General features: G+C 42.8%; 1 protein-coding gene and 1 pseudogene across 1 annotated transcript; one reads left to right on the top strand and one right to left on the bottom strand.

The window, feature by feature from the left end:
* The first annotated feature begins 74,434 nt into the window (after positions 1 to 74,434).
* LOC124783885 lies at positions 74,435 to 275,335 on the top strand. The gene is made up of 4 exons (XM_047254056.1): positions 74,435 to 74,574; positions 253,688 to 253,881; positions 261,808 to 261,997; positions 273,866 to 275,335. Exons 3-4 carry the CDS (start codon positions 261,836 to 261,838, stop codon positions 274,400 to 274,402), a joined length of 699 nt encoding a protein of 232 aa, XP_047110012.1. The 5' UTR covers positions 74,435 to 74,574; positions 253,688 to 253,881; positions 261,808 to 261,835; the 3' UTR covers positions 274,403 to 275,335.
* On the bottom strand, positions 251,839 to 251,956 carry LOC124728875 (annotated as a pseudogene).
* Positions 275,336 to 288,358: the final 13,023 nt, after the last annotated feature.

Genomic DNA, 288,358 nt, shown 5'->3' with positions numbered 1-288,358 from the left:
TTTCTCTAATTCGGCTACCCTACCTTCTAACTGAGAGTGGGCAATTGCTCAATTGTCTACAAAATCTCTTATATGATTAACAGCATAATTGCTTATCATACAATTTTTAATACTGGAATCTAGCAGTCGCAAGAACCGCGAGTGTCGCTCAGTGACAGAAATATTTATCTCCGTTGGCACTTCACCAGCATCTAGCACATTGTCACTCTCTTGTTTTTCCGCCATCGTACAATACATACGGGCCGGCCTCTCTGGCATGGGGGAGACTACATGCAGCTCGGTCACGGTCCCGCCCTTTGACCAAGAGCTATCAACAACTGAGCTGCTAGGTTTAGCACGCCTGGGTACAGCGCACTAGTCCTCTTCGACAACTGCATCACCGAAGTTTTCACCCGCTCCCTTACCGGCGAATGCCAGCCCCATCCGGGAGAGCGGATGCACTCTCCGTCCTTCGCCCCCTATTAGGTCGAATTCCCACCAAAGACTAAAGACCCGGTCCTACTCAGGTGCCGGGCCGGTCCCCCAGACGTTCGGGCGTCTGGACCCATCTAACCTGACCGGGGACATGTCACCACGCCCCGGCTTGGCGGAGCATGCCCCAGTAACCCAAGACAAGGCCGATGACCTTCGCCGACTTGGGGCACGATCCCACCGCGGCAAATGCAGCCACCAGAACCGGTGTGCAAGTTGTTCAGCACACCGTCGCACCCCTACCCTTCAGTCGCCCGAAGGCTTAACAGCTCCACCACGAGAAGGCAGGTAAGAGCACTTGGAAAGGAGAGGCTGTTTGAGACGCATCCTTCCCCAAGCTGCCTATTGCCAACCAAGGGCCCGCGCAACTTACAGGCCCACGGCATGAGACAGCCGGAGCTGCTCATCACACCGTGTTCCAGCCAACTTCGGGATGTCTGTGAGCGACCGTAGTGACAGGCTGCTGCTGATGATAAAGGTGATAATAGTCTTTCGTGCTGGGCACCTGTGTCGTTGGAAGGTCTGTTCTTAAGTAGCTGAGGGCAATAAAGAAATCTCTGATGTGGGCGAGTACCGGTGAAATGTGTCCTACAGAAAGTGTGGTACCAATTCATCTATTAGGATGCCCGTCAGACTGGCGTGGGCAGAGGCCCAGGTGCGACGCATAGTGCTGAGATAAAGCGATTGCGCACGGTTGTAGACATGAATTAAACCGATACCGCCCGGCCGCTGCGGCAGTGTCAGGGTGGCGTATCGGACTTTAAAAACAAGACCGACGCTCACGAAATGTCCATATGCTGCCTGAAATATGTCGACTAACGTAACCGTCAAGGGAAGGACATGCGCAAAATAGTTCAGTTTGGAGACAAGATAGGTGTTGACATAACGTATTCGTAGGAGCATGTCCATTCCACGCAATTTGTTGTCCTGTATCAGAGCAAGTGCCTGGTGTAACAGCCGGCGGTACGTAGCCGCCGCCGTGCGGCGAACATTGCTACAGAACTGCACTCCTAAACATTTGAGTACTGACACCTTGTCAAACGGCACCGCCGTCACGTTGGAAAGCCCACCTCCGACATCCATGTATTTTGTCTTCTTCACGTTGATCACGCTCCCAGCGGCCGCCCCGTAATGGCCAAGAACATCACATCGTCGGCGAATGCACCACAACGGAAGGTCACGTCCCGCATGCAAATACCTACTAATCGCGTCCGTACACCATGCAAAGCTGGTTCAAGCGCTGCCACAATTAATATACCCGACAGGGGGCACCCTTGTCGCACTGACCGTCCAACAACAATGTGACCAGACTGATACCGTTCCATCATGCGGGAGCGCGCTCTGTGGACCAGACGAAAGACCACCTGTGCAGACTCTGGACAGAGGCCCATGCATTCCAAAACTGCACGTAGGAAGCCGTAGTCGACGCGGTCGAATGTGTGGTCAAAATCTACAAGGGCGCCCCGTATTTTGCAGGCCACTGTCAAAGCAATTACGTCGCGCTATGCTCCTAACGCTGTATGAATGTTGCTGGCATTACCTAAACATATGTGATCGGTGTGGATAGCTTTCGCGATATCTGTGTGGAGACGCGCGCGGTGGATGCGGGCGAAGATCTTGTAGTCGTTGTTGAGGAGTGTGAGTGGGAGAAAGTGCTGCCACCTACAACCACCAGTCGGTTTCGGTACTGGGATCAAGATGCCGTCTGTGAATTCCGTGGGGACAGTGAAATCAGGACGGACCAGTTCTTGAAACATTTGGAGCCACTTGTCGCTCATAGGGTAAGGCCATAAAAAGTGCGGTAGAATTACAGGAGTAAGCCGTCCGGTCCTGGTGATTTATTCGGTGCTCCACGTGCCAAGGCCGATGTCAGCTCGTCGGATGTGATGGGCAACAGATGAGTGTCATCGGGTGCCACGTCCCTAGGCGCGGGAAAATCGTGCAGAAGCTTGTCATAGTTACGTACGTTTCGCGGATCTTCCATGTCCAAGATCCCATAGTGTCGGGCGAACGTGTGCGCGATGTCCGTTTGTGTCACTGCGCGGCCGCCCTCCTCCGTGTTTACCGCCGTAATGAGCTGACGTTTGCGGTGGCGCCTCTCGCGCACAATGTGATACACTGATGCCGTTTCGTTGGGGATACAGTCTTGCACTCGCGCACGGATGCGGACACCTTCTAGCTGCTCTGCCCTGATGCGAAGTAGACGAGCTTTGATGCGCTGGACGGACATCTGACTTTCGGGAGACGGCGGTTGCGTCGCCAGCTCACGTAACGCTGTATAGTAAAATTCCGATGTCTTCCTTTGCCAGTTCGATCTGTCACGCCCCTAGCCTATCAGGGTCTTTCGGAGTGCAGGTTTGACACATCCCGTCATCCACAGCAACGTGAAAGCGTACATGGGCAGGCGACTGAAACAACGTCGCCGCCGCGCGGGATTCGCCGAGCGGTCTGAAGGCGCTGCAGTCATGGACTGTGCGGCTGGTCCCGGCGGGGATTCGAGTGCTCCCTCGGGCATGAGTGTGTGTGTTTGTCCTTAGGATGATTTAGGTTAAGTATTATGTAAGCTTAGGGACTGATGACCCTAGCAGTTAAGTCCCATAACATTTCACACACATTTGAATTTGAACAACGTCGCCACGTGCCAGTAAGTGCCCGCCGACACGCTTCCTCGCGGTGTCGTTTAGCGTCCATGGGCCACTGCTGCGCTTGGTGAGTTCTCGGGGTAAGGTGATAGTGCAGATATACGCGAGATGATCTGTGAAGACCGTCGGCCGGATTTCTGCATTACGGGTCGCTATGTGGAGGCCGCGCGAGGCGTATATCCAGTCCAGACGACTGACAGAGTGGCCGGTAAAATGCGTATATCCGCTCTGGCTCCCATGATGTAAGAGCCATGTGTCGTGCAGCGTGAGGTCACGTACCAGTGCCTGTACAGCCGGGCCGGGCAAGTATTGTAATGCGGTATCTGGTCCTCGGGCCGCAGAACATTGTTAAAATCGCCACCCACTATGTAATGGTCCATATTTCCTTGCAAAAGTGGGGCGACCTCCTCCGAATAAAAGACGTGCCTATCACTGCGGTGTGACGTAGACGTTAACGACGCGGACTGTGCCAAGCGTGAAAGCGATGCTTCGCGCGTTCGGCAGTATGGTACGTCCGTCGCTTCTATGCCGTCTCGGAGAAGGTTGGCCGTTCCTCCTGCGCCACCACCAGAGGGTAGGCTGTGGGTGGTGTAGCCATAGAGGTCTAAACGCAGCTCGGGATGGACGTCCTGGAGAAGGGCAATGTCCAAGTCTGCCGCTCTGATAATGTCGTGTAATATGCGGGTCTTGACAATGGAATGGACACTGTTGACATTGACTGTTCCCACACGGTATGACTGAGACATATCAAGTGGTGGAGGAAATGTGCGGGTGCAAGCCCACGGTGAGCTCGTACTCCACACAGCCACAAGGCCGCATGATGTGCTTTACCGTGCCGTATGATCTCCTGACCGGCAGAGCCCTCCAGGCTCAATGTCAACCATGGGCTCCAGAGGAGATATCGATGTGTGTTGTGCATCATGGACCTCCATGTCATCTGCCCGATCACCAAGAGAGGATTGGGAGGTCAGTGGTGGCTAGTCACTTTCACAGGAGCCCACATTTTGAGAGTCGACCCGATGCGCCTTTTTTTCAGGGCCACCAGATGTAGGAGAGTGTTCCTTATCGTCAGGCGTCGTCTGGTGAATGAGGCAGCCAGATTCCGTTGCAACGCCAGACGCGGCAACGGAGTCGATGTCTTCCATCAGTCTCACATCCATGTCCCGTTCTTCAACTGACGATCGTCTCTTCTTGTGTCGCTTGGGTGATTTTTGCTTGCGGGTCCGAGACTCGACATCCACTGGAGGGCGGGGTTCGACACGGTCTCGGTCATCCGGAATCCCTGTGTCCGATCACGACAGTGATGGTGGCTGGGTGCCCCCGACACCGCGATGGGCAGAGGCTGCAGGAACCTCTGCACCGTTTGGCTGCGGTGGCGTCGTCGTCGTCAGTGCCGACTCTCCAACGGAGCTTGCAGCAGCTTGAGGTGGTATCAGGTTTTGATCATCCGTCACATCATGTCGTGCCGCCTCCACATATATTAGCGTGAGAGAGATCATAGTGGATCATTGGGGAAGTTCATTGCAGGGCACCAGAACGAGACGGCGCTCCAGACACTCATTTCTAACATGGCCCTCCTGGCCGCAGCCTGAGCAAATCCTCGGTTCGCCATCATATATAACAACTGCGCGGCAGCCGCCAACGAAAACAAATGATGAAATGTGTTTCTTAAGTTCTATAAGCACTTGACGCACCCCTTTAAGGACAGTATACGTTTCGAATGTATTCCATTTCTCCGCTGTGTGGCTCAGAACTGTGCCATACGGCCGCAGCGCGTCAACGAAAAGGTTGGCGGGAACTTCGCACGGTAGTTCAAAGACGCGCACGGCACGCACCCCTAGTTCAGCATGGTCAAAAACTACCACGCTCACATTACCGTCAGTGTGGCATAAGCAGAAGCCGTTTTTAGATAGTTGGAGGCCGCTTCGTCAATCAGTTTGAGGTACACTATGCTGGATACAACAGACAAATGGATGCCTATCAGTTCTTGCTGTTCCATGTGCATGACGTCTCGAAGAAAGCGTTCTATTTCATGGGCCTTCGGTCTCGTGTACGATGCGTTGAACGTTAGTTTGACTGTGACTTGTCGATGTGATACAGCTATGGTGGGTCGGTACCGATACTAGAAGTTAATACAACGACGCACGACCGCGCGCTAGCGAGTAAACAACAACGCCTGCAGAGCGCTGTTCGGCGCGTCGAGCCCGTAAGCACGGTATCACGGTTGAAAGCAGACTGTCCCGTACCACGTGTGCATCTACTGATATAGCAACAAGTAAACTACTACGCGAGTTCGTCGACAGTACCAACAGTACCAGGTAAAGCTCCCTGGGCTACTAATCTAATGCTCTTCGTAATTAGAATGCCAGGGTAAGACCAAAGCTAACTAACTGTATTCGCACGAGCTACTCACCAGAATCTGGAACACACAGTCTCAAAACGTATGTCACCATGTACCTCCTACATTGTCTGAATAGTTGTGTAACCATACGTATGGCAATATTACTCGAATTACCTTGTAAACTATTCACCTGTTTTTTCTATATGGTATTTATAAAACTGCAAGAATATTCACTTCTCCACCCACAGCTTTTGAAATAATTTTTACAGGACATACAAAAGATCATTTCATTGTTGGACTGAATAGAGAAAATTCTAAATGTGTACCCACGGCAATTTATTATTTCTTATTGTATTACCAGAAGGACTAACATTGTGTAAGATGACCATGTCAGTTTGATTTTTGTATGTCATCGATGAGTAAGTCAGACAGAGAGCAAATTACATCAGTATTAAACAATCGTCGATCTTGTCGTCGTACAATCTTCGCCTCGGCACAGCCTGATAACCTCTTGCCGGCCAGTGTGGCCGAGCGGTTCTAGGCGCTACAGTCTGGAACCGCGCGACCGCTACTGTCGCAGGTTCCAATCCTGTCTCGGGCATGGATGTGTGTGGTGTCCTTAGGTTAGTTAGGTTTAAGTAGTTCTAAGTTCTAGGGGACTGATGACCTCAGCAGTTAAGTCCCATAGTGCTCAGAGCCATTTGAACCATTTGATAACTTCTTAGTTGAAGTGTGGGAGACGATAGACATATTTGGTAGGGCTGTGTGGATTTGTGACTGTATCTGTTATGTGAAGAAAAGGCAGCAAGTATGAATATCACGTACTCATTGAAACGTGAAAGAAATATATATTTTGAATAATGTCATTCTTTGTGAAGAGAAGACGTTTGAGGTAATACTGCAGCTTTGCGCAGCTAGGTATGATTATTGTCAGGTAGTTAATTTTCTCAGAGCTGTTTGATTTTCATAGAAATTCTCTGTTAATTTTGTACCCTTTTTAAAATCATTTTTCACCTTGTCAAGAATTGTGTCATTCTGACCAATGTTATGTGTGGATATCACGCGAAGTTTCACTCTGTCTTTTTGTATGTATACATTTCATTCTAAAATCATTGTCTCGGAATATCATTTCATAGGAATAGTTACTCAATCTTGACCATTACGCAGTACCATAGGCAACAGTTTGAATATGTATTTAGAAACAGAAATCCAGCTTAACCACTGCCTGCTTGCTGTTTGCTGTAATGCTTTCGAGAAGTCTGGAACACTGTTGTCAAGACACTAGGTAAGTTAAAATTTTGATTAGCGCAAGACAATTGTTTTACTTCCGTTGCGCATTTAATACAAAGTTAAGCTACATTCAGATTAGTTATAGTTCAGTTCATATTAAGTCCTGTAAAGTTGGGCTAAATTACAATAAGAAACAAATGCAGAGAGAAACAGCGCCAACTACCAAGAATCAAAACAAATCTTTAAGACTAAATGTACGTAGTTTTTAGGTAGAATCTGATTCTGCAATAAAAAATAGTGGTTTCCATTTGAAATTTCAAAGTTGACTCCCGCCCCACCCCCAGGGGGCTGGGGTGGCGGGCTAATTTTTGGACCAGCAGATGTCCCCCTCAAAAATAATCAACTTTGGGTTCTACAAATTTTTTCGTGTGAAGCTCGTTTTTCGAGTTATTCTGGTTTGTCAACTTAAAATTTACACCCTGTATATGTTGAGATTTGATGAATTGAATGAATATTTAATTCTCCTGTTGCGTGATTAACTTTGTTCTCAGGAGACTAAAAAATCTGCCCGAACAGGTCATGAAGGCCCCATGGAACCGACCGGCCGCCGTGTCGTCCTTAGCCCACAGGTGTCACTGGATGCTGATATAAAGGGGCATGCGTTCATCACATCGCTCTCCTGGCCGATTGTCAGTTTACAAGACTGGAGCCGCTACTTCTCAATCAAGTAGCTCCTCAGTTTGCCTCACCAGGGCTGAGTGCAACCCTCTTGCCATCAGCGCTCAGCAGACCAGATGGTCACCGATCCAAGTGTTATTCGATCCCGACAGCGCTTAACTTCGGTGATCTGATGGGAACCGGTGTTACCATTGCGGCAAGGACGTTGGCTCACGAGGCACAACTTTTTTATTATGTTGTTACAGCATGAGGCTCAGACGTCGTCGTTAGCAAGCGGCAAGCTTGGTGACGCAAAACCGTATTATTGTTAAATTTTAATACAAAGAAATGGTTTTCATGGTAAGAATAATTATGGTCTGACTTTGTTAAAGACATGGGTTTCAGATTTGGCTCTGAGCACTATGGGACTTAACTTCTGACGTCATCAGTCCCCTAGAACTTAGAACTAGTTAAACCTAACTAACCTAAGGACATCACACACATCCATGCCCGAGGCAGGATTCGACTCTGCGATCGTAGCGGTCACGCAGTTCCAGACTGTAGCGCCTAGAACCGTTCGGCCACCCCGGCCGGGGTTTCAGGTTTGACTTACAAATATTGAAATGCACAAACGACAGCGTGCTTACGGCACGCGATCGTTGTCACCAATCTACCACTTTCAACATGTTTAAGAGGCTGAAGAATAAATAAAATGTTGAATATTTACTATCTAAAACAGCCTTGATCGCAATTTATTTATTACGGTGACCGGTTTCTACCACTACTGTGGTCATCTTCAGACCAATGAGTAAGAACCTCCTTCTGGTGGTGGTGGTGGTGGTGGTGGTGAGTAGTGAGTAGTGATTTACCACCAGAAAGAGGTTCTTACTCATTGGTCTCAAGATGACGACAGTAGTATTCGAAACCGGTCACCGTAATAAATAAATTGTGATCAAGACTGTTTTTGATAGTAAATATTTGTAACACATTGATCACTGTTCACTGCCATAATGTATTCAAAAGTAAGATATTGAATGGTTAGTGATGAACGGGAACAGACTCAGTATTGCAAAATTAGAAAATATTAGAGGTAAAATTAATTATTAATTCACGATAATTTACAGAATAGATACAATATGTGACCTTCTAGTAGTGAGGTTCTAACAAGAAGAATGAAGAAGACGACTATTCGCCTTTCCAAAATTTCAACACGAGACATAAAAAATTCACATAGATATGAATTATGACATCCAAATAAAGTTCGTATGATGAACTATAATTTTCATCTCTGACTTCTCTTGAATATGATGATTTACTTTGAAGCTTGAATAATTTTGTGTGTTCAGTTTTACGACATATATCTTACTCCTAATCTTACATCGGGATTCCCGGAGAAGCGTGAAGGAGAAACTGGATTCGCCGTCTGGAAAAGCGAGACGCGCCGCCATTTGTTGGAGCGCCGTCGCTTATTTACGAGCTGTGCTCCGGCAGGAGATCAAGCGGGGGCGCGCAGAGCGCGGCCCGCATAATCGCCGGCGGTCGCGCCCTGTTGGCTGCCGGCGAAAAACAAAGGCGAGACCCTGGTTGGGGGGCTGCGACGCTCGTCGTGCCGCTATTTACGATGCCACGACCGTGCTCTAATGGCAGAGCGCGTCCTCTACTAACGACTGCTGGCTGCCAAATCCAGGCGTAGGGCCCGCTTACCAAGCCGAACCGATGGGAGGGGCACGGAGCACAACATCCCCGAAGCGATTCTCGCCCCTTAACTTGACAGCAAAGTTAACTTGCTGAGCCGGCGTTACGGCACAGACAGCGACGTGATAATTTATTGTAAGATGGAAAGACCTCCTGGAACTACTTTATCGAATATGATCGTAACGTACTTCCTACGTCAGACCGCCGCACGGATGCGAAAATGGCAGATATACAAGGCCAACTCAAAAAGTAAAGTCAATGTTTTTAAAAAGAAGCCTTTTATTCCGAAAATAGCTTTGAAATATTATTCATCTACATGACCTCTCTCAACTTCTCTGCACTTGAACTCTCTCGTGACAAGGTTCCTGATGCCGGCTTGGAAGGAGTTTTGCGGAATACCACTCACCCGCTCTTGCACCATGCTCGTTATTTTTTTATCTAAAATGGGGCAAGACTTTAAAACCATTATTTTTAAATAACTCATTTATGAAGTATGAGGACAAGAAGGTGCGAGGGCGTGCTTGAAAGTAATGCCTCCAAATTTTTATTTGAAAACTCTTAAAGTTTTTTAATTAAAACACATTTTATTAACAGTCTACATTTTTATTCTACACATCTGCAGTGCTCTGCCGCTAGAGTGCTCCGAATTGTAATGTGTACACTGTGCTGTGTAACTTAACTACGTCAGTGCGTGAAAAACAGTGTGCTGTAATCGAGTTCCTAATTCGAAGAGTTCATATGAAACTTCCCCTTTGAATGTAAAGAATGACTGTGCTGGTAAAACTTCTACGTTACTTGATTTTCAAACTCCAGAGAGAAACTGAACGTACTGAGACTGTTCTCTCTTTACTTATTCCGATCATTTCTAAACTGAAACACAATATTTTAGCGCAACGCAATCTGACTTTCAATAATCCCTTCAAAAGAATAGCCCTTCATGACTCACTTACCTCACAAAAACCTTCGTTACTCGAACTACTGCAATACAGCGAGCGCCAATACCGCCAGCTAAATAAAAGATTGTAACCACTGAAGGCACTAACTACTGATAGGCATATAGTTAGCAAATGAAAGATTTTGGTAGAGGAGATACAATGTATTTTCCTTAATAATGTTTAAAAGTCATAATATATAAATTCGTGACATCCAGTTTAACAAATTTCCTTTTTCTGAGGGGTACAAGTCCAGATCGTCCGCTCATATGAACATCTCAGAACTCTAGCATCTCTCTCCCCACATACACCACTGCTGGCGGCTCACCTCCAACTTCCTAACGCTACGGGCTGTTCACATCCAGCTGCCCAACACAACACTGGCGAAAAAACTTCCAACAACGAGTCCAACCAGCCACAGACTGCACACAGCACAGTCAGCGATTTTAATAGAGAGCGCTACGTGGCGTTACCAACATAAAAACCTAAACGGCCTACATAAACAGTCTACATTTTTATTCTACATATTTGCAGTGCTCTGTCGCTGGACGGCTCCGAATTGTAATGTTTGCACTGTGCTGTGTAACGTAACTACGTTGATGCGTGAAAAACCGTGAGCTGTAATCGAGTTCCGAATTCGAAGAGTTCGTCCACATATGGAGCACCCTCTCCTTCAGCATGCAAATGTTACCACATCTCCAACCATCCGATGCCTTGTGTTATCTGTCATCGATCAAAAAAATGGTTCAAATGGCTCTGAGCACTATGGGACTTAACATCTATGGTCATCAGTCCCCTAGAACTTAGAACTACTTAAACCTAACTAACCTAAGGACATCACACAACACCCAGTCATCACGACGCAGAGAAAATCCCTGACCCCGCCGTGAATCGAACCCGGGAACCGGGGCGTGGGAAGCGAGAACGCTACCGCACGACCACGAGCTGCGGACTGTCATCGATCATCCTCCGTACAATCCCGACATAGCTCCATCCAATTTTTATGTGTTTCTTAAACTTAAAGAACCTCTTCGAGGACTTCAATTTGATAGTGATGAAGCGGTGCAAGCAGAGGTGAGGTTGTGACTTCCTCAGCAAACTCAAACATTCTACAGAGACGGTGTCAACAAACTGCTCTCTCGTCGGGGAAACTATGTTCGTCGGCAGGGTAACTATGTTGAGAAACATATGCACATATGAAGAATAAAGATGTAGAATGTTTCATTCAAAAAACTTTCAGAGTTTTAACACAAATAATTCGGAGCCATTACTTTCAGAATTCCCAGAGGTCCGTGGATCATAACCACACTCTGCTACCAGTGATATGCCCTGCTAAACCCGCAGAACAGGACAGGCAGTTTAAGTTGTGGAAAGGGGTCAAAATAAGCGGCTGTCAGTTACACTCGAACATACAACTTTATTTGTTTGACCAAGCATTACAGGAGCCAAAAAACTTTTTTAAAAAACACAGCATTAATTTTTGGAACTTAATTACCGCCTGAATGCGCCATACAATCTGATGCCTTAAGGGCAGCACCACTTTAAAATCGGCTAAAAGCCAAGAACTTAAGACTCAAACCAAAATCATAAATGTAAAAGGCAGGAGGCCTTATCTTAAAACAGTTCTTTAATTAGGCTGAAGGCCCATACAACCTGTCACGTTAAGTGCAAAACATCTTTAATTTAAAAATAAGCTGAAGGCCCATCACTTAAGACTCAAACCAAAATCAATTTTTTAAAGGCCAAGGCCTTACCTTAAAACAGTTTCTTAAATTAGGCTGAAGGTCCAAACAATCTTACACCTTAAGGGCAAAACAACCTTAATCTAAACATCGGCTAGAATCCATACCAATACAAACAATAAGAACAAATAAGAAAAGGCGGTACAACCAACGGCGCTCAGAAGTTTCCGAGGGTCGACCTGGAATTCAAACACTAATGATCGCTTATGTGAGACAGGCAGCTGGCCCAATCATTCTCCATCCGACGATAACCCAATCTACAGACAGTCAACGGACCCACAGACTAGATAACTTCCACCCCACCCGACCAGCACACAGCAGGGAGTTCAATGGAACAACGTAGAAGGTATTGGCGCCCACAACCAATTATACATTGAGCTGTCAAACTACATACCGTGGACAGCGACAACACGATGAGGAAAATACACTGCCTGAAATTACGTCAACGGCCAGGGCAGGTAACCGGAGCGTTAACGGCCACAAAGTAGAATGTTCCGCTGGTGTACTTCAAAATAACCAAGTACAGATAAACTCCACCAGAGGGTGGCTACAATTTGCCAACGTGAAAAAACACGTTGTTGGTCGCGGGAATGTCCCAACAGCCGACAACGAAATCCAAACGACACAATGTGAACAGTCGTGAGTTGCTGGCAGATTAAGTCAGAACTCAACTTTTGTGTCCAGTATCGGTGAGCTACGGACCTCGTAGCAATGGGAACAGCACCACACACTCCGACCGCGCGTGGACACCGCCAGCGGCCTCGGCAAAACCACGCGCCGCGGAGGTTTCCTCGCTGCTCCACGCCAACCGACGAACTGCAGACCCGGAAACGGTGAAAGGACCAAATACATGTAGGCCGATGAGACGACCAACAGAACGACCAACCAACGGTCGTCCCGTTCCAATCTCCCTCCGTCGGACAGTGGCTTAAAAAACACTCGTTCGACCTATACTTGAGTATTGCTCATCAGTGTGGGATCCGTACCAGATCGGTTTGACGGAGGAGATAGAGAAGATCCAAAGAAGAGCGGCGCGTTTCGTCACAGGGTTATTTGGTAACCGTGATAGCGTTACGGAGATGTTTAATAAACTCAAGTGGCAGACTCTGCAAGAAAGGCGCTCTGCATCGCGGTGTATATTGCTTGCCAGGTTTCGAGAGGGTGCGTTTCTGGATGAGGTATCGAATAATTGCTTCCCCCTACTTATACCTCCCGAGGAGATCACGAATGTAAAATTAGAGAGATTAGAGCGCGCACGGAGGCTTTCAGACAGTCGTTCTTCCCGCGAAACCATACGCGACTGGAACAGGAAAGGCAGGTAATGACAGTGGCACGTAAAGTGCCCTCCGCCACACACCGTTGGGTGGCTTGCGGAGTATAAATGTAGATGTAGATGTAGATGTAGACAGTTGATGTGTGTCGCCAGCGGTCGGCGAGCACTGGCTGTCGGCGCCTCGCCGGCGCTCCGTCCCCGACTTCACTGCTGCTGCGTCCCGACTGCACTGCTGGTCCGTCTCCAACTGACTGCCAGACACATGACGACCCGGAAATACTAACGGTCGCTCCAGAGATGGTACAACAGTGCACTTATCGATACGCGCTGCTGCTGCCGCTCACGGGCAAGTAAGACAGGAAGTTAGTGACGCCAGTAAATGGAATAAGAAAATGAGGTGGCAATACCATAACAGAAAATGACAAACAATAAATGGCACAAACGCGAGCTGTGCACGGCTCAAGCAAGTACAGAAAACTCTTCATGTTTAATGAATAAAAAAATTTAAGATACCTTCCTTATGTAATAGAATGGAATCATAATTCATTAGTACACTATCGGATCAAACGTATTTGGAAACTCTTGTGTAGTGCTGAGCTGACCACTAGCTGTCATGAGAGGAGAATCTGCCAGTATAAAAGTGGGTGAGGAGGATTGTGTTTTCAGCAGAGTAACTGCAGAATGGGTCGGCCAAGGGAGCTCAGTGGCTTCGAATGTGGACTAGACCCTGGATGCCACTGAGTGACACATACATCAGTGACATTTCAAACTTCTAAAGCTGCAAGAAATGACTGTTAGTGACTTTACTCGCAAGCGGAAACGCTTAGAGACAGCCACAGCTAAATCAAGACCCGGCAGACCACGCGTACTGACGGAAGACGGTTGTAAGAAAATAGCAAGAAATCAGCGAAATGCATCGCTTGTGAGCTCCAGAGTGTTACCAGCTGTCCAGTTAACACAGCGACTGTGCTTACGGAGATAAAAAGAATGTGTTAGCAAATTCGAGCAGCTCCTCACAAGCCACACACTTCTCTAATCAAATCCAAGCGACGCTTGAGGTTGTGCAAAGAGCAACGGCACTGGACAGTGGATGACTGGAGGAGGAGGAGGAGGAGATCAGTGTTTAACGTCCCGTCGACAGCGAGGTCATTAGAGACGGAGCACAAGCTCGGATTAGGGAAGGATGGAGAAGGAAATCGGCCGTGTTCTTTCAAAGGAACCATCCCGGCATTTGCCTGAAGTGATCTAGGGAAATCACGGAAAACCTAAATCAGGATGGCCGGACGCGGAATTGAACCGTCGTTCTCCCGAATGCGAGTTCAGTGTGCTAACCACTGCGCCACCTCTCTCGGTGTGTGGATGACTGGAAACGAGCGAATCAGAGTGACGAATCACGCTGATTCTCTGGAAGGTTTGCGAATACCTGCGAAACGTTACGTGCCATAATGTGCGGTGCAGACAATGAAGTACGGAGGAGCTAGTGTTTTGATAACGGTGTGCTTTCCGTGGGTAGGGCATCGTCCCCTTACTGTGCTTAAGAAACATTAAATACCTAAGAATACGAACACACTTTACGGCAATGTGTATAGTGTACAGCCGAAGAACAGTTCGGTAACTGCATTTATGAGGCAATGGTTCGTGGACAATAACGTTTCTGAAAGGGAGTGGCCTGCCCAGAGCCGCGACGTGAACTCACTTGCGTACTTTTCGAAAGAGCAAGAATTCCACTTCGCTTCAGATCCCAGCGCCCAACATCACTACCTTCTCTGGTTTCGGGTCTTGAGGAAGAATCAGCTGCCATTCCTCCACAGACATTCTAACACTTCACTGGAAATGCGCCCAGCAGAGTTCAAGCGGAGTACGAGGCAAAGGGAGGACACTCACGTACACTAACAGTTACCAGGGTACTTTTGATCAGAAAGTATATATGCAATGTCTGTATTCTTATATCACTAATACAAATGTGAATGATTTCACATCCTCGTATGATGAAATCCCATGTATCCAACGAGTGACGAAATGAAGTTAGAAAATATTCGCAAAAGATATGTCTGCTCACAAAGCAATAATTTTACACTTGCACTGAAAGTTTGAAATCTGAAATAGAAAGAAAGTCGGATAAATTCAGGGAATCCTGTAGATATTAACACAAATAACCAGCAAAAAAATGAAAGTAGGGTGACAGCGCCACTACCGGGCAGAACACAAGCACATGATCTAACGGATAATTTGTGAAACCCTGCGACGCTGTTGTTTAGAGGGATGTGATGTTGCCAGATACTTGTTACGAAATGCAGAGATACTTGGAGCTGGTCGGTTTCTGATGCACTGTTGGCGGCAGTCCTTAAACGTAAACAAACCTACTGCTGTGCACGTAAATAAGCAGAAAAAAAATCCGGTCTCATTTGACAATGTGATCGCCGATCAGTTACTGCAATCCGTCGCAACCTACAAGTATTTTGGGGAGCCTTTTGGAGAACCGCTATATACATCTAGCAGTGAGAAAGATACAGATGAGACTCAAATTTTCCGGAAGAGTTCCAACAACATGTAGTTTGCGTACGTAATTTACAGAATATCTCACTCTCTTTTTTTTTCAATTATTATTCTTCTAATTGGTCTGATCCTGTACACCACGAATTCTTGTCCTGCGACAGCCTCTTGATCCCAAGTAGCACTTGCAACCTATATCCTCAATTATTTGCCTTGTGCATTCCAATCTCTGTCTTCTCTTACAGTTTTTACCCTCCACAGCTCCCTACAATATCCATGGAAGTTAACCCCTGATGCCTTAACACGTTACCTTGTCTCTTCTTCTTGTCAGTGTGTTCCGTATGTTCCTTTCTTCGCCGACTCTGTGGAGAATCTCCTAGTTCCGTATCTTATCAGTCCACCTGATTTTCAACAGTCTTCTGTAGCACCGCTTCTCGGATGCTACGATGCCCTTCTGTTCCGATTTCTCCACTGTCAAATGATTCACTGCCATACAACGCTATGCTCCAAACGTACATGTCTTCCTCAAATGAATGCCTATGTTTGACACCAGTAGACTTCTCCTGGCCCGGAATGCCCTATTCACCTGTACTAGTCTGCTATTTACGTTCTCCTTGCTTCGTCTGTCACGGACAGTTTTGCTTCCAAGCTAGTACAATTCCTTAACTAATCTACACTCATGCTCATAAATTAAGGATAATTGCAGAATGTGGTGCCACACAACGTGGCACTACACAAAACTGGTGCTAATAGCATAGGCACATAGGGAACACACACGACACAGATCTGTAAGTCCACGTTATTGGTGATAAGTTGAGAAAACCGTCACGAAACACATGTGCTACAAAACGCCACTGTTTCCTACGCATGTACCCCGACATCAATTTGAGATATGATCACCATGCGCACGTACAGAGGCCACACAATGGGTTGGCATATTCTGGACCAAGTGGTCGAGCAGCTGCTGGGGTACAGCCTCCCATTCTTTCACCAGTGCCTGCCGGCGCTCCTCAAGTGTCGTAGGAGTTTGAAGACGTGCAGCGATATGTCGACCGAGAGCATCCCAGACGTGCTCGATGGGGTTTAGGTCTGGAAAATAGGCAGGCCTCTCCATTCACCTGATATCTTCTTCTTCAAAGTACTCCTCCACGATGGCACCGCGGTGGGGCCGTGTGTTATCATCCATCAGGAGGAAGGTGGGACCCACTGCGACCCTGAAAAGGCGGACATACTGATGCAGAACGACGTCCCGATACACCTGACCTGTTACAGTTCCTCTGTCAAAGAAATGCAGCGATGTACGTGCAACAATCATAATCCCACCCCACACCATCAAACCACGACCTCCATACAGGTCCCTTTCAAGGACATTAAGAGCTTGGTGTCTGGTTCCTGGTTCACGCCAGATGAAAACCCGGCGAGAATCACTGTTCATACCTGGACTCGTCCGTGAACATAACCTGGGATCACTGTTACAATGACCAAGTGTTATGTTCTTGACACCAGGCTTTACGGGCTCTCCTGTGACCAGGGGTCAGTCGAATGCACCTTGCAGGTCTCCGGGCACATAAACCATGTCTGTTCAGTCGTTTGTAGACTGTGTGTCTGGAGACAACTGTTCCAGTGGCTGCAATAAGATCCCGAGCAAGGCTACCTGCAGTACTCCGTGGCAGTCTGCGGCCACTGATGGTGAGATATCGGTCTTCTTGTGGTGTTGTACACTGTGGACGTCCTGTACTGTAGCGCCTGGTCACGTTTACGACCTGCTGTGTTTGACCAGCGTCCAGTCGCCCTAATATTCTACCCCTAATAACGTCATCAATACGTGTTCTTTGAGCCACTTTCAACACACACAGTCGCCATTAGCAAGTCTGAAAACGTCTGCACACTTACTCGCTGCACCGTACTCTGACATGCACGAACACACCTCTGCGTATGTGGACTGCTGCCAGCGCCACCGTGCGACGACCGCAGGTCAAATGCACCGCATGGTCATACCCTGAGGTGATTTAAACCCGCAAACCAACCACCAGAGCGCTGTTTCACCATGTGTCAGCATTATCCTCAATTAATGATCATGACTGTACTTCGTAATCACCAATTTTGATAATAACCTTCTCACTGTTGTTATTCCTGATGCTTCTCATTACTTTTATTGTTTTTATTTTTATCGATTTACTCTCAGTCCATATTCTACACTCATTAGACTGTTCATTCCACTCAACAGATCCCGTAATTTTCCTTCACTTTCACAAGGATAGCAATGTAACCTGAGAATGTTGTCACTGATACCATTTCACCCACAATTTTAATCATATTCTTGAACCTTTCTTTCATTCCTTTATTTCCGTCATTGCTTCTTCGATGTATAAATCGATCAGTAGGGGCAAAAGAATGTATATCTGTGTTACACTCTATTTAATCCGAGCACTCTATCTTGGTCTTCTAGTCCTATTGTTCCCTCTAGGTTCCTGTAAATATTGTTCATCATCTGTCGCTGATTACTCATATTTTCTCAGAATTTTGAACGTTTTACATTATTCTCACAATCGATCGCTGTTTCTAGATCGACAAACATACGAGCGAATCTTGCTTTTTCTTCAGTCTTGTTTCATTTTTAGGTGCAAAGTCAGCAACTGTCTCTCGCGTACCTTTACCTTCCCTACAGCCAAGCTGATCATTTAACAGATTCTCAGTTTTTTTTTCATTTTTCTGTATATTATTCTTTGTCAGTAGGTTGGAAGCATGATGTGTTAAGCTGATTGTGCGATATTTTCCATACCTATCTACCCTTGCTATTTTCGGAATTGTGTGGATCTTTATTCCAACAATTCATCAACTTTATTCCTTTGTTTGCGACATGTGTCAGGTCGTAAATATGAAACAGAGAGAAAAGGCTCAGAGAACCGATCATGTTTCGTCAAGGATTTATTTTATTAGCTTCAGTGTATCATTGAAATGCTCACCAATCTGCAGCGGTGGACGTTACAAGATAAACCCAGAGTATAGTTAGGAGCATTAAAGTAACATATCATTTCTGGACCTCACCTGTTTCCTCGTTTTCTCGTTTCGTGGCTATTGTGTACGACTGGGAAAGAGGATTCCTATGACCTGATGGTAATAGACTGGTCTTACTCTAATCCCCTAGATGGGAAGTGGTCGGAGCACGGCATGCCGGCTCCAGATCTAACGAGTTCCCCGTGAAGGCCAACATTTTCCAAAGTTACGGAGAAACTACTAAAAATTCTGGTAGGAAGCAGCACTTAACAGAAGTGCTATAGGCGCTACCAGGAAATAGTCAGTAAGAATGTCTGCGTTTTGCTCCTGACTGATTTAGTGAAAGGAATACATGTTACATAATTTCGTGGCCCGATGTAATGCCACCCCACATGATCACCCCACCGTCACTTTGCTCCACAATGTTGGAGGCATTCAGTATTACCTGGTTGCCTCCAAACACGTTGTCTGCGATTATTAGGATACAAACAGATCAGAGTTCTTACGTAAACAATACCAGACGCTAATCCAGGGGCGTCCGTTCTGCATGATTTCTTGCCCCTCTGTAATGGAGTCCATTGTATTTGGTGTACGACGTGATGCTCGCCATCGTCGTCAAGAATGGAGGTTCACATCATGCAATCGTTACCAGTTTGAAGTGCTACATGATGTCCTCTAGTCTCTTATAATGTCGAATTCAGCTCTGTGTACTCAGCCCATGGCTCCTTTGACTCACAAACGTGTAGTGTAAGTCCTCAACATTACCTGTCGACTGGAACCGATTCCCCAAGTCCACGCCTCATGACTTAAATCTCCTCGCACACGTGAAGCAACTTCCTCGGTTGACAAGCCTTCTACGCGTAACGTGAGGATGCGAACCAGATCATTGGTCGCGGCAGTCCATGGCAAGATGGATGTTCACTCTAATGTTCCACTTATGCGCGTCTCTACTGGATATTTACTTTCAACTGAATGCTGCAGTCCATTAGAGTGCGGCGTCCTACCCGCAGATAGCGCTCACGGTAGCGGTGCGTACGTTAAATAAAATGTGTGACTAGGGCCTCCCGTCGGGTAGACCGTTCGCCGGGTGCAAGTCTTTCGATTTGACGCCACGTCGGCGACTTGCGCTTCGATGGGGAAGAGATGATGATCATTAGGACAATACAACACCACGCCCAGAGCGGAGAAAATCTCCGACCCAGCCGCGAATCGAACCCGGGCCCTTAGGTTTGACATTCTGTCGCGCTGACCACTTTTTTTCTTTTTTCGTTGCGTTTGGTCTGGGCGGACGTCACAAGACATCTGTTCAAGTTGATTGTTTATTCTTTTACTCAATTTTTTTATTACAGTGGGCGAGCAGCCCCCTGACCGAACCACTCTGCTACAGGGGGCGGACGGTGTGTACGTTTACAAACCACGTCACGGATGACCTTCCGATCGGCACAGTAAGAGTCACGATTCCAACACACCTGAACGACATACCTGTGTGATGCAAAACTTCTGTTGGTGTGCGTATTTTACTAGAATTAGAACGAATATTTTCATTCAGAACACATCATTATGCATGTTGCTGATGTTTTACCACAGAAAGACGAAGAGGGAACCCATTATCACGCAGGCAGAGGCACTGAAATGCATTGATCTCTTATTAATGTAGGCGGGGCAAAATTCGTTTGGCTACATCTATGTTTTGCCTCTCCGGAAAATGTGAACCGTGGTCACAAAGAAAGTGAATGAAAAACAGAAACGAAAAGAAAGAATTAGACGATTATTTATAGAAAGTGCACCAAAGTAAATGACACGAAATCGTGTATTTTAAATGGAATTTTACACTCATAAATAAGTTTTTAGTTTCCGGCGAGTAACGAGTAAGCAGTACAGTGCATTTTCAGATGTGACATGTAGTATGTTTTGTAAATAAAGGCCGCGCGGTATTAGCCGAGCGCTCTCAAGCGCTGCAGTCATGGACTGTGCGGCTGGTCCCGGAGGAGGTTCGAGTCCTGCCTCGGCCATGGGTATGTTTGTTTGTCCTTAGGATAATTTAGGTTAAGTAGTGTGTAAGCTTAGGGACTGATGACCTCAGCAGTTAAGTCCCATAAGATTTCACACATAGACACACACACTAATTTGTAAATATGGTAAATAGCAGTTTGGGGTTGAAAGTATGCGTGTTTTTAATTATACGTGTTTATCGCTTATTCTTGTAGTCTCTGATTTGCATTAACTCAGATTATCTAGAGCTTGCTGTGTAGTATTGTGTGCTACGAATAAACAGAAAGCCGTCTACGGCTGCATGAATGGATATATGAACTACCAATGTTTTAAACTTATCTAGTATAGTTTGTATGGGTGTTCGTGTGTCATTTACACAATCTCGCTGTTTACATCGTTATCCTCTCCCAGGGCGTCTGAAAGCGAGTGCGCCGCGCCGAGTAGATGCGAATTAGGTTTCCAGAGATTGCATCTCGCCGAGTATCACGTTCCATCTGCCAAGGCTCATTACAGCTGATACTAGAAGCCCTTACTCCACCCGTGAGCCATGCCACGTCGGCGATGGGCGGCAGTTCATGCGAAACACGCAGGCCACTGGAGCTGATATTTACTGCTAATGGAATCATTACCGGCTGAGCGGCACAGGTGGCGTGTTCCCGATAATCTCGACAATTTACTGCTAATACGACGTGTGCAATAGCTTCCCTCACGGCATATGCGTCGGTTAACGCTCCGGCAGCGCGTTAACATCGAAGGCGTGTAATGTTACGGCGACACCCGCTGAGCTGCCGATACTGATACTTACGCATCGTTGCACCTCCTAAAGCAAAAGCCTGTAAGGCAGCTTCGACAATCTAAAATCAGACTCTATTATTACCCTATGATCGTTGCTGGAGCAAATACGCAACAGACCAAAGCATCACTTCCTTCCAACTATTACTATGAGCACAACAAATATGCGGTCTGTTAACAAGATCCGGCCGGAGTGGCCGAGGGGCTCTAGGCGCTACAGTCTGGAACCGCGCGACCGCTGCGGACGCAGGTTCGAATCCTGCCTCGGGCATGGATGTGTGCGATGTCCTTAGCTTAGTTAGGTTTAAGTAGTTCTAAGTTCTAGGGGACTGATGACCTCAGAAGTTAAGTCCCATAGTGCTCAGAGCCATTTGAACCATTTTTGTTAACAAGACCTGAAAGATAACATTACTGATCCTCAGAACGACGGTCTCAAATTGCTCTCTTCGTAGACTATCTACTGTTATAATACCATCGAGAGCCTAGAGAAAAAGTTACAGAGCGCCAGGTGGCGGAGGATGTTCTAATGCCTGAAAAAAATGTTCAAATTTGTGTCAAATCTTATGGGACTTAACTGCTAAGGTCAACAGTCCCTAAGCTTACACACTGCGTAACCTACATTATCCTAAGGACAAACACACACACTCATGCCCGACGGAGGACTCGCACCTCCGCCCGGACCAGCCGTACAGTCCGAGTCTGCAGCGCCTGAGACCACTCGGCTAATCCCGCGCGGCAGAGAGAGAGAGAGAGAGAGAGAGAGAGAGAGAGAGAGAGAGAGAGAGAGAGAATAATAATTATAATAATAATAATTTACAACAGCTGTAATGTGTTTGGTGACATCTTCCCTTGAGACACTAATCGCACGCCGCACTAAACAAGCAAATCACCCTATGGCTCTCTGGCTCTCTCCATACCTCATAGATTGTGTATTAAGGTCACCAACATCACTCTACCTTCACAACCCCTTGAGACAACGATTATGAACTTAATAGACTTTCTTAGGCCATCTGCCCATCTGACTAATTCAGTATCAAAGATCTGCTGTTCCTTCTTGGGATCGGAGAAATGTAGGGAGATTATCAACTGGGCGAACTCGGCTACAACTAAGCATAAAAAGAAAAAAATGTAAGGCGACCGAGACAGTCCCACACGTTCCATGTTAAATTTAAAGAACTTTTTGTCCTAAACTAAACTACTGCGAAGATATTTTTTGGAGCAGCATGGTGGGCATGTTTGTATGCGATTATCAAAGGGATTTCAAAATGTTGGTAGTCTTTCTCCAGATACTAATTTTATATCACTGTAAAAATTTTAAAAAAATTTCACGAATTTCTATTCATACTGGTCTTTCATTGTTTTAAATATTTCGAAAAGCCATGATAAAATATGTTGTTATACGTTGCACAGACATTGAAAATTTTAGGTCTTCATCTCTAGTAGTTCACTAGAGAATGTTCCTTGTATGAACAAAACAGCACGTTTGTCGGAAATGTAGTCTGAAACTTCAACAACAGCTAAAATATGTCCAGAACCGTAAGAAGACATTATGAATTACTAAATAACTCTTCATCTGTGCTTCTTTTAGCACATAACGTCGTTTGTCTAGCTTGCCTCCGCAATTATACTGTTTCCATCCAGCATTGCTTTTTATCTCATTATATACGAATAACAAGCAGTGATGATGTCTTTTTCAGAGCAATTGATAAAGGAAGAAAATATAAAAATGCAGCAAATGAAGCCGTCGAAAAGGAATGCAAACGTATAAAACATGAGCAAATGCAAGTTTTTTTAAGCAAGCAGAAGTAGGGGAAAGATATGGCTCCTATAGGAAGACCTTTGCAGAAAAGACAAGCAGCTTTATAAACATCGATAATTCAGATGGTAAACCCATGTTAAGCAATGAAAAGAAATCTAAAGAGCGGTAGAACTTGGCTAGCTGTTCCTCGAACACATTTCCTCGAACATTACATCCATCCTGAATCTTTAGTGTATATACGAGGCTTTTACAGCCATAGTTGGACAGTATTCCGTGTTATCAACATAGGAGAAAATACAAACGAGTATCACCGTTGTGAGGTGGCCATGCTGCCAGATTTTGTAAGAATCAGTAAGCATAAAGCTGTATTTAAGACAGCTCTCCACCTGCATCACATTCCATGTGTTTAAGAGTATAGAAAGGCTGGCTTTGACAGTAAGCTTTGTGTTGTTATGGAACTTTTTTGGGGTAGATATGTGGAAGAAGAACAAGAAGACGACTTTGTATTTATGGCAAAGAAAGTAGCCCGCATCTGGTAGCGTATCCAGTAACAATACAAAATACGCTAGTACATATTGTTTATTAATTTTCGTATACATTTACACATAGAAAATGAAAAAAAAAACGATAAGAAGGGGTAATACAAAATATCTGTATTTACTGTACATGCTAATGCACAGTGGTCACGCAGTGGCGTACTTGCACAAAAAATGATGGGTTCTGTGGTGTTTACTGCATTGGGGAATAAATGAAAAATCAGTTTATAAACCCCTGCTCCCATACGAATCTGCTTAAAATAGGGTCGTGAAGCATTACTTTGAGAATGTCCTCTCTTTTTATGTGTAAAGTATTTCAAAGTAATTTTCTTGCACGAGTGTGCTCTCTTATATTAGAGAAATATTTCAAGTTGTCTATGAAAAATGTATATGAACTGTTTTTGTAAGAAGCGAGCAAACTGAATTTTCCCCACTTCTCTTGTCTCCATCGATCTGAGCAGACGTATTTTTTGCGTAAGTCTCTCTGCAGTAGACATAGATTTTATTTATAATTAAATATGTTAAAACGGGTTGTATTCTTGTTAGCATTTATGACTAATAGTTCTCCCCGCAATTATTAAGTTGTACATGAATTAAGGTTTTTGTAACATTTATTGCAGAAAAACTAACTGAAACCGCGAGCTCAGCTGATCATGGAAAAGAGACACAATGTGCCGAATGCAGTTACCGTTCAGCCACTGATTTCATTCTGCTGTAAGCATAGCGCGGCCCTGAGATTATTTGCGGATCATTTAACAATGACTTGCGATCATTCTGAGCATGCGAAAATTTCGTATGATCTGGCCACAGTCTTCGAACTGTGAATCCGCTGCTGTCAGATACAGGCCCCACGGAAGTGATGGTGGTGTTAAATTACTACGGCTCGTAAATGGTAAAAACTTCATGAGCCAATTTTATTCTAAAATCATTGCATTCTTTTTACATGAGTATGAGATTCAGTAGGAAATTCGCTTGACAAGTTGATTTTTTACAAATTTTGTTACTTTATTCAAATACCAAAGCATAACGCGTCAGTGGTTGCATTGTGCCAGCATGTGGTGGACTGGACAATGTGAATTCCACAGAGCTTTTGAAGAAAGATCAGTGTCTCGTTTAGTTTAAGACTGATCCCTATTAAAGAAATTACGTCTTTAAATGCAGTAAATGTGGAGAACTTTGCCATGAAGGACAACTATAAACTCGAACAAGCACATGCGGTTCTCTCCGAGCAAGCAACGGTTACGTTTAAACTGAGTAGAAGCTTTGTCCACATAGCCAGCCTTCCATAGGATTAAAATATCATTTGTTACCTGCAGAGTACTATTGTTTAGACCTTCTGTATCATATGTTAATAAGAGCTTAGTGTTGTGGGAATAGCACACCAGAGGCAACTTGTATACTCCACTAATCTAGTAACGACTCTAGGCTGCAGTGGGACGTACAGTATGGAAAATATTTGCTTCCGTTATCACATTAACATTCCGTAACACGACTGTTACAGTTCGTTACCTACACCCATACATCAGAATTCCACACAATTCCAGCTTCGGTAAATGTCATCTGCAGCAGAAGTGGTAGAACTTCAGTGTATAAACTAGCTATACTGTATAAGAGGGAGACATCACATATCTATATTTTAATGAATATACTCCACTAAATTTCGTCCCTATGTAGGGTACAGAGTAACGCTATGCAAACAAAATATACATCTATGTTGGTCACCATAATGCATAGATTTCTCTGATCGCGGATCTGAAGCATAGATATCACGATGGGTTAAGGAACACGTTCACATTCGGGTAACTAAAACGGGGTTTCGTACAATGCTAGAAGAATCAGAATAACTCGAGATTATTTTGGAAACTGCAGTGTGGAATATCGTTGAGGCGGAATAAGTCAACAGCAGAAAGTTTTGTTGGCAGAATTAAGATATAAGTGACAGAGAGTGACGAAACAAACAAGTTTATTGGCTAGGAGGCATGATGTAGTACATTAAATGATTTTTAAGGGGACTGCGTTTCTATGAGAACTGCCCACTGATAAGTCGAGGAAAGTACAGGCAGAACACCCCCAAAGAATCTGGCTGCCACCATCAGGTTGCCTGTGGACCCTGAGGGGATAGATTTGGGAACAGGGGTATTGGATAACATAGGTGTCTTCTCCACTGATGCAGTATGTTATACAGATGGACGTTTGGGTCACATCTAGCGGTGGTGTCTCCGACCACAAGATAGGAAATATAACCTGTTTGGGCACCAGAAGCACAAGTGCAGGATATTAATAGACGAAATGGGCAGAGATGGAATAATCAAGCGTTAAACACAAACGGGAACTCGCAATCCACCGGTCGTATGCATACAGTTGAAAGTGTAGTACATGCGATCTCTTTTTAATGTATCTTCAACATCCTCTAAATGGTACTGAGACACACAGCGAAATGCATTAACTCGCATCATACTTCGGGCACGAGAGACATGCGTAGACAGTTACGACTAAGTAATCATCTTATACAGTACCTTGATAAACGTCTTCCTTACTAATGAGTGTGGTACTAAGCCGTGATTTATAACTCTGTGGTGATGGTACTATGCATATGTCATACTAATATGCAGTATTTTGTGCAAATACCATAATATGCATCTGGAAGAAGGTAAATGTCTGACAAGTTTCTGTTCTTTGAAATTTTGGGAACAACTATATTTAACTATCATTTATTTTTTGCTTAAGTGGCAAACTATGTGGAAATCAATTACGCACAGATTCCAATATTATTATAGAACCTGGTGGCCAGCTAAACAAGTTTTATAAAGAGCCCTGATTAAAGAAGAAGGTAGTATTAAACTACGATTTACAACTACAGTGTCTGACCATACACACAAAGTAACATTAATATAACTGAAAGAAGCGACAGATACAAGTCCTGCGACAGACTAATATGACATCGAAAACCGGGACCTTCTGATCCATAGTCTAGCGCTTCTTGGTATATATTGTCTACACTACTGTGGGTAGGAGTTAAGTGATGGAAGTACTCTATGTGACATGTTGTATGGCGACATTTAATTTCGGCACCATTCATGTTAAGATCATATAGCGGAAGCTTTATTGGGCCATAGTTCTGTACATCACGTGCGAAACATCCTTCAACAATTATGAAGGACTACAAGATCAACCTACGAACGCTTTGGTTTGTAGTTATTATTGGAGATCCTGGACAACTTGTTCCTGATATCCATAACGTATATTACATCGAAAATGGTATGCTCCTCAGGAAAAATAATTTAAATTGGTTTATGTCTGTTACATTGCCGTATTGTGACATATTATAGTGGTTAAAATTTGTGATCAAGCCGACTGTCAAGAAAAATTAGAAGACGGACAGAGGGTAATGTTAAAGAAAGGGAAATGTAGATCTTTTAACAATTAACAGTGTCAAGGCGAAGGTAACTTTTCTCCTATATGGGAACAACATAGTGACAGTAAGAATAATAGTTTAAAAAATCGGCAAGGAATCACGGGAAACCATCTCACAGAAATATACAAATCCCGTGGCTACACAGTATAAATTGGAATTGGTTGATGTTAATTTGTGTGTACCAAAGGAAGAGCAGTCTGGAATATTGCAACACCTTCATGTAATGACTATTATCTTTCAGACCTAAATACAACGCAAGATTTTTCTGGGATTTTTAACAAAATGCATATTTTGCCGCGATTTTTAATAAAACGCAGATGCTCGACTACCTAACATTAAACATCATTTCCATGTGCAAGAAAACTTCCAGAGGAACTGAAATGTGATTCTAAACAAACGTAAGACAGTAGGGATGAATGTTTAACTGGGTTGAGGTCCGGTTATAGAAATATGTAATAAATTTTTGGGTTAAATGACAAGTCTTGGAAGGGACAAAGTTAATGGTAACCACCTTATAGACTTTTTAAAGTGTCCTGATATTCACCTATGAGGACCTTTTACATCTTTCTTGGCTACAGAATATGTTACTACCAGATTTGAAGGTACGATGTATAACTACAAAGTGGATCCTGTGTTCAACCCTGTGAAAGACAAAGGATACTAAACGGCAACAAACAGTATTTACTATGTGCGTCACTGTACTCTGTGCCAGTCACTTCTGTATGGCGCCAAGTAACGGATAAGTTACACAACAGCTGCTGTGTAGTGTTTAATAGTGTTCTGCAGTTTGTCTACTGCGTCAGTAAGAATGCGCAAAAGCTGACAGGTGTGCAAGTAAACCTTCCAGAAAAAGAAAAAAATAAACTATGCTCTGTCTTTAGTTTTAACTGTTTTCCTGTAAACTATATGGAGCCCGCCTTCGCAGTTCAGTGGTCATAGCGTATGGCTGCTAGGTGGAAGACCCACGTTCGATTCCTGGTGTTGCAAGAAATTTCCACGTATTTTGCTTGGTGAAAGAACTGGACCAATGAGTAGTCAGCCCCATGAGGCCGAAGTAAGGAGCTAGTTGAATGAGAAGTAGTGGCTGCAAAGTCAAGGAAGACGACAATGGCATGATAGTAGTGTGATGAACCCATACGCCTCCATATTGCATCTAATGATGCCACTGGCACGGCAGTCTGTCGGTGACGCCTGACGCATCAGGACCAGAACACTGAAGCTCTGAAAACTATATGGAGGTTGTTAATATGGATCCCAATAAAGAATTAGCATTATATGTAAGTATTATATTAAAGCTGGAGAAACATATTTTTTCCAGTCTAGGATACTGTTCTCCACAGTAGCATCCAGTATAGATATTGACGAACTGTGATTGATTCACAAGAAAAAAATTTATCCCAAAGTTTTTCTGATTTTCTACCCTGCCAAATAGAAAAAAATCTTAAAAAGTCTATTTTTGGTGATCTATATGTGTCTTTTCGGCACTGAGACAGCAAAGTAGCTGTAAGTGGATAGTTGAAACGCTGGTTCATAGAATCAAGTGCAATTGTTAGACTCGACTCTGTGAAGCATGATGTCATGGAAAAAATGTTGAGCCGGTCCACTATCGGCAGGCAAAGATCTATAGCCGCCGCAGTCGAGGCTGTGCTACCCAGCCAGGTACCCCGCCAGGAGGCGCTTGAGTCGGGATAAAGGAGGCATGCGGCTTGGCTCAGGGGAATCACCTATTGCGTACTGTCCATCTGTGTCTTGTTTATGAGAGGCTGAGCTAGCAGTGGCTTCTCTGGCTAATGAGCTATTGTTCACTTTGTTCGAGGTAAGAACTAGCGTGGCCTGTGCACTTGTCACTAACTGATGAACATGTAGTTGTCGTTTGGTGGTCAATACGGAGCACCTTCGGGGGAGGTGGGGGCGGGGGGACGGGGGCGGATTGTATGCTTCCCGAGACAAAGCAAATGGATTTAATGGTGGGAAATTAACAACACTTCAGTGCATGAAATGGTGAGTTCTGTGTCTGCACATTAAGAGATTTTGGTTTGTGTTGAGACAAGTGCCTCACTTTGCAATTGTGGCGAATGACTTTGCCTTCAAGTTTTCTATATTTCCAGGGCTCAAGCATGAATGTTTATCAATTTGTCTATGTACTAATTTCGCTTGTTCACCGTAATATATTACGATATTACGTGCTGGTTCAATTAATTGGGCAACGTAAAGTTTTCCTGTAGGTGCCCTTCAGGGTGATAGGAATTAAATTGTTTTGACTGCTCTTTACTGAGTGACTGGGGTGAGCCGAGAATATGAGTCATTATGTTTTAAATTTGTTTAATCTTAGTTTTCAAAGTTTTTTTAAAGGCAGCTTCCTTAGTATCTGCCTAGTTAAAGAGTTTTAATTACGTATAAAGAATCACAGCTCTTCTAGCAGCAGTTCGTTCAGTAAAATTATATGGTTCTTTCATTCACTGATAAGTTTTATTAATTAAACTTGCAGCATCATCCGCAGAAAGTTTCCTTTTTAAAACAGTTTCTGGTTTTAAATGGGCACACTACTGACTGCTTCATTTATTGGCGATGTGTGTGTGTTTAATTACACTACTGGCCATTAAAATTGCTACACCACGAAGATGACGTGCTACAGACGCGAAATTTAACCATCAGGAAGAAGGTGCTGTGATATGCAAATGATTAGCTTTTCAGAGCATTCACACAATGTTGGCGCCGGTGGCGACACCTACAACGTGCTGACATGAGGAAAGTTTCCAACCGATTTCTCATACACAAACAGCAGTTGATCGCCGTTGCCTGGTGAAACGTTGTTGTGGTGGCTCGTGTAAGGAGGAGAAATGCGTACCATCACGTTTCCGATTTTGATAAAGGTCGGATTGTAGCCTATCGCGATTGTGGTTTATCGTATCGCGACATTGCTGCTCGCGTTGGTCGAGATCCTATGACTGTTAGCAGAATATGGAATCGTTGAGTTCAGGAGGGTAATACGGAACGGCGTCGTATCACTAGCAGTCGAGATGACAAGCATCTTATCCTCATGGCTGTAACGGATCGTGCAGGCACGTCTCTATCCCTGAGTCAACAGATGACGTTTGCAAGACAACAACCCTCTGCACGAACAGTTCGACGACGTTTGCATCAGCATCGACTATCAGCTCGGAGACCATGGCTGCCGTTACCCTTGACGCTGCATCACAGACAGGAGCGCCTGCGATGGTGCACTCAACGACTAACCTAGGTGCAGGAATGGCAAAACGTCATTTTTTCGGATGAATCCAGATACTGTTTACAGCATCATTATGGTCGCATCCGTGTTTGGCGAAATCGCGGTGCAAACACATTGGAAGCGTGTGTTCGTCATCGCCATACTGGCGTGTCACCCGGCGTGATGGTATGGGGTGCCATTGGTTACACGTCTCGGTCACCTCTTGTTCGCAATGACGGCACTTTGAACAGTGGACGTTACATTTCAGATGTGATACGACTCGTGGCTCTCACTTCATTCGATCCCGGCGAAACCCTACATTTCAGCAGGATAATGCACGACAGCATGTTGCAGGTCCTGTACGGGCATTTCTGGATACAGAAAATGTTCAACTGCTGCCCTGGCCAGCAGATTCTCCAGATCTCTCACCAATAGAAAACGCCGAGCAACTGGCTCTTCACAATACGCCAGTCACTACTCTTGATGAACTGTGGTATCGTGTTGAAGCTGCATGGGCAGCTGTACCTGTACACGCCATCCAAGCTGTGTTTGACTCAATGCCCAGGCGTATCAAGGCCGTTATTACGGCCAGAGGTGGTTGTTCTGGGTACTGATTTCTCAGGATCTATGCACCCAAACTGCGTGAAAGTGTAATCACATGTCAGTTCTAGTATAATATATTTGTCCAATGAATAGCCGTTTATCATCTGCATTTCTTCTTGGTGTAGCAATTTTAATGGCCAGTAGTGTATTTTATACGTCAGTTCGTAAAACATAAGTTTACATACCAATTATATCAAAGTCATAATGGATTGTAAACAAAATCGCACATGATACCACGTTGCCATGGCAGGGAACAAATATCAGTTAAACTGAGCTTCCTGCTTACATTTCCATACTGCGAACCTCGATACGTGACGTCAATAGTAAATAGTAGTTAGGGCCCATATAATGTGCTACCTTGTACCCTAATGAGCATCTTGTTGCCATCACTGTCTTTATTGTGACTTTTAGTAATTGATCACCAGTCGTATAGTCGAACATTAAAGAATCTTTCCGTCTATTTATGGCCAATACGTTACTTTCATTTATATCGAGGATCAAGTTGCCAGTTCTTGCACCGAAAGTCCATCGACCCAGTTTTCGCTAAAATCATCTGATTTTCCCTCGTGCAACAGCATCATCTATCACCCGTACGGAGTTTGTGGCATTATCCGCCAGATGATTTACATATATCACCAAATTTAACGAATTTGCAACACTTCTTTAGGATAACCTCGAAATTACTTTTAAAATTTCACTATTTTCACCGTCAAGAACGATGATGAGTTCTATATGGTAGGATGTTCTGGATCAAATCACAAAGCGAACAAGATATTCCATATTTTGTGATGTTAAAGGGTGTAGCTGTACGTAATGTCTTACCGAAGTCAAAGAACACGGAATCGACCTTGATGCCCCATTCGGCGTCACCGATACAGTCCCACAGCCAGGAGCAAATCTCCGACAATCCTTCTGTAAATATGAATGATGAACACTTTTTTCTAATCATGATTCGTTACTCCACCAACCTACGACAAATTTCAGCATGATAGGGAGGAAGTTGTTGCACACAATCTAAATAACTTCTAACAGGCATCCATTACCTCAAGTTGCGCTATCTCTATTAAATGTTCTTAGCTAATTTTCTATTCCACTATCACTTATCTCAGTATGCCATTTTAACGTTATTACGATAACTGAAATGAGAAACCGTTTTATCTTCCGCAGTCTTCGGAAGGTTAAATTTAGTATCAGAGCCTCTTCGTACAGAAGTGGTAGAGCTCTTTCCTTTTTTCTTTTCTTTTTTTTTTTTTCAAATGGAACTGAGTTCCATTAGCAGTATAACATCAAATCACAGTTTCTTTTGACCACTTTTATTTCTACAAATGAACTGGCCTTCCAACAACAAAAAGGTGTTCATAAGTTTATGCATTTATTAGTGCTGCTAGATTCACTGACACGGGGTCACATAATCACTGAAAGATGTGCGACGACCATTGCTGATGCTTAACGAGAAACTTGCCCGGCATTAGTCTTTGACCCCCGAGCCACCGAGAAAGAATTGAGATAAACTTCGTTCTAAGCGTAGCCTTTTAAATTGCGTCCTTTATTGGGAAAATGATCGTTGTTACCGACACATACTTCTGAGAATGACAGGAAGATAAGGAAGATGTACTAGGGCGAGCTTGTGTAAGCAAGTGTGTGATCAGCTAATTGTTCCTCGTGGCGAATTTCGCTTACTCCCTGAAACAGCCTCTGCACGGCTACAGTTGTGTTATATGGGCTGCCTAGCGGTAGGCGAAAGCACCGCGAGGCCACTACAGCTGTGTGCGCTCAATTAAGAAATGGTCTCGTGGTAATGTGAAAAGCTGCCATTGTGTATAAGATGAGAATTGTTTTTGTCCTGTTGTTCTGGTATTCAATCCGGGCACTAGTTTTATGCAGCCTCCACGCTATTCTATCTCTTGCAAGTGCCTTCTTCTCTGTCGGCCGAAGTGGCCGTGCGGTTAAAGGCGCTGCAGTCTGGAACCGCAAGACCGCTACGGTCGCAGGTTCGAATCCTGCCTCGGGTTAGTTAGGTTTAACTAGTTCTAAGTTCTAGGGGACTAATGACCTCAGCAGTTGAGTCCCATAGTGCTCAGAGCCATTTGAACCATTTGCCTTCTTCTCTACTTGACTACTGCAACTTACATCCATTTGAACGTGCTTACCGTACTCCTCTCTTGGTCTCCCTCTACAGTTTTTATCCTCGACACTTCCTCCGTTACCAAAGTGAAGATTCCTTGATATCTATCAACCGCCCTCTCTTTTAGTCAGCTTGTGGCATATATTTCTTTTTCCCCACTTCTATTCAGTCACGTCCCCAGTAGTTATTAGATCTACCCGTCAAATCTTCGGCATTCTTCTGTAGCAATGCAATTTAAAAGCTTCTATTCTATCCTTGTCTGAACTGTTTATCAACAATGATTTGCTTTTGTGCAAGGCTACGTCCCATGTAACACCGAAAATGAGGGTAAAATACCTTCTGCACCATTCAAATTTTTCGCCGTTTAATATTCGTTGATCACTTGCACTGTACTTTTGATTCTAAAGCCGTAAGCTGTATCACAGAATACGTAATCGATGTGTTAGTGTATTTAATTTTGTCGATACATAACTGGTTGTAATTATAATGAAAATATTGTAAATTGCTGAGTAATAGTCAACGGAACTTTAGGAAATGTATCGATAGCAACGACAGAATCGTAGGAGCTGTGCCGTTGTTTATCTTTACGTGTGGAGATTCTGTTGCGTTAAGAGCAGAGTGGAAGCAGAGCAGCTTGAGTTATGAAAGAATGCGGAAGTGTTTATCCGGCGCTCACGCCGACGCGGTGTGCAGCTGTGCTCGCGCCGGTGCAGGCGCGCCTGATTCGTTAACCTGCGAGTATTGAGAGCAAAGTAGGAGTGGACAGGCGGAGGAAGCTGCAATTCCAACTATTGCCTGTCCCATAATTATGGGCTCTGGAGACGACTCGACAGCAGCAGGAGCAGCAGAAGCAATAACGTAACGTCGTCGGGTACATTCTTCGTCGTCCGCACAGCTACAACATCGTAAAACTGTTAAATGACAACACAGTAATGTAGAAACTTTTCCCAGCAACATTCTTTCCACAAAGTATGAATAACTTGAATAATAACTTGCAACAGTTAAAACTTGTAGGCCACGTGTGCTGTCATTGTTCTCAGACAATATTACCAAGCAGGGTCCCTTTCCTTTCCTTGCAATCACCTAGTGTCGTAAGAATATCAAATTTTATCTATTGCCGGCCAGGGTGGCCGAGCGGTTCTAGGCGCTACAGTCTGGAACCGCGCTACCGCTACGGTCGCAGGTTCGAATCCTGCCTCGGGTATGGATGTGTGTGATGCCCTTAGGTTAGTAAGGTTTAAGTAGTTCTAAGTTCTAGGGGACTGATGACCTCAGATGTTAAGTCCCATAGTGCTCAGAGCCATTTGAACCATTTATCTATTTACTGCCAGTTTCAGTTTAAAATTTCTGCCTCATTAACTGTTCATTCCTGTATTGCACAACAGAGGCTACTTAAAGTAAAGTGAAATTTCACTAGCAAAACTAATAACCAAAGACACAGCATAATTTAAGAGTGCGCAATTTCATTTATTCTGTAGTTAGCTTAGTGAGTGACTTCTACTGGCTTGATATGTATTTTATTGTCATTATTTTAAAAGTAAAATCAATTGCTCATTTGCTTAAATTCAGTTCAATCTTTCAACAATCAAAAGTAAATTGCTTGCCTTTTTCTAAATTTTGCATTTCGTTGCACTGAGGTTATTGAAAGCTATATTTTTCCATAACAAAGTTTAAGTTAAGCCAGTCACTTATTTAGCCAGTAATTTCATTTAACATTACTTTCAAAATGTAGTATTTTAGAATAAGTAACTGCAGACTCAATGCTTTCTGATTCATTTATTTTCTCGTGAACTGTTGTGCCGTGGAAAAGCGTGGAAACCTTCAGTTGCCATGCCAGTGATTATTTGCTTAAATTTCTTTGCCATTACTTTTCTCAAGATTCTCGAGATTCATTGCCCTAGAGGGTTGGCGACCGTTTAATTATCCCCTTTTTAAGTAATCAGTGCTTTCTTTGTGTTAGCAGTGATTTTGTAGTAAATATTACATGTATTACGTGGTACCCTACCCCCTCCCCCCTCTTTTGGTTCGTGAGCGATTGCACTATACTCCACCCATTTCAAAATTATAATCTAAATTCAGCTTAAATTTAGAATAGATTCTTCCTTCAGAAGAGTCTGTTGTACACTTTCCTCCAGCTAACAGGTATTATTTTCGTTCGGTAACGATAGCCTTACTCACTGTACAATTTCATTAGGCGCATGCGATCACCGTCAGCTATATCGCAATCCAGTAGGGCGATTAGGAAGGGGGAGGCTACACCCAGACAAATACTTTCATAGATGATTTCTTAACACTTCAATTTTTATTCGATATTAAGAAATTTCTCTTTCTCAGAAACGCTAGTCTTGCCATTGCCAGCCTGAATTTTATACCTTCTGTACTGCAGCGATTATTAGCAGCGAGGTGAGTCAATAAATAAAATGCAAACTGAAGTAGAGCGTGGACCGCGTGGATCAGGCTGAGATTTATTTCACTTTTCAACAGGCTCCCCTTGTAGATTTTAATGCTTATCTCATAGCTCAACAAGGCGTTAAAAGCCTGCAGCATGGAGTTATCGGGCAGCATTCGTATCCAAAGAGTGACCTCTCAGGCGATAAGAAGTTTGCTTGGTTACTTAAATAGCTGCAACCCACAAAACCTATATGCCGTGCGGGTAGCGAAAATCCCTAGCCGAGGAAACAATGTGGCATCAGTGGATAACCAGGACGAGCAGGATGCTCCTTGTCCGTTGTTTTCTTTCGTACTTTTTGGTGAATTCCTGCATCCAATTGCCATGAAATATGGCTCCAACCATGTACGAGAGGAATTTCACTCTCAGCGTCATCTGCTATCAGTCGTCCTTTTGAAATTTATTGGCAGATCTAGATGTCAGCTAGAAACTAGTCATTCTCAATGCGCTATCATTTTTTATCAATGCATATAATGCCTGTTGGTCGGGCTTCATTCACAGTTCATTGAATACTCAATTGAATATTCAGTGAACTGTGAATGAAGCCCGACCAGCAGGCATTACATTCATTGATCAAAAATGATAGTGCATTGAGAATGGCTAGTTTCTAGCTGAAATGTAGATCTGCCAATAAATTTCAAAAGGACGACTGATAACTGAAATCTATTATTTACAGTCGTTGCGTGCTAACAGCCTCTGAATGGAGGGCAACCTGATGAAACTAAATTCCGTCCGCACAGGCCTTGGAAGGCCTAATGGTACCGACCGGGCGCCGTGTCAGTCTCAGCCCACAGGCGTCACCGAATGCATATGTGGAGGGGCATGGGGTCAACATACCGCACTCCCTGCCGTATGTCAGTTTACGAGAAGGGAGCCGCCACTTCTCAATCAAGTAGCTCCTCAGTTTGCCTCACAAGGGTTGAGTGCACCCCGCTTGCCGACAGCGCTCGGCAGACTGGGTGGTAACCCATCCAGGCTCTAGCCCAGCCTGACAGCGCTTAACTTCGGTGATCTGCGGCAAGGCCGTCTGCATCGGCTACCATTCACGCGTCATATTTTGCCATCTCTCAGAGACGTATGTGCACGAAATTTAAAATGATATACGGTAATCAGGCATTTGCGACTCACCATCCGCTTCCATAGCTGAATAGTCGGCGCGTTTGACTGCGGAGATTTTCTCCACTCGGAGACTGGGTGTTGTGTTGTCCTCATTATGAATTCATCGTCATCGACATCGACACACAAGTTGACCAATGTGCAGTCACTTGAAAAGACTTGCAATTGGGCGGCCGAACTAACCCAGGTGGGCTCTCGCAGCCATCAATGCCATTCGATCATAATCATAATTCACTCACCATCATATTAAGCTGTCTAGATTGTAAAACTCTCATACCACTTTTAGTGCCTTATTTTTAAGCTAATTTTCGTAGTATCGACTATTTTAATTTGATAACATTTCATCACCATTTTGTCACTTTCGTTGATGTTCCTCTTATAACCTCTTCTCAAGGTACCATCGACTCTGTGCAAATGCTCTTCCATGCCATTTACCGTCCCCAGCAAAATTAATATGTCATCAACAACCCTCAAAGTTTGTACATCTTCTGCATGGTCTTTAAATCTCTGTCCATTCTTCTCCATGGTTTCGTTCACACCTTACTCAATGGACAGACTAAATAAAATCGGAGATAGGCTACTAACCGTTCCACTCCTTTCTCGACTACTGCTTCTCTTTCACGTCTTTCGACTTTTATAACTGCAGTCTGGTTTCTGTACAAGTTGTGTATATCTTTTCATTCCGTGAATTTTATCCCTGTTACCTTCGTAAATTGAGTTTATTCCGGTCAACATTCTCAAAAACTTTCTCTAAATCTACGAATACTATAAACTTAGGTTTTTCTTTCTTCAATTTTAAATTGTAGGAGCCGTATAATTCGCACTTTGGAGCCGTGACGTGTGTGTGTGTGTGTGTGTGTGTGTGTGCAGTATTAATGAAAATGGTATTACTGAGGGAAAATTACGATCGTAAATGCGTCTTCCTTCTCGACAGGTTAAACGTTTGATGATATTTCACATAAAGCCATTCTATTGACCGATAAGGGGTACAAAGTAGACTAGCCTCCAAGTGGTGTAACCCGGGCAACGTAACTAAGTTACGGCTAAATAGTCTACAGATATAGGCTGCTGGACCTCTGGTGGTTACAAATTACCTTAGGATATCCCAGCTGTTAGAGGATACATAGCAATGAAGCAAAATAGTTCTGCCAAGAACTACCGACAACGGACTTGGGGAATACCCTCCGGCTCTTACAGCTAAACATAGAGGGAACAAGCAGAGCAAAAAGTGAGTATCTCACTCAAATATTGATTGAAAACAAGGTGGACGTTGTTCTACTACAGGAAACCCACTGCTCAGACGAAACCCAACTTCATTCCAGGTGTAAGCTCCCTGGCTACACGTTAGCTGCTGCGACATACCATACAAGTTACGGATCTGCAACATATATCAAGAATGATGTTGAAGAGGTAACAGATGTCCAAACAAAAACGGAGAATAACATCCACAGCATCAGGCTGAAAGTCGGCAACACAGAGATTGTGAACATCTATAAGCCCCCAGCACAACCATGGGTAAATGAAGCTGCTCAAAATATTCCACATCCAGGAATAGTAATTGGAGACTTCAACAGCCATAACACACAATGGGGCTACAGCACCACGAATGAAATGGTGAGAAAGTAACAGAATGGGCTGAAATGGAACGCCTTTTCTTACTATTTGACGGGAAGGACAAAGGGACATTCCGCTCAGCTAGATGGGCTCAGGACTACACTCCCGATCTCTGTTTCGTTACCACTAACAACAAAGGATTACCCTTGCAGAGCAGCAGGAAGGTGCTCAGTGATTTCCCTAGAAGCCAACACCGACCTGTACTGGTGAAAATTGGACTCGAAATCCCAGTTGTGAAGTCTATACCAAAGCCATGATGGAACTTCCAAAAAGCCAAATGGGAAAAATTCTCTGAAGAGGTTGATCATATTATCCAGTTTATTCCACCTAAAGTTAGGCACTACGACCGCTTTGTTAGACTAATTCATTCCATTGCCAGAAAACATATTCCAAGAGGCTACAGAGAGAACTACATTCCTGGATGGAGCCCTAGATGTCAAGAATTGTATGACGAATTTAAAACGACTCGAGACACCAAGGTAGTAGATGAATTGATCTCGGCCCTAGATTCAGCTAGGCAAAAGAAATGGATGGAACTAACTGAAAACATGTCTTTCCAACACTCGAGTAAGAAAGCTAGGAATTTATTAAGAAAGCTTGGCAGTGCCACAAAAGTTAATATTTTATCAGACAAAATAAATCCTAACAAAATAGCAGCCAGGATTGTTAATATAACAAGAACACCAAGCAACAACAACAAACAGAAAGCCAAAGAAATAAAACATGAGCTAAAGTCTAAAATGTCTCAAGCACAGCCTTCCGAATTTGCACAGAAAATCTCTGCAGCCGAAGTTGTTTCAGCCCTAGATACTCTGAAATCTGGTAAAGCGGCTGGTTGTGATGGTATATACCCGGAGTTCCTTAAACATGCTGGCCAAGGTGCAGTGTAGTGCCTAACTGCACTGTTTAATGAAATTCTCGCAGCAGGATGACTGCCAAATCTTTTTAAGAAAACTAAAATAATTGCCATCCTGAAACCGTCAAAATCTGGTAACAATCCTGAAGACTATAGACCCATTGCACTTCTAAGTGTCTGCTATAAGCTGCTGGAGAGAGTACTCTATAATAGAATTGCACCAACTATCCTGAAACACATTCCTGTAGAACAGGCTGGCTTCAGACGAGACCGCAGTTGTAGCGATCAAGTGCTAGCTAGCGTTGGCAACATACATAGAGAAGGGCTTCGAAGACCTGAAGAAAACAATGGCCGTGTTTATTGACCTAACATCAGCATATGATACAGTGTGGCGGAAAGGCATGCTTCTTAAGTTCTTAAGAATAATTCCATGTAAAGGAATTGCACAACTACTCAATAACATGCTGTCCAACAGGAAATTCCAAGTTCACCTAAAAGGTCAAGTAAGCAAGGTATACAATTTAAATGACGGACTACCACAAGGATCAGTATTGGCCCCCCTACTTTTCAATTTATATGTCGCTGACTTGCCAGAAACGAAAGCAAGAACATTTATCTATGCTGATGACATAGCCTTGGTGACGCAGGCTAACGACTTTACAACTTCAGAAATGACTCTCACTCAGGATCTGCGAATTCTAGATGAATTTTTTAATGGATGGCGACTCAAAGTAAACAGAAATAAAACTGAATCCTCCACCTTCCATCTGAGTAATAGGCATGCTCGCTATAAACCGCAAATTTCCTTTAGAAATCAGTTGCTGTCATATAACCCATTCCCAAAATATCTCGGCGTGACCTTGGATCGTTCGCTAACATAAAGAAAACACCTAACTGAAACAGCTTTAAAAATGAGAACCAGAAACAATATATTACACAAACTCTCCGGAACAAGCTGGGGAGCTAAGGCATCAGTACTCAAAACAACTGCCCTCACACTTGTATACTCTTTTGGGGAATATTGCAGCCCAGTATGGCTGAACAGCGCTCATACAGCCATGGTAGACACGCAGCTGAATGTAGCCATGAGAAGCGTATCCGGGACAATAAAATCCACAGCCACAGAATGGCTACCTGTTCTGTCTAATGTTGCACCACCGAAGTTACGACGTCAAGCAGCGTTGAAAAGGGAATGGAGAAATGCTCCAAGAATCCCGAGTTACCGCTACACCAGGACTGTGATGCCACTCAAAGGCAACGTCTTAAGTCCAGGAAACCCTCCTGGAGACTTGTAAAAAGGCTTACTTCTGAAGGATTCCAACCAGAAACAGCATGGCGGGAAGAATGGTTTGCAGCCAATCCCGATTCTGCAGGTCTCATTGCTGATCCTACACGAGTCCCTCCTGGATTCCACTTACCTAGGAGGTCTTGGACCACCCTAAATCGCATACGCACCAAGCACGGAAGATGCCAGGACTTGAAGCGTAAGTGGGGAATCGCTGAAAGTGCCAAGCGTGACTGCGGACACCAACGACAAACAATACACCACATAGTCACAGAGTGTCCCCTACGGAAATATGCTGGAACTCTGACCAGCATACATGAGGTCTCTGAGGAAGCAATCTCCTGGCTGGATACTTTAGATATTAACCTATAGTTTTTATTACAACTTGAAGCTCTGTTTGTCAATATTACTGTTTATAAAAACCACATTTTCTCTTTTACATGTAACTCATCCTAGTGATTTTATCCATATGTATATTATTGATTTATCGATTTAATCTAAGACTTTTATTACCATAAATGAATGTAATCTATTTTCTTTGTAGTATATGCATATTGTGTTACCAGTAACATCATTGCTGTTCAATTCAAGTAATGTATCCTTGATGCCAAACGAAATAATAAAAAAAAAATTGACCGATAACATACCGGCAAGCCAACATTTTTCGCCGTATTTCGACAAAACAGTGAACATGTATCCAACCTCGTCAGTCTACTGTACGATGCGTTCAAAATGTTCAACACGATATTTTTTGGGCATTCGGTCAGAGATTGCTGCTGTTGTAAGAGCACGCTGTAGTTGGTGAATTTCACCTTAAAGATTTCTAATGTCGATGCTGTGAAATACACGCTGTATGCATGTAGACGTCTAGAATGTGGCGACCAGGGCGCCTCTGTGTCCGCTCGAACGGTAGACCTCTGTCTCCTTCTCTCACCTGCATCTGCTTTCATGACCTCACTCCAAATTGATCTCTCCTCGTTCGCAGCCACAGTCTTTATCTACTCTCCAACACTCCTCCCTTCTTCACGGCCACTGCGAAAATCCCCACTTCCTCACACTCCACTCATTTGGAATACACACCAAAAATCTAAAAAACGCTAATCGGAAACGATAGTGTTCTCACGCCCAAATCGCGTGTATCTCTGCGGTAAAGTCCGTTCCTCCAATCCCAGCACAATTCATGGCACTGAACAGGCGTCCGCCGATTCGCTTTCTGACGTCACAGCCGGCGTCCCAATCAAAATACTGCACGGGAAGCAGTACAGCTTGGGTGCCCAGGGTGACCCCCTAGATAACCCCGAAAAAATGCAACAGCTATCCTGGCAACACAGTATCGGCTGTCCTGCAGCGCTGGCCATTTCGCATGCCGCGACAATGTTTCCACAAGTCTAGCGATTATACGGGAAGGTCCACAGGAAACATCATGGGGACAACTACAGAACTGGAGGCTCACACTCTCCTCAACAACTGCCCGGACGCCGGTCCATCGTAAGTCGGCGAAAGCAGTCGTAAAAAGTGTTACTACGAGCTCTCCTCTGCCTTTGGCTAGTGTACCCCCTGCGGCTCAAGTCATGTCCTTTACTTTGCCTTCTATTTTTTGAAAGCACTGGCTCAGGTGTACCCTGGCTCGGCCGATATCCCTCCTGGTTCTCCGGACTGGCACCAATAAAGTGGCTCAGCAGCAGCTACGACTGTCCAACAAAATGAGGACTCAGTTCCACCACCTCTAATTCCTTCATTTATCACGGAATTTAGTATAACGACTGTCAACCCCTTAAATAAGCATCATTGATCACAGAGGCTTACTAATGTATGAAAATGCCATTATTATATTTGTTCACCTAAACAAATAAAAAAAAGTGAAAGAAAAGGCGAGACCCAAGGACTTCCTGTCTTTCAATTTGAGTGGCAGGATTATTTCCATCACAGTCGGTAACAAACCAACATCAGCAAGAATAGTTCATGTGTAAGTGCCAACGTCACAAGCTGAAAATGAGAGAGAAAGTATATGAGAGCATTGATGGGTAGCATGCTGATACCATTGATCTTTGCTGATTCTTCCACCTTCTGGGGGCAGTTACACACCCCAAATGCAAGAGAGTGCCCTGAACCTCTGTCCATTCGCCCACCCTCTATGACAGGGCTGTAGGCTGAACGAGGGAGACATAAGCTGGAAGTCTTTGGTCGCCACTGCTGATGATTTTCATTCAAAATTTCATAAGTAGCGAGGTTCGAACCCAAGACTGAGGGCATTTTGATTACTAGTCAAGGACACTACCGATTTTGTTTTCTAAATCTCTTCCTCTGAGCCATTGATCCCTACCACTCAAACTATTCCCAGAAACTATCTAACTTAAAAACAAAAGCAATATCAAATTCCACCGCCGCTTGCACCCTAAAGCTAACTAGAACGGAATTTTGCCACCACTTCAGGCTCCGGCAGCGAACAAAAATGAAACACGCCTCCAATCGTCCTGTAAAAAACAGAACGTAAAACGACAAGGTACAATTTTTTTCTCATCAGGTGTACACAGCGACCAAACTGCGGGGTGACAGGTCGTCATCTCGTTCATCGAGGGGTATTCACGCTATGGTTACCAAAGGTGTCTCACGTCAGTCCATTCTGTCCTATACCTTCACTCTCGTCTCACATCCGTCTCACCATAATTCTCTGGAGGATGCGTGAACAATGACCTCACGTAACTCACAAGGCAAATCATATGACGCCTTGTGCCGTAAAACTGTGTATTTTCTCGTTAAGTAATGTCAAAAATCTAGCAGTTCTGCGGTGCCCTCACTAAAAAAGTATGACAACACAATAGCTTCACCCTACACCTTGGCATTATGTCGAGTAGCGGGGAAGTAAGAGAGGTCAGGGTGAATCAGCTCACCGAGCTCTACGGCGCCAGTCGCAACAATAATGCCAAATTGTGTGATTTGAGGAGACAACAGTCGGAAATCGTATCACAAAGGAAAAGGTACATGTCGGAGGCCACAGCGGCGCGTCTGGCACACAGAGAGCTCTCAACAAGAAGTTTAGATTATAAAGGTTGACAGGTGGAGATTCTACAGTCGGTATTAAACAGCACAGTACCATCATTTCAGGGGGGAAAAGGGCGAGTGGATGTTACTCCACACCCCCTTCCAGCCAACTGCCTGATGTCGGTATTCAATCACGTTAGCAGGCAGTGTCTGTTAAAAGTAGCGCTGGTTCTAGGCGCCTAGGTGGTTGGTAGAACACCCAGCAGATAACTCTTGTCGACCATATACAGGGTTATTACAAATGATTGAAGCGATTTCACAGCTCTACAATAACTTTATTATTTGAGATATTTTCACAATGCTTTGCACACACATACAAAAACTCAAAAAGTTTGTTAGGCATTCACAAATGTTCGATATGTGCCCCTTTAGTGATTCGGCAGACATCAAGCCGATAATCAAGTTCCTCCCACACTCGGCGCAGCATGTCCCCATCAATGAGTTCGAAAGCATCGTTGATGCGAGCTCGCAGTTCTGGCACGTTTATTGGTAGAGGAGGTTTAAACACTGAATCTTTCACATAACCCCACAGAAAGAAATCGCATGGGGTTAAGTCGGGAGAGCGTGGAGGCCATGACATGAATTGCTGATCATGATCTCCACCACGACCGATCCATCAGTTTTCCAATCTTCTGTTTAAGAAATGGCGAACATCATGATGAAAGTGCGGTGGAGCACCATCCTGTTGAAAGATGAAGTCGGCGCTGTCGGTCTCCAGTTGTGGCATGAGCCAATTTTCCAGCATGTCCAGATACACGTGTCCTGTAACGTTTTTTTCGCAGAAGAAAAAGGGGTCGTAAACTTTAAACCGTGAGACTGCACAAAACACGTTAACTTTTGGTGAATTGCGAATTTGCTGCACGAATGCGTGAGGATTCTCTACCGCCCAGATTCGCACATTGTGTCTGTTCACTTCACCATTAAGAAAAAATGTTGCTTCATCACTGAAAACAAGTTTCGCACTGAACGCATCCTCTTCCATGAGCTGTTGCAACCGCGCCGAAAATTCAAAGCGTTTGACTTTGTCATCGGGTGTCAGGGCTTGTAGCAATTGTAAACGGTAAGGCTTTTGCTTTAGCCTTTTCCGTAAGATTTTCCAAACCGTCGGCTGTGGTACGTTTAGCTCCCTGCTTGCTTTATTCGTCGGGCTACGCGTGAAACTTGCCCGCACGCGTTGAACCGTTTCTTCGCTCACTGCAGGCCGACCCGTTGATTTCCCCTTACAGAGGCATCCAGAAGCTTTAAACTGCGCATACCATCGCCGAATGGAGTTAGCAGTTGGTGGATCTTTGTTGAACTTCGTCCTGAAGTGTCGTTGCACTGTTATGACTGACTGATGTGAGTGCATTTCAAGCACGACATACGCTTTCTCGGCTCCTGTCGCCATTTTGTCTCACTGCGCTCTCGAGCGCTCTGGCGGCAGAAACCTGAAGTGCAGCTTCAGCCGAACAAAACTTTATGAGTGACCATATGTCAATGAATGGAGCTACAGTGAATTTACGAAATCGCTTCAATCATTTGTATTAGCCCTGTAGATGCGAATGCGACGTAGTGGCGGCGCCATATGTCCAGCAGGGATGGGTGGGCGGAGGGATAGAGGCGCCAGTTCATCAATCAGTGCGCCGGTGAGGATGTTCTTGTCCGAAGCATGTAGCTGACACATTGTCCACAGAAAGGGAGTATGCGCCCTATTATGTATATGTATAATTCCAATGCCACCAGTATGTATGGGCAACGTCAGTGTCTCATAATGGCTCTTGAGCACACTATCATAGCTGACGAAATGACCGAAGATCGCCTGGTACTTCGCAGCCACCATAACGGCCAGCAGGAGAGGTGAGTGTAATGATTAAGTTTTGGGGTGAGATAGATATTCACAAAATGTACTCACATGATCAAGTCAAGCGTTCGAAAGATATGGAGGCGAACTGGTGCAGATCATATTTAGTAGTCTGCGGTACGTAGCCGCTGCCGTACGTTGAACGTTCCCATTGAGGTCACTCGAGTCTCATCAAGCGTTCAATAGCCAATGATGGCAAACGGTCGCCGTTTACCAGGATCGTGGAAAGGGCCCCGCTAATGAGACGGAGAACCACACCGGCTGGTACCTGGGGCAGATCACCTTCCCTAAAACAATCCACGAGAAACTGTGCTCAACTCAGTCGAATGAGTAGTCTAGGTCGGTCACGGCGATCGCGCCTTTTAAACGACAAGCCGACATTAGCATGAAAGGAGTGTGTCAGAACTCTTCATTACATTGAAAACAATGTAGCCAACTTAACACTGTTCTTTCCATTGTGTAAAACTGGAAATAAATAAGCACTCAGTTATCGATAGTAGCAATCTGAAGGCGAAACATGGGAGCGTGATTCTAAGCATTGTTGTGAGAAGAGGTCTGTCTGCGAGAGTGGTAGTAGCAGTGTCGGTCAAGAGCTCGGAGACGGAAGACATGTCAGGCAGCCCTCACGTCAGTGATGGCAAATTTTACCACACTAGAGGCCTGATTTCATTTATATAGCCAGGAGAAATTTAGACGGTTTAACTACGCTTGAAGATGGAATTCAAGGTAAAATTCGCAAGCATAATGTAAAGCGCAGGTTCAGGGTTAGGCTAGTGATTAATTGTTCTCCACAACCAATTAATAAATGTGATGTGGTTATTAAATGTTAATGAAACTTTGAAATTGAAATAATTTGTTAATCTGGCACTCAGCCATTATTGATACCTATGTCATTTTATTGTCATTGTCTATTATTGGTTTCTGAAATTTTAAATGGACTTAATTTATGAAATCCCTTCTCACAAGTTATCAGGACCCAAGAAAACTCCTTTTTACTAAATACATTCTTACTCGTAGTAGCAATAAGCTTTGGCCGCTGCTGCTGCATGCTGCTGCTGCATGCTGCTGCAGATTGCTGTAAACCACACGTAAAACAGTCATCTAAAGAGGTGAGTGCAAAACTTAGGGCCACAACAGAGACACTGATACACCACAACTTGTCATGTACTCTAATCCAGTAAATTACGTTGCACAAGTGAGATTCTGTATCACTTGTAAATTCTGATTCAAATACACAACCAGATAGTTGATCCAAATGTTAGTTTTAAGTTTTCCATGTAACGATCTGTTGAGAACTTAAATGACAGTGAAACACTCATACAACATGCACACAGTGTTATGCAGGTTAGGTTCCGTTCACTCATAGCTCAGTTTGCTTATCCGTTCACTGATAGCTCAGTTTGCTTATCGAGTCCATTTTCACTGAAGAACATAAGTATATTGGTTGTAGCTACGTTACGTATTAGTTGCATATATGTTACAAGCATCACCACATCTCTATAAGAACTTAACGCTTTGTGTACATTATTACTATTTCCCAAACGTGTTTGGTCGGCATGAATGACATCCTTGACACTAGTGCAGAGGGGAGCCAGAAGTATGTGTGCGAACAACTTGTAACCCAAATACACTAACGTGAGTCGTTAGGAGTCTTGTGGTCTGCATCCTCCATTCAGTTTTTGCACAGGGATTACCATTCCCTCCAAAAATTCTAAGGCAAAGTGAACGTCTGGATAAAAGAGTTTGCAGCACATCTGTTGCCAAACTTCCTATATCGGATGAGAAAAGGTGCTACAAAATTCAAGCGAAGGATTTGTTTCTCGTGTCCCACTGAGGCGTAGCGCCGTATACCGATCCTGCCTTGGAGGCGGTTAAGTGGGAAATGTGTCTCAGAGATGTATAGTGACAGATGGTAACGCGAGACTGGACGCGCACGTAGTTTATGTATCAGCCGATAGAGGACAATATTGGATAGGGGGACTGTGATTTTTGTTACGATTGTGCCCACTAGAGTGCACTAAAGTAATAGAATGTTTTTCATAAATTATTCTAGTATTTTCATAAAGTCTTTTTGGTATGTAAAATGTTATAAATGTGTTTTAGCAGTATGAATGATGCGTGAGTGTGGTTTAAGGTTAATATGAAGATAATTGTTTAACGAGTTATGTAGCAGGATTTAGTGTGGGAACATTTCGAAGAAGTATGGATATGGACGAAGGGGATTTTTGTAGAATACATTTGTAAAGTAAGTTCATGGTAAAGGGAAAGTTAGTTCAGGTATAAATAACAATAGTAAATAACTTTATGCATAAGCAAAATTTCAGCATATTAGATACTTACGTCGGTGGAAAGTGCAGTCGTTAGGTTTATTATTCTGCGATTGGTTATTGATGAAAAGCGCGGACTGACGCGGGAGAATGTTGTTTTACTATTGGCTGTTGAGTAAACTGACCAATGGTAAAGCAATATTCTTCGCGCGCCTTTCTCTGCTGGCAGAGAAGACTGAGAGTATTCTAGAGAAGAGTGGGAGCCTAGCCATGAAACAGTTCGGACGTGTGTAGTAGTAGTTCCGATGGAAATGATAAGTTGCCGGATCTGGCAGTTATGTGTTACCAGTTACCTGTCCCTTGATAGAGCATTAAATCTAAATTTCTCTATCCTGCGCATCAAACTGGGCAATACAAGAAACAAGTAGCTTTGGCCCGGTTAGTTTCTGGGTAGTTTAAAGCTGTCTGTCACGTATTTCTTTCTATTGCCAACCTCTTCATCTCAGAGCAGCATTTGCACCCTATATCAGTGAAATGCCTGGGCTAGCAGGACAGTGCGGATTAGGTTGTGGAAAGGGGCCAAAATAAGTTGCTGTCAGTTGCACTCAACATACAAACTTTATTCATCAACACACAATATTACAACAAGGATGCAAAACACTCAAAACTTTTATCGACCTCCTTTGATTAACTTTAGATCGGCCTAAGCCAGAAATTGAAATACAACGTTCTTCTGGAGGTTTCACCCAAGAATATTTTCTAAATCTTCATCCTAAACAGGATGAAAGCGTTACCAATTTAATTTTAATGGAACTTGGCTGGAGGCCGCATATTAAGCAATAAGAAGAGTTTCAATCAAAACGAAGAAGGCCTTATCTTAAAATATCTCATGTAAAATTCGACTGAAGGCCCCATATAAAATAATAACAACCTCTTGCCTTAAGGGCAAGACAAGAAAAATAAAAATTTAAGAGATATTGATACTCGGCTGAAGGCCACACATCAGCCAAATAACTAAAACCCAAACAAGGAAATTACTATGTATCACACAAGAAACGGCGCTCAGAAGTTTCCAAGGGTAGGACTGGGATTGTAAAACTAACGCCCATTTCGATGAAACAGGCAGCCTGTCCAACGTCTTCTTAATCTGAAGGCAACCCATCCGACAGACAGCCGACCGACAAATCAACAAAATCAGTTCCGCTCCACGCAACCAGCAAAACGACCACAGGATTTCAATACAACGACACACAGAATATAGGCGCCTAAAACAACCAACAACACCTCAGCTGTCGAACTACACGTCGCGCTGGACAGCAACAACACGACGAGGAAAATACACTGCCGGAAATTACGTCAACGACCAGGGCAGGTAACCGGAAATTCAATGGCCACAAGGCAGAAGATACTGCTGGTCAACTTCAATAACAGGGAATAAATAGTTAAATTAAACTCCACAGGAAGACGGCTGGAATCTTGGCCGACTTGAATACATACACGCTGTTGTTCACGGCAATGTCCTAAAAGCGACAACCAGGATCAAACGAAGAAATGTAAACAGTTGAGGCTCGATGGTAGGTTAAGTGAGGACTCAGTTTTCATGTCCAAGTTCGGTGGGCGACGAACTTCGTAGCATTCGCAAGCAGCACCTCACACTCCAACCGCGCGTGAACACCACCAGCGGCCCCGGCCAGAGAACGTGCGACGGAGACTTCCTTGCTGCTCCACGCCAACCGACCGATTCCCCAGGCCCGGAAACGGTGAAAGGACCAAATATACGTCGGCCGAAGAGATGACCAACCTAACGACCAACCAACGGTCGTCCCATTCCAATCTCCCTCCGTCGGACAGTTCATGTGTGTCGCCAGCGGTCGGCGAACACTGGCTGTCCGCTCCTCACCAGCGCTCCGTCCCCGACTTCACTGCTGCTGCGGCTCGACTGCACTGCTGGTCCGTCTCCAACTGACTGCCAGACACAGAAATACTATCGGTCGCTCCAGAGATAGTACGACAGTGCGCTGCTGCTGCCACTGACGGGCAACTAAGGCAGGAACTTCGTGACCCCGGTAAATGGAATAAGAAAACGAGGCGGCAGTACCGTAATAGAAGATGACAAACAATAAATGGCATGAGCACGGGCCATGCACGGCTCAGTCAGTAGTATGTCTAAGGGCACGCCAGAGCACAGTTTAATTATCCATAGGCAACTGGCGCTGCAGTCACCGAAAGGTCCAAGATGGCGCTGATGGAAATTCTAAAATGCGCGATGGCAGTGGCGGAAAGAGGCGATGGCAGCGGGAAATATTTTAAAAATTAAAGATGGTAGGATTAGCCCATTTGTGCATTGTACCCCCTCCCCCCCCCCCCCTCTCTAGCCGTCCTCAGCACAGCATTTTAGTGGGCGTTTTAGCAGGTATTAAAACTAGGCAGCCAGCCAAATTAGGGATGCCTCACAACAATTGCGAAAAACTTGCGCCAAGTTTAAAAATATTACGCAATATAGAACTGCTTAACATGGCGTCATGTTCCAAATATCTGCAATATTTCCATATCGAAAATGTACATAACCTTCACTTCTTCTGAACTGGGTAAAATGGCCCCATCACACACACACACACACACACACACACACACAGGGGGCAACTGTGTGCCTGAGCAACACTGCTGCTGCTTTTAATGAATCAGAGTGGAGAACTTTAATAAAAGAATTTGAGATGCACAAAACTATCTCTCTGACTCTGGCGTTCTTCAAGATGCTTAGAAAATATATAGGGTGTCCCATTCGAAAGAGGTCCCACAAACAAACATTTGCATAAACTACACTAAAAGCCTCGCAAAAAAATCAGGAAATGAAATGAAATAAACGCGTCATATCTTGTTCATGAGTAAATAAGGTGAATCACAGAACGTGCTGGAAATGACCGCTCTCGAACTGTAAACACAGTTGAACATGACATGCAGATTCTCAAATGTTACTGCCAGAACCTCTGGTGTCACTGCCTGGATTTCTAGAATGATGTTCCCTTGTAAATCTACCAAGTTGCTTGGTTTGTTCCGGTAGACTTTGCCTTTTGGGCCATATGAAACACGCGCTCTTCGACAGAATAGTGATACTTTGTCACTAAACACTGTTCACTGAGCTTCAGCAACAGCGACGGGCGGAAACACACTGTTGCGTTAAACGATGTTGCAGAGAACAGTGTTGCCACGTCAAACGTCAAAAATTAAGAGGTGCAATTTCACCGTAGTTATAACACATGTTTTTGGGAATCTCTCAAGTGGGACACGCTGCATAAGCATGATAAACAAAGCTAAATGGACTAGAGAAGATTTTTGAAGATGCACTTCTAGAATCAAGCGCTTCATTTTTCTCACCTGCTATGGCGACTGATTCAAGAAGGACAGCTCTTCCTAAAGGAGAAGACAAAGCAAGAACCGAGCGAGGTGGCGCAGTGGTTAGCACACTGGACTCGCATTCGGGAGGACGACGGTTCAATCCCGTCTCCGGCCATCCTGATTTAGGTTTTCCGTGATTTCCCTAAATCGTTTCAGGCAAATGCCGGGATGGTTCCTTTGAAAGGGCACGGCCGATTTCCTTCCCACTCCTTCCCTAACCCGAGCTTGCGCTCCGTCTCTAATGACCTCGTTGTCGACGGGACGTTAAACACTAACCACCACCACCACCACAAAGCAAGACAAAGGAAATGGAGTCACAGAAAAAAAAGGATTTATGGTTCAAAAAATGGTTCAAAAAATGGTTCATATGGCTCTGAGCACTATGGGACTTAACATCTGTTGTCATCAGTCCCCTAGAACTTAGAACTACTTAAACCTAACTAACCTAAGGACATCACACACATCCATGCCCGAGGCAGGATTCGAACCTGAGACCGTAGCAGTCGCGCGGTTCCGGACTGAGCGCCTAGAACCGCGAGACCACCGTGGCCGGCAAGGATTTATGAAAGAAGAATGACGTGGAGAACAGGATAAACACAGTGAAGAATAAGAAGAAAATAAAGAAGGGAGGCGAAAGAAAATTATGGTAGAGACTTGGGGTAAACTGGCGACATCATTTTAGTAAGCCAACAGATAACATGCATGATATCGTATTTGGCATCAGATTGAATATTGTAGTGAAAGTGTGGATGATTGGTGATTCACAGATAGATGTCGATGGAGATGGTATAATAATTCGCAAAGTAATGTACCAGGAAACTAGAGGATTATATAATCTAGTGTTTAAAATTATATCTCCTGAAAGAAGTTACACAGCACAAGACCTTCAAAATTAGGGTAAAATTCTCAGCTCTTCCAACGCTAATAAACAAAACTATGCCTGTTTTAGGAAAGAAAATTGGTGAATCGTAACTGAGGAGAGTTGGAGAAGAACGGAGGATGCTGCTGAGGGTGAAGGACAGAAAACCAAACTGGATAGGCCACAATCTAAAAAGAGATTGCCTTCTAGTAAAAGCAATTGAAGGTTTCGTTCTGGGAAAGAGAGGGAAGGCCAGAAGAAGGTTCCAGATGCTGGATGATGTCAGCAGGCCACAATGAGGGTACCAAAGAATGAAAAGAAACGCAGAAGACACAGAACCATCGAGGGCTATGCAGTCAAAACCTGCCGCAAGGCAGACAACGCGATGATGATGATGATGTTATCGAGACTGAAGTGTTTCAGGTTGGCTTGGCCTGCACGGTGGTTTCTTATACTTCACCTCATGCACCAAACACTTAAACAAATTGCCTTTTTATATAATGAATGTTGCTTGCTAAATATTCGTTCGCCGTTAAGTATTATTAATCACAGCCCATCTAATCTGTGCCGTGAACCCATGTGCCTTCTTCCTCAAACTTGGCTCAGATTTAGCCTCCTCAACGACTGCAGATAAGCTGCTGAAAATTAACGTCACTTTCTCATTCACTTCATCACATAAAAAAGAAGTGACATTCAATTCACCTTCTTCAAAATTACAGCTCAATATAGGATAAATGAAAACAGCTGCCAACTCGTGTATTGCCTCTCCATACTACATACATAACATCTGATATTCAACTTGATAATGAAGAATTACAATACATTTGTTATCTTTGATATCTTGCATTTGTAGATGTCAAGGAGCTCTTTCTTCCGCACCACCCGCTCTATTGAACTCCTACCTGCCCCTCAGCAGGTAGGGTCCTCTGGGTGCTACCACATCCGTACAGTCACTGGACCATTAGCTCTGGTATCAGCACCCACGATTTAAAACACCTCCTAACATTTGGGTGCTCACCACTTATCGACTATTCTCAGACACGAACATCCTTTCTCTGACATTTATTTAACTACGTGGTACCTCTCATCCAAGGAATGGGGTGTATCACTACAAGAGATACTGACGTACATATAGGTATGGGAGAGAACAAAAACACATTTTATGTTTGGGATTGATAGAGAGTCTTTACCAAAGCCCCAGCACATATCAACGTAATGCACTGGTGGAGCTATTAGTTTTCTTGCTAGCTTCGAAAGCGGCGAGTAATAATTCAATGACGATGAAACAATGTGTATCAGAGAAGAGTTTTGTAAAGCATCGATTATTGCTCGAAACTCACAACTGTTGCCAAACATAGTAAAGATTCTATTGCAGGATGGAAACATGCATATGAGAACATTCCATCAGTTGAAATATGTCTACAAAAAGTTCGTTTCACAGATGTAGAACAATTCGTGTAATAATTTTGTGGATTGTATTCGATTTCAGAGGAGAACTGGTTCAAAATGGTTCAAATGGCTCTAAGAACTATGGAACTTAACATCTGAGGTCATCAGTCCCCTAGACTTAAAACTACTTAAACCTAAGTAACCTAAAGACATCACACACATCCATGCTCGAGGCAGGATTCGAACCTGCGACCGTAGCAGCAGCGCGGTTCCGGACTGAAGTGCCTAGAAGCGCGCAGAAGAGCTGGAAACATAGGCCGAATTACAGAGCTAACATTACACGTTCAAATGACGCTTGACAGAATGGGCATGTAAGACACCGCTCTGATAAACGCCTATCTTATCTAGCTCCCTGGGAAGAGGACAGCAGCTGTGTGCAGCTATTTTCACGCCTAATGTAAGATGGTTTGTCTTATCGCGGAAGAGTTAAGCAGCAGTAGTTAATTTCATTTTGATACAAAATTGTGCTCAGAACAAAGGTGCAGAGAGGCAACAAAACCCACATTTAATTTCCTTGAATGTACATATCTGTTACCTATTGATTGTAATACGGGGATACAAAATGCGCATCTGAGACTAAGTTTCTTTGATTATGAATATCTTGAAGCATTCTTACCTTCAAGATCATTTTTTTTCTTTAAATGAGAAGAATGAAACTTCATTGTAGTGACTACAAGACAGGACTTGCAGACTAAATACTTTTTTTTCAAATGTTGGTGAGTCCCAGAAAGCCAGTTAACAGTAATTCTTGGGAGGGCTAGGATTCAGGTTATGACATCATTCAATATATGCCAAGTGATTTACATCCATTAAAGAATTATTTTTTAAGGAAATAACAATAGTAAAATACAATGAAATAATGGTTTAGAAATCAGTGGTTCTTAAACCCGTGAGTGGAATACTTTGAATTCAAAGGAGGGCAATGGCTTAACAAATTTATCGAAGATAACAAAATAATACCAGGCTAACACAATGGTTTTAAATTACAGCTCCAAAACTTACACGGTACTTTAAGAGGCCCGACAAATTCAAAGCAAAATTTTGAAGGTCAAATGTAACAACGACTAGCACAAATTTAGTAACGGATAAAATGTTTAAACAAATGTAATGTCCAAGCCAACGGAATGATTTAAAATACAGACCAATATTTAACACCGTCCTTTGAGAGAGCTGATAAATGTATGCAATACAAGGGCCAGAAATGGCCTGGCTTACTAGGGAAAACTTGATCCAGAATGGGCGTGACACCAAAAGGAATCCAAACCAAAGAACAAAAAATACGTCCCACGCAAACGAGTGAAGAAAAAAACCTAATTTAAGCAGCAGTCATCGCACCGTAGAGCTGCTTCATACAAGGTAACGGCAGCGGCGAAGTCCAAATGCTGACCAGTAACATCGTGCCGCGGGTCAGTTCACCCATGTCAGGCCGCACACATATACTGCAGAAATAGTGGCTGACTCGTCAGGCAAGTGAAGGGCGCTCGTAAAATAAGCGTCACGCAACGAGAAGATGCCTAGAAATACTAGAAAGTCAATTAGTACCATAACACACTTTCCGCAAACAGCAAACTGAACAAGCCGTCTATACTAAAGTACAACTGCCGGCAAACCGCGTTTAACAGAATAAACTAAGAATTTCAAGAATAGTACAATTTAAACATTGGCGAGAACCAAGAATAAGTATATTAATATAAGCAAGCTACAAACGTAGCTCAAGTTGATTTTAAACAGTATTTTTGAACTACCCTTCTGGATAGAAGTCCAGGTTCTATAAATAATGTAACGGTCATAACCAATACAAGACAGCCCACAGGCTCCATGAGTCAGGTACGACAGCCAAGCGTGACAACACAGAAAATTTCGCAGCCCTCCGCCATTGCACCCAGTATACTAATTGATCTGGCCGTATCAGAATCTAAAACGTAATTAAAAGGGCACATTAATCATTAATGTGCATGACAGCACCAGTAGCATCTGCGACCGCCGTCACATTCGCACCGCTTTCACAGACGGTGAGAGTAACAATGTTAGGTGTCGTTTGGCAAGGAGAAACGTTGTTAAAACCGAACAATAAAAATAACTATCACCACAATTATCACACCTGAGGATCACAATGTTTCAGGAAAGTAACACATGGCGGTCAGCGAACACCAAGGTGGGCACGCTCAGGCAGTTTCTAAAAGTGATACAGACCACACAAACGGCGGATCCAAACTTCCCGGAAAATACAAATTCATAACTCAGGAAAGACTCACATATGGTAGGACAGCAACAACAGAGACCGCTAACGCCGCCAAACTAGTTCACACAACACGGCTCGACAACAGGAAAGATGTGGTTTTTCAGAGCACCAAAATCAGCTACTCATAATCTTAAATCGTTCCCGTTGCAAATGTTCCCTCAGAGCGAATCAGTCAAGACACTGACCACCGGCGCGTGACAACACTCATTTCCTCCAACCGACTTCCTTCCTCCTCGTCCCCAGTAACTGTCCATTCCACACTCTCCGCTCGCGAAAGTTTCAAACCGGAAGATGTGGCGCAAGAACGCCGCCCAACGACCAGGGAAACGAAACAGAGGGTCGATCTACAGACCGCAATCGATATGAGCCGACATGGCTCAACCTCGCTCACTAAAACCAGGAACATCCCCCATTTTATTCCCAATAAGGAGCCTTACCTTACTTCCTTGACTTGGCCGATATGCACTATCAAGGTTTTAGCAGTGGCAAGATTGTGGACCAAAAGACTAACTGGGCTCGGACCCTAAGGATTCAGCAAGGCCCCACAAAACACAGAGTGAGCTCCCTAGAAATACCCACATCCCTGCTGCCATCAGCACTGAAGTTGCGAACAGAAACTTTGGCCCCAGATTTAGCTTGGAATTGCTACCTCGCCTGGCTGTAATGTCGTATTTGGTAGCGCCTATCCTTATCCCAATTCCGTTCGATGATCTAAGAAGCCAAAGATCACAGATGCTGCACAAGTTGGCTAGATAAGAATGATGAAGGTAGGCGAACATTGAGGAGGCCAGGATAGCTTCACCGCTTCGTGTTGCAAGGAATCAAAAGCGAAATTAACCCAAGAGAGTGAGTCATTCCCTTTCAACCAAGACCTGGCGTCGGGGCATTGCCACTCACCAGGACTTCAAGCAGTCCAAAACTGGTAAATATATTGGAATGATAATGGATGGTAACCGCCACAGTAAGCCTTCTACTAGGGACAAGCCAAACGAAATGTCAAAAGGCATGTATCACGAACCAACACATGATTCTGCTCTTTTGTGCGAGGGAGAAGCGCCATGTAATCAATAAACAACTCACCCATGGCTTGCTGCTCTCGCTCATACTGTAGAAGTCCCTTGCATGAGTTGTGACTGGGTTTTTCCAGCTCACATGGCTCGCACTCCCCTACTAGTCGGTGGATATCCTTATATAATGACGGCAATAGTCTTGTGAAGACTCAAATCCCCGCCAAAGAAGAACGTGAAAGTTATAAAAATGGAAGGAACAAGCTCCACAGGCAAACAAATCCTAACATCAGCGAATCTTCCGACAAACCATGTCCTTCCTCAACAGATAACCGCTTACACATTATCTGACCAGCAGACATCGTCTAATGGGCCCCATAAGGTGCCTCGACCAAGACACCACAAACAGGATTCACGGGCGAGGAATGATATCGTCCTACTCCCTCGGAACCTTCCTTGAACATACGACTAAGTGCGTCGGCCACTTGGTTGTCAGGCCCCATAATGTGCCGAACTCTGAACAGGAATACAGATACCTCTGCAGCCCGTCTGACGATTCTACCGGTCTTTCTAGATCGCGCTGATACCCAGCTTAAGGCTTGGTTGTCCGTCTCCAGGTCTAACTCCCTTGCTCGAGATAGAATTTAAATTTCTCAAGAGCAAAGAGAACGGTCATGGCCTCACACTCGCAAGCGAAATACTTTCTTTCAGAAGCAGGTAAACTCCTTGAAGCTTTAGTGATGTGACGCCAGGATTAGACGTGTCAGTCTGGACAATGAAGCCTGTGCCGTCCCCAGTGGAATTGTTGCAAAAAACTCGAACGTGATACTTAAAAACAAATAAAGTGGTCGGCAGATTTTATCTCGACACAAAAGATTATGTTGTGTGTGAAAGCTGACGGCTCAGGCGGTACATATTTTTTCTCTGTGTATTATTATTATTATTATTATTATTATTATTATTATATAACATATGGACATAAACTTCCGAGTGCAAAGAGCAATAAGTTTGCACTACTAAAACAATAGACAAAATGTAAAGAAGAACTGTGTTCAATTGTCTTCTTTTATCAGTTCACTCTCTCTCTTGCCTTCGGTGCGAGAAGTCGGGCATATTGGCGAGTGCTGTTGAATGTGAGATAGATTGTTATCTTAATTTGATAACATATTAGGTTCATGTTAATATTCACTTTTATTTCTAAGAGGTGAGCCCAGACTCATGTCAGCTTCCTTTAAACATCTGTATTTCAAGTAATTTTCAGCGCAACAATTGCAGCCGTCGCTGCACCATATACGCCATTACGTGGCAATCTTAGTTTATAAAATTAGCGGAAGTGAAGAATTCGCTCGCTTAAATTATAATATGCCTTTTCCCACAGTCGACAAACGCGGCAGCAGAAGACGTAGTTTTAAGATTTTCATTTTCAGTTCAACGGTCGAGACCCAGAGCCACGACTCGGACTACAATGCATTATAAAAATGGGGTAAGAGATAATTCCTGCGCGCGTGTGTGGGCAAATGCAAATAATAATCAAGATCTCATGCTTGAGCAGTGAAGTTTAACCATGCAAATGCGATCAAATGTCTGACAAGAATGGCCTGTCTCGGCTGAACTTCATGTTCTATCTTGCAGATGCTTTGTTGTAAGAATGGCTCATTGAAAGAAAAGATATTGTAGGGCAATGTCGACACGTGGAGCATGGAACAGAAAACGTGTTGAGACTACAAACATCTTTGAACGGTGCCCGAAACAAAAGAAAGAGGAACTCCACACCTCCTCCAGCGCCGCGCGTAATGACTGCGTGGTTTGATGCGCCAAGTCACAGATTGCGCGGCCTCTCCCGCCGGCGGTTCGAGTCCTCCCTCGGGCATGGGTGTGTGTGTTGTTCTTAGCATAAGTTAGAGTTCGTTTAAGTGGTGTGTAAGTCTAGGGATCGATGACCTCAGCAGTTTGGTCCCTTAGGAATTCACACACACACACACACACACACCTCCTCCTCCAGCAATTCCCAACGCAAGTGAAAGAGCCGTATCCCAAGTAAGCCCTCTCAGCCTAAAAAACGCCGCATTTCCAGAGACTGCAACTATAAGCTGAGAAGAATGACGAAAGGCAACTGTGTAATGGGTTATGCACCTGTGTGTGTGGAACATCACAAGATTGTGTGCAATGCGTGCCATCAACAACGTTCATGAAGCCTGAAGAAATTCACATTGTCGCGATGAGTTACTTGTTTCTCAGAGGTTTTTCCTTTGCAGTCGATTTTCAACAGCTCCTCGACGCAACATTTTAAGTCAAGGGGTGATTTGCTACATATGGTCATATTCTTTACTAAAGGGCAATTTTGATTTATTTTTTGCGTCTTTTTTGGACCTTGTATTCGTTTTTATGTCGGCTATTCTCATTATTTCGTTGGCTATGCGTACTTTTTGTGTTTCTACATTTTTGTCAAGTAGTTTCCATCAGATAAACTGATCAAGTATTTTTCTTCTTCTGTTGTTTGTGTAACAATTGCTTGTATTCAATACTCTTGGTACACATTCACTCAGATTATCGTGCAAGAGTTGATGCAATTTTGTTTTGGATACTTGTGTTCCCGCTGGGTGAAAAATATTTATCAGCATCCTTTTGTTTGCGAACCTGAGCGGTGCGAGTTTTTGTGATTTATCGCAATGGAAGGACCGCGTAAATCTTGAAATGTGTTTTTCTTTAATCTTCCTTCAATAATGGGTTTAAATTCTACGGTTGCATTGCTTTTCACTACTTTACTGGCCAAACGGGGATGTGGTAATCGAGTCGAGGAAGGTATAGGTATGAAAGGGTTTGAAATCAGTGTAGTATTCTATGGTTAATAACAGCTATAGATGTGAATCTTAATACGCCAAAAGGAAAAGATGCTTTTCGATGTGTGGCAATACGCTGCTTCCATTCAACCCTTGGAATCTGTTTACATGCTGGGCAGTTTTTTCCTGACGGTAAAATGTATGTGCGACAGTATGAATCGTTACTTCTTGATTACACGCATATCTAGATCACTGTGCTTATTTTAAAGTAGTCACAGTAGGAGACTACAGAATTAGTAGCTATTTCATGGAGAATTTGTATGTACAGTTAATAATTTAGTTCCCGTACAATGAACGAAAATTTAATATATGGCATTAGGGATGAAAAATGGAAGCATTACGTCCCTAAAATCATCAGTTTGCTGCGTATTGTGATGCCATGAGTAATAACGAGATATATATATATATATATATATATATATATATATATATATATATATATTCCTTTCTTTAGTACCTTGTACTTCATAGATATGTTTCTGATGACGTAGAATTTTTTTCATTTGGTTATATGGTGTAGAACATGAAGTGTGACTATGTTTATTTTGCTGTTTTCTATACAGTTTCCTTATGTAAAGACTTAGATTTTTTCTGATGATATTTCAAATAATTTTACTAAATGTATTGTGTGATACGGAATGCAATAGTCAGAAATGTAAGAAGTGTGGAGCAAGAGAGGTGCCGATAGTTGTCAGATCGAACAGTGAGACAGACAGTCGCGGATGGCGCGTGAGCGTGGCGGTACGAAAGCAAGTATTGTGTGTAGTAATGTCTAAACGGACATTGTATTACGTGCACGCTTTTGGTTTTTGCACATTGATACTTATGGAGGTGACAATGCACTCGTGAACAGACAGTATTGTCGTCGGTTCAGAACTGAGCTGCATTACATAAACTGTGAACTTAATATTGCTCATTTTCTTGAAAACGATATATGACCTATGCTGGAACACTAACCGCCAACCTGGAAACTGTGACTGTGTTGATACGTAAGTGACTGTTTCTCGGGAACAGTGTTATCGTGAACCTTGATTATTAACAGCAGACGCACTGTCTAACTTCGCTGTTTTTGTGAAATGTGGTTAGACGTCAAGTGGAGGCATCCGCCATTGAAGTTATTTACACCGACCAACTACAAAGAAGTAGCTTCTTCACCATTGGTTCAAGTTAGCGTATTGGAGCGAACTTTGAATCTAACAGCCGTCAAAGTACGCGATTTTTGTTTACATGCCATTTAAAGTCATATTTCCATTCTTTCATGTTTAGACGCGTGTTCATCTGCGTTTAACTGTTATGAGTAAGCAAAATTACAGTATACTGTGTCCTTATTTATCATATTAACTTCAGAGTTTTCACTATCAAAGGATTTTGTTATCAGAATTTTAACACGATTGGGAAACTTCTCATACATGGAAATGCTTTTGAAGTTTCCGGAAGTAAAATAGGTTCGGGGGTTTATGCAATATTAATTTACTTCTTTAAACATTTTCTGATTACAAATTCACAGTCATGGCAAATCTCCAGAACCGTTTTCTTCGCATATGCCGACCGTGTAGTGACCGGACAGTATTGTGTGGATGCCGTCCGTTCGAATCTGCAGAATTCGGATCAAAGTTTCGGAATTTTGGCAATAGGAGATATTTGTTTGGTGGTGTTGTCTATACAGCAAATACAATATGACGATCAAAGAGGTTGAACGAGTAGCTAGTTTCAAGGTGTCGAGAGATGACCAAGATAAAAATGAAGAAGCAGAATGTGTTATAGAAAGGGGGGTAGAGGATCAAATATGAAAGTGCAACCATGTGTCGAAGGGCAAGCAGAGCAGAGTGGAAGATTAGAAAATATGTTAGCTAGGTTGTTAACAGAAGTGAAAGAAATAGGTGGAAGGATAGTAGCTGGTAACAAATGAGTGGAACGACTGAAGAAGGTAACAAAAAAATGAGTGGAAGGATAGAAGCTGGTAACAAACAACTGGGTGGAAAAGAAGCTACAGATAAAAAAATTTAATCTCTTACTAACAAAGCATAAGTTTTTAGTAAATCTCAAAAGGAAATAGGGGAGGAACTCAAAAACCTAGACATGAGATTTGAACAAAGATTGAAGGATTTTAAAAAGGAGTTTGAAGAGAGACTGGAAAGGAGAATCGCTGACGTCAAATTCGACATGGGAAAAGATTTTGAAAAGTTGAAGGATGATGTGAAAGAGACATTTAAGGGGACAGAATTCGGGTTAAAGGAAAGAGAAATGAAGTTCGATGAAAGGATGGAGAAAAAACTAAACGGCTTAGATAAAAATGAAGAAGCCCAAGCTTAAGAATGTGAACAGAGAAAGACTGAGGTAAAGGAGTATTGTCATCCAATTGCTGAGGAACATACGCAGAAAATTAAAGCAGAAATGAAAGAGATTAAAGAGCCCACTTCTGTGATTGATAATAGGGTAGGGACGCTAGAACAAAAATACAGAATAGGAATTGTACAATTCTGCTGTGGTGGTACATGTGAGAGATAGTAGTAGCTGTAATAACATGGTGTTTGATCCTGAGGGGAATGTACATCCGGTGTCTTTTGTAAATAGTTTGAAAAGTCAGCTCACAGCAGACTGGACAGAGAAAGACAAGCTAAGAAGGACCAGTGCTTGTTTACAAGGTGAGAGTTTAGATTGGGAGGCAGATGTACCCAATAAATATGAAAATTTTGGGAAATTGAGTCAACTTTTATAGGAGAATACTGGTCCAAAAAGAAACAGTGATGTTATAGGGGCCTTTAAGACGGCTCCAAGGTATGATAGGTGAAAGAGAGAGATTATTAGAGAATATTGTGAAAGATGGCGTAATAGACTGAAACATTTGGATGGTACTTACAGTGACAGGTATACTATAGAGGGGCTAATGGGAAAGTGACTTCCCAATAAGAGGTGTGGACTCGTAGGGCATAAAAACAATGTAAAAGATTTTCTGAATAGAGTGAGGGATGTGAATAGATAGCAAACAAATTGTTCATTTAATGAAAACAGAGATTCTGAGACGTATCAGGAGAGCAGATTAAGAGAATAAATCAAGTAAATGTGAGAGGTAGAGGAGGAAGATGTCGATCGGATTTTAGAGGTAATAACAGAGGTCATGGTAGATGGGGATGTTCTCATGAGGAAAACGGTACCCCACAACAGTAAGGGCCCATGCTCGGGTGGGTCGACTGTCTAGGTCCACTGATGTTGCAAGTTGTCATGATGAGGTAAGATGTTTAATGATGTATAATAAGGATAACGCTGATCATGGTGATAAGAGGTGTGAAAGTCAGAACTTGGTGATTGGAAAGAAAGTGCCCCAAGTTGATGATAGAAATGATGTAGAATCAGAAGGTTCAAGTCTTGAAATGTTTTCTCACATCACAGTTTCAATTACGATATTCCTTCGAGACATTTCCCTTTTTCGTATTAGGAGCCATTTCACAATGTCGCCACAGCAAACTTTATTAGAATAGAGATTCGGCAACAATAAAAAGTGCAGTACAAAATCTACGAAATTATTACCCCTGATTTTCCTACAGCAAAACGACCAGCGACATCTGAATTGACACTTTTCGCGAGCAAGAGAAATTCCCTAACATCTATATTTTCGAAGCTGTAAAACATGTGCCAGACATCAAATCCAAATTGATAAGATGCAAATGAAACATGTGTACAAAATCTGCAGTGTATTCGAACGATATATGTATGTAATGATCAGGCTTAGGAGTTTTAAGTACAAATTTCAAATGAAAAAAGAAAAAAATGTGCTAAAATGAAAAAAAAGGTGTTGACCTACTCAACTCATTCAACAAATCCTCTTTCTCCTACTCCAGATTATTGAGTTATAAACATGGACACAAATCATAACTCATCAGAAGAAGGAAAAAAACATGAAGCTATTGTTGTTCAAGATATTAAACATCTCTACATTCTCAAAACTAAATCTGTTTCTATTAAGAGAGAGAATTTCTTTGTAGATGGGGAAGCTTGTTTCGACATGGACACAAAACACCTTGGTGAGTTTGCATTCACTCGGAATGGCAGCTCTGCAGATGCGTCAAATTCCTCAATATCCGGATTCTTCTGAACACCAGACTCAAGTTTGTTTTTGATAAAGCCAACGAACTGCTCCCTCGTGGAAGTAAGAATATCACACTGTTTTTTTTTTCCTTTTCAAGACCTTGTTCTTCTAATCGTTTAGTAGCTGCAGTCAGTTAGTTGTAACTATGGGCACAGAATGGTTCTGTCTGGAACTGAAATTGTCTATTTTTATATGGTAATTGAAGTTCTGTGCGTTGTAAATTGCACCTGTGGCCGCTGTATCTAAAGAAATCACAAACTCTTTCACGTCGTCAACTTTCTCACACAGCACAGCAACACACTCAAACCAAGATCCCCAGCGAGTGATGATGGGGAAATATGGAAGGACCAGGCCAGTGATTTACCTGTAGGCAACAGCGCGACTCGGAGGATTCAGTAGATTCTTCCTCAGGGCAGAGATGAATCGATTTGCGATGTCATATTTGTTCCTTGTGGATTCACAAACCTTTTAAGGCGTATCACATGCTTCAACTTAGGGAACAAAGGTTTCAATTGGTTAACAGTTGAAATCGTGAATGGATCCCAGTGCGCGACCACCAGAAGTAGTTTTTTAAGCGCGATAACAGTAGGCCACAGCTTTTAACAAAAGTCCATGATTACATTACTATACTGACATTGCCTTGATGCAGCTCACACACTTTTAACAAGGATTTCTCCCTTGCTAAGGGGAAAACTGAAAGTTCAAAGTATGTCGTTCCATTGAGTCTATGGCTTCAGACAGAATGATTCCCACATCGCAATCGGACATTTTCTCCTTGATTCTTTGTATGGTTTCTTGGTAACAGGCTCCAAGTAGCTTTTTCTTAAAGTAATCTCATTGGACATTGACATCTTCTTGTACTTTTGAAGAAATTCCTTGAAAGCTGGATGGTTCACCCTATTGAACCGAATTCCAGCTTCCGTAAGAGCTGAACACAAACCAGTGTTGAATTCCCTCAGATTTAGTATTTTTGAAGAATACTGTTGAAATGCATTTCGTGATACTAGCTGCCGTGATTTGTTTGTTCGAAAAGTCTCGTTCTTTTGATCCTTACAACTGGAAATGTGTTGTTTGATACAATCTCACTGGTCTTTTTCATCTAACGAAATTCCTGAATCGTAAATAATATATGGATTCCGATAAATGTAAAAGTATGGAATTAAATACGCTTATTGGCACTAGCATTGTTGTGGGTTATTTATAGCGGTTAAGTTATAAAAAAGAGGATTTTTCGTACGCAAAATTATTTTCAGTAGTTGCAGGTGTGCTTTCTGTTTTACGTTTACGAAAAGAGTTGGGCTTACTACTCGCATGATCACTTCAAGCTAAGGAATTAAACTGGCAAGTCACTTCTCTTGCACATAATTATATGCGACCAAGAAGATTACAGAAAAGCTACATCAAAAGGAAAAAGGAGCATAAGGGGTTTACGAACGTAGCTAAAGGAAAAACAGAGATAAAGGTCCGAAAAACGGGAAAGAGCACGAAAAAATATAACTTTTCTCAACCAGAGGCAAAATTCCGCACAGTGGTATCTTTCAGACCAGCTTTAATTTACGCCAAGAAAAAAGATGCGCTCCTAAAAATCCTGACCATGGTAATGATATTTAGAAAATGGCTAATCGTAGTTATGTGACTGTCGAAGTACGTTGGCGATAAAAATCCGTCCTATGCATCTGATTGCTTCTTCATAAATATTCCGACTCCATAGCGTGGCGCTAAGGCATTAGCAACAGTGGCAATTCGTAGCTTCCTCGGATAAGGGCCAGTTATACAATCTCTGGTTAGCAGCCGGTTAAGGTCTATTCTTGGAATAGCGCGAGAAACGCGTTGTACGCTCCCAGAATAACGCCTAACCGGAGAATAAGCTCGAGATAATTTAACCGCAGATTTCTGACCAGTTAGTGAGTTTACCTGGGAATAAGTTTACAAGATGGCAGGGATAATGACAAATGCAGAGAGCGAGGACGAGATTTTGGCTGAACTGTTCATGAGAGTGAGGAAGGAAAGCAAAGAGAGGCGACGCAGATTGCAAATTTATATGCAACTTTTGCTTATCGAAGGAAGCTATACTTCGTCTCGCCAGTATTCTACGTGACAAAATGAAACATATGACGGACATGTGACACTATTTGTTTTCTTAAGTAATACTGTTTATTTGTAGTAATACGCATTCGATTTCAGTACCTCGTGAACTCCGTCGTGTTACTTATATAAATCAGTCACATTAAAATGACGACTCGTAGAAAAATAGTCTTGATTATCTGGCGTTTGTAAAAATTGCTGCAGAAGCGAAAAAGATTGTTTCATTTTACTTAGCAAACATGTGCCATAATAGACTAAACTAAGTCGAAAAACCACACCAGTTTTGTGTACTATTTGTATTAACAGCTTTTGTGTTTTTGACAAAAGATCGATTTTTGGTGTTGCAGAAAGTTTTGATAAAATTTCATCAATAGCAGAAAATATTTTTGCACTGTGTTTCTGATGTGTCGACAGAAGTGCCGACACAGTGTGGTTTGAGGAGACCGAAATGCACGCTATAAGCTCACGCAGGATGGCGTGAGGTCTGAAACAGGATACGTAATGAATGCTATAAAGAAAAGTACGTAGCTTCTGGAATACTTAACTTTAATCCATCATTTGTATACATCGTTCTTGATGAGACATGCTTCATAATAAGTCTCTCGAGACCTGCCGTGTGGTGGCGCTCGGTCTGCGATCACTGACGCGGGTCCGACATGTACTAATGGACCGCGGCCGATTTAAAGCTACCACCTAGCAAGTGTGGTGTCTGGCGGTGACACCACAGTTTCCTATTGAGAATGTTCCTTTTTGTAAACACCAAAGCAGTGTCAGAACAGTTTTCCGCCTTTTAGTGAAAATATGTTGGAATACGTGAGGCAATACTGACCCTGCGACTTATCTTAGAAAATAGATTAAGGAAAGGCAAACCTACATTTCTAGCATTTGTAGACTTAGAGAAGGCTTTTGACAATGTTGACTGGAATACTCTCTTTCAAATTCTAAAGATGGCAGGGGTAAATACAGGGAGCGAAAGGATATTTACAATTTGTACAGAAACCAGATGGCAGTTATAAGAGTCGAGGGGCACGAAAGGGAAGCAGTGGTTGGGAAGGGAGTGAGACAGGGTTGTAGCCTCTCCCCGATGTTATTCAATCTGTATATTGAGCAAGCAGTGAAGGAAACAAAAGAAAAATTCGGAGTAGGTATTAAAGTCCATGGAGAAGAAATGAAAACGTTGAGGTTTGCCGATGACATTGTAATTCTGACAGACTTGGAAGAGCAGTTGAACGGAATGGACAGTGTCTTGAAAGGAGGATACAAGATGAACATCAACAAAAGCAAAACGAGGGTAATTGAATGTAGTCGAATTAAGTCGGGCGATGCTGAGGGAATTAGATTAAGAAATGAGACACTTAAAGTAGTAAAGGAGTTTTGCTATTTGGGGAGCAAAATAACTGATGATGGTCGAAGTAGAGAGGATATAAAATGTAGACTGGCAATGGCAAGGAATGCGTTTCTGAAGAAGAGAAATTTGTTAACATCGAGTATTGATTTAAGTGTCAGGAAATCGTTTCTGAAAGTATTTGTGTGGAGTGTAGCCATGTATGGACGATAAACAGTTTAGACAAGAAGAGAATAGAAGCTTTCGAAATATGGTGCTACAGAAGAATGCTGAAGATTAGATGGGTAGATCACGTAACTAATGAGGAGGTATTGAACAGAATTGGGGAGAAGAGGAGTTTGTGGCACAACTTGACAAGGAGAAGGGACCGGTTGGTAGGACATGTTCTGAGGCATCAAGGGATCACTAATTTAGTATTGGAGGGCAGCGTGGAGGGTAAAAATCATAGAGGGAGACCAAGAGATGAATACACTGAGCAGATTCAGAAGGATGTAGGTTGCAGTAAGTACTGGGAGATGAAGAAGCTTGCACAGGATAGAGTAGCATGGAGAGCTGCATCAAACCAGTCTCAGGACTGAAGACAACAACAGTGAAAATATTAGGATCACAGGCCCGTTAATGCTTCAGAGCAAAAACATTGTCTCCCACCCATCATTATTCACTGAAGCCAGTGAACTGTTTGCTCGTACTTAGGTGAAGTTTAGCACAGTAAGATTAAGAGGAAAGTTAACTTTTTTAAAGTGGCGCTTCCCTAGCTGTAGAACATAGCTGTTGATTATCAGTTATTAGTATTACCCATATAAGCCCACCCATATTTATCACAAAATAACAGCTATATTTGTAGGTGTGGTATCGTTAGCTACGATGCCACAGAGTAGGTGCAAGTTCTTAGGTTGGCACTACGGCAGACACCGACGACAGCGCCCTCTGGCCGGCGCTGTGCAGCTCTACGAGTGCCGCTCCAGATTCTACCCATTTGATTCCGAGTAGACGACCAAACAACATTGTTTATATTTCCTAGCACTAGAAGGACCGAGTGGCAAATTGGCCCCTTTTCGATCCTTTCACTTGTTTTCTGAGCAAATCGTAAGTTCGACTGACTTGATATTTTGTGCCTTTTCATCAGTCATATGAAATAGTAACCACAGCGTTTTGGAGTGTCCTATTTTTATTAGGTTGTGAAATATGAAGCTTACCACCCAGAAGGACGGCGGGGCCAATTTGCCCCCTCCAGCATTTCTCTGTATTTAGAGGCTACTTCTTTGCAATACTACGTATGAAATCACATCAACTGTTGTCCCTTTGCTGTTCAAATTGCGACAACAATGTCATTCAATCCAGCGCTGATTGTTGGTTAGTTGACACAAGGATTTCAGTTATTGTCTGTTTTGACTGCATCTGAGAGTCGTCCCTGCAGTGATGAGCTACGAATACAAGAAGAGGCTAACAGGCGCTGAAATACTAGTAGAACTGGGAAAAAATAGAAGATGAAAGTTCAGGTGAAGAATTTGAGTTTTCTGACAGCGATCAGGACAATGAAGAAAGCGTAGTAGTTCCAGTGTGTGCAGATGAAGAACGTGATTCGAGCAATGAATGTGATCATGTAAACACAGCCCAGGACAGTTTCCCGCTAAATTTAGGGGAAAATGAAGCTTCTACAACCAGCATGCCTTCTGATGTTACAAATTATAGCTCTATAAGATCAACAACCCGGACAACGTTTGCTTCCCCCAGAAGTCAGTCAAAGACTGATACTAGGCAACCTACTGAAGAAAAAGAAACAGCAAAAGAAGGAACTGTGTGGAAAATTGTACCAGTGGGTTCTAATGCAGGTCAGTAATATTTCTGCTCTTTGTGTAGAGTTTTAGTTTGTAAAATTACAATAACAGATATACTCATATAAAATCAGTACATTACACGTTCTGAAAATACTGTTCTTTTTTCATATGTTTACAGGTCGTCTACAAAGTCATAACATTTTGCGGGAGAGCTCAGGACCAACATCATATGCTAAAAGGAAAATTCAAAGTGGGAAACTTCATAGTGCTTGGCGGTTAATTTTCAGGGCTTCCATGATGCGCCACATCAAGCAGTGTACTGGAGCTGAGGCTCGTCCTCGAACACAAGACGATTCCTGGACAGTAGACACTGAAGAACTGGATGCTTCTGTCGCCAAAATGTATGCAAGAGGAGTGTATGGGGCAAATAATTTTCCTCTCAAAAAGCTATGGTCAACAGTATGGGGTCCTCCGTTTTTCAGACAAACTATGGGACGAAACAGAGTGCTCGAAATAATGAAGTATATGAGGTTTCCGCTAGATCTGAACGCCTCAAGGCTGACAAATTTGCTCTTGTCTCAGATACTTGGAATGCTTTCATAGAAAACAGTGCGTCATGCTATAAAGCAGAACCTTATCTTACAGTTGATGAACAACTTTTGACGTCTAAAACAAGATGCCCATTCACACAATATATTGCAAGCAAGCCAGATAAGTCTGGCATAAAATTCTGGTTACTTGTGGGTGTTTGTAGTAAATACATACTGAATGGATTCCCATACACTGGTGCTGATCCCCTTCGACCAGCTGACCAAGGCGTAGGTGAAAATGTTGTTCTTAGGCTTATGGGACCATACTTAGGCAAAAGTTTGAATGTCACTACTGACAGTTACTTTACTTCGCTTAGTCTTGCAAACCGCCTGAGGCCAGCATCCACAACTTTAGTAGGTACTTTGAACCGTAATCGAAGGGAGGTGCCTCCTGCTGCAGAGACCAGAAAACAACCACTCCACTCCACTATTGTGTATAAAAATGATGATGGAACAACACTAACAGTTTATCAAGGGAAAACAAAGAAGAATGTTTTGTTACTGAGTTCACTTCACTCTCATGTATTCCTGTCCGACAGTCAGACGAAGACTCCTGAAGCAGTGCAATTCTACAATGAAACAAAATTTGGGGTCGTCGTTGTCGATCAAATGACAAGGATGTACTCCACAAAAGCCGGTACAAGACGTTGGCCGATGCATGTACGAGGGCTATCCAGAAAGTACATTACGTTTTGGAATTAAAAATAAATAAAGTATTGGAAACTTTTTAATTATATACAGATGAAAGCCACACTTAAACACTACTTTTTAACATAGTTGCCATTTAAATTAAGGCACTTATCGTAGCGATGGACGAGCTTTGAAATTCCTTCGTCGTAAAATTCGGCCGCCTGCGCCTTCAACCACGTAATGACTGTCTTTTGGGACAGAAAAGGTGTGATTTTTGTGGATTTCCTGGAAAGAGGCACTACAATAAACTCTCAAAGGTATTGCCAAACTCTGCACAACCTCAGAAGAGCAATACAAAACAAGCGCAGGGGAAAGTTGGGCTCAAAGATCTTGCTGATTCACGACAACGCCCGGGCCCACACGGCAAATGCCACTCGTGAAGTTCTCGAATCTTTTAAGTGGGAGTTGTTTCCTCGTGCGCCGTACAGTCCCGACCTGGCACCGAGCGACTTCCACTTATTCCCAGCAATGAAGAAGTGGTTGGCTATGCAGCGTTTTGATGACGACGCACAGCTTCAAGAAGAGGAAACCACGTGGTTGAAGGCGCAGGCGGCCGAATTTTACGACGAAGGAATTTCCAAGCTCGTCCATCGCTACGATAAGTGCTTTAATTTAAATGGCAACTATGTGGAAAAAGTAGTATTTGAGTGTGGCTTTCATCTGTATATAATAAAAAAAAATTCCAATACTTTATTTATTTTTAATTCCAAAACGTAATGTACTTTGTGGATAGCCCTCGTATTTTACAATATTCTTGATTTGGCTGCCATAAATTCCAGGGTGTTGTATAAAGAAGTGACTGGCACGTGACTTAACAGGCGGAAAGTATATTTTTGATTTGTGTGAAGAGCTCCGAGTATGTATCATCAAGAAATAAAGAGCCAGACCAGAATCATGCAGACACTAAAGGCAGACCACAGAGGGCAACTAAGAGAGAGAAGTGAAAAATTCGTACCTCCTGTAAAGGAATCCATACTGCTACTGTTTGTTCAGGTTGTGAGAAAGCAATATGTGGCAAATGTGATAAGAGTAGACGAGTGTGGTGCGACAAGTGTAGCAGTAAACAGCAGTGAACTACGGTGGAGTGTGCGTGTGTGTGTGTGTGTGTGTGTGTGTGTGTGTGTTTATTTTATTAATAAAAATCAACAAAACTTATATATGTGTGTTACATTCCATTACTTATCACAATCTGATCAAATAAACAAAAATAAGCATTGGGGCCAATTTGGCCCTGTCGGTCCTTGTAGGAAGTAGCCTGCTTGCGGTCCTCTTAGTGCTAGTGGGCGAGCCACTACAGATTTTGCCTGTGTAACTTTGTGAGCTTTAATACATCCTGCTTCGTACCTACGTGCTCCTCAGTGCAAAGTAAGGTATTCACGTTATTATGAATTAAAGTTAATACTATTGTGATATAGTAAAACCATTTCTAAGGGCAGTACCGAGAGATTTTTAACTCACCTGCTCCTACTCGCTTCCTACATTGGGCCTACCCTTCAGTTTACAGGAGCAGACCCACGCGCCGCCTTACAGGCGGGATACAAAAGTAGGTTATAAGAGCAGAACAGTAATCTAGTTATTGAATCTGTACAGTTGTAGCATATGGAAGGTGTGCCTGGAATGCTACGTTTTTAACTTTCCTTGAATATCAAGTTATTTTCAGTGTCCTCCTTTACGTCAAAGTGTAGAAGTTGAAAGTAATTTAAATTGAAATATCTTATATTGTACCTATGTAAAGTACCATTTTTCTGAGACTGATTGCTTCTTATGTTTGTTTAATGCAACAAAAAGTTTGTTAGTACACTAATGTCCCTAGTTCATTCAGCCAGTTCAAAAACCAACACACCCCTCGACCAAAGACCCTAGCTCACAACATATGTTGTTGTTGTTGTTGTGATCTTCAGTACGAAGTTTGATGCAGCTCTCCATACTACTCTATCCTGTGCAGCCCTCTCCATCTATAAGTAGCTACTGCAACCTACATCCTCCTGCATCTGATTACCGTATCATCTCTTTGTCCGCCTCTACGATTTTTACCACTCACACGTCCCTCTAGTACTAAACTGGTGAACCCTTGATGCCTCACAATTTGTCCTACCAACTGATCCCTTCTTCTAGTCAGGTTGTACCACAAGTTTCTCTTCTCACCCATCCTATTCAGTACCTCCTCATTAGTTATGTGATCCACCCATCTAACCTTCAGCATTCCTCAGTAGCACCACATTTCAAAAGCTCCTATTCTCTTCTCGTCTAAACTGTTTATTGCCCATGTTTCACTTCCACTCATGGCTACATTCCATACAAATACTTTCAGACAAGACTTCCTGACAATTTAATCTTACACGATGTTCACACATTTCTCTTCTTCAGATACTCTTTTCTTCAATCTGTAGCAGAAAATACTGTTCACTCTTATCTCCCATTGGAACAACAACTTTCCATCATTTAGTGAATGCTTCGGAGCAATAAAAGTGTTCACCACCTGGCATTATTTCCATAAACAAATAAATTATTTCTGCTTACTCAAACTAAGTTTAACATAGCAAAATTAATAGGAAAATTAGTTCTTTTTAAAGAAAGCTACAGCAGATAGCTCTTGTATTTCTCAGTTATTAGTATTATCCACATAACCACATCCATATTTATCATAAACTAACTATCGCTATGTTACAAGAACATAGGTACTTGTCATTCAGCTAATAGGAATCATTAGTTATTGAATCTACATAATCAAAACAGTGGGAGGAATGGGTGGCAAATTATGCTTTTAAATTTCTCTTGAATTGTCTCATATCACTCTTTTCTTCCTTTTTGGAAATGACACTGTTCCACCAGTGAACCAGCTACTACAGACACTCAGATATTTTGTCTCTGGTGGTTTCTTTCTGTCATAGGAGACTTCGTTGATACTGGCTAAGGGACTGCCAGCACCATTATTAAATGGATATGTGTAACACCGAACAACATGCACAAGAGACAGCTTTTTAAATTATTTCGGTTCTCCAATGTAATTAAAAGAAAATGAAATAGACAAATGTTTATTGATTAACATATTTTCATTCTCATATCATTTGTTTTATTTTTTATTTTCTGATCCTAATTTTGAACTTTATGATTTTTTAACCGTTACAGGTCTTCCCCCTCGTCTGATTCTTGTCAAGCTACTTTTGAAGAAACTCCGAAAATTTTTCCACATTTGTGCACAGGTATTTTTATTCTGAAACCAAAACTGACAGATCTAAGTTGAAATGACTATAAAGAAGAAAAAAAACACAGTCATGGTGTCACACTTCCGGTTACTTCCCCTCTCCCTCCCAGATCACATATGGCTGCTAGAGATGATTGCACACACCAAATTATATATGAAATAGTTACTGTTCCTGAAATATTTAGGATGAGATACTACAACAGCGTCCAGTTTGATGTATGCCATGGGCACATTTCTACCCAGGATTTCAAAAAAGTAATGACAACTTATTGTAAATGTTGGCATCTTAATTTTCGTATATAGTCGACATAATTAATAATCACCACATCATAGAAATAAATGCCCAAGAACTGCAAAAGTGGATGCACAAATAGTGTTCAATAATTCAGGAAGGGTATTTTCTATATAACACCCACTGCTACTGCATTGAATTCATTCTAAGAAGTAAATGCAACAGCAAGCTAGCCAGTAAAGCCTCTCAGAATTTTCAGTCAAATCAATCTCCATGATGCCTGTGTTGTCACAGTTGGCTGGAGAGAGTGAAAAGAACAACTGTTACACAAAGAAGGCCGCCTCTTTCAGTTGCTTCTATATTTTACATCTACTTACAATTCACCATTTAACTTACAGCTATATTTGATGGAATACAATGGTCTATAAATGTTGCATCTCCATCCAAATGACTGTGGCGTCCTTCTGTTAACGGCATTATCAAATCGTGTACCGAGCGAGGTGGCGCAGTGGTAGCATCCTGGACTTGCATTTGGGAGGACAACGGTTCAAACCCACGTTCGGCCATCTTGATTTACGTTTTCTGTGATTTCCCTAAATCGCTTCAGGCATATGCCGGGATGGTTCCTGTGAAAGGACACGGCCGACTTCCTTCCCTAATCCGATGGAACCGATGACCTCGCTGTTTGTCCCCTCCTCCAAATCAACCAACCGAGCATCAAAACGTGTATTTCATTCTACTTAATTTGGAACTTACGTTTCACAATGGTGCGCCACCATTCTGTTAAATATTTTACACTAATATTTTCATTGAATGAGACTAAAATTTTGAACTCATTTACAATATCTACCAGCATCAAAGTATTCTCAAGCGAAAAGTTTTGCGATCTGGAACTTTATCACTCATGCTTGACACGCAATTTCTGCAGACCACCGAGTAAATATAAAATGAAGTACGCGAAAATACCCGAGTCGTCTTCAGTTGCTGCAACTTAACTGGACATGAATACTAACCGAGGAATAAAATGGCGACGTACAACTTGCACTCAAGTTAATGCATGGTTAGCCTATTCCTCGTTTAGTTAGCTCTGGATTTACCCCTAGATTGTACACCGGCTCTTAAGCTCAGTAGCCTCAGAAGCAACACAGCGCTGAGCGGCAGCTGGGCTCAACTAGTCCGAAAGCGCCGCTTCTTGACCTTCTTCCTCCCGCCGCTAGATGGCACAACGTAAGGCAACAAGTGGCGGCAACTACCGGCGCATCGTGTTATCAGCCAGCCAGATTACGCTTGAGTTCACGCAGAACCGCAACCTGTGTTAGTGCGAAATCTCGGCAGCTGCTCACGAGGGCCAGAACATCCGCACTTCCACATTCCAAGACTAAATCCTACTACTGAGAGTGAGTACCTCTATCCAATTGTAATCTCTGCTCTGTGGTGAAACGGACAGATCCGTCAGCAAGCGTTTCCGCGAAATTATCTTTACAAATTCTTCGCGCGCACCTTATAGTGTCAGAAACAACATTCGGAACTAATGGACAAAAGACATCTGTTAATTTCTATTGCTTTTTCTCTCTTTACTACTCATTTTTCTTGTTGTAAGAAATTCGTGACTGTGCGGTTTGTGGTAGCTTCCTAAACAATCGCTAGATGTGTGCGAATGCTCTCGTGGCCGTTGCAGACAGGTACTGTTGCATGCTTGTGTGATATCTGATGCCCTTGGATGGAATTTTGAATGACGTTAATTGACAGATAAGGTGCCAAGTACAGTTTAACCTTCGTTGTCAATATTTTCAAACAATGCATATATGTGTGGTGTTCTTTGACGTAGAGTTAAATAACAATAGTGTGTGTAGCTCACAAAGCTTTCGACTTAACGCGCACGTACAAGAATAAAAAGTCATTTTTTCTGCCTAATTAGGTTGCTTCAATTAGAGATCTTGTTATTACCGTTCTGAGCAGGGAAGCACCTTGTGGCTATTCGAAGAACATGGAAAATTTACTCAATCGCTATCACCGAAGCTTGTTTACTGCACTGATTTCGTCTATTAAGTCCTTGGCTGTGATATTACGGGTATTCGCAAAGGATAGTCGTAGCCCAGAACGGACTATAACTATTTCCGTGTTGTTTACATTTCTGAAAACTCTGTCATCCCTTTAAATACATACCGTCGTGAATTATGTGGTTAAAAACTTACTGTGTAAGTACTGCAGAATTTATTGAATGCTTGACATGGGAAGTATTTGCGATTGAATGACACATTCTTAATCATTCTACATAATTGTGCACACTATTCTGCACCTGCTATTTTCAATAGACTTATAAGAGAAAAGAAACGTAGCTGAATAAATGTCAGATACAAATCTTGTTTCAAAGAATTTCTTGCGCCACATCCCGTTTATTTTGCACTTGACTTGCTTCCAGTAGTTTGTACTCGTTTGCGCGCTTCTTATAACAATTTTGTGGATCGAGTTTCTAGTGGTCGCGTCAGAACGGCGTACGAGTAGTAGCTGCACTAAAAGCTGAGAAATATTCAGAAAGGTCCTACAAATACGTTGCACTGAAAATTTTGTCGTGAGTAACAAACTGTGGAAAACATGTCTCACGAGGCACTGCAGAAGACAAAAAATCCGAATGGATATGTAACTCATGTCGATGGGTCAACCACAAAATACCGGCGAAATAGATAACCAGAAAAAGCTGTAGGGAAGCAGGAGACAGGCGAGTCGTCATAGCTGGCCTTGGTGGTCTCCCACCGCTTGCTGTTGTGATGCTCCACAGCGCAGCACACCTCTCTCGATCACGGTCCTATCTTTATCCTGAGAAACTGACAGAGATCTGAGGGCGTGAGTTGTCTATTTGAGGTGCGCGCCTTCTTGTCAGCGTTCCCTCAATCTTAGCGAACCCTAGGAGTCGGAGTCTAGGCCAGAGAGTCGACTCCCACCAGAAAAAATGATTTAATCCTTAATTGAGAGATTCATACCTCATAAATTGGTAAGAGATGGAACTGATCCCCCATGGTACACAAAACAGGTCCGAACGCTGTTGCAGAGGCAACGGAAAAAGCATGCGAAGTTCAGAAGAACGCGATATCCCAAAGATTGGTTGCGAAAACACACTTGACCTCTTAGCCACAAACAATCCAGAGCTAATAGAGAGCATCATGACTGATACAGGTCGTTGTAGCTAGGCTCAATACCGTTTCTTCCAACTCCACCAGAAACAAACGCAAAATAATTTTATTTAAGAAAGCGGGTAAAGTGTCACTAGAAGTCTTCCTAAGAGACAATCTCCATTCCTTCCGAACTGACTATGCAAATGTAGACGAGATGTGGCTCACATTCAAAGATATAGTAGCAACAGCAATTGAGAGATTCATACCTCATAAATTGGTAAGAGATGGAACTGATCCCCCATGGTACAGAAAACAGGTCAGAACGCTGTTGCAGAGGCAACGGAAAAAGCATGCGAAGTTCAGAAGAACGCGAAATCCCGAAGATTGGCTAAAATTTACAGACGCGCGAAATTTGGCACGGACTTCAATGCGAGATGCCTTCAATAGGTTCCACAACGAAACATTGTCTCGAAATTTGGTAGAAAATCCGAAGAAATTCTGGTCGTATGTAAAGTACACAAGCGGCAAGACGCAGTCAATACCTTCGCTGCGCAGTACCGATGGTACTGTTACCGACGACTGTGCCGCTAAAGCGGAGTTATTGAATGCAGTTTTCCGAAATTCCTTCACCAGGGAAGACGAATGGAATATACCAGAATTTGAAACACGAACAGCTGCTAGCATGAGTTTCTTAGAAGTAGATACCTTAGGGGTTGCGAAGCAACTCAAATCGCTTGATACGGGCAAGTCTTCAGGTCCAGATTGTATACCGATTAGGTTCCTTTCAGATTACGCTGAGACAATAGCTCCCTACTTAGCACTCATATACAACCGCTCGCTCACCGATAGATCTGTACCTACAGATTGGAAAATTGCGCAGGTCGCACCAGTGTTTAAGAAGGGTAGTAGGAGTAATCCATCGAACTATAGACCTGTATCATTGACGTCGGTTTACAGTAGGGTTTTGGAGCATATACTGTATTCAAACCCTCGAAGGGAACGATCTATTGATACGTTATAAGCATGGTTTCAGAAAACATCGTTCTTGTGCAACGCAGCTAGCTCTTTATTCGCACGAAGTAATGGCCGCTATCGAGAGGGGATCTCAAGTTGGTTCCGTATTTCTAGATTTCCGGAAAGCTTTTGACACCGTTCCTCACAAGCGACTTCTAATCAAGGTGCGGGCCTATGGGGTATCGTCTCAGTTGTGTGACTGGATTCGTGATTTCCTGTCAGGAAGGTCGCAGTTCGTAGTAATAGACGACAAATCGAGTAAAACTGAAGTGACATCAGGTGTTCCCCAGGGAAGCGTCCCGGGACCTCTACTGTTCCTGATCTATATAAATGACCTGGGTGACAATCTGAGCAGTTCTTAGGTTGTTCGCAGATGATGCTGTAATTTACCGTCTAATAAGGTCATCCGAAGACCAGTATCAGTTGCAAAGCGATCTAGAAAAGATTGCTGTATGGTGTGGCAGGTGGCAGTTGACGCTAAATAACGAAAAGTGTGAGGTGATCCACATGAGTTCCAAAAGAAATCCGTTGGAATTCGATTACTCGATAAATAGTACAATTCTCAGGGCTGTCAATTCAACTAAGTACCTGGGTGTTAAAATTACGAACAACTTCAGTTGAAAAGACCATATAGATAATATTGTGGGGAAGGCGAGCCAAAGGTTGCGTTTCATTGGCAGGACGCTTAGAAGATGCAACAAGTCCACTAAAGATACAGCTTACACTACACTCGTTCGTCCTCTGTTAGAATATTGCTGCGCGGTGTGGGATCCTTACCAGGTGGGATTGACGGAGGACATCGAAAGAGTGCAAAAAAAGGTCAGCTCGTTTTGTATTATCACGTAGTAGGGGAGAGAGTGTGGTAGATATGATACGCGAGTTGGAATGGAAGTCATTAAAGCAAAGACGTTTTTCGTCGCGGCGAGATCTATTTACGAAATTTCAGTCTCCAACTTTCTCTTCCGAATGCGAAAATATTTTGTTGAGCCCAACCTACATAGGTAGGAATGATCATCAAAATAAAATAAGAAAAATCAGAGCTCGAACAGAAAGGTTTAGGTGTTCGTTTTTCCCGCGCGCTGTTCGGGAGTGGAATGGTAGGGAGATAGTATGATTGTGGTTCGATGAACCCTCTGCCAAGCATTTAAACGTGAATTGCAGAGTAATCAAGTAGATGTAGATCATACGATTTTGTAATGTAAGTGGAATCATGGTGTCAGGCTCCAGTAGTTTACTACTGATTTAGGCTATATAATATTGTCTTATTGTGTATTGGCCTCAAATAGCTACATGTGTTTTAAAACGTATGACGGCGAAATGAAACAAGAAATATTAATAATCAAGAAGTACAAAAAACGCAAGCTATTTCCCGAAAAAGTGGACATTACTACTTTCCTCAAAAATCTAGAAATAGAACTTTTACTCATTAATCCTATGTTATGCCAGACTTCGTTAAACGACCAGGAATCAGAAACAGGATCCCTGGAAAATTCCAAGAATAAATTGACATTTTGATGTTAACTTTAAATTTTTTTAGAGGTCACAGTGCAGGCATTATCTAAGTACCAGGTATTGGTGTCTGTCAAACACACAATTTTTAACCAATATTTCACCGGTTTTCTTGGCAGGTATATGCGAAATCTACATCGACCACAGAAAGGCAAAAGCAATTCGTCAATGGATACAGCACAGTCTGCAGAGTAACACTTCTAACATTTCACGATAAATTTATAAAAAATGTTTGACACTGCGGCAGTCGCATCTTCTTTTGCCTGTAATGTCCTGCCAACTTGATTCTGAAGTTAAAGGGCTGTCGATATGAACAAAAACTTTTCATTGCAGCACGGTGAAAAATAACAAGTCCGGTTGCAACCATCGACAAAAGATTGTATATGGATTCACTGCCACATTTGGAGACTGCAGCCAATACAAGTAAGCCCATACAAGTTTTCAGATTCAGGCCATCAAAATCATGTACGAAAGATATGTTCTTTTGAGAGTACTCTCATTTTACCGATGTTATTCTTCGATCACTGTAGAACGCACATAAAATGTCATGAGTAAAATGTTTGTACAGTATCTGGATTCCTATCCAAGGCATTACGCGTAAGTTGCAAATCAGGAATCTGCAATACTATGTATGTTACGTTGTCTTGTTCCGACGTTAGTTGGTGGTTGTGCTTTTCTCCAATTGAAGCTGTTTCCCCTACCAGAAAAGTAGGAATCACAGTGATATGACTATCTTTTACTGAGATCATCTTCATCCGTGTTATGGCGTCCTTTCCATCACCACTATCATCCAATTCCTGTTTTGAAAACGTGTCATCACTTTATATCTCGTAATCACTGTCCTCCAAAATTTCATTAACCATTTCTTCCAGGTGTATTTCATTTACTCTCAGAATTCGTTGAGAATATCCACTCTACTCAGGCTGAAGTGGACCTGGGAGAGGCAAATGCGCCTATTACGAGACACGGTTAATAATAACCAAAATAGATTGCACCAGAATAATCGCAATAGACTCGAAATCTTGTTAAACACGTCTAGCGAATAATAATGACGCAACTATTATCATAGTTCCGCGAGACGTCAGGGCGACTTTACTGTGAGTTTACTGCAGGTTAAATAGTGCGGTCGGCACCCCACGTTCACAACAAGTCACCGCTCCAACAGGAAACTACACGTAGGGAAAAAGCGAAGCGACTCCGGAAAGGGACACAAACTGTCCACGCGAAAATTAGACAGCCATCTATAAAATTTGTTCGGCAGTGGTAACTTCTCTACAAATTCTCCGCAGACCAGCAAAATGTACTCATTGTCTTGCAGAATGAGGACGTAACACCAGCGTACTAGCACTTGTGGCTTCAGGATCCATCGTGTATCTTCAAATGGTTCAAATGGCTCTGAGCACTATAGGACTTAACATCTGAAGTCATCCCTAGAATTTAGAACTACTCAAACCTAACCAACCTAAGGACATCACACACATCCAGTCTCGCGGTTCAGGACTGAAGCGCCTAGAACCACTCCAACAGCGGCCGGTCGTGTACCTTCCATCCCTGATTGCTTAAAGAATTAAACTCCCGTGTACAAAAAGCTTCAAATGTCAGATTATTCTGCAAATGAATTAGTCTGTTTAAACTTAGTCTTAGTCTTAGACGGTTCAGTCTGGAACCGCGCGACCGCTACGATCGCAGGTTCGAATCCTGCCTCGGGCATGTATGTGTGTGACGTCCTTAGGTTAGTTAGGTTTAAGTAGTTCTAAGTTCTAGGGGACTGATGACCTCAGCAGTTAAGTCCAATAGTGCTCAGAGCCATTTTCAGTCTAGATGGATGTAAACAGTTCAAATCAAATGGCTCTGAGCACTATGGGACTTAACTGCTGAGGTCATAATTCCCCAAGAACTTAGAACTACTTAAACCGAACTAACCTAAGGACATCACACACATTCATGCTCGAGGCAGGATTCGAACCTGCAACCGTAGCGGCCGCTTAGTTCCAGACTGTAGCGCCTAAAATCGCTCGTCCACCCCGGCCGGCTGTAAAAAGTAACATGACATGTAATCTAGAAATGAACACAAAGGTAACTACCGCAAAATAAATGTTTTAAAGAACTATTATTTTCTGTAGCCTATTAAAGAAACAACTTCGGAGGAGATTAGTTAAATGCTTCACACTGAGGTGACATGTCATCGGACAGTGATATGCACATATACAGATGGCGGTAACACAGCGTACATGCAGTTTAAAAGGACGGTGCATTGGTGGAGCTGTCATTTGTACTCAGGTGATTCATGTGAAAAGGAAGGTTTCCGACTTGGTCATGGCCGCACTACAAGCATTAACAGACTTTGAAAATGGAATGGTAGTTGCAGCTAGAAGCAAGGGACATTCCATCTTGGAAGTCTGGAAAATTCAATATTCCGAGATCAACAGTGTCAATAGTGTGCCTAGAATACTGAATTTTAGCCATTACTTCTCAGCATGGACAATGTACTGGCTAAAGGCCTTCACTTAACGACCGAAAGCAACGTCGTTTCCTTAGTGTTGTCAGTGCTAACAGACAAGCAATGCTGCGCGAAATAACGTACATAAATCAATGTGGGACGTACGCCGAACATATCCGTTAGGACAGTGCGTCGAAATTTGGCGGTAATGGAGTATGGGAGCCGACAGCCGACGCTAGCGCCTTTGCTAAAAGCACGACATCGTCTGCAGCGCCTCTCCTTGGTTCGTGACCAAACTGGTTAGACCCTAGACGACTAAAAACCGTGTCTTGGCCAATGAGTCCCAATTTCAGCTGGTAAGAGGTGATGGTTGGGTTAGTGTGGCGCATCTAACAACCCTGACAACAAAGGTCAAAAATTAATTATAATTGTAGTGTTGCTCACGCTGCTAAATATTGCATTTTCGGGCAACAACAAAGTTATATTATGTGGCAGGTGTCATTAGAGCACAGTTATTAAAGCCATTTCTTGAAATAATGGATAAGCTAGGCACTCACCTTTTCGTGTTTCCCACGCTGATCTCGTTGTGAACTCATGGCTCAATCGTCGAAAGTCTAGGTAGTGATGATTCCAAGCTCGGATGCAAAGAGGCCTAGCTGTTATTCTACGATAGTCAAAAGTTTTAAAGATGTGTTTCATAAACCATTCTTGAAGATTAAACTTTTGCAAGTTAGGACAATGGTGATGTAAGAAAGTAATCAGCACTCCGAATTTAAGTTACACTTCTTTTTTATTACTTTTGTTGCAACATCACCTCACAATATAAAACATACTTGAAAATATCTTCCTTACTGTTAAGTTCACATTTTATAAACTGACTACAATTTGCGTCTTTTCAACACGACGACCAAGACTTGACTCCCTAATAACCGCTTACGCGCCCAAAATTCAGAGTTACAAGTACGTCCAAAGATCATAGTGACCAAAGAAAGAATACACATAAGAATAATATCATTGAAATATAAACATATCGATGTATCAAAGTACCTCTACATTAATGAAATCTAATCTGAATGTTGTCACAGAAATATGTTAACTATTTTACAGAAACACAGTAGAATATTGCTGGTATCGAGAGGTTGAGGCGAGGTAACGTAATGGTTACGTAATTCAAGTACCATTACACGCTGAACCTACACAGCCATGGACCCAAGTTGTCAACAAGGCACAGTGGAAGCTGGCGGTGGCTCCAAAATCGTCTGGACTGTGTTTAGGTCTATACTGAATGGACTGGATTTTCTAGTCCATTGAGACGATGGTCTACTAGAATAGCTATGTTCGGCTACTTGGCGACCATTTCCAGCCATTCATGGACTTCATGTTTCCAAACAATGGTGGAATTTTAATGGGTGTCAATGCGACGCGTCCCAAGGCCATAATTGTTCGCGATTGGATTGAAGATCATTCTGGACAATTCGAGTGAATGATTCGACCAACCACATAGCCCGACCTTCGAACATTTATGGAACATAATCAAGAGGTCAGTTCGTGCAGAAAATCCTGCAGCGACACTTCCTCTATTGTGGACGGTGATAGAGGTATCATGTTCAAATGTGTGTGAAATCTTATGGGACTTAACTGCTAAGGTCATCAGTCCCTAAGCTTACACACTACTTAACCTAAATTATCTTAAGGACAAACACACACACCCATGCCCGAGGGAGGATTCGAACCTCCGCCGGGACCAGCCTCACAGTCCATGACTGCAGCGCCTTAAACCGCTCGGCTAATCCCGCGCGGCAGAGGTAGCATGGCTCTACATTTCTGCAGAGGGCTTCCAACGACATGAGACCACAGCACGTCACGTTCCTCTACTTCTTCGGGCAAAACGGTGTCTGACACGATATTAGGAGCTATCCTTTAATTTTTGTCACCTCGTTCTATATGGAGCGTTGCAGTGTATGGTACGGAAACATGCACACTAAATCCTCATCTCAAAACCCTCTAAACAGCTACCCTCTCTCCGTTTTAGAGAAGAACGAATGGCGTGAAATAGACAGATAAAACATGGAGAGGCTGCATCATGGTGGATCCCCTAAAAGGAAGAGAAACAAAAGAAGAAACAGAAGATACCAGCTAACAGACGACATCAAGATAAATGTGTCAAAAGCAGCAATGAAATGGATGGTGGAAAACTGAGAGGACTGGAAGCTGTTGGACTTGCTGTGATGAACCTGCCGTATGGACAGAATAGATCATAATCATTGTCAATATGCCTGATTTACAAGGCATTATATTTCTATCCCTAATCGACCGTTGGACTGTTTTTTCTTCGTGTTTGCTGTCGAGTACAGCAGAACCCCTCTAATCCGTCATCTTCGGGACCAGGGCCATGGTCGGAACGAAAAAACGGTCGGATTATCCGAAAATCTAATATTTATTGCAAAAGAATATAAAAAGACATTTAGTACAAAAAACTTAAACGATTTAAGAACTAAAAGACGTCCACAGTAATATAAGATGTTTTTTTACACAGTGTTAAACAATGTGTTAACTAAACGTCTACACACACTACAATATGTATTGGTTTTAAAAGGAAAAATTACAGCACTGTACTGTTCTTAATAACGTATAAACGATATATATTGTAAACAAAAAATGTTTATAGTATTGTATATAAAAGTGAAATTTTTTACAAAGAAATAAACTACTGTATGTGTGTAAACTAAGAAATGATTCTACTGTATGCATTGTTTTTACAGTAAAAACGAAAACAAATTACTTGGAACAAAGTCAGTGATACATTTTTGTTTAGTAGATGTTATTCTAGATTTAGCTGCAGTGTCCCTCCATATTTTTATCCACAAAAGTCCATTGGAGTTGAAGTTGGATTATGCTCGATGTATTGAAGGGCGATGTCAATAGCGTTTTTTGCATCGTTCTGTGAATTCCGGGTGGGGGGTTCGTCTTCGCCGTCCGAGTCCTCATTCACAGTTCTCTGGCTAACAGCGGCAGCAATCTGGTCGTCATTGAGCTCTTCAAAAGTGTCAGTCTTTGTCACATTCGTTGATCCACTCTTCGACTTCATGGTAGGGGCGTTCGGCTCCAGAGTTTGTAGATCTTTAAAAATTTCCAGTGCGTCGTTGTTTTGCTCATCTTCGGTATGCTCATTTTCAGTCATAACTTGTGGCCAAAGCTTACTCCACGATTTCCCCAGTGTCAGGTTTCAGTTCACCCTAAGCTGCAGCGATTGTGTAGATAGCATCTTTGATGTTCAGGGATTTCATTGCCTCAAATAAGTCATGAGCTCCTTCAGATTTTTCCAAGATTGAGCAGATATACTTTCTGCGATATTGCCTTTTTAACAATTCGATAACGCCCTGATCCATTGGTTGGATGAGTGAGGTCACATTAGCAGGCTGAAAGAGAGCTTTTATGTCCCCTTTCACCAAATCTTCCTCAGATAGATGTGATGGTGCGTTATCCAACAGCACTAGGGCATGAACAGGCAGATTTTTTGCTTCAAGTCTTTTTCGAATGATGGCACAAACTCGTCGAAAAACCAGGATTTAAAAAGGTTGCAGTCCATCCAAGCAGATTTTTGACTGCGGTAATAAACCACCAAGGAAGATAAGTTTATATTTTTGAGTGCCCTTGGCTTCTTAGATTTGCCAATGACGAACAAGGGGAGCTTGCGGGTACCATCTGCATTGCTACAAGGAATGACTGTTATTCTATCTTTTATAAGTTTCGTTCCTACCACGGATTCATTTGAAGCTGCGAGCGTTTTTGTTGGCAACATTTTGAAGTTCAGCCCTGTCTTGTCGATGTTATACACTTGGCAGGGTAACAGTTTATTTTCCTCTACAATTTCTTGAAAGTTAACTGAAAACTCCTGTCAGCTGCGGCATCGTCAGATATTTTTCCGCCGGAAATAGAAACAAATCGGACATCATGACAAATTTTCCAACGATCAATCCAGCCTTCACTGGCAGCAAATTTACTTTCGGCTTCGTCTTTTGTGCAAAACTATCGCTTTTTCTTTGAGTATTGGCCCGGATATTGGAGTTTCTTTCCTTCTTTCTTGACAAAACCACATCCACAATGCGTTATCAAGCAGTTAAAGTTTAGGATTTTTTAATGTTTCCCGATTCTTCTTCTTCAATCACAACTGTATAGCATTCAATGTCTTTCCGATTCTTCCTCCAATCCTTAATTGTCGTAACACCTACATTCAGTTCCTTTGCAATTTTTTGAGCGATTCTCCTTCGTTCACTCCTTGCAGCACTGCTAATTTTTCATTTAGTGAAAGAGTTAAGCGTTTACGTTTGAATCCAGACATGTTGAAAAACAGACAACTGTACACACAATGAATCTACAGTAATAAGTACTGTAGAGAATACGGAATAAAGCAATCAACGACGTTTTTCTAGTCCCAGCAAAGGATAAGATTGCACAGTAACGTACAGTATAACAATATGCCCAGCGATAGACACCGCAGCAATGGCCCGACAGGCGTCCAGTCAGTGACAAGTCGGCACAGGCTCGCGAGCCTCAGCATGGTCGGACTAACCGGACTGACGGACCATCCAAGGTCGGATTAGAGGGGTTCAACTATACTGGGTGTACAAATGCGTGTATGAGTATATGACAGTCGGCAGTATGCTTCTTGTTGCAACGTCTTGTAACAGTGTCATAGTTTGTAATTTATGACTCCACTGCTGTACTGTCACCGTGTAGTGAAAGAAAATAATAAGTGACTGACGAAGATACTTGTTTAAGTTTTGTCTGTGACAAAAAATTGTCAGCAGGCAGAATTTACGTATTCTTGCACTACTCGCTATTACCTGCAGGAAAGACCTAACGCTCCATTTTCCCCCCACACGAATCTCGTTTACGTCGTCTGTACTGTCTTCCGTTTTGCATTACTGTAGTTCCTCGTGTCGTTAGTGCCGACAGTATCCATATTCATCGTTCACTTACAGACGTCTGGCATCAATGAACTATGTGGTGCTCCTTACGTGGATCCACAATCAGTTTCCTTCGTCAGCTTCTAAAATACATACCTACGAAAGTCAGAGTATTGAAATGCTGGATAACCGCCATTCTCCCACCGTTCAGGAGCCACAAGGGTGGGAAAGTACGTCATTATGTGATACAATAAGCTGCTGTGAAGGTATCACTGAACCAACGTCACCGTTTCCCGTACGTGAAATCGAATCACTATCTCTGGCTTGCGCAGGCAGCGCTATTCTTGATGTGGGACCCAAGCAGCCTTCAATATCCTACTTTATAGCATCAACACGGCAAGGAACTAATGTTTCAACTCAAAAACCTGTTTAAGAAAAATTAGAAGGCGCATGCTAATCTGTAGATACACTAGCAGAAATGTGAAGTGGCATGTGGTAAGTCATTATGCAGATCTGCTCAGTCGTCAGTCAACTGCGATTACAAATGGAACTCTAGTGTCATAAAATGATGAACTCGTACTAAATTATTTACGATTGCGATTTCAGCTATTGCAACATTCTCAAGTAACAGCTGTAACGTAAGACCCTAAGTGACCACAGGTCCTACTTCACTGAGGTGCGTCAATGCAGATTCATTTCTCTTATGTCATTAAGTAGTTATATAGATCACATGTTATGCAATACTTACCTTCCCTCCTCATTAGTAATGCGATAGTTTTCAAGAAATTGTAAGTTCATAGTTAGATAACGCGACAAATGACGAAAGGAGTTAGGTAAAAATATATATCTGACGCTACAGACATGACCTTAGCACCTAACACGTTCATAGAGCTTTAGTTGTAAAATGGTAGATAATGGTATTGCTGTAGGCTGTAACCTCCCCACCGAAAATTAAGTGTAGCAAAGTTAAATAAAAATGGAGCCACGAAGCAATATCGTCCCCACAGAAATATTTAAATAAAAAATAATAAATGGGAGCCAAGTGTAACCTTCCCGCAATGAAATCTGTTGATAATGACAATTAAATGTAAGAATCGCAATCTGACCCAAATGTGAGCTCCCCACAAAAAAATGGAAGTCAATTCAATGATAATGAAATCTCAGTGACAATTAAAACGCAAATTGACCGAAATGTCGATCTTTTGGCCCTGTGCAATAATCCGAATTCTTACCTCAGTAAAACTGCATGTCTAAATTCTGGTCTTATTCTTCGCCATAGCTTGGAGGAAATCCATCGCACATATTCTTTGAATTTAACTGAAGCTTTTGTTTAAGGAAATGGAAAGGAAATATTTTTTTTTTCAATTAAATAGCTCTTTTGTTAAAAATGCTTTGAAAACAAAATTATTATTGGGGTACTTCTTGAAAATTATTTACAATAAATATACATTACATTATTTGATGTGCGCAATGCAGCTTCATTACCTTGTTTAACAATATCTCATTCAGCATCTTGACCAGAGACCCATGTCGACGCCCGCGGACTGCGTCCCACTCGCGACTCTACCCGCAACTGTACAAGACTACTACTGCCGACAGACTACATGCAACTGCTCTCTCGCAACTGAATCATCTCGCACGCGCTACTCCTCTCTGGTCAGAGATTGTCATGGCTCGCCATCGCTGCATACGTGTTTCAAGGCACAGTGACACAAATGAGCGGAATATGACTAGTTCGACAGCATTTTTTACAGTAAGAAATATATTTCAATTCGTTGAGTGAATTCGTTCCGAAACACATGGTTTGACGTGTTTAGACAGTTTTAGCCAAATGCTACTTTTCTTTTTATACTGGGTGACCCAGGAGAGATGATCAGTAATCAGGGGTGTGACACAATGATCATCCGAAGCAAAAATGTGTAGTATATATAGCCTCAAAACTCATATATTAAAAGCTATGAGCACTTCTTCATCTTCGATACTGTGAAACAAATCTACTGGAAACTCTTTGATTTCCATGTTTTGGGAGGATGTGTGCGTCTTGTGTATTGAACCGGGGGCCTAAAACGACGGAGAGACTTCGTTCTGTCCTAGCTCTCAGTGGTTCACAACCCCACAACAGGCCACAGCAGTCCACCCACCCCACCGCCGCCACACACCGAATCCAGGGTTCCCGGGAACGTCTCATACCAGACGAGTGTAACCCCAAATGCTTTGCGTGGTAGAGTAATTATGGTGTACGCGTACGTGGAGAGAGTGTTTGCTCAGCAATCGCCGACATAGTGTAACTGAGGCGGAATAAGGGGAACCAGCCTGCATTCCCCGAGGCAGATAGAAAACCGCCTTCAAAACTATCCATAGGCTGGCCGGACCTCGACACTAACCGGCCGGGCGGATTCGTACCGGGGACCGGCACGCCTTCCCGCTCGGCAAGCAGCGCGATAGACCGCGCGGCTAGCCGGCCGGGCTTGGGAGGAGGTTGTGTTCCAAAAATGAACAGCATAGTGACAGAAGTGATAACACTTTCTGCAGGACCTGACCATCATTTTGCTGGACAATGCTCAAGCACGTACAGTGCAAGCTGTTAATGATGTGTTTGACTGATAGGGCTATACCACCTACTGCACTCCCCTCCCTTAAGCCCTCGTGAGTTAAACTCTATTTCTAAAGTGAAGGAAACACTTCACGTCATTCGCTTCAGAACTGCTAGAAATTTACTGGGCAATAGACCGCGCCGCTCGAACTGTAACACAACTGGCACTGCTAAGAGTATCCTACGACTTCCACATCGCTGGCAACAGTTTATACACAATGCTGGTGACTACTTTGAAGGTCAGTAAAACTTTGAAACACGTATCTATTTTGTACGAGCTGTAAATAAATAGTTGCCACTATTAAAGATCCAACCCTCATATTTAAATACATTGTAAATCTATTATCTGTTATTTCAAATGGTGGGTTTTTCTATAGCACACCTGTCAATAGCGTTTTTAGACAGACACGTATCTTTGGAACAGGCACTCTTTCACTCTCTCATTCGTCTAATTTTTTTCTGTAATATGGGTAATAATGGCTGAAGTTTATATTGTGTAGAAGCAAATTTTTCGTACAAAATTAGTTTTGAAATAAAATTGTTACGTAGAAATACATGATATACTGTCTTCGTCGGTCATTGTAAATCTTCTTGTGACATCTCTAATATTGTGTGTGAGAATGTAATATCAAATGTATGAAAACCCATGAGTAGAGAGCATATTACCTATCACATTACACTTACGTGATAGTGAGATTTAACATTATATGTAGCTTGCTCAGATGGAAAACGATATTGACCTTGAGCGAGTGATTTCGAAAATATGTGTAATGAACTTCTTTTTCCCTTCACACGACCTAAGAAATTAGGAGCACTGTGGAGAGAGAGTAGACTTTATACATTGTTACACATGTTTAACTGCATGATTCCGGAAATTTACGTTAGCTTAATGAAGAATTGTATCCAGCACAGTAAGACGACGGCTAATCGTGCTCCTGTTTCATTAACGAGAAACTGTACCTTTTCTCTGGTTAAAAAGTAATTATACCTTATTTCATATCTGAAACACTACCTTCACCCTTGTCTACTGTCCATGAAGCTACCATGTAAACGTCGAGCAAGTCATCGATTTTACTCTTAAACAAATACACTTTCGCATACACTGGGCCATCATTCGAGGATTAATTTCAAATGGCTCTGAGCACTATGCGACTTAACTTCTGAGGTCATCAGCCGTCTAGAACTTAGAACTAATTAAACCTAACTAACCTAAGGACATCACACACATCCATGCCCGAGGCAGGATTCGAACCTGCGACCGTAGCGGTCACGCGGTTCCGAGGATTAATTTAAAAACAGTCCAGTACCCCGGTACTCACCAAGATTTCAAGAGGTTTGTCATGTTTGTAAGTCAGATGCTATAACTGTAAGCTCCTTTCCAAATATCCCCGCTTGAGACTGGGTCTTTGTCTCCAATGCTTGTAGCCGGACCATGTGTTAAGTCTCTAATGGCCTCATCGTCGACACGGTGTCAGACTCCAGGTTTCTTTCCATCCCTTCTGCCTAACACAGCGTGGATGCTACATGTAAAATTTAGTAAAAACATCAATTACTAAAACCAAAACACAGTGCACTGTTCGTTGTTTATAATCGCATTCAGACCTACGTAACTGGTTTTATTTCACAGCAAGAACGAAGCGAGGACTGTGTTACATCTAAGCACCAGTTTGTAGCAAGGAAAACACGCAACATTGCCTTTGATACTAAACCGTCAATCACTGAGTTATCGGTTTGATTTTTTTTTTTTTTTTTCCGATACAGCGACGTCAGTCATAATGCCGATAAGCGTCAAGTCTCGGCATTGTGCATCCTATCTTCGGCACTGCAGCAGCTAGACTCTACTGCGCCGTTTACTTCGCTGTTTTGCGAAGTGACATTTCCTGTGTACTCTGTTCCCTTTGCAACAAAAAAAAAACCGATTACCAGCATCTAGAGAAGGAGCCAGGTATGGCAGCAATAAGATTGTCTCAGGAAAAGTTACTACCGCGTCTGTCGAAGGTTTCGACTGTATGTACGGCTGTATCACAAATTGTATTTCAATTACATGTGCCCAGTACTTTGCAACCTCCAAGGCACTTGGAGTGGCTTGCAGGAGATCAATCTTCGTGCAGGATGTAGGGCACAAAAGGCACTGGAGCATGTGGCTTGTGGTTTGTTCTTGTCCACAATCACAGGACGTATCTTCTGTTATGAAGCCTCATCTCGTCAGGTTGTCTCTGGATCGTCCAACTCCTGATCGTAATCTGTTTAAAGATTTCCACACCAGCCAACTCTCGTTGTGTCCAGGTGGTAGTTCTTCAGCTTCTGGCGTCTGCAGGTGAGGCGTCGACTTCTTCCATAACTCCAGCCTTGCCTTCTCTGGTGAAATGGTGAGCTTCTCGGATGTTCTTAGGAAGCTCTTTCGCGATCTCAGCCGTTGCTGTGGTGGTTTATGTCCGTGCAGTGTATGGGCACTGTCCTGTTCCACTTTCAGTCTCTCCTTGTTGACAGCCACTGTTCTGCGTATCCAAGGTGGCGCTATTCCAGCCAGGCAGTAGAGCTTATCAGTTGGGGTAGGTCTTAAGCAACCCGTGATCAACCTGCAGGTTTCGTTGAGAGCAATGTCTACTTATCTGGCATGAGATGACCTGTACCACACTGGAGAAGCATATTCATCAGTAGAAAAGCACAGTGCCATTGCAGAACAGCGAATAGTTTGTGGATGTGATCCCCACTGTGTCCCAGCTAGTTTGCGAATTAGGTTGTTTCGAGCGGAGATTTTCATTTTGGTGTTCTTGCAGTGAGTTTTGAATGTCAGAGTTCTATCGAGAGTGACTCCCAAGTATTTAGGTGCGTGATGATGCTGGAGTTGGATGCCTGACCATGCAATATGTAGCTCACGATTAGCTTCCCTGTTCCTTAAATGAAAGTCACACACTTGTGTCTTCGAAGGGTTTGGTCTGAGTTGGTTCCGATTGTAGTAGTTTGACAGTGTTCTAAGTGCTGTTGTCAGGTTTCTTTCCACTCTTTCAAAGCATGAGCATGGGGGAGGGGGGGGGGGGGAGACGCGGAAACGGGGCAGTCGTTCTTGTAGTGCGGAAACGGGGCGATTTATCTGACTTCCAAAGGCTTTCGGGCAATAGTGGAAGCTCCTTGTGCCTGGGGTCAATGGCTGGTCGTTGGTATAGATGTTGAAAAGAAGTGGAGCCAAGACGCTTCCCTGAGGTAGACCATTTTTCCGCGCTCTCCAGCGACTGCGTTGTCCTTGAAATTCAACAAAAAACCTGCGGTTTTGGAGGAGGGTACTGAGTAGTCAAACGAGTTGGGCGTTGTTGATCATATTGTATAGTTTTTCATGGAGTAACCGATGATGGACAGTATCATACGTTGCTGTGAGATCCAGGGACGTCAGGTTTCTCGGCTGATCCTTTCACACCAGAAACATCATCTTGGTCCTTTGCAGGACCACAGTTGATCATCATATCGATGAAACTAGTGTACTTAGAAGATAGGTTCCGGCTGCTTCATGCACATGGCTTAGCCTTGGTTATGGTTATACACCGTCCAGCGTGCAGTCACATCATAGTTGGATTTGGGGCGGGGGGGGGAGGGGGGGGGGAAGACGCGGAAACGGGGCAGTCGTTCTTGTAGTGCGGAAACGGGGCGATTTATCTGACTTCCAAAGGCTTTCGGGCCAATAGTGGAAGCATTTCCAAAACTGCTAATTTTGTGAACCGTTCGCGTGCCACCGTGGTTAAAGCATAATATGCATGGAAAAATAGCGCTGCCCGAAAGAGGAACCGAGGAAACTGTGGTGCACAATGGGTCATAAACAAGAGTGAGCATAGGCTCTAGACATGTGCACGGGCGAATAGACGTGCAACTGTTGAGCAACTGACGGCTTACCAACAGTGTCTCCTCAATGGGTGTTCAGCTGTTGCATGCTATGCAACAGGCTCTAGAAACCGGCTCCAAGGTTGTATGGGACCCTTACCAGTTGGGTCTGATTCAAGAGATTGAGAAGGTCCAAAGAAGAGCTGCAAGATTCGTGACTGGTACATTTAGGCATCGCGAGAGCGTTACAAATCTCATAGAAAGTTTGAATTGCGACACACTTGCAGATAGACGGCGCGCTAAACGGAAGGGGTTGCTCACTAAATTCCGAAATCCGATTTTCACTGAGGATGTAGAACATATATTATTACCTCCAACTTTCAAATCGCGCAATGATCACCATTCAAAGATAAGGGAAATTAGGAGCTCGTACTGAGGCGTTCAGACAGTCGCGATCCGCAACTGGAACAGAGGGGGGGGGGGGGGGGGAATATGACTTTGGCGCGAATTGTGCCCTCCGCCACACACCGCTTGGTGGCTAGCGGAGTATATATGTAGATGTAGAGCGAGCGTTGCTGCGTATGGGCCTCTGCAGCAGGCGCCTGGTTCACCCACTCATGCTGACTGCCGTTCATCGGCAACGAAAGCTGTAACTTTCACGCAAATACCGCAAACGGACGTCTACTGCGTGGGGGACAGGCAGCCTTTTCAGATGAATCACGTTTCAAGCTCCATCACACAGATTTTCGTTGCAGGGTACGGCGCGAATCGTCTGAAAACAACAAACAACCTCCAACAATCGCCGATACGGTTCAGGCCGGAGGAGGAAGCGTTGTGCTCTGGGGAATGTGTCCGCAGCTCGTGGTCTTGTGCCTAGCGTTGCTTCCTCTGGATCACGGGGTCCCAGGTTCGATTCCCTGGCGGGTCGGGAATTTTCTCCAACTGGGGACTGAGTGACTGTGTTGTCCTCATCATTATTCGAAACGTGGCGAGACTGGAAGTGGAAAGGATGGGAACTTGTCTGTGCGCTGATGGCAACGAAGTTGAGCGCCTCACAAACCAGTATCATCATTTGGGGATGTTTTCGTGGCATCCCCTGGTTGATATCCTCGTTCTGGAAGGCACAGTGGATACACACAAGTATGCATCTATCCTTGTGGACCAAGTCCACCACTACACGGAATTTCTTCTTCCTCGACACGATGCCATCGACCAGCAGGACCAGGCAACATGTCACACAGCTCGCAGTATATGTGCGTGCTTCGAAGAGCGCCTACTCCTCGGAATTAAACCCAATAGAGACTCTGTGGAATTATCTCAGTTGAGCTGTTCGTGCAATGGAGCCTCAGTTGAGGAACCTAGCGCAACATAGCACTGTAGGCCGTATGGTTTCACATCCCTGTCAGTACCTATCAGAATTTCATTGACTCTCTTCCTGCATGTGAAGATCGTCGTTTAGGCTTGCGACTAGTAGTCACATTAATGTGCCTGGACAGTGTATTAGGCTGTCATTTGGCGTACTAAGACGTAAAGTAGTGATAACGTAATTAAACTAGAATGGCGATACAAATTACAGCTAAGAAAAATTACATTAAAACTTAGCTGAGAAGCTGGTCGTTTGCAATATAAGTACCCCTCCAATTTTTAATAATATTTCAAAAATCTTTATTTTAATTGGGTGAATCCGCAAATGTAATTAAATATTACTCTAACAGATAACATACACCATCCCTTTTAAAAGATTAGTTCCGTGCTAGCTCCTATATGCTCGCCTTAAGACAGTATGGTATTGTGTGTTCAGAATAATTAATGTTAAAGTTTATACTATAAATATAACGGCATGCATATCATTATTTAATTTTTCTTTCATTGTCACCAGTAGTTTTCATATCAGAATATAATCAGCGCTGATGTAGTTTTATGGCATTTTGTACTCTCAGATCAGTTCCTGTTATCACATAGATAGTAAATATAGGATCTACGTTGGTGGGAAGCCTGTAATACGACCACCAAATCAACACCACCAATGCCGGCTTTGTGAGGAAGAAAGAAAACCAACTAGTAACGGTAAAAGAAAAATTCAGCACTTGCAGTGAGACGACTTGAATCTTCATTTCACTAACAATTTATCAAACTATCTCGTACAATACTGTTCTGCTCCTAACTACTACCGTTTGTCCGAAGGTACTGTCCTATACAGGTGAATCTTTAGTAATGCTGTCTGAAAACTGTGGTCGTGTACAGTGCTTACCGTAGCTGATTCTGAAATATACTATTGAGCCAAAACATGATGATCATTGACCATCGCGAAACTGAATGCCGTCTGGCAGGGCAAATAAGAGGAGCGGCAGGGGTACAAGCAAAGCAGAGACGAATTGGGGTATTGTTCTAGCGACGATACGAGCCGGGAATGAGGAAATTCATAGAATTGGTTGAGTTTGACAAAGGACAGATTGTTATGATCCGGCGCCTGCGAAGAAGCATCCCGAAAAAGGCGGCACTGGTCGGTTACTCGCTAGAGACGGTCTCCGGGGGAAGTGGTTTCAGGACGGTCAAGCCACGAGCAGGCGACGGACCTGTTGGACTACCACGCTTTATCACAGCACGTAGATGTCGGAGGCTTGCCTGCCTGCTCTGTTAAGCGGGATTGATGGCGATCTGTGGAAGATTTGAAGCACAATGTAAACGTATATTTGAAGATAGTAACTGTTCTCGGAAGAACAGATACCATTGATGACCGTGCAGCTTGTGTAAAATAAATAATTGAACCCTCAGCTGCCGAGAGGTGTCGAGAACAGTTACTATCTTGTCCCTGCACTCGCGCTATTCGTCTGTGTCCGCGGTGGCTCAGATGGATAGAGCGTCTGCCATGTAAGCAGGAGATCCCGAGTTCGAGTCTCGGTCGGGGCACACATTTTCAGCTGTCCCCCATCGACGTATATCAACACCAACTGTCGGCAGCTGAGGATTCAGTTAATTATCAACAATGTAAACGTATCGCCTGGTCGGATGAATCACATCACAGGTCGATGGTTGCTTCCAGATACGCCCTCATCCAAGCAAACGGCCGCTTGGAAAACGGACCTCGACTCGAACGCGTGCCGGTGAGGAAAGAGCTAAGCTATGGAGGGACATTCACGTGGGCTTCCATGGGAACCGTTGTTGTAATCGAAGACACCAGCACAGCTATGGAGTACGTGAACGCTGTTACAGACCACCAGCATTCTTTCATGTTTGAGGTCTTCTTTACCGGCGATGGCTTCTTTCCACGCCACAAGACCAGAATCGTGCTGCCGTGGTTTCAGGAGCATCGTAGTGATTTCGTGTTAATGTCTTGGCAACCGAATTCGCCGGATCTGAATCCAATGGACTACATGTTGTACGCAAAAATCGTATTCGCATGCATGCATCTCTGAAGAATGTTAGAGTACATCGAAACAAGACGGGCCCTGCAATGTGATGTTTCATGCATAAAAACAATATCCTGAGCTTGTAATTATAGTCTGTCCCTGTGCAAGAATCACAGTATCCGAGCGGGTATAGGATGTAAATCAAACAGTGACATGAAATCGCTGCTGTATTGCATACCAAAAGTGAAATAGCGTGCTATTAAGCAGCTGGTCATAATGTTTTGGCTCATCAGTGTATATGCATTTTATATACTCGAAGCCACGACGGGCAACAGAATAAATTTGATACTCGTTGACCAGCTCACCTCTGAAAAACTTTCGTATGCACGTGGACGGAATTAAAGAACAATAGCGCTAATCTACATCTGCTGCAAGGAGTGGGAAAACTAGCTCCTCTGAAAGAATCAGCGCGAATTCAGGAAAAACCACTCGTGTGAACAATAGGTTGCTTTGTCCACAAAAGACATCCTGAAACAATAGAACCCAACTGCATGGGTCAATTTCGTCTTCCTAGATTTCTGTGCCACATCATCGAGTACCAAACAAGCTACGATCGTACGAAGAATCTTTGCAAGTTACGTGATTGACTCGATGAATATTTGACTAAGAGAACCCAGTACATTGTTGGCGGCGATTGTTCCACAGAAAATAAATATAAATGATTTATCTGACAGCATCAGCAACACTGTATGATTGTTGGCTGACGTTGCTGTTGCGTGCAGGAAAGTAACGTCGTTGCATGATCGTGAGATACTGCAGAAAGACTTGCAACAGGTATCCACTTGGCGCAATGAATGACAGCTGTCTTTAACAGATCGTATAAATATTTAGGGTTAATACTAAGAAGTAATATGAAATGAGGCGATCTTGTAAAACCAGTATCAGATAAACGAGTGGAACTTTAAAACTTTTTGGTTGGGTTCTCTGCAGAGGCAATGTATCTGTAAGGGAAATAGAATACAACCAGCTAGTGCGACCAATTCTACTTTATTCTTCAAGTGCTGGAAGCCCTTGTCAACCACGCATGACAAACTAATCCAGAGTCTCTGAAAAGAACTAGACTGTATGGTGAGGAGGTAAAAACCATGCCCTACCGGTGTTCTCATTTGGTTTCGCCGTTATATAAAAACTTCAAAATGTCGTCTCTGCTTTACTTTCGCAGTAGCTGATTCCTGCTTGAAAATCTTCACCGTACGTCATTTTTTATTCACTACACAAAGTAACGGAACGGTTCGTCACAGTTACTGATTGAGTTCTCTACAGCATATTCATTTTCGTAGTTAATTAGTGCTGATCTATAACTATTCACTTCACTGGTCAGAATTTATGAAGCATTGCAATTAACGCTAATCGGACTTCTGGCGGTTTCGTATGTTTGCCACAGTTTCAGAAGAAACATTCGCGTGATTACAATTTGTTGAAATGTATGTACAGCTGTATGTGGGAACTACTGCATTCATGTTGGCAGTTGAGCAGAAGAGTGCTCTGCGCATATGGGAAATCGAAGAGGAAGCGCGTAGACCACGTGTTGACTTCCAGGATTTCCTGTGTGGTGCGAGGCAGAGTTAATTCCTTTCTCGAAGAAGCGATATGTTGCCGTGCCCAGCTTGATCGCGACATTAGTCTCCAGTCGAGCACATATGGGACACCATCAGACAAGTCCAGTGTCACCCACAACCAGCATTAACCGTCCCTGTATTGACTGACTTAAGTGCAACAGGCGTCGAACTTCATCCGACACCTGTGCGCCACAATGCATGCACGTTAGCATACTTGCGTTCAACATTCTGGCGATTACATCGGTTATTAATGTACCAGCATTTCACATTTGCAACGACATTTGACGCGCTGACATTAACCTGTGGTCTTGCAACATTACTCATTTACGGATGTTACGTAGGCAAATTTATTCCCGAAATATCATTACTCGCAATTGCTTATTTCTTGGTGTTCGGTTTTTTCCCGTCACTGTAGAGAATAATTAATTTCCCTTTATGTATACGTCAATCAAATCCAGTCAGCGTTTTATGTGCGTCTGTCTGTGTGTGTAAGAGGGGGGGGGGGAGGGGAGGGGGAGGTGAAGACTCTTATTTTGGCAGTTTTTGTTTCCTGGTATTTAATTAGATTTTTGAGTTTCTTCTTCGTTTACCTGCAGCCACCAAACTCTAGAGAAGAGCTATTCTATGTCGCGCGAGATTTTGAAGTGAGATGGAATTTTCCGCATTATTTGGTTGCCTTTATTTGGAATCATATGGTTCCGCAGTACCCAGACAGCTGTTTCAGTTATAAGCACGATTTCGTTGCTCTCTTATTTGTTGTCGTCGGTAATGGGATGGTGTCAAACACTGTATCAGTTTCATCTTCCGCTATAATGCCTCGTGTTTTCAGTGATTCCCATATTCTTTGCCAGTCATTTTGTTTACGTCTGACAGAAGAGTAATAGAGTACGTGGTAACCAAAACAGCCTTTTATCACAAATTTCTTTTATTGTCGGTAATCGGTTTCAGTCGTAATGGCCGTCGTCAGACTGAACTGTCTCCTTAAACTTAGTCCGCAGCTCGTGGTCGTGCGGTAGCGTTCTCGCTTCCCGCGCCCGGGTTCCCGGGTTCGATTCCCGGCGGGGTCAGGGATTTTCTCTGCCTCGTGATGACTGGGTGTTGTGTGATGTACTTAGATAAGTTAGGTTTAAGTAGTTCTAAGTTCTAGGGGACTGATGACCATAGATGTTAAGTCCCATAGTGCTCAGAGCCATTTGAACCTTAAACTTAGTAAAAGAAACAAACAAAATTGATAGCCATTGGTTGGCGTCGTCACATAATAAAGAAACATGATAAAGTTATGATGAACACTCTTGGGCCATAATATAGGGACGTCCTTAGCTTGTCAAGGTGACCATGTCTCTCCTAGGAAGGCTGTCACGATATGCATCACTAGTTTATTTCAAGTTAGTGTCTGGCTGTGGGAGATGGTGTCGTTTAAGTATTAACCTTGTGATAATTATTTGCAAATGAGCCTATACGTTACCAGCTTGTCCGAGTGGTCTAATGCGAAACACATGAAAGTATCTCACTAGAACAGATATAGCTCTTATTCAAGCGCTAATGTTATGAATGTTTAGTTCTATCTATATCAGCTTCGGTGAATCATCGCTTTTAAGAGGCCTCATTAAAAATCATACAAAATAACTGTTTTTCCTATTCTGCTAATGCTGCTATTCATCTGTGTACTGATAGTATTCCACTCTGCATAGAGTCCATTCAAATAGTTGAACTAAAAGTTGAAATTCCAATGCATAAACAACTCCCCTGGATTGCAAGCGTAAATTTTTTCTTCAAAAAAAAAAAAAAAAACTGAGTGACGACATCTCAGAGGTTCTTTGAGAACCAGCAACATTTTAATCGCACTTACCAATAAAATAAATTCCCCGGTTGTTTCCCTTTTCCTGTCGCTCTGCATTGTATTCAAGCTGCTGTTCTAAAGGCCAGTGCGTAGTGTCATAAGTTCCTGGTAATTCGTGGTTCGTCACAGCGTATCAGTAAATAAGATGACAGCTCACCTGGCATCGTATTTCTCCGAAAGAGGTTTACATCATATCAGAAGCCAGAAATAAGTATCATGATTACGCGAACGATATGTTTGTTAGCTAGGAGGCGTTACGGTATAATCTCTGAAAGCAGTAAGTCACATCTTGTTTGAAAGTTTTTGAAATAGCGAGGGAAGAATTTCCATTAAGAACAGAAAACATTTTGGTTAAACCAACAGGAAATGGAAGCTGGAAATGACACTAGCCTTGTTAAAGCAATCGTCTCAGCGTTCATTCAAGATAAATTACACAAGCCTCTAGTAAGTATGATTGGAATGCGATTTAAACACACTTCTCTGAAACATTAGGCCAACGCTTTGATCAGTGCGTTCAGGCTTCATGAGGGTTATTGTAGTGTGAGCGTCTTGCAGGTCCTTGTACGTGGTTTATGTACATTACATAAAGACAACGCCGCATCAGAGTTTATTTTTGAACATATTATTTTGGAATACGATTTGTCTTTAATTCTTGGTTTCTGTATTGTAAGGCATCGCGATTTTAACTGAACAAAGATTAATGTAAACAGCTATACCAAACTCCAATGAATGGACAATGGATGTCCAATGAATGGACAATGGAAAGACGTACATCAGTCAAGCCTATCATGTAGGTTTGCAAGACGTCGAAGTTGAGTTGCAGGACTAAGAGAGATAGTAAAAGGATATTTGTATGAAAAACATGCACCGGACGCGCTTTTTTAATTTCGAGCCACGTCTTCTTTTCTGTAGCAAGATACAGTCCGAAAAAGCGCTCCTGCCCAAAAGATCTGGAGGCTAGCGGGATATTAAAACTTCTTCTCCTGTATAATATGGACGTCCGTGTTACGAACCAGTTATTTAGCAAATTCGATTCCTGATCTAGTGGCTATGGATGTCGTTTGTGTGGATGTGTAAGGGGGGGGGGGTGTATAAGAAAATACGTGGTGCAAGAGACTCTGAAACATGGTCCAGAAGAGTTGCTTGATGCATTGTTGGACCTGTAGAGATGAGTCTTCTTAAGGCGTTAAAAATTAATACGCAGGTGTCACTTGCGAATTATTGAACGCGGAAGACCATTGTTACAGGATTAATACTACAACAGCGTTCATAACATCATACGGTAGTGTGAGCATTACTTACTCGTTTGTAACTCAATAACTACGTGTCTGCGCAAGATTTTTATTACAGAGGGAAGTGCATAGTCATTCGGTGATGACAACATGAATCTTTGAAAGCATCGTGGTACCCAGGTACTGAAAACGTAGCTGGTAACTATTTCGATGTGTAAATTATCTTCAGTGACAGGTTTTCAGGGGGTATTACCGAATGCGCCAATCTTTTGCGTCTGTCTTCGATTGCTAGTTTTATGATCGTGTGTAGCGCAAGATTCTGTTCAGCATGAATACTGGCAGGTCTGCGTTACCGGCACGTTCTTCTGCCACTGCTCGCAGCTGAGAGTAATATGAAGTGTGCCAGCATTATTATGACCTTCGTCCGGACATAATTGTGAGATCCATTACTATTCTGGGAGGTAGTTGGTCGAAACTACAACGTATTAAACATTAGTTCACTTTATTAGAAGAAGGCTGAAAAGATTTACTGAACAAGAACAAGTCGAATATTTACAGCTGTTTTTAAACACTAAAGCATCACTTGACATATACAATACAAACTTTTCTCTTCGAAGTAGAAGTCCAACCCGGCCGGGGTGGCCGAGCGGTCCCCTAAACTTAGAACTACTGAAACGTAACTAACCTAAGGACATCACACACATCCATGCCCTAGGCGGGATTCGAACTGCGAACGTAGCAGCAGCGCGGTTCCGGACTGAAGCGCCTAGAACCGCTCGGCCAAAAGGCCGGCGCCATGGCTGGATATACTCGTATTCGCTGGAAATTAAACTAATCAATATCGATTTCACACTCAGGTTAATCTCTGGCATTTGTAGGAAGGTACTAGTTGTGATAGGACAAAGCTGAGGTACGGAAAATGAAAGTGAGGTTGTTGGAGGATACAACCTGGCATTCCGAAGTCGTCAATTCAAACGACAGGAAACCTAAATCGGGAGGGGCAACGATTATTTCAACCTTGCTTGTGCAAAATATGAGTCCAGTGTCTTAAAAACAGTCTCCGTCGCCCAATGGCACACTAGTCTACTAGAAACTCAGTTCTACTGTGGAGTACTGTGTAATACTAATCCAATTACTCTGCTGAGTCAGTATCTACAGTGCTTTATCTTCATTTATGGCTTACTAAACGCCAGGAAACTCGCAAAAGTAAATAAGAAGTTGAAAACGAAAGCTCTTGGTATGCTACCTCTGAATTCGTTACCTACTGTGACTACTGATTCAATGGTACCAGATTTGCCGGCCGCGGTGACCGAGCGGTTCTAGCCGCTTCAGTCCGGGACCGCGCGACTGCTACTGTCGCAGGATCGAATCCTGCCTCGGGCATGGATGTGTGTGAAGTCCTTAGGTTAGTTAGGTTTAAATAGTTCTAAGTTCTAGGGGGCTGATGACCTCCAATGTTAAGTCCCATAGTGCACAGAGCCATTTGAGCCAACCAGATTTGATTCCCGGTCTTATTTAACTTTTTTCCTTGTGCTAGAAGGTTTGACATAAGGGTCCCTCTCAGTCGTAAGAGAAACTGAGGAGCTGTAGTAGTAAATAAGCAGCGTAAATGAGAAGTAAACGCCGAAGTTGCATCATGTCGGAAGGCTACCACCCACACATCATTATTATTATTTCTTTCTTTCCTTTCTCAGACGTTATGTCTGGTTAAAAATGGGAAGTGACGCGGACCTTGATCAAGCGTTACTTCCTTTTAACTGTACGGTGTATGTTAAATTGCATTTAGGAACTTTCGGGTAATTGAACATGTATCAATAATTACAGATTTCTGTAGTTTGTATATATACGTTTGGATGTAGCTGTATTGCGTTTATGTACTGGTGGATATTGTGTGGTATGACTCCTGTAGTTGATAGTGTAATTGGTATAATGTCAACTTTATCCTGATGCCACATGTCCTTGACTTCCTCAGCCAGTTGGATGTATTTTTCAATTTTTCTCCTGTTTTCTTCTGTATATTTGTTGTATTGGGTATGGATATTTCGATTAGTTGTGTTAATTTCTTCTTTTTATTGGTGAGTATGATGTCAGGTTTGTTATGTGGTGATGTTTTATTTGTTATAATGGTTCTGTTCCAGTATAAGTTGTATTCATCATTCTCCAGTACATTTAGTACATTTTTTGGTGCTTACTTGTATGTGGGAACGTGTTGTTTTGTTAGTTTATGTTGTATGGCAAGTTGTTGATGTATTATTTTTGATACATTGTCATGTTTTCTGGTGTATTCTGTATTTGCTCGTATTGTACATCCGCTTGTGATGTGATTTACTGTTTCTATTTGTTGTTTGCAAAGTCTGCATTTATCTGTTGTGCTATTGGGATCTTTAATAATATGCTTGCTGCAATATCTGGTGTTTATTGTTTGATCCTGTATTGCAATCATGAATCCTTCCGTCTCACTGTATATATTGCCTTTTCTTAGCCATGTGTTGGATGCGTCTTGATCGATGTGTGGCTGTGTTAGATGATACAGGTGCTTGCCATGTAGTGTTTTCTTTTTTCCAATTTACTTTCTTTGTATCTGTTGATGTTATGTTATCTAAAGGGTTGTAGAAATGGTTATGAAATTGCAGTGGTGTAGCCGATGTATTTATATGAGTAATTCCTTTGTGTATTTTGCTAGTTTCTGCTCGTTCTATAAAGAATTTTCTTAAATTGTCTACCTGTCCATAATGTAGGTTTTTATGTCGTTAAACCCCTTCCTCCTTCCTTTCTGCTTAATGTGAATCTTTCTGTTGCTGAATGTATGTGATGTATTCTAGATTTGTGGCATTGTGATCGTGTAAGTGTATTGAGTGCTTCTAGTTCTGTATTACTCCATTTCACTACTCCAAACGAATAGGTCAATATTGGTATGGCATAAGTATTTATAGCTTTTGTCTTGTTTCTTGCTGTCAGTTCTGTTTTCAGTATTTTTGTTAGTCGTTGTCTATATTTTTCTTTTAGTTCTTCTTTAATATTTGTATTATCTATTCCTATTTTTTGTCTGTATGCTAGATATTTATAGGCATCTGTTTTTTCCATAGCTTCTATGCAGTCGCTGTGGTTATCCAATATGTTATCTTCTTGTTTAGTGTGTTTTCCCTTGACGGGCTATTTTTCTTAAATTTGTCTGTTCCAAAAGCCATATTTATATCATTGCTGAATACTTCTCTTATCTTTATTAATTGGTTGCGTTGTTGATTTGTTGCTGCCAATAGTTTTAGATCATCCATGTATAGCAAATGTGTGATTTTGTGTTGGTATGTTCCAGTAATATTATATCCATAATTTGTATTATTTAGCATGTTGGATAGTGGGTTTATTATTATTATTATTATTATTATTATCACCACTAAAATTTAAAAACAGAAGACTCCTCTGTGGTTTTTGAGTAACAATGACCAACATTCTGCAGTACCCTCACATTCATCTAAGAGAACGGTTCAATGTCCAGATAAGAGAGATGACCGAAGCCTACAAACGCCACTGCAAGATATGCAGCTGTACTTAGTTACAGTTTTGTTGACGGATACATAGTCAGCGATTAAAGTTTTGGGTTTTAAGAAAATGTTTCCAAACACAGCTCATTGCGCTGAGAGTGTAATGTCACGAAAACAGATGTGGTTTTGGAGCCAGAAGTTTGATAAAGCCAGAACTCGTGCGCGCGACGAGTGAGGGTCAGGTCTGCTAAGCACATCCACCTCACAGGACGTCGTGGGTCGTTTCGGAAAGCTGATTCGAGCCGATCATCGCATTCATTCATGCGACGCAAATACGCACGGACTCAAAATCTCCATCGACAGTTTAGTAGATATCGTGTTAAATAAATAAATAAATACCTCTTCGTTGAATTACGTGAAGAGGTAGACTCAGTGCATGTGGCGGTAACTGTGCGACGAAAATAAAGCCAAGCGAATGACGTTCCCCCTCGTGCACTTACTGCGGTATCAGTCAGAGGGTGTTCCATTAGCTGTACCGTATCGCCACAGAGGACGAAGCCTGGGTGCGTCATGTAACACTTTCAGATGAGGAAAGCATCAATATCATGGCGACATCCCCACCTCCACCTCCTCCGCCAAAAGATCAAATCAGCGATATCCGCTAAGACAGTTATCGCTAATCATTTAGAAAAATATGGGCAGTGCTGCTTGTTGATTTCCTCAGCAATTGGAAGACCGTGAAAAATGGCAGTTATTGTGCTACTCTGGAATGGTAACAGAAGATGATACGTATGAAAAGAAATAATTGCTTTCGAGAGGCGTCGTGTTGCTGCATGACAAAGTTAATTTGCATACAGCCTCAGCTACGCTTGATTTCATCCAGTGTTTCCGATGGACGATATTGGAACACGTTCCATGCAGCCCCAATCTTGCACCAAGCTATTTTCATCTCTTCAGACCCTTAAAGAACCACCTGGCCGATTGCCGCTTCAAAACAGATGCCGACATGTTGAACGAGACATTTGTCGAGTGACTCCTAAACGTGTGAACCTTGATTTATTTTATTCCCGTTTCGGCAGATTGGTCTATCGATGGAAAAATGTGTATTAATCCCTTATAGGAACTTTGGATATCTCGTTGATTTCCTGAAAACATCTTTTCTGGCAGAGGACTTGTTACCTTATTTTTTGAACTACTCTCGGAATTAAATTAGTGCTCTGCCTGTATTTACCACTCTTCTAATGGGGATTATGGGGAGGGGAGAGAGGGGTGGGAGAGACCACTGGGAAACTTCGCTTCCTTAGCGACATTGGCAACATGCTAAACAGAGCCACATACATTCTGTTCAACTAAAAGAACAGCTTATTTTGAAAGATTTCATTTGCTATGACCACAACAAACATTAACAAAAATTATCCCATTCGTATGGCTGGTTATTTAGAGGCCCGACGAACTCTTGACGAGTTGTGTTTATAGTAGCTCCATTGAGCTGTGGCATTACTATGCCCACTTGTCTTAACGCCCATGGATGTCAGCTACGTGTAACTGTCCGATATAAGTTGCGCAATGCTGCGAAGGTGACATGTTATCGCGCGGTTATATAGCTGTGGGAAGACAACCTTTATTGGAGCTGCGCCAGCTACACTGGCATTTGACGGTGCCTGTAATCTGGGCATTTAAGAGCAGATACTGCACTCGCTCGTCACTACTTGCGTAATAGCGATACCTACAATTGGCTTCATGGCGCTGCCGTTGGTCAGCCACAATTATTTAGTACAGCAGCTGCAGTAGCACCTCTGATGTAATAAATTGTATCTCTGCTTTTCTTCTCCTTCTTTTCTTCTTCGTTCAAACAAGGTCGAGTAAAAACAATCCCATTTCAAGATTAATGGAACTACTGACTCCATCTTGTTTGCGGTTGGCCGACGTCACATGGTTCTTTGGGTTTATAAACGTATGCTTGAATGGGAAATGGTCTTGTGTAATCAGATGTAAATGAGAGAGCCATTGCCCCTATTAGTTACCGGTACAAATTCATCTGTTGGTTTATTAACTTAGAAGTGGTGACATTTGTAGCGAACCTATTTCGCAATTTACTCCCTTGATCTCTAGCAAAAAATTCATTTCAGTTGTTTCTGCCCTCTAATCTTGTTGCCTTAAAAGGTTTATATATCATGAGAAAAGGCAGTTTTGTTTTGGATGATGTTTGCTATTATGAGCGTGTTGAAAACATGAGTGATGTATTACTCTTTGGCTACCAGACGTTGTATTAGTAGCAGAAGACGACAGAGAGTGTCCGTTGCCGCAGAAACTATATTCAGTCGTCGGAGAGAGAGAGAAGCTTTGATGGCAGACGTGCAGAACAGAGGATAAATTTTATTTGAAAAAAATGTTCAAATGTGTGTGAAATCTTATGGGACTTAACTGCTAAGGTCATCAGTCCCTAAGCTTACACACTACTTACCCTAAATTATCCGAAGGACAAACACACACACCCATGCCCGAGGGAGGACTCGAACCTCCGCCGGGACCAGCCGCACAGTCTATGACTGCAGCGCCTGAGACCGCTCGGCTAATCCCGCGCGGCAAATTTTGAGATGTTCCCTGATTTAACTGAGGATAGGGGACGTTTCTGAGACAATTTCATAGAACGGCAACACATTTGAAAAAAGGTAACTTAAACAGCGTTTTCATTTGCAGCAAGTGCTAGCCGTGTAATTATTGTAGTGTAAAGATTGAATTTTGTTCAACAATATCTACGTTTTGGTATCGAAGGCAAATTATCGGTCATGTGTTCATAATCTAATAATAACTCATCACCATCCACCTTTAGACAACGGCCTTGCCGCAGTGGATACACTGGTTCCCGTGAGATCACCGAAGTTGAGCTGTCGGGCGTGGTCGGCGCTTGGATGGGTGACCATCCAGGCCGCCATGCGCTGTTGCCATTTATCGGGGTGCACTCAGCCTCGTGATGCCAATTGAGGAGCTACTCGACCGAATATTAGCGGCTTCGGTCAAGAATACCATCATAACGACCGAGAGAGCGGTGTCCTGACCCCACGCCCCTCCTATCCGCATCCTCCCCTGAGGATGACACGGCGGTCGGATGGTCCCGGTAGGCCACTCGTGGCCTGAAGACGGAGTGCTTTAGAGTACCATCCACCTTTATTTAAAAGCATTTTGTAGGAAAAGTAAAGAGTAAATTTGTAAGCTGAATGCTGTTTGTCTGAATCAGTGTTCATTCTTGATGATAATGCAAAAGAAGATTACAGTCTCATGTTAGTACGACTCACTACTGTGTCATTAAAAGGGTTTCATACAACTTTAATTTAAAGCAATCCTTTCATTCATTGGTCAACATGTCAATAAGTTTCTCCTCACAGCTTAAAAGTAATCTTGTCAGAACAGTTCTGTGACGTCTTGCACCGTTGCGTGTACAGCTACGGGACATAAAGTAAATGATAGGTCTATTAGCCGCGCAGTGATTTATTTCACGAATGTGCAGTGCAGCAATTCATATTACGCAGTCAAACAAGACCGAGTCGAGCTGAACTATCCGTTGCAGGTAAGAAACAGTTGTAGAGCCGAAACGAACTTTCTCAGATGGAATTAGAAAACTGTATTCGTTTGCAGATTTTCACATAATTCAGCGGATCGTTTCCTTGTAGGACAAAGTTGCAATACGCGACAGTTACCTATTGTGTTATTTGACGAAGAAACGATTCTGTGTACTATTGATAGACATTATTTTTATAAAGTTTCATTCACAGATAGCGGTTTAGAGAGTTGGCACAACACACATTGAAAGTTATTTCACAGTTAATGTTCGTGGTCAAAAATACGGCGGTAAAGGCTGCTCCTGATCAGAACACGTGGACGGCATAAGAAGCATTAAAATAAGTCCATACTACTGCTGAAGTGTAAAAACTGTACAATAATGGTAATACGAAACATTCTTAAGTAAGGCGTTTTCGCATCGAGTTACTACGTTTCAGCGATTAATTTCACCTTTGATGTCCACGTCTAACTTCCATAACACAGTAAGATTATAGATGATGTTATGCATTCTGGTTTTTAGATCTTTCCTCTTATGTTTCCCAGAGAGTTTATCTACATGTGGTGTGGTAGGACCCGTCTGTCGTTGTCTGCGTGAGACTAATTAATTCGATTACTTATGACGATTTAGCCTGCATTGCTAGTTGAAATAACTGAATAAAATACAGCATCTACATTAATATTACTCTGAAAAAGTGGCCGCCCACATTAATGGAAATTGTGTTCACAGAAGTGTTCAGAATCAAACGGCATCAGTTCGGTCCTACTGGAATGATTGAATAGTGATATTGTGACAGAGTATAGATTCCATTGCTGCAAGATCGATGGGGGTAGCAAAATATAATCTTTTATTTGGGCCGATCATGCAAAATAATTAATGTACACAGGAATCGTCGTAAGAACTGCGTATATTTACCGCACGGGTATGACGAGAAGAGCGTACAGAATTCCCTTGAGCTTGGAAGAAATCAGGGGAACAAATGCGCGACGCGTTTTGCTGCGCAGCGCAGTTTACCTACAAACTATGAGTGGTTTGCTGCAACGACAGTGATCTCAGGGGGCACACAGACCTGGAGTCGGAGCAAGGCTTCATTCTTCACGGAGATGGCTGCACAACGTCTCCTCTCTAGCATCGTCCCTGCAGAACTGATCTCTTGCTCCATAGAGAAAACAGTTTCCTTTCGTGGGCGGTTGGCTTCAGACAATTTCTTGCAGTCGCTCCTCTCAGATTGCCAATTGGTTCCTTAGGCACACCCCTCCTACAGGAGCAACAGAGGTGTTTCTTTAAGTTACCTGCTACGGTCCATTTTGCACGAGGCCTGTGAGACTTTACCTTCACAACCAAATTTGAGCATAACAATCTCGACCTTATTTCCTTTCCAAAGAAGAGGCAATTTTCGAAAAACACCTGGACACGCAATTAATAACCATGTGTCGCCACGTGTGCACCATGCCATTCCTCATATCTCCTTCCTCACGTTTATTGTTTTAAAACTGTCTCTATAAATAGCATAGTATCCTAAAAAGAACGCCGGCCGCTGTGACCGAGTGGCTTTAGGCGCTTCAGTGTGGAACCGCGCGACCGCTACGGTCTCAGGTTCGAATGCTGCGTCGGGCATGGATCTGTGTGATGTCCTTAGGTTAGTTAGGTTTAAGTAGTTCTAAGTCCTAGGGGACTCATGACCTCAGATGTTAAGTCCCATAGTGCTCAGAGCCATTTTTATAAAGAACACAGTGTATCCTCATTATCACACATCGAGCGTTTTTGATAACGAATCACAATATTCATATTCTTAAAATGGGTACAATTTGTTGACGTAATAATACTGTCTTCTGCACAATTGTTAGGCCTGTTGTGGGTATGTTTCTTAGAAAATACAAGTAATTATAAAGTCCGAGAAACATTTTAAGAAATCGGTGTAGGTAAACGGCCAAGAGCAATGTAATAAGTGATATGGTGTGTGAAAGACTCAGTTTATGGTACAATACTTATCGATGAGTCTGCCTTTTTGCAAGAACAAAATTATTGTTTTGCTACATACCCAAACATGTTTCACCAGTTGCGGAATCCTCAATGGGCTTTTTTCTTTTATTTTTGTGAAGTACGTAAACTGATAGCCAACGGGCTTGTCGCAGTGGTAGCACCAGTTCGTCAGATCACCGCAGTTCGGCGCTGTTGGGTTTGGCTAGCACTTGGATGGATGAGTGTCCGATCTGCTGAGAGCTGTTGGCAAGCGGGGTGCACTCGGTCCTTGTGAGGCAAACTGAGGAGGGCTTATCTGAGAAGTAGCGGTTCTCGTCACGCAAACTAATGCCAGCCGGGATGGTGGTGTGGGCCTGCCGAAGTCTGTGTGGAGGGAGTTTAGTTTTACATACACTGATAAGCTTCTTCATGGCATTGATGGCACGTGTCGCTGTAACAAGACACGGGTCACCCTAGCGAAGATATTGGGAAAATCCATGGATATAATAGGTTTTGGCAACGGTCAGATTTTAATTATACAGAGCGTGTGAATGGGTATCTCTAAACGACGAAGCTGGTCGAATGTTCACGACCTTCTCTCGTGAGCATCTACGGAAAAAGGTAGGACAGTGAAACTACCACTAGGCGCTAAATGGTTGGTAAATGTGGCATCTCTGCTGAAAATCAAAATGCTGGTGCACGCACAAGTGCTTCGCAGCACATCATTCATCGTACATTGTTGAACATGGTGCTCTGCAGCAGACGGTCGTCATTTGTTGACCCAACGACATTATCAGCTAAGATTGCAGTGAGCACGGGACCATCGGGAATCGACCGTCCATCAATGAAACGTGTCGGCTCTTCGCGTGAATCGTATTTTTGCTACGCTAGGTCGATGGTCGTCTCCACAAACGCAGTTACCGAGGGAACGGCAGCTTGGAGCGCGCCACGGACGTAGGCTTGTGGGAGCTACTCTCCTGCGCTTGCAAGGGCCTGTCGTAATCGAAGACACGCTGACAGCTGCGAACCACCTGCATCCCTTCATGCTTCATGTCTTTCCCGACTGCGATGTCATCTTTCAGCAGTATAATTGTTCGTGTCTCAAAGCCCCAGAAGCGTTCTACAGTGGTTTGAGTTGCATTTTACAGTAAACTTACGTTGATGCCTCGGCGACCAGATTCGTCTGATTTAAATCCGGCTACCAGATTCGCCTGATGTAAATCCTATTGAACCCATGTGGGTCGCTATCGGGCGGGGAAGAGCCGAGCGGTCTAACGCGCTGTAGTCATGGACTGTGCGGCTGGTCCCCGGCGGCGGTTCGAGTCTTCCCTCGGGCATGGGTGTGTGTGTTTGTCCTTAGGAAAATTTAGGTTAAGTAGTGTGTAAGCTCAGGGACTGATGACCTTAGCAGCCAAGTCCCATAAGGTTTCACACACATTGGAACATTGGCTACCGGGCGCTATCACCTCGTACGCGAATCAGGCGGCCGTTTTTCACTCGAATTACGTGACGTGAGCGTGGACAGCTAACGCCACATACCTCCACAAACCTACAAAGTATCGGATCCCTGACATGCAGAATCGGTGGTGTATTTCGTTCAAAAAACAGAAACAAGCTATTAAACAGGTGGTCATAATGTTTTCCCTTGTCAGCGTACGTACAGATTATATTACGTTCCGAAATATGTTACATCGGATTTTGTTCTTGTTCAAATTACATATGCCTTTTACCTTCTACTTTACATTGTGTGTATCCTGTGGCTGCCAACCGATATCAGCCACCGGTCCAAAGTAGTACATAAACTTATCTGCAAATATAGGGAAATTAGAATATTGTCTGCATTGAATTTGTATGTATAATACAATCTTTAAAATATATATTCTGGTAAAAATCGTTAACATATTTCAATTTTTGGTTCAAAATGGTTCAAATGGCTCTGAGCACTATGGGACTTAACATCTGAGGTCGCGCGGTTCCAGACTGAAGCGCCTAGAACCGCTCTGCCACACCGGCCGCTCCCAATTTTTGGGCATTGCCATTGCTGTATTTGGCCCTCCCGGAGCTGCTGGATTTTTGTGTGTGCTGAACTAGTATTTGTTGCTTTTGTGTTGTTGGACACCGGTAGTTTTAATGAAGCTTTTGGTATCGAGAAATCTTTGTCGTGTGGTTTGCTACTCCTTGATTATGATTCGTATATTTACAGTTTTTACTCGCGATTTCTTCTGCTAATTTGTGAATACTGCTTCTTATGTTGCTGTGGCTTGCACACATGTTTCACTCCGTAGTTTTCGTTTCTGACCCGCTTTTCGACTGCCCTTTGTTTCGCGCGTGCGCGAGCTTTGTGTATGTGTGTGTTATTTTGTGTTACCTAATAGTTCGTTTAGTTCAGCAAAACGAGAATTGGGTACTTGCAAAAAGGCAGACCATTATTAATTCATTATTTTCTGCAAGAGCTCAAAATTCCAATATGATAGTTATTTTACAATATTTGTAGAAGTTCTATGTGTCCATCCCGTGTCACACGGCACACAGAGAATCGGCAGTCCAGCTCTACCCATAATCGATCCAACATATTAGGGGTGAAGCCAGGAAGAAAAACTGGAAAGGTCCGGCCAACATTGGTAGCAGGCCAGTCGCCACAATACGCCTTATCTAGCCACGTGTCAAAGTCTCATTCAGGTAATATCGTACGCAATTGTGAAAATGGGGAGAGACGTCGTCTTGTTGAAAAATTAATTCCCTGCCATCAGTTTTAAATTGTAGCATGAGACAAAATTGCACTACGTCCAGATAGGTGACACCATTAACCTCTCAGCGAACAAGAAAAGTAGATTCATTTCTTGTAACATTTCACTATGCAGATGTAAACTGGTGGTGTCTTGTGAATGGAAGGCTCTCTGCATGCTCAATACCTATTAGTAAGAGGCACATTTTAGCACACAAAGCGCGTGCCTTATCAGCCTGGTTGTCCGCTATTTTCAGCAACAACGTGTGTGGCGCCCCTATCGGCGGTTTTACAAACTAACTTGCCGGCACCACGTTCCAAAAAACTTTCACGAACTGTATAACTTGTCACGTTATGTTTAGCGATTTCCATTTACTGATTTTTTAAATGTTTCATCCACTTTGTTTTAAATTTGCCGTTAGATATATCCATATTATTTGTTCCAAACATTTTATTCAATTCTTAACATTGTTTTAGCTTTTATAGTACTAAACTCTTTCGTAGATTTTTATATACTGAATTGATTTACGAAAACATATCGTGGTGACAGATATCGCAAACACTGGACCACAAAATAAATCTTGTTAGAGCGGGATGGTCTGTTGGTAGCCACAATCGCGAGACCTTTGTGACGCCGTTTCAGCAGTTATCTATTTTATCGGCACAACTACCAGGAAGGGTCGATTTCCCCAAGCCCAAGCTCATTGTAGTCCCGTCTATGTCTAATCCAAAACTTTTGGAGTGCACGTCAAAGTTTTTCCGTTATGTCAGTGTAAACTTTCCTTGCTCCTAATATATTAAAAATAGTAACGAAACAGCCTACTATGAGGCAGCACTGAACACATGCAATTAGAAGAAGATAAGTAGAAGGAATAGGAATGCTTGTTAGACAGTCTGTACTAGAGCAACGACAGGCCAAAAGACTGTATGATCCATTGGTTCTTTACAAAGAATGGTGCGCAGGTTTGAGTGTCCTGCACAGCATTAAGTTTTTCCGACTGTTGGTTTCGGTGAAGTGTTAATACTGGTTGTACCTAAAGTCCGGGAACACCGTCGACTGTAGCAGTCGCTTCCCGTGTTCTCTCCCGGAGCTCTGCTACATCACGTGGTAGAGGCTGTACATACGCGATATCTTTAATGTGTCCCCACAGAAAAAAGTCACACGGAGTGCGATCTGGTGATCGGGGAGGCCATTTCATGAAACAGCTGTCCCCTTCCGTAGCACGGCCGACATGTTTGCGACTAACGCTGACTATCGGCAAATTACCAAGCTGCGCTGTGGTGGTATACGTGAGAAAAAAATACTTTCAGGGATTCTCTTCAAAATGACATATGTATGATATCTGTGCAATAAATAGTGTTCTCGCACTCTATGTACACCCTGTATTTAGGCCAGCCGTTAGTTGTTCAGCTGCGTGGTAACTGAACAAACTGCAGTAGATAAGATTTTGGTTAACGTAAGGGTTTGTCTTGGCTGATTAAAATGTAAATCAGCCGTAATACTTTGCGGTAAATAAACTGTTCGTCTGTTCACGTTCCATCCTCAAACTTTGCAGTCATTACCGTGGAAAAAATTTTTTGATGGTCAGTAAACCATTCTTTTCCGAGATTATGCAGCGACTGGTAAGTGTGTGTAGTTCCTGATCCACTGGGCAGATTCGAAGTTTATCTGAGTGTGCACTCGTGTACAAACAATGCGGAGACGAGTAGTTTGGGGGACGGCGATCGTTCAGTAAAAAAAAAAAAAAAAAAAAAGGGGTTCAAATGGCTCTAAACACTATGGGACTTAACAGCTGAGGTCATCAGTCCTCTACACCTAGAACTACTGAAACCTAACTAACCTAAGAACATCAGACACATCCATGCCCGAGGCAGGATTCGAACCTGCGACCGTAGCAGCAGCGCGGTTCCGGACTGAAGCGCCTAGAACAGCTCGGTCACAGCGCCGGCTCGTTCAGTTCAGTACTTACAAAAAGACATTTTGGTAATGACTCAATCCCACAAATTGTTCATTGTACAACTGTGTTTCTTTACGTTAACCTTCATGATTTTAGATTCTCTGCCAGCTACTGGCTTCCGCTGTTTCAGTATACAACTTATTCTGATGAAGGTGAACGCCTTGAAAACAAATGAACTAATAATGCCATCAGGACTGCCGTAATTACTTAAGTGCCAAATCAGTGGCATTGGAGTGGTGACTCATTAAACTTGTCTTCCGCTTGAAAACGAGACTGCCGATTGTTCCTAAAACAATTTCGCAAAGGACAGAAGTATATAAAGGGCACCGTGGTCTTCTAATAAAACGTTATCGTTACTAATTACGTTATGCGCCCAAACTGCGTTCGATACACCAAATTTAAACCGCGGCGGTGGTCATTCATAAGTTTTCGCGAAAGAACATATTACACCACTGCAAAATCGTAAATCTGCTATCTGATTTAAGGACGACGTAGTGTACCAATATACTTAAGCTTCGGAGACCGCGCGCAGGACATTGCGAAACGATGACAAGGGACTTTCGATGTACCAGTCCTAGTGCATTTAGGTCATGAGCTCATCCGGTGTACTGACCAAACATCTGATGAGTTTATCGCAGAGTCGTTAAGAGGGCGGAGCGGAGGCGCTTAGCGTCCTCTTCATTTCCCCCCCCCCCCCCCCTCTACCCCTCTCCTCTCCCCCCCAGTTCACTTCCTTCACTTGTTCTGTCAACAGACGTTGCATGAAGTATACGTGTAAACCCCAGGGCTAACTAACTACATCGTTACTATTTTCACTTCTATACGGCCCTAGAGATGTGGCTCAGGCTCTGACGATACTGGAGGTATTCTGTAACTATTCTTATAACCTAATTTAGTGAAAATCTGAGCGGTTGGCCTGCGGCAGATATGGCACGAGCAAGTTGATATTTACTGGAGACTCTTAGGAAGATCTTAATAAGCGTATCTAGGGAAATGAAAAGAATAGTCGCTTATAACGGTGTAAGTAGAGAAGTTTTATTTGCGCTCAGTTATTGCCACTGAAACTCCATGTATTGCTAACACTTGGAAGCTACACGTCGTATAAAATGCACACACTGTATTGTGCCTTAATGTATTCTGTCTTAACATTATTCCTCTTCATTGAAATGAATGTCTTCTGCAGGAAACCTTGTCAGCAAGGACAAGCTTTGGTACATCATGCTACTGGCTATTTCGAAACTTTGATTTAATGGTCTGTGTGTGGAAGTGAATTAGACAACGTATGAGTCTTGTGTGATACAGCAATAATTTCGATTTAAGCAGTTAATGTCGCTGGTCTACAGCTATATGTCCTTTGAGCTGTGTACTACTGGAACCCCGATCTGTCGTTTACCAGTATAAGCAAGACAAGTGCTGAAAAATTGCGAGGCACTGATGGTTCACGATTTCGCCAACTCTGATTTGACAAAATGTTATGCCGTTTACCAAGTAGCTAACAATCACTGTTACATGTATCTTGCAAGAGAATGTTTGTTTTCAATCATACGGATTGCAGGTAATTGTCTGAGGTATCTTTAGTCGTCTCAAAATTAAATAAAGAATATCAGTTTACTTTATTTTGTTTCAGGATACGTACCGTTTCAGAGAATAGCTTTTAGACTAACTTAATGAAATGCAATGTTCGATATTAGCAGTTACAGATTAACTTAGTCACGTGTTTCAAGAAAGAGTTTGCTTGCATAACTTTCCTTCGAATACAACATGGAGGCAACCAGAATTCAGCTGATAAAGCCAATCTCTAATTATTGTAAGCTTCAGGGAAAAAAAGCCAATTTAATGCTACATCTAAATTGTAGAATAAAAGTATTTTGTGTAATATTGACAACTGTTATTTGCGCAGCACGACCATACAACAGGCGTAGTTGCGTGCTACTAAAATTGTCTTGAATTGTGTATACACTGTGTAAACAACTTGTGGAAGTTTGTTAATTGTTATGCCATCTACAACAGAAATCAGCAACATTCGCAGGGATGCGTTTCTGGCCTATTGACGTACCAAAGGAGGTTAATCCATAAAAACTGAATCCGTGATTATGAAGCTGTGATTCAGAAAAGCACTTTGTCGAAGTTAAAAACTCTATTTACAAGGGAGTAGACCGATTTTATTATAAAGTCACCGTTTGACAAACAAAGTCCCTACGGCTACCTTCCAAAATGAAGCTTTGTTTAAAAAAAAATGTTTGTAATTATGTGCTTCAATCCGCTCTCGGAATATGTTTTACTTAGACCAGATGAGATGGTTAATTTGTTAGTTTCGCAATGTTCAGAGGTTGCTGATTCCGCAGCTGTGTGTTAAATTGATGAAAAGCCGGCCCAGTTCTTAATTAGAACTTCATTAGGTCTACTATCGATTTTCGCCCGTACCTCAGTCTTTGTTTAAAAAAAAAAAGTTTGTAATTATGTGCTTCAATCCGCTCTCGGAATATGTTTTACTTAGACCAGATGAGATGGTTAATTTGTTAGTTTCGCAATGTTCAGAGGTTGCTGATTCCGCAGCTGTGTGTTAAATTGATGAAAAGCCGGCCCAGTTCTTAATTAGAACTTCATTAGGTCTACTATCGATTTTCGCCCGTACCTCAGTCTTTGTCTAAAAAAAAAAGTTTGTAATTATGTGCTTCAATCCGCTCTCGGTATATGTTTTACTTAGACCAGATGAGATGGTTAATTTGTTAGTTTCGCAATGTTCAGAGGTTGCTGATTCCGCAGCTGTGTGTTAAATTGATGTAAAGCCGGCCCAGTTCTTAATTAGAACTTCATTAGGTCTACTATCGATTTTCGCCCGTACCTCAGTCTATTTTCAAGTGAATCTGGAACTGCCACTCTTAATGTATAACGTGATGGATATACAAATCTGTATTAATAATTATCAGTTGCCGCATTTATGAAAGATCATCACGTGAGAACGGCGTGGTTAGTCTGGTTGAGTTTTTTGAGTTCGTTATTGTGAGGACAAGGTTTGTTTGAAAGAAAATTTTTGGAAAATTCACCGGAAAAGTCATAAATTAAAACCAGTTGTAAAAGATCACCACTTGTGAACGCCTCGGCCGATTTAGTTGGTTTTCTTTTTTTGTTTCGTAACTGCGGATGGTAAAAGTATTTTTGAAATATCACGATAAGCCGACCGAAGCGCCCTCAGTCCAAGGTGCAACATATTGAGGTCGACAAATATCTTTAAAGGCAGTGACATGTTGAGGGTCTCTTCCTTGGATTTCTTCAGATGGGCTTAAATATCAGTTTCTTCGTATATACGGTGGTCAGAAACAGTCTGAAAAGCTTGTGAGAGTGTTGCAGGGTTGGTTGTGCTGAGAAATACTTGTTAGGAAAAAAATTATATACGTTTCGCCGTTTCCGAGTTAATTAGGATTTGAGTTTAGTCAGGCCGTTGCGATCGTAATTCAAGCGATGCGCCAGATACAGTGTCAGTTGTCCTCATAGCGTAAATGAGACTGCTCAGGTTTTCGCTTGGAATCGACCCTCATTACCGTACCACGTCCAATTCTGGTATCACTCTTGTTTGGTTTTAGGAAACCAAACAAAGAACACGTTTGGCGATATCGTCTCTGGCGGGTGGCTTAAATTTGCCCACGCAACGGCCTGATTGTCTGAATTCGGTGGTATTCAACTTGGAAATGGCGAAACGTATCCAATTTTTTTTCTGAACAGTTATTTCTTAGCCCAGCCTAACCTGCACTACCCTTACAAGCTTTTCAGACTGTTTCTGACCATCCTGTATGCCCACGAATAATTCTTTCCTCATTATATGAAAGAATGAGGTTTTTTTTCGATACTGTGCACTCTGTGACTTTCTTGTATGACGTGAGCTTCGAATGTGTATTTAATCCGACGTAAGCTAGCCTTACAATTAGAGCGGCAAATTTTATGTATGCTACCGTTTTGGTCGACGTCTTGCGTTGTATTAATACACGACCTTAACACGTGTCAAAATATAATTTTTGTTAAAGCTACAGCATAATGCTTTTAATGTATCGAATTATGCAATTTTATGGCGCCCCCTCTTTCTTACGATGTCACCGAGCACGTAACTTTTTTTAAATCTATCGATATTTTGCTTTTTTAAATCATTTGACGTTCCCTCTCTACAGCACAAACTAAGTTGTGTTCTTCTTGTACGTTTGCTGTACATATCTAAACTTCGTTTTTGTGTCTCATTCAACATAATTTATACACGTCTCATACATGACGTGATGTAAAGCTCTACTCCGGTCATGAACGTATTAAAGTTAATACGAGGGTGAGTCAAATGAAAACCTTAAATTTGTAATAACAAATCGAAATTTCGCGCCGTTATCCTGTAAATTGGTAAGCGTGCTACAAACAGCGTGCAGAATGGCCTGTAGGTGGCAGCATAGTGCAGATGCACACATACCGTCGCAGTATCAGTATAAAGATGGCCGCCCCCACTTCTACTTGCACCAGGGAAGAACAGCGTTCTGTTATTCGGTTTTTGCTTAGTGATGGTGTGAAACCCATTGAAATTCATCTACCAATGAAGGTTTAGTACGGTGATGTATGCCTCACAGCATCAAGTCTACGAATGGAGTAGGAAGTTCGCAAATGGCGTGACTTCAGTGGAAGATGCTCCTCGTCCAGGTCAGGCACAACGAGTTGTGACTCCACAGAACATTGCAGCTGTTGAAGCCATAGAGAAGGAAAACCACCAAGTGCCACTGAACGACACTGCAGCATGTTTACAGATTAATCATGGGTCAGCACACCACATTGTGCATGATGTACTACAGATTCACAAAGTGTCTGCAAGATGAGTGCCACGGTAGCTGACTCTCGAAATGAGAGAACGACGTGTTGATGCTTGTGAAGAACTTCTTGGGCGCTTTAAACGAGGTGATGGCTTCCTTGCAAGAATCGTTACTGGGGACGAAACCTGGGTTCACTTCCACCAACCGGAAACGAAGAGAGCGAGCAAGGAATGGCGCCATTCCTCATCATCAAAACCAAAGAAGCTTCGAACAGAACCATCAGCAGGGAAGGTCATGCTGACTCTCTTTTGGGACGAAAAAGGCGTCATTTTGGAGCATTACGTGTCTAGAGGGACCACTGTCACCAGTGCATCATACACAGTTCTCCTAAAAAATCATCTGCGGCCTGCAATCAAATCAAAGCGACGTGGATTTCTGTCAGCAGGTGTCCTTTTGTAACATGACAATGCAAGGCCCCACACTGCCTGTGCAACAGTTGCAACCATCACAGACCTGCATTTTGAGTGTCTTTCTCATCCACCATGCTCACCAGACCTTGCCCCAAGTGGTTTCCATATATATGCACTCAAAGACGCAAAGGGAGGAAAGAAGTTCCGTTCTGATGAAGAGGTACGCCACGAGTGGTTGCGCGGACTACCAGAAGAATTTTTTTGTAAAGGAATTTATGGACTTTGTAAGCGCTGGAGGACTTGCATTGAGCGTGGGGGAGATTATGTTGAAAAGTGATACAGCTTTGTACCACTTCTGCACAATAAATAATATTTAAAAAAATGTTTACGGTTTTCATTTCACTCAACCTCGTATTAGCAACTCGAGCTGCATTTCACAAATAGTGAATCTGGAGTAATTTAACGTCTCGTCGATGACTCCACAAGGAAGGAATACTGGATCGGTTTGGAAATGATAGTGAATGGAATCCGTGGAGAAGTTCATCGTAGTCTTCTAATTCTTTGCTGAGCCATATCAGCACACACTGTTGGGCATGCATTCATTGGCATCATCCAAACAATGCACGCATGCATTTAACGGATGAATTAAACAATAGAATGGTTGGATAGTGAAAGGAGAGCATCGCGCGATTTCTGACGTGTTATCACGTTGATATTCAACACTTGCAATGGAAAAATTGTGTGTTCAGATTCCGTACAGCGCCATGTTTCATGAATTCATTTGGCTCTGGTATCGCTTGCACCGAAAGGGGAAGAAATTTACTGGTGGCGTTCCTGAATAAATTCACAAACGCTGGGTGCGAGATGACGCATAGTGAATGTGAAGCACTTCGCCACAGAGAGAGCCGCCCCACAGCGCGTTGAGCAATAAGCTCTGCGACCACAATAAGAACCACTGTGTGTACCCACCGCCGCTCCTGAAGCTCCTACTTGACTGATAAGATATCTCGGCTTTCGGTGCATCACGGCTGCGGCTGTGCCCCAACACAAGCTCTCGTGGCTTCAGCTCGGACTCTTCAGACCCAACGATCTCCTTGCTGTGTCTCTAACAGTAATAACTATGGCTACAGTATACCAACGGTCACACGCTTAATTGCAAATCAGAAATATTTGAGGTAGTAGAACGCGTAGTAACTTACGAAATCCTACTGAAGAGAAGCAAGATGTCAACAAACTACTTACGTCCACGATGTCAGAGTGCATCCCTTTTGCAACGTATTTCCAACAACAGTTTTCCCTAGCCACTGCTAAAAATAACAGCCCATTCTATTGTTGTGTGTGTGTGTGTGTGTGTGTCAAATGCGGACCTGGTCTACATCTACATTCTGCAACCAGTCTTAAGCCGACCTCTCACGGGGCGTGAAAACGCACGTGGATGAGGAGCTGGTGACGTGACAGCGTTGAATTCCACGTTCCACTCCAGTGTGGGCCGTGAAATAAAGAACCTGGCACATAAGATTTTTGCCTCTTGGAGAGCAACGTGGCAAGCGAGATGCGACATCGTACAACATCACAAGCAGAACGTAGAAGCCGACATATTGAATGGCGCTAAACACCGTATTTGGTGGGTTTTTTTCTCAAAAAAATACGTGGTATGAATATAAGATGTTTCAGGGCATCAGTAAATTGAGAATCTCTTGCGTCATTTTAGCTAGGAATTGTAATAATAAAATGACAGGAAACTACATATCGGTAGGTAAAGGCTTCCTGTTGTTGATGTTTTGAGTGTAATATCTTTGTTTGGGTGCTACGAATGTATACCGGTTCCACCCTACGGCTAAAGGTGATCCGTCAATAGCGCCTATTTGTGGTCAAAAATGGTTCAAATGGCTCTAAGCCCAAGACTCAGAACTACTTAAACCTAACTAACCTAAGGACATCACACACATCCATGTCCGAGGCAGGATTCGAACCTGCGACCGTAGCAGCAGCGCAGTTCCGGACTGAAGCGCCTAGAACCGCTCGGCCACAGCCCTATTTGTGGTACAATTTGCATATTAAGTATCAAATAATGACATTTGTAGATACAGGCTATACGCAGTGTGTGCCATTTGCGGAGACACGTTTCTAATGCCGAAGCTGTATCGCAGCTAGTAGCTTCGGGAGCTGTGTAGGGAAAGGCAGCGGGTTCGCGTCCATCTCCTTCAAATTTTGTTTTCATCTTTTGTTTGGTAAAAAAATTATGGGCCTTTCTTATTCATTTAGTAGAAGTAGTACTTCAAAAGTCGATGCTATTTACTGTTAATAATGTATTTGCTGCAATTCTTGTTGCAAAAGGCCAACGACTCGACTAAAATGTTTCCCCAGTGGCCAGAAATCTTAGGCGTGACTGCCGGTCTATTTCTGAAAGTAAATCGAAAGTTTTTACTATACGAAACTTTCTCTGAAAATATAAATATCTATCTCTGGGTTTATGGAATTATGGTCAGCAGCTTCGAAAAAACCACCTTCAATTCGAATGAAATTACGAAACGAATCTCTATCTTGGAATCTATGTGCTTATTTACGTCCACGATGTCAAAGTGATGAAGCACATTATTTCAGAATGTTGGTAGTCAATGCAACGTCGAGAATATTGATATTGTGCAAGCAAAAACTGACACCAGATACCATACTTTTAACTACATTCAATTTCAAACCGAAAATGGGATGAAAATTCAATTGAGTTAACGAATATATTCCATTACCATTTACAGGGTGAGCCATGCGTTGAGGGGTGATAGTATTAGTGATTTTGAACTAAAAACTTCGTATGGACGCATGCCCTATTCCGAATGGCTTCCGAGATAAAACACATTTAATATCACTTTTGTAAGTTTTTATTGAATAACTCGAAAACCGCACCCTCCAGCGAAAACGTGTCGCAGTACAAAATTAAGCTACATTAGATGTCCTACAAAAAAGATCCTACTCATGTTTTCCTCTAGAACTAATGGTTTGTGCGAGGAGAGCGAGAGAATGTTGAAAAACTCGCTCGACGCGCATGCGCTGTAGCTTACGTAGTTTCACTAGGCCAATTTGAGGTAGCATATTGTGGTAGCAAGTTGAGAGGAACAGTCTGGTACGGGACACTTGTCGTCTATCAAGTCGGGAAACTACCTCGAATTGGCCTACTAAAACTGCGTAAGCTACAGCGCATGCCCGTCGAGCGAGTTTTTCAACATTCTCGCGCTCTCTTCGCACAAAGCAATAGTTCTAGAGAAAAAAAGAATAGGATCGTTTTTGTAAGAAATTTAATATAGTTTAATTTCGTACTGTGACACGTTTTCGCTGGAAGGTGTGGTTTTCGAGTTATACAAGAAAAACGTACAAAAGCGATATTAAATGTAATCTCGGAAACCATTCGGAATAGGGCATACATCCATATTAAGTTTTTTGTTCAGAATCGCTAACACTATCAGCCCTTAGAGCATGAGACTTTCTCCTGACTCACCCTTTATATCAGATCGGTGCACAGTATTATGTTGTATTCTTCTTCCAGCAATTCGCTCAGAAAACCATCGACGACTCCACAATCTTCTTAGTCATTGTCGCAGAAGAGCTAAGAAAATCGTAAACAGAGGTAACGCAGCTATTTTATGTGGGTCCATTTTCGTAAGGGAACTGTTTGGTTTGCGACAACGGCCGCTGGGAGAGCTGAGAGAGCACATCACGTTTGTTACGGCGTAGTCAAGCGCCGGCACCGCAGTCGGGAACAAGAAAGGGACGGCTGTGAGAAGAGCTCAGCTTCAAGATTAGCGACTTGATAGCAGCGTCATTTCGCTTGTACTCTCTATGTAGCACAGATTTGGGATTGTCTATACTGAAGAAGATTGCTTGTGTTGTATGTCGCCCATTGCTTGCGACACCTCTGTGTAATTGCAAAAGTTAAGTATTGTAATTTTCTTTTTGTACCAAAACTAATTAATACGACTTGTTTGATTATATGCCTAGCGAACTGAGCATGCAGGTTTCCGAGACACAACAACGTTTATCAGCGCGTCCAGTGTGCCGAAGAGGCCTGTCTCATGAGGTCAGGTGTCCCGTGCGCGTCCACGTCCACGTCAACGTTAGCCGCCTCGTCCCGTGTGAGGACGGTTTGACTCTGTGTAAAGGCCTAGAAAAAGCGTTCGACAATATAAAATGGTGCAAGCTGTTAGAGATTCTGAAAAAAGTAGGGGTAAGCTATATGTACAACAACCACGAGGGAATAATACGAGTGGACGATCAAGAACAAAGTGCTCGTATTAAGAAGGGTGTAAGACAAGGCTGTAGCCTTTCGCCCCTACTCTTCAATCTGTACATCGAGGAAGCAATGATGGAAATAAAAGAAAGGTTCAGGAGTGGAATTAAAATACAAGGTGAAAGGATATCAATGATACGATTCGCTGATGACATTGCTATCCTTAGTGAAAGTGAAGAAGAATTACATGATTTGCTGAACGGAATGAACAGTCTAATGAGTACACAGTATGGTTTGAGAGTAAATAGGAGAAAGACGAAGGTAATGAGAAGTAGTAGAAATGAGAACAGCGAGAAACTTAACATCAGGATTGATGGTCACTAAGTCAATGAAGTTAAGGAATTCTGCTACCTAGGCAGTAAAATAACCAATGACGGACGGAGCAAGGAGGACATCAAAAGCAGATTCGCTATGGCAAAAAAGGCATTTCTGGCCAAGAGAAGTCTACTAATATCAAATACCGGCCTTAATTTGAGGAAGAAATTTCTGAGGATGTACGTCTGGAGTACAGCATTGTATGGTAGTGAAACATGGACTGTGGGAAAACCGGAACAGAAGAGAATCGAAGCATTTGAGATGTGGTGCTATAGACGAATGTTGAAAATTAGGTGGACTGATAAGGTAAGGAATGAGGAGGTTCTACGCAGAATCGGAGAGGAAAGGAATATGTGGAAAACACTGATAAGGAGAAGGGACAGGATGATAGGACATCTGCTAAGACATGAGGGAATGACTTCCATGGTACTAGAGGGAGCTGTAGAGGGCAAAAACTGTAGAGGAAGAGAGATTGGAATACGTCAAGCAAATAATTGAGGACGTAGGTTGCAAGAGCTACTCTGAGATGAAGAGGTTAGCACAGGAAAGGAATTCGTGGCGGGCCGCATCAAATCAGTCAGTAGACTGAACAAAAAAAAAAAAAGGCCTCGTCAATATTGCTGTGGAGACAGAGACGCCATTGTTGTTGTGGTAGGCCGAGTTTGTAAGTTTGTGAAACGGTTTCTGGTGCAGTACACCGCTAAGACAATTTCTCCCTGCCAGTATTACACAGAAATGCACCAGGGTGAGATAACAGAGTAGGAGAATGAAGGTTCTAAACTCTCCAACAAATAAATGACACAAGAATTAAAAAGGTTTACTTATCTTTGTGCCTTATTGAATAATTAAACCTGCAACACTGCATATAATATAACACAAAAGAGGCCTCATTTGCGAATAATCGTACGTAAACTTCACAGTACATACATAGCAAATGCAATTATAACAACTGTCTGTTCAATTCTAAGAGTTCACTAACGATGTTCCCTGTCTGTCAGCCCGGAACGATGATCTGTAACCAAGTGGGCGGGAGCTGCTCTTCTATCTTCCCAGTAGCCCTCCGTCCGTTATCGTGCGGTCATTGGCGAATTGTAGCCGTCCGGCAATTGGCCGAGGCGAGGTCGATATCGTCAACGCCGCCCGTGGCGCTGATGGAGCTCGAGCAAGTGGCGAGTCTCTCTGTCACTGGCACCAGCTCGCATCTTTGCGCCTGTGATGCTTTTGTTCTGGCTGTGTCTTCTTCGCATGACACAGCACTGTGTGTGGCGGAGGTCATTCTGGTACCAATATCTTCTTACCCCCTTGTCGAATGGCGCGTAGTAATAATTAGTGTCGGCAAAACTTCGAATTGGTTCAAATGTGTGTGAAATCTTATGGGATTTAACTGCTAAGGTCATCAGTCCCTAAGTTCACACACTACTTAACCCAAATTATCCTAAGGACAAACACACACATCCATGCCCGAGGGAGGACTCGAAACTCCGCAGGGACCAGCCGCACAGTCCATGACTGCAGCGCCCAAGACCGCTCGGCTAATCCCGCTCGGCTCGAATTAGTTATAAATTCTCTTATATTCTCGTTGATGAATAAGACGGGAATGAATACGTGATATATGGCGAGAGGGTGCTGTGTTTACCTTCCGACAATACCTGCTAGTTTCTCGTGGTGTATTTTATATTTTGAGTCCACGTGTGTTTATGTTCGTGACAATATGAATACTGGCCGCCCTTGGCGCTTCCCGTATTCGGCTGATCTAGTTGCCGGATTAGTATATTGTAAGATACTCTTCTACTCTGGTGCAGGTGACAGGCATTCCTCTTTAACTTTCTCGGAATACTCAAGCTCATCTGCAGTTTTATGTAGGTGCGGGACTGGGAAATTTCACGGGACGTGGTAGACTCTGCGTAATGCCTTATTCTCCAGTGCTAGTGTCGCCTGTAAACCCATCTATGCCGAGTTGCAGCAAGCTACACTTCCATAGCCCATGAATAGACGAAAGTAAAGCCGAAAGATGGTCAGACCATTGTATTATATGTTAACCGGAGACCTAGAAACGACGGAGAGGCTCCATCCCCGCCGCAGCCGCAGTGGTCAACAACCCCACGACGACTACCGCAATCCACTTCACCCCTCCGCCGCCCCACACCGAACCCAGGGTTATTGTGCAGTTCGGCCCCCGGTGGATCCCCCCAGGGAACGTCTCACACCAGACGAGTTTAACCCTATGTTTGCGTGGTAGAGTAATGGTGGTGTACGCGTACGTGGAGAACTTGTTTGCGCAACAATCGCCGACATAGTGTAGCTGAGGTGGAATAAGGGGAACCAGCTCGCATTCGCCCAGGCAGATGGAAAACCGCCTAAAAACCATCCACAGACTGGCCGGCTCACCGGACCTCGACACAAGTCCGCCGGGCGGATTCGTGCTGGGGACCAGGCGCTCCTTCCCACTCGGAAAGCCGTGCGTTAGATCGCTCGGCTAACCGGACGGGTTGGTCAGACCATACTCAGTCCATAGGTCAGATATCTGATCCAGCAGTGGTAAAATGCAAGTTCTGGACATAGTCTTCTGGTAAACACTACGGCTGGGCCTCACGTGGCGTTAAACCAATTCGCCAGGTCACTCATCTCCCCAGTTCCCGACAAGCGACTTGCAGACGGCGATGGAGAGCTACCGTCCATCTACGTGTGATGAAAACAGGTGAGTCGTCCACGTATATGACTCATTCTCGGCACCTCTGGCAGTCTACTGTACAGATACTATACAGCACAGGGCCCAGCACGAACTTCAGTGCCGCTCCAGGTGATTTCTTTGTGATGTAGCAGGCTGCTCGATCTCATGACGAACGTAAATATCGCTTCAGCTAGCTTGGAGGAGAGAGAGAGAGAGAGAGAGAGAGAGAGAGAGACTTGCGACTTGCGACCTTGTTTTGGATGTCAAGATAAGAATGCGCAAGACAAGCATAAGTGCATTTGACCTAGTCATCCAGCTTAGGTCTCCCGTGGCTTCCTAAAATCCGCTAGGTGAATACCGGACGGGTCTGTAATCGAAAAGGGTTTGGCCGATTTCTTTTCCAGCTCTTCACCAGTTCGAACTTGTGCTCTGTCAACGGGAAGTGCCACAATCTTCCTTGATTTCTGGAAGAAAATCTGGAACCTACTCAATTTTAGTTGAAAACCAGCTCATGAGAATGGTACAAGAGTCTGTAATCGACGGTAAAAACGTGAGAATAATTAAAAGTTTGTAGGTACTAAAAATCTGCAAGATAGCGACGTTAGTAAGGTTACTGTGGAAACGCAACACGATGTTAAAGGTTGTAATTATCTACCTCGTTCAGCAAGCAGTCACACCCAGTATTTAAAGCACCATTGGCGGTAATCCATGTAGTTAGCGGAGAATGACTTAACTGCTGAGATGTGCAGCTGACGGGATGATATTTTCTGAATTTACAACTTTTCGTGGAAATGCTGATTTCCGTTAAAGAAGGAATAGGTCTCAGTACCAACACAAGAAAAATAATAATGTAACGAAGAAGAATGAAAGCTGTCCCGAAACTCATATAACAGTGTTGTAAGAATTTTTATCCAACGACTCCTTAAATTTAAAACTTTGCCTCCACATGTTGAGTAGATATGTGATCTATGAAGTAGAACCTTCGATCTGATCTTAAAATAGGACTCTTAACCTGAATAGAGTTTCTCGAATAACGATTTCACAAGAGAATTCTAAGATTTTGAACTCCCTAACAATGTAAGAGAGTGTTTGGGAAAGCTACAAAAGAGGTCCCGACTGCCGTCAAACGCTATATTTGACGACGAAAATACTAACATCCACGCGTTATTTTATATACTAAAACGAAGGTCGACGAGGAATTAGCTGAAGACCATCAGCGCTTAATAATATATCTGACTGGATTGTCACCAACAGAATAGAACATACTGCTGAACATCAATGAGCACTTTTCTGTACTCACAGCCAACGTCTGGTAGATAGCCATGACAAGGGGAGGAGACAAAGACCAAACGATGTAGTCATTTCAATTTCTGTATTACCTTCTTTTCTAATGACGCGCTTCCTTACTCTTCAAGTAAACGTACATTTTCATATGAAGGGAATCATTAGATATAATTAAAATACATTTCAGTTATTCCTTTGTCGCAAGTTTCTCTATTGGTCAGTATGTCAATTCTTTATAAATTCCTATTGTAATGTTGCTAGTTACTCCTTCAGGGCTTCAGGAAATCAGTATGAAACATAGAAAGACACATCATTGCTTTTTTATTAAAAGGTAATTGCAGCTTCTCTCTCTCTCTCTCTCTCTCTCTCTCTCTCTCTCTTTCCCCGGAAGTGCTTCTGCATCCGCATGCATCAAAAGAGTTACTTGTGTAGAAACTCTTCTCAGAGGAATATAATCGTCACTAAATGGTGAAAAACCTGTTGTAAAACGCCCGGCTGACACTTATTGTTTTATAAGACGGTGCTCATAATTTACGTCATTTGAATCAAAGTAAGCCTGTCGTGCACACTTGCCGTTTCCGGGAATCTGACGTGCTCATCTAGAAATGGGGACTTACATTAGACAAGTAATTATTGTTGACTCACTGATCCAGAAGTTTCATTCTAATAAAGCTTTCAGAGTCATCACCTTCGTTATGATTACTGATTAGTAAATGCCATAGTGGTTGTAAATGAAACTTTCTCACGACAGATTTGCTTTCACTGAGGCATGAAATGCGTCTAAAGACCAACGTCAAAAAATGTTACGCTGCAAACAATTCTCATTTGACTCTCTATTCTAACAACTTTTTAAAAAATAGAAGATAATTCTATACTTGCAGCAGACAAAGATGTGATACTGGGCCTCGCGTGGAGCCGCGTGGTTTAGGGCACCTTGACACGGTTCGCGCGACTCCGCCGTCGGAGGTTAGTCTTCCCTCGGGCATGTGTGTGTGTGTGTGTGTGTGTGTGTGTGTGTGTGTGTGTCCGATGACCTCAGCAGTTTGGTCCCATAGGAACTTCCAACAAATTTCCAATTGATATACTAGACGAGTCGCTTTAAGACCTTGTGACACTCCTTTCATTTCGTGAACTTGTAACACTCCTTTCATTTCGTGAACTGTTAAAGGCAGCGAAACGAGGTTTTAGACAGATGATGGTACACAAAGAGACACGTAATTCTCTTATATGTTCAATACTCTTATATTAACTGAAATATTGAAGCAATAATGGATTTTTTAAATGGAACAATACGATTTTTAACGGCATTAATGTTAACATTGAAATTTTTCGCAAAATGATCCCAGAATGTTCTAAAATTGAACAGAAAGGCGGTCCCACTCCGCTCTTGCTATGCAGACACTTTACATATCGTTTTTAGCAACTTTTTGTGATACCTGTAATATAAATTTTAAAAACTATGGGTGAAAGTGGACACTTCGTTACTTTAACCTACGAGTCGCCCCTTACGGTAACTACAGGGTGTCGCTGCTTGAGCCAGTGCAGACGGAAAATTATTTCAATAGAACGAAAAGCCAGTCCACGTTGAAAATGTTCTACTTTTTAATCATTCGATGACGAGTTTCGGGCCAAGACCCATTTTCAAATAAACATAAAAACGTTGGAAATGCCTTTTTCGACTTTCTTACATTGACTTGAAGATGGGTCTCGGCCCGAAAATCGCCATTGAATGATTAAAAAGCAAAATATTTGCAACTTGGAGCGGTTTTTCGTTCTATTGATTAACAGAAGTTGCTGACCCAAGCTACTCTAGCATGCAGGAAATTCGGAAAATTATGTATCGTATGGGAACCCAGTTTATATGAATGACGTTCGGAATGTGCGCTGCAGGATTTACGTTGTCAGTAGCGTCAGTGTCGTGACTTTCCATGAGCCGCGCTGGTACTGGTATGGAGGTGTAGGGCTGCAACAAGCATCAGTGTGATTACAGGTTCTGGGCAAAATAAGCAGGACTTAACTCAGGGCATTGTTTTATCAAAACAGTGATAGAACTGATGTTCTTCGCGAGTATCGACACATTAAAGGAAAAGCCCTCTCTTGTTCATCATCTATATAAACGACCTGGGGGACAGTCTGATCAACCCTCTTAGGTTCTTTGCATATGATTTTGTCGTCGATCGTCTAATAAAGTCATCAAAAAATTAAAACCAATTGCAAACCGATTTAGACAAGACATTTGTACGGTGTGAGGATTGGCATTTGACCCTAAAAAATGAAAAGTGCGAGGTCATCAACATGAGTGCTAAAAGGAATCCGCTAAACTTAGGTTACACGATAAATCAGCCTAATCCAAAAGCCGTAAATTCAACTAAATACCTGGGAATCACAATTACGAACAACTTAATTGGAAAGAATACATAGAAAATGTTGTGGAGAAGGCGAACCAAAGACTGCGTTTTATTGGCAGAACACGTAGAACATGCCACAGATCGTCTACAGGGACTGCTTACAGTACGCTTATCTGTCTTTTTTTTTTTCCACCAGAGCGGAGTACATGGAGAAGGCTCAAAGAAGAGCAGCACGCTTTGACGTTTTGTATTACCGACAAACAGGGGGAAGAGTGTCACTGATATGATGGAGGATTTGGGGTGAACATCCTTGCGGTGGGGTCTAGTCATGAAATTTCAGTCATAAGCTTTCTCCTCCGACTGCGAAAATGTTTTGTTGACGCCGACCTACATAAGTAGAAACGATCATCAAAAATAAGGAAAGTCAGAACTCGTACGGAAAGATTTGATTGTTCTTTTTTTTCTGCACGCTGTTCAAGAGTGGAATAACAAAATTATTATGAAGGCGGTTCAATGAACCCTCTGCCAGTTATTTAAGTGTGATTTACAGAGTACACATGTGGGTGTAAATGTAGATGCACAAGTGTTGAGGAACTTGATTCAGATAGTTCAAATTATCGGGCTATTTGGGAATTGCTCCTGGTTGAGGCCAACGGCCAATTGCGCCACAAATTGTTGAAGTTGCAGTTACCATGGCTGAGAATGCTGGACGCAATGTGCAATCTTCAAGGCGTACACGAGCTGTGTCACGACAGCTGAACACTCCTTGGCCCCCTGTTCGGAAAGTGCCGCGAACAATTGTGAAGTGGTATCTTTAGTGCGTTTCCAGACTGCGGTGGATTCAGATGATGGTCACTTTGAGCAATATTGGTAACTTGGTATGGAAACATGATACGCCTTTAACAAATGCTTCTGTCTCACGTGGAAATTAAAATATGTTTCTTTCTCGCTCTCAGGCTGCAAAAATTTAATTATAAACACCCCTATTTTCTCTGCTTCGTGATGACTAGCTGTTGTGTGATGTCCTTAGGTTAGTTAGGTTTAACTAGTTCTAAGTTCTAGGGGACTGATGACCATAGATGTTAAGTCCCATAGTGCTCAGAGCCATTTGAACCATTTTTTATAAACACTCCGTATATTAATGGTGCATATGGGTACTGTAGTACTACCCATTTTTCCTTTAAACTTTAGGATCGATGCTACGATAGATATAAAAAGCAAAGGAGGGAAACGTCCTTTAAAACTGTGTGACGGATAGGGACTTGAAGCAAAGAAATTCGACATGACTCAAATCATCGACCAAATTCAGTGAACATATTTTCTCATGAACGTAGTCTATGCAGCATAAAGGAATAAATGCAGCTTTCTATTTATGATCACACCAGGTAGCACCTTTTTGTTTGCAGTTTGTGCTTAGGGAGACGTGTGGGAGATTTATCTACGACCTCAGATGAACTGTGGGCAAGAAACGATTAATCTGCGTCGCACCAGGATTCAGGACGCTTGCTATAAGTGACACAGTTAACAGGCCAATGAAATCAAAAAGAACTAAACACAAAAACAGAAAAGTAAAACTTCGAAGGCTATCAGGTACGCCCACATATCACAGTAGAACTTCGGTCTAAGAAAAAACATACCCTGGCGTTTTGACAAATGAGGTGGGAATCCTGAAGAGAGTAGTTACGTGCCAGAGAATTCTAGCTAGCGGTTACTCGGTAGTAGGTATCTTTCCAGTCTGAGGTAGCACATAGTCCGCTCAAGTTTGTTCAAACCAGAGTTATCTCGATCAGTATCTGCTTAAAACCTTATGGTACGTTCGCTAACAAGAAGTGTAGAAGAGGCATTCAAGTGTAGAAGAGGCATTCAAGTGTAGAAGAGGCATTCAAGTGTAGAAGAGGCATTCAAGTGTAGAAGAGGCATTCAAGTGTAGAAGAGGCATTCAAGTGTAGAAGAGGCATTCAAGTGTAGAAGAGGCATTCAAGTGTAGAAGAGGCATTCAAGTGTAGAAGAGGCATTCAAGTGTAGACGAGACATTCAAATTAAAGGTAATTTATTGTAAAACTGAATACTAGCGATGAAATAACGTATAGGAACTTTCGAATGTATTGTAAATAGTCAGTACTGCCTGAAGGTTCTTCATCAGAAGATTCTTCATCAATATTTTACTTGCCATGTGATGGATGACATTTCCTTACCTAAAGTACTGAAATGTGGGCACTATTCTACAGGTTACACTAAAACTACTTCCTGGAACACAGAAATAATGGCTTCAAGTGGCGTGCTTTTGCTTTTTTCACGCAGTGTTTGTCAATTAGCCACGGGAAGCGGCGATGTTTTCCGTTCCAACGCCAATGTGGCTGCAGCAGAAACAGCTGTGCAATTTAGTAATGAATTCCTTCATAATTTTTCCATTAACTTGCCGTACTGAGTTCGTTTTGCAGAATCTTATTAGCCTTATCTATATTCGTTCCCTTCGGCTGTTAGCTTTAGACATTCTTTCGCTTATTATAAAAAAAACCAATGGAAAAAAGTGCCGGCACACGACGAAAACGAGTGGCAAAGAGTTACGCTGGTGGCCGTCACTGTCGTCCACAGGGCTAGATGTCAGTGGAGAACAAAATAGAAGACGCAACCAAGACTGTTGTCTGACTAGTTGTTGCCATAGTAGTTCTGGCTGGTTGGCTCTGAGCACTATGCGACTTAACTTCTGAGGTCATCAGTCGCCTAGAACTTAGAACTAATTAAACCTAACTAACCTAAGGACATCACAAACATCCATTCCCGAGGCAGGATTCGAACCTGCGACCGTAGGGATCGCTCGGTTCCAGACTGCAGCGCCTAGAACCGCACGGCTACTCCGGCCGGCATAGTAGTTCTATTTTGAACAACTAGCTGGCTATCACTTCTGTATTCTGACCCTGTTGTTGAGTCGGCGTTAATTTGTTCTCTGACAGCTGCAGGTTGGCGCGGCAGCTTCCCGCGCCTGCCTCAAATTAGCGATTTTTGTAGACATCACTATAGCATTGGCCGGCCGAAGTGGCCGTGCGGTTAAAGGCGCGGCAGTCTGGAACCGCAAGACCGCTACGGCCGCAGGTTCGAATCCTGCCTCGGGCATGGATGTTTGTGATGTCCTTAGGTTAGTTAGGTTTAACTAGTTCTAAGTTCTAGGGGACTAATGACCTCAGCAGTTGAGTCCCATAGTGCTCAGAGCCATTTTTGAACTATAGCATTGCCTCATTGTCACACCTCGAAAGACGGCTAATGTTTTCGCCTGCAGCTGTTTGCCTTTCACAGTCGATATCTGGCAACAATGCTGCGAACTATCGAAGACGTTCTTTTGCCGTCCCGACTGCGGTACATAGCTATATGCACTTGTACAGATGGCCGCAGTATCACTTACACAAGGTATAAAGGGACATTGCATTGCCAGAGCTGTCATTGGTACTCAGATGGCAATTTGAGAATGTTCCCTATGTGATTATGCCGCTTGACCTGAATTAACAAATTTGAGCGCGGAACGGTAGTTGGAGATATACGCATAGGACATTCCATTTGGGAAATCATTAGGGAATTCAACATCTGAGGTCCTCATTGTCAAAAGTGTGCCGGGAATACCACATTTCAGGCGTTATCTCTCACCATGGACAACGCAGAGGCCGATGGCCCTCCGTTAACGACAGGGAGCAACTGCGTTTGCGTAGAGTTGTTACTGCTAACACACGAGCAACACTATCTATCTATCTATCTATCTTCTCAGCGATCACAGGCCCTGTAGACCACGCGCTGCATCAATGATCAGCTGCCACCGCCTTCTATCTCTCGCAGCCTCTCTCCACCCTGCGGAAATTCAAATGGCTCTGAGCACTATGGGACTCAACTGCTGAGGTCATTAGTCCCCTAGAACTTAGAACTAGTTAAACCTAACTAACCTAAGGACATCACAAACATCCATGCCCGAGGCAGGATTCGAACCTGCGACCGTAGCTGTCTTGCGGTTCCAGGCTGCAGCGCCTTTAACCGCACGGCCACTTCGGCCGGCCCTGCGGAAATTCCTACTGCTGCGATGTCCTTCTCTATGTCATCTTTCCATCTTGTACAAGGTCGGCCCAATGGTCTTGTTGCCTGGAGAGTTCCTTCAAATGCTTTCTTGACGATCCTGTTGTTTTCCATTCTGGCCACAAGTCCAGCCCATTGCAGTCTCCTACTTTTTAATTTCTGAATGATAGTGGGTTGTTTCATTAACTGATAAATTTCTTTGTTCTTTCGAATTCTCCATGCACCATTCTCCAACACAGGTCCCCATATTTTTCTCATTACTTTTCTTTCGAAAACATTCAGTTTTTCTTTTTCATTCTTTGTATGCGTCCAGCTTTCTGAGCCGTATAGTACTATGGGGCAGATAATAGTGTTATATATCTTCATCTTTGTGGTGACTGACAAAGCTGTACTTTCGAGTGGGTTGCTTAGTGAGTACAGACGTCTTGACCCTAAGGCTATTCTTTCATTTATATCCATTGTTATGATATTTTTACTGTTGAAACGTGATCCAAGGTATTTAAACTGGAGACTGTTTCTGAATTTAGAATGTTGGTCAATTTCAAAGTAAGGATTTGGGTTTATGATTCGACCTATTTCCATATATTCGGTTTTCTTGGTTCAAATGGTTCAAATGGCTCTGAGCACTATGGGACTCAACATCTTAGGTCATAAGTCCCCTAGAACTTAGAACTACTTAAACCTAACTAAGGACATCACACACACCCATGCCCGAGGCAGGATTCGAACCTGCGACCGTAGCGGTCCCGCGGTTCCGGACTGCAGCGCCAGAACCACACGGCCACCGCGGCCGGCTCGGTTTTCTCTTGGTTAATCAAAAGCCCGATTTTTCTGGCACTGTGCCTGAGAGATCTGTACATGTCTTTCAGTTCTCCTTCACTTTCACTCAGCAACACTGTATCATCTGCATAAGTGAGTGATTCAAACACAAGCAACACTGCGTGAAATAATCGCAGAAATCAATGTGGGATGAAAGGCGAACGTATCCGATAGGACAGTATGGCGAATTTTAGCGTTAATGGGCTATGACTGCAGACGACCGACGCGAATGCCTTTGCTAATAGCACGGCATCGCTTGCAGCGCTTCTCCTAGACTCGCGACCATATCAGTAGGACCCAGGATGACAGGAAAACCCTGACTTGGTCAGATGAGACCCGATTTTAGTTGGTAAGAACTGATGTTGCACTGACCCTACGAAGCCATGAACCCACGTTGTGAACAAGGCATTGTGCAAGCTAGTGGTGGTACCATAACGGCATAATGGTGTTGGTTTTGTTTAAATGGAATGGATTGGGTTTTCTGGTCCATTGATCCTATTATCTACTAGATGTGGTTATGTTCCGCTACTTGGAGACCATTTGCAGCCATTCATGGACTTCATGTTCCCAAACAACGATGGAATTTTTATGAATGACAACGCGCCATAGCGCCGGGCGGCTGTTGTTCGCGATTCGTTTGAAGAACATTCTGGATAATTAGAGCGAAAGATTTGGCCACTCGGATCGCCCGTCATAAATTCTATCAAACATTTATTGAACACTATTGTGAAGTCATTTCGTGCACGACATCCTGCCCCGGAAATACTTTCGCACTTACGGACGGGTGTGCACCAGAACTGGAGGCACATTCGTGCAAACAAACAAGTGCTTGCAGAATAATCTTTTAACAATGTTTTGGGCAGGTGTAAGTTGTCACAGGTACGATAGAACAATACGACAGGGAACGCTAATGTTTGAAACTAATTCTTTTTTGCAACCGATTGGAAACAATTGTCAGTTTTCTTCCTGGGTATGTCCTCTGTATTAGTACGGGTGAGATACGCCTGTCCACATCTATACAGTGTTGATGCACAACATGCGAAGAGCGTAGATGTGCTCTACCATTTCAAGTCAGAACACACAGATTCCAATTGTCTGCTCAGCTGGTGTCTTCTATAGATGTTCCTGCGCAGCAGAATCCGTGTTTTTTGATGTGAAGCTGCAAGAATCTGTCTGGTGAGTGGGCTAAGAACTCAGTGCTGCCAAATAAAACGGTTAGTTGCAAAGAGGGGTGCCAATGACTTATTTATATATGAAGATGGTATCTGTTCTTTCGGACATCTTCAGTTTCTTAGCGTTGCCCCAAGATGAAAGCTGCATAAGAAACTCATTCTGAAACTAACTATTTTTCATGTTCCCTTACGACAGTAAACAAAAACAGTCTCTAATGAAGAATGTTCTACAAAAGATGTTGTGTAGGCTAACTGCGTCGTATTTTGACCTTTACGTAAGAGGCAAAGGCGTTCTGAAGGAACAACAAATGATCCGCAAACAAAGTCGCAACAGCATAACAAAATGGCTAAGAAGCCATAACGACAGCGGAACCATGTGTCAACACTTAACAGTGGAAAAGAAAGATTGAGAGAGCAAAAGGAAGCCTTAAATGCTTCAGGTACTCTTCCGCTACACGCGATGGAACACGTTTAATAACTCTGTAAACATGGAGCCAGTCAACATCCAGTGGCCGTCAACAGGTAAATCGGTAAACTTTTCGAAAGGTGCTTGGAAAATTTGAAACCCCAGTTCATTAGAATATCAGGAATTTGAGGTACCTTCTTCATATCTTCGGCCTGATAACTTCTTGAATGGTGACTGTTGGGAGACTGAAATTTCATTTTGAACTTATCTGTCTCTGCTGTTTGTACAAAGCCGGCCGCGGTGGCCGAGCGGTTCTAGGCGCTTCAGTCCGGAACCGCGCGACTGCTACGGTCGCGGGTTCGAATCCTGCCTCGGGCATGGGTGTGTGTGATGTCCTTAGGTTAGTTAGGTTTAAGTAGTTCTAAGTTCTAGGGGACTAATGACCTCAGATATTAAGTCCCATAGTGCTCAGAGCCATTTTTTTGTTTGTACAAGTTGTGATTAAAGAAAGCAGCTGTTGAAAAACAGGGAAATGTGTCTAATGTACCCCATAGGCTTAGTGTGTGAGTCATTCAAAATGCGTTCACTACTCAGAGTAACGGAAAGAGTTCTATCATTAATATAATTCTTTAATAACAATACTGTACTTAATGTATTACAAACTCCTGTGTTCTTTTTACCATTAATTTTTTAAACGTTTGTTTTGTTCCTATGTTTGCTTACAGCCTCCTGACAACCGAAATTGAGTTACCTGTAGTAATATACCAGTATGTGGAAACTGACAATCCCAGCATTTGCCGAAGTGGAAGTACGAACTCCCCTACACCTAACACTCATTGTCTATTTCGCAGAACACTGGACTTCAGTGTCTGATGAGGAGATTTATATAGCATCTGATGACCTCTCTGATGTCAAAAGAATGTATTCAATGCAGTACACTACTCTAAAAAAATACCAGTTCATGTACATTTTACGGCGGAAAATGTACGAACTACTACCCTATCAAACGAGTATCGTCGGAAATAATCCGAAAAATAACGTTAATTTCAAAAATCGACAGTTAATGCACCTAAACGTGGATCTAATTTTGCATCTTTTATTTAAAACTATAAATCGCAAAAGTGAAAAACTATTTTCTTAATATTAGGCCATTAGAGTTTTACGAGCTATTTTCAGGAACTACCATAGTCTGTTCAGGGAGCCGTTCCAGGTTTCGCCCGCAAATATCTGAGGATACAACGAAAATCATAATTCAGATGGATGAGATTTAAATCCCGATCCTTACGAAGTCAAATCCATTGAAAGCAGTATAACGTGTTTTGTCAATTACAGACAAATGTGGAGATACCCACTGCCAGGTACTAAGTTAGACGTGGAATACATTATTCGCTACGAAAGTTCCTCTCTCTGGTCCTAAGCATTTTTATGCAGGTCTGATCACTACTGTGGTAAAAACTTCCGACGCGTGCTGTTCCTAAAGACTGAATAGAAACTCAATTTTTCAAGTACGTAGAGCGCCTACTTTATGGTAAAATACAGTAGGTCAGGATCTAAGCTACAGGGGCTGAACTATGGAAACATTGCAAGAAATGCGTACGTAAACATAAATGGAGATGCTGGCCGAGCCTGCGCAAGCCTGCAGGTTGCGCTGTTGTGTTTGACCATGAATGGCACCTGTACGAGGGGCGTTTGAAAAGTCCGTGCAAAAGTAAAAACTACTTACGTGTTTTGGGTAAACTTTTTTTACTTTTCGACGTAGTCTCCTTTTAGACTTATACACTTTGTCCAACGCTGTTCTAATTTGTTGATCCCTTCCGAATAGTAGGAATTGTCCAAGTCTACAAAATAGCAATTAGTTGCTGCAATCACCTCCTCGTTTGAATAAAATCTTTGTCCCGCCAGCCATTCTTCAAATTGGGGAACAAACAGTAGTCAGAGGGGACCAAGTCTGGAGAATAGGGGCGACGTGAAACGAGTTAAAATCCTATTTCCATTAATTTTGCGTCCATAACTGCTGAGGTGTGTGCTGGTGCATTGTCGTGATGGAAAAGGACATTTTGCGGTCCAACTGCCGGCGTTTTTCTTGCAGCTCTGTTTTCAAACGGTCCAATAACGATGAATAATATGCACCTGTAATAGTTTTACCGTTTTCCAGACAGTCGATGAGGATTATCCCTCTGAATCCCAAAAGAACAACTGATCTTCGCCTGATTTGTTGCAGATTTTCCCTTGGTAACCCATTGGTTAGATTGTTGTTTGGTCTCAGGAGCGTAGTAATATACCCATGTTTCACCCACAGTGACGAAACGACGCTTAAAGTTCTCTGGATTCTTCCTGAACAGCTGCAACACTTCACACGATTCCGTTTTTGGTCAAGCGTGAGCAGTCGCGGAACCCATCTTGCGGATAGCTTTCGCATGTCCAAATGTTTGTGAAAAATACAATGTACCCGTTCATTCGAGATGCCCACAGCACTAGCAGTCTCACGCACCTTAACTCTTCTGTCATCCATCACCATGTCATGGATTTTATCAATGATTTCTGGAGTCGTAACCTCCACAGGGCGTCCTGAACGTTCAGCATCACTTGTGCCCATATGGCCACTCCAAAAATTTTGAAACCCCTTATAAACTGTTCTAATCGAAGGCGCAGAGTCACCGTAATGTTTATCAAGCTTCTCTTTAGTCTCCTGAGGCGTTTTGCCTTTCATACAGTAATGTTTAATCACCACACGAAATTCTTCTTCGTTCATTTTTTGACAAGCACTCGACTTCCTTGATTCACACGAATGCCAAACACAAAGAAATAGACCAATATGGCTGAAACTTGGTGTGCGTTCTTTCCAAAGATGCTACTAACTAAACATGACCTCTATACGCGCCAGTGGTGCCATCTCTCGGACTTTACACGGACTTTTCTAACGCCCGTCGTATATGGTTCAAATGGCTCTGAGCACTATGGGACTTAACAGCTGTGGTCATCAGTCCCCTCGAACTTAGAACTACTTAAACCTAACTAACCTAAGGACATCACACACATCCATGCCCGAGACAGGATTCGAACCTGCGACCGTAGCAGTCGCACGCCCGTCGTATAAAGCCCGCAATACGTTGCAAGTGTCAGTCGTAGCCAGGACAGTGTTTGTTGTAATTTCGAGTGCATTGTATCGGAGCTGAGTGAATTGGATCGTGGGCAAATTATCGGTGTTCGTATGGTGGGTGCTTCCGTAACGAAAGCCAAGGTGTCTGGTGTTTCAAGAGGCACCATATCGAAAGTTTATGCAGGGAGAGCGGAAAAACGCCGTCCGCAAAGTCACAGCGCGGACGAAAGTATCTGTTGAGTGACATACAGGGCACAGGCGACAATTCATCCTCGTGCTCACAAAACTAGTTCTGCACGATGCGACGGGTGGTCATTGAAGAGGATTGTGACGAAAAGCAAGATGACGGCAGCTGCTAAAGACACTGCAGAAACGACGTCGCAGTCACGAACCATGTCAGCACCAAAACACGAAGACAGCTCCATAGCAGGGCGCACTGCAATTCCAAAACCACTCATCAATGATGCAAATGCCCGTGACAGGAAAACCTGGTGCCGAAGCCATAAACCTGGACTATGGAGCAAACCATTTGATCGGATGAGTCTATTTTTTTTTCTTTTTCATACCGTTTCAAACGTCTGGCCGACTTTACGTCGCAAGGGTGAAACACGGCGGGGGTTGGGCGATGATTTTGGGAGCCATATCGTGGTACTTCATGGATCTCATGGATACTCTGCAAGGTCGCATTACTACAAAGGATTTTGTGACCATTTTGGCTCATCTGTCCATCTCATGCTACAATGATTGTTCCTCATCGGTGATGCTGTGTCCCAGGACAGCTCGCATAGTGCAGAACTAGATTTTTGAGCACGAGGATGAATTGTCGCATATATCCTGGCCACTAGTCACCAGATCATAATATTATTGAGCCCTTGTAGTCTAATTTGCAGATAGGGCGCACAATCGGTATCCACCTACATCAATGTTACCTAAACTTTATTTTGCAAGAAGGATGGTGGAAGTTTAAAATGCCACCTTTAAATTTGAGAGGAGGGAAGCATTTTAATTACCACTGACGCTGAATGAGAAAAAAATAGTTTCTCTACTTCCGACTATACGTGGGCAGTGGTAATAATGAATTCTCAGTCATACCATCGGAGCAACTTAATAGTTTGCTCCCCCCCCCCCCCCCCCCCAATTCACAAGTACGAAGACGAGTGAAACTAGAAAATTTCAATCGCATTTAATGAAAGTTCAAATAATAACTTAACTGCTACAAGATACTCAAATTTTATATCCTCGGTGTGTGTGTGTGTGTGTGTGTGTGTGTGTGTGTGTGTGTGTATGTGTGTGTGTGTGATAGAGAGAGAGAGAGTGTGTGAGGGGGGAGGGGGTTGTTGCTTCAGAAAGTCCTCGAATTCTGCGGTGCTGCTGTACTCATTTTTAAATAAAACAGAGTATAACACTTTTTCTTATCATATACTGTATTGTGACTGATTATCAAGTACATAGGAGGAATATACATTGGCCGTCTGACAGCCTCCGAAAGACAATAATGCAGATTGACTTCGTGGCTCATGCACCACTTCCTTTTATATAAAACAAAACAGTCGAATACAATGTTGAACGTTAAGATTTACAAAATAACAGTTAAGTCATGAGATGATGTTAGTTTCTTGCATCAAAAAATGGGCCACATATTGCCCTACTTGTTCTGATATTCAATTTGCAAAAGTTTACTTACTTTCATGTACAGTTTCAATGAATTTACGGAACAACAATGTAAATTAATTCTAGTTTGTTATAAACAAATTACTTTCAATAAAATATTATTGACAATTTTTCAGCTTGCTTTCAAGCAGAGCTATCATTTTAAATGATGATAATGTACATCGTAGTTTTCCGGAAATAGGGAGACGTAAATTTACAATAATATGTGGTGCAATATGAAGTTTAATCTGAGGCAATAAATTTACCTGTACTAATTTTTAAAGGTCAGTTTATTACTGGAAGTGGGTATAGACATAACAATATGAATTCCAGAAAGTTAAATGTTTCAGCTAATGTGATCTCTTCAGAGAATGCTGACATGAGGAAGGAATTTCTGACGGGGGCGGGAAGGCAGTCCCATTTCAGATTCCTTTGAAAACCACACACAATCCATGTGTATCCACTTCAAGCTGTTTTTAATATCAACGAGTTTCCTATAACGCAGGGTAAAGTATTGTGTTTTTTGGATGTTTCTATATTTTTGTCCATCCCCTGATTGCGCAAGAGATCTGAAAGTGTAAAAAATTTCCTTGTAGAAGCCTCTTCTGTAATACTTTGAAGAACAGATACAAAATTATCGCTCCTTATCGCTGGACGTATAATAAGCGCCGAGGTATCTCTGCGGGGCCGAGATAACAGCGTGATTAAGGCCGGTGGAAAATATACTTTGGTATTCGCATCTCGCACACGAAATTTTAAAAATATTATATTCTTGCTGCGCTCAAAAGAAATATCAAACCGTATAAATAAAATGCTCCGAGAAATCTTATCGCCGTAAGGTCTTGTCAACTGTCATAGCACGGCAAGGTTCGAGACTCTATCTTGGCTCCGAAATGTGTCGCGAAGGACAAGCTAGAGATAGATTAAGATGCGTAGCGAGGCACAAGAGGACAATACTTTGCCAACGGGAACCATCTCATGTTTTTGTCTCTTCACAGTTATTGAGCTATTACCGTTTCATGCCACCACAGGTTTCTTACAATGCTGTGCGAATCTCTTCATGTTACCATATGTACTATATCCAGTGTCCTCAATAAAGTGATGAATATTGTGTCCGTCTCCAGGGTTGTTGGACGTATCTCGTTATTTATTCATGCAGTCCCAACAATTTGTCCCCTCATTTTTCCTATACCTTTATCATCCTTTACATCATCCAGTAACTGAGGCTGCTCCTCTTCATATATGCTTAATGGAATCTTCATAGTTTCTACTTCTCTAGTTACCATACAGTCTCAGTTTAACTTTCGTGCATTAATGCTGTACATCATACATATTTCATAATTTTGCGTAAATCGATTTCTGATGTCATCCTCACGGATGACGTATTTTATTGTTAGACGGGATTTTGTTAGTGTTTTCTTTTGCCGCTCCCCGTCCTGTACCAACTAGACAACAAACATTCCATGCACACTACGAGTGAAACGTCGGCAATAATCTGCATAACGTCACATCGCTGACGGCATGGAATTTAGATTCGGCGTAATATATTAAATTGCAGTCAGATACGGTGTGTGCCGCAATTTTTATTAAACTCCATCAGGACGGTATGAAATTCAGAACGGAAAGAGGAGTCAGGCAAGGACGGTCGATATCACCGAAAGACTCCCGCCAGTGCCACAGGAAGCGTTAAAATCCTCAACCTTGGAAAGCGAAGAAGGGATACATGTTACGGGAAAATATCCGAAACACCATTTTGCTGATAGCAGTGTAGTGTTTGCTCAAAATACAGTTAAACGACAACAAAGAAGGCAAGAACTTCGTGGGGCCAGTTCAAAATTGGCCTTGACAATCAACTATAATGAAGAGTATAAAGTACAGTCAACACATCGGACAAAAATACTATCGAAATAAACGTGAAGTCATAAGATCAGGTCATATGCTTCTATCTACGGCCTTTCAAAACGGAGACTGGATGGCGAGAAAAGGTGAAACGGTCCCGAATGATTGTGGACGAAATGGAATTTTCAGAATTAAAATTGCGATTTTTTTCCATCTTTCGTTAACTGGCCATAAAATCTGCTCTGTTCGTTGTAAAACTTTTTCAGCCAAATATCCCCCCAGTAGCAATATTTGGGAATTCCAGTTCCGCCACTCGTCCGATAACCAGGATAACCTCCCGAAATATATAAATATATATATATATATATATATATATATATATATATATACATATATATTTGGCCAGCTAAGGACCGCATACAACTTAAGACTTATGGTGTTTCTCTTTCTTCCGTTCTTCCCAGTACTTCTTCATTTTCTCGCCAGCTGCTCGTCTCTGCTCGTCTGTCCACACTCTCTTGTGTCGAGGTTTTGGCTCTTCTTCATAGTTTGCGTTTTCTATCAGTAGCCTGAAGTCATTCCTGTCACGTATTATTTCTTCTATAACACCTATTTTGTTGGCGTCTTTCTTTACTGCTTCTATCCATCCTACAGTTTTTTTCAGCTTACTAACGTAATCAAAAATGTTCTTTGTAATCCGTGTTTCTTCCATTCTTTTTAAATGTCCATAAAATTTTAGCCGACTCTTCCTCATTGTATCTGTGATCTTTTAGGTATTTTTGTGTAAGTCTTCATTTCTCCTTTTAAACCACCTATTTTCTTTGTTTTTCTCTGGACCTAGAATTTTTCTTAGTATTTTTCTCTCTTTTTTTCTAGTTCTCTTAATGTCTAATCTTCGTTTGTATGGATATTAATTTCTTATTGTAGTAGTTTTGTGTTAATTTATATGCAAATTCTAACTTTTTTATTCTTTGTTTGTTGTGTTATCCAGTTCATTGGCTTGGATCCACTCCCCCAGGTATTTGAATCTATCAACTCTTTTAATTTTTCCATACTTTCTTTTCATAAACTTTTCTGTATTATGTTTGTGTTATAAATACTCGGTTTTTTCATAGGATATTTTTAACCCAGTCTTTTCAGCAGTCTCGTGTAACAGATCAAGCATAACTGTTGCGTTTGTTCGGTTTTCAGTTACTAGTGCCATATCATCCGCAAAGGCTAAACATTTAACTTCAAATTTGTTCTTTCCTTGGCCCATGCTTATACCCTTTGTGCCTCTGCTTTTTGATGTGCTTTCCCATGTTTTTACTATTTTATCTCAAACGAAGTTAAAGAGAAATGGGGACAGTCCATCTCCCTGTCTAACTCCTGTTTTGATTTGAATGGTTCAGAAATTTCGTCTTGAAACTTAATTCTTGATATATGAGTTTCAGCGTTGAGGAGGATCCATGGCGCGAGCAGCCCGATCGACGTGTTCCCTTAGATTCCCGACTGAGTTTAAATCCGGGGAGTTTGGTGCTTTGTGACACGTTGCATTGTCCTGCAGATAGACGCCATCGTGCCGAGGTAAAGCAAACTGCAGTAAACAAGCTTAGCTGTTTCAGAAATGTGTCCACCCTTGGCCCGAAAGCCAGTGGTAATGCCCTGTTGGAAGTCAGATAAATCGCTGCATTTCCGCATTACAAGACTGCACCGTTGTCCGCATCTCCCAGACACGCTTCATATACACTGCACTGATAGCGCTGCCGCCTACCGTCTGCGATTGGGTATTGCACGTTGGCGTCGAACGTAGGCGACGCTCACATTAATGTGAGTGGACCGTGTAATTCCCACTGTGAGGATGTGTGAGGGTATTTCGTTTCCCTGCATTTGCCTTGCAACCCGCAAAACGTTGGTCGGAACTGGATAATGGGACCATTTTTAATGTAATTGTAGGACGATATTGTGAGCGTGGGGTTGATCTAAGATGATGTTATTTTGCGCAACGGATTAATCTGAGATGTACTCTTTACCCTGTGGCTCCTGCAAGATGCAATTTCCACCCCCACACTACTACAGAAGTCAGACAGACGCTCCTAACGTTCTAAAGAAAAATGCCTAAAAAACTTTCAGCAATAAATATTTTCTGGAGTCGTCTGCTGTAAGGAAATGACACAAAAATTCACAAAATTTCTTACGTAACTAGTGGGATACTTGGGTACTGGAGTAGTGCTAGTTAGTGTAAGAAAAACATGAAACTAACGAAAGTTATTATTTATTTTGCAAAAATTCTGAGAAATCACAATGGCACTTTTAGTTGTGAATTGAACAAGTTATATCCTGGTTCTTTTCGAAATGTGAAGTTACCTCTCAAGGATAGGATTCGCTAATGAAATTTCTATACAAAGTTTAAGATGGTTGTACACTTGGCAAAATGGCTGAGAGGCGCGCCTACTCAACTTGAATAATTATCCTTTAGAATGTTGCTAGGTACGGTCGAGGCTGTGGCGTGTGAAATGCAGTGAAGTGTACTGTTGTGGAGGAAATGCGGGGCTCGCAAGAGCTGTAGCGCACAATACCGTAATCTGCGACGACTGTCTGCGCCGCTCGCTGCTGACAAATAAAGATAACTCTCGTTCTATCTGGATTGACCTTCGCCAATCAAACTCTCCCTACGCCTTGATGAAGTCAAGGACTCCTATTCGCCCCTAGTCTAACTATTGGCGTGGTACACCGGTCAGATAACCAGTCCACCACGATGCCACTCAAAATTCGCTCGCAGGCGTTTAACTATAACTCTGACCGTTCACACTGCATAATAAGTGTGTCGGCCAACACAGTGAACAACGCTTAATCGCAAGGACTCAATGTAGAGTCTCACTTCGATTCGCTCTCGACAGAGGTGCTCTCCCAGTGAAGTACTGAGGAGAGACTTGTTCCTCGCTCCAAGAGCGACAACGGAACGGCCCCTCTCCACGCCAGACGTGAAGAGGTATATCTTTCGGTCTCTTCCATTACTCCTTCAGCTCAAGGCGTCAGAAATATCGTCTGCCAATCAGCATTGCTCTTCTAAAATGGGAAAACGACGTTTCGTTTAAGGCGACCAATCCGGAAATCCGTAGCATTGGCGTTTGCTGTCTCCCTGTGAAAATCTCTGAAACTGCGTGCTATGTGTAAAGAATGCGTAGGCTGGCCGCTCCCACACAATGTAGCGGAATTTGCTTTTAAGCCGAACACGGGGTCGTTCCTCCTTTCCCTCGGGCGAACGCTGTCCGCTCCACGGGCGGCCACCGGCCGACGTAGATGGGTTGGGACTGGCCTCCTGGCATGTGGTTGCCTCTCTCGAACTGAAAGCTCCTGTGATCGTCGTGTCTGGAATGTATGTGTGTACGCCAGCCTCGAGTATTTCAACCACGGTGTCCACTTCCGATTTATTAGTTATTTGCATATCGTTTACATTAATTCATACAACACTGACTTTATCTTATTGAGCTTGGGTTCGAATGAAGCGTCTTGATGTGCGGAATATGATTGTGAGGGCGGTATATGTAAGCAATGAAGGTCAGGAGACCACGACGTCTTACAATATATCGCAGAGAAAAATGTGAAGCCTAGGATATGTGACTGTGTATGGATTTATGTAGTTCATTGTAAAGTCGATGACTTGCTCGACACGCGAAATGTACCTGCGCCATCTAAAGAGCGTGGTTTAAATAAATTTGTATTACTAGTTCTGAATTATAACAGTGAGACGCAAAACGATTCAAAAACTAAGAGTTGCTCAGCAAGCAGTGAAAGAGTGGCATGAAAACGAGCTGAAGTGTAAGATGTAGTTACAGCTGAAAGGAAAATGAAGTGAACAGGGCGGACGGGGTGTTGCATGTAGCCTGGATCAAGGAACTCTTTTTTTTATTTTTATCAGATAAGAGCAGACCGAGACGACTGCGTAAAGCAAGTTAGATAACGTGGAGCTGAGGATTTTCAAAATTTTGTGTGTGAGGTGTAGTACTATATGGCACGGAATCACAACGGTTGAAAAGAAAAGTTTCAAAGTGTGGCTGTGTAGAAGGATTCTTAAGATGAAGTCGAATGATAAGGAAGAAGAAGGAAACATGGTAAGAAAGATTACTAGAAGGTATTAGAAAGGGAGGAAAAATCTGATCTAGGACAGGTATTGGGCAGGAACTGTCTACAACAAAGAATTTTAGAAGGGAATTGGAAGGAATGAGAGGAAGATGCAGGAAGAGAATTGGAATCGACGACATTAGAAACGAAAGAACACATAAAGCTGTCATAAGACAGATACACTGAACAAGAGGACATTATAAAGCAGCCAGGATTTCTGATGAAGGGACGTTAATTTCATCGTGAAACGTGAATAGCAGGAAGAACGTTATGTACAAGCATTTGAGATGTATGTGTGGAGGAAGGTAAAGGGTCTGCAGTAAAGAAAAAAAATGAAAGAATATAAAGATAAAAACAGTGGGCGCGAAACAAATGGTATCGCACTGGATAAGTCCGTAAGGAGTAGAGAAGACTGAAGCTTGCAGAGAAACGTTGCCCCCTTGGGTAAAACCTATAGCAATAACGACACAAATATAGTCGACGACATTCCTTTTAGCGCTTTGCATACTGATAATGTATCTACTTAGTGACCAATATTGAACTGAAGGTCGCTTCCAACAAAGTAGCAGTGGTGTGCTACAGCAGAAGTTTAAATGTGTGGAAAGACCCGGTTTTGTAGACTCCCGCGCAGCAATGCACGACCTAGCCTCGTCAATCACGTGCCATCTGACACGAGGAGACCCCGCCCTTGGATCAAGTTCCACAGAGGAGGGTTATCGCCAAGTGAGATGAAAGCGGCAGAGCCGAAAATGGCTTCTGCAATTAAGTTGCAACTGCTGCCACATTTTTCTCATGTGCACAGTATCACTTTACGGAAACAATGCAGACTTCTATGTAATATTTTAAATTTTCGAGGAAAAACAATTTAACTTTTGTGGTTTCCGTTAACAAACGGTGAGCGAAGTAACGCAGCAGTTAAGATACAGGGCTCACACTGGAGGTAGGCAGAATTCAATTCCCGACTGGATAACCAGATACTTTATTGTGCAGTAGTTTCACTGTATCGCTTAAGGAAAACGTCAGGATAGTTCCATGGAGGAAAATACGGCGAATTTCCTGCCTCGTCTGACCACGTCGAGTATTGGACCACAAACGCTAATATTACTGTTTTTCCGTTAAGTGGTATGCGTCTACAGGAATCTGTGCAAATAAGGTCCACATCCGATGGATGGATCAAAACAGTTTCATATAGCTTCTCTGAGACACTAAGCATTGGTTCATTTAAACTTGGACACTGACGCTAGATCCGATGCTCAACAACTTTTGGACAGCACCTTTGGCAGGAAAATTCTCGTGATAAGTATGGTATTTCTTCTACCACCAAGTTTCGAATAAGGCGCCTTCGGAAGGAGTGCATTCTCACGTCGAACTGTTACTGTTCTATAATACTCCCTCGGGGAACGCCCGAAGTTACTTTTACGTCTGAGGTTAACGGAGAGAAATCTTGAAACTTAATAATACATCATGACGCACCACAAAGGGTTGCATAGGACCATTACTTGTCATAACATATATAAATGACGTAATGGATGACGTCGGCAATGCAGTGAGGCTTTTCGCGGATTACTGAAGAACTGTATCGGAATGGGAATACGTGCAGAGAATCGACGCCTGGTGCAGGAATTGGCAGTTGACCTTAAACATAAACAGATGTAACGTATTACGCGTAAACAGGCGGAATGACTTACTTGTAGAAAATCACGAAGCAGTCACATCCACCGAACATCGAGGATTTATAGTACAAAGACCACATAAAAACTGATCGCTGAAAGGCAGAGACCACACAGATTCTTTGGTATCATCCTCAGAATATGTAGTCCGCTCACGAAGGCGTTAGACTGTAAATCCCTCGTCCGGTCAACACTTGAATACTTCTCGTCAGTCCGGGATACGAATAAGATAGGATTTATTGAGAAAAATTCTGAAGATGCGTAAAAGAGCAACACGTTCCGTCACAGGTTCATTTAGCAAATCGAAAGCCTGACTGAGAAGCTCATCCAACAACATTGTCAGCCTCTACATCGTTGTGTGTCACAGACTGTTAAAATTCCAGAGCTTACATTCTTAGAAGAGTCAATCAATATATTGGTTCCTCCTACGCGTAACTCAATAAAAAAACCAAGGAGGCTGAATTAGACAGATTCGAGCTCACACGGAAGCTTACCAACTACATTTCTTCCAGCAGACCACTCGTGAGTGGAACAAGAAAAGGGGAAAGTGGAAGTCGTGCAAAAGTACCTTCCGCCACACACCGTGTGATGGCTTGCGTAGTACTGATGTAGATGCAGAATGACGTGCGTTAGCGAACTTTGCAATGACGCCAGATATGATGTTTGTAGACGAAATCAAATTTACATTTGTCCTTCGAGCAACACCTTGTATAGCTACTGCTACTTTTTACGCAGAATCTGGCACTTGTCGACATCTTAATTATTCAGCCTGTCATTAAGGGCCAACTCATTAATGGTTGTGTACATGACCTTGCGACTACAGAGACCCGACTCTAGACGATGGGGCGATGCTGACGCAAACCTTTCGCACATGAGACCTGCCCGCTTACAATCACCGCGTGGAAAAGTACAGCGTACGGCACTCCACTTGGCCAGATACTGCTTTATCGCTGGTGCCGTATGGCGTGGAGCCCGATTTACAACGTTGATAACGTGGCGTGGAATAACGTATTACAGTCACACAAATGTCTGTTAATATTCGTTGGTCTGCAACAGCTCGTTGAAGGGAGATTTGTGTGCAGCGGTCGTAGCAGTTTTATTGGTGTATACAGGTTGCCCAATATCGTGTAGACATGCCTCATATTTTATAAAAAAAGCAAAAGGTCCAAGTTGTAGACAGTTTCCAACAAGTGCTACTACAATTCATACTCGTATCTTTATCTACCGAGATACTGGTTACGAAGTTCACGTTTACTACCTTGTCAGCTCGATCGACACCATTGGTTTAGACTGTGGAGACATTCCAGTATCACAAGCAGAAAAGAGCTTCGTTCTTTTCCTCTACATGTAACAGCGATGGTCACGGCAAATGTTTAAAATCTGTAAACGCCTCCGCATCTTGTAAATAACGTTGCTACGATGTACGCTTTGAAGGCTTTTTGTGAAATTTGCAGTTACTGACTTTGGATGCGTTGACTGGGCTCTATAAAAAAACTTAACCGATACCTTTCAACCATCCGCCTTGTAATTTATTCTGAAGTCAACGTATAACAGCTCCAAGATGGCTTCAAATGATGTATGATGATTGGATAAACACAAAAAACATTTTGTGCACCTCCTAAGGCGAAGCCTACAATTTGCATTCTATTGTTAAAATCATCTGTGTTATTTCTAAGAAGTGGTTCCTGATTACTGTGGAATCACCATTAATATTCAGACAAACAATGCAAACGATGATCTTGTCCTGTCAAAGTGACACATCGTGCTTGGGTTTGTGTGTGACATGATACGGTTAAACACTCGACGTTGCACTTTATAATCCGAACAGTCACATTGTGACATTTCAAAAGCCTAAATAACTACCTTTTGAATCACGGACCGCTGAGAGATTCATGAAGGTGCCAGTAGAGATTTGGAGCCATGTCGACTCCAGTACCGTGCTTCCTCGGTTGAGGATCCATGGCAGCTCGAACGAGGCGGCCCAACAGGGATGTTCGGTGGCCAAGCGAGTGCAGTTACTCACCCTGGCGCCCTTCGAACCACGCATATACACTGCAAGCTGTATGATACGTCGCTTTGACCTGCTGTAGGGATAGGGATGGACATGGTCTCCAAGGATAGATGCATACTTGTATTGGTCGATTGTACTGTCCAGGATAACGAGATCACCCAGAATGTCGAGATCACCCACTGAATGCCACAAACATTCCCCAGACTATTACGCTCCCTCCTCTGGCTTGGACCCTTCCGACGATTTTTGCACAGTGTTTGCTTCGGGACGTTTCACGCCATACACGCCAATGGCTATCTGCCCGATGGAACATTAAACGTTATTCATCTGAAGAGGCCACTTGCTGCCGCTCAGCGGAAGTCCAGCTGGCCGACGAACAGCAGACTGCATGAATCAAATGTCTTCTGGAAGCAAACACAAGTAACATTCGCTGAACAGTCGTTGAGGGGACACTATTGGTAGATCCTTGGTTCATCTGCGAGGGCAGTTGCTCAACATTTGCAAGTCTATTCGCTTACAAAACACCAAAACAGCAAAAGACCCATCTTTCTTCATTTTAAAAACGAAAATGTTGAAAAAAAGTCTTCCATTCTATAGTTAGGTGATAACGTGGAGGGGTGGGGAGGGGCGTATACTAGCTAATGTCTGATTGCACTCAGGGGTAATGGTCTAAGAAAGCATGGGAACCATTGCCCTAGCTTGCAGAAAAGCAAGTCTGCGTTTATAATTTTTCTAGATTTAGAGATACCTTTCGACACTGGTAACTACATTGTTGGAAATTAAGCATGCCTGACGAGAAATTAGTCACCCAAGTGCGCATGAGCAGATAAATAGTGCGCCTTTACAGATGGTTCAGCGACTGAGTCATATGCTTAGCCGCACATGCCCTGTCTCTACGTGAGCATCGTGAGAGTAAGACAGTAGCGATCAGAGAGATATTCTGTTTCAAGCGAACATTGGCGTAAACGTGGATAAATGTAAGCATGTGACAGTGGCAGAAAGAGGTATCTTGTTTGGCCACGTTCATGGCCATGAGGCGGGTGAAGTTGCTAGATTTGTTTGTGTTTCGCGGCGGCAGACTGTTCAGCGTTATTTACAAGCAGTGGTGAAGGCAAGTGGTCATATAACACGATGTAAGGATTGTGATTAGGGAAGAACCTGACAGACGGAGTGGAGGCGCGTTTTATGGCTTGTGAATCAAAATCGCTTCCTGGTCGGACTGGATTACTGTGTGCAGTAATGAAGGTCGGTCCCAATCTGCTAGCGAGAGGAAATTGCGATGAGAACTGCATGCAATGAACATTTGGAGTCGGTCACCTCGCAAGAGGCCATTGCTTACACACATGTAAACGCAACACCAAAGTTGCCCTATTACACTACTGGCCATTAAAATTGCTACACCAAGATGAAATGCGGATGATAAACAGGTATTCATTGGACAAATATATTGTACTAGAACTGATATGTGATTACATTTTCACGCAATTTGGGTGCATAGATCCTGAGAAATCAGTACCCAAAACAACCACCTCTGGGCGTAATAACGGCCTTGATACGCCTGGGCATTGAGTCAAACAGAGCTTGGATGGCGTGTACAGGTACAGCTAGCTGCCCATGCAGCTTCAACACGATACCACAGTTCATCAAGAGTAGTGACTGGCGTACTGTGACGAGCCAGTTGCTCGGCCACCACTGACCAGACGTTTTCAATTGGTGAGAGATCTGGAGAATGTACTGGCCAGGACAGCAGTCGAACATTTTCTGTATCCAGAAAGGCCCGTACAGGACCTGCAACATGCGGCCGTGCAATATCCTGCTGAAATGTAGGGTTTCGCAGGGATCGAATGAAGGGTAGAGCCACGGGTCGTAACACATCTGAAATGTAACGTCCACTGTTCAAAGTGCCGTCAGTGCGAACAACAGGTGACCGAGACGTGTAACCCATGGCACCCCATACCATCACGTTGGGTGATACGCCAGTATGGCGATGACGAATACGCGCTTCCAATGTGCGTTCACCGCGATGCCCCCCAACACGGATGTGACCATCATGATGCTGTAAACATAACCTGGATTCATCCGAAAAAATGACGCTTTGCCATTCGTGCACCCAGGTTCGTCGTTGAGTACACCATCGCAGGCGCTCCTGTCTGTAATGCTGCGTCAAGGGTAACCGCAGCCATGGTCTCAGAGTCCATGCCGCGGCAAACGTCGGCCCGGCCGGGGTGGCCGAGTCGTTCTGGGCACTACAGTCCGGACCCGCGCGACCGCTACGGTCGCGGGTTCGAATCCTGCCTCGGGCATGGATATGTGTGATGTCATTAAGTTAGGTAGGTTTAAGTAGTTCTAAGTTCTAGGGGACTTATGACCTCAGAAGTTAAGTTCCATAGTGCTCAGAGCCATTTGAATTTTTTTGCAAACGTCGTCGAACTGTTCGTGCAGATGGTTGTCTTGTAAACGTCCCCCCCCCCCCCCCCCCCCTGTTGACTCAGGGATCGAGACGTGGCTGCACGATCCGTTACAGCCATGCGGATAAGATGCCTGTCTTCTCGACTGCTAGTGATACGAGGCCGTTGGGATCCAGCACGGCGTTCCATATTACCCTCCTGAACTCACAGATTCCATATTCTGCTAACAGTCATTGGATCTCGAACAACGCGAGTAGCAATGTCGCGATACGATAAACTGCAATCGCGATAGGCTACAATCAGACCTTTATCAAAGTCGGAAACGTGATGGTACGCATTTCTCCTCCTTACACGAGGCATCACAACAACGTTTCACCAGGCAACGCCGGTCAATTGCTGTTTGTGTATGAGAAATCGGTTGGAAACTTTCCTCATGTCAGCACGTTGTAGGTGTCGCCACCGCCGCCAATCTTGTGTGAATGCTCTGAAAAGCTAATCATTTGTATATCACAGCATCTTCTTGCTGTCGGTTAAATTTCGCGTCTGTAGCACGTCATCTTCGTGGTGCAGCAATTTTAATGGCCAGTAGCGTACATCTCGATTGGCTTGCAAAATCACGTGAATTGAATCCCATACAGGATTTGTGGGACATGTCGGAACAGCGGGGTAAATCGCCGACATCAGCATCCCCAAAGTTTGGTGGAATTCCGCGATGAGACTCTCAGCGAGTAGCTTCACCTGCCCAACCTCGTGATCACACTTCCTATTCAGTCTAGGCGTTTATCAGGGTGGAATTACACGGTAGTAAATGATTCTTGTAATTGTTTCCCTAGGAGTGACGGATCTTTTTTCCTGTGAGCTTATGACGGCAGTAGTGATCAAACACAAGGAGCGAAAGGTTCTCTACTACTTGTGCCAAAAGACGACTGCGGTTCAAACAGTCGAAAACATGATAGGGAACGGTTAGTTGAAAAGGGAGTGAGAAAGGATTGTAGCCACTACTCAACTATAATCAGTCTGTACAATGAAGAAGCAGTGAAGGAAACAAAGGAGAAGTTGTGGGAGAAGAAATGAAAATTTGGTGGTTTGATGATGACATTTTAATTCTGTCAGAGGCAACAAATAGCTTGGAAGAGGAGTTGAACGGAATAGATACTGTCTTCGGAAGATGTTGCAAGACGACCGTACAAGGATAAAGGAATGTAATCGACTTTAAACCGACGATGGTTAAGGAATTAGGAAGCTAGACATTAAAGTATTAGATGAGTTTTGCTATTTGGCTGATGGTGGCAGAAGTAGAGAGTACATAAAATGTAGTCTGTAATAGCAAGGAAAGCATATCTGAAAAAGTGAAATATTTAACATTCAGTACAAATTTAAGTCTTCTCTGAAGGTTCTCGTTTGCGGCATCAAGGATTCAATAGTTTGCTAATGGACGAAAGGAGCATGGGGCGGGGGTTGTATTTGTTGCAGAGGGAGACGAAGGTTTGAATAGGTTTATCAGGTTCAGATGGATGTAGGTTAGTGGAGCTATGCCGAAATGAAGTGGTTTACACAAGATAAAATTAACGTGCACAGCTGCATCAAACGTGTCTTCGAACTGAAGACGTCTACAATAGCAGTTAGTTACACTGCATGCATGTGAATAACATCACATCAATATTTGGTAATACAGCGGGCATCATACCAACGCCACACATACGGTATACCTCCAAATTCAACAACCGTATAACTCGAAAACCTATCACAGCTATATACACATCTTACACTGATAATAATAGACTGTTCAGTCACATTGTCACCACCGCCTACCTTCGAAGTCAACGTGCAGTATCCACTTACAGACGCATTTGGTAGCACTAGCAGTGGAGGGTGGTGCAAAGCGCGTCGTGGGGACTCCGGAAACAATGCAGCCTTTGTCGTAATGCGGAAACGGAGAGAGTTATCTGACGCCCAAAAGGGTACAATCGTTTGCTTTCGGGCCAAGAGTGGAAGCATTTCCGAAAGAGCCAAGTTTGTAAACAGTTCACGTACCACCGTGATTAACGTAAACAAAGCACGGCAAAATGCCACTATCCAACAGCGGCGCCGAAGCACCTGTGGTAGGTGCACTGCACACTAGATGACGGGGGTGAATAACGCTTTCAGAGATCCATACGGGCAACTGACCGCTCAGATGACCCTAGGGCCAACCCACAGTGTAACGTGAACGACCGTACAGCGAACGTTGCTGCGTATGGGCCTCTGCAAAAAAATGGCTCTGAGCACTATGGGACTTACCTACGGAGGTCATCAGTCCCCTAGAACTTAGAACTACTTAAACCTAACTAACCTAAGGACATCACACACATCCATGCCCGAGGCAGGATTCGAACCTGCGACCGTAGCGGTCACGCGGTTCCAAACTGACGCGCATAGAACCGCACGGCCACACCGGCCGGCAGGCCTCTGCAGCAGGCGCCTGGTTCCTGTACACATACTTTTTCATCGACGAAGGCCAGGATTTGTAAGCCGACGTCGCAACTGGACGTACACTGAGTGAAGATAGGTGGCCTTTGGAGATGAATCACATTTTACGCTCCATTGAACGGATTGTCATTGGCATGTACGGCCCTGTGGAACGACAGATACTATCCATGCAGCTCGCCTGCTTATCGAAAAGCACCATGAGAAGTCAACACATCTGTTGTTGTTTCATTGTCTTCAGTCCAGAGACTGGTTTGATGCAGCTCTCCATGCTACTCCACCCTATGCAAGCTTCTTCATCTCCCAGTACCTACTGCAACATACATCCTTCTGAATCTGCTCAGTGTACTCATCTCTTGGTCTCCCTCTACGATTTTTACCCTCCACGCTGCGCTCCAATACTAAATTGGTAATCCCTTGATGCCTCAAAACGTGTCCTACCAACCGACCCCTTCTTCTAGTCAAGTTGTGCCCCAAATTTCTCTTCTCCCCAATTCTGTTCAACACCTCCTCATTAGTTATGTGATCTACTCGCCTAATCTTCAGCATTCTTCTCTAGCACCACATTTCAAAAGCTTCTATTCTCTTCTTGTCTAAACTATTTATCGTCCATGTTTCACTACCATACATGGCTACACTCTATACAAATACTTTCAGAAACGACTTCCCGACACTTAAATCAATACTCGATGTTAACAAATTTCTCTTCTTCAGAAACGCTTTCCTTGCCATTGCCAGTCTACATTTTATATCCCCTCTACTTCGACTCTCATCAGTTATTTTGCTCCCCAAATAGCAAAACTCATTTACTACTTTGTCTCATTTCCTAATCTAATTCCCTCAGCATCACCCGATTTAATTCGACTACATTCCATTATCCTCGTTTTGCTCTTGTTGATGTTCATCTTATATCCTCCTTTCAAGACACTGTCCATTCCGCTCAACTCCTCTTCCAGGTCCTTTGCTGTCTCTTACAGAATTACAATGTCATCGGCGAACCTCAAAGTTTTTATTTCTTCCCCATGGATTTTAATTCCTACTCCGAATTTTTCTTCTGTTTCCTTTACTGCTTGCGCAATATACAGATTGAATAACATCTAGTATAGGCTACAGCCCTGTCTCACTCCCTTCCCATCCAGTGCTTCCAACCGAGCGAGGTGGCGCAGTGGTTACACACTGGACTCGCATTCGGAACAACGACGGTTCAATCCCGCGTCCGGCCATCCTGATTTAGGTTTTCCGTGATTTCCCTAAATCACTCCAGGCAAATGCCGGGATGGTTCCTCTGAAAGGGCACGGCCGACTCCCTTCCCCATCCTTCCCTAATCCGATGAGACCGATGACCACGCTGTCTGGTCTCCTTCCCCAAACCAACCAACCAACCAGTGCTTCCCTTTCATGCCCCTCGATTCTTATAACTGCCATCTGGTTTCTGTACAAATTGTAAATAGCCTTTCGCTCCTTGTATTTTACCCCTGCCACGTTCAGAATTTGAAAGAGACTATTCCAGTCAACATTGTAAAAAGCTTTCTCTAAGTCTACAAATGCTAGAAACATAGGTTTGCCTTTTCTTAATCTTTCTTCTAAGATAAGTCATAAGGTTAGTATTGCCTCACGTGTTCCAACATTTCTACGGAATCCAAACTGATCTTCCCCGAGGTCCACTTCTACCCGTTTTTCCATTCGTCTGTAAAGAATTCGCGTTAGTATTTTGCAGCTGTGACTTATTAAACTGATAGTTCGGTAATTTTCACATCTGTCAACACCTGCTTTCTTTGAGATTAGAATTATTATATTCTTCTTGAAGTCTGAGGGTAATTCGTCTGTCTCATACATCTTGCTCACCAGATGGTAGAGTTTTGTCAGGGCTGGCTCTCCCAATGCTATCAGTAGTTCTAATGGAATGTTGTCTACTCCCGGGGCCTTGTTTTGACTTAGAGCTACACTTTGCCTTTCTCGACCTCGAAAAGGCCTTTGACCGAGTGCCACACGAGTTAATTTGGCTTGCCCTGAAGAGCTCGTTAGGTGAGTCAGATTGCTCTACCAGAATCCGAAGTTGCTGCCGGACTATCTGGCGACTTTTCTTTTTCCGTCGGTATTCATCAGGGATCTGCTCTCTCACCGCTCCTATTCATCACTATCATGGATACCGTCACAAGAAAGCTGCAGAAAACGTCAGCTTGGACGTTACTGTATGTGCTACTGACCAATGAAGGTAAGAATGGTCTACAACTTCAAGTCCAAGCCTGAAATGGCTGCCTTGCAGATGTAGGACTACGGCTCAACGTGTTGAAAACATATTACCTTCCCACAGATTTAAATGACTCTGTAACCATCAGAATCAATGGTGTTGATCTCCCAACAGCACGGACTTTTTAGTACCTGGGCTCGACAATTGCTGCCGATGGAAACCTCAGTGCGGAAATCTCCAACCGCCTTAGCAGCGCGTGGCTCAAATGACGTTTCGTTACTGGAGTACTACGCGACAAGAAAATCCCAAACAGGCTCAAGTCAAAGGTATACGAATCGGTAATCCGTCCAGTTGCACTGTATGGGGCTGAATGCTGGCCTTCAACAAAGGAAGTAGAGCAAAGACTTGCTGTTATGGAGACGAAAATACTTAGGTGGACATCGTGATTGACATTGCATGACCACGTCACAAATAATGAAGTTCGCAGGCTATACGGTGTTGCACCAACAGTAGACAAAATGAGAAAAAGCCGCCTACGTTGGTACGGGCATGTCCTTAGAGAAGACGAGAGAACTGTGGCAAAGACTAGTTTCAACTTAATTGTAAATGGGATGCGGCCAGCAAGACGATCAAGGCAGCGATGGCTTGACACGCTGCATGAAGACCTCAAGAGCCCAGGCCTTCATCTTGAACAGGCACAAGATCGCAAGAAGTGGTGGCAACGAGCCAAAACAGCGGACTCCGCCAACACGCGGGACAAACGCTAAGAAGTAGAAGAAGAAGATGAACGGCCCTGTAACAATTGTCAGAAGGGTCCAGGCTGGAGGAGAGAGCATAATAGATTGTGGAATGTCTTCGTAACATTCCCTGGGTGATCTCATCACTCTGAAGGGTACAGTGGGTGAACACAACAATGCATCCATCCTTGCGTACCATGTTCGCACCTACATGTAGTTTTTTTCCCCCTCGACGCTATAGCATCTGTCAACAGGATAACGCAATGTTTCACTCAGCTCGAAGTGTACTCGTGTGGTTCGAGGAGAAACAGGATGAGCTGACTATACTCCCCTGGCCACAAATCTACCCGGATTGAAAGCCAGTCACGAATCTGTGGGACTATCTCCAGTGGGATGTTTACGCCATAGATCCTCAACCAAGAAATCTAACGCAGCTAGTTACAAGACTGGGATAGTCATTGCTCCACATCGTGTCGGGACCTTCCAGACCCTGATTGATACTGTCCCTCTACGTCTCGCAGGTGTTCGCTCTGCAAAAGATCGGTATTCAGGATTTTGATGGATGGTCACATTAACGTGACCAGGCAGTGTAGTACCTAGTGACTCTAAATACTAAACGGAGTTTCACAAGTTGTGCAATCGTTGAAACGAGCGGAATAGAAGACCAGTCTCACAGAAGCTTCGTTGTTGCTACGAAGCAGTGATTGGTGACGCAAAAATAAAGGCTATAAACTGTTATTTACAAGACAGCTGGTAATCAGCGTTGCGTGGCGACGAAGCTGGGAACAAGGTTTGGACGTGGCGCCTGGAGCGGCTGCATCCCGCGCAGCGCTTGGGTCGCGTGACGTCAGTGTCAGGGCCGCATCGCCGCACTGACCTCGCAGCGGGACGCGCTGTTACACAGTCCGCCCGCAAGCGACTACTCACCGCATTCTGCTACTCGTCACTTCCCAAACGAGTTTGCGCTTGCACAGACCGATCACTCAACCACCAAGTCACTTTGGATGGAGAATGCATAGGACACTTGCCGGACTCATTCCACTTTGTCGTTCGATTGTGCGAGAGCCAACATGCGTATCTTGTGCGAGAGCCAACATGCGTATCGACTGCAACAGCAGCAAGGATATTGATGCCCCCCTCCTTTTTACGTTGTCTTGGTGTTCACTACCGCTGTGACCGAGCGGTTCTAGGCGCTTCAGGTTGGAACCGCGCTGCTGCTACGATCGCAGGTTCGAATCCTGCCTGGTCGTTCGGTAGCGTTCTCGCTTCGCACGCCCGGGTTCCCGGGTTCGATTCCCGGCGGGGTCAGGGATTTTTTCTGCCTCGTGATGACTGGGTGTTGTGTGATGTCCTTAGGTTTAAGTAGTTCTAAGTTCTAGGGGACTGATGACCATAGATGTGAAGTCCCATAGTGCTCAGAGCCATTTGAGTCGAATGCTGCCTCGGGCATGGCTGTGTGTGATGTCCTTAGGTCAGTTAGGTTTACGTAGTTCTAAGTTCTAGGGGACTGATGACCTCAGATGTTAAGACCCATAGTGCTAGAGCCATTTGAACCATTTGTTACTCTACCACTTCCACGTAACTCGGTGAAGAGCTTGATAAATAATTGCCGAGATGGTTGTCGTCTATTGGGGTATCTTGGCGCATACACCGCACAAGAATGGACTGCATTCTGTCGACACTCCCCAAACACCAAGAGCAGTCTACTTTTTCTGCATTGGTAAATCCCACCGACAATCACGGCCTACTGCTTGGACTGTCTCACACTGACTAACAAGTCGCAATTCACTAAGGAACACGTAAGTACACTGTAAACAAACTTAACATCGTACTTAGCAACTATGAGGTTGAATGGCACAAACAAGTTTCCGTATGGAAACGTTGCACAGTACGATGTCTCGTAAACAATTCGCATTAGGCATCAACTGTACTTTCCGTTTCTCAATATCTGCGGTGCAAGTTTTGGGTGATTCACTCTGTATTACACTATTGAAGAGAAATGGTATTAATAATGGGCTCTGGCAGAATTTTAAGAGTTATTTCATTTAAAGCTTTACAATTACTAACGAAAAGACATAACTGTTATGCACTGTTCTGATTTAAACTTTTTTCTGTTATTCATGCCATTGGAGCGTTTTAAGACTCCTTAGAGATACGGCTACCATAGCGAACTGATTACCATGAGATTATTTATTACTTCACTGATAAAGGTCTTGGAGGGAAAAATTTCTTCCTGTCGTGGTACTCCTTGTCTCTTGAGACAAGTTTTTGCACCAGGCTTACAGGCAAACTGCTAACAGCAAACACGTTAGCAATAATTCTTGGAACAGCGTTCGACTCTTATATAAGTAACGATGTTTCATTCGTCTTTTCTTGTCCTCGACGGAGGGTTGTCAGTTAAAAGGAAAACTAAACAAGTGTGACAAGTCGCAAGTAGTTAGGGGTACAATTTAAATTACAGTCGCAGTTCGTCATCCACAGTGGCTGTATTGAAATTACCACACACTCATTTAAGTGTCGTGCAATGATAAAATCTTTGTAACAAGATAAACTAGTTGTATAAGCAACTCTCAGCTCAGAATCCAGAACAGACTAGGAAGTACGTGTCACGGACTTTGGGTCAGGTTGTTGTCTCACAGATGATAAGAAGTGTTGCACTAACGCTCGTGTGAGTGGAAAGAATCCTGCAAACCACCGAGCAAAAACTTGCACATAACTGTAATGCAATGCGCATAAATAGATGGAATCATCTGATCTCAGTCGCTGAAGTAAGTTACAACCTTAAAGAATCTAACAGCTTTCCTTGCCGAGAGAGGTGGCGCAGTGTTTACCACGCAAGATTCGCATTCTGGAGGACGACGGTTCAAATTCGTGTCGGGACCTCTTGATTTGGGTTTCACGTGATTTCCCTAAATCGCTTCAAGCTAAATCCAGGATGGTTCCTTTGAAAGGACCCGGCCGATGACGAACCATCAACATCTCTCCGGAGTGTTTTAACTTGAAATGAGCAAATAAACTTCATCGTAGGGCAAGGAGCTGCCCGACTTATACTTTTAGGGAGGGTCCTACGGAAAGAGTAATTCACCCACGAAGGAAGTCTCTTGCAAACCGACCAGTTCTGTATTGGTCGTCGGCCTCAGTCCCTCACCAAGTTGGATTAACGGAAGAGATAAAAAAGATTGTGAAAGGAGCTGCACGTTTCATCATGGCTTTGTTTAGTGAATACAGATATCTCACGTGACGTCGACGACGCAAAAACATAGAAGCTTGGGCTCTTATGGAAGGGTGTAGTCAGTCTTCCCTCTTGCATACCAAGGAGAGACCGGAATGAGACCTTGCAGTGAATGGGGGATATCCTAGTTTTCGTGACTATCGATACTCCCTATCAAATTCAGTCACTGCAAAACTGTATGTTAATGAATTTAATAAAATCTGACTGTATTTTCAAAATGAGACAAAATATTCACGCCATATTAGTAACGAAATAACATGAGTCATTCGAGAACTGAAAAAATTCGTCTCCGTGTCACGATTATTGTAGAAAGCCACGTTGACGATTAAGAAATGAGCTGCAAAAATGTAAATTAGTAAATAGCGTAAGCAGTCTCGCTACAATCAAATACACAAATCTTAATAGCGTTTAGAAATAACAGAAATAGCAAGTAAGTTCATCCAGTACTTGCAAGCCTGCAGGTGTGGCCGTGCGGTTCTAGGCGCTACAGTCTGGAACCGCGTGACCGCTACGGTCGCAGGTTCGAATTCTGCCTCGGGCATGGATGTGTGTGATGTCCTTAGGTTAGTTAGGTTTAAGTAGTTCTAAGTTCTAGGGGACTGATGACCTCAGAAGTTAAGTCCCATAGTGCTCAGAGCCATTTGAATCCAAGTACTTGCGGTACGGCAAGTTTCTGAAAGTAAACAAGATTTTATCACCGTCTGTCACATTCGAACTACCCACGTTGTGCGGACTTGTCACCAACGGAAAACAACGTTTTGCGTTGTGTTGGGCCAGAACGTTAACGTCTAACGGCCGACTCTTATGAATTTCAGCACAAAGATACGTAAATTTCACTAATGAAATTACTAAAAGATGTTACGTACACACCCTAAAAGATGCAAGGCAGCACAAATGGTTCAAATGGCTCGCAGCAGTGTGTGACTTAACTTCTGAGGTCATCAGTTGCCTAGAACTTAGAACTAATTAAACCTAACTAACCTAAGGACATCACAGACATCCATGCCGGAGGCAAGATTCGAACCTGCGACCGTAGCGGTCGCTCGGCTCCAGACTGTAGCGCCTAGAACCGCAGGGCCACTCCGGCCGGCAAGACAGCACACATGAAATGGTCCAAATCAGTATCTTTTGTACCTATTAATAGCACGAATATGTGTGAATTTTTGCTTCGATTTGGATGTACAAATGTTAAACAGCGAAAGATGTCACTGTAGAGAGAAAGAGGTAAAAAGTATTGAATCTGTATGTTTTGAAATAAAATTGCGTAAAATGGCTGAAGCGGGACTTTGAAGACATGTAAAACTGACTGTGTCCGGAGGTATGCGGACACGGAGAACTGCTGCGGACACGGAGAACTGCGAATGCAACCGGTTCACTGAAGGATTTACCAGCTCCGAAGGAATGAGTAATTTGTATCCGCCCCCGCCTGCCGGCTGCTGGACGACAACAGTAATTGGTATTCTATAAAATGCACGTCAGTTTCACGAAATAATCACAAATGACTGAGGAATCTGGACATCCACCTGTAGCAGTACTCAGTTATGCGCCGATCAAAATGTTTGTATGTATACACATAATTTAAAACTTTTATCTCGATTTATAATTGCGTGTTACTCTTCAGTGGCACTGACTTCCATGTCATAAGAAATAATATCCACAAAAATTATTACTTCACTTTTCTTTTAGTAAAAACATTAGTGCACGACAGATATAATTACTTCTAGGTTTTCATGACAATTGCACTACTTGCATACGCTAATATCACAACACTGAAAATCACCCAAATTCAGCGACGCCTAACCTCTTTTCAACTAAAATTTCGTCTCTAATTACCATATTTTCCTTCTATATTCTGTTCCCTGTCGTAATTAATTTTTCTTAAGCTGCAGGAGACATCGGATTTCAGTGAGTGAATTAACTACAATTACATAGTTACACTCCTGGAAATTGAAATAAGAACACCGTGAATTCATTGTCCCAGGAAGGGGAAACTTTATTGACACATTCCTGGGGTCAGATACATCACATGATGACACTGACAGAACCACAGGCACATAGACACAGGCAACAGAGCATGCACAATGTCGGCACTAGTACAGTGTATATCCACCTTTCGCAGCAATGCAGGCTGCTATTCTCCCATGGAGACGATCGTAGAGATGCTGGATGTAGTCCTGTGGAACGGCTTGCTATGCCATTTCCACCTGGCGCCTCAGTTGGACCAGCGTTCGTGCTGGACGTGCAGACCGCGTGAGACGACGCATCATCCAGTCCCAAACATGCTCAATGGGGGACAGATCCGGAGATCTTGCTGGCCAGGGTAGTTGACTTACACCTTCTAGAGCACGTTGGGTGGCACGGGATACATGCGGAAGTGCATTGTCCTGTTGGAACAGCAAGTTCCCTTGCCGGTCTAGGAATGGTAGAACGATGGGTTCGATGACGGTTTGGATGTACCGTGCACTATTCAGTGTCCCCTCGACGATCACCAGTGGTGTACGGCCAGTGTAGGAGATCGCTCCCCACACCATGATGCCGGGTGTTGGCCCTGTGTGCCTCGGTCGTATGCAGTCCTGATTGTGGCGCTCACCTGCAAGGCGCCAAACACGCATACGACCATCATTGGCACCAAGGCAGAAGCGACTCTCATCGCTGAAGACGACACGTCTCCATTCGTCCCTCCATTCACGCCTGTCGCGACACCACTGGAGGCGGGCTGCACGATGTTGGGGCGTGAGCGGAAGACGGCCTAACGGTGTGCGGGACCGTAGCCCAGCTTCATGGAGACGGTTGCGAATGGTCCTCGCCGATACCCCAGGAGCAACAGTGTCCCTAATTTGCTGGGAAGTGGCGGTGCGGTCCCCTACGGCACTGCGTAGGATCCTACGGTCTTGGCGTGCATCCGTGCGTCGCTGCGGTCCGGTCCCAGGTCGACGGGCACGTGCACCTTCCGCCGACCACTGGCGACAACATCGATGTACTGTGGAGACCTCACGCCCCACGTGTTGAGCAATTCGGCGGTACGTCCACCCGGCCTCCCGCATGCCCACTATACGCCCTCGCTCAAAGTCCGTCAACTGCACATACGGTTCACGTCCACGCTGTCGCGGCATGCTACCAGTGTTAAAGACTGCGATGGAGCTCCGTATGCCACGGCAAACTGGCTGACACTGACGGCGGCGGTGCACAAATGCTGCGCAGCTAGCGCCATTCGACGGCCAACACCGCGGTTCCTGGTGTGACCGCTGTGCCGTGCGTGTGATCATTGCTTGTACAGCCCTCTCGCAGTGTCCGGAGCAAGTATGGTGGGTCTGACACACCGGTGTCAATGTGTTCTTTTTTCCATTTCCAGGAGTGTATATTTTTTTCAACCACTCATATGCCCATTTTTCTTGTTTTATTTCTCGACAGTCATAGTTAATAAAATAGCAACGAATTCTTAATCGTTCTGAGAGATCTTGGCACCTTGAAGTTGCGTTACCAAATGAAAATATACTGTTGATGGGATAACTATGGCTGCAGTTGAAGCACGGGCAGTATAGTATCGTTAACAAATATTGAACTTGTGGACGCCCGTTATGTACTGCCTGTATAGGTATAAACAGAGTTATTCAAAATTTTCAAACTGGGGTGCCACATCGGGCATACAACAATCAGTAATGACATTGTAACCGGGGTCGCAAAGGTACCCGGGGATACTAAATGGCGTTGCAGTTGTTCAGTCACATGCTACAAACGGACGCCCACTACAAGAGATGCTCAGAGTTTAGTCCAGATCCATCGAGACACGCTTGACATCGACGCTGCCTTTAACGGCGCAGCCTCTCAAAGATACTTGTGTATCTTGAAGGTATCCTACTGCCGCAACAATCACGCACACTAGGTCTTCCAGCGATGTAACAGGTTTCATACACAAGACCCTTCAGATACACTCAAAGGAAGAAACCGAATGGGACAGATCGAGTGATCGTGGCGGCCATGCTTGGAAAGCTTGCCTGCAGATATGCCCTCATCTGTCTGCGGCGGCTCCGTCGTGCTGAAATCGAATGCGGCGACGAATAAGCAGGGAACGTCATTCAGCATGTCCGGCAGAATCTCTCGCAAGAATACGAGATACATGCGATCATCAAGTCGGCCCGATAGAAAGTACGGCCCAATTAAACAGTCTCCGCCGATGCCAGCCCACGCTTTAAGGGTCAAATTGCGTTGTGAGGCATGCGGGTTCACATCCGCCCACGTATCTAAATTCTGAACGTTCATCACACTCTCGAATGAGAACGTAGCCTCGTCGGTGAAGAGGACACGCGCTGTGAAGCTTCGGTGTCGTGACCATGGCGCCCTCCAGTGCCGTTTGCGCCTCACAATTCGTATGTAATTACTGATCCTTGTTGAAGGCTCGATGTGCCGTGTCAGTTCGTAAACGCTTTTTTAATCACCCTGTATGTGGACACGACGGCTTGAAAGCGGACTTTTGCGGATATCACCAGTTCAAGAAGGCCTTCCCTTTTCCCGACGGATAGGTGCCCAAACTACCTGGCAAAAATGTGTTGTCCGCAAATCTCTCAAATATCTCCGTATCCAGGTTGCTCAGGTATTCAAATTGCCTACTGCGATGAACAATCAGTAGGCGATCGTTCAGCAAGATACTAGTAAAGCATATTTATTACAAAATAATGACAAAGGTAGATCGTTTAAAACAGAAATAAATTTTTAAAAAAAGAATGAAACTGTTCGTAAACTTTGCTCGCGGACAGGTGAAAATGTGGTGCTCCGATCGGGACTCGAACCCGCGATCTTCTGCTTACATGGCAGACGCTCTATCCATCTTTTTTGCATTTTGTTCGTTATTGATTGTTGTGTGTGGTCGTTGCGGACGTCGCAAGACATCCTGTTTTTTATTACAGTGGCCAACAGGCTCTCTGACCGAACACGCTGAGCTAACGTGCCGGCTCCATCTGAGCCACCGAGGGCACAGAGGATAGTGCGACTGCAGGGACTATCTCGTACACGCCTCCCACGAGACCCACATTCTCACCTTATATGTCCACACACTACATTCGTAGTGTCCCTACACAACACACTCATTACTCGTAGAAGACATTCTTACCAAGTCCCATAAGAGTTCGGGTAATATGTGTGCACCCGCACAGAATGAGGTCATGGCCGGTATTGCCAGAGCTATATACTTAGGTGGATATAGTGTCTGTTCTTTCGGACATGTACGAAAGAATAGACACCATATCCATATAAGTATATATTTCTGACAGTTGTTAGTTCTTAATTAAAGGCACTTAGTTGTGTCTGGTGAAAGTCGTCTTCTAACGTAGTCCGCGCTAAGGTGGCGGTGGCAGTACTTCAGAACGCCGGAAGTATCCAAGGATAACCGTTGCATTTCTCATTGTGTGAATATAATTAGTTTCGCGACTGCAATAGTGCAATGCTTCTATGTCTGCTTCCGTTCGTATGTGCTGAATGGAACCGATTGCTGTCCTCATCCGTTTACGATTGTACTTGAAATATACAATATTTTCGCTACACGAAACTTTGATCTTTGTCATTCTCGCACTTTTAGTGGTTGCAGAGTCACATTAAACAGAAAAGTACACCAGTTAATTGCCATTTAGTTAAGTCTAGCAACAACATAGTCAGTCTCCACACATTCTTAACGGTATCTGCTATTCTATCGACGATCGATACCTTAGAGGGCTGCTCCTCGCCTGGCATGTTTACACGTATACTAAATTGACTGTGAAAATTATAAATATTTAAATGAAAAAAAAAAAGAAAATGCTGAACGTAGAGAAGAAAGACATAGATACTAAAACGTTTTGTAGTAGGAGGTAGACAGCTGCATATTTACATGTTTTCCTACTAAACACATCATAAACTGGCAACTAGATTTGTCACTTTCATGCTGTAATATAAAAAATATGTACTACTCAGTTACCACAACACATTGACAAATGCTACATTACGTACGCTCCGCCGCACACCAAACGGTAGTACAGGTGTAAATGTACAATTGTTTTGCAAGTCGGCTTGTAATCACTTTCCAGCAGATCACAGGGAGTCCGTGGGTAATTTGTCAACTGCCTTGGACCGCTGGCTTTCTTCATACACCATCTCATGACAAAAACTAGCCCGTTAGCTACACGACTAATTTTTCCCCTTCTTTCCACAGAGACCAAAAGTTTCGCTGATGCCGTCAGTCACCGCACTCTTCTCACTCTAGAGATAAAACTAGCTTCGCTGCAAACACAGTAACTCACAAATACACTGATAACCTTGTCTATGTGTCTACTGATAAAACCAAATCAAACAAGCAATACTGTCTACTGACGTTCCGGATGTGTGTAGGGCACACTGTTCTACCGACTGCGGAAAGTTATGACCACATCTACGTATAGACCTGACATGTTATGTTCCTTTTCAATAAAAGAGCATTCCTACGACTCACAGGACGGTGCCACCATGGTCTGAGGCGGTGCTTTGCTACTTGAAAGGTTGTACTTCACTTTTAAACAAGATACGAACTTCCTACTTTTCAAAGTGGTTTTCATTTCTAATATAATCTTTGCACTGGCTCCTTAATCAAAGTGGGCTTACGAGACCAGTACTGTTTTCATTCTGGAAATTTAAATTCCACAGATACGATTTTTTTTATATTCTTCATTCCTATTTCACTTTCTTCAACTAGTTTCGCGGGCGGAGCACCCTTCTGAAGCGCTCATTCGTGCAAACAGCCAAGCTGTCGAACTGGAGTCAGATTTCAGCTAGAGAGCGTGGCTAGTCGTAACTATGAATTAAAAAAGTTGTAAGAAAAGGCAGGAAATTTAGTGACTCCGCATGACTGTTCGTAAGCGTAATTATCTACAGCTTGTTTCAGAATGACGTTTTAAAAATTTGGGGTGTTTCCTTACAACAAAACAAAAAAATGTGCGATGAATATGAGCACTAGGTCTGTAGAAGGGATGTGTTTCACAGTAGCAAAGGTGAAAAAGTGCTCACAGCTCTTAAGGTATGCACTTTAGATACTATGCAATAAAAAAAATTGGCTTCCAGTATTTCGTGTAATTATTGACTGAATTTAAAAATTTGAAATGCTAACGCAGTCTACTTAAGAGGTATTATCTTACGTTCCAAGACACGTATTACGGTTAGAAACTGTGTGTTTGTGTTGAGGCAGCATAGCTCACTACGCGCAAACTGCAGCGACTATATTCATCATAGCGATTGCCAACAAACTGTAAACTACACTTAATTCAAAATCTTTTCCAACTTTTTCTCGCTGAAACCCCGACAAAGTAATGAAACTAAAGGAGATATCGTTATTCATGCAGCAAAACTCTTTCCAATAGATTTTTCAGGCAGTATATATATATATATAAAATCTCAATGAATGTACCTGCAAAAGTATATCATTGTACAGCAATTAGTTCAGGAGATGGAAAGTCAAACATTCTGATGGGTGAGAAACAGTTTTTCCTAACATGAAGTTGCAGACATGAGTATTTGTATGGGGCAGCAGGAATGTAGTGGCTGGGAATGTACAGAGAAACTTTTCGCTGCAGCCTTCACGTTAATTGGAAGAAGTTTATCGCTGTGGACAGACACTTCTGAGAAACTGCTTCATTCAAGTCCCACACAGCTAACCAAGGTTTACGACAAAGGGTTGTTCGTACAGCTGAATTTGAGTGGATGGCGGCTGATCGTACGGGTAAAAATTTATCAATAAATTCCCTTCACTTTGCCCTTGAAATGTGCACTTCCAAGGATGCAGTGTGAGAATTACTGGTGGAGCAGCAATCACAACGTATCACAACAGCTTGTACAAGTGATGGGCCCAGGGCTCAGTTGCTTCCGTGCATTATGGTGATTTAAATTGCTACAGTAGCCCGTCTAGAGTGATGGGAATCGTATGCTACGCTTGTCTCTGCTCAGCGGCAATGATAGTCTATTTGAGGGTTGGAACGGTATGAGATAAACTTGCTGTCACATCATTTGAATGATGCCCATTACGTCGGTTTCATTCGCAACCTGGGGCCCCGTACCTCCTCCGGTGTAGTTACATAAAATTGTGGCATTATGAAATCCAATATAAAGTGAAAGTAGCGTCACAGTATCAAAATTTTAAGCAGATTTTTACAATGGATGCTCTGATCCTGGCTATCGTCAGTATGAACAGTTTCTATGACCTGCAGTCGTTGATATAAAATATACGTTGCGTATGTCACTAGGAACCTATCTATCGATTTCCGACTATTAGTTCCTTATATCGAAGTTTTCGGTTTAGGATAATCTACCATATGTATAATTTTGTCCTTTACCGTATGTATAGTTTCGACCCTGAATGTCTGGGTCGTGCTGTTCTTGTGTGTTATATACTGAATAAGGGTCTGTAACATCAGCGCACTTTGCATGCCACCTATGAGGAGCCCAAAAGAAAAAGGCTTGTGGAGAGAGATTTACGGAATACGATACGGAAAATATTATGAATTATGGGAAATTTTGGTGTCACGTGATTATAAATGAAACCCGAATCCATATTACCCATCGGAGACAAAGCTGCAATCAAGATCGTGGGTCGACGATAGTAAAGATATACCGAAATCAAAAAAAGTGGAAACAATTTTGACAGCGAGAAAAATATTGATTTTATTCAAAAATTCGTAAAAAAGTGTCATATAGTGCTTGGCTTTCATTACTCAACGTTATTGCAAACTGAACCGAAAGAGATTACCGTGCTAAAAATGTTTTTACAGCCGAACGAAGCGTCCGCTCACGTATCAGCAGTTGCGATGACAAATGTACCACAGTGATTTCAGTGTAGTTCCCATCGACCGTATTTTTTAGACAAACACACACATAATACATTTTTTATCTTAGAAATTAAAAATAGCTCAATTCCCGCATTCTGAACAAGAGTTTCTTTCCCTTGGTTGTAAAGCAAATTATGGAACTGGTAGTCCCTCCCATTTATTCCCATCAGCTCGTCTGGCGAAATTCAATTGAAATGAACCACGACTATATATTGATCCGGATTTCAAACATCTGGAGTAGGGAATGGGAAGAAAGATCAGAAATTTCACGCCATGGGACATTTTTCGGCTTCTCTATCTCCTAACAGTTGTTTGAACGGAAAACTGTAGAATGTTAGATAATGCAGCTACTAGCGGCTTCCCCGGCCACGGCCGAGGGCAATGTCATTAGAAACTGGGCACGCAGTCAGAATAGGGAAAGTCCTCTAGAAGTGACTAGGAAAATTACGGAATACTAAAATCTGGATGTCCGTCTGGCGATAGAAGCCGTTTCCTCGCGAATGCAGCGATGTATTAGATTATTGCACATGGACAGAACTAATTTATTTTTTGAGAATATAAAAAGTGAAAAAAATATCGTTTAACAAAAATTATCGATCACCAAGGAAGTAACGTTACTAAATTTGTATAGAAGAAAGTTATTTATTACGCTGCTAAAACAACTTTTCAATCCTTCCTCGTATTTTTCGATTGGCTAAAAAATTAGTCTTTCGGATTTCCAAGGTGATGTACCTTTGGCTGTAGATAGATTCACTTAAGACAGTTGACCGCATCAAATACATTGGAAGTCTTTGAGTAACAATAGTGTTCTACCAGGGAGTAAAGGAGATCAAAGAAATTGCTAAAACAAACTTTTTTTTACAGGCAGTTAAAATCCACATATTAAGAAACAACATTGTATTACATTGAAGGAAGACTTAAGTAACACAGAGGTGGGTTTTGGTAGAAAATTTAACACAAATAAATAATAATAATAATGATAGTAAAACATCTAACAATCCACATGAGTTTCATACTATACTTTGCCTCGCGGAGTGCCCGCGCGGTTTGGGGCGTCATATCAAGAACTGCGCGGCCCCTCCCGGCAGAGGTTCGAGTCCTCCCTCGGGCATGGGTGTGTCTCGTTCTTAGTATAAGTTAATTTAAATAGTGTGTAAGTCTAGGGACCGATGACCTAAGCAGTTTGGTCCGTTAGGAATTCACACACACTTGAACATACTATACTTTCCCTTCTCTTCGCCTTTTCTTGAAAATTATGTTTCTAAAGCTATGCGGTGTACAGTGTCTAGTCACATTAATGTGATAATCTTTCAAAAACCTGAATAACTACTTTTTGCAGCGCGGACTGCAGAGGGACGTAGAGGAAGAGAATCAATGATGTTCTAGAAGGTACCGGCAGGAATGTAGAGCCACACAAACTCTAGTACCGTGGCCAGTTGTGATAGATTTCTCAGTTGAGACGGTGGTCCCTTAGATTCTCGATTGGTTTTAAATATGGGGACTTTGGTGGCTAGACGAGTACGGTACACTCATCCTAGTGCTCTCCGAAAATTGCACGTAGACTGAGAGCCGAGTGACACATTGCATTGTTCTACTAGTAGATGCCATCGTGCCGAGGGAAAACAAACTGCTAGTAGCGATTTACATGCCAGACGTGCAGGAAGAGAGTCATTGAGGTTATGGAAGATGCCAGTAGAAATTTGGAGCCATGCCGACTCCAGTACCGTGGCAGTTGCTTCCTCGGTTGAGGACCCGTGGCGTGAATAGCCCGAACGAGGTGGAGCAACAGATTATCGATTGAGTTTAAATCTTGGGTTTTCGGCGGCCAAGGGCGTATGACCTCCGAACCACGCATGTACACTGCAAGCTGTGTGATACGTTGCTTTGTCCTACTGGCCATCGTGCCGAGGAAAAAGAAACTGCACATAGGGGTCGACGTGGACTCCAAGGATATATGCACACTTGAGTTGATTCATTATGACTTCGAAAATGACGAGATCACGCAGGTAATGCCACGAAAGCATTCCCCAGACTATACTGCTCGCCTAGGACAATTTTTGCAGGATGTTTGCTTTCAGGCGTTTCACGCCGCAAATTTCGGCCTCCTTCGCCGATGAACAGCAAGTCAGCTTGGGTGCATGAACCAGGCGGCTGCTCCGGAGGCCCATAAGCAGCTGCGTTCGCTGAACGGTCGTTCACAGGGCGTTGTTGGTAGTCCCTTGGTTCATCTGGGCGATCAGTTGCTCAGCAGCTGCTCGTCTACGCCACTTCACCACACAGGGTGCACTTTAACTACGGCGGCACGCGAATTGTTTACAGACGTAGCCGTATCAGAAAATCTCCCCGTTTCCGCAGTACGACTGCTACTGCAATTTTTCCCGCATCCCCCCCCCCCCCCACGACCCGCTTTACGCTTAATATATCCTCCACTGCCAGATCTGCCGTTTGTGAGTGGTAACTGCACGTCGACGTCGAACGTACACGGTGGTCATATTAATGCGACTGTGCTGTGTATAATACGAACATCTTATCCTCTTTCCGAGCTCTACATATCTCTCGCTGACTCAGTATTTCAGACTAGAAGATGGGAGGTTGCGGTGCAAAAATATAGCAGCAGCTGACATTGTGTGTAGTGTTATGGATACAGTTGTGTAGTGACGGAGTGAGAAATGAACGAACAATGTAGCATTAGCCTTTTTCATTATTTAATAACTTATTGATAAAACAATATTGTATACTAGGGATAGACCGAATGACGTTGCACTCTTTTAGACACAATGGCCTTGAATTCGGGAGGATGGATGCTTCAGTCTACATCCAGCCGTCCTGATTTAGGTTTTCCGTGGTTTCCCTAAATTATTTCAGGCAATTGCCGGGATGGTTCGTACTTTAAGGCAACGGCCGACTACCTGTCCCCACCCTGTCTAGTCGACCTGTAAGTGCGTAAATATCTGTATATGTCAATTACATTATTTTCGTTGCTTTTAAACTGTAATATCGAGACATGCCCAACATCCTTCTGGAAGCGATCTGCGGATGAATGAAAGTGGAACTACTGGAACTTGTCTAGCAAGAGCCAACGAAACACTTTCTAGTTTTAACAAAATCGTAAAGAAAAAGTCTCTGAAGTACTAACTTAAAAACCCGCTTTTATGAATCGACTATTATACCGGTTTCATTATAAGTGTGTGAAGAGTTAATATTTAGAGAGAATGGTGAAATAAAACAGTAAATATTGAAAACAATATGCAAAAGTTTTGGGCTGATGACGAAAATAACATGGATCGGAGGGTGGGAATAATGAAGAATTAAGAGCTATACAAACGCCGTAACATCGTCCAAGTGCTAAAGAAGAGAAAGATGAACTGGGCATATCATACAGCAAGAATGACGCAAAATAGACTACCCAAAATAGCACTCGGCAGGCCAATACATGGAACGAGAGGAAGAGGAAGACACAGTATTGGACGTCGAGGTAATATCCGGCAGGACACAGGATAAACAACACCATATGAACAAACAGTGCACTCGACGGAAACAAATAGAAGAGGTTCTTAGAGCAGCGTACAGTCGTTAAGCTCCTTGGCCCCTGTAAAGTAAGTAAGAAAGAATTAAAGTGCAGACGTTCTCTAGCAGCCGGTAATGTGACATGAAAGCAGATTTCCTAACCGTTGAAAAATTACACGTTTGGTTGCAGATGTGAAAACAGAAGTTATCTTGTTGTTATCCTCTTGTTTCGAAGCTGCTCGAGTCAAGTTTCTGTGATTTCGTCCAGAGGACGAAGATTTTTGTGAAAAACACTAGATATAAAATGAAGCAACTAAAATAGGGTTCCAATCAAAGAGGTTTGATTCTACTCGTACATTTACATGTGTACTCTGCAAGTACAGTACATTACCGCTACTGATATTGTTAAAATGGTAGTGTAGCCAACTTGCCGAACTGGTCATATGCAGCAAAACAAGAAAAAAGTACTTAAAGGTGCTCTAAAATACGTACTTACGAGCTATGAAAACTTCATCTTCGTTACTGTGAAACATCTCTTCTACAGAAATAGTGCCCATATCTGATAAGCTATGCATTTTGGAGGCCATATTTACTGGGAGTTTTTGTCATGTTTTGCTCTATACTACCATCTCCCAAAATACGGAGTGAGATGAGGTGCAATTAGGCTTCTTTCGGGCATAGCCGATGTTACTTTCCTTCCTGTTGAACATATGCGCTCCAGTATACAGTAAGGGCGAGGAGAACACGGCAAGTACCGTCAGCCGATTTCCTAGAACCCTAGCTCAGTGGAAGAGAGGTCGAAATAAGCGAACACGTGTCTCGTCTTATCCGTAGATAGTCGACCGTTTCTGAGAAAACGATACTCAGATTCCGCCGAAATTTATATGCGTTTTAGCATGCGGTAAATTCATTCGAAGCCGGTAGCACAGTTGGTAGCGTCGCGGCTTCACACTTCCGCGCCCCGTATTCGAAAGCCGATTCCTGTTTTTGCGTATTTATTTGTTTATATTTAATTTACCCATGTACGTACAACAGTTACACGAATGTTTATCAAATTAGGTGGTGCAAGGGCACTGTATTAATTGTAATTTTGTAAGTGGGTTTCACAGTAAGTGTCCTACATTTATTGTATAATATGTGTCAATAGTATTTTCAGGGGATACAATCTTTTTAAATTCTCATCTTATTTTTCGTTCTTAGATCAATTCTGGTGTTAAATCTTACATTTTATTCTTACGTTTATTCTTCAGGGTCGTAGAAACATTGGAAACAAGAATTCTTAACACCACGAGCATCGCGCGAAAGCATGTATGCCCTAGAGATTTCTTCTAATTAATCTCAATCGGGAAGGAAATGCCGCTAATATTGCTGAAGATTTCACGCCATGGCAATAATTTAGCGATAAACTACCCATAGCAGATAATTTTTGCGAAAACTGGCGCTTGCAGTTGATTATGAATGAAGACAGGCTGCAAGAATTTCAACGAAAAAAAAGTTCAAATAATTCTCTCATTCATTTTTTTAAATTAATGCACGAGACAGACAATTAGTAGACGAATAAGAAGAACGTTGTTTCAACACACATCTTCTACGGGCATGGGTAGATAAATGAATAACAAGAGCACAATGAATAATCGGATTTCGAACGCTGGGCGCTGGAGTGTGAAGCCTCTACGCTAGCCACTGCGCCACCGCTTCGGTTGAACGCATTAAGCGCTCAAAGGCATGTAAACTACCTGGAAAACTTCTACCGTCCTATTCTCAGAAGCGGTCGAGTATTTACGGATAAAGTGAGACACATGTCCGCTTATTTTGACCCACCTTTCACTGCGCGAAGTTTTTGGGATAAAGGGTGGTGGCACTTAACGTGGTTTCCTCGTGATTTTCATTAGTCAAATATTTCCCTAGCCCATTATCTATTGTAAATTTAAATCTTTTGTCTTTACAGTGCGATTAAAGTTACAAGAAAATATATCATTGCCTTGTAAAGAATTGCAGACACACTTCCTGTATGGAACAGCTAATGTTCTAACTACTGTTAATTTTCCCTGTTATCGTAACTTTTTCGATGAAGTGCCCGAAGACATTGCTCTTTATGGACAAAAATTAGTGTGTGGATGAGCTGACGTAGTTTCTTTGTCTCAGGTCCCGGTAGGATCCCGGTTGCAGTGTGAATCTGTCGTTTTCCGCAAATCGCCTTACCCATTTCGAACGGAGGAGGCTTAGGATTTAACACATACTCAGACGCTCCATTAGCGACGATACAGTCAATTCGTTAATCTTTGTCGAAATGCGGTTCCATTAGTACAGGCCCTGTTGTCGATTATTTGTAAAACACCTTATGTGAGCCCCGTGTTATCCATAATACACGAGGTAGAAAATCGGGTTCAATTAGTTTCATCTTGGTTTTAGAAATGAATTAACTTTCAGGTAACTTCTTGAAATGATGGTGGAAATATTTTAGTAAAGACTCATTCTTGATTAATGCTCAGATGAGTAAGTGCATTTTACTACCTGTTGGCGGCACTGGTTTACTTTGGAGGTATTGATCGCTGTGTAGCCTATAGTAAGATTACACGAGTAGTTCTTGAAATGAGATGTTACGCGCTGTATCCCGGTATATAAACGAAGACACAGAAGAGGACTATCCTTGCGCAGGGAAGCAAGGGCTGAAAATGTGCGCAACTTTTATTGTATTATTGGTGGACACACAACGTGCGTTTCCCACACCCATGATCATATGTGTGAAGTTTGTCTGTCTTACGGACGATTGAACTACAGCCCATTACTTTCACAGATACTGTGTTGCGAGGCGCGACATTAATTAGAGGCAATGGAGGTCGGTCACTGTAAGGTTAGGCTGATGGATATTGAGAAACGTTCGCACTGAGTCAAGTGAATCTATGTGGATTGTACAGTGGGACAGACTGTGACCCAGTTTGAACGCCGTGGGCCGCGGAGAAAGGTGCGTCTTGTCCCAACACAAGCGTAGATAGAGGCGAGCGCAGGCGCGGTCTCACTCAGTGGCCGAAACTGTAAAACTGAGTTCCCTAAATATACCCACTTTGTGTTATCTGGTGACCAGTTACCCGCCATTTTAGTAGCAGTAACTTCAGAGTACCTCGTCATATACTGCGGTCGGATACTTCTCATTTTCTGACAACAGCCGTTTCTAGGCGCTTCAGTCTGGAACCGCGCTGCTGCTACAATCGCAGGTTCGAATCCTTCCTCGGGCATGGATGTGTGTGATGTCCTTAGGTTAGTTAGGTTTAAGTAGTTCTAAGTCTAGGGGAGTGATGAACTCAGATGCTAAGTCCCATTGTGCTTAGAACCATTTGAACCTTTTTTGCTGACAACAGTTATAAGCGTGCTGTTTCTCAAAGCCACGAGCGGTACAGGAATGTTAACGACAAGCTCATATAAGATGCCTCACTCTTTTGCTAATAGTCGAAGCGCCGAAAATCTGTGACTAGTAAGAGCAGTATACATCAGACACTTTTCCTTCACTGCCTGAATCAACTGTCAACTACTTAGCCCGCCCAAAGATTTATAAAATGGTTCAAATGGCTTTGAGCGCTATGGGACTTAACTTCTGAGGCCATCAGTCCCCTAGAACTTAGAACTACTTAAACCCAACTAACCTAAGGACATCACACACATCCATGCCCGAGGCAGGATTCGAACCTGCGACCGCAGCGGTCACGCGGTTCCAGAATGTAGCGCCTAGAACCGCTCGGCCACTCCGGCCGGCGAACATTTAGAACGGCGGAAACAAAGGCAGAACTGCAACCCTGTTGCCACATCGTGATGTTAGCTACATAACACAAAACTAAGCAACTGTGGCTACCCTTTAAGTTCACACGATATTCACTTCATAAACAAATTCTGTCACATGCTTTAAAATCGAAGTTAAAATCCGAAGTAACGTGAGACGTACAGACCTCTGAGCACTGACCGTCCTCTGAACCGCTCGAACTGTTCATTAACTGTTGGGAGATACTTATCATGACATGTCAACTTGGCCTCACCAAATCATCATCAAGCTACCATAATCAAACTTTCACCTTCCAATCTAAGCTTTAGCTCGGCCTGTGCTGTAGTTCACTTTGACAACACAACCTCCATGTCAGAACGTAATTAAAATAATATGAAAGAAAAAATTATTTTCAGGGAGGCGTTTTCCGAATGCACAGCAATTGTCCCGACCTATAGTTGCCAACTGATGCGTACATCTTCAAGAAAAGACACTACCTCGTCCCCTAAATAGAATTGACAACTGTCTTTCACGTAAAGCTTATTCATTATGGGGATCGGAGAACAGGCGAGTGTGGTAATTGCGACCAATCACTTGTCGAATATTAATTTATTTCCACAAACCAGTCTTCCAACCTTTTCAAGCTCATTTTCAGAGACGGCAGTCGAAAGCGGCGTGATCCTGGGTTACGGCTAAGAAAATGAATATGTAACTCCTGCATGCCCCATGTACAGATGAGCTTGAAAAGTTTGGAAAACTAATTTACGGAAATAAACTAGTATTTCATGAGTGACTGATCGTAGTTATCTGTATTTCTATTCAACTTGCTTTCAGTCTCGATTAAGAAGTTCAGCCAAGGCATTGCTATAAAATCAGATACAAACTCAGCACGACGAATTGTTTCAGTTATGCGGTCAGTTTCTTCATACACAAATTAAATCTCACGCTCAAGCTAAACACTTTACGTATCAATGGAACGTATAACTTCGTAATTTTGACGCTTCGGAAACCAAACGACCAAATGCAGTCAAGGAAAATCTCCTAAGTAGACACACAGCTAAATTATTCAATTTACTATAACAGAAAGCTCCGTTTTGACTTTCATCAACTATACAAAGTCAGTAACAATTATGCCTTTTACTTTAAAAATGGCCCTTTCTTTTTCTGACAATCAATATCCTCTAAGAGTACTTAATTTCATATAACTACTATTATTAATCTTATTTTAAAAGTTACATTTATGGACATTGCCACGTATCTCTCAACAGCAAACGATATATCCACTTTTACGTAAAATATGCACAAACTTTATTTGCTAAAACCTGCAGGTCACCGTAATATTACACGCTGACACTGCCCTGCATGTGTATATCATCAGCTGTTTGCTAAAGTTCTGAAGTACACCGAAATTGCTATTTTGTTAGTATTTCCTTACACACAGAAAAAAGTTCTATTACGGGCGTATCGATTACACAGTCGCTCCCCATCGATAATGAAATACGGTTGCTAAACATAATAATGTTCTTTATACTAATCTTGAGTATGTGCTGAACTTTCCAATTGTATGCTAAAAGTTATTCATAAGCTCATAAACATATTTACTTACAACCACAGAGTAGGAGTATTCTTAACAGAATTTTTGCTGGCGGCACACAGACGTCAGCACTGCCCGTAAGCTCCCTGCAGATTTTGGAAGTTATTAAATTGTTAGCATCTACAGACACCGTTCAAACGTATCACACATTTTATACACGCAATTTGCATTCCTTATCTGGAATGAACTTCGCTTAAAGCTTTGGGAGAAATGTAAGGGCATTTCGCTTGTTTGCGACAACTGTCACAGGTCAGATGTCGCTACCTTCTTATTTTATAAAAGAAGGGATAACCACCGCTATCTTTTGGGTTTTGTACTGCACCTAGTCCTACATAGCGTCTGTTTTAATAAATTATGCTGCGCCAGCATTGCGAAATGGCTTCCTAGTAAGCCCAACTGAAGGAGCCCGGAAACTTCTAATTTAAAGGTATGACATGCGGCAAGTTAGCGATTTATGACACGTTGAAATATTTGTAGGAACGAAATTCTTCCTTCTTTTCTTTCTAGTAAACTCTTTTTAATATTTTTTCATTCTTAGAAAGTTCAAAAAATAATTTCCTACGTAGCAGCTAGAGCTTCCTGTTGTGGCTACTTTAAAACAAGCGTAATGGCTTGGCTATATGTATAATTCGGAAGAAATTATTCTGGCCGTCATATGCAAAGCAGTCATATGCAAATCTCATCTACAGATGAATATTGTTCGAAATGTGTATATATTTAACAGATGTACGGGTAGTACAATACAACCCGCGTTATGAACTTCATCCTAAACAAATAAATACCCAGATTCATAAAACAGAGTTCCATGACGGCATTAAATCAACTGGCTGAAAAGGACTCTGCACTACCATACTTCAGAGTTGGAAGGAAACATAAAAAAATAAAGATTATCTTCGATTTGTCTCGTAAATATTATACATGGACATGCAATCATACAAAGTAGCCCTATGTCACTAACTACACTATTACACTATCTCGATATTTGTCAACACACAAAGCACCTCCTAGTAACACGATAACCGTAGTTAGACATTTGTGCTTCTTACCTATGAAAAGTTACTTTTCGTCCTTTGCTGTGTTTAGATTTGAACCCGTTGCAGCAACAACAATAGACACTTTTAATAATATAGGAATGTTAAAAACAGGGCAAATACGAGTAATATTAAAGCTTGTCTCAGCGCAAAATATTAACACTCAGCGGTACGCTGAAGTCACGTAGCAATTCCAGTTTTGTGCATTACGCTATGCCCACTTCATAGATATTTCTATTCTGTGTGAGCCATCAATACTGTCGCCACAGTTTACGGCAATACATGTTCAGTCATGGAGGTGAGAATAAGGGGAGTTGTCATGAAAAAAAAACGTTACACCGACGTCCGCCATCTTAGTTGTCTTTCCTTCAGACTTTTTTAATATTTTGAGTCGTGAAAGTTGTTCGAAAAAAATTCCAGCGTGTGTCGTCTATGGATGTACTGCTCGTTCTGATCGTAGACTGAAGTGTAAAGGAAGGTATGAAACACATATCACCCAGAAGATAACAAATGAATATTGAATGAATGAAATGATAGCTGCCTGCAGTAATACGCTACATATGTTGAAATATTAGGAAGCAGAAGATTCTTATAGTAATCGATACAGATAGCTTTATAATGATAGATTTTCTGGGCTTCAAACGTTCAGAAAGTTGTCTCCTAGAACTTGCCCCCTTTTCTGGTAACTACTTCATTTTAAGTCGTTAGGTGTTATTTCACTTACTCAGAGTTTGTTTCTGAGTTACAGCTTTCTCGTTGTCTATTTGAAAATCATATTTAGAACAGTCGGCTCTAAAGCTGTTACACACTGAACATGAGTCGTTCTGTTGTAGTCGGTTCTAAAAATCAGTCGATATTGTTCATATGACACAGGATTAGAGAATTTTTCTCAGATTATAATGGGTGTAACTTTCGAATATTAAGTTCTTCTGGTAAATATACCCGTTTGCTATCATGTTCCAAAAAAAATGTTCAAATTTGTGTGAAATCTTACGGGACTTAACTGCGAAGGTCATCAGTCCCTAAGCTTACGCACTACTTAACGTAAATTATCCTAAGGACAAACACACTCACCCATGCCCGAGGGAGGACTCGAACCTCCGCCGGGACCAGCCGCACAGTCCATGACTGCAGCGCCTTAGACCGCCCGGCTTGCTATCATGAATGTTATGATGTTACTGCATTTTATTTGCGGTGTTTCAATGGCTATATATGTTGATGCACTTTAGATTCGGTTTCTGCTTTAAGTTTGTTTGGTCTTATGTTTGTTTCCCTCTTGTCTCCCCACATGTGCTTTCCCTGTATCAGCCATTTCCCTTTTGAAAGTAACAAGACGCATTTTGGTGATATCACGCAATACCAAGAAGCTGGTTGACATGTCTGAACATGCTGTATTTATGCATCTCTGTTAATACGCACCTTACAGACAGAGGAAAAATCATGACCTGCAGCTTCATCTGGACTTTTCTTTGGTCTTCTCCGCACCACAGGGTTTACGTTTATAAGTGTAGTCAGTTGAGTTTTGTACATCGTAAGAAGCCACTTGATTGAATTCCTTCGTAAATCTATTCCTTTCTATTAATGGACAATTCTGAAAACATCTCAGTCGTAAGACTTTACAATCGTCACATGTAACGTGACTGATGGCCTTTTTGAAGTATTGGAAATACGTCCCAACACTTCTCTTTTCCTTGTACTTGTATTCTGAACAGGAGTGGAATATTAATCTTCATTCTCAGACATTTCAGATGCTTTCATTTCACTTAAGAATTAACTTTGTGCACAATCTCGGTAACAGCAACTCGAGTGTTTCTGCTCAACTTACAGAGAAAAACTCGTCTTCCAGACTTCTTTGGATACACGATGTGACGCAGTTTTATATCGTCTTTGCTTTATTACGAAAATACGTAACAGTTCGAACTTCGTTTACAATGTGTGAGTGGTTGGGAACTATTGTGAAAAAGCCAGTAACATGAAGCTACAGTGTTGTAAGATGTAACATAAAAGGAGAAGGAAAAAGATCGAAGTATAAAATGGATCTTGACCATTCTTTCTCAGAATAGAGTGGTACTTGATATTTTTTCTCAACTACATCAAAACTTTAGCACAGATTTTCGAGCACTTTGATCGTTTTTACAAAAACCACAATTTGCATCATTATAGTACTTCTATTCCTCTGTAAGACGGCATTATTAACTAAATTTTAAACTTGGATGGACTCTGTTATTTCCGTGTACTCTTCTTATATGTACATAACATTTATAATAAGTATTATGAACATTTCTGTTCATGATTATACCTGACAAGTACAGTGTATCAAATTTGGTCTCCTCTCAATTGACGAATAAAGAAATAAAAGCAGTAGCTGCATGGTATCCTAGCTTTATTGTTGGTTTGTTACAAGGCTTAGAGTAGGCTTTTGTACTTAGAAACCCCAAAATGAAATTCAAAAGTAAAATCGCCAGATTATTCTGGAAAGACTGAGACAGAGAGGTCCTGACAAGATATATTCTGGGAAATGAAGCAGATAGACAACTGTTAAAAAGCAAGTGTAAAACTAAATCTTTATTAAAATACATGAGAAACACCTGTTTACGAAGCACGTACATCTTACAGGTATTAGCTTATCATTACTTTTAAAAAATGAGTTACATACTTTCGAAGCAAAATATCCATTTTACACCGTCAAGGCTATCGAGACAATTCCTTTATTAACAAATGCTATGTTTACTGAATGGGAAATACTGGGTTAAACGCTCATTAATACCATCAGAAGAGCCTCTGGCGACACTTACTGAATTGCAAATTGCTGGAACATGGTTTCAAAAATAAGTTTATCATTTTTGCTGTTATCGGCCACACTTTAAATGACACTTCATAGCTAAGGTTTCAGAGTAAGAAATGTATAAACTACAGTGAAACTGACGCACTGACAGTGTAATAAAACAAGAACTCAGTCTGTGTAAATGTTCTCCATGTAATCCTGTCCCTTCGATATTTCAAGAAACTTTCACCTCATTGACTCCACAAGTCTTGATAGCGTGCCTTGCTCATTGCACATATTCGTGGGTTAACATAGAAAACGAAAATGGTTCAAATGGCTCTGAGCACTATGGGACTTGACATCTGTGGTCATCAGTCCCCTATGACTACTTAAACCTAACTAACCTAAGGACATCACACACATCCATACCCGAGGCAGGATTCGAATCTGCGACCGTAGCGGTCACGCGGTTCCAGACTGAAGCGCCTAAAACCGCACGGCCACACCGGCCGGCCTTAACATAGGTGTGCATGCGATGTGACAGAATGAGTACCAGTAAGCAAAAAAGCATTATTTTCGGAGTTCTAGCTTCATCGGCTATCGACCTGAATACAGTAAAATAGGAGTTAGATGGATGACGAAAGCTTCTTTTTCGCATCACCTACTTCTCTTCTTGGTTACTTGAAATGTATAAACAGGACGTTACATTTCGGAGGGCAAATGCGTCGTATTAGAAATGTATAAACAAAAAGAAAGTTACACTTACGAGGGCAAAAGTGTTGTATTAGAGGATCAAATACTCATTTAAGACCACAAAACGTCTGGACAGCTTTCTTTACGCTGTTATTTGCGCAAACGCTGTAATATTTACTTTTTAAAGTAACTCTCGCGTTCACACTACAGAAATTACGAACAAAAAGCAGTCGTCACCATTCAGTATGTAAACAGTAGTCTGCTAAGGTTTAGGGCATCTAACATGGCGGTGCCGGCTTCGAAACAACATACAGCGTCAAGTCTGTAGAGCCATCTCCCCTTATTTTCACCTTCACGTGTGCAGTTCTAATAATACTACTTACTCAAACTGCCTTTCTGGTCTCTTATAATGGCATGCTTTATGACAACTTGTAGTAATAAAAATAATACACACAGGTTTCATTTTTATTTCACGTAACTCGATTACAAGCACTCAACAGCTACCAAATTTGAAGGAAATAATCCTACGAACAGAATTGAAACCCATAATAGCAAAATTCCACCGACTGTTGTCTCCAAAACACGTCACCGCGGTTAAAGGCGCTGCAGTCTGGAACCGCAAGACCGCTACGGTCGCAGGTTCGAATCCTGGCTCGGGCATGGATGTTTGTGATGTCCTTAGGTTAGTTAGGTTTAACTAGTTCTACGTTCTAGGGGACTAATGACCTCAGCAGTTGAGTCCCATAGTGCTCAGAGCCATTTGAACCATTTTTGAACGGCACCGTTGTAGAACGTTTGCGCCGTAACATAAATGTAAGCAATATACATTTTCTTCTTGTGTAAATACGTCAGTACTTTGACCGTTTTGTAACGTCACAGAATTGATCAGCCTCGAAGGCTGCAATATTGCCTGCCTAAGTTATCTGCTACATTTTCTATGTAATATTTCTATTTTAAAGAAACAATTTTTTACTTTAATAGTAGATGACATTGCCACGAGATATTCCGCAACTGTTCATATTTTTAAAAGTATTTATTAGAAGACTCGCAGTTGCAGAGAGTCGCACTTGATAATTGGTTTCGATTACATCTAATAATGATAACCAGGTCTAATTAATCAGTTGTAAGAAGTCAACAGCCTTTAAAAATAACATAGAACTGTAAAGTAAAGGTAGCAACACAATAGTACGCTTACGACAGCACTCCTTGGCATCTAGGAAATTGCTAGGCAACAGGTCCTGTCTACTTGGTAGACTGCGCCGTGGTATTCCACGTAAGTACCCTCATGTTTTCAGTTTTGAAGTTATATTACTTAATTTTTAACTCCAGCATATTTTATTAGGAGACATTGAGTGCTTTCACTGTGCTCGAAAATGACATACCCTCCCAATTTGAATCGAAATAAATATTTTTAACAGCCTCATACGGAATGACTGTATTCAATATTTCTTTTGAAACACCTCATTTCCATTCCTTTACCTCACCTGGCATAACTTCCAGAATGACAATTTCTTCGTGGGCCACTTTCGTTCGTGATTCGTCTCTTGAACTCAGTACAATTTATTTACAAGTTATTCCGATCTAACTTATTGCGCATACTACAATTACTATTGTTGAGAAGCTTATCCTCCTCTTTTGTCGGGGATCCCTGGATTATCTCCTTCTGCGCTATTCTCAGTACCGGAATCAGTAGAGACGACGCATTTCTTACGAGAAAAACGATGCCTCCTGCAAAAATTGCCACCGTACAGCGAAATATCTGTTTCTCTCTCGAAACAAGAAAGAGCTAAGAGCGTAAACACGATGACATAAGCTGGCGGACACGCAATATCTCGTGCGCCACACTCACGACTCCAGACTGTCGCGATGCTTAGCTGTAATTAGCTGTGGCATTTCACCCGTTCTGCTGGACAAGACACGAGAATGAACGTAAATAGTTACCTTCTTACCACAGTCTCTCTCTCTCTCTCTCTCTCTCTCTCTCTCTCTCTCCAGCTTACACAAAAAGAACAAACACTCAGAAATATAACAGCTATCTACCTGCCTTTCCCGTTCATTCGGCGGTATTGTAGCGCAGTGTATTAGTTAATGTTTGCCATCCGAGTTATTTTTGTGCCTCGATCTGTCTTACATATGACAAAATGTTCTACACTCTGGGGATCTCCTCACTGTGGATCTATGGATCGAAAAGTACATCTATTGTAATGTAATGCTTTTCTGTATCTCACATAGTACATTACGATTACGTCAATAGTACCAACTCTACTAACACGTTTTTAAATCGTAGCTTTTCTTTATCTTCTTTCTGCCAAAATTTTCGTTCTATTTCTTCGGCGGTACTTTCTTGAATATCGTGTTTTGGCAGTTCACTCTCGCACAGCAACATCGATATGAAGTCCTATACTTCCGTTTTTCACGCCTCCTCTTCGGCCACCTTTCAATGTTCCCTAAACTTGAAGCCTTTTTTAATCACAGCTTTGAGTAGCTCCATAGTGAGGAGAATAAAACTACAAAATTCTTTTTCAAAGAACATAGTCCGAGGTTCCTCATTTCAAATTTGTTGAGTAATTGTGCGATACAATGTGCTGTTAAGCCTCAAAAATTGAAAAAAAAATTGTTTTGCTTGGAAATGACGGGCAGTTATAGCGCACAGAATGCTGACACGTCTGTACTATTTCGTTCCTTCTAACTGCAATTAGAGTTCTCACTACGAAATGAGACAGTTTAGCTGAAAAGTAGCGTTCCCAACACTGTACAGAAGTATAGTGGTAACTAATCCCGTGCAACCGCAGCGTTTTATAACACTGCATCGCAAATTCCGAGAATTTCTACGACACCGTACTCGGCGGAACTATTGCATCAACTTATTCTCAGAAAGTAGTGATAGGGCTACTTTTTCTTGCCATTGCATTTAAGGAACGGTAGTGTTTGCGCGGTGCGCATCAACTGAGTCATTTTACCGCTGATCAGCGATCATGGCATCAGTATGCGCACTGTCTCAAATGGCTGGCAAATAATTACGACCCTAAAATCAAAAAATCTGTTTCAGTGATCTAGACAAGCGTCTTCAGAAGTAGAACCGAGATACAACGATCACGCATTCGGTTGTTCCTTTATGGTTCTTTCTAGCTTTGACAAAGAACAATTAAGATATGTTTTAAGAAGGAAGGCCACAGTCTGTATTGTCGACAATGACAGGACGTCCTGTTGGAGAAGTAACTGGTCCTGGCCTGTTGGAAGTACCATTATGATACTGATTTAAAATGTTTACCATAACTCACGCTAAATTTACATCAGGATGATCGAAGGCCAAGTTGACTGTCGCTCTCCCAGGATATGAGTTCATCTGTTAAAGCACTATACTCATGTACGTAAGGACTGTGGATCCAGTCCTCATGTGATTGCTTTAATAAATTTAAGTTCGTTGTGGTTTCTCCACACTGCTTGCAATGTTTGCTGGCAACTATTCCTTCAGTAAAACCACGACCGATTACCTTCCCCTCTTGTTCAGCCTGAGTTAGTATGACGACACCAACGACGTCGATTACAACAAAATATACTGACAGATATAGGACGTGTTACACTACGAAGCACCAGTATATGTATCAAACTGCGTGCAGATACTGACCATCCTATTTAGAACTGATGCCCATTAACATCAGTATGAGCTGTGATATCAACGCACGCAAAAAGCTTTTGCATTCATTGTGCCATCGAAGCAAAAAGTCTGCGAATGAAATCTTGAGAAATTTCTTACCTTGCTTGAAACACGTGCTAGGTCATTTCATGAGGCTAAAATAATAATGAAACACGTGCTAGGTCATTTCATGAGGCTAAAATAATAATGAAACACGTGCTAGGTCATTTCATGAGGCTAAAATAATAAAGTCTTCCCATCACTTCAGACATGCTCTATCGGTACCCATTGCTCCTCAGAACACTTTTAGGTGTTGCATTTCTCGTCTGAGGTGCTGCAGCTCACATATTCGTCCTGCTCGCGTTACGAGCGTATTAATCATGCCTCTTTTCTGGCACACAAATTATACTCCACAAATTATATTAGAAGTGTAACAGAGCCAAACACTCGGCGAAGTAAGGAATCAGAAAAAGAAATGTCGGGTACGGCCTTTCTGCCATACATTCCCAGAGTGACGGACAGAATCGGCCGTATATTGCGCAAACATGGCGTAAAGACGATTTTCAAACCGACAAGGAAGGTCAAAGAGTTTCTTAGATCGGCAAAGGAGAAAAGGGACCCACTTGCAATGTCGGGAATGTGCCGTATACCATGCACATGCGGAAAAGTTTACGTCGGAATGCCTGGACGATCAATTAACACCAGGATCAAAGAGCGTAAGCGATATTGCAGGTTGGGGCAGGTGGAGAAATCGGCCGTGGCAGAGCACGCACTGAGTGAGTGAGACCGACCACGTAAAAATATTCGTCACAGAAAGTTCTGGCTGTAGAGAGGACTATCACATGCGCTTGCTCAGAGAAGCTGTAGAAATACAAAAACACGCGAACAGTTTCAACAAAAAAGAGGAAAGCCTTAAGGTAAACGGATCCTGGCTTCCCGTACTGCAGCGATTGATCGTCGCAGGTAGCAAGAGGAGAACCTTACCGGAAATGACCGCGGTGAAGCCCTCGGACGTTGACGCGCCAGGTACAAATAATCTGCGGCCGCGAGCTCGGCTCCAGTTCACCAGTTCACCACCGGCAACGGAGGGTGAAGCTTTGACAATGCCAGCCACTCTTGCTGGTGAAACGTTAGTAAAATCATTTGATGAACGTCGGCCGAAGAACCCGAGAGAGAAGCCAATAGGCAGGTTGTCGTTACTGTTTACATTGTATGTAAATGGTCTTGTACAAAGCGTCGGAAGCTCTTTAAAAACACCCGCAGATGATGCGTTTGTCTATAAGAAAGTAGCAATGCCACAAGATAGTATCGATATCTAGAATTAAATATCCAGGGCGACCTTACCTGGAGTGACTACATAAAATAAATAGTAGGAAAAGCAGACGCCAGACTGAGGTTAATAGGAAGAACCTTAAGGAAATGTCACTCATCTACGAAAGAATCGGCTTACAAAGCGGTTGTTCGAACGATTCTTCAGTACTGTTCATCAATCTGGGACCCTTGCCAGCTGATCTAATTGAGAGCGGCGCCTGTCGTCACGAGATCATTTAGTAGGCGTGAGAGCGTTACCGAGATGTGCAACAGTCCTGCGGCAGATGCTGCAGGGGAGGCGTTGTGCATCACGGAGGTTTTCTATTAAAATTCCGATAGAGTATTCTCCGGGTAGAATCGGGCAACGTGTAGAGCTCACGAAATGACCCGATGAAAAAAACTGAGAAATTAGCGCTAATACAGAGGCATTCGCAAGTGGAACAGGGAAGAGAGGCTCAATTAGTGGTACCAGAAGTACTCTCAGCCACACACCGTCAGGTGGCTTGAGGAGTACTGATGTAGATATAGATGCACGTATTATATGCTGGTGCCACAGAACACAGTCCTTGAGGGTGTTACATTTTGTGAGCGTAAAAGCGGTGGGAGGAAATTAGAGCGGCAGTTACCCACCGCAGAGCACGTAGCTGGCGGTTGCTACGGGGCCGTGGCGAGCGACTAGCGTTTACGCAGCCTTGGAAAAACCAGAGCCGGAGCTAGGCAGGGGCGCGTATTGCCGTGTTTACGCGCTTGGAGGAATTTAATTCTAGAGAAAAATTGATAAAAACAAAACTGAGAGTAACACGAAGATGCGAGTTGGCACTCATGGACAGAAAAATATGTAAAGCTAAATTATCTAGACGCGCCACAGAAATATATAATAGTTTAAAAGCTATTTTTGTCTAAATTTATGGAAGTTCAAAAGCTTATATTTCGGCAATGCTTTGGACGATTATTATAAAAGTGTCTACTGATGCGCCTAGTAGAGCTGCATCGAGCAATCACAGCCGATTTTGCAGAATATGCACCCTATTTGAATGAGAGGTCGGAATATGGGATTCGACCGAGAAAAACTGTGTTTTTGGTAACAAATAAACGTAAACAGACGAAACTAGCGGCAGAATTCAAAAGTTTAGAGGTAGATCCGTAATTAAGTATATATTTTTATTTGTTCATTTATGTTTAGTATAAAAAGTCTGGGAAAAGCAAACTCAAGCCACGTCGTTTCGAGAGTTGATAGGGCGGCCGTCTTTTGAGGACTGTTGAGTTTGAGCGACGCTAAGAGTCGGGCGTGCCGCCTATCTGGGAGCATTGGGTTGGTAGCCACGTCCGGGGACAAGTATGTATGTAACGACGTTCGGAAACGATCAAGTTCAGCGCAATATAGTGATTTAGGGCAGTAGACAACAGTGTATTTTGTGAACTGTGAACAGACTGTCAGGTGCCGTGATCGCGTCATATGAATTTTATAGTGAAGTGTTAACGGCTGCTCGAGCTACCTATACAGACTTACAAAGTACAGCGCGCAGTGCCCCGTACCGTTGTAATATTTCTTTCCGGAAATGTTGCAATAGCTAACAAGCAGACCCTCCATACTGTAAATCACGGATTTTGCTGCGCTTCAAATATGTTGTAGAGGCACTTACCCCGAGTACCAGACTATCCGGTTTTTTAGCGACGGGCCTTGGTTTTTTGAGAAAATTGATTTTGAAGTTCTTTGCGTGCTGTGGTATACACGTAACATTACATGTAACCGGAGCAAGTCAGCGTAGCGCAGTGGTTAAGGTGTACGGTACCGCGCGGGAGGTTCCGTGTTCGAATCCTGCTCCCATACGTTTTTTTTATGTATGCAAGACCGTCCGGAAAATTTGATCCTAACGTTCAAAAACGAGTAGATGAATTAACTGGGAAATACAGAAATGTACTCGTGTCCTGCACGAAATGCGGGAAGTTCACAAAACTGGTATACGAAGACTTTTTGCGTTCTGTAACTCTTCCGTACGTGGGACAGAAATTTTTTCTGTACATTATCGATTGGTTGGGAGGGCAAACCGATTCAACGACTGATGAAAGGAAGGCGAGCACCTGCACCCTATCTTGCGGTAGCGTTCTCGCTTCCCACGCCCGGGTTCCCGGGTTCGATTCCCGGCGGGGTCAGGGATTTTCTCTGCCTCGTGATGACTGGGTGTTGTATGATGTCCTTAGGTTAGTTAGGTTTAAGTAGTTCTAAGTTCTAGGGGATTTATGACCATAGATGTTGAGTCCCATAGTGCTTAGAGACATTTGAACCATTTTGAACCTGCACCCTAAAAGTGGTCCCACCAAAGTGCACTCCTATTGGCAGCCCTGCGTTGTTTATTTTTACCGACAGGTGAAAATTTTCACGAAAATTGTTCAGAATAGGGATATTGCTTCTAGGGAAGATTCGATAAAAGTACATTCGCTAATCCTACATCAATTGAGGGCACTTAATTTTGAAAGCATGATTAGATACGCATGCTTCGCATCGAAATTAGCGGTTGAAAGGGAAATCTTTTTGAATGCAAAACTATTGTTTCCCCGTATCGCTCATGATGAAACCGTACGCCTGCAAGACGGTTGCTTTCATAAAATGCGCGTGGTGCCGCGAAAATTTGTGCTTCGGTTGTTTCTATGATAAGTATCACCCACAATATTGTTCTGGCACATCAAGCAATGTGGACGATGAAAAATGAGATTTTGTAATATTGTATGACAGAAAAACTTAATAACTGAATATATCTTTATAATTTTGGACACCTTACACTGTTTGTTGATATTATTTTAAATAAAATTGAAAACTGCGGTCGATTTTGAAAAAAAAGGGTCTACGAGCAGGATTTGAACGCGGTAGCCGTTATCCTTTACCACTGCGCTACGCTGACCTACTCGGAATACATGTTAAGTTACGGGTATACAAAGAAAGCAGTGAAATTCAAAATTAATTTTCTCAAAAACCAAGGCCCGTCGCTAAAAAACCGGATAGTCAGATAGTCAGGGTAAGTGCATCTACAACATATTTGAAGCGCATCAAAATCCGTGATTCGCAGTATGGAGGGACCCCTTGTAAGACCACAGTATTTCCCGCCGAGCTCGGCGGTATTAAATCAGCAGTCAGTAGAGTCGCAGACAATCGTAGAAAATCGTGAATAGAACGCCTGAAGCCAAACTGCAGAAGGGCAAAAGCCTTCACCCCCCTTCTCCCCCGCGTTCTCCTGGAGACGCTTATGATTATCCTACTTCGTACTGTTCTCAAGACAGGTGCGCGCGACACGGTGTCAGCCAAGACGGTGCTTCGCAGCCGACACCCACGGGACGCGTGTGATGGGAACGTGTAGGTGCGTGGTCACACGCGGCGCTAACGTATTGCGCAAGCGGACGAGCCCTCCCGCCAAGGTTAGTCGCTCCGAAGCTCCGCTTCGGCCTTGATACCGCGCCTGGCCTAGCCGCGTGTCCAGCACTCCGTCTAGGAGGGTCCAGTCTCTCCCATTATCACAGCACCGGTCGACACTGTATTACTGCTCTCAGTGGCTTACTGCGCCAGCGTCAGGCCAAGTCTTGATGTTTAGTCCTCAGCCCGTTCTGCGTTATTTTGTGCCATTATCGCTTCTATCACGTCCGGCAGTGATCAATGCACAACGTGTTCAAAAAGCAACGAGAATTTCGTAATTAGTCAGACTGGCACAATTATTTCGTCATTCTGTTCGTAAACATGTCTGAAGAGCACCTCTACAATGTTAACTACATCAGCTAAGCTGTCAAAGAGGATACGGCTGTTTTTATACACTACTGGCCATTAAAACTGCTACAACAAGAAGAAATGCCGATGATAAACGAGTATTCATTGGACAAATATATTATACTAGAACTGACATGTGATTAAATTTTCACGCAATTTGGGTGCATAGATCCTGAAAAATCAGTACTCAGAACAACCACCTCTGGCAGTAATAACGGCCTTGCTACGCCTGGGCATTGAGTCAAACAGAGCTTGGATGGCGTGTACAGGTACAGCTGCCTATGCAGCTTCAACACGATACCACAGTTAATCACGAGTAGTGACTGGCGTATTGTGAAGAGCCAGTTGCTCGGCCACCATTGACCAGACTTTTTCATTTGTTGAGAGATCTGGAGAATGTGCAGGCCAAGGCAGCAGTCGAACATTTTCTGTATCCCGAAAGGCCTGTACAGGACCTGCGACATGCGGTCGTGCATTATCCTGTTAAAAATGTAGGGTTTCGAAAGGATCGAATGAAGGGTAGAGCCACGGGTCGTAACACATCTGAAATGTAACGTCCACTGTTCAAAGTGCCGTCAATGCGAACAAGAGGTGACCGAGACGTGTAACCAATGGCACTCCATACCGTCACGCCGGGTGATACGCCAGTATGGCGATGACGAACACACGCTTCCAATGTGCGTTCACCGCGATGTCGCCAAACACGGATGCGACCATCATGATGCTGTAAACACAACCTGGATTCATCCGAAAAAATGACGTTTTGCCATTCGCGCACACAGGTTCGTCGTTCGAGTACACCATCGCAGGCGCTCCTGTCTGTGATGCAGCGTCAAGGGTAATCGCAGCCATGGTCTCCGAGCTGATAGTCCATGCTGCTGCAAACGTCGTCGAACTGTTCGTGCAGATGGTTGTTGTCTTGCAAACGTCCCCATCTGTTGACTCAGGGATCGAGACGTGGCTGTACGATCCGTTACAGCCATGCGGATAAGATGCCTGTCATCTCGACTGCTAGTGATACGAGGCCGGTGGGATCCAGCACGGCGTTCCGTATTACCCTCCTGAACCCACTAATTCTGTATTCTGCTAACAGTCATTGGATCTCGACCAACGCGAGCAGCAATGCCGCGATGCGATAAACCGCAATCGCCATAGGCTACAATCCGACCTTTATCAAAGTGATGGTATTTATTTCTCCTCCTTACACGAGGCATCACAACAACGTTTCACCAGGCAACGCCTATCAACTGCTGTTTGTGTATGAGAAATCGGTTGGAAACTTTCCTCATGTCAGCTCGTTGTAGGTGTCGCCACCGGCGCCAACCTTGTGTGAATGCTCTGAAAAGCTAATCATTTGCATATCACAGCATCTTCTTCCTGTCGGTTAAATTTCGCGTCTGTAGTACGTCATCTTCGTGGTGTAGCAATTTTAATGACCAGCAGTATAGTATCCATAATTATTTACTTTTTATATGAAAATGGTTCAGAGAATGTACAAGAACGGAATATTGCGCTGAAAAGTTTGAGAAATGTTTTTTGCGAGTCTGCAATATGTAAAACAACGTTTTATTAGTGGTATAAGCATTTCGAAGAAGGACGTGAAGACGAAGCTGACGAGTTGCTTGGATGCACCAGCACAACAACCGGTGAAATCGGTGGAAAAGTGAACGCAGTGATTACGAGTGATTGCCGAATCACTACTATAGAAGTCGCCGATGACGCAGGCATACCATTTGGTTCAGACCATTAAACTTTTCGGATGTATTGGGTATGAAACACTTAACATCAAAATTAGGATACAAAACTGTCGAATTTCTAACAAACAGCGCGAATGAAAGTTGCTTAGGAATCCCTAGCTGTTGTCAAGAAAGTTGCTGGACTGCTGAAACGTGTAGTAACATGTGATGAAACATGGATTTATGGAGTTGACGTCGAAGCAAAAGCTCAGTCGTTCCAGTGCAAGCATTCTAGATCGGCAATACCGACAAAAAGCTCGACAGGCGCCGTCAGAAGTGAAGTTTATGCTCGTTATATTCACTGTGTTCCTCGGTTGAGTGGCATAATGGACCAAGAGTTATTTATTGCCACAAGGTCGCACGCTCATTAGGGAGCATTACTTAAAAGTTCAACGCCGTTTGCGTGAGTGAATCTCATAAACAAACGCTCGGATTAGTGGCGAAAGAATTGATGGGTTTTGCACTACAATATTGCAGTGATCCCACAGCCTCCATAATCGCCAGACATGACGCTATGTGAGTTTTTTCTGTTGCCAAGTATAAACCGTGAAGGGTCTTCGTTTTACAAGCATAGATGAGATTAAAAACATGTCGATAAGCGCGCTGAAAGCCATCGAAAAAGGTCGAGTTCCGTAAATGATTTGAGGGTTTGAAAAAAGCACTAGCATATGTATGTAATATCTAATGGGGACAATTTTGAAGATAATAATATTAAAAGAGACGGATAAATAAAATTTGACATGTTTTGAACACACTTCGTATAGGATAAGGCAGTTCAGACCTCAAATACTCTGCAGAACTTTAGGACGAGATAGGTAAAGTTACACAAAATTTTAACTAGTCGGCGGAAATGAATGAAAGTGCCGTAGCATGTCGCCAGAGGTCTCCCAATCGTGCACGGAAAGCTGGACGTCAGGGAACACAACGTCGAGCAAAGAGACGATGCACTCAAGCAGCCGCCGTGCTGTCGACTACAGCAGCAGAAAAATTTGGAAATTTGTGGTAAGTTCCTGTGGGACCAAACTGCTGAGGTCATCGGTCCGTAGGCTTACACATTACTTAATCTAACTTAAGCTAAGGACAACAAACACAACAATGCCCGAGGGAGGATTCAAACCTCCGACTGGGGGAGCCGCGCGAACCATGGCAAGGCGCCCTAGACCTCGCGGCTACCCCTCGCGGCCAGCAGCTAAAAAGGTTGAAATGGCTCTGACCTCTATGGGACTTAACATCTGAGGTCATCAGTCCCCTAGACTTAACACTACTTAAACCTAACTAACCTAAGGACATCACACACATCCATGCCCGAGGCAGGATTCGAACTTGCGACCGTAGCAGCAGCGCGGTTCCGGACGGAAGCGCCTAGAACCGCTCGGCCACAACGGCCGGCGGCCAGCAGCAGATGCCCGTTACGTTGTGCAGCAGGCAGTAAGGGACCCACATCAAACTGAATGGTGCAATTGTAGTAACATTTAGCAGGACTGTCCCGTTCGGAATGTAGCCAGGCGCATAGACGCTGGACCGCCGAGGACCGGGCTCGCGTGTTCGGATAAGAGCAGGTTCAGTCTGAGTAATGACTCTGGACGTATCCTCACATGGCGAGAGGTGGAAACGCCGTGGATCACTGTCGAACATTGTCGTTTTGGTGGTCCAGGTATTATGGTGCAGGGAGACATAATGTTGCACGGGTGTACTACCTCCAAATCTTTCAACACTGTAGACACCTGATAGCTTTATAGAGATGTGCGGCTTTTTAGGGGTGCATTCGGCCACGACTTCATTTTTATGGATGCAAATGCGTGACCGCATCGAACAGGGCAGGAAGGGGAACTCCTGGAACGAGAGCATATTTGGCGAATGCACTGGCCTGACCGTGTCCCCGACTTAAATCGCATCGGCCGTATGATTCGTATGGGGGATACGTATTGCTGAACGTCCACATCTAACAATGGCCATCCACCAGTGGTCAACGCCGTATCATAAGAACTCCTTACCAGCCATCGAGGCAAGCATGGAAGCACGTTGCAGAGCACGCGTTGCCGTGGATCGGGCAGTTCGCGGCGTGGATCGTGAACCAAGAAAGCTATCGCGGCTGGCCACAACACTAGTCAGCATGGCTCCACATCCCTGACGGCACCATCCAGTACCTTGTTGACTCCCTTCCTGCACATCTCGCAGCCATCCGCGCTGCAAAAGGTGGTTATTCAAGCTTTTGGCAGGTGGTCAGATTACTCTGACCGGACAGTGTAGTTGCCTAATTATGACACAGACTTTGTTTTTATTAAATTGAGCTGTAAATTTTTTGTAGCGTTAGAAAGAGTCCTCGGAGAGGAATCCAACGACGCATCGTGTGTGGAATTTCATCAAATAGTAACAAGATAAAAGCGCAGTAAACCAGTGTTCTGCCGCCGGGAGAAGAGATCCAGAAACGCCTGCCGTACTGCACCGAATGTAGCAGCTCTACCGTACCTTCCTGGGTTTTTTAGAGGAAATTACTGTACATACGTCCGTCACCTTCTGTAGCCAAATGCTAATGCAGGAAGACACATCAAAGTCCGAACGCGCTTTGGTTGTATACAGTGTGCTCCATTGATCGTGACCGGGCCAAATATATCGCGAAATAAGCGTCAAACAAAAAAACTACACAAAACGAAACTTGTCTAGCTTGAAGGGGGAAACCAGATGGCGCTGTGGTTGGCCCGCTAGATGGCGCTGCCATAGGTCAAACGGATATCACCTGCGTTTTTTTATATAGGTACGCCCATTTTTATTACATATTCGTGTAGTACGTAAAGAAATATGAATGTTTTTGTTGGACCACTTTTTTCGCTTTGTGATAGATGGTGCTGTAATAGTCACAAACAATGGCTCACAATTTTAGACGAACAGTTGGTAACAGGTAGGTTTCTTAAACTAAAATACAGAACGTAGGTACGTTTGAACACTTTATTTCGGTTGTTCCAATGTGATACATGTACCTTTGTGAACTTATCATTTCTGAGAACGCATGCTGTTACAGCGTGATTACCTGTAAATACCACATTAATGCAATAAATGCTCAAAATGATGTCCGTCAATCTCAATGAATTTGGCAAAACGTGTAACGACATTCCTCTCAACAGGGAGTAGATCGCCTTCCGTAATGTTCGCACATGCATTGACAATGCCCTGACGCTTATTGTCAGGCGTTATCGGTGGATCACGATAGCAAAGTAGTCGCCATGCAATTACTGGTGCCTAGAAATATGGTACGGGTGCAATCGATGTTGATATAGCATTCTCAACGCCAACGTTTTTGAGATTCCCGATTCTTGCGCAATCTGTCTGCTACTGATGTACATACTAGCCGCGACATCAGCTAAAAAACCTACTTGGGCATCATCATTTATAGCAGGTCGTGGATGACGTTTATGTGAATGAATACTTCCTGTTTCCTTAAATAACGTAACTATCCGGCGAACGGTCCGGATACTTGGATGACGTCGTCCAGGATACCGAGCAGCATACATAGCACACGCCCGTTGTGCATTTTGATCACAATAGCCATACATCAACACGATATCGACCTTTTCCGCAATTTAACACGGGTAATGTATCACGAAGCAAATACCGTCCGCACTGGCGGAATGTTACGTGATACCACGTACTTATACGTTTGTGACTATTACTGCGCCATCTATCACAAAGCGGAAAAAGTGGTCCAACTAAAACATTCATATTTCTTTACGTACTACACGAATACGTAATAAAAAATGGGGGTTCCCATTTAAAAAAAACACAAGTTGATATCCGTTTGACCTATGGCAGCGCCATCTAGCGGGCCAACCACAGCGCCATCATGCTTATTTCATGAGATATTTGGCCCGGTCACTATCAATAGACCACCCTGTATATCAGTACTTACTTTTAACCCGTACTTATAAAAGTCACTCGAAAAGATCAAAGAACGACTACAAATAGTGAAGAAAGATTGAAAATTAATATTTACCATTTGGATGATGATGTCATTTGAGATCGAGCACGATCTGTGATTGGACAACAATGAAAAACGAATCTTCCCGTAGGTCCAGTCTCTTGGCTTATGACTTGTAACACTGAATCTTTTTTTCGATTCCCTCCTCTATTTAAACCAGATGACTTACGGAACGAATTACCGTATAACCTGTGTCATATCAAAAACCACTCTGCAGTTCAAGAGAAAATTAAAGCTTTATCTGTTACTACCGTCGTAGCTTCTCTCTCGCCATATCACAGCTGTTGTCTTTCTGTGCAACGTGGGACCAGTATCTTCCTTCCATGTTATCGGCTAACCTAATCCGATCATTTCTCACTCTTCTTCGGACGAGTCCACATCATTTCCACATGATGCTCTCTGTACTGTTACCATGGGCGTCCGTTATATTCGACAAGAACGTTATGACGAAATTGCTTAATGTTAATAAAATTGGCAGTTCTTAAATTTCATTTATTATTTATTACTGTACATAGTATTGTTATATACTGCTCGTATACTATACAAACTGTTATATGTAAAATAAGGTCCAAAGACCCGGATCTTACCGCATGATTCGGAGGCTTCTCAATGTGCCAACTATCATCACTAATTCTTCCTTCGAACACTTCACGCACGGCCTGTGTAAAGAACACTCTGTTTCCTATTTTTCCATATAGCGAGGGGCGTGTGTATCGCAACAAATATCGCTCCTTTCTCACCAATAATTTCGCATTCTCTGATCCATCTCTCAAGTACGAATTTTAGGCGAAAAAATGTGCAGGACCTCGTTTCTAACAGTCTTCCTCATTTTTCTCTGTGGAGAAAACAAAAGTCGTAATGTCAATTGGCACTGAATATCCATACTTTGCTAATGTAGATGGCAAATTTTATTAGGGGACAGATGATTCGATTTTGGGAGTTTCGTTTCTTTCTTCTAGATGAAATTTTCTTGTATAATGGTAAGTCACACTACGTGAACTTACCTGAGTCAAACATTCCAAGAGACGCTTTTTTGGCACGCAAGACCACTGTATTTTTAGCGAAGGAATTATGTAAAATGATGCAGATGTTCATTAGCGGTCAGTCCGGTTACGTGAATTTCCGTTTTATTTGTATTCCTTTTGTCTGCCAGATTAACCTCAGTTCCTGGTTCAGACGTGTTCGTAAGTTTCTTTTTTGTAGAAGACCGTGGAGTGAAAGAACACATTGCGATTGCGCAAGACACCATGAGTAGTAAACTAAGATTTGCGACACGGGGATCGTAGAGTAGGGTAAGACTGCTGTATCCTTCTTCGACATAAAGACGAGAGGTCTTCAATGGTTTCGTTCCTTTGTGTGTTCTTCCTGCACCAGCTTTCAGTGCTGCTACACAGAATAACAGATGCAGTATTCAGAGTAAGAACTGTTTGTCAGATTCGGCCTACACTCAAGTTGCAGCTGCGGCCATCGCCCACAAATCTGACACCATTAACAGCGATCGCAGGCTACCTCGTATGTTGGATGGAAAGTACGATTAGCAAAACGAATTAAATCGAGTAGTAATATTCTTGTTCATACTTCGGAGACGGACAAGTAGCCCTTGCAGAAAATCGCGTCTTTATTTAGACTCAGATCATAATTTAATAGTGACGAAGAGTAGACTGAAGTTCAAGAGACTAGTCAGGAAGAATCCACACCCAAAGAAGTGGGATACCGAAGTACGAAGGAATGAATAGCTACGCCTGAAATTCTCGGAGGCTGTAGATAATGCGATAAGGAACAGCTTAGCAGGCAATTCAGTTGAAGAGGAATGGACATCTCTAAAAAAGGGCAGTCACAAAAGTTGGAATGAAAAACAGATACAAAGAAGGTAACTCCTAGGAAACCATGGGTAACAGAAGAAATACTTCATTTGACCGATGAAAGGAGGAAGTACAAAAATGTTCCGGGAAACTCAGGAATACAGAAATACAAGTCGCTGAGGAATGAAATAAATAGAAAGTGCAGGGGAGCTAAGGCGAAATGGCTGCATGAAAAAAAGGTTCATCTCTAGCAAGAAGCCATATGCTTGAATATTTCAAGTATCTCAACTGAAGATTTTCCAGCGCTCATTTAACTTTAGGACTCTGTATCTCAATATGAACAAAATTGGACTTGTACCACTATTGAAATAAGTCCTTCATATAATTACTGATCGAATTTGAAAATACTGCTATAATCTTCTTAAAACCTACTACCCTACGTTAAAAGTTTAGCACAATAAGGCAGGTATTCAGGTTAGAACTTGTGTAATGTGTTGAGGCAGAGTTACTACGGCGTGCCAGTTACCCAGTGTGCGTTCGTCCGGTATTTGAGAATGCGAGCACTTAGCCAATTTCCATAAAGCATTACACATAATTTCAAACTTTTTGTCCACTTTTCCTCTCTTACATGTTTAACGTGAAATATTTAAGACATTAACTTATTTTTAAAATAATCAGACGTTTGAAGCTGTTTTATTTGTGGGATTTCGAATCTTCAAGTAACTGGGGATGGGCGATTTACTGATTCTAGACTACTGATGCAATTATCAAGCAGGCATGACTACAGACATAGAAGAAATTTAGTGTTACTGCGAGAGCAGTAACTGGTCGGTATAGCCCATAGGAAAGGGTACAAGAAATGTTCAGGTAACTCAAACGGGAGTCCTTGGAAGAAAGACGACGTAATTCTCGCGTTACCCCGTTGCGTTAATTGACAGAATTTGTATTCGATTAAGAGTGCGTGGCAATTCTGCTGCATAGGGTTCAAATGGTTCAAATGGCTCAGAGCACTATGGGACTTCACGGCTGAGGTCATCAGTCCCCTAGAACTTAGAACTACTTAAACCTAACTAACCTAAAGACATCACACACATCCATGCCCGAGGCAGGATTCGAACCTGCGACTGTAGCGCTCGCGCGGTTCCAGACTGTAGCGCCTAGAACCGCTTGGCCACTCCTGCCGGCTGCATAGGGTTCATGAGAATGAGATACAGATCGAGGCTGAATATCTCGGGGTGGTGTTGCGGGCACGTGACACAGTAAGGGCCGGCCGGTGTGGCCGTGCGGTTCTAAGCGCGTCAGTTTGGAACCGCGTGACCGCTACGGTCGCAGGTTCGAATCCTGCCTCGGGCATGGATGTGTGTGATGTCCTTAGGTTAGTTAGATTTAAGTAGTTCTAAGTTCTAGGGGACTGATGACCTCAGTAGTTAAGTCCCATAGTGCTCAGAGCCAACACAGTAAGGGAAGAATTTAAGCGGAAGAGAGACGAATGGGCAATCTTTTTGCGAAGACAGGGACCACAAATTCGGAAATCCACTGACATAAGCAGTTTTGACAAAGGGTAAATTGTTGCGACATTGCGGCTGGAAACGATAATCTCTGAAGCGGCAGCGCTGATAGTCAGTGGGCGTACTACTTTCATGAGCATCTATGGAAAATGGTTGAAAGTGAAATAGCGAGTAGGCTTTATGCTCTTGGACGACCACGTCTCATCACAAAACGTAGAGGTCGGAGAATCCGCCGCGGTGTAATCCAGAATAGGCAGCGATTTGTGGGAGATCTGACGACTTAATACAACGCTGGCCCAGGCACAGGTATTTCGGAGAACACCATTTGAAGACCATTGTTGTACATGAAGCTCCACATCACAGGATTCCTACGTGTTCCTGTGCTGATCCAATGACATCGTCAGTTACGATTGCAGTGGAAACAGCATCAGTGAGTTTTCACCGTAGATCAATATAACCGTGTCGCCTGTCGAATGAATTGCATTTCTCGTTACACCAAGTCGATGGCTGGGTCTTTGGGTCTTTACACGCCGTCATCCAGGGGAATGGCTGCACGAAACATGCACTGCGCCACAGATGCTGTCCTGTGAAGGCAAAATTACGCTCTGGGGTACTCGTGAGTTCGGCTTCCATGTGACCTGAGTGGTAATGGAAGGCATCATTGCAACTGCGTGAACATTATTGTGGACCACCTCCATCACTTCATACTTGGAGTCTCTCTCTCTCTCTCTCTCTCTATCTATCTATCGCTCTCTCGCTCTACGACGATGGCGTATTCCAGCAGGATAAGTGTCTGGACATGTTTGGACTGCTCAGAGAGGCAATGGTAGGAAAGAAATTTCGTTCTGATGAGGAGGCGCACAAGCGATACACGTATGGCTCCGCACACAACCACAAAAGCTTTTTAGAGGAATCCATGCACTTCCTACTCGCTGAAGGAAATGCGTTGAACCGCAGGAGACTGTCGAAGAATGATACACTTGTAATCCACTTTAGTTCAGTCAAAAAATTTAAAAATATTTAAGGTTCTCATTTGACTACTCCTCCCACATACTCTGCAAACCACTTATTACGGCTTCCTGCAATTCCATTCGCATACGGAGCGTGGGAAGGATGACTGCTTAAATGCATCTGTGTGCGCTGAAATTAATCTAGTCTTACATTCCCGATCCCTGAGGGAGCGGTACGTAGGGCTTACAGTAGACTCCCAGGTTCCTCGCTTAACAACTAATTACTGCAGTTTGTAAATAGCCTTTCGCGGGACTTGCCGTCGATCTCAGAGCATCTGCGAGTTCATACTGTTTCTGTCTCCGTGACCCTCTACGACAGGTCGAAGAAACCTGTTGCTGGCCGTGTTAGTTTTCTTTGTATACGTTTAGTATCCCCCGTTAGTCCTATTTCGTATGAATCCCACACACTTGAGCAATATTCTAAGGTGGGTTGCACGCCCCTCTTGTAGAAGCAGTCTGCTTTATAAACTAAAAGAGTTTTCACAATAACATACCAGTGAACCGATGTCTTCTATCTGAGCCTACTTCTTCATTCTGTTTCATATTTCTACAAACGGAAACACCTAGGTATTTGTATAGGTTGACTGATTCCGCTTGTCGCTTGTTGATATTTTGTCCAAGAATAGTAAGTTTTTCCCTTTCGAAATGTACAATTCTGTATTTCCTAGGATTTACAGCAATAACAAATGAAAACTGTCCACCTTCTTGCAAAAAGGGTGACTGAACATTCGTACAGTTTTCTGCTAACACTACTTCGTTGTACATAACATCATAATCTGTGAAATGTTTGAGATTACTGCTAATATTGACTGGCAGGTCTACAATATACTGCATGGACAGCAAGAGCCCCGGCTCACTTGCTCGGGGCACACCTCAAGCTACTTCTACTTCTGTCGGCGGATAAATTCACAGAAAGCGCCGTAGGCTGTATGCATTCATCTGTCACACGCACCGTGCTTCGGTGGGCAAAGTAATGAACCAGGGGCCAGGGGCGGCAGGTCAGCAATGGCATGTTGTTGTGTCCCGTTCTGGCGCAATCACAAGCGACATGATTGCCATCTGCAGCGTTGGCTATCTCCTAGCAGCGTATCTTCGCGTACCCAAGCTCACTTCTATCCGAGGCTGTAAGTAGGTCTAGGATATTTGTGTGCTGCACCTTACTTTCATTTTGCTATCTGGATCGTTATAAATGGCTTGTCACCCAAAGAAAACGTAAACACTGATGTGTCCTTTATTTTCAGCATAAACACGTTTTTCCAGTGTCAGCATCGTAAGTAGTATTTCTTTCTTCTTCCGCGCCGTTAATTCGTTCATGATGGATTTCGTTTATCGCTGTTATGCGGAAGGGTCACTCTGAAAACGTACAATCGAACATTGTAAAAACAACTTACCTCCCCAGATGTGTACTTCTCTTCACGGCTGTGTCCTCTAAGCACCACCATCTCTTCAGGCACTGCTTATGCCATTGAGGTTAGGTTCACTTTTAAGCTCCTTCTTACGTGCTTACCGGGAATCTTCATCTTCATTGGACGCCCTGTTTGGCATTTGGAGACCTAACACCTCATCTGCTGGTTCCTCTCACCCTCCTTCTCTTCTAACGCATGTCCATTCTCCGGGGGAAAGGAAAGCTATGTGGGAATATTCGTATCTTTCTAGTGATTTTTTTTTCTGTTGGAAAAGAATTACTGTTTGCATATCAGCTGTTGGTTCAACACAAGTAGAAGAGGCAACTTCGTACTTTGTGAAGAAATATTTTCACGCTTGATGTATAGTGGAGGAACGAATTTGGTAATGTAAGGCATTACTGTAAGGAACAGAAAATTGATGATACGTATGTTCAGTGGGTTATTTTATTACATTTTTCAATGTTTGCATTACTTCCTTTGGAAGATTCGTTATTAACTAACAATTTTGTCGCTGTGGATTTGGCACTTTTTTAGCAGCTTTTTCGTCTTAAACGTCATATTTTTATACTCAAATATCCTAGGTACGGTTGTAACACATCAGCAAAAGTGTTCTCTAATATAGCGTGAAGCGATACGCTTAACCCGGTGCGTGTTGTAGAGCGTGTCCGCAGAATGACCCCAGAATCTATGACACAACCGTATTCATGTCTACCTCTTTGTGTAACACGATCTTCATTTACAGAGTGTGACTATCAGAAGGCGTTCGACACGATCGAAACTTGGGCAGTGCTGAGGCGATGAACAGTGCCCGCATTGACTACAGATGTACCAACTTAATTCGTTATTTTTTTGAGAACTCCACTCAACATGAGAAAATAAATGAATAACGGATCACTGGATAAGTTACCGTGGAACGGGCCTCAGACGAAGAGAGAGACACAGCCTCACCTAAATTATTCACCTTGTTTCTGGACGATGTGTTCAAATACTTTCCCAGAGGATAGAAAGCTATTAACATGGAAAACATCAGATGTTATCTTCTTCAGCAGCAACACAAACAACCTGTCAAGAACGACCCGAGAACTCAAAATTGATTCCCCGAGCTGTAGGCCTCAAAATTAACCTACAAAAGACCAAAGCCATGGACTCTGTCAGTACCACGGTCTTTATTAACAAGCATGACATAGAAGTAGTAAATGAAAATATTTCTTTTGGGACATATAATCAAAAAAGGGAAATATAACCAAGCAGCAGATGGCGTCAACTAGATGGCATTCAGGAAACTTGATTACATTCTCTGTAAACTGACAATCTCTATAAATTTAAATAAGCAAGGATTACGACACATACATCCTCCCAATAACACACATGTTCCAAACAATGACATAAAAAGCTACACAAATCGGCTCCGGGTCTGTCAGAGGGCAACAGAGAGAGCGGTGCTTTGAGTTTGAGAGATAGGATCAGGAACGAAGACCTGAGGAGAAGAAGGGGAGTCTGTAACGTTGTCAAGGGAGACTGAAGCGGCTTTGGGCACGACATGTGGCCAAGAACAACTTCAAATGAACTAAAACACTCACGAAGTGGCGTCTGTGGGAGTCAAAGAGGAGTGTCGGACGCCGTGTGCCGAGATGCAGAGACTACCACTACAGTGACATACGCGAAAAAACTAGATCAAGACCGCCCATCAAAGATCGACATCGAAATCTATGGAGACACATGTCCAGGCGTTGGTATCTAGAGGCTTAAGAGAAAAGGAAATAGAAGACGACTTGTGTTTGAGTTCATAGGAAACGTAGCTCACATTTTACACGCAAAAAACTGGCTTTTGTCTCCCATCCTTTGGCCGATTAGTGATTTTTCTAATGTTTCGCCAGCACGAGTAGCTGACATTGTCAAACAGCTGGGGGTGGTCTGGAGTTGAGCTCGCAGCCGCAGGTTACATGTACCTGGCACGCCAACGTCCGAGGGCTTTTCCGTTGAAATTTCCGGTGCGGTTCTCTTCCGAAGGTCGTTCGCTGCAGCACGGGAATTCAGGATCCGTTCAACTCGAGGCTTCTTTCTTTCTTGTTGAAGCTGTTCTCATGTTTGTGTGTTTCTATAGCTTCTCTGAACAAGCCGGTGTGCTTACTTTTCTTCACAGCCAGAACTTCCGTATCGGCGAATTTTACTGTGAGGTCGGTCTCACACAGCGCATGCTCTGCCACATCCTATTTCTCCACCTGCCCCTACTTGCAATGCCGCTTGTGTTCTGTGATTCTGGTGTTGATTGATCTCCCAGTCATTTCAACATAAACTTTTCCTCATGTGCATGGTATGTGACATGTTCCCGACATCGCATGTGGGTTCCTTTTTCCCTTTGCCGATCTGAGACACTCTTTGATCTTCTTTGTCAGTTTGTAAATAGAATTTACGCCGTGTTTGCGCAATATACGGCCGATTCCGTCTGTTCCGTCTGTCACTCTGCTAATGTATGGCAGAAAGGCCGTGGCCGACATTACTTTCTGCGATGTGTCATTTCGCCGAGTGTTCAGCTCTGGTACACTTCTTATAGAACTGAAGTATCAGTTGCTCCTCAGAACGCTTTCCAGGTACTGCATATCGCATCTGAGATGGTGCGGCTCACATATTCGTATTGCGAGCGTATTAATCATGCCTCTTTTCTGGCTCGGGGTTGTGATTTGATAATTTGCGGGTAACGGTCCATGTGTGTCAGTAATCAACACACGCTGTGTCCCAGATTTTCACCATTCCTTGTAACCAGCACATCAAGAAAGGGTAGCTGTTAGTCCGTTTTCTGCTTACATGGTAAATTTTACGTTGGCATGGGAAGCTGTTCGAGGGTCTTAGGAAGCCACCTCACTATGACTCCACACAACGGAGGTATCATCGACGTTTCTGTGCTACACCTTAGGTTTACAAGGCGCCAAGTCAAGTACCTGTGCTTCGAAATGTTCCATGAAGAAGCTACCAACCACTGGACTAAGAGGACTACCCTTGCAATGCCTTCCAGCTCTTCGAAGTAGTTGCCAGTCTTCGTGAAACAGCTCACAGTAAACATGCACGAAAGAGCTTGGTGATGGCTTATGGGAAAATGAAACCGATGTGTTCCACAGAGTCACTGAGTGCTACTCTTGTAAACAAACAAACAAACAACGTCAGAACTGACCAGGATAACGTTTCGTCCAAGTTTTAGTTTCTTCAGCTTAATAAAATGTTCTGAGTCCTTTACGTGTGTGTCAGTCTGCCTCACATGGAGCAGAAAGACAAAGTGTTCCGCCATTTTATACGCCCGTCAGCCAGGAGCGCTAACAAACTGTCTTAATGGAACATTACTCTTACGGATCTTTGGTAATCCATACAGCAAACGTGGCAGGGCTTATATAGTAAAATTCGCCGACATGGAACTTCTGGCTGTAGAGAAGAGCTTTCATACCCGCTTGTTTAGAGAAAGGGGAAATACATGTGAGAATAGCTTCAACAAGAAAGAAGAAAGCCTCAAGCTGAACGGATCCTGCATTCCTGTGCTGTAGCGAACGACCGTTGGAGGTAGTAAGAGGAGAACCGCACTGGAAATGACCACGGAAAAGCCCTCGGACGTTGGCGCGCCAGGTACATATAACCTGCGGCCGCGAGCTCGACTCCAGTCTACCACCAGCGATGGAGGATGAAGCTTTGACAATGCCAGCCACTTGTGCTGGCGAAACATCAGAAAGGTCATAGATCAAATGTCGGCCGAAGAACCCGAAACAGAAGCCAGCAGGTAGTTCGTCAACAAGTGGCCACGAAAGTCTTAGCAATTTTGTACGAAATTGTACCACACAGACGACAGATAACAAAAGTAGAGTCACACGGGTATCACCGTGAGTGTGTAATCGCCCTGTACACTGGGTGGCATGTACGTCTCCACTCTGGGAGTTTACCAATTTGTGAGGAGTTGGTCTACCGACAGTGTTACCCAAGCGCGATTCACGAACCTCCCTCGCAACTTCCTCCAGTACTTCATATCCTACCTTCCAGTCCTCGGGGTCGTACTCTTGCATGCCTTGCACACAAAGAAAAAATGACTTAGAACGTAGGCGGAACTATTAAAAGAAACATCGTTCCACTCATTCACACGCAGGGGCATAGCGATAATCTGCAGACCTTGGTTCACAATTGATCTGGTCAGTAAAGTACTGATGATATGTTGAATGTAGGTTTCTATTTTATACTGTGTAAATTACAACCTCGTCTAAGCTGTGACACTTCGTTCGTAACTCAATTTCACAACACATGTACATCTCAGATTTTCTGAGAAATGCTTTTCAGATGTTTTATTTATCTGAACTGCAGTTTCTGGAGTACGCAGTTAACTGTTATCATTATTATACTAAAACATTTTACATATTATATTATAATTAAACACCTCATTATTACACTATTAGTTCATTTTAAATACCTTACTGTTATCCCGGATCCGATCGTAGTCTTACTTATCAATAAGTGAAAAGTAAGCGTGTGATTGTTAGAGAAAGTTACAGGTTTGGTGCAGCATATCAGGTTTGCTCCTGGATTCGATCATATCGGCTTCTTTTTCCGACGGAACGTTCCGAAGATAAGTGCGATAAATACGGGGGCGTGCTGAAAAATAATGCTTGCGAAGTGCTTATATGATAACTCTTAAAACTTTTAAAAATAAAACAAATTTCTATATTCCACATCTTTATTCATCAGGTCTACATATTTATTTCTCAACATAGTCACCCTGGCTACGAACACATCTCTTCCAACGAGAGACCAGTTTTTTGATACCGTCACTGTACAATGTTTGACTTAGTTAACTGAGCCACAATCTCACCTCTGCTCGTTCCACTTAGTTACTATCAAAGTGAAGTCATCGAAGGCGTTCTTTAAGTTTTGGAAACAGTGAAAATCGGATGGGGACAAGGCGGGCCTGTATGCAGGACGATCGAAGACGGAGAACCCAAAGTGATAGCTCTCGTGTGTGCTCCGGCGTTGTCATTATAAAGAGTGCATCATGAGTGCACGAACTCTTACAATTCTAATCTCACTAACCGACATAGTTTCGTTACCCACCATGTTACTCCGTCCGAACAGATCTCAGAAGGCCCAACGATACCGACCGACCGCCGTATCATCCTCAGCCGATAGGCGTCACTAGATGTGTATCTGAAGGGGCACGCGGCCAGCACACCGCTCTCCCAACCATTGTCAGTTTTCATGACCAGAGCCGCTACTTATCTATCAAGTAGATCCTGAAATGGGCTCACAAGGGCTGAGTGCACCCCGCTTGCCAATAGCGCTCGACGGGCTTGGATGGTCACCCATCCAAGTGCTAGGGAAGCCCGACAGCGTTTAACTTCGGTGATCGGGCGGAAACGGGTGTTCACTGCGGCAAGCTACTGGCCACACAGCCATGTTACACACTACAATTCGGAGCCCTGTATTGGTAGACGGCTGCATATGTGTACACATGAAGAACAAGGATGTAGAATGTTAACGTATATCTTATCTACAAAGCTTTAACAGTTTTGACATAAAAACTTCGGAGACATTACTTTCCGGCAAGCCCTCAGACGTATCAATTGCAAGGATCCTAAATTCACGATTTAAGTTTTCTGAGATAATTCTGGAAACTGTGATGCGTCTGCCGAGCAATATACAGTGCTGGATCCGCATCAAGTTGAATCATAGGACACTGCCGAAGTTGTACGGAGGAGTGCCACCAACCTTGTGACCTGTCGGTTCATTAAGTAAGAGAGTGCTGTGGAGGTGCCAAAGCATCTTGAGTGGAAAACTTCGGGTGAATTTTTTGAAAGAAACACCTTCGAACAAAACTGGAGGAACAATATTCGAAACTATCAAAACGTAAAGCTGTCTCTGCAAGAAAAAGCTAAGGAAGCTTGATCAAATCGAATGGCTCCGAGCACTATGGGACTTAACATCTGAGGTCATCAGTCTCCTAGAACTCAGAACTACTTAAACCTATCTACCCTAAGGACATCACACACCCATGCCCGAGGCAGGATTCGAACCTGCGACCGCAGCAGTTGCGCGATTCCGGACTGAAGAGCCTAGAACCGCTCGGCCACCGCGGCCGGCTGAAGCTTGAGATCCTGAACATCGCATCTTATTCTGTCGTCTATATAACATAACAAAAGTGATGAATAACGTTTTAATGTGGCTACAGTCATCTCAGATTTCGAGTGCGTTTTTGAACTCAGCTGCCCCTCCCCTCCCCCCTCCCCTCCGAAAAAATTAAGAACTAGTACACAACCGTAAACTGCAGAAACATACAGTCAGCATATTATCTCCTTATTGGGTTAACAAGTCAGATTCCGTACTTCGTTTTCGATGCCATTTACTCTCTGAGGGCTAGTCTTTAAAAATGAATGATTACGGCTTGATTGGTAGGTACTGTGACACGCAAATCAGCAAGTAAGTCACTGCGTCAGCGGGACTGCGACAGTGTTAGCTGTCTAAATTATTTTGTGCTTGTCAGTACTGATAATCCTGAAGCGTTTGCTCCTTGAGGGGGAGGGAGGGGCGTGGAGAGAGGAGTCATCCTTCTGGGTGAATTGGAGTGTTTACGTGTCGCTGCGCAAAAGGCAACATAGGCTGACAGAAGCATTTGCGCTGCAAGCTTGTTGTGGATTACAGTCGCACCGCGAATTTCTTATCTGTTTGAACAAAACGGCTTCTTGATAAAACTGGCATCAAGAGAGTGCGTGATACAAACAGCCGATTCGTGTTGCAGTCCACGAATTATCATGTAGCTGTTAAGGCTTCTCGGAGAGGTAGGTAGTTGCTTAGTTAAAACATATGATATCCGAACCTTCTAGGGACGACGGTTGTCGTGGTCTTCAGTTCGAAGACTGATTCGTTGCAGGGCTCCACGCCAGCCTGTCTTCCTTCGTCTCTGGATAAACACTGTTTCTTACGTCCGTTTGGCGCGGCTTGCTGTTTTCAAGCGTTGTTCTGCCTCCACAAATTTATCCCTCCTCACTTTCCTCCCTAGCAAATTGGCGATTCCTTGACGCCTCAGGATGTGTGTTATCAATCCACCCATCCTTTTTGTCGAGATGCGCAATCAATTTCTTCCCAATTCGATTTAGTACCTCTTCATTAGTTATCCGATCTACTCACGTAATCCACATCATTCTTTTCTAAAAATCACATTTGAAAAGTTTCCGTTCTCTGCTTTGTTTACCATCCATATGTCACTTAAGTACGAGGCTGCACTCCAGACAGATACGTATCAAAAAGGCTTTCTAACACGTAACTTTATCTTCGATAAGGATAGAAGCTGTGGTAATGAATTACAGTTTATGACAACACCAGGACTCCAGTCTCCTGGTTACTAGGAAGATGTGCTAACCACTACACCACCCTGGCACTGTAGCTACCCACTCTGAATGGACTACCTTAGGCCAGTGCCCTCCGTAACACAAACTTCAGTTCACGCCTCCAGCGTATTTTACTTTTCTTAAACCGTATTGCTGAAGTTCTCTGATGTTGGAATGGAATCCCAGCTTTGTACGTAATTCGGAAATCCTGCCTGTACCTCACGCATAGTTAATCTATTGATCTGATGGAATTACTCGTATGTCTCCAGGAAAATGTAATTCCAACAGATCACTTTTAACTTCATAACCAAGTTAAGAATTTTTTATTTTTTATTTTATTTTTTTTTAGAAATACTTCTCTTGCTATTGGCAGTTATTGTGTTGCTCAAATAGCGAAACAGACTATTTAGAGAGGGGATGTAGAAGATGAAATTAATAGTTAATGAGTCTACAACATTTTGTGAACAGTATAGCTCAAGAAATAATACTACAGACAACAGAAATCTTGTTAATAGATGTACTACAAAAATAAGTGAGACTACCCCTTAAAATTAACGCAAATAAATAAAGAGGAGATAAAATGTAAGAACACAAAGACCACATTAGGATCGCAAAAAGCCTATGACGCTAACCTAAGATAATGTTCATAGTGATAACTGATGACGTTTAACACCACCAACTGCCTTCATTGAAATCGGGCAGTTGAAAGAAAGCCTAAGAAAAGTTTACCCTTAGACAACATACCAAAAGGATATGCTCTTTTTATATAGGGTTACAAAGAAATAGTTCAGTTGAAATTAAAAGGTTCAAATATGAGAACGACACACTAAATATCACATAAAATAATCAAAAATTTGCAATGCTTGGAGGATGCTAAACAGGTCTCTTGTCTGAGTATCTAGTAACATGCAGTTGCTTACTGATGTGTCTGGTAAGCTGCCTCTATTAAATCGATTGTTTTGTTGCTTTTTGCTTATTTACCTGATGACGGCGTTAACGTCTCTCGATGCAGTTCGTTGAGCATGTCTGTGACACTCATGCTGACTAAATAAGCTGCTGACGAAGTACACTTCTCATCACTGAATATTCTCTCTCTCTCTCTCTCTCTCTCTCTCTCTCTCTCTCTCTCTCTCTCTCCATATCTCGCAAATCCTGTTCGTTAAGAACAGAGTACTAAAGACGTAATACCACGACAGTTTCGTAAGTGACATCTTTCGTGTGCGAATTGCATTTCGTAAACCTGTTCCACTACTTGAATTATGTGGCCGTTCCGTCTTCAATCGCCCCAAGCATACAATCCTCTATACTTTACACTTGCGGCTGATTACAGCTACCCATCGCCGATCAAATGATATCACATGTTTTCATCTACTTGTGCGCATAACAGTTTATTTATGTTGAGTGCCATCTGCCAATATTTTTACCAGACGCACATCATATATTTCTGCAGCTAAAAATAAAATCAGAGGAACGTTTCCTCGAATTCCTTTCCAAGGAGCTCATGACATGTTCAAAAATGGCTCTGAGCACTATGGGACTTAACTTCTGTGGTCATCAGTCCCCTAGAACTTAGAACTACTTAAACCTAACTAACCTAAGGACATCACACACATCCATGCCCGAGGCAGGATTCGAACCTGCGACCGAAGCAGTCACGCGGTTCCGGACTGAGCCATGACATGTTTAACCATTTATTCTGGTAAGGGTTCCAGTGGTATTTTGACTGTTTAACTTAACATTTTCGCATTTCTTTCCCGCCTCTCATTAGCTTGTCGACAGTACGCTCAGTGCTAACCTTCCTTCGTTCTTCAGTATTTACATGAATGTAGTATGAAACTTTCTAGTATTATTGTAACTGAATGAATGTGATGGCACTATTTACTTGGAAAATGAATAACTTTTAAATTCCGATTGCAGACTCTGATCTAGAATCACCTTTGCAACCCAACGTTTGTGCGCGAATATATTTGTGCAAATCACTTCTTATGTGTGTCATATTAATCGATCTAAACTGCATCTGACTATTTGTAAATGAGATTGAATATAAAGAATGGGTATCAATAATACTCCGAATGGCTTTCTCATCAATAAATCTCACACAATGGCTACCTGTTGCGTAACGAAACCTGTGCCCCATAATGAAACAAATCTACTAAAGTTATATGAAATTTTACAAATGAATACCGCTCCTAATTTTCTTAACAGTTCGTTAATGTCTTGCAAAAATTGTTTCTGACCCCGCAACGGATAACTCGGCTCCACTCTATACGCACGCTGCAAAAAATGTGCAGTGCTGAAATACTGCCTTACATTATTTATTTTCATAGGCTGCATTAGAACATTAAAATTTTATTTTCTTTCCATAAATATGGTTCACCGCGCACGCAGTTTGCTAGGCGTGACAGTGCAGGTTTTACCACAGTTATTTTTCATTAAATAGTGGGGATAAGCACGAAATATTTGTAAGTGAATAGAAAAGTATTCTGAAATTATCTTTAATCCTTTTAATGACACTAAAGCAACTCGAATTAACATGATCAATAACCCTATACGCCTACCATGAAATTTGCTTTTACTCATAATATTTCAAAAAATGTTCAAATGTGTGTGAAATCTTATGGGACTTAACTGCTAAGGTCATCAGTCCCTAAGCTTACAAACTACTTAACCTAAATCATCCTAAGGACACACACACACACACACACACACACACACACACACACACACACACACACATGTCCGAGGGAGGACTCGAACCTCCGCCGGGACCAGCCGCACAGTCCATGACTGTAGCGCCCTCAGACCGCTCTGCTAATCCCGCGCGACATAATATTTCAATTACTTAAAATTACTCTTCCCCCTTTAAATGAAATTCTTTTAACGAATTTGCTGGGAGGAAACTAACTAGAATACTAAACACCTGACTGGTAATTCACACTGCACGCAAACGCGCAGATGATGTTAAACAGAACGAAATCTTTATCCTGCAATACTTCGATTTTAGAGCTTGCAACAAATGAAACTAACTGCATGTTACCTTCTTCTAAAAGTTTCTTCTCTCTATGAAATCATCTTAAATTCATTCCTTGTGCGACACGTCTGCCATCAAAGTTCCTCATCTGGCTTGACACACACTCTCTCTCTCTCTGGTCGACAACTGCTTCTGACTCCTTCGCTCGCCCGAGCTCTACTCAAATAATACAACAACCCTCCGGTAGCAAAAGAAGAGGTATCACTCCTCTCTTCAAACATGCAAAGATGCGTACAGTGATAAACATTCCAAAGAAACTGTCAAATGTCCCAAACAAACTGGAGCTTCACATGATTACTCCATCTTTCGCAACCCTTTCTCCTAATGTATACACCTTTCAAATATGAACGCTCTTTGAAGTTAAATGTTGATTAACGTAAGGCAAGCTCAGTGTACGGGGTAATTATAAAGTCCAGGAAACATTTTTAAAAAATCGGTACAGGTAAAAGGCTAAACAAACGCAACAAATGATGCAGTATATGAAAGACAAACTCTCAAACATTTTTTTTAACGTGGAGTCAACAGGTAAATTTGAAAAAATCCCGTAGTCAACGAAAAGCATTTTATATGCTAGAATTTGCCCATTGTCGAACGGTACTGTGTGTGTAAAAAGCTTTCCGTGGCAAGTTTTACATTACATTTACAACAGCATAGCGAAATGGTACAAGGAATTCGAGGAAAATGGTTGGTTGTGTGATGCGTAATGGTCTGGCCGAACGGATGTGTCAGAACAGACAGTGGACAGTGTGCGGGACGTAATGTTACGAAGCCCCACAAAGTCTGCCTTTCGAGCTAACGGAGAATTGAACATCAGTCAACCAACAGTATGGAAAATTCTTCGCGGGCGATTAAGAATGAAGCTGTACAAATTGAAGCTCCTGCAAACCATAAGTCGCGACGATAAACTTCGCAGTTCTGCATTGATATGAAAACGATCTTGAAAATGACGACTTTGTAAGCGAATTAATTTTCAGTGTCGAAGCCACTTTTCCATGTTTTGGGAAACGCCTTCCATACGCAACTGTCCAACACATCCGAGATTCCGGAAAAATGTGTGTGAAATCTTATGGGACTTAACTGCTAAGGTCATCAGTCCCTAAGCTTACACACTACTTAACCTAAATTACCCTAAGGACAAACACACAACCATGCCCGAGGGAGGACTCGAACCTCCGCCGGGACCAGCCGCACGGTCCATTACTACAGCGCCTCAGACCGCTCAGCTAACCGGTTTTCCGAAAAAGTTAATGTGGTCTACGTTGTATCCAAAAAGACAATGTGTGGACCCTTCTTCTACGCTGAGATAACTGTCAATGGTATCGCCTATCTTGACATGCTGCAACTGTGGTCCGCGCCACAACTTGAAACGAATACCAGGTATTCCATCTTTTAACAAGATGGCGCCTATCCACATTTCCACAATTGTATACGAGAGTATCTGAGTGAGACCCCAGCACGTCGCTGCATTTGCAGCTGTTGGCCTGGCGCTACTCCACTGTCACCAGACTTGAGGCCTTGCGGTTTTTTCTTGTGAGGCTACACCAAGGAAAGTGTTTATGTGCCACTCTAGCACAGAACCTCGAAGACTTGCGACACCGCATGGCAGCAGCTGTTCTTCCGACACTCCTGAGTTTACACTATTTGTGGCACGTGTCTGTGCCTCATGACTACCGGAGTGAACCCTTTAATACCGAATACTGGCAAACACATCCTGCGACAGACAACATGACTGTACATCTCGACTGCCTAATCAAAAGTAACGAACAGGAACGTAACTAAAAATTGTAAACACATCCTACGACAGACAACATGTCTGTTCTTCTCCACTGCCTAATCCAGAGTGACGAACAGCCCGAAACACTTCGCGCCATACCAGAAAAAGTGTGACCCGAACGCTTCCGAAGTACTTCGTCTGCAATTTCGTCAGTCTTTTGTTTTTGATTTAAATTGTTTTTAATAATTCTAAAATGACTGATTGATAGTCAGCTGTTGAGAGATATTTATATTAAAAAGTGAAGCCATTCCAATGAGTACTTTAACTAACAATAATAACTATACTTTAACGTTTTGGCGCCCTTGCTCCGAGCACAGCAGCCAATCACAGCGCAGTAGCATTATGCAGGCGGTCTTTCTCACGGGAATGGTACCGAATCCAACATCTGTCACAGGTACCTCACACCACATTTCGTCATCTACGAGGGTTATTCCAAAAGTAAGGTCCGATCGGCCGCGAAATGGAAACGACTATGAAAATCCGATAAAGCTTTGCACAGATGTGTTGGGTAGTGTCTCTAGTATAACCCCAGTTAGCATCACGTCGCTCTTCTCATTTCTGAGCTCGCAGTGAGTGCGTAAAGATGTCTAGAAAATAGTGTCTGCCGCCAAGTACGAGGGCCTGGTGAGAAATTTCGCCTGAAGCTATGCAGCCAACATTACATAACTGTCGTGCTGTTTCGTCTTCACGACAATTCTCAGCCGCATTCTGCAGGGGCAATGAAGATGCTCCTGCATCGTTTTCAAATGGAAATGTTAGATTACCCACAATACAGTCCGCAATTGTCTCCCCCTGAGTTTCATCTCTGGTCACATGAACCGCTGTCTTTGAAGACAACATTTTGACACAGACAACGAGGTGTAGGCCAGCGTGGAGAATTGGCGGAAAGCACTGGCGGCTGCCTTCTATGATGAGGCTATTGAAAAGTTGGTACAACGCTATGACAAAAGTCTGTCAGAACGGCGACTACGTAGAGAAGTAGCTGAAAGGTGTAGCTAATTGTTACAAGTAAAACATTTCTGATGTTCACTGTGGTTTCAATTTGGCAATCAATCGGACCTTACTTTTGGAATAACCCTCGTATATACTTCTTGCATCTGGGAACAGCTTCTTGGAGCCTAATATGATGGCTGACTAAGCAAGAAATATTACAACAGGCAGAGCATTCATAAAGACTGTAAAAAGATAACTCTGAGAGTTTGATTTTCACATACTGTGTTATTTGTTACGTTGTTCGTGGCTGTTTATCTGTACCAAATTCTTGAATTGTTTCATTGACTAAATTTTTACACAGTAAACGACTTTGTGGTCAGAATCGACTATTCTTGTGGGTGCTCGTCACCTGCTTTCGTGTGAATCATACGCCAACCACGTTGCATGTGGGTCAGTGACGTCAGTGATCAACTGATCGTGCCGAGTGTGGAGTTTAAAAATTCTGAGTATGCTGAACACTTCACATGCGCAGAACCGGGGCGGTAGCGTTGTATGCTAATATCCGACGTTCCAAACCTCTTCGCTTTCGCACAAGTTACAGTAATGGATTTTGAGTCGTCTTAATAATTAGTTTATTATTTATTTTGTGCCGGCCGGTGTGGTCGAGCGGTTCTAGGCACTTCAGTCTGGAACCGAACGACCGCTACGGTCGCAGGTTCAAATCCTGCCTCGGGCATGGGTGTGTGTGATGTCCGTAGGTTACTTAGGTTTAAGTAGTTCTAAGTTCTAGGGGACTGATGACCATAAATGTTAAGTGCCATAGTGCTCAGAGCCATTTGAACCAGTGTCGTTGAGAAAAAACAACTGTGTGTAAGTCTTCCCACGCAGCTGGATTACGCATGTCGATATAGACTAATCCTTTTCCGTCCATGTTTCCACACTTACCTGTTGCCAGGGGAAAATAAGCATTAGTGGCTTGCCACATGTCCTTGTAGGTACTAACCAACCTAAATACATATTGCCCCAAATAGCTATAATTATTGGTCTGCAAATGAGGTAACTACTGTTGTAATGTTGTTCAGTACACTGTCCTCAATCACCAATAAAAATGTCTGTTCTTGTACCCCTGACTCTCTGCATTTATCTTCTCGCACAAATAAAAGAATGTGTTTATAACTTTGGATGACACTTTCCATATTCTTTGACAGTTCAGTATGAATTTGGCTTTGGTTATTAATGAACAGAACTATCATTCCTAGTTCCATAATGAAATTTCTGTATTCAAAGGCCGGCCGGAGTGGCCGTGAGGTTCTAGGCGCTACAGTCTGGAACCGAGCGACCGCTACGGTCGCAGGTTCGAATCCTGCCGCGGGCATGGATGTGTGTGATGTCCTTAGGTTAGTTAGGTTTAATGAGTTCCAAGTTCTAGGCGACTGATGACCTCAGAAGTTTAGTCGCATAGTGCTCAGAGCCATTTTTTTCACAGTAAACAGCTCTTAGAACACATCCAATTTTGGCGTCGACGTCCGTACAAAGACGATCACTCATGACGAGGGATTCTCAGCACAGGAACAATACACCAGAGGCGCTGCAGTAGACTCAGTATAGTCGATTAAGACAACAAAGCGCTGGTGTAAAAGGGGGTTCAATCTGTAACTGATTGTGGAAACGTATTGTTTCCGTGAGGGCCGTAAATTAATTGCAGATCAATTCATCGAAATTGCTTTACAGCATTTTCAGTAAAATCCGTGACTTCTGTAGTTCTTAACGTGCTGCTCCTCTCACAATACTGTCGGTACAGCATACAGCGGCACTTCTCGATGCGCGTGAACGCCGTCTTTGGCCAGCATGAACAGCTAATTGTTCCTAGGGCACAAATAATCTGTTGTGCCGCAGAGTACGGCACGCAACCTGTGTAATTATTTTGTATTTGTGGAAGCGTGTAAAGCAACTGCCATTAAAAGTACATAAAAGCAGAGGCCGTGTCCCATGACGGCGAGTCGCACTGCCAGCTGTTATTAGGCCCGCGGCACAGGCGGCCATCGCGCTGTCGCGTCCTTCTTTTTCTGCTTCCCAGAAACGCCGCAGGTAAACACAGTCTGCAGCCCGTACAGTCGCCTTCAGCCACGGCGGGCCTTGCAGTGTCTTGCGGCAGGCTTCCGAAACGCAACCAGTTTTGTTCGGTTACAACTTTCTCCTTGTCTTCTTCCCCTCCTCCTTAAGCACTTCCTCCCGCCTTCAAATTTCTCTCTCTCTCTGTCTCTGTGTCTCTCTCTCCCTCCCCACCTCCCCCCCACTCTGCTTTATCCTATATCCGCTATGTGCTAATTCTCACTGTATGAACCAGTATCATGGTTTACGATCATTTCATCATCATTCGTGACAGTGGCTAGATTGGATAGACTACAAATTGGACTGTGTAAAAACTGGGATTTTGTACGGGCGCTGATGACCGCGTTGTTGCCTCTCAAATCAATCATCATCATCATCATCATGGTTTACAATGTTCCCACAATGACATTTTATTCTTTTTGCTTTCCTTTAATTGACCGAATAAGCCACTATCTGACTACTTAACCATGGCAGACCTCTTCAGTGAGCTGCATAATATCAGGAAAGTATTCGAACCTCTGCTGTGACATATCCTTTGCCGTTACATAAACTCGTGTTTCAGGAGTACTTAATTTCTCCTCTTGTTTCCTTAAATCAAGGTAGGTGACTAGCATCCGCCTTATAATTAATGACTCACTGTTTATTTTTATTGCCACTTTTGTAATAGGATCAATTAAAATACAAGATTTCTTTAGAAGCACTGGAAAAGTAAGATGGATTCTTGCATGAAATGACGTGCGCTTTGATGCCACGCAAGCTCCTGCGTAACAAGCAGCTCGCGTATTCTTTTTTTTTTTTTTTTTTTTTTTTTTTTTTGCCCCTTTATACGCACACCAAGTCGCAAAAGAATGCAATTGCAGGTAAGTTACGAGTAATTTGTGCGCGTTCAAGATAGAAACAAGCCCACGTAGGATTGTCAGGAATTATGTAATGGTCTCCGAGGATGTTAGTTGCCTCCCCCCCTCCCCTCTCTCTCTCTCTCTCTCTCTCTCTCTCTCTCTCTCTCTCTCCCTCTCCCTCTCCCTCTCCCTCTCCCCCTCCCCCCCCCCCCCACGCCGGTATTCCTGCATCCTGTGTCCCACTGAAGTGCTCTGTATCCTATATCCGTCTGAAACCAGTATCACGGTTTACGATTATTCTTAAACCGAATGAAGTCTCCGTCTGACTTTTTGACCATTCTCAAGCAAGCTGTATAAAGTGGCAGAGGTTTTCAACCTATCCAGTGGCGCACCTCGTCTGCAGTGACGTACCCTTTGACGTCCTACAGACTCGTGCGTAATAAGTATTCCCGCTTCTAGTACCACCCGTTTTTTTTTTTTTTTTTTACCTTCAACTCACGTAGATAATATCCGCTTTCTAACCACTGTCTCATGATTTACTATTTTTCATTTCCACACCTGTAATCGGATGAAGGTAAAATACTAGGTTTTTTTGTGGAAGCACTGTAAAATCTGAGCTAGATTCCCGTCTGAAATGACGTTTACGTTGACGTCATGCAAGCTCATGTGTAACAGATAGCTTACGTCTCGATCCTTTTCTTTGTACGTCACACACACACACACACACACACACACACACACACACTCACACAGTCATTGACTTCTAGCGAAAGAATGCCCTCGCAGGTAAGTTACTAGTAATTAATGCGCATGCAAGATGGATGCAGACTCGCGTAAGTTTCTCTAAAGCTTTGTAAAGTACCAACGGCGTCCAATGATATTAATTGTTCGCCCCCGCTCTCTCTCTAACTACTTGTAATGTGTACTCCGAGAGCTGGGTTATGTCTGCAAATAACAACCTAAGACTATAATCCATTAATGCGGGTATAGAGCTACTTCTTTATCCAAACATGTTTAGACAAAATGCTGTGACTTTTCTTTTTATGCTCTGTAGGGAACTGGTATCATGGGTAATTTCCAGTGTGTCTCGTCATAAAAAAAAGGTGTAATATTTTGTTTTCATTTATAGCATTTTATTTCTTCTGTTTCTCCACATCATATAAGTTCTAGGTTTTTACTGCAACATGCCATATATTATATGAACACCAACCTACTTTCAGTATGTAGGCAACGCTATGAGTCGTTCAAACTGAATTCTCTCCGTGCAGTACCTGCTAATATAGGCAATAATTAGAGGACTCGGTAGCGTGTCGCCTAGTGTAGGTGTCTTTTTGCATGGCTAGATACATCAGCAGATATGTTGTCGTTGGGATTTTCTCCTTTTGCTATGGGAAGCATTAAGTTCGTTTTTTTTGTTTTTTTTTTTGTTTTTTTCGCGTCTAACATTAAACTGTAGATCAGTTACGATTAGTTGGATGAGCTTGTTGTCATGTAAGAGGAAGGAATGGGAACACAATCCCGACAACCTGCACCGAGCGATGTTGGAACATGATAAGACACCTCCCATTCATGAGGACGATCATACAAGTCTCCGATCGGTCGTCCAGATTTAAGTTCATTGTAGTTTTCCCAAATCTCTTAAGGCAAATGCTGGAATAGTTTCCTTGAAGATACATCCACTTTTTTTTTCATCTTTCCCCAGTTCGACCTTGCATGCAGTGTCTAATGACGTCCAGCGTGGAAATAAAAGGTTCATTGTTGGGATTAAAACTGTGGTGCAATGATGTCAATGTCCAAAAAAATGTTCAAATGTGTGTGAAATCTTATGGGACTTAACTGCTAAGGTCATCAGTCCCTAAGCTTACACACTACTTAAGCTAAATTATCCTAAGGACAAACACACCCATGCTCGAGGGAGGACTCGAACCTCCGCCGGGACCAGACGCACAAATGATGTCAATGAAAGGATTCTCTGCTCACATTGCTATCCTCATTGAAAGTGAGGAAGAATTGCGGGACCCGTTAAATATAGTGAACAGTCCAATGTGCACACGTTACATATTGAGATTGAACCAAAGAAAGGCACTACTTCTCAGTGGCAGAAATCGGTTCAACCTCTTGCTGTAACATTTAGTACGCCGAAATTCGTGTCCAAGCGATTGGAGACGATGTGTGCGAAACGGACTAGCATGAAGCACGAGACAATCGAAATATAAGCCGACATGTGGATACCTGTTATCTAGCTACATATTTGTTTCACGTGATGCTACTCTTGTAGATGACACATTTTTCGGAAGGAATGTAATGCCACGTCGTCCAAACTTAGATATTGTCAACAAAAATATAATTGCAAGAAGAAATGCTCCCATTGAACGAATTTCTAATAGGAAAAATAAAAATTGGTAGTCATGGATGGCACCGTAGCTTCGAAAGCGTTGTGATAGAGACTATGGACACCCCCCTTTTTTTTTTAATCGAAGGGGTTTTTCACCCAGTGATAGTTTTCCACGCTTTTCGTAGTTCAGCAGTCGCCCATTCCATTAACTCTGCTTTATTTATTCGGTAATTAATGTTTTCTTTCTTTGAAGATGTATTTTTTTTAATAATGTACGTATCGAATAGAACCCTGCCCGACACGCACAAAGTTTGGCCCTATTTTCTTTCCCATGAGTGTGTCTTGGGATGTTTGTTTGATCCTCATTTGTTTCCACGAGTCGGACTCGTCAAAGTACAGCAAGGCGTAGACGAAAAACATAACATCAAAATTTGGGAATATGAAGTGAAAGTATTCTGTTACCTTGGAAGTACAATAATACATAGCGGATGATGCAAGGAGGTTGCATAAAGCGGACCAACAGAACAAAGGAATTCTACTGCTATTAACCTCCAGCCTTAATTTCAGGAAGAAAGGAGAACGCATTTTTGCAGCACAGCAGTGTGTGGTAGTGAATCGTGGACTTGTGAAAATTGGCAAAGAAGAGAACTGAACCGTTAGAGACATGATTCTACAGAAGAATATTGGAAATGAGGTGGACTGATAAGGAATGAGGAGGTTCTCCACAGAATCGGCGAAGAAAGGAATATATGGAGAAGGCTGACAATAAGGGGCAAAATGATACGAAATCAGTTAAGAAATAATGGAGTAACTTCGAAGGTACTAGAGGGGGCTGAAGACGGTAAAAACTGTAGAGCAAGGCAGATTGGAATACATCCAGCAAATAATTGAGGACGTAGGTTGCATGCAATTAGTAGTAGTGAAACACGAACTGTGGGAAAATCGTAAAAGAAGTGAATCGAAGCATTTGAGATGTGGTGCTACAGAAGAATGTCGAAAACTAGGTGCACTGGTAAGATCGCTGACGAGAGGAACACGTGGAACACGTTGACATGCGTTAAAACATCAGGGAATTACCTCCATGGGGTATTTACGAATTATGTTGATGGTAAAAGCCAAGAAATAATTTAGGTCGTGGGGTGCAAGTAATACTCTGTCCTCATCATTCCTGCCTTCGTTCCGGTAAGCCGTGCCAAATAAAGCACTTTGCCGTTTACCGTGTAATATCTAAGCTCGAAGAGATCGCTATTATCGTAGAGAAATTCAATTGGGAAAGCGATTCTTGCGGTTCAGTATGCCCAATCTGCTACTCCCTCTGTTCCTCACTAAGTTTTAAATATTGCATCTGAATTTCGTTTCTGATGATTATTCCGATCCGATTAGGTTTGTCAACTGTCTAATATCTTGTAGTGACAGGTAACTTCGTTGCTAGTCTCACTCTGGGAGGCATTTATTCTATGTCCTATTTGTTAGTCTCACTTTGGGAAGCTACGAATGTAAGTGGTGACAGATACATTATAATCATCTAGCTTGAGAAGGTAATTAATATTACACTTATGGATTATAAAAAATTTACCTGAGCGTACCATTCGCAAACAATAAGAAATAAAAGCCGCGCCAACGCTAGGAAATTAGTTGAAGCACATTATTATTCATTTTTTTCCATCAATTTGGGCCACAGCTAGATTTGTGTAGCAACCCTTTGTAACTCTTATTCTGAAACAACAGCTTTTTGTCACACACTAAGATTATAAGGAAAACAGTAACAAGCTCACTGCGTTATTAATTACCTCAGGGAACTTTCCCTGGATGTCAGATATTACTTTGAGACAAACGAAAATTGGCTGGCCGATTTTTATTTGAATCCATTATCATTTGTAATTACCAGGCAATTAGTGGTCATTTGCCAATGTTATGAGCGCTATGTGCTTGCAATTCGGTAGCATTTTTAGACGGCAGGCTGTAAGGCAGTGGTCGGACTGGACTCTGCATCTACAGCAATGACTTTTACCGATCTTCGTAATTTATGCGGGGTGTCAGTCATGGGCTACCACCCAGCCAACTTTGTCAGCTATTGCAGCGAAGTGCCCCACTCCTGGCGTTCTGCAAAATTCGTCCTCGGCGTGCCCTCACATTTAATTGATCGATTTCGATTTCACACACACACACACACACACACACACACACACACACACGCTTACCAAAACTGTTCTAGTACGACAAGCATTCCTGCATATTGCTTACTTACTACAAGGGTAATCCCAAAAGTAAGGTCCCCTATTTTTTTTATAAGTACATAGAGCGGTTTATTTCTACAATGGTTTACATCAGTGTACAGCTTGAACATTTAGCTATTTTTCGACATAATCACCATTTCTATCGATGAATTTTTGTAGACGCTGTGGCAGTTTTTGTATGCCCATGTCATACCAGCTCGCCGCCATGCTGCTCAGAAAGTTATGAACCTCTCCTTTCACCTCGTCGTCGGAGCTGAATCGCTGGGACCACAATTAACGCTGACAGGTACTGTGAGACTCTGAGAAAACTCAAACGGGAAATTCAGAACCGGAGAAGAGGAACGTTGAGCAAAGGCGTACACATTCTCCATGACAACGATCGCCCACACATCGTTCGGCAAAGCTTTGCTCTACTGCAACAGTTTCAGTGGAACATAGTCACTCACACACCCTATAGTCTTGACCTGGCGCCCAGTGACTATTACCTGTTCCCAGGTTTAAAGAAAATTTGGCCGTAAAGTGATTCAGCTCCGACGACGAGGTGAAAGAAGAGGTTCATAACTTTCTGAACAGCTTGGCGGCGAGCTGGTATGACATGTGCATACAAAAACTGCCACAGCGTCTACAAAAATGCATCGACAGAAATGGTGATTATGTCGAAAAACAGCTAAATGTTCAAGTTGTAAACTGATGTAAACCATTGTAGAAATAAACAGGTCTACGTACTTATAAAAAAATTGGTGACCTTACTTTTGGTTCAAATGGTTCAGATGGCTCTAAGCACTATGGAACTTAATATCCGAGGTCATCAGTCCCCTAGAACTTAGAACTGCTTAAACCTAACTAACCTAAGGACATCACACACAGCCACGCCCGAGGCAGGATTCGAACCTGCGACCGTAGCAGTCGCGCGGTTCCGGACTGAAGCGCCTAGAACCGCTCGGCCACCACGGCCGGCCTTACTTTTGGGATTACCCTCGTAGTTTAGCAAGTATATTGCTCGGATTCTGCCGATTCCGTATTCTGTTGAACCATAAATCATTTTATCATTAATGGCGACAGTGTTTGTGTTCATGTAGTAAGTGAATTTATTACAATACAATAGCCTTCAGAGATGCATGAATGTCTGAGGGAACAGACACTGCCCTTGACGATTTGCTGCTGTGGAAATCATAAAATGAATTCGCAAATGGTGTATAGGTATTAGCGGCAGCTACTTTTGACAAATGAAAATTTGTGCCAAACAGAGATTCGAACCAAGGTTTTCCGATTGTTATGAGCGGTTGCCTTAACAACTTCGGCTATCGGGTGGTTACCGTAACAACTCTGACATCCGAGCACACCCCCAGCGCCGGTCCAAATCTCCACATACCACACGCAGTCACAAACCACATGCTCGCACGTTTCTGAAACTAAGCATAGAACGACAAATGTTAGCCGCGCGGGATTAGCCGAGCGGTCTCAGGCGCTGCAGTCATAGGCTGTGCGGCTGGTCCCGGCGGAGGTTCGAGTCCTCCCTCGGGCATGGGTGTGTGTGTTTGTCCTTACGATAATTTAGGTTAAGTAGTGTGTAAGCTTAGGGACTGATGACCTTAGCAGTTAAGTCCCATAAGATTTCACACACATTTGAACATTTTTGACAAATGTTTGTTTGCATCTTCATTATAGCCCCGCTATGCGTTATTATGACAATGTCTGAAGGACATTGTATTGTAATAAATGCACCTACTGTATAAACACACACTCGCGTCATTAATGATAGTCACACCTGGGGGGCCTAAAATGACAATACAAAATAACATTTGTCTTCCTGTGATTAGTTTCACGAATATGCGAACATTTGGATTGTTACCGCTTAAAATTAGACCTGTACTGGGGGCTGCTCGGATAGCTGAAGTGGTTAAAGCGACTGCTCATGACAAGCGGGAAATCCGGGTTCGAGTCCCGCTCCGGCACAAATTTTCATTTGCCACAAGTAGCTGACGCTAATACATATTCGCAACAGGTGAACCCTTTTCAGGAAATCATTTTGTCTTCTAGATCACGCACGTGATAAAAGACTGCAGAATTTTCCCCCGACGAAGTTGGAAAGCCTTTAAGACGGCAGAGTTGCCAACGCTGGAGCCGCCATTGTAGAGGACGGCGTGGGGAGCGCTCGTGGTAATCAGTGCACTTCCCGCGTCGCAGCCAAGGTCGCACTGGGACGTCCCCCAGGCCACGTCGACGCCGCGTCTAGCCGGTCGCTGCTCGACGCTTCCGCGGTGGCCACCGGCGTCTGATGTCACCGCGGCGCTCCTCATTTGTTACTTTCCGAGATGAATGCAGCAGGCGGCACTGCAGTCAAGGCAACAGTCCTTACGTAACCCAGTGTAACCTCAATGCCTACTAGGCGGCGTGCTAACCCATTACTCTCCTGTCTTGTCAACACAAATAGAAATGGAAAAGCTTTGCAAAGCACTGGTCCTGTGGACACTGCCCGAGGGTTTCGGCTCACTATTCACAGCAATCTTCGCCCAAGACGTGCTCACCTCATTTCGCAAACGCCTTGGCGGCCACTGTTGTTCTTTGATAAATCTCTCGCAGAGCGTAGTCCTTGGGATAAGAAGATAGCTCTGTACCACAGTTGTTGCTGTTACTAGACAGAAGGACCAATTAGGTGTCTGACATACCGTATAAGTAAGTGACTTGATGATTACATTATTCCTGGCTTTTCCCCCTTCTTGTTTCATTGTAAAGCTGCTGACCTTCTGCACCATTACGATAAAATTACCTTGCCTTTCACGAAACTATGCCCTTGATATTTTCAACCACATAATTCACACTGTTGCTTGTAGAGGCAAACTAAAATGAAAGACTCGCTTTGTAATCTAGCAGGAGTTACGTGATCACGACCATCGCTCTAAACAACTTACTATAAGCTTGCTATTATTGTACGTGGTCTGAGTCGCGAGCGAAACATGAATTCCTACAACAGATCTTGAATACAGGCTGATTCTTGCAGAGAAGATAATGGTAACCAGCCACTTTATAGAATGCCGTATTATTTACAGCAATAGCGCCATTACCGGTTTCGAACCGATAGGTTCATCGTTAGACGGGTTGTTCACGTTAAGATACATTTTTTTGTACTTCACATTTCTTATTCCCAAATATGGCGAAAATTCCTTGGGTTGGTGGTACCCTACAACCAAAACATGATGTGAGAAAGTGTGTATTTAACTGTAACTGCACATCTATCGGTATACACAAATTATTGAAATGAAAATCAGACTAAGAACAGCCGACCAATTGCAAAGGATAAAGTAATCTTTACCTAGGTTTCAATAGATATAAATCTATCTTCTTCAGAAGACACAATATTATAACGGCATGAAGTGAAATGAAAATGTTTTAGTTACTTTACTTACATCTAAACTAAAACATTCTCACTTTAATAAGTTGTTTACATTGCTAAATTCCTTTTAAGACGTTTTTGTGAAGTCAAATTTGTTTTGAAGGCCAAATCATCCACATTCGTCAAAATACTCAAATTTAGCAACAGTGATGTGGAGAAATTCAGTAAGTGGTTTGATTCTCGTGACCCATTCCGTCAAGGAACGTTCATCATGTGCCTTAGTACTGGAGTGTTAGGGAGTGATGGCATTAACTGGCAAGGGACTTAAAAATGTGAAAAAAGCATGAAAAATATTCAAGGAAAAATCTTTAAGGAGTGGGGCTCCTGAGGAAGAACGGAATAGTGCCCCTACGAACCGTGAACTATACGGTCAAGATGAATTGTGAACTAGTTCCTATCGGTCGTGATACAATTTTCCGTCGAATCCCTTTCCGCATGATGCGATCACAACAGCTACAGTTATACTTCGCGTTTCAGTTAGCGCCATATCCATTAACTCTGTGTGATGATGACAGAATAATGCGCAAGACAAGAATATCAGGCCTTCTTAAAACGTTCAATCCATCAGAGTTCCAATCACAAGCAACACAGACTTCGCCCTTGATGGGGGTTCCTGTTAAACCTATTTGTGTGGAATATGGATGAAGTATTTTCCACCATCCTTGAAAAGTATGTGAACTACGTCAAACAACACTTTGGGTCCAATTGCACATTAGTGTTCAATGGGGCTGGGAGCTGAAAAAGCATAAAATGTGCTAAACATGTCCGAAGAGACCGCTCTGTGTCATCCGCTTCGGTTACAACTACTTGTTAAGGTCATTTCAGTTTTGTTGTTCGTAAAGTTATACAGTAATGAAACATATTGGAATTGCATTTTTCACCATCTTCCCAAAGTGGTTAACATGACTCTGTCCCTTTACTTTCGCATCTCTAACACTTCCTTCTTTATTCTTTACGTGCTTCCTAACACCCCTTGCACAACTAGCCTCATTATCCGTACTGAAAAGGATGTACGCATGTACAGTTCACATCAGAATAATGTAGCAAAAACAATAGAAATGAATAACTCTTGAAATGGAGGCAGTCTTGTTTACCAGGACAGACATTTCCACAAAAACAGCCCCGGACAAGGGACATTATTGTAGAAAAAGAATGGAAAACGGCTGTTCTGTAGAATATGGAATTATTTGGACACCTATATTTCGTAACATGGATTTGTTTTGCCAAAAAAAATCGATATATTTGTAGATAGTCAGTATCTCAGTTTTTGTAAATTTTGGACAAGGGCTGATTTTGTTAGAAACCCTTCAATTCATTTGGGTTAAATTTTTAAAATGTCAGTGTGCATTTACAGAGGAATGACTTTCTAAAATAGCAACATATTCCAATGATTGTTAAAATGTGCGTCTGGACTGCTATCATAGGCCTTCGACTACGCTTCATTTCTGTGAAAACAGAACATTAATAGAAATTTCTGGATAGGGTGCAAGTTTTGGGTCAGCTATTCAGTATATAGTTTTTTGTTCAGTGAAATAAAAGATTGAAATAAAAGTAACTGGGCATCGCCCAGTTATCCTCTCTTTATCACGTAAAATATGTGGTCAATATATTCAAAGAGATCTAAATCGATGGCCGAGCAGCCAGAATTCAGATAAATCTATTGAGAAACGTAGACTGCAAAGCAATAACGCTATCGACAAAGTGCGCAAATTAGTACCAGAAAAAACACCGTGGCACAACAGTAATACGTACCAGGTGCCTTTGACTGACATATAAAAATTACTAATAAATTTAAAATATATGAATTTTTTCCTCTCTGTTACGACTAGGGGAGCACAGGCAGACCAAGATTTAATACCACTAGATATTTAGACCACACCTACATGCTCTCGGCTGCTCTGGGAACGTCGATAAAAACGTTCCCAACGTTAAACCATTGGTTACGAGGAACTCTCATGGTTGCCTTGAATGCGCTCGTTATTCGTGGCCTTGTACTTTTTCGTAGGAGCCGGCCTCTAGAAGAGAAGGAGCAAAGGTGTCAAGAGTCTCTCTCTCTCTCTCTCTCTCTCTCTCTCTCTCTCTCTCCCCTTCCCCCTCCCCCCTCGTTCTTTCATTAACCCACCCTCCTCCATGAATTCCAAAATATCTTTTCACGCGGTCAATGATGATGCTTGCACGGGGTGACATTGCCAAATTTTGCAGGTAGAATCCTGTGGGCACAACCAGATGGACCTTAGTTGACAAAGATAGACTGTAGTATTACCACGCACTTTTTTAAGACGCTCGGTGTGGTGGCTGATGGGAGCCAATTGAATCGATAAAAAACGAAATTACACGTCTGGTGGTGCTGGGTGTTTTTCCTAACTGCCAATCTAATCTGGTTTCATTAGAAGGCAGCGCCGAGGTTAGCACGCCGCCTGCATTTGTATATCGACACACAAAACGAAGCTTAGCGCACCGAAGACAGAACACAGTGGCGACGACAATGCCTGCTAATATTCCGTTTTGTGCTGGGATAAAGCCGGCCCCAATTTGACATCGAACCAAAGTCGTACACTATCTACTGATTTTTGACGATTCTGCTTTTCTCATCAGGCACCACGCCGAATGTGTTCTTGTAGTGCGAAATTAGTGCTGGTAGTTCGAACAATATTGTGATGAAAAAAGACTTACCGGCCAGAGAGAATTTTCAGTCTTTAGCGGGATATGAGCTCACACGAATCTTCCTCGCAGATTGTATGCCGTACCGGGACTCAACATGGGACTTTTGTCCACCGCAGTCAAGTACGCTATCGACTGACCGACTCAAGCACACCTCAAGACTGGCATTCACAGCATTTGCAAGGTTGTAACGTCATGTCGCCAACCAGTTATAAATCCATAGAGATTCCTCGACCCCCTCACAAATATCGGTACGGTAACAGCTTTCGATAATTTACACATCCGATGACTCCGAACACACATAGGTTTGCCAATAAAGAAATTCCCAGACGTAGCAGTTCTTGTCGCCACTTCAGACTGAGTAGTCATAGATATCCTGTATGCCGACACACTTTATGGACTTGCAGCCAATGACCGTAATGCAGGATCAAAACGAAGAGTGGCAACAGTAAGCAGTGTTTCGCCAATAACAACTTTAACTTCAGTTTATGCAAAGTCAAAAAGCACACCGGGAAACATTGGCTGAAGTAAAGTTGTCAGGCGTGGTTCGAAGAATCGTGCTTGTATAGTTTCGTAAGCAGAACACTTGCCGGGGAAAACCAAACGGCCCATTTTCGAGTAGCAATGCTGCACATAGTTGTAAGATGTCCGGAAGTTTCGTGCTTATCCGTTGTCTTGATGAATGACAGACAGTGATGTCGAAGGGCTGGTGCGCTGGTCTATCGTATAGAGGTGAAGGGGAGGTAGGAGCGCTTTGGCCTTGCGTGTGTCAACAATTGCTTTCTTTCCATTGTCGTTTACTCAGGTAGCCATATTATCTGAACTTTTCGTAGGTGCGTCATAAGAAGCGGGAAATACCTTCAAAACTGGTGCCACAACGTGGAGTCAGTTTTTCGTGACGGCAGAGTTGAGACGACCTAGGCCCATATTTTGCAGTGTCGCCGCCTGTATCGTGGAAGACCTGTAAAAAAAACTACCACTGTCCTTGATATTACCAAAGTATGTAGCTGTTCAACCCCTCGCAGTCTTAATATGTTCCGAAATCAATTTTAACGTTTTCATTGGACACGTGATATCGGATCCAATGTTTTAAGAAAAATAGACCTATATTACCAAAGCACTGTACCGGTTCATGATTCATGAAGCTCGATCGCATTTGCTGGTTGCCTTCCTATCAGCTTCCGGGGGCAAAAAGAATTAAATTTCAGTATTTCATATAATTGTTGAATTTAAAAATTTAAAATGCTCTCATAATCTACTCATCAAAAGGTATAATCTTTTGTTAAAAGTTTAACTGAGTAAAAGACGTATTACACTTATGTGTTCATGAAGAAACGTAGCTCACGGGTTGCTAATATTGAGAATATATTAATCCAGTATTTGAGAACGAGGCCACTTAGTGACTTGCAAAGAAACTTAACACGTAATTCCGAACATGCCTGAAACTTTTTTTCGCTGACATCCACAAACAATTATGAAAGGAAAAAAAAGTTGATCGCTCACTACATTTACGGGCTTCTGTGAGCATCAGTGATACCTAATAGTCGTCACCGGGGTTGGATAGCAAAGGCTGTGCGCTAAATATCGTCTTAGCAAATTACAGAATAGTGATAATTAATACAGTAATAATTGAAACTAAATGCAGGGAGAAGCAGTAGCTTACAGGTAGAGACACGTCCGAGACAACAAAGCTAGAATGCAACAGAATAGACGCAGATGTTAAGAAGCAACGGTGATCATAGGAGGCGGGGAGGGGGCGGCCAACCTGTGATTGGCTGGCGATTCGTAAAAAGTGTTGACCTAGCAGAACGTACCTTCTGCCCAGTCTTCTCTCTTCTCGTGAGAGACTACTTCTACAGACAGTGATTTTACTCCTCATGGAGGCTTAGTGGAATAGAGAAGGTGGAGGGGTATGCCGTCCTTGACGCTCATAGGGTTGTTGAAGTTCGTTTCTGCCCCCCGCAGTACTTCAGTCAGTTCTGTTTCTGTTCAGTTGTCAGATTTGTGAATGGAATTACTATGGAACATGTGTTAAAACCAGCAGCCGTTTCGACGTGCTGACATTTGAAATGCTACACGGTTACTTTTCTAAAGTCGTTAGTAACGCGAGCGTGATAAACTTCAGCGTATGTTTTGATTGAGTGCTCACACATTCGAAGATCAGGTCACAACACGAATTTTAATGTAATTTTCATATGTTCCCTTTGCCTTCGAAGGTCAGCGTAAATGTAAGCAGATGTGTACTAGGCGTTTTCACAGAGAAGTCACATTTGTTTATGCTATCAAGGTCTTGGACCCCACCCGTCTAGGAGTCATGGACATATTCGTCATTTTCGATAAAGTGTAATTCTTGTGTTTTGAATGATGATAAAGATGAAATAAGTAAGAAGACAGTTGTCAGCTAAAACAGTTTTCTTCGTTCGGTGTGGCAATGTTCAGAATAAACAACATTTTATTGGGCAAATTTAGTAATAAAATTCTAATGGACCCCATTTGTAATACGGGAGCCCACAACAAAAATCTTTGACTTATTGCAATACGGCCAAAACTATATAAAAGCGATCGATTCGACTACCCCAAACCAAAAAATACTGACATCTGAAATTTATCGCGTCACGTCCGATCTGACTGCATTTTCAAAAACGTCAATAAATTCTACCGATCTCTTTCTCAGCAATATATCCGATTTCTGGAATAGATTTGAATCATAGATTTAAGAGACCAAAATCACTTTTGTCAGACACCCGTTGTGTAGCGCAAACCTGGGGAGCCATTTGAAAAAATAAAAAACATAGCTAACTTTCTGCTAATCTGTTTTACTAAGAGGTTCATGTCAATTAAGGCTCAAAAAATTTTTCAGAGGAAAATATGACCGTCTTCCATTACGAGAACGTTACGAAAATGTTAAAAAATTTTCACCTTTTGTAAAGCATTACTTTAGGAAATTGTTAGACGTGATGGCTCTGAGCACTATGGGACTTAACTTCTGAGGTCATCAGTCCCCTAGAACTTAGAACTACTTAAGCCTAACTAACCTAAGGACATCACACACATCCATGCCCGAGGCAGGATTCGAACCTGCGACCGTAGCGGTCGCGCGGTTCCAGACTGTAGCGCCTAGAGCCGCTCGACCACTCCGTTAGACGTGATAAAGTAACTTGCCCACAAGCAGAAAAAATTGATGTCTGACAAATTTAGTGCATCACATTACTTATCAGTTAACTTTTAGATACTTAAGAATCATTAAAAGATCGCACTGAGGCATATGAAAGTCTGTGATGCAACCTAATGAATAAGCTGCAACCCACAAATTCTTATATCATTAATAAAGAGCTTATTCGAAACCATCGTACTGAATGATTCTTTTTAAATAAATTCCACAAAAATAAAGTCGATAATGTATGAAAAATAGTATATTTAGAAAGAAAAATAATAACGTCTTTCAAAATGGTTCAAATGGCTCTGAGCACAATGGGACTAAACTTCTGAGGCCATCAGCCCCCTAAAACTTAAATCTAATCAACCTAAGGACATCACACACATCCATGCCCGAGGCAGGATTCAAACCTGCGACCGTAGCAGCAGCGCGGTCCCGGACTGAAGCGGCTAGACCAGCTCTGCCACATCGGCCGGCTACTGTGAAGCATCCATACAGCAGGGGCGGATACCCCTATATCTCACGAAAGTACCATGAGGGTAAAATTATAGGGATTAGACCTCTCACGGTAGCTTGCCAACAGTCGTTCTTCCCGCGCACCGTCCGAAACTTTTGAAGAAGGAGGGGAAATGACTTCAGTTCCCCAAATACTTTCTGACTTTCTGCTACACATCGTAAGGTGGCTTGTGGAGCACTGCTGTAGATGTACATATCTGAGAAATCAGACTCAGAAGGCAAGGCTTGCCGGACTTGTGATCAGGTTGAATATGGACAGAATGACGAAAAAACTTCGGTATGGGAAACAACAGGCAGGAGAAAAGGAAAAACAGGAACTAAGTGATACTTAATAGCAGATTAAAACTGTGTGCCAGACCGTGACTCGAACCTGGGACCTTTGCCTTCCGCGGTCAAGTGCACTACCAACTGGGTTACCCGAGCAAGTCTGACGACCCTCCTCATAGCTTAACTTCCAACAGTATCTCCTACCTTCCAGACTTCACAGAAATTTTCCTAAGTAACTTGAGAGACCAATATTCCTGGAAGAAACTAACTGCGGAGACATGGCTAAGCTACAGCCTGTAGGATGTTCCCAGAATAAATTTTTCTGTTCCAGGACTGTTAGTCCCGCAACTTACGCAGGAGAACTGCCGTGAAGTCTGGAAGATAGGAAATGAAGTAAGTTACTGCCGGAGGTAAAGCTGTGCGGACGGGTCGTGAGTCGTCCTCAGGAGCTCAGTTGGCAGAGTGCTTGCCCGTCAAACGCAAAGGCCCGGGGATCGAGTCGCCGTTCTGCACACAGTTTTAATCTGCTAGTAAGTTTCATATAAGCGCACACTTCGCGGCAGAGTGAAAACTTCATTCTTGAGGATCCAAGTGGGTTGTTAAATTACGGAAAGATTAGTCAAAATTGGGGATCTATGGGGGGGAAGGAAAGGATAATTGGAAAAGTGCACTCTGAACAATACGCCGGAGATAGGAGAAGGAGGCAGGGAAAGGAGAGAGATATATATATATATATCAGACATGCAGACAAGAGAAAAGGATACTGAATAACAGCAGGAGAGAAGAAGAGGAGGAAGGATGAAGATGTTCTCGGTAGAATAGAGCGAATTGCAATCCTTGAAAGGGCTACCCGTGGTCCTACAGAGGTTGTAACACAAGAACAAGAAGCAGCTTTATCTCTACATGTCTCAAACCCGTAGCAACAAAATTATATAGACAGAAGAGAATCCTAAATATGGCGGGAAATGAATATTTCAGCCGCTACCAGCTGTTGAGTGAGCAGTAATTGTAAGGCGGTTGTTCATAGACCGTCTCATGTTTCATACGAAACAACTGCCTGCCTGATAGACTACCTTAAAAAAGGACAATCCGCAGTCGTCTTTGGTGTATCCACGGTGGATCTTTTCAATGTTCACAGTTCACCACTTGTTGTCGAAGAGTGAAAATTGCTCTTTATAAGAACTTGCAGATATATATTTAATATATGGTTCAGCGAATTGTAGTGCTCGGAAAGACGAATGAACGCACAGAAAGAAAAAGTTTTTAAACAGGCTTTATTTTAATTGATAGAAATTTATTGCCATGGGTTGAAACTTACCAGAAATTGGTTCGCTGAAGTCGGAGAGCTAGTCAAACTTCTCAGCAAGGACTTGGGCCCACAGAATATTTTGAGTCGATGGTGTTGGATCATGTGCGGAAAGATTTATAAATAAACGTTCCCCATGATGGCCTCGAAATACAGACTTTGAGCCCAGTGTAAAGAGTACTGATGGAGCGAGCGGATGTTAAGGTATTGCGAATTGTTTGGTGCACAATACGGCAATCTTTCCTTGTGGTGGTCAGACGCGATAGACCTGAACCTCAACGACGATTATCCCTGCCTTACGTTCTAGTGCTGTCCAACATCGAGGCACTGTCACTTACGAATGCCCCCCAAACATCGATATTGCACGATTCGACTAGTCAGCCAAATAGAGGTCTAAAAAGAGGCCCATTTCAGACACTGTCGAGTGCTGATAAGACTGTCGCACACGCATGGCCGTTCTACCTTTACAGAGCATTGCATCTTTGATTACTTACATATCTGCCCATGATGTGTGTGATTACGAAGTTACATTGATAGCCGACCATATCTTTTGGGTGCTTCACTTTTTTTTGTCAGACTGTATTGCGGTTCAATGCGCGCATTGAGACTGAAGGTCTTTAATTTGAACAGTTGCTAACAGGTGAATTTGGTACAATAAGTTGTAAGTTTTTTATGTCAATAGCAAACTAAATATTCATTTCCAACCATTATTCCCTTATCTCAGAATATTCACTTTAGGGGCAGCTAGCACCTGTGTCCCGTCTGCAGCTCATGGTCTTGCAGTAGCGTTCTCGCTTCCCGATCACAGGGTCCCGGGTTCGGTTCCCGGCGGGGAACTGGGTGTTGCTGTGTCGTCGTCATCATCATCATCATCATCATCATCATCCATCCCCAGTACGGTCGGAGTTAGGCAATGGCACACCACCTCCGTTAGACCTTACCTAGTACGGCGGTGCGGGTCCCCTACGCTCCTCCGAGTATGGGACATTATCATCATCATCATCAGCAGCAGCAGCAGCACCTGTGTAATTTTGGTCCAGACGTTTGAGTCATCCTGTTCTGTAATGTTACATATTGTGCTGGTAAATTTGACATTAGATAATCACGTCGTCCTGCAAGTTATAGTTGCACATAAAAAAGTTGTTGGACTAATTTTTATCTGACTTGACTTTCAGCTGTAGCGGAGCTATATGTGTGTGTGTTACACGGAGTTAGATTATTGTTCCTACTCCGTCATTTTACAGAAATCTTTGAGAACCTGGCCACCTATAAGGTTGTTGTAATCGAGAGTACTTCAAATGCGTGTCGCCCCCAGAACTAAAATATCCAGTAAAGCACTGTGATCAGAACTGCAACTGCTTTACTTATACTTCGGTTAAATGCCATTAATTCTGGGTATTGTGTTTAGACAAGAAAAAGTAGCTTATTGAGCACTCTAGGAACTGTAAACGCTTAGTCACGTAACGCGTTGTCACTAGGCGGAAGTGAGATGTCCACGTGGAAGCTGAGTAACGTCCAACACTACTCATGCTCTGCAATACTTATGGCGATGCACTGTAGCCACCCTATCACTCCGAGAAATGTGCACGAAAGTAGATAATCCTTAAATGTATAGCTGCAAGCAATAACTGTTAAAGTAAGTACTTACAACGAAACTAAACAGTCTAACTATCTAAGCGTTTAGCAATGTTTTCTTTCTCCTCTATGAAAATTACATAAAACTAGCATGTCTCCATAGATCGGGGTTGTTGCGAGATAATGTAACATTATTTGGTTTCTTTACCGCCTGTTGATAAAATATCTTCCAGTAACACAATGATAAAACAACAAGAACGAGTACAGGAACTATGGGTGTCCTACAATGTTCATTCATTTTGTGAACAGATAATACGTATTAGAATGCTGTTAGTGCCTGGTAATGGCCGTCTACATCTAAATAAGCTAAATAAATTGAACGTACATTGCAGAACGTCTACAGTTGGTACATTCATCAGAAAACACAGAACTCTGCTACCGAGTACCGCTGGAAAAGTCTACAAGGTAAAAATGACTTAATTTACGCAAAGAGTCGTTCATTGACCATACCGGCACCGAAACAAAAGATGGCTGAGAGGAGGCCGAAATACTAAATTCAATATTCCGAAATAGTTACACTGCGGAAGACCGTAATACGGTTCTGCCTTTGAGTCGCAGCACGAATGCCGAACTAGCAGATACTGAGAGAAGCGATCGCGGAACATAGAAGCAACTCACAGGGCTCAACAGCGGAACTAGACCAGATGTGCTACCTTTAAGCTTCTGCAGAGATTATGAGAAAAAACTTGCTCCCCATCTAGCAGCAGTTTCTCGTAGGTCACTGGAGCAACTGGAGAAGAGCGCAAGCCATCTCCGTTTTCAAGAAAGGTCGTCGCATTACTGTAGGACCATATCACTGGCGTCAGTCTGTTACAGAATTACGGAACATGTTCTATACTCATGCATTGTGGCGTTTTTGAGAACGAAAGCCTACTCTATCAGCAAGGATTCCACAAACAGAGATCTTGTGAAGCTCGGCTCGCCCTGCTCGTCCATGAGATATAGAGCGCCATGGACAAAGGCCGCAGACAAAGGTTTATGCCGTATTGCGTGATTTCCGAAAGGCATTCGATACAGTTCCGCATTGTCGTTCAGTGAATACAATACGAGGTTACCGAGTATCTGACCAAATTTGTGATGGTATACAGGTCTTCCTTACCTATGGAACTCAACACATCGTCCTCAAAAAAAGTAAAATGGCACATTGGAAGGTAATTTCTGGAGTACCCCAAGAGAGTGTTATACAGAGCTGCCGCTGTTTACACTTTATATCAATGACCTAGTGTAGCGATTCCCAAACTTTCTGAGACCAGCTGAGCACAATCGGATATTAGCTCCCTTATTTTTAAAATGACGAAAGATAAATGATATTTAGTTTTTGTAGGTGTTTTACTAGACAACGAACTAATGAGTCAGTGGCACAATTTTCTCTCATTACTTTTAACGTTTTTCATAGAATGGTGTGGCACTTCTCAGCGTATCGCGAGTACTACCTACAACGTCTCCTCATAAAAGAAAGTTGCTTATCTACACTGAGGGTAGGCACGTCTTACAAAACATGCTCCCCCTACACCACAATAGTGTAGCTGTGGAGGTACGAGCACAGGGTGGTTGTTGTTTTTTGGGGGAAGAGACCAAACAGCGAGGTCATCGGTCTCATTGAATTAGGGAAGGATGGGGAAGGTAGTCGGCCGTGCCCTTTCAAAGGAACCATCCCAGTATTTGCCTGGAGCGATTTAGGGAAATCACGGGAAACCTAAATCAGGATGGCCGGACGCGGGATTGAACCGTCGTCCTCCCGAATGCGAGTCCAGTGTGCTACCACTGCGCCACGAGCACAGGGATAGAGCAGCTAAGTAACCTGCAATATAAGCTAAGGGGCAAGTGTATCGTAGGGGTAATCGGTACCTCTACGATTTCGATGTATATTTAAATCGTAAGTTAAATATTAAGCTAGATTTATTAAAACTACACCAAACAAAAATAGAGTTAAAAACACATCATATTCGCCGTTGACTGTAAGAATTATTTATTTCACTGTTGTAATTGCGGCCTTTACATGACAGTCAGTATCTATACTTTATGAAGCTAACTAACTAACGCCGAAAAAGAGATTCCCTTTTCATATTACCTTATTATAAATGCCATTTAACTCACTAACTGTGTAATTTTTGTGCAGAATTGTCATAGATAATACGCGTGACCACTGCCGTAGTCCATTAGCTCTGCCCCCATCCCTTAAAGGAAACGAAAAAACAGAAGTACTCAAAGAACACACTCTTACATCAAATATCGCTTACACCGAAGTGTTGTAATTCTCTGTGAAGAATTTTATTCAAAATTGAGTGCATGGAACTGTATGTACAAGGATGTATCATAAATTCGTGATTATTATTTAATGTCGTTCAGTTCATTTTTATAGTTGCTTTTTCTTCATTCCCGCAACTACCCTTACCCCAATGGCTACACTTATTCCAAGTATTTAAAACTATAAAAAATGCCAGTAATTCGCACAGGTCCCTTGGTATTTATAATTTTTGCACTGCGATGGAGTTGATTAATAGGTAACAGCAGTGAAGGTGCACAATGTGATTAGATACATATGGGATTATTCGGTAGGGTGCAGGAACATACTGGGTTGCTTCAATTATATTGCGGTGGGAAGTTAGTCCTCTTGTGTCACTTACATGAAGTGATACCCACATGCATCGTAAAACAGATATGTAACTATAGATGCTAGCTAGTTGACACTGCATTTTGCACATTTATGACAAAGTTGTGTGCTTTATTCAGGAGCCTGAAGATGATTTAATGTGGCAACGAAATCAACTGCAAATGGAATAAGACCTATAAATACAATTGAAGGTGCCACCCCTACTACATGAAGACGTAGTAACAGCTGTTACATACGTAGAATACTTGCACAAGCTGGTTTCAGAACCGCAAGCCCACCCTTGCAGGCGGCAGAAGCTCGGAGGAAGCTAGTTTTTCAGACCATTTTGAGGCTGACAGGTGTGACTGTTTTTACCAAAGCCGAAGAGTGATTGTAGCCGCAGCCTTCGTGCTGCACTTGGGGGCAAATTAGCAGCTGGGAGTGACCTTCGCTCCGCCACTGGCTGGCGCGTTGTGTGGCTATTTATTTGTCCCGTCGCATGTTACTGGCGCGCTGCACGGTTGCTGTGTTGCTATCCAAGAGTGAAGTGGGTTTCAAACCAACCACGAAGCGACGCGTGCGTTCTCTGCAGCGTTGCATGGGAACCAGCACACGCTCCCGCCCGTTACTGGAACGTTGTGGCAAGTGTCGAATAGATCTTAACCGAGAACAGAATAGGCGAGAAAGAAGTCTGAGCTCAGAGTATGTTCTACAATTCTACAACACATGGACGTCCATGAGATCGGGCAGTAGTTGTGCGTATCAGTTGTTCAATTGAGCTACGGTATATCATGGTTAAAACGTGAGGAAACTCAGCAGCAAGTTCTGTATAGTATATGACAGGGATCTCATCAGGCGCTGGACCCAATTTTAATGTCATTCACTCGAAACTGCCTTGCACATTAAATCTGTGTCAGACACTGTTCAATGACGTATCCGAGCACGGCATGGGATCCTCCCTCCCAGCTTCACTTCTGCCAGTACCCCATTTCCTGTCTTCCTACCTACACAGGAGCTCTCCTGCGAAGATGAGTGATATACACTCCTGGAAATGGAAAAAAGAACACATTGACACCGGTGTGTCAGACCCACCATACTTGCTCCGGACACTGCGAGAGGGCTGTACAAGCAATGATCACACGCACGGCACAGCGGACACACCAGGAACCGCGGTGTTGGCCGTCGAATGGCGCTAGCTCCGCAGCATTTGTGCACTGCCGCCGTCAGTGTCAGCCAGTTTGCCGTGGCATACGGAGCTCCATCGCAGTCTTTAACACTGGTAGCATGCCACGACAGCGTGGACGTGAACCGTATGTTCAGTTGACGGACTTTGAGCGAGGGCGTATAGTGGGCATGCGGGAGGCCGGGTGGACGTACCGCCGAATTGCTCAACACGTGGGGCGTGAGGTCTCCACAGTACATCGATGTTGTCGCCAGTGGTCGGCGGAAGGTGCACGTGCCCGTCGACCTGGGACCGGACCGCAGCGACGCACGGATGCACGCCAAGACCGTAGGATCCTACGCAGTGCCGTAGGGGACCGCACCGCCATTTCCCAGCAAATTAGGGACACTGTTGCTCCTGGGGTATCGGCGAGGACCATTCGCAACCGTCTTCATGAAGCTGGGCTACGGTCCCGCACACCGTTAGGCCGTCTTCCGCTCACGCCCCAACATCGTGCAGCCCGCCTCCAGTGGTGTCGCGACAGGCGTGAATGGAGGGACGAATGGAGACGTGTCGTCTTCAGCGATGAGAGTCGCTTCTGCCTTGGTGCCAATGATGGTCGTATGCGTGTTTGGCGCCGTGCAGGTGAGCGCCACAATCAGGACTGCATACGACCGAGGCACACAGGGCCAACACCCGGCATCATGGTGTGGGGAGCGATCTCCTACACTGGCCGTACACCACTGGTGATCGTCGAGGGGACACTGAATAGTGCACGGTACATCCAAACCGTCATCGAACCCATCGTTCTACCATTCCTAGACCGGCAAGGGAACTTGCTGTTCCAACAGGACAATGCACGTCCGCATGTATCCCGTGCCACCCAACGTGCTCTAGAAGGTGTAAGTCAACTACCCTGGCCAGCAAGATCTCCGGATCTGTCCCCCATTGAGCATGCTTGGGACTGGATGAAGCGTCGTCTCACGCGGTCTGCACGTCCAGCACGAACGCTGGTCCAACTGAGGCGCCAGGTGGAAATGGCATGGCAAGCCGTTCCACAGGACTACATCCAGCATCTCTACGATCGTCTCCATGGGAGAATAGCAGCCTGCATTGGTGCGAAAGGTGGATATACACTGTACTAGTGCCGACATTGTGCATGCTCTGTTGCGTGTGTCTATGTGCCTGTGGTTCTGTCAGTGTGATCATGTGATGTATCTGACCCCAGGAATGTGTCAATAAAGTTTCCCCTTCCTGGGACAATGAATTCACGGTGTTCTTATTTTAATTTCCAGGAGTGTATTTCGAGAATGAATTTTCTATCTACCTAGGAGTGTGAAGTTTGGAAGGTAGGAAATGAAGTACTTGCAGAAATAAAGCTGTGGGGGCGAGTCGTGACCCGTTCAGGGGTAGTGCAGTGGAGTATTTGCTCATGGAAGGAAAAGGTCCCAGGTTCTAGACCAGATTCCGCATACGGTTCCTATTAGTCAGGAAGTTTCAGACCAGCGCGCGCGCCGCTGCAGAGTGAAATTTCAGTGTGCAAATATATCACTCATCTTCTGCAGTGCAGCGAGAGGTTAACTGAGGCAGTACAACTATACCTTCCTTTCTAAAGGGAGAGTTAAGAACGCAGTTCAATTTTCTCTTTTGCTTTGTTACTCTCATCCCAGCTCTTGCATCATCCATATTCGCCTGGACAATAACTTTGTTGCCACTGGCATCCTTTACGTATAACGCAAATTTCTTAATTTGCTTCAGAACGAAAATATGTAGCTTTTAGCTACCCTAGCATTAAAAGTCAATTAAATATGTATCATTTTCATTACCGTTCATGAAATACTGGTACTAGGAAGTGCCACATCGTCATATGAACGTATTAGGTGTCTTAGAATTCTCTCCAAATTGATTCACATCTACTTCTGCGTGATTACTGTACAAGATTACCCTAAGGTGTTTGGCAGAGGGTTATTAGAACCACTTTTCACACTATATCTCGACTGTTCCATTCTCGAATAACGGGCCAGCCCCAGTGGCCGAGCGGTTCTAGGCGCTTCAGTCTGTAACCGCGCGACTGCTACGGTCGCAGGTTCGAATCCTGCCTCGGGCATGGATGTGTATGATGTCCTTACGTTAGTTAGGTTTAAGTAGATCTAAGTTTCTAGGAGACTGATGACCTCAGAAGTTAAGTCCCATAGTGCTCAGAACCATTTGAACCATTTTTTTCGAATAACAGTTACTGAAAATTAAATACCTAAATATTGGCGACGGTCAGTGCTCCCTAAATAGGCGGAGTCAACAAAATATTTTGACAGAAGGAAAAGGCTGGTGACTGAAAGATATCACCACAACGAAAAACACCTTTGTTTTAATGATTGTCAGTCTTTCTGTGTGATGTTTCCTGTTACAATTGTTTGTAACTGTAATCCCCCGGTATTTAGTTGAATCGACAACCATTAGATTTGTGTGATTTATCGTGTAACCGAAATTTCAAAAATGTTCAAATGTGTGTGAAATCTTATGGGACTTAACTGCTAAGGTCATCAGCCCCTAAGTTTACACACTACTTAACCTAAATTATCCTAAGGACAAACACACACACCCATGCCCGAGGGAGGACTCTAACCTCCGCCGGGACCAGCCGCACAGTCCATGACTGTAGCGCCCTAGACCGCTCGGCTAATCCCGCGCGGCAACCGAAATTTAATATACGTGTGGAGGACCTTAAACTTTTATTGTTCAATGTCAGTTGCCACTTCCACACAATGCTGATACCTTATTTAAATTGTTTTACTTTTTGATTGTAAACGACAATATTATTTTAAGAGTTTAAGACAGATACTCAGATTGTATCCTAAATCATAATATAATATATTAAGAACAGCAAAGGGCCTGTATTACATCTTTTAGAACCTCAGATATCACTTTAGTTTCACCAGATGGCCCGTCCCCTGACAGGAAATTCCAGGATGGTTCCTCTGAAAAGGATACGAGCGTCTTTCCCGACATCGCCTGTGTCCCCGAGGACCTCATATCGGAAGAACGTTAAAACTTATTCTTCTTTCTTTCCTTTATTTTGCAGAATTTGGCTTCCAAGAGAACAAGAGGTGGTGGCATTCATCCTGAGCAACAGGTAGTGTGCGAAAGCCCTGAATCCATCTCTCTCCAAGGCATCTTATATTCTTTCCATATAATACTAGTGCAGCAGCATACATAGTACGGCTTCGACAAGTAGGAGAGAGATACTGGTATTCAGAGGCTTTATTCTGGCCGATAGGCGTGTTCGAAAGTTTGAATCTTTAAGATGATGGCTCTGAAGGGCGAAATGTCGGATAAGAGATCCGGTCCGAGATGTTTGTGCGTCACGGTTACAGTAACGGATCCATTATATTCCCGCACAGCAATGAACTACGTAAATAGGAATCGACATGTCCGAACTTTTCATTTTCCTTAAATATCCGTCACAATTGCGATAATAAGTTTTTCCATGTGATGGCTAGTTTGGGCATCACGTCCATTTTCAAACCAAATTCATAATGAATATTTGGTTACTCACATGTACGTTGTTGAGAACTGTTTAAATACTGTTACATTTGAGGTCAAGTTTGAAAATGGACGCGGTGGTCCGAAATGAGCCACTACAGGAAAATGACTGTTATCGCAACTGATACGGATACTGAAAGAAAATAAAGATTTTATAACACAAGTTGCTAGTCCTGTCCTCCATCAATATGTTGGAACTTCTTATAACCGGACTTTGAACACGCCTATAACGAAAGAGCAAGATGGTAACCCATCCCAGAAGCTGTTTTCCAACAGTACTCGAAGATTTCATTTACACCAAGATTGTTCCTCGAAATTCTTCATGGGTGACACTTGTAGTTTGTGCTTTCAGAGTAAAATAAAGCACTCACAAATTATTCTAAATTTGTTACATCGTTACTACTGTATAAGAGTCGTTTACTTGCCCCACGCGGGATATTGTAAATACGATACGTAATAGCAAGTTGTTCTTAAATGTTAGAATACACATGTGATGAACGTTGTGTGCATCTCAGCCCTGGTCATGAGTGAAAAGGGTGTAGCAAGTATTATTAGCGAACAATAACTTCGTACCGTCTCCACTTCCCACACATGTTCCCGTAAGGCATCGCGCAATCTGCATTTCAAATCCCAATACGTAAATACTTGGTCAACACACTGTATCTCGACGGAAGGCTGTCAGCTGCAAGGTGTCAGCGTAGTTGCCTTAATTTAATGTCACTTTCCACTGGAAATCGGTCAGCAACTCACGGGGATGCGCAGGTGGCTAGTAGAATAATGGTGATACCTGGGCGAAGATGATTAATTGGATGTTGTGTGTTTAATAATTTGCTGTAATCAGACTTAACAGTACGAATAACAAGGTAAATGTAAGCTTTCGCCCAGACTAACACGTGACCACTTCCAGAAAATATTCGCATCAAAGATTAAGTAAGAATATACGGCAGACAATACCAGAGCTTCTATTGTCTCTTCAGAATCATGTGGCTAGATGATACGAAACGAAATCTGTATGCCAAATCTGGCGTGACTTTTATGTTTGAAACTTAGTGTTAACGATTGCTCCTCGAAATCACTTCATTAATCGATATAAACTTGATTTTCCATATAACCAGACCGAATGAAGTATGTTTCCCAAGAATAGCGCTACATTTCGGAACAACTGGATGCACAGGCATTGAACATTTTGTACAGTGATTTGGACAACTCACTCAGAGTGAAAGTAGTATAACAAAATGTTATATTCAGTTGCATATCTCACCACTTTTAGAGCCCCCCCCCCCCCCCCAAACAAACAAACACACACACACACACACACACACACACACACACACACACACACACACACACCACACACACAACAGGCGCGCGCGCGCGATTTTACTCAACCAGTTGTTACTGCACTTCGCCAGTCTCAGTTGAGTTTTCCGGATGCCCAACTGCCTGAAAGAAAACAGAGAAAAAGCAAGCAGGAACGCTATTAACGTGAAGTACATTACATTATCTGAAACGTAAAGTGGCAGGCCAGCGAATAATGTATATTCCTCGGTGATACAGAAACTGGACAGGCCTATTTTCCTTCTGCGCCTAATGTTTTTATGTTCTTTATTTCTGCAGGCAGTTCTTTGACGATTGTTATAAGTATATGTAGCTCATTTTTCTGATACACGGCCTTCGTATGTACTCTACTTCTCTATGGTAATTATTTTACATCCGGTGTCATAATTGGCTGTTTAATGCTGAAAAATCTCTAATTGATCTAAAACATTACATGGACGAGCCAAAATTTTGTTTTTTAAAAATGTTCTTGAGAAATTCCTTATTGGCAGTCGTTTTCATTATTCTTAGTGCTCGTTTTTAATAATAAATCATAGTTTCGAAAAACGTGCATTTATCCACAACAACACACCCCATGCAATGGGAATTTGCACTGTAATCACATAACACTGTTTCATTGTTACAGAAGAGTCGCCGAGATGCAAAAGCCGCTAAATGCATCTTTTTCCATTTTGAGTTGAGCACACTACTATATAGATTTTTTTCAGCGCCAATACGATGGAATAGGTTATCAGGAGAAAGAAAACTGGCGTTCTACGGATCGGAGCGTGGAATGTCAGATCCCTTAATCGGGCAGGTAGGTTAGAAAATTTAAAAAGGGAAATGGATAGGTTGAAGTTAGATATAGTGGGAATTAGTGAAGTTCGGTGGCAGGAGGAACAAGACTTCTGGTCAGGTGACTACAGGGTTATAAACACAAAATCAAATAGGGGTAATGCAGGAGTAGGTTTAATAATGAATAGGAAAATAGGAATGCGGGTAAGCTACTACAAACAGCATAGTGAACGCATTATTGTGGCCAAGATAGATACGAAGCCCATGCCTACTACAGTAGTACAAGTTTATATGCCAACTAGCTCTGCAGATGACGAAGAAATTGAAGAAATGTATGATGAAATAAAAGAAATTATTCAGATTGTGAAGGGAGACGAAAATTTAATAGTCATGGGTGACTGGAATTCGAGTGAAGGAAAAGGGAGAGAAGGAAACGTAGGTGAATATGGATTGGGGGACAGAAATGAAAGAGGAAGCCGCCTGGTCGAATTTTGCACAGAGCACAACATAATCATAACTAACACTTGGTTTAAGAATCATGAAAGAAGGTTGTATACATGGAAGAACCCTGGAGATACTAAAAGGTTTCAGATAGATTATATAATGGTAAGACAGAGATTTAGGAACCAGGTTTTAAATTGTAAGACATTTCCAGGGGCAGATGTGGACTCTGACCACAATCTATTGGTTATGACCTGTAGATTAAAACTGAAGAAACTGCAAAAAGGTGGGAATTTAAGGAGATGGGACCTGGATAAACTAAAAGAACCAGAGGTTGTACAGAGATTCAGGGAGAGCATAAGGGAGCAATTGACAGGAATGGGGGAAATAAATACAGTAGAAGAAGAATGGGTAGCTTTGAGGGATGAAGTAGTGAAGGCAGCAGAGGATCAAGTAGGTAAAAAGACGAGGGCTAGTAGAAATCCTTGGGTAACAGAAGAAATATTGAATTTAATTGATGAAAGGAGAAAATATAAAAATGCAGTAAGTGAAACAGGCAAAAAGGAATACAAACGTCTCAAAAATGAGATCGACAGGAAGTGCAAAATGGCTAAACAGGGATGGCTAGAGGACAAATGTAAGGATGTTGAGGCCTATCTCACTAGGGGTAAGATAGATACCGCCTACAGGAAAATTAAAGAGACCTTTGGAGATAAGAGAACAACTTGTATGAATATCAAGAGCTCAGATGGAAACCCAGTTCTAAGCAAAGAAGGGAAAGCAGAAAGGTGGAAGGAGTATATAGAGGGTCTATACAAGGGCGATGTACTTGAGGACAATATTATGGAAATGGAAGAGGATGTAGATGAAGATGAAATGGGAGATATGATACTGCGTGAAGAGTTTGACAGAGCACTGAAAGACCTGAGTCGAAACAAGGCCCCCGGAGTAGACAATATTCCATTGGAACTACTGACGGCCGTGGGAGAGCCAGTCCTGACAAAACTCTACCATCTGGTGAGCAAGATGTATGAAACAGGCGAAATACCCTCAGACTTCAAGAAGAATATTATAATTCCAATCCCAAAGAAAGCAGGTGTTGACAGATGTGAAAATTACCGAACTATCAGCTTAATAAGTCACAGCTGCAAAATATTAACACGAATTCTTTACAGACGAATGGAAAAACTAGTAGAAGCCAACCTCGGGGAAGATCAGTTTGGATTCCGTAGAAACACTGGAACACGTGAGGCAATACTGACCTTACGACTTATCTTAGAAGAAAGATTAAGGAAAGGCAAACCTACGTTTCTAGCATTTGTAGACTTAGAGAAAGCTTTTGACAATGTTGACTGGAATACTCTCTTTCACATTTTAAAGGTGGCAGGGGTAAAATACAGGGAGCGAAAGGCTATTTACAATTTGTACAGAAACCAGATGGCAGTTATAAGAGTCGAGGGACATGAAAGGGAAGCAGTGGTTGGGAAGGGAGTAAGACAGGGTTGTAGCCTCTCCCCGATGTTGTTCAATCTGTATATTGAGCAAGCAGTAAAGGAAACAAAAGAAAAATTAGGAGTAGGTATTAAAATTCACGGAGAAGAAATAAAAACTTTGAGGTTCGCCGATGACATTGTAATTCTGTCAGAGACAGCAAAGGACTTGCAAGAGCAGTTGAATGGAATGGACAGTGTCTTGAAAGGAGGATATAAGATGAACATCAACAAAAGCAAAACAAGGATAATGGAATGTAGTCTAATTAAGTCGGGTGATGCTGAGGGAATTAGATTAGGAAATGAGGCACTTAAAGTAATAAAGGAGTTTTGCTATTTGGGGAGCAAAATAACTGATGATGGTCGAAGTAGAGAGGATATAAAATGTAGGCTGGCAATGGCAAGGAAAGCGTTTCTGAAGAAGAGAAATTTGTTAACATCCAGTATTGATTTAAGTGTCAGGAAGTCATTTCTGAAAGTATTCGTATGGAGTGTAGCCATGTATGGAAGTGAAACATGGACGATAAATAGTTTGGACAAGAAGAGAATAGAAGCTTTCGAAATGTGGTGCTACAGAAGAATGCTGAAGATTAGATGGGTAGATCATATAACTAATGAGGAAGTATTGAATAGGATTGGGGAGAAGAGAAGTTTTTGGCACAACTTGACCAGAAGAAGGGATCGGTTGGTCGGACATGTTCTGAGGCATCAAGGGATCACCAATTTAGTATTGGAGGGCAGGGTGGAGGGTAAAAATCGTAGAGGGAGACCAAGAGATGAATACACTAAGCAGATTCAGAAGGATGTAGGTTGCAGTAGGTACTGGGAGATGAAAAAGCTTGCACAGGATAGAGTAGCATGGAGAGCTGCATCAAACCAGTCTCAGGACTGAAGACCACAACAACAACAGGTTTCAGGGTGCAAACCTCGCTGTAAACCGTTGAAAAAGGCTGGTAGAAAATCGTGTGCGGTTGCAAAATCCGCTAACTGCATGTTCTTTTCGGCAGCAAAACCCGCTAAATGTCCAGCGTTTGCAAAACCCGCCTACTTACCAATCTAGACATTCAAACCTAAATTTCAGTTTGTTAGGATTAGGAGGGATATTTTTCTTATTCATAATTAGGTTGGTTGCGCTGTAGCAAACGCGTATGCAACAATGAAGCTCTCGCTGCCCATGCATTGTCGAAATATACGTCGGTAATCACAGTTCAGTTGATGATCAGGGTGCGTGTTTGGCTTCTTTGCTCGAATTGTTTTAAGAAAATGAGTTATTTTGTGAACGGTGTATAGAGAAAGTGAATCCATTATAGATACAACGCGGAAAAGGAGGACTACATTTTTCGGCTACATATCTCGCCTACCAAATACTAGAATCCTAAAACAACTTTTTGACTACTTCTGGAACGGTAAAACCAAAAACATCTGGTTTAAAATCTTGATGAATTAAATATCAACACACACCAGATTCAACACAGAGAAGAGAAACTTCTTCTGAAGAACAAATATACGCGGCTGACATTCAAACCATCAGAACGGAAGAAGTCTGTCATATCTGCAGAAGAACGAGCAGCCAGATCACAGCGAATGAAGAAATTTTGGGAAACGAAAAAACTGCTGACTGCTAAGAACTAACTTAGTCATTGTGGACTCTGTTGTGTTATGTTCGATTTTAGTGTTCCAATGTGGGCGTAAACTATGTAAATGAATAATGTGGACAGTTTAAATGCAGATGATGGTACGAAGTGGGAGTAATTGAAATAGTACGAATTCTGCAAGAAATCGAACCCGAAGTAGTTGTTTAAAATAACCAGAATGAGACCGACGACGATGGTCCCTTCTGGAAAAGAAAGCGGCGTCCTGATCAACTAAAAGGAAATGTTTCCAAAACAGAATGGTAACAAGAATAAAAGTATTAGTAAAGCAATATTATGCAATGAAAACGGTGTTGACACTAATTGTCATGACATACACGGAGGGCTTTGTGAAAGTGACGTAACTGGCAGTTCCAGATTCAAAAAACCAAAAAAGTGCTTTTCACGAAAAGCAAAAACAAGATGATTTGTCTAGTTCTTGGAGAGCCCTTCTACAGTTTTGAAAGTGGATAGGGGGAAAGCCCCCCGAAGGGGTGAAAAAAAATCAGCAAAAGAACAGCCCAACACCAATCACAGCAGGTGTAGAAAGTTTAGAAACCAAACTCTGCAAACCAAAACTCCGCCCGAACAGGTCATGAAGACCCAACGGTACTGACTGGCCGCCGTGGCAGTCCGAAGGCACCACTAGATGCGGATATGGAGGAGCATGTGGTCAGCACATCGCTCTCTCGGTCGTATGTCAGCTGACGAGACCGGAGCCGCTATTTCTCAATCAAGTAGCTCCTCAGTTTGCCTCCGAAAGGCTAGTGCACTCCGTCTGCCAACAGCGCTCGGCAGACCGGATAGTCACCCATCCAAGTGCTAGCCCAACCCGACAGCGCTTAACTTCGGTGATCTGACGGGAACCGGTGTTACCACTGCGGCAAAGCCATTGGCTGGAAGTCAAACTAGGAGTCGTCAAAATCTTTCGGAGCTCCACTTTGGTGAAGACTGGATGACCAACGACGAATTCAAATTCTACACCGAGGTGTCAGACGAGCAGGAAGGCATTCAAAGAGTCGCTCCTGCCGCTGCCAACCCTCAGAACGACGAAGAAGCCGGAAGCGATATTCAAGTGATGGGCAGTGTTGAGGTCGATGTCACTCAAAAGCAGTTTTCAGCCATTTTCATTTTCTAGAATTTTTTGTCTCTATTTTTTGAATAAGACGCGCCTTCCCACCAATTTTATCATTTTCTGGAATTTTATCGATGTTTTTCTAAGATGCAGTTTGGAACTTATTTTATTTTCTACATATCTTGTGATTACGAAAGCACGATGGTGTGCTGAACATACATTTCTGTTCCCCTTTTTGAAGTTAAATACGTCAGTTTTTCCTGATAAAATGATGTCACCTTCGTTTTTTATAAGCCAGTTTTGTGGAATTTTGAGACGCCTCTTCGAACTGAAACGTATTCAGTTTATATTCACAATAATTAAATTCCATCCTTCTGTCACTCCTAAAATATCTGCGAGTAGCGGGCATTGCAACCGAATGTTTGTTTCATAATTGGATCAATACGTTTGTAAAACTTCCTAACTGCATAAATCGGGTGCAAAAAACGCTAAGTCAATATTTCACTTAGGATTTTAACATATAAAACTTAATCGCAGATTTCAGCTATTAACGCACAGTAATTATTTTTTATTTATTTTTAAAAACTAAATGAAGTCGTTAACTTTAATAGTTTGGACAGGGCCAGGTTTTTGCGATTGTCTCCGTTTCGTTTATTATGCATTTAGCGGCGTTTGCAGCTAGTCTACTCAAGCGTTCTTCAGACATAACAGAAGTTACTTAACCTTTTCCCCGTCTTCAGCGATCATCTAACCAAACTAGTTGGAATTTCGTGTAAGAAATTTATTCGGTACTACAGTCTCTCACATTATAGGAATATGTGGCTTTCTGCTTTTGTTCTTACGTCTTTAACGCTAATCCATGTCATTTTCTTCTCATTTGCCACCATGCAGTTGTCTGCTAAGTATCCCGCTCCATCTTCTGTCGGCATAAAGATCTGCTACAAATCAGCTTGGTTGAGTTCTTTAATAAAACATACCGGTATCGTCTGCGAGCAACACTGGTTGTGTTGCCACCAAGTGGTATCCCGAATAAAAAGTCAAGAATAATAAAAGGCATAACACAGAGCCTTGATATACTTCATAACTAACTTTTCTGTATACTGAAAAGTACTTCTGTTTGTTATTTTCTTGGACATGAGAATAACACCGATTGTAAATATCTTAACTTAGCGCAACATTCTTCATTTGCCCTAAGTTCACAAAAGGTTCCATCTTTTTCTCTCAGGAACAAAACTTAACTGTGCTACCCTCAACGCTAGGCAGTCATTGCACTTGGTCGAGCAATAAGAAGGTATTTAGTTTCCTATTCGACTTTGCAGAAGTGTGGGTGTAATCATCAGAATGTTTGGCCAGATCATCACAAACCCACCTAATGTTTCAGAATACGTAACAGACGCCCTAACGGATAACCATCTTAGCGTTCAAGCTCTTTCTCGGAGTAAGGGTGACCTGACTGGACCACATCATTCACCACTCACATGTTTTACCTTCTGCTGACAGTCCTTTCAGTTTTTGTGCACTGACCCGAGACCTCGATTTTCCGTTTGTTACAGGAAAGGAGGCTGTTGCAGCGGTAACAGCGGTGATGTTAACAACCAGTCGACTTCCGTAGTCGATTCCGACACTACGAGCACCGACCACCTGGAAGCTCGCAATTCCCTCTGGAAGTTGACGTCATTTGAGGAAGCACCTACCACATTACAGATAGTCGACACTGGGAAGCGGACCGGATTAACCGATTAACACGGTAGGTGGTAGCGCAATCTATAAGACAGTACTGAAAAGCTCCAACATGAAACAACCCGCTAAGGCTGCTAATTACTATTATTGGAAAGAATTTTAAAAAGCTGTGTCCTTGCTTAGAAACTGTCGCTGATTTTCCCTGAATTTGCTTATTACCTGCCATGACGCGTTTTGGGTTTAACTCATCATCTGATGAGCTGTAACAGACAGACCACAGTAACCGGTGTTACGTTACAAATTTTACAGTTCCTTTGTCTAGTGTTATTTCATCCCCCCAACCCCTCTCCCGCCCCTATGGACAGCGGCGGGCTCAAAGGGATGCAATTTGCCTCTTTTCAGCCACATGAGATTAAAATGTTAAAAAAGTAATATAGAAAGTGAACATTGCGGTTGACAAAAAAGAACGTGTTACACAATAAAAAGACCGATCGTCAGTTGCACAAGTTAAATATAAAAGGTTGATTTGCGGACTAATTAAAATATAGAAACAGACGAATGGAAAATTAGTGTCGTCCACGAATATATAAAAACAGATAGACCATCGAATAAAGTAAAATGGAAAGGCCGATTTGTTCAAAATGGTTCAAATGGCTCTGAGCACTATGGGACTTAACATCTGTGGTCATCAGTCCCCTATAACTTAGAACTACTTAAACCGAACTAACCTAAGGACATCACACACATCCATGCCCGAGGCAGGATTCGAACCTGCGACCGTAGCAGTCCCGCGGTTCCGGACTGAGCGCCTGAACCGCTAGACCACCGCGGCCGGCATGCCGATTTGTTGGCTGATTAAAATAGACACAGATATGAGTGAAGAGACGAATGGATGTCGACTATCAGGAATAAGGGTATCATGGGAACGTTGTATTTAAAAGTAGTGCATAGGAGGGGGTTTGTGCGGGTTGATGTTTGTAGGAGGGAAGAGTGGAGAGGGAGATAGTTCCGAGCCAAGACTTTGGAAGTTGGTGGAGAAGACTGGAGGGGAAGGAGGCCCTGAGAAGAGATGGATATTTTACAGAAACAAAAATTTCTCATTAAAAGCAGTTCTAAACGAAAAATATTCAAGAACAAAACGCTTTTTGGCACAGAAATTCATACCGTTTTAGATACAAATACATGAGACTGTTTTAGACATCAAATACTGTCATTAGTAATATGCAGAATAACACGTAGCGACATTAGTTACATATTTAAACCCTAACTGTTTCCAAATAGCATACAAGCAACTACCAGAGCCTCCGCTTGTGCAAGGAGAAAGGCTGGGTCACAAAAGGTGGCGTAAGTGTGTCGGTGCACGTTTAAAGAGGGCCGCACAGATACATGATCATTGTTAAGTACAGTACCACATTTAAATTTTTAAGGCACGACTGCCGAAAGTGCGTGTCAGTGTACAAAAATTTTAAAAATTGTTTGCCCACACATGCGTGAAAAGCCCCATCCTACTTATAAAAATTTCAAGTGACACGTTACATAAATCCAACAGATAAAAATGTATACACGACTTTTTGTTTGTATACATGCGTAAAATTTTAAAGGCATGACCAACTGAAATTTGTTGCAGTGCTAATTGACTGAAATCTGTTGCATTGCAAATTGGCTATGTAACTTGGCATAAAAATATTTTCATTTTTATGACAAAATTAAATTTCATGGGGCGTTGCTCATCCGACCAATTGCAAATACGTACAACAGTAGCTACAAAAATTAATTCGCTCTTTGAATTCCATAATACAACTAAGGGGAAACTACGAACGCGCCGCATTTAAACGTCAGTGCAGTCGTACAAGGAACACTAAACGTCTTAATGCAACTCGGTTGTATACTTCATAACAACATATGCCACAAACAAACAAAAATTATTAGTATTTGCTTATTTTTGGTGCACCAGAGAAATAATAAATTTTTATATTTGGTACAGACAGTCGGCATACAGACAGATGCAATGTCCCAGATTTTTGTTACCGCGATGGTCTAGCGGTTAAGACGCTCAGTCCGGAACCGCGCGACTGCTACAGTCACAGGTTCGAATCCTGCCTCGGGCATGGATGTGTGTGATGTCCTTAGGTTAGTTAGGTTTAAGTAGTTCTAAGTTCTAGGGGACTGATGACCACAGATGTTAAGTCCCATAGTGCTCAGAGCCATTTGAACCATTTTGTTACCCAGGATGCCACGTAATTGTTACTCGATTAGCAGAGTAATCGAAAAAAGTATTTCGCGCACATATGTTGATTGAAACATTGATATCACATTTGCAACCTTCTTATGGTGACATGGAACCTCTTCGCGAGGAAAGTAATGCACACGAACTCCTGGACAGTTTAATTGTTATGGAGTTTGTCACTGCAGATCGATCAGTTCCATCTGCGATTGTACAGGTCCGTTTTCAACTGAAGTAACAAACGCTCTTGAAACCAGCTCAAAAATAGACGGAAAACATATAGAAAACTTTTCAACAGGTTTGTTTATAAATAACTCATCTGCTACCAGTCACGATTTTCTTTATTTTATTTTTCGCACGACGCGTTTTGGGAAATGATTCCCATTTTCAAGTAAGATTTTTGTGTTATGTTATTCCTGTGTGGTGTTGTCGATGTTTGAGATTCTGCTTCATTTCGTTGACTTTAATGCAATATATAAGAAAACACGCGAATTTTAGTTGGCGGTCGATCTTTTTGTGAAGTTAGTGGCGAAATTAAGAATAATTTGTACTTACAGTTTCCTTATGGTCCATTTGTGCAGAGTCACACACACACACACACACACACACACACATACATACACACACACTAAACATCACACACAACTTGTTGTACACTTTTAAACATCGAAAACATTTTACATAAACAAAAGTTACAGAGATGTTCATATAAGTAGTCAACAGAGATGACATTATAGGTCTTCCACAGAGGTTATTTTTGTACAGAGGCTTTTTACCTTCACAATTGGGATCATAATTTACTTATGTCTATTTTCCAGTTGTGCTTATTTCTGCGTGTTACTATCTTTATTTAAGTATACTACCGAAACATCTGAAGAAGTTCACTGATTCACTTTCAAGGTTTTCGTTTAATATTTTATCTTCATACTTTCTGTAATTTGAATATATCTCCAGTTCTTCTAGCAAATCCATTTTATGTCCTTTATTTAGTCCGTGGAGTACTTTGACATTAAGCTCAATTTTTCCAAATGGGTGTCCTGTATTATGTATATGTGTTGCTATGGCTGATGTAGTGTGTCTGCTGTGTGTGTAGGCTTTTATGTTCTCTGTGTACCTGGTGTTGATATTTCGGCCTGTTTGTCCTAGGTAGAACATGGAGCATTCCTGGGATGTGACCTTGTATATTCCAGAGCCTGTGTATGGATCATGCCTACACCTTATATTGTGTATTAGTTTTTGTTGTAGTTTATTAGATGTAGAAGAGCCAATTTCTAATTTCTTTGACACAATCCTAGACAAAGTGAAGAAAGACCCAGGTACATATTGCACCACAGAAGAAAAAGAGAAAAACAAATGTATGTCTAGTATCCCATACATTGGGTTTACAGCCCTTGTAACTTTTAACAGAAATAAATTTACTATTTTGTTAGTGCCAAACAAAGGAATAGAAATAGGAAGAGGATTGAAAGTCCATTCGCCAGAATTTGAGCTGCTCTGTACCCTAAGTTGGTTTACAACAACAGGACGAATATGTACATCCCAAAAATCTGTTCAAAAAAACAAACTGTGTTTGCCGTTTCATTTGTGCGTCCGCTTCCCATGTTGGACTGCTGCAGACACAATAATTACCGGATGCAGCGTTCCTCTATTTTTCATGTTTCCTCCTGTCGGGCGCGTTGTCACCAGATAAACATCATTGCAGTTACAGGCAGAAGCTTTTGTTTGCTGTTTTTTTCCCCACATGTCTCTTTCAGGCGATTGCCTATTGCAATTATTATGCGATTTGAAGGCGTAAACTCAACTCTCACATTTTAATTAATCATCCAGTTGTCCTTCGTTTGAACAGTTAACTTACAAAACCGTGAGATCTACAAGTGCAGTACAAAGTGGCATTCTCAATACGACTGGAGTCCTTTACTAATAATTATTGTTCATGAGGAGAATGTGTAGCACCGCACAGCGATCCCCTGTGCCAGGCCGTAGATGAGATGTTTTTCTATTTCTATTCTGCAACCAGTGCGTGACCAACCCGTTTAAATATTTTGGCTACTTGGACTAGTAATGGCATCTGAAGAGCGTTTCCGCTGCAGAAGGTGAATCGTTAGGCATATAAAAGTCTCTTATGCAACGACCTGAATTCAAAAACTGTCGAGGAAGTTAACTCCCGCTGTGAATGCTTCTATTGTAGCGTTTCTTTTTCTAAGTGTATCGTGCGCATAACTGTGATTTATGGATAATTGTGGAAATGGAAGGAGGAGAGTGAAACCCGGCATCAATGGTAGTCAAATTTCTAGAGAACACAGATCGACAGTCACATTTCACGTTCAATTGTAGAGCAAATTAATATGGCATTTTTAGAGTGGTATGTTTTTTGTTGTAGACTAAGACTTAATATAACGTACAATATTTCTCATATTAACAGTGCTTTATTTTCTTCCCATGACAACATTTTATATTCCCAGTCGAGCTCCCTCATCTTGTCACAGAAATAAAGCCATGGAGCTTTGCTTGTTCTTACTTCTCTTATATTTAGCTTTGTCACCTACCAGAACTGATACATTTAGAACACCCACCAAAACTATTTATACAACAACGACAACAGCCCATAATATTACCTTTTAATAAGCTTTTTTATTTTTACAGTGACCACCTAGAGTTTACTACAGCAACAAGCGTGTATATACTTAGGCCACCAATACTGATAATGAAATCCTAAAACAATTATCCTACTAATTTTTATTTTGCCTTCGTAATGTAGTAACTGACTCTCACAGTACAGATCGGTAGTATCTTACCTTCCTTCACTATGCTTGTTTTCTGTCGACTTTTGTTAGATAACATATTTTACATTTTTAAGATTGCAACTATGCTTTAAATAAAAATTCATAAACTATGGCGGCCGAAGATTTTTGTTATAATCAGTCACTATTATTAAGCCAACTGCACTTCCAAAATATAGCGGAGGAGCAGATGAGGTCCAGGATGTACTTGCGAGGACTGCAGGAGGATACAGTTGGTGTGATGAATGGCAGTGGCCGAGCGGTTCTAGGCGCTACAGTCTGGAACAGCACGACCGCTACGGTCGCAGATTCGAATCCTGCCTCGGGCATGGATGTGTGTGATGTCCTTAGGTTAGTTAGGTTTAAGTAGTTCTCAGTCTAGTGAACTGATGAAAAAAATGGTTCAAATGGCTCTGAGCACTATGGGACTTAACATCGGTGGTCATTAGTCCCCTAGAACTTAGAACTACGTAAACCTAACTAACCTAAGGACATCACACACATCCATGCCCGAAGCAGGATTCGAACCTGCGACCGTAGCAGTCGCGCGGTTCCGGACTGAGCGCCTGAACCGCTAGACCACCGCGGCCGGCGGAACTGAAGAACTCAGATGTTAAGTTTCATAGTGCTTAGAGCTATTTGAACCAATTTGATTCTACTGCCGCCAACATACATTTCGCGGATAGCGAGGATAAGAGAATTTAGGGCTCGTACGGGGGCATTCCCCATCGTTCTAACTGCGAGAGGAACCGGAAAGAAAATGACTAGTATTGCTACGAGGTACCCTTCGCCAAGTGCCGTTCTGTGGCTTGCTGAGTGTGAATGTAGAATTAGATGTAGATCCATAAAAGCGGAAATATCAGCTATGATCAACGGTATAAGGATGCAGAAGACACATTTAGTATATTCACAGGAATTGCTGTCTTAGTAATGGAGGATAGCATCAAATTATTTAAAATGATAAATACGTCCGGTTTGCTCTTTCTGTAACGCCATCACATGGGAGGCTGAGTACTTAATTGATACGAGGGCGTGCTGAAAACTAATGCCTCCTAATTTATCTGAAAATTCTTAAAGCTTTTTAAGTAGAACAAACTTTATAAACATTCTAAAGCTTTGTTCTTCAAGCGCTCTGTCGCTAGAAGACTCTGAATTGTAGCGTGTAACATGGCGGAGTGTAACGTAAACTATGTCGATGCCTGAGAAATAGCGTGCCTTAATCGAGTTTCGAATAAGAAGAGTTCGTCCACACATGGAACCCGCTCTCCTTCAGAGCCGGCAGTGCCAAATTACACAGGAGCGCTGCGACATCCGCAACAATTCGACGCCTTGGGTTCACTGTCATCGACCATCCTCAAAGTCCCAGCTTGGCTCCATCAGATTTTCATCTCTTTCGAAACCGTAAAAGAACACCTTCGAGGACTTGTGGTGGTTCTTTTTACGTATGTGTATTGTTGTTATTTGTTTGTCAGGCAAAGCTTTGAGTTAATATTATTCTGCCTGCTTCACAACTGGAAAATTATTTACGCCATGGACTGTTATGGTGCTTCTCGCAGTTGGTATGCCGGAAAATCTGTTTTTATATCAAAAGGCATCACTTAAGCGAAGATTATATGGTTTAATATTAGAAAAAACTGACTACTATTACAGCTTCAAAAGAAGAACGGCTAATCAAGAGAAATCTCCTACATTTATATTTATTTTTATTGTTTGTCAAAATTAGCAAATATTAAAATATTTACCACGACTCTGAGCCGTTATCATTTAGGACAATAGCGTTGACCTCTGCATCAATGTTCCCCTACAAAATTTGTAGAAATTAATTTAAGTCACACACTACCGGAGTATAGGATCTGTTAACAGTAAAACACTAGCGACACTTTTGAGTAACATTTGATTGTATTTAGACTAAATATTACATGAAACTTACACGTTTTCGTGCCTCGTCACAAAATCGCTTCTTACACAACCAAGAAACAAAAGGGAAGTCTGTCCAATCCTTAGTCAAAAGGAACTGAGATTCACAGATCATATTAGTTTATATAGTCTTTGCGCTTTTTCTGCGATAATATTTATTTCATTACGACGTCAGTTTTGTTATATTTGCGAAGTTCTTCAGTATTATTTTTTCACGTTATGTGGCGTACCGCCACAGACTTTACTTTGTTAGTGATGAAGCGGCACAAGCAGAGGTGATCTGGTGGCTCCGTAAATAAAATCACACATTCTACAATGACGGTGTCAATGAGAAATGTATTCTCCCGCAGGGTGACTGACAGATGTAAATATGTAGACGCGAAGACTAAAGATGTATAATGTTCATAATTTGTTTTGTTTAAAGGGCTTTTAAAAGTTTTCATATAAAGAATTTCGAGGTTTATGGTAGAGACAATTTCATCTTTTCAAACCTGTACATTTTCTTGTCTTCTGGAATAGCACCAAAGGAACCAGTGATTTCAATTTCGCGACGGATTTACTGCCGTAGACAGTGTGGCATTTCGTCACGTAGTGAAGCATTGCAGGAGAGATTTGAAATATCACATATCACATATCACGACACACAATCTTGGGGTTGGGGTCCCAAAGAGAATTCGGACGAGAACCCTCATTCGCGACCTCAGGTACGGGGTCGACTATAATCACAAAACACACAGATCAAATTTTAGAGCTTTTGGGGCATTCTCCAAAGAATGTCAGATACGTAACGAAAAAAGGTCAGTGAAAAACAAAACAAAAAAACATTGTCTTCACGTAGAAATGTGTAAACTTACATAAAGCGTTGTTTCTCGGAGCGCTGCTAGCCAGTCTGGAATTCTTGTGCATCATCTTCATTTCATTTCATTGTAATTTCCTAAGGCCGAGGGCATTAGTTTCAGCTTGTTTCGCTAAGAAATAAAGCAGTGCCCTTTCATCCGTTCCAAAATTAGGTCGCTCCCTCATGCCTCACAGCGCATGTCGATAAAGTTAACATTTCCATTTCTTGTTGCAGGAGTGGTAAAGGGTCCGAGCAGAATACCATGGTGTTCCAATCGGATTTTATGGATGACGAGTACGAGGCGCACAGTATTCAGCTTGATGAGGAGACAGGCGAACATGTGGAGCCGATCCAGTTCACGTTCGTGGAGGGGCTAGCCACCACAAACGAGGAGACGGGAGAGCCCGAGGCATTCCGCCTCAAGGTGAGAGTCAACGGTCACTAGGTATGACTTCGTAGCGAGTATAGCGGCAGGCAAAGCAGTGCAGCTCAGAACGTTCTTCATTCACACTTTTGAGGATCCTCATCATACGCAAAAACTTTTCCTCCACCTTCATTGTCTTCGCATTCCTAGTTACTGCAGGAGTCCCCAAGAGACACACAAACACTAGAAACTAAAGAGCCATTTCACTCCACCACCTCCCGTCTGCCTGACGACTGGCTCTAACAGAACGGCCTGTAAATATCAAGGGAGCATAGTGGCTCCAGTTTCTCATCATGCTAGCATCTTCATAACACTCCAAGATACAAATGAGTAGCGCTATCTCCATTTTAGCCCGCTGCCTACGTGCACAGTTAATATCGATGCCCTTGCGTTTTTCCCGAAGGTTGTTTTCACTTACATAGGAAAGTCAAAACTTCCCTGTATGCTGAATAAGTCCTTCCGGAGGACCGAGCGAGGTGGCGCAGTGGTTAGACACTGGACTCGCATTCGGGAGGACGATGGTTCAATCCCGGGTCCGGCCATCCTGATTTAGGTTTTCCGTGATTTCCCTAAATCACTCCAGGCAAATGCCGGGATGGTTCCTCTGAAAGGGCACGGCCGACTTCCTTCCCCATTCTTTCTTAATCCGATGAGACCGATGACCACGCTGTCTGGTCTCCTTCCCCAAACAACCAACCAACCAACCTTCCGGAGGCCATGACTCTTTCTATTTCCTGGCATTTTCTCTGCAGTCATTTCACCTTGGCTTTCCTGTGCTTCTTATTTATTCCATTCGTAAGTGACTTATTCCTGTTTTTCCTGAACATTTTTATACTTACTTCCTTCTTTCGTCAAACAATTGAAGTACTTCTTCTGTTACCGAAGGTTTCTTCGTTTACCTTCCTTGTACCCACATACATTTGACTGTCTGACTTCTCGACAGCCCTTTTTGTAATTATGACCATTCCTCTTCAGTTGAAATATCTACAGTGGTATTCATTATTGAATCATCTACAGCCACAGTCAACTTCGAACTTACATAATCATTCTCCACTGTTTCAAAACCCCGCTTCTTTTCACGCTGATTCTTCTTGGCGGTTTTTGCAAGCATCAGCTTATTCTTCAACAATAGTGAAATGCATTTGTATCTGCTCCTGGGCACGTCTGACAGTCAAATATTTCTCTCTCTCTCTCTCTCTCTCTCTCTCTCTCTCTCTCTCCCTCTCCTATCTATCTCTACATAATGTAATCAAGTTGGTATTTTCCCATGTATCTAGTTCTTTCCCAAGTATACTTCCCCCGCTTAAGGTTCTTCCACAGTGTATATACTGTTAAATAGCTTTAATACACTGGTGTCCAAAATTAAAGCAACAAACCAAAATTTTGCAAGGTTGCGTTGATTTTACCACAACAGTATAATCAGGTGATAGTAAAGTAGGAACAATACAAAGAATAGAGAAGGTAAACAACTGAAAAGCCCATAACTAAAGAAAAATGTTCGTTTTTTTTTTCAATTTAACGGATTTATGCACACATTTCAACAACTGGTTAATGTGCGAAGTATGGGGTGTGACCACCTCTGGCAGCAATATAGACCTGACAAACCACGGGACATGCTGTGAATGATGTCATCAATCTCATGTTGAGCAATAACGCCCATTCCTCCTGCAGCGCTGCTCGCAAGTCTTGGAGAGTGGTTGATGAATGCTGATGTTTCCCTACTGCACCCAGATGTGCTCTAAGGGATTCAAATCGGAAGAACGACCAGGCTACGTCATGCTTGCAATATGTTCCGTTCCCAAGAAAACATCAGCCACGCGTGCTGTATGAGGTCGAGCATTATCGTCCAGCAGAATGGGAGGTCTGGGCCCATAGTACCTCGCCTGCCGTTGTGGCCGAGCGGTTCTAGGTGCTTCAGTCTGGAACCGCGCGACCGCTACGGTCGCAGGTTCGAATCCTGCCTCGGGCATGGATGTTTGTGATGTCTTCAGGTTAATTAGGTTTAAGTAGTTCTAAGTTCTAGGGGACTGATGACCTCAGATGTTAAGTCCCATAGTGCTCAGAGCCATTTGAACCATAGTACCTCGCAACAACAGCACATGAGGACCCAAGATCTCGTCACGATACCTGACAGTAATTAAACCACGCCGATTTAACCGTCGAGTATCATGAAGAGGTGTTAGAGTGGTCAACATAATTCCTGCTCACACCATTCTCAATATCAGTCTCTTTCCACAATGGTAGGGTCCCGAAATCGTGTTCCACGTTCCCTTCGGATGCAAATCCGCCGAGAATTGCTCTCCAGCCCAAATCGGAACTCATCTGTGTAAAGACTATTGGCCCACCATTCGACTGTCCATGTGGCATGTTGACGGCTCCAATCTAGACGTTGCCTTCTGTGGAGACGCGTCAGAGGTACACATACAGAAGGTATGAGACAGTAAAGGCTACTCTGCTGAAGCCTTCTGTACACCGTCTGCCTCGCTACAAGAAGTCCAGTTGATGCTGCGAGGTCAGATGGCAGTTGCCGTGCAGTACTAAGCCGTTACTGTCGTGCCCTCGCAGCCAAATAACGGTTCTCTCTTTCACCTGGTCGGCCCCGCCCTTGTCTTCGGGATACGGTTTCGATCTCTCTAAACTGTCACCACGTCTGGAAAACAACAGAACCATTCACATTCAGCCATCAGGCCACATCACTTTGCGACTATCCTGCTTCCATTCTTCCCATGACCCCCCTCCTCCACAGAGAGCCGGGTAGGCTCTTCCCTGTGCCATACTGCACCGTCTGTGACTGTGCCAAGCGACTGTGAAAATGGGACTACCCGGCAATGGTTCAGCCATAAGTGCCACAAAGCCTGTCCTCTTCTGTAACTGTTGTATATTCCTTCGTCTACTACAGTGTTCCGATCGATCCCTGATGCAGCTGCAGATCCAGGGTCCTCTTCAGGGGGGGGGGGGGGGGGGGGGGGAATGTTGTTATTGGCTCTCCCTCCCACCGTTGTAATTGTTGTCGCATTCACTTTTAACGTGCACAGGTGCCCATGATTTTAATTTCAAAAATCGATGCAGTAAATGTCCAAGAGCAATGTAATAAATCATACAGCACGTGATATATGAACTCTCAAAGTTTTTCTACAATGTTTATACATTTTCTGTATATTTACCCTCCGTCACAAGGCACACATCTATCGGATAGCCAATTCTGCCCATATCCACCCAGCATACAGCAGTTAGTAGTAAGAGCAGCTGCCGCGATGCGGTGTCACAAGTCTTCGAGGGCCTGTGGTAGAGATGTAACAGAGAGGTCACAGTTCGTAGTGATAAGGCGGTAAATCGTAGAGTAGAACTGAACTGATATCTGGCGTTCCGCAAGGTAGTGTCATAGGCCCACTGCTGTTCCTGATTTACATAAATGATCTAGGTGATAATCTGAGCAGCCCCATTAGATTGATTGCAGATGATGCTGTAATTTACCGTCTAGTAAAATCATCAGACGATCAATTCCAATTACAAAATGATATAGAGAGAATTTCTGCATGGTGCGAAAAGTGGCAATTGGCACTAAGCAGAGAGAAGTGCGAGGTCGTCCACATGGGTACTAAAAGAAATCCGATAAATTTAGGGTATACGATAAATAGCACAAATCTAAGGGCTGTCAAATCGACTAAATACCTAGGAATTACAATTACGAGCAACTTAAATTGGAAAGACCACATTGTGGGGAAGGCGAAACAAAGACTGCGCTTTGTTGGCAGAACACTTAGAAGATGCGACAAACCCACTAAAGTGACAGCCTACATTACACTTGTCCGTCCTCGGCTGGAATACTGCTGCACGGTGTGGGATCCTTACCAAGTAGGATTGACGGAGGGCCGGCCGAAGTGGCCGTGCGGTTAAAGGCGCTGCAGTCTGGAACCGCAAGACCGCTACGGTCGCAGGTTCGAATCCTGCCCCGGGCATGGATGTTTGTGATGTCCTTAGGTTAGTTAGGTTTAACTAGTTCTAAGTTCTAGGGGACTAATAACCTCAGCAGTTGAGTCCCATAGCGCTCAGAGCCATTTGAACCATTTTTTTGATTGACGGAGGACATCGAAAAACTACAAAAAAGTGCAGCTCGTTTCGTGTTATAGTGCAATAGGGGTGAGAGTGTCACTGGTGTGATACGCGAGTTGGGGTGACAGTCAATGAAACAAAGGCGGTTTTCTTTGCGGCGAGATCTATTTACGAAATTTCAATCACCAACTTTCTCTTCCGAATGCGAAAATATTTTGTTGACACCCACCTGCGTAGGGAGAAATGATCATCATAATAAAATAAGAGAAATCAGAGCTCGAACGGAAAGATTTAGGTGTTCCTTTTTCCCACGCGCCATTCGAGAGTGGAATGATAGAGTAGTAGTATGAAAATGGTTCGATGAACCCTCTGCCAGGCACTTAAGTGTGAATTTCATAGAAACTATGTAGATGTAGAATCCAAGACAAACAATTGCAAGGCGTCAAGTTTGGAGACTGCGGTAGCCACTCGAATAGAGCCACGTCGTTGGTCGCAGCACGCTCTATCCAGGTATATGGCGACGCCTCGTTCAGGCAATCCCGTACACATTGTGGAAATACGGAGGGCCGCCATCTTGTTGAAGGATGAAATCCTACTATCACTTTCACGTTGTGGCATGAGCCACAACTGTAGCATCTCGACATAGGTGATACAATAGGCAGTGATTTCAGCTAAAAAGAAAGGTCCGTAGACTGTCTTGTTGGGCACAATGCAGACGACATTAACTTTCTCTGAATCCTGGACGTGTTCGACAATAGTATGTGGAGCCTCTACCCCTATACTCCTTAGTTTCATCAGCTGATCTTTCCCGAAATATGAAAAGTGAGTCTTCACTCAAGATTAATTTGGTTGCGAACTCGTCATTTTCGAGATGGTTCTGCTTATTAATGCAGAACATCAGACAGCACAATATGCCGTCATGGCTTACAACTTGCAGGAGCTGTAATTTGTAGGCTTCAATCTGATTCGCATTGTTGGCTGAGGAATGTTCAATTCTGCGCTACTCAATAGATAGACTTTGTGGGATTTCGCAGCTCACGTCCCTCACATGGTCCATTGTATGTTCTGACACGTCCAGTCAGTCCGAATGTTTTGCACTGCACAAACAGCCATCTTCCTCGAATTTCTTGTATCATTTCACTGTCTTGTTGTAAACTAGTGGTGTCTTGTGAATCTTACCGTGGAGAGCTCTTTGCACACTCACTGACGACTGGTAAGTGACAAATTCTAGCATTAAAAAAAATGCTCTCTCCTTTGCTCGCCGCCATTTCCGGCACCACATTATAAAAAATACATTAAAGAATTTGTCTTGCGCTATCTGTGTAATTTGTTTGTTGTGTTATGTTTAGCTATTCACCTATACCGATTTTTCAAGATGTGTCATGGACTTTATAATTTCCTTGTATATAAAATTATATAATGCAATAATTTGTTAGATAGTACTTAGTACATAGTCAACACAATTTCTAAAGAAACTAATCTCACGGAAAAATATAACCCAAAAAAACGTTCATCCAAAATATTGAAATTTACATGTGCCATGGGATTGATTTCAGAGCTGTACCAGCAACAAACCCCAACAAATTTACAGTGTTACAGCTTACAAGAAATTCGCTGAGGTGACAGAAGTCATGGGATACTTCCCAATATTGAGTTGGACCTCATTTTGCTCGGCGTAGTGCAGCAGCTTGACGTAACATGGACTCAACAAGTCATTGAAGTCCCCTGCAGAAATACTGAGCCATCCTGTCTCTATAATCTCCCCCGCCGGAGGTTCGAGTCCTCCCTCTGGCACGGGTGCGTGTGTGTCGTCCTTAACGTAAGTTTGTTTAAGTTAGATTAAGTTGTGTGTAAGCTTAGGGACCGATGATCTCAGCAGTATGGTCCCATAAGGCCTTATCACAAATTTCCAATTTTACCACGATAATCGTCCATAATTGCGAAAGTGTTACTGGTGCAGGATTTTGTGCACGAACCGACCTCCGATTATGTCCCATAAATGTTCGATGGGAGTCACGTCGGGGGATCCGTGTGGCCAAATCATTCGCTCGAAATGTCCAGAATGTTCCTCCAACCAATCTTGAATAACTGTGGCCCAATGACACGGCGCAAAGTCATCAACAAAAATTCCACGTTGTTTGAGAACGTGCAGTCCCGCAGTCCACGAATGCCTGCAAATGGTCTCAAAGTAGTCGAACATAACCATGTCCTGTCAATGATCGTTTCATTTGGATCCCAGGCCCCAGTCCGTTCCATGTAAACACAGCCCACATCATTATGGAGCCACCATCAGCTTGCGCAGTGCATTGTTGACAACCTGGGTCCATGGTTTCGTGGGATCTGCACCATACTCGAACCCATCCATCAGCTCTTACGCCGGCCGAAGTGGCCGTGCGGTTAAAGGCGCTGCAGTCTGGAACCGCAGGACCGCTACGGTCGCAGGTTCGAATCCTGCCTCGGGCATGGATGTTTGTGATGTCCTTAGGTTAGTTAGGTTTAACTAGTTCTAAGTTCTAGGGGACTAATGACCTCAGCAGTTGAGTCCCATAGTGCTCAGAGCCATCAGCTCTTACGAACTGAAATCGGGACTCATAGAAGCAGTCCACGGTTTTCCAGTCTCCTAGGAGCCTACTGATATGGTCAGGAACGGAGGAGGGGCGGTGCAGGCGACGTCGAGCTGTTAGCAAGGCACTCGCCTCGGTCGTCTTCCGCCATAGCCCATTAACGCCAAATTTCGCCGCACTACCAGAAAGGATACGCTCGTCGTACGTCTCGCATTGATTTCTCCCGCTATTTCACGTCGTGTTGCTTATCTGTTGGCACTGACAACTCTGCGAAAACGCCGCTGCTCTCGATCGTTAAATGATGGCCGTCAGCCACTGCGTTGTTCGTGGTGAGAAGTAATGTCTGAAATGTGGTATTCTCGGCACTCTCTTCACACTTTGAATCGCGTAATATTGAATTCCCTAACGATTTCCGAAATGGAATGTCCCATGCGTCTTATCTCCAACTGCCATTCTACGTTCAAATTGTGTTAGTTCGTATCGTGCGGCCATAATGAAGACGTAAAGCTTTTCACATGAAACACCTGACTACAAATGACAGCTCCACCACTACACTGCCCTTTTATACCTTGTGTATGCCATACTACTGCCAACGATAGGCGTGCATATCACTAAAAGTTTTGTCACCTCGGTGTAAACTCGAAGTGTGCACCAACCATTATCTACTATGGTAACGATCAGAGATTTGCAAATTATACTTTCACTAGTGTGTAAAATTTACATTTAATGAGGAAAATACTATTTCCTTCTGCCTATAATAGGGAAAGTCGGTCTTTATATTTTTCGCAGTAGAGTATCGTTTCCTTTCTATCTTGCCTTACTCAGCTTCCTGTGGCTTTCCGGATCTACTTGTAGCATCAAGAAGTGTGTCAGATTTGTTGCCGATAGCAGTACAGCCAGACAGTATGTGCCTTCATCTGGCTAACGTTCTTTGTAGGTGGTCAGACAGCAAGTCTGGCCACGTAATATTTTGATTATATTTACACTAAATATTACATGAAACTTACACGTTTTCGTGCCTCGTCACAAAATCGCTTCTTACACAACCAAGAAACAAAAGGGAAGTCTGTCCAATCCTTAGTCAAAAGGAACAGAGATTACAATTACATTCGCAGATCACATTACTTTATATAGTCTTTGTGCTTTTTCTGAGATAATATTTATTTCATTACGACGTCAGTTTTGTTATATTTGCGAAGTTCTTCAGTATTATTTTTTCACGTTATGTGGCGTACCGCCACAGACTTTACTTTGTTAGTGACGAAGCGGCACAAGCAGAGGTGATCTGGTGGCTCCGTAAATAAAATCACACATTCTACAATGACGGTGTCAATGAGAAATGTATTCTCCCGCAGGGTGACTGACAGATGTAAATATGTAGACGCGAAGACTAAAGATGTGTAATGTTCATAATTTGTTTTGTTTAAAGGGCTTTTAAAAGTCTTAACATAAAAAATTTCGAGGTTTATGGTAGAGACAATTTCATCTTTTCAGACCTGTACATTTTCTTGTCTTCTGGAATAGCACCAAAGGAACTAGTGATTTCAATTTCGCGACGGATTTACTACCGTAAACAGTGTGCCATTTCGTCACATAGTGAAGCATTGCAGGAGAGGTTTGAAATATCGTATATCACAGTGACGCACAATAGCAGGCAAACAACTGGAAAAGAGCTATTTTATAGAATCCATACCATTTTCGAGACTCCTCTCTGAATGTTGGTTGAGAAATTTGTTCCTTAATAGTCGTAAAATTTTCATTGTGGAGGGGGCAGGGGTTGTCGTGATGTCTCCATCGATGCACCCTTGGATACGCAACGGCCCTGGTAGACGTTAGATTTGCCAATCCCTTTAGATATCTGTTAACATCTACATCTACATTTACACTCCACAAGCCACCCAACGGTGTGTGGCGGAGGGCACTTTACGTGCCACTGTCATTACCTCCCTTTCCTGTTCCAGTCAGGTATGGTTCGCGGGAAGAACGACTGCCTGAAAGCCTCCGTCCGCGCTCGAATCTCTCTAATTTTTACATTCGTGATCTCCTCGGGAGGTGTAAGTAGGGGGAAGCCATATATTCGATACCTCATCCAGAAACGCACCGTCTCGAAACTTGGACAGCAAGCTACACAGCGATGCAGAGCGCCTCTCTTGCAGAGTCTGCCACTTGAGTTTGCTAAACATCTCCATAGCCCTATCACGCTTACCAAATAACCCTGTGACGAAATGCGCCGCTCTCCTTTGGATCTTCTCTATCTCCTCTGTCAACCTGACCTGGTACGGATCCCATACTGATGAGCAATACTCAAGTATAGGTCGAATGAGTGTTTTGTAAGCCACCTCCTTTGTTGATGGGCTACATTTTCTAAGGAATCTCCCAATGAATCTCAATCTGGCACCGCCTTACCAACAATTAATTTTATATGATCATTTCACTTCAAATCGTTCCGTACGCATACTCCCAGATATTTTACAGAAGTAACTGCTACCAGTGTTTGTTCCGCTATCATATAATCATACAATAAAGGAGCCTTCTTTCTATGTATTCGCAATACATTATATTTGTCTACGTTAAGGGTCAGTTGCCACTCCCTGCGCACCAAGTGCCTATCCGCTGCAGATCTTCCTGCACTTCGCCGCAATTTTCTGATGCTGCGACCTCTCTGTAAACTACAGCATCATTCGCGAAAAGCCGCATGGAACTTCCGACACTATCTACTAGGTCATTTATATATATTGTGAAAAGCAATGGTGCCATAACACTCCCCTGTGGCACGTCAGAGGTTACTTTAACGTCTGTAGACGTCTCTCCATTGAGAACAACATGCTGTGTTCTGTTTGCTAAAAACTCTTCAATCCAGCCACACAGCTGGCCTGATTTCCGTAGGCTCTTACTTTATCAGGCGACAGTGCGGAACTGTATCGAACGCCTTCCGGAAGTCAAGAAAAATAGCATCTACCTGGGAGCCTATATCTAATATTTTCCGTGTCTCATGAACAAATAAAGCGAGTTGGGTCTCACACGATCGCTGTTTCCGGAATCCACGTTGATTCCTACAGCGTAGATTCTGGGTTTCCAGAAATGGCATGATACGCGAGCAAAAAACATGTTCTAAAATTCTACAACAGATCGATGTCAGAGATATAGGTCTATAGTTTTGCGCATCCGCTCGACGACCCTTCTTGAAAACTGGAATTACCTGTGCTCTTTTCCAGTCATTTGGAACCTTCTGTTCCTCTAGAGACTTGCGGTACACGGCTGTTAGAAGGGGGCAAGTTCTTTCGCGTACTCTGTGTGTAATCGAATTGGTATCCCGTCAGGTCCAGTGGACTTTCCTCTATTGAGTGATTCCAGTTGCTTTTCTATTCCTTGGTCACTTATTTCGATGTCAGCCATTTTTTCGTTTGTGCGAGGATTTAGAGAAGGAACTGCAATGCGGTCTCCCTCTGTGAAACAGCTTTGGAAAAAGGTGTTTAGTATTTCAGCTTTACGCGTGTCATCCCCTGTTTCAATGCCATCATCATCCCAGAGTGTCTGGATATGCTGTTTCGAGACACTTATTGATTTAACGTAAGACCATAACTTCTTAATATTTTCTGTCAAGTCGGTACATAGAATTTTACTTTCGAATTCACTGAACGCTTCACGCATAGCCCTCCTTACGCTAACTTTGACATCGTTTAGCTTCTGTTTGTCTGCGAGGTTTTGGCTGCGTTTAAACTTGCAGTGAAGCTCTCTTTGCTTTCGCAGTAGTTTCCTAACCCTTGTTGTTGAACTACGGTGGGTTTTTCCCGTCCCTCACAGTTTTACTCGGCACGTACATGTCTGAAACGCATTTTACGATTGCCTTGAACTTTTTCCATAAACACTCAACATTGTCAGTGTCGGAACAGAAATTTTCGTTTTGATCTGTTAGGTAGTCTGAAATCTGCCTCGTATTACTCTTGCTAAACAGATAAACCTTCCTCCCTTTTTTTATATTCCTATTTACTTCCATATTCAGGCAGTGTTCATCAACCGCAGATTTCTCTGGCTGACCCAACCTCATGTGACGTTCGTGTTCGTCGCATCTGTCTTTAACCGTACCACACGTCTGGCCAGTATAAGACTTCCCACAGTGGCACTGGATTTTATATATTCCTGGTCTACTCAGGCCGAGGTTGTCTTTAACAGAGCCCAGTATTGATTGCACCCGTGCTGGGGGCTGGAAAATACATTTAATCCGGTATTTCTTGAAAATTCTGCCCATCTTAAAAGACACGCCACTGACATACGATAGAAAAACCAACCCCGTGGTGTTCTGTGCTTTTTCAGGGTGTTCTTGAGGTTTGGAGCGTGCTGGTCCTCTCTGAATGTTGGTTGAAAAATTTGTAACCTAATAGCCGTAAAAAGATTTACCTAGGTAGTAAAATTTTCATTGTGGAGGGGCGAGGGTTGTCGTGATGACTCCATCGATGCACCCTTGGATACGCAACGGCCCTGGTAGACGTTAGATTTGCCTATCGCTCTAGATATACCGGGTGATCAAAAAGTCAGTATAAATTTGAAAACTTAATAAACCACGGAATAATGTAGATAGAGAGGTAAAAATTGACACACATGCTTGAAATGATATGGAGTTTTATTAGAACAAAAAAAAAAGTATTGCTAGACGCGTGAAAGATCTCTTGCGCGCGTCGTTTCGTGGTGGTCGTGTGCTCAGCCGCCACTTTCGTAATGTTTGGCCTCCCATGTCCCCAGACCTCAGTCCGTGCGATTATTGGCTTTGGGGTTACCTGAAGTCGCAAATGTATCGTGATCGACCGACATCTCTAGGGGTGCTGAAAGACAACACCCGACGCCAGTGCCTCACCATAACTCCGGACAAGCTTTATAGTGCTGTTCACAACATTATTCCTCAACTACAGCAGTTGTTGAGGAATGATGTTGGACATACTGAGCGTTTCCTGTAAAGAACATCATCTTTGCTTTGTCTAACTTTGTTATGCTAATTATTGCTATTCTGATCAGATGAAGCGCCATGTGTCGGACATTTTTTGAACGTTTGTAATTTTTTTTTTTGTTCTAATAAAACCCCATGTCATACCAAGCATGTGTGTCAATTTGTACCTTTCTATCTACATTATTCCGTGATTTATTCAGTTTTCAAATCTATACTGACTTTTTGATCACCCGGTATGTTGAGTGTCCACTTACGCTCTATCTCTCAATCTTGCGCTTGTACTTACTGTAGCGATGTTCTGTCGAACAGGAGACTGCGGAGGAGCGCGTGTGCAGTGGGGGTCGGCGCAAAAAGCCCTTCCAGATTCCGCGCAGCGCCCTGCTGCAGGACGAGGACGAGCCAGACGTGAAGCGGTCCGGCCCGCTGGTCCCCGCCGCACCAACCGTCCCAACCGGTATCGTCCTCAAACGCCAGAAGTCGTGCATAATCGAGGAGCACGTGGGCCGCGCCTCGCAGAACATGAACCCCGCCGTCTTCCTGCTGCCCACGCTCTTCCTGTTCCCGGCCTGGGCCAGCATCTTCTGCATCATCCTCGAGCTGTGCATCCACATGTGGGCGCACCGCAAGAACTGGGAGCGCAGTGAGCTCGTGGGAGCGGGCACCAGCCCACTGCCCGCACTCTACCGCTCGCCGCTCAACACCATCACCTCGGAGTTCTGCGCCTACTGCCAGTCGGATAAGCTTATGGCCACCATAGGCAAGCTGCAGGACGAGCGCAAGACCAGACTCGACAACAGGAAACTCAGATACTGCGCCTACGTCGAGCGGATGAGTGTCGTCACATAGCGAGCACGCCTCCTCTTGAGAGTCTGAAGCCACTTCAGTTACATTATGCACTCCACCAATACCTGTGTGGTTTCGAACTGCTATCTCTTTCGATACATTATCTTTTGCATCACAACTGGTATATCGTATTTGAAATGTTTTTCTGGATATTTTTTGTTGCAATCCAGCTACGTATTTCTAAAGAAAAAATGTTTCTAACCACTGCTACTTTATTTTGTTGGCAATAAAGGAATCTTTTTTTCTTAGTTCATAGATTAAGTTCACGACTACAAAGCCTCAATAATGTGAAATATCACAGTAAAATTGTTTATTTCTTCCGTTCATTGTTAATTGCTGTGTTGTCCTGCGAAGCTGTACTCAACATCACCATCACCTACCTGAAGAACAATCTGTAATTGTTTGTAGGAATGTCCTGCTTTGCAGTTTCCAGATGTTGCAGATATGTCATGTTGTCATATATTTACTGAAGTAAGCTGCCCAGTAGAGTGTACTCTGTTTTGTTATTTTACCAGACCGAAGACGGCCATGTGCCTGATGCCAGTCCAGCAATGAAATAGAATAAAGACTATACACTCTATGGGGCGGTTATTTTATATAAATGTCAGATTTTTACTTGATTATTTTTATGCTACTTAATTCATTTCTTTAACTTCCACAACATTATGCATTCTTTTCTACACAGGAACTGAGGGCTTACTGAAAAGCGCGTCAGTATATATTAGCATTGCTTGCATAGGGCAGTATATCGATTTAAGTGAACTTAATTTGTGTACTGCTTGCCTTATATGATATAGTGGTGCTGTTTGGCATTCTTTGGACATATTCGTAATTAAAGATCGTTAATGTTTGTTAAAACAGTGGATTGAAAAAAAAAACTGAACAGTAGTTTTTTCCTCCTCTGGATAATATGGTACGAAAGATAAGCTACATTTTGGGTCAAGGGAAAAGTTAAGGTAATTAGAGTTTTAATAAAAGTATATAACTTTACCTACTATGTAAGAATAACTCTAAATAGATGGTACTTGATGCTAATGTCACATAACTCTTTCTATCGCTGACATCTTCACTGGTAAGGAAGGAATATTGTTTCCGTAAAATAAATTTAGGCTGAATTAATTGATAGTTTCTGCTGAGTACAATTCAGTGGTTACAAGAACAGCACAAATTAAGTCAAATTAATATCTGCATGTTCTTATTCCACTACTGAAGTCACAGAATCATTTTATTATCTATAGAGGTAAGTAAAATTTATGACTAATATGAAGTGATCTACTTTTTAGTGCCTTTTGTAAAAGATAACCTGTATTTTACCTACTCTCCTGAGATCTTGCACATATAACTATCCAAAGTTATTTTATTAAAAAGCAGAGGAGAACCTTCTGGAGTTTAGTCTACAACTTAAGTACAATTTATAATATTTTATATGATTCTTAAAGTTTATATATGATGCCAAATACAAAATCTGTATTTTTAAAACGTGTCCACTTTGTTTTGCATAAAATGTTGCTATTATAAGAACGTTGTTGTTGTGCAGTTACTGAAAAGATAAAGAAATATAAAAACTGTTATTTAATAAAAGTATATATCGAAATGTTTTAACAAGTAGATGTTTTCTATTTCAGATTACTAATATAATGGATATGGTTTAAATGAAGTTAAATTTTGTAGTATTTGTAATAACAACAAAGGAGAAGTGGGAATTTGCAATAGTATTTGGATTTATAGTGGATAATAAAATTGACATTTTGTATATTTCCATGTTCTAGTTTTGCCTTGCTATATAGTCTGTCCCAAAAGAATGCAGAGCTGGAGTTTACATTGACTGGGGTATGCCAGGAACTGTTCTAGTTATGTTCCATACAAATAGAATTGGTCTCTATTACAGAAATATGTTATTCCCTATTTGTCATGTCAAGACTGTAAGGAAAGTCCATATGTGGTGACAATATTAAGCATGTACTACAACAGTCATTAGACTCATTGCCCCCTTTTTTAAGTTTCAGGAATAGTCAGAGTTAAGTATTTCTGTGTTTGTTGTAAGAGTATAGCTCAGCTGGCATTGTAATATACTGTTATATGCTGCTGTAAGAGTCTGCTTGATCCCAAATCCTATTTTTCATGATTCATTGAATAACTCAAATACAACCATCTAAATGTCAAAACTGTTTACACTTGCTCATGACTCATTTCATATGCTGTAAGTAAACAGTGCACTCATCATTATAAGATATGTAATGATATGAAATACTTCCCTTCTTTCAGAAGAAGAAGATAATCAGAATCAATTAAAAAAGCAAGCAAAATGGAAACACAGTGAGGTTGGTGATATGGGCTTAGTTACATTATTCTTAAAAACTCTGAGTGAGATGTGGTACATAAAACAGAAGTTCTCAAAAATCACCCACTTTCTTCATATTCCCTCCAAAGTCGGGCACAATATTAATGCAGTTGATAAACTATTCTTCCTTATAGATCAGTCAGAAGATATTTATCATAATTTTTGTTGGCCAGTTCTACTTTACTCTTGACAAATGTTCAAGAAGTTCCTCACTGGCCTCTAGACACACATTTCTTGTCCGATTATGAATTGTCAGATGCCCCTGGAAGTTGTCGAATAATTTATAGACTTCCATGTGACACTGATGACTTTTGCATACACTAGGAGTGTCTTCTGCACTAAGCAATTACTTTAAGTGGCTCCACATATTGTAACCCAAAGGATTAATGTTAAGAGTTATATGCAGTCCATGGAACTGGTTCCCCCCTACCTATCAATCTGTCTTGATAGATGTCACCCAGTGCATCTCAAACAACATGACTAAAATGCACTGTAGTCGCAGCTTGGAAAACAGCCAGTGGACAAAATATGGAAACACCAGAAGCATAACACATCACCATGTGTAATATTGCGTAGCAAACATGTTCACATTCAAAATGGCTTGTAGCCATCATGGAATAGATAAATACAGATCATGTTTGGTTTTCAGTGGTATATTATACCATTCTGCCTGCAATATAGTGGCAAGTTCAGATAATGATGGTGAAGGTGGACAATGGTAACACACTGTTCTCACCAATGCATAGTGCAAGACTCAATAATATTGAGCTCTGATGACTGTCAGATGGTCAAGGCAGATGCGATAATTCACCCATGTTCTCACGAAACCAGTTATAGGCAATGTGAGCTGTGTGAACAGGGGCCTTGCCGTTTTGGAACACAGAATCGCCAATGGGGAACACACATTGTACCGCAGGAAGGACCTGATCAGCCACACTGGTCGTATAATCCTCAGCAGTAATGCTACCTTGCAGAGTAGCCATAGAGCACATGGAACATATGGCTTCCAAATCATCACCAAACCTCTGTCATATTTCACTCTTGGAATGTAAATTAGACCATAAATTGGAAACAGTGTGCAACAAGATTCATCTGACCAAATGACTTCCTTCTATTTCTCCACAGCGCAGGTTTCTTGGCTTAGGCACCACGTTTTCCTGTTATGGGCGAATAGTTTTGAAATTCCAGCTATCACTGAAATTCCTAGCTAATGGAGCTTCCTTTGTGTCGTTTTGGTGCTTACAAGTCCGCAGGTGCGGCTTCCAGTTGTTGCCCTGTATGTAATATCAATCACAGACACAATGCCTCTTGAAACCCTAAAAAACTTCGCCTACCTGGGTTATGGACACACTGACCCTACGAGGACCAACAACCCGCCCACGTCGAGTTCACTTTGTTCTGACATAATGAACTTGCAGTTACAAAGCACCGTGTTCTCACCATGACTGACATTTTCAACGTTTTGAGGACATTCCGCAGGTGTCGTTCGTGGTCCAATACAACAGCCCAACCTGAAGGATTGGCTAGTATTTGCATTTATGTTCAAAGATGGATTTCTTGTAATGTTACATTTTTGTTCAACCCCTGTATGCGCTGCAAACTACAAGTGACGAACATTCTTTTTTTCCCACAGTATTTATTGGCCATCAAACTTTAATATAACTTAAACCACTGGCACCTGAATAATTTGAAGTCCACGAGAAATTAATCAACGTAGAGCAAGTCGAAACTTGAGGTTCGAGACGCTCAGTGTCTATCACAGAGGCAATCAGTGACCCTTCATAATAAAATAAGCAAGTTCGAGGTTTACCACACGACCTAGGTCCAGGTATGCTGAGGAAATGTTTCAGAGTCTAAAACCTGTAACGAGACCTGCCGACGAAAGTGGCAGTACATCCGGGCGAGACCACGAATTCGGCGAGTCTGATGGAGTGGAGCTATATCATAAACAGTGTCCAACGGCAGTGTCCATGAGACGCCCGTGACGTAGCGTAGTGTTGCTGGCGACGACTAGCTACACGGTCAGTGGCCAGTTATATTGCCATCTCCTTTCCCCATGCGACCGGGTTGTGTGGCCTACTATTACGGACACGTGGCGTAGCTACAGATAACGCTTGTGGCGAAGCCGGTAAACCAGTGTGTCTGTGGTGTCTGTCATTGATATGTCTTTGTCCACTGATGACAAAGATATAAGAATATGCTTCCTTTTTGGTGGGATATCTCCTGTAGAAAATCTTGAGAAGTGTCCTTAGCAATATTGTTGAGAGAACCTGAAATACATGGTGTGAAAACACATTTATCAGTCAGACGTATGAGAGTTGTAGTTTTAATAGTAGCAGCTATTTACTTATAACTTATACAAAATAGATACATGTTTCAAAGTTTGTCACAAGCCCTGAAGTCCCGAGAGTGTTGTGGGTGGTACAGTACTTTCGAACACCATGGATCGAACAAATCAGTCGCAGCTTGCGCCATATGTGCCCGAGCATTTTCCTGCAAAATGATAGTCGTGTCCTGTAAGAAGTTTCGCTGCTTCCTTCTCTAAGATATTCATTTTTATAACACAACCTGCGACTAGGCTAGAGGAAGAAGCGGCGACGCTTTCTGCTGGACGTGCCCATCATTTTGCGGGACAGTCCTCGGGTGTCTGTCGCAAGTTGCGACACATTTGTTTGATTGGTGAGGCTGGGAAATACTGTACCACCCACCAAACTTTCTAATCTTAAACCCTTGTGACTTCAAATTGATTCCTAAATTGAAAGAAGCACTTCATGTCATCTCTTCAAGAGCTGTTCGAGATTCGTCGGGCAGTAACACGGCTCCACTCTAACTACCAACACAACTGGCGCTGTTAAAGGTATCCTACGACTTCCACATCGCTGGTAACCACCTATACAATGCTGATGACTTCTTCAAAGTATAATATAATTTTGAAACATGACTCCCTTTTTAAAATAAATAGTTGCTCCCGTGACCAGACGAAACGACTTTCGTTCGGCCGTAACTGTGGGTTCATTGAGAGCTCTGGAAGAAGGCTCATCAAACTTGAAGACATGAAATATTAGTTCACTTCATTGCATAAATGAATAACAGATTTACTCAACTTCAACACACTTCTTCGCCACAGGAGTACTGAATAATTTACAACTACCATTGACTATGAAAGCATCACTTGATGCACTAAGTAAGAAACTGTTACCAGGAGGTACACTGTTCGACATTTACAACAGTACAAGCTCATCTGAAACTTTAACAACTCGTTGGTCTTGCTGCATGATGCTGACTGCTGCAAACCGCACAGTTCTTACATGGTCGACACCTCTGGTGTGAGGCTGCCACTGTGCTGAGAGGGAAGGCGTGGTCTTCACGAGCGCCTCCCACACATTACTGTGAGACGTCGTCTCTGGTTGTATAAATGCGCGTTGCCGATTTCGGTGTAGCCACAATTAAAGTTCCAACACAATTCTAGCCTACATAATTTTAAACTACTTGTGGTGTATAGCTTGCATTGTATCATGTTTTCATCTGCCTACAAAACTGGTTATGAAAATTTACCATCCCATTCCTTCTAAATGACACTTAACGTGCAATCAAGACTGAAGACACAACCAACAAACTGGCTGTTTCCGAAAAAAATCGTGCATAAAATTTCTCTGGTCGATGATCGGCGAGTTAAAGATTCTGCGCATGTTAATGGTGACACATGTACATGAGCTGTCTGTGAAATGTCTTCCATGTGGCTAATGGACTGTTACCAAATGCTTACAGCTGCATGTGGTGTGCTGATGCCTGAATCTTCAACAGCCAGCAGAATACGTTCTTCCTGGATCCTGTGTCAGTAGCACGATGATTAAGACCAGTAAAGTTTGAATGACTCGGCTGTCTCATCTCTAGAAGCACGGTTCCATTACCATTCCCATGGCTGTACCTATAAAGTATAGCTGGCTGTTCATGAAACGAATGTTGTGCAATGGTTGAACCAAAATACTTACCGAGTAACTTACTACTGCTGCTACTGCTACTACTACTACACAAATGATACATTCAAGACAGGGTAACCTAGGATCTGCACAGATGTCAAAAGTAAGCAAATCTTCTCATGAATCGAGGATACAGTGGTCACTTCAGCACTGACTTATATCGATATCACACAGTTATCTGAAAATAAATGAATTATTGGTTACAAACATAATATGTTGGAATGTAACTCTAGAATCGTTATTCTTTAACAAACAAAATTAAGTTTAACTTGAATTTATCAACATTGTACGGAATTTGATGTGGTCTGCAAACGTGTTACACAATTATTAGTCACTTTTATTTCCCAGTATTTACTAGCACGATGATTTTGCCAGCATGCTGCTATAATCAGGTGCTTCTCAATTACATGTACATCAATTTCTGTTTATAGAGTCCTTTGCACAGAGATGAGATCTATTTGCTGTGTGTGTGCCAGTGGGGTTGAGTATTAAATTTGCCCCCATCCAAACATTTATTTTAATGTACATTAGCCATATTGCTTGCTTAAATGATCAAAGTGATGTAGTTCCTTTCTTTTCTGCTAAATATATACTTATCTTGTACATAGAGCGAAACAACAAACACAACACAATCACTTCATGCTTTCATATACCGCTGTTTTATAAATAAAAAATGATTTTTTCTCCACGTATTTATACGGCCATCTTTTCACCTTCGTGAAAGTCTTTCTGGCAGTCCCTATGCATCCGTTGGTACAATCAACGACTGAAAGTAGATGTAGTTCGGGTATTATGGAATACCGTTTGCTTCTGTACTTGTATCGCCAAATTGAACTCAAGTTTCACTCTCCAACACACTTTATCATAAAATTAAAAAGTTTCGCAATAAGCATTTGTATTTATTGTAATAAATTTTAAAAAAAGAGCACAACAAAATTTCTCAAAAAAAAAAAAAATGTGCACTTAGAGGCCAATACGGAATGTGCAGAAAATATGGAACAGGATTGTAAAAATGGAGATAATTGTGTAAATCTAGGAAAAAACATACATATATGCAAAATGCAATTGAGATTGCTCTTTTAATTTAAATTCTCAAAATAATTATTTATTTGTGTAGTAGAGGTCATTGGTTATGTATGCATTCATATGTTTACGGAAGTCTCAAATCTAATCTTCGTTCTAAGCAACTACACTGTCTAGTACCAAGTATTTCATATTGCCTGTCATGTCATCTAAGAGTTCGCAACACAACCAACTACATGCATAGTACAAAACCGAGCAACACATAATTATTACTCATTAGTTTACATTTTCAATAATTATTGCAAATTTTGAAAATTTATCTCTAAAAATGTCGAACCGCAAAACAATTTTTCTGTGCCATAACTCTCACGATCTCTGGAGACGAACTGGACTTGCTACAGAGCATCGTGGAAACATTTTGAAGTAGATCATGCGTCTCCTGCTCGGGAGCACCAATCGACGGATGACAAATCTCAGCATTCCATACTGCACGATTATTCCGTAATACCGGAAGTTGATGTACATGATAAAAAGAAGTGTGTAGGAAAATATCGTACAGTATTTTATTCGGTGGATTGTAGCTTATACTGTCCTTCTCCAATTGCTTTGGAAAAACAACAAACACTATGAACGACGAGTAACAGGGGACTCCCTTTAACTTATAATTTCCCATTTGCAACGAAGTATCACATACAGAACACTGGCTAAGACTTGGGAAAGAGCGGCAGTATTTTGCTTTGTCTGAGGGTCCATTCAAGCATTCACTTCAGGCACTTTAATGAAACCACAGAAAATTTGAGCGAAGGTTATCAAAATTGTTCCGTTAATAAGGATTTACACTCAAATGTTCCACATGCGTTCTTTCCCCGTCTTTATATACATTACACTATATTTTGTTCATCATAGAATAAACCTAATGTAAACAAACGCAAAGGCGATGATTGGTCAAAAGCTGTAGCACACGTACATTGATGTTACGCTCTTGGTAGCTGGTCCTACTTATGTATTAGACAGATAATTACTAAGTTACTTCAAATGAAAGATATTCTAATGTATCAACTGCCATCAACGTTTTGCTTAGTCACGCTTTAGCTATGTATTTATTTCAAATATTGTGTCACAGTCTCTGTATTGTTGTGCTCTGATTGTTGCGTTGTTAATACGCATTATGAAAATAGCTGAGGCTGCTTCTTGAACCGTAGTGGAACACGGTTAAAAAGTGCCGAGAAATAGATTGTTCTTAAAGTTTTTCATAAATTTACAGAAAAATTGGTTTCGAAGTTTTCCGAGGGACTGTATTTGTTACAGTTGAGATACAAATACATATTGAATATATAGAGGACTCGGTAGTGTAGTAGCTTCATAATTTAGGTTCCTTAATTGAAATGTATTTCTCGAATTCTGGTAAGGAATGAGCTAAGAGATTACCAGAGGACAAACTGTAATTAAAAGCGTCAGTGGCTCCAGCATTCAACAGTATGGTGAAATCCCTGAAGTACAGTAGGCCTATGCTTTTCTGTCACGCATAGCTCGCTCGGAAAATTACCCTGTGTTTAAATTAGGAATTTTGATCACTCTTGTTTGTTATTAGAATTCTATGTTAGGTGAGAACGAGAGCATTTTATACTGTACATCTGGTCATCTAAGAAGCGGGTGGTAGTGCCGGACTTTTGCTGAATATTATGTTATTCTCTTTAAAATTAAATGACATTGGAAGCTAAATTGTTTCTTTGCTCGTCTCTTTTTACTTCTGAACTCCAACTGCTCACATAATGACAGGTTAGTGGGACAAGCTGGCTGGCCACTGCTGTCCAAATTTAATGCACCGGTAAAGCTGTTATCCCGCATTAACGCTCATCTATGTACGTGCAACACAGCATAAAACATATCCTTATGAATTACTGTACAAAGATTGTGTTCCACTCCACGTGAAACAAAATCCAATGAGATTCAAGTAAACGCGTAAGAATACATGGCGTAATGTTTACATCAGGTTTATTCTTATGGTGAACAGAGTATAGAACAGGGTTGCTGAAACTTTTCCGGCGTTAGATCGGCTACATGCAATTTAGTCCATTTAGATATCTACTGACTGAAAAATTTATAAAGGTTTAAGCAACTGAGCTACCCAAGCACGACTCACGCCCCGTCCTCACAGCTTTACTTCCGCCAGTACTCCGTCTCCTACTTTCCAAACTTCACACAAGCTCTCCTGCGAACTTGGCAGAACTAGCACTTTTGGAAGAAAGGATATTGCGGAGCACTTGCCCGCGAAAGACAAAGGTCCTGAGTTCGAGTCTCGGTCCCGCACGGTTTTAATCTGCCAGGAAGTTTCATATCAGCGCACACTCCGCTGCAGAGTGAAAATCTCATTCTGGAAATCGGTTACAAGTTCGTTCGTCGTGTGTAATGCGATTAGCAGGCGACTGCAGAGCCGAAGCACTGCCTGACTTGGCCTAGTCTGAACGCTCACATTGGATGCAGTGTATTGAGAATCACTTCAGTTGACTGCAGCCGGCCCGCATTCTTTCGCCTGAAAGACTCAAAGCGGCATTCAACTAATCTACTAGAATAAATAACACACGCTTAATACTATGTATAGCTAATTTAATAAAACCAGAGGAAGAGTATTGTAATAATAATGCATGTGACAACATAATAAATCACCCAGATATTTCTTTTAACATCTTTGCATTATGAGACACAATATTAAATGCTTAATTATACCGAAATGCAGAGTTCTGATTGTATACAACCACCAAAATTACAAAAAAAATGGTTCAAATGGCTCTGAGCACTATGGGACTCAACTTCTGAAGTCATCAGTCCCCTAGAACTTAGAACTACTTAAACCTAACTAACCTAAGGACGTCACACACATCCGTGCCCGAGGCGGGATTCGAACCTGCGACCGTAGCGGTCGCGCGGTTCCAGGCTGTAGCGCCTAGAACCGCTCGGCCACCACGCCCGGCAACAAAATTACATTTTTAAATTACATTTTAAAACACATGCTCTCTTCTACATTTGGTATTTATCGGATTTTGTGAGCTTTAGAGAGAAGATCCCGCTGCTAGAACAGCTCATTTCATAATTGGACACACATTCCACTGTGCCTCAGCGGTTGATATTCGTAATCTACTTCGTTTCTCGGTCCACAGGACACTCGTAAGAGAGAATACTCTTTCCACGTTAGCATCATGTCCTGGAACACTAAAGATGAATTTGCACACATTTAGTGATTGAGAATACTGCTCTACGCTTCCACACCGTTCAACGAAATTGCTGCATTCCTCCTGACACTATTTGCTACACCAATTATCACTATTCTTGCTGAGTTGTGATACAGTGAACTGATTGAGGAAGCAAAACTGGTCGAACAACGTACTTTCGTCGCTGTGACCGAGCGGTTCTAGGCGCTTCAGTCCGGAACTGCCCTGCTGCTACGGTCGCAGGTTCGAATCCTGCCTCGGGCATGGATGTGTGTGTTGTCCTTAGGTTGGTTAGGTTTAAGTAGTTCTAAGTCTAGGGGACTGATGACTTCAGATGTTAAGTCCCATGGTGCTCAGAGCCATTTGAACCATTTGATAATACTTTATCTTGGAAAAACATTACTGCCCTCGTCACTTCATTCCAAACACGCTCCGAGTCCAGCAATATCCATTTGCAAATCGAAAATTCTGTCGTTCATTTACCATCTTTTAAATAATTCGCACGTTTCGTAAAACTGTTCAGCATCAGAATGAAACTGCTGAATATCCCTAGCTGATGCAACGTCTGTTTTGTGCAAGATAGATGTCACTTTGAGTGGTACAAGTTTTTCCTCTTTACGCCGTCCTGGCACTCGGACAACATATTCCAAAATCGCAGCTACTTCTGTAATACAGCCATCTGCCTTCTCGATCTTAAGTATTTGTCTCTGAAATACACACACCTGACAGTGTAGAAACCAGAAATATGGCTCAATCAACAGATTCTGATATAGAGTTGTCACAAATTTAGGTGTCTTTTTCTGTGAGAAGAAGAATGAGTTAGGAGCATCATACAATTTCAGTACCGCCTCTGCTACAACAAACGAAGATAACCGCCATTTTTTTTTTGTACACTCTATGTCAACAAAGTTACAGAATCTCTTCAGACGATCTTTTCGTACTGTGTATATGGAGAAGTAATTGAAAAGGTCAGTTACAAATGATTCTACATCGATGCTCATCATGTCACCAGTTGCCTTTGCCGCATTATGTAATGTGTGTGCAGGGCATCCAACTCCTGCAAGATTTTCGTTTACTTCACTTTTCAATTTCGCGAACACATTGTTTGTGCAATCTGATTGGACTGCTGTCCGACCCCGGTAGCTGAGTGGTCAGCGCGACAGAATATCAATCCTAAGGGCCCGGGTTCGATTCCCGGCAGGGTCGGATATTTTCTCCGCTCAGGGACTGGGTGTCGTGCTGTACTAGTCATCATCATTTCATCCACATCGACGCGCAAGTCACCGAAGTGGCGTCAAATCGAAAGACTTGCACCTGGCGAACGGTCTACCCGACGGGAGGCCTTAGTCACACGACATTCATTCATTGTACTGCTCCAAAATTAGTGTTGCCACTGGCACCACAAAACGTGCTATGCACTTTTATTAATTTTGTTTCGCTCTAAGGCAGTGACGCAGAACGTACTTATAAAGAGGCAGTTTTATTTGGCAGAGAAGTTAATTTTGTCCTAGAACACTAAAGGACATGAAAATGGTACGTTGTTACTAAACCATCGTAAATTTTACTACTGCATATTTTATTCAAAGGAAGTCATGCTTTATGCATTATTTTAACAATTATACAATGTCCAGAGGTATGTCACATACAAGATAAGTACAAAATGTCCTGTTTTAGAACCTATATTAACAATACCAGATTGGCGGGGACTGCTAATTGGTATAACATGCAATCGTAAATTTTACAAGGGTTTAGTAATCTAGCGTTAAGTGATTTCACTACAATGTCATTATTCTGTGTAGAGTTAATGGAAATATTTTCTCGGTTTTGTATTACTAGCGTCTGTAGCTATACCAAAATAGGTTAATTCAGGGTGATATGGTGAATCGGGTGAAATGGTGAATTGCTTAAATTCTTTACTCGTTAAACAGATGTCTCTGTATGTCTGCATGCCAACAGTCTCTGATCATCTGTGCAGTGTAAACGTGTTGAAAACCAACTCCGTTTTAAAAACCGTAAGTACTTTGTACAAAATTGTTTTCGATGCTGAATAATTTTTATATGCTGCATGCATTTGTAGATGTTATTTTAGTTAGCGTAGTCCGCAGGGTATTTTTTGATATATTCTGCCTTCTTATACTGCTTATGTACTACATAACCTAGAAATCGTTGCGTCTATTGTTTTGAACTTCTTGCCGTGCTGTTCACTGTTTCACCCATAGCAAATGGGAGAAATGGTGAACTCGGGCAGGGGTGATACGGTGAAGGACTTTTCTTATGTGTAAAGTGTAAAGCTTTTATGTAGATACCTCCCAAGCAGGGTTTTTGACAAGTCATGAAATGTTAGCGTTTCCTATCCAATGCGAGAGTTATATTCTGATTTATCCGACGTCTCAATACAATCGTTAATTTAAAAATTAGTTTTTATATATTTTTTTGTGAGTACAGTTTGGTTTGTCGGTGATTAAAAAAGTAAATGTTCTAACTACCGCCATTGTTCCAGGCAAAGATGCCTACATTTTGCAAAAGACAAGAAGGATCCAGCCGTGCTGATTGGACAGAGGAGCAACTTAACGATGCCGTAAAAGCAGTGAAAAATGGAATGAGCCTGAATAAAGCCTCGAAGGAGTTTCACGTTCCATGGTCAACGCTGAAGAGCAAGGGTGCTTTACGAAAAAACCTTTGGGTGGTCCGTCTGTACTAACACAAGAATGTGAGAAAAAGTTGGTAAAACGTATAAAATTGCAAAACTTCAGATTTGCACCGACAAGGACAGAAGTACGTACCATGGCATATAAATTAGCTGAGAAATGTAACCAACATCACAAATTTAACTGAGAAAAGGAAATTGCTGGAATGAACTGGCTACATTTATTCTTAAAAAGAAATTCGGAACTCTTAATCCACAAATCGGGAGGAGTTTCACAAGCACGGTCAAGGGGTTTAAGTACGAAAAACGTTTCAGACTATTTTGCATTGCTGCAGAACATCTTGGTAGAGCATAACCTCCTTGATAAGCCGGGAAATATATTCAACATAGATGAGTCCGGACTTCAGCTGAATAATAGACCAGGTTACGTGTTGGCAGCAAAGGGGTCTAAGAGCGTTCCAGCGATAACATCCGGTAAAAAGGGTGAAACCATATCTGTAATCGCTTGCTGCAATGGAGAGGGCATGCTTTTACCCCCAGCTTGTGTTTTGAAGGGGAAAAAATGAAAAGGCTGAGTACAAGTACGGTATGCCGCCGGGTTCCACGATTTTCATGTCACAAAAGTCGGCGTACGCAACAACTGATATTTTTCTTCTGTGGCTAAGGAACCATTTTGCACCGAGGAAGCCTGAGGGAACAGTCGTGCTTATTTTGGATGGACATAGCTCTCATTGCAGCAGCGTGGATACATTAGAGTTT

This window comes from Schistocerca piceifrons, chromosome 1 (genome assembly GCF_021461385.2).
Source record: "Schistocerca piceifrons isolate TAMUIC-IGC-003096 chromosome 1, iqSchPice1.1, whole genome shotgun sequence".
NCBI lineage: Eukaryota > Metazoa > Arthropoda > Insecta > Orthoptera > Acrididae > Schistocerca > Schistocerca piceifrons.
Note: the sequence above shows the minus strand (reverse complement) of the source record. Positions and strands in the feature narration are given on the sequence as shown.

Coding starts and splice junctions, on each gene's coding strand:
- LOC124783885 (XM_047254056.1), top strand. CDS start 261,836: ATGGTGTTCCAATCGGATTTTATGGATGACGAGTACGAGGCGCACAGT. Junction 261,998..273,865: donor CCGAGGCATTCCGCCTCAAG/GTGAGAGTCAAC, acceptor TCTGTCGAACAG/GAGACTGCGGAGGAGCGCGT.